Source organism: Typopeltis vanoorti, chromosome 24, assembly GCF_054136105.1.
Source record: "Typopeltis vanoorti isolate ZY-2024b chromosome 24, IOZ_Tvanoo_1.0, whole genome shotgun sequence".
NCBI lineage: Eukaryota > Metazoa > Arthropoda > Arachnida > Uropygi > Thelyphonidae > Typopeltis > Typopeltis vanoorti.
In genome coordinates, this window is record NC_143572.1 from 21,378,062 (window position 1) to 21,643,065 (window position 265,004).

General features: G+C 34.8%; 2 protein-coding genes across 4 annotated transcripts; one reads left to right on the plus strand and one right to left on the minus strand.

The window, feature by feature from the left end:
• Nucleotides 1–26,847: 26,847 nt before the first annotated feature.
• On the minus strand, nt 26,848–189,028 carry LOC150092989 (uncharacterized). Of its 3 annotated transcripts, none has more exons than XR_016550455.1 (7): nt 188,896–189,028; nt 113,509–114,677; nt 92,593–92,746; nt 86,482–90,747; nt 67,614–67,672; nt 32,030–32,139; nt 26,848–28,327 (listed from the first exon to the last, which is right to left on the minus strand). XR_016550455.1 is itself a non-coding variant. In XM_090414117.1 (6 exons), exons 2-6 carry the CDS (start codon nt 114,559–114,561, stop codon nt 28,322–28,324), a joined length of 5,538 nt encoding a protein of 1,845 aa, XP_090270243.1. In that variant the 5' UTR covers nt 114,562–114,677; nt 147,186–147,874; the 3' UTR covers nt 26,848–28,321. The 3 variants fall into 3 exon arrangements, 1 of the variants encoding a protein (XP_090270243.1); XR_016550454.1 differs by lacking the exon at nt 188,896–189,028 and adding an exon at nt 147,186–147,873; XM_090414117.1 differs by lacking the exons at nt 32,030–32,139; nt 188,896–189,028 and adding an exon at nt 147,186–147,874.
• LOC150092990 (protein ZBED8L-like) lies at nt 180,470–180,838 on the plus strand. The gene has a single exon (XM_090414123.1). The coding sequence runs from the start codon at nt 180,470–180,472 to the stop codon at nt 180,836–180,838; it is 369 nt and encodes a 122-aa protein (XP_090270249.1).
• Nucleotides 189,029–265,004: the final 75,976 nt, after the last annotated feature.

The window sequence follows — 265,004 nt, forward strand, 5'->3', positions numbered from 1 at the left end:
GTAGTAGTCATAGGATACCAGATCCAGACTATAAGAGGGATGGGGAAAATCAGTCCGACATTGTCATGGAGGATCATCTCAGCATCTAACTGTGCTTGTGTCAGCTGTATTGTCTCCATACGCATTTTTCAAAAGTGCATCTATTCAGCCCTCATTTTGAACTTCTATACTGCGCTCGTTTAAATCGATTGCAGCGACTCATTGTGGTGGAACTAGAGACTACTAATATCCACTTATTGAAGAATGAAGCTTTCTACTGCGCGTGATTAGAAAGAAGAAAAAATAGGAGTCATAACTTTCGTACCGATTTCTTGATATAAATAACACACACACAACATGAAACTTACGAGCCTAAATTCATAATCATAAGGATATACAAAGCTTACTAATAATCAACTGTTTAGACTTACATGGAGTGAGATACGCTAAGAGGGAAAAAAGATATCGTCTTGGGAACAAATAATAATAATAAAAGCATTTTGGTTGTACCAGGTGATATGAAATTTATTAAAAACAAGAATAAAGACCAAGAAAACATAACTGAAGTATACACAAAAGAAATACACTGACATCTGAATTGCCGGCTTGACGATGTTCCAGATTTTTATAAAAAGAATTTATCCACTGTACTCCATACAATGGAGTTGGCAGGGTTTTGTTCTTGAATTTTTCCTCTCGAAAAGTAGGCAAACTGGCCGGGAAACACACGCAATTAACAAAAGAAAACAATATAGATAGTTGAGATGGTACATTTACAGGGGAAGCATTCCACCAGTATAAAAAAAAATCAACAAAGGGATAGAAAGTAAAAAATGTTTGCTTAAGGCGAAAAAAATCTAGAGCCAGTTCTGCACTCTGCATAGGATTATGGGAACGCTGCACTATCAGAAATGCTCAACTTCAACGAAAGGGTAGAGACCCCTGCTACCTACCGATTTCCAGAACGGTGGTCAGGGCTAAAAGAGTGCAAAAAATCTGATTGGTATATCCAATATGTGGCAATTATGTCTATTTTCTTACTTAATAACTTTTATTATTATTTTATTATTTTTATTAAATACTTTTATTATTATTATTATTATATATTTATAATAAAATAATATTTTATTATTATTTATTATTTTATTATTATTATTAAAATTGATTTCGCATAACTATATGATAAAGTAACATACTTGATGGTAAAATTATTGAAATTAAATAAATAAGAATTTTTTTAATGTTATGCAGTCATATTCTATTAATGAATTATCTTTGTCGATTGTGACATCATGTGTAAAGTGTCAGTTGGCTGGGAAAGGAATAGAGAAAATTCTAGCCATTTGGTTTCGTATTCAACTGTGTATTGTCATGTGAACAAATATGGCGCGGTTACATAGGCAGGTACGAGAGGGCGCTTTCCCGGCTCATCAAAGTCAACGAGTAGTAAATTTATAAATAATGCAGTAAAAATAATAATTACAGCGAGTAATATTTTCATGATTTTTTTTCGTTGATTTACATATTAGTTTTTATTTTGAAGAAATTATCTCCAAATAAAAATTTACAAAACAACTCGGAAAGAGAAGCAGATAATTATTTGTCCTGTAAGGCAAAAATACATAATTACTGGGCGGATTTAAAATTAAGCGATGTAATATGTAGTGGAGCACCTAAATCAGCAAAATCCCTGGAAGAGCTGCTTAGTAGGCTTAATGAAGGAGTCTTTAGTAAGAATAAAAAAAGTTCTTATATGGGATCAAAACAAAAAAAAAAAAAAAAAAATATATATATATATATATATATATATATATATATATATATATATATCGCATGTGGGGGGACACTGTAATTACAACATTGTTAATAGGTAAGCTTATTAAAAAGTATTTATTCTGAATAAAATTTCCGAATAATTATATTTATTTATTTTATACTTTTAGACGACACCTATCCTGATTCAAAATATTATGACCAATCAGATTGGAGAAATAAGCTACAGAGGGCGATATTGCAATTATAGAAACAAGTCCTCGTGTTACCATTTTATTATAATGTAACTCATTATGTGGCTTCATTTGATCGTTTGAAATACTTAATTGAAAATTACAGTATACGCAAAAGGAATGCCATTATATTTGTAGTTTCCGGAATACAGTTCCATGACTTAAATGCATCGACGAAAGGTAATATGATTAAAAATAAATCAACAAAATAAACTAGTACTTCCCGATAAGCGCATCAACTGAGCACTTGGTTTTCACAGCCAACAACAAACAATTATTTTTGTTAATAAGCGGAAACCGTACATGCCGTTTCTGGATTATGTCCCGAAAATAATCATTACAATCTAATTGCGTCAAATAATCGCTGTTCATTAAATATTGCTACAAGGGAGCCTTGAAACAAATGCCGTAGTTAAAAGACCTGAAGTGATATATATATACACACACACAAGTAGACCGAATCCCGAAAGGCTGTTATACATTTGTTGGATAAAATAGAACTTTTTTTTTTTTTTTTTTTTTCATCAACAATACCTAAATAAAGCTATTAATAGGAATAAATTTAATCTGGGAGAACTTTATTGAGTGCATTTGAAGGTGATAAGTCTATTTATTTTAGTATATTTTTTTTATTGGATTATTCGATGGGTTACTCGCAGTATTTAAACACTTTTTTTTTTTTAATCTCTACTGGTCTAATAGAAGAACTACGCATGAAAGTAAATATACAAACCTGGTGAGTTCGTCGTAAAAATAAAAAAAATAATAAAATAAATAAAAAACTTCATATAATTCGCAGTTAAGTCAAAATTTGCAAGGAATATATAAGGAACGATTCAAAATATTACTTTTCAAACTGCAAGTGTATAAACTGAGAATCATAAAGTGAGTTGTAAAGATATATTACTTCGGACGCATTTTATACAACAAAATTAGTAAAACCATAAATTTAAAAAAAAATAAATCTTGGAGTGCTTTTTTCTCTCCTGAAAGAAATAAAGACGTGGTCTTCCCCTTTTGACAGCGTATTAGCCGAGTTGTGATGAGAATGCAGCAAACTGCTGCCATCCCATGTTTTGATTCATGACACTATAATTATATATAGGTATGTATATCTTGTTTTTTATGTGACTCCTATTCAATAAATAAATAAATAATAAAAACTACAGCCAATCATTCTTTATGCTAACAGCCCGAAAAGTAGAGCCTCCGTAACTCAGTCGTTATAGACAATGCCCTTTGGTCGGAAAGACCTGGGTTCGATGCCTGTCCAGAACCTTTATCTGGTCTCTTTCGACTAAAGGTGAGTTATTCGGTCTCATACGGTTGCAGACAGTTTTTTTCACCAGGAAACTCGGTTTTTCGTCCCTCAGAGGCAAATCAGCCCAGTGAAAATACACACGAATTTACAGTCATAAAATACATACTTAATCCTTCACTATGAAGTCTCAACCAGTCTTTAGGGACGATCAAGGAACGGGAGGAACCCCACATGAATAAATAAAACTCCTAAAAGTATACAACTGGGATTGGGATATTTGTTGAACTGACTAGAGACTTCGCGTTTAACCCATGAAGATTCAACACAATAACAAAGTGATGCTTCTGCAAACTTCTCCCCCGGCTGTGGAATGAGCTACGCTATCGATCTGTACAGAGATGGTTAAAGCAACTTAATTCCAGTAACCAACTTGGACATTAGTAGCATACTTACATTCGCAAACGTACATAGTCAAGAATCCCACAGACAAAACAGGTAATCACGAACACTGCGATAATGTGAACAGCCCTTTCGCTGTGTTGGGAGGTAAAAGTGTAGATAATGATCATGTGGGTGTAGTAATCATCGCAGCTCCTTGACGCATAACCATCAAACGAAATTCCAAATCAACGACAAAATTTGATTCGTTTCTTTATGGCATCATGCAAGTGTTTAGCAGTGTTATTTACCTTTCACGGCACACCATGCATTAACTTTGCATTCTTAATGTTGCCTTTTAGAGCTGTAATGAATCCCTTAAGCTGAAGTGGTATCGTTATACGTTTTCAAATCATCTGGAGAAATGTCGTATACGCTGATTAAGAACTTCAGATATTTCGAATAAGGTTTATTATTATTGTTATTATTACTTCTTGATGGAGAAAAATATTTTTCGTGTTCCTATTGGTCTTTTAAATATACACAAGCAGTGACGTCAATTTTAATCATCTTCGTCAGGTCTACCGAGAGTTTTCATTATTCAGGAAAGTCTATGGAGTACCAGAATTTTATATATATATATATATATATATATATAAATGGATGTCATAAAGTCGGAGTGAGGCTATCATTGTGATCGGACGTATTCCTTTAGACTCCGCCTAGTTGAATTTTATATAAGGTTTTTCGGGAAGCTCGCATTGCACTGGAACTAACACAGTTCGAGACCTACTATCTCCCCCTCCGTATGAAATATGCAGAGGTCTAATGGCCGGCAGGCTCCACCCACAATGAGGACCAGTATTGGATGAATGGTATTTTAGGGAGGTAGGTCTCTGCACTGTGTCCAAGTAAGTTCCCGAAACTCCTTTTCTCCTTGTTTAGGATAGTCACCTATAATAAACTAACTTTTTGCTGGTAGACGCTTGCTCTAAGCTATCTACGGGATTAGCTAGTGGACTCTCAAAGTCTACAGGATCACTTACAAACTACTCGGGAAACCCGAGCAACCGCTGTTTTCTCTTGGGCCAAGTTATGGAATCTCCATATGATGAGCTCGATTTCAAGCAGCTATTGGGAATCTTCAAACATGTAGGAGGCCTGCTGCAAAAGAAATAGCCAGGAAAGGTAGCAATCCACCAAATAGAAGAGGTTGAAACAGAGGACTGTCAATAATCCCCTGACCCTCTTCCCAGCACTTCTCAAGATAACACCAGAGAGAGATTATGTCGCCAGTTAACGACCAGCCCCTAGTGGACTCGGAAAACTCTACAGACTATCAGGTTGTCATCAGAAAGAAACGCACGAAGGAGTCGCCAGCTGCAGATCCTGAAATAATACCTCAAACCTTGGAAAGAACAACTCCAATGGACTTAACAGCACAACCTGATGAAAGAATAGAGACCGACTCCAGGGCACAATCCAAAGAGAGGATTCCACCAGTAATTTTAAGAACAAAAGAAAAATGGTCTTTAATTACAGAGACGATGAAGAACGCAAACATCAAATTTACATCAGCCAAGAGTACAGATGAAGGAATCCGGATTCAACCAGAAAGAACTTCAGACTACCGCCAGCTCACCAGACTTATGGATGAACTGAAAGTCCCATATCACACATTCCAGCTTAAGAGTGAAAAAAATCTAAAAGTGGTCATCAGTGGTCTGGCTGAAACCTTACCGGCTGAAGAAATAGCTACTGACCTCAGATCACAAGGCCTACAGCCAATTAAGATATCGCGCATGTACCGAGCAGACAAACGCCCCATGCCTCTGGTCTTGGTCGAGATCAGGAAAGACCATAGAAAAATTTACGACCTTAAAATAGTCTGCAACTTAATCATCAAGACCGAACCTCTCAAAAGAAAGGCTTCAGCTGGTCAATGCCATCGCTACCAAAAGTATGGGCATGCACAAAAGCTATGTAAAGCGGATTACAAGTGCGGTGACAACTATCCCTCGCACACTTGCGTCAAACCACGAACCACGCCCGCTAAGTGCGAACTGTGGCGGCCCACACCCAGCCAACTACAAGGGATGTTCATTCCACCCATCCAACCTGCAGAAGGCTAGAGAGGCACTACCCTGCCCAATCAGAAACGAACTACACCATAAATCAGAACGCGGGCTGTTACTCCCAAGAAATCATACGCATCTGCGGTCTCTACTAGTAACAAACCAGCATCTTGCAACCAAACCTCTGCTGCAATCAATCCTAGCTGCTACTCTAGGGAGATATTAACGGCTTTTAGCAAAACAAATCCCAATCAGGCCGACACCAATAAATTCCTCAAAAACACACAAGTCATGTTCTCCATGATTAATAGATAACATGGTTACCATAGCTAACTCAATACAGATTGCTTATTGGAGTGCTAGCAGGCTAAACAACAACCTCCTAGAACTAAAAGAATTTGCTGAAAGATATACATCCTTTTAGTCAACGAGACGCATCTTCGCCCTTGCGACAACCCCAAAATAAGGTACTACACACTACTTAGGACAGATAGACTCAATGCCAGAGGAGCGGAACGGCTATATTTGTTAAAAAAAAGCATAAGATACAATGAGATCAAGAAAACAAGAACTACAAACCTGGAAGAAACTGGAATTGAAATACATACCAACAACACAGGTAGTCTAAAACTATATTCAGGCTACAACCCTCCAGGCAAACCACTCCTAGCCTCCCTCTACCAGCTCCTTGACACAAACGAAGCAACAATAGTGGAGGGAGACCTAAACGCAAAACATCCCGCATGGAATAGTAGAAACACCAATAATAATGGGAAGAGCCTACACAAATCACAAATTCGCTATGACAAGAAACATCACCATAGCAGGTCCTGTTGAACCAACACACTACGGACCACCGGGCAAACCTGATGTGCGGGATATAACTATTTTCAGGAACACCCCCACACCAATTCCAGTTACAGGTTATTAATGATCTTAGCTCCGACCACAACCCAGTTCTGCTTAGCCTAGGCGGAGATGCAGAAACCATCTCCGGACAATCCTACACAAATCTTAAGAAGCTCAATGCAACTTTCTGCAACATCACAGCCCTATCCCAACCATTTCCTCACCCAAAGAAGTAGACACAGCAATCAATAAACTGGAAAACACAATCCAAACTGGCCTTGCAACAGCCTCCACTGTTACTGCTCCAGCTCAAACTAACCTGCTCCTAGAAGAGATTCTAAAGCTTATCCGCAACAAAAAACAGGATCAGACGTCGATACCATGCAACACTATCACCCCAGGATAAACAAGAGCTTAACAGGGCAACAAACCTAGTCTGATATGCAATCAAAGACTATAAGAATCAACTATGGGAGAGGAAACTAAGCTCCTTAAGCATTGTAGATAACTCATTGTGGAAAATGACTAAAGCCCTTCGCAGCGATCACCCCAACATACAACCAATCCATGGAGAAAGAGGCATAGTCTACCGCGACGATGAAAATGCAGAAGCCTTTGCAGACACCCTGGAGCTGTAATTTCAACCAAACTACACTCATGCGGACTTGCGCTTCATTGAAAAATTCCACAGGCAAGTACGCTATGCACTTCATCATGCCACCAGCTGTGACAACACAAGCTATACTACACCAAATGAAATATACCAAATCATCAAGAACCTCAACAACAGAAAAGCACCAGGTCCTGATCAGACTTCAAACAAAATTATAAAAGCAGTCCCTCACAAAACAATAATGCATCTAGTGGCTTTCATCAATGCGATACTAAGACTCACTAAAACTACTTTCCCACTCGCTGGAAGCAGGCAGATATAATCCTCATCCACAAACCGGGGAAAGCACCTCAGTTCCCCCAGAATTACCGACCTATCAGCCTCTTGTCAGGCCTTGGGAAAATAGCTGAAAAAGTAATACTAAAACGCCTACAAAACGAAACGGACAATCTAGACCTAATCCTAAAAGAACAATTTGGTTTTCGAACAGGTCACTGCACAACTCAACAAATCCACAGACTTATAGAATACATAACTATCGGATTTAATTGGAAACAACATACAGGTGCAATCTTCCTGGATGTGGCGAAAGCTTTCGATAAAGTGTGGCACAAAGGCCTCATCCACAAACTAATAACTGCAAACTCACTAAACCTCATCCAAATCATAGACTCTTACCTGAAAGACTGAAAATTTCAAGTGAAACTCCATGGGCTCAGACCCACTACAAGACGTATCACAGCAAGTGTCCCGCAAGGCTCCCTATTATCGCAGCTACTCTTCAACATTTTTATCTCAGACGTCCCAAGCACCGCATCAACCACCTTGGCTTTCTATGCAGATGACATGGCGATACTGACCAGATCGCTCAGACCATACCTTGCCACACAGCGACTACAAAACGCAGCAACGAATCTTGAAAAATGGTTTCGGAAATGGAGAATTGATGTCAATGCAGACAGAAGCACTGCCATACTATTTACAAGGAAGAAAGCAGACCATCATGGAGCACTCACGAGGTTCAATACTGATATCCCATGGCAAAAAGAGGTAAAATACCTGGGAATCAAACTAGATAACCATCTCAGCTTCAACTCCCACATCTCTCATACCTGCAACAAACCAACCTCAGCAATAGCTCAACACTGCCCTCTACTCAACCGTAGAAGCAAAGTCAATCCAGAAAACAAATTAATAATATACAAAGCAATCATCAGACCCATACTAACTTATGGTTCACCAGCGTGGAGCCACACCTCCCCTAGCAACATCAAAAGATTACAAATAATCCAAATCAAATGTCTCCGAATGATCTTCTATGCCCCGTGGTTTGTAAGAAACACTACCTTCCACCAAGATGGAAACCTGCCAGACATACCTACGTTTCTCCTCCAGATAGCAACCAAGTACTTTGCTCAGGCATCACTCCATCCCAACCTACTCATTCGTGAGTCATCAGATTACGATGAAAAAGACAGATGGAAACATAAAAACGCCCAAGGGAGGCCCTGATCACAGATTGAAATATTTCTGCACAGCCCTAATTAGGGCGAGCCAAGTGCTCAAAACTTTTTTTCTTTAAACAATTAAAAAAATACCGATTACGGGATAAAAATCCAAGGGATTGATGTACATCCAGCCATAATGTTAGAAATAAATGGAAACACACAATCTGCTTGATCATATTATGTAATATGAGACGTTATGTTAGCATAAAACAACAAATCTTATTCCAATATAACAAAAATAGAACAGGTGTTTGTGAAATATGAAATTGATAAGTTACCCAGCATAATCCATTTTACATTCTTTGTAGTTTTCGCATAACCATGGTAACTTCCGTGACTTTATCGGCAGAAGAACTGTAGATTGTAGAATCGAACGACGATTTTTTTTTTTTTTTTTTTTTTTTTTTTTTTCACCGTTGGTTACTGAATTGTTCGATCTTGGTATCGCAAGTAGGTTTTATTACAACTCCTAATGTTACAACTGAAAAAGATTGAGAAATTTCACTATTTTAGAGGTAGAAATGCGATAATGGTGACTGTCTTATTTATTCTCGTCACTGTACGTCTACAAATCGTCAATAAAGATAACTATCGGTGTTACTAAGGGTGGCATCCGGCTGCCGTGAAAATTTATAAACACACACACACACACACACGCGCGCGCGCGCGCGCGCGACTTTGGACTATTCAGCCTGTTTCCGGCCAATCAGATTGCATGGTTGATTGACAGGAAAAAGCCGGTCGGCTGAGGTATCTTGATATGGGAATTGTTTTACGGACATCACAGGGTCCTTTCATTTCCTGAGCACACCTAGAATACTAATTCTTATCCGGGGATTGTTTTGGGCCAAGCATTGCCTGCATGGGGATAATGTGGCCCGATGGATCGGGCCTCTTTCAGCAAGACAACATCCCGTGTCACAAGGCTTGCATTGTGCAAGCATGGTTCCAAGAGTCCGCACACATTTTTCCAAGTTCACAATTGACAATGTGCGGAAAAAATGTAAGTCCACGAGGTGACCTTGAGCCCAAAATACTGACTGGCAGGAGCAACATTCCTTCAAAACATTGGTTACTCCATATCTCTTGTAATAATATAGTTTAAAGATACAAGCAGTTATATGCCATTGGATTTTCACTGAAAAACTACATCTCAATAGGGCTTTGTTAATAACAACGAATCGACACCGTCGATTGACCCGAACCAATCAGAAAAATTTGAATGCCCTAACATGCCCTTCCAGTCTAATGAATATTTTCGGCACGAAAAATGTTGGAGAACTATTTTTACGTGAAGCCAATAATGAAATTTGGAGGTGGATTTGAAGTTTCTTCTCGTGGTTCTTGTGGAATAAAAGGCGTGAGATTTATTTTTTATTTATAGCTTTAAAACCCTCTTTTTCATCAGTAATAATCATCAGCACAGTTCTCATCCACAGGAAATGTAGTGTAATTAGTAATTTCAATTACATGAGGGCATCAGGTATAAATATGGAATTTCTCTGTGTAAATAAACATTTGTTTTTTGTTGCTGAAAATATAGTATAATCTTTGATAAATGGCTCAATCATTAGAATGATTTTTCTAAAAGGGCAACATATAAGCACATTAGAACATCAGTAGCTTAGCAATGATGATGACTTATGGTCAGAAAGAAAGCAGGTTTAAACCAATCTAGAACGCAATGAAACTTTATAAAGTCTTCTGAACTGAAGGTAAGCTGCTGATTTCATATGGAAGTATGAGACTGCCATATAAATGTGAATTTATATTTAGATGGCCAAGTTAAAAGAGCTTGTGTAACTTAATGGAAGTGGTGTTTGCGTTAGACCCGCTTGAAGAGTGTCATCAGTTCGATTCTAGTAGCAGACTATAGGAACTTTTTCTGTCTTTTTCGACTGGTTCCCGAGTTAGTCGATCTCTGGAAAGATCAAGCAGGTTTTTTTTTTCTCCTGGAAACTCGGGTTTTTGGTCCCGTAAATTCAAGAAAATTGACCACAGAACCCACATTATTTCAGACATTAAAAATATTGTTTTAGGGTTAGGGACCACGAGATGGCTGCACTTGTTAGCCGTCTTTTCACTGCACTGTGTGCCGCTTAAATTAGGGATACCGTCACTTCCTTTTCCCACCTTCCATAAAATGAAAAATTCCATCTCTACTGAAATCCTGTCATTTTCAGAAGTTTGTAAGTCTCAATCATATCGTCGTTTTTGTTCCTGTTTATTAGTGTCTACACTCTACAAATTCGGAGAATGTTAAAATCATTTTTAACACTCTCCTTTTCTCTCCACTGTATCATAATCATGGAAACCAGACCTGCACACCATAGCCCAAGTGAGGTCTTATCAAGCCCTTGTAAAGAGACAAAATGACATCCTTATCTCTACATGTGAAAGTTCGTTTCAGAATTGCAAGTATCTTTTGAGTTGTAGAATATTTGCTACATGGCCCCTCAACTTCAGCTTCCTATCTACTAACACTCCAAGATCCCTAGCCTCATCACTTTCTTGTAGCTTAATCTCACCAACATAATACGACATTGGATATCTAATCACGTCGAAGTGCATTACATTAAGCTGACACCCATTTTCCCATGCCCATAATTCCAGCCTATTCAAATCATTCTGCAAATATTGCATATCAACAGCATTCCTGATTACCCTACCTATCTTTGCATCATCAGAAAATTATTGTATGTCGCATATCAAATCGTTCATAATGTCATTAATGTATAGATTGAATAACAATGGACCAAGGATTGATCCATGTGGTACACCATTGGTTACCTTAAATCTTGCAGACTTACATCCCCCTTATATCACTTTTTGATATGTCAATCAGCCATCTTCTTATCAATACCAATAATTTATAATCCCATATTCTCCAATTTATTCAAGTCTTTCATGTTGTATTCTGTCAAAATCCTTAGCAATATATAGATTACCATACGGTCTTTCCACTCCTGTGGAAAGAATGTATGGTAATCTATCAACCAATTTCCAACATCTCACTAGGTCAGCATTAACTCCTCTGGACAAAGTTTTATCAGTAGGTTATTATGTGGGACGCTATCAAAGGCTTTGCTATAATCCAAATATAACACCACAGCCATTACCTTAATCTGTTTTCTCTTCGTGACTTCATTAAAAGTAAGCAGATGATTGGCTATAACCGAATTCCGTCTAACGAAACCATGCTGTATCTCATGGTTAATAGGCGATCCTTAAGACTAAGAAGACGACCCTTGCAAATTTCTAATCAGAACGTACCATTCCCGATACCGATGATTCGTTGAAGTTGATTTAAAGTTCACCTAGAATGGCAGTTGAGATATATCAACTGTCAAGTGGTTTAAATAACAATTTTTTCCCTAATAACTCTCGTTAAGTTACGATATTTACTTAATTACGTTAGAAGAGAAACTCTCAGCAGAAGTTTCTCTTGTGATTTACACGTATACACTTGAAAAATAATTATTTTATTTTACAATTATATCTGGATCATTCAAAATTGTTCCAGGGGAAAGAGTTATTTTTCTATGTCCTTACTACCTTTTACGTATATGTAAAAGCTTTAAAAAAACTCAACATTTTTACCTAGCTGTAATTCTAATTTTGCTTTGCAATATTTAATTAGGAACTTTGTTAATTGCTACAAATCGATATCCTATTCACAGCTTTGTCTTACAGCATATTTCTTCAAGCCTCCAGCTTATGGAATTTATTTATAGGATAAACATAAACATATAAACATAACATAAACTTATGCAAAAAATCCTCTATTATTATTATTCACTTTATATTAGCTCTTCCATTGAAATGTTTTCCAGTTCATACCCGTTTTTCTTTTGAAGTTCCATTGCAGATGCTTCCCAGTCATCATTTTTCTTTTAGTCTTAATTCTTCCAAAGTCGCTACCAGAAAAGGGTATTAAATATTTAATGTGGCTAGTCACTAATTCTAATGATATCATGAAATCCAAGATCCTATCTCTAGTAGGTTCTCATACCTGTTGTTTCAGATAAGTAACAAGAAATTTTGCTGAAAAATCACTTGTATTATCAGCTCTTTACTTCTCCAAGTCAATATCTACCATATTAAAATCCTCCATTAATAATACTTTACTTTTCCTATCTTTTTTTAAGTAGTGGGTCAATAATATTATCACTACTTCCTCCGCTACAGTGTTATACTCCCGTCCCTAACTGTATTAGACTTCATGCTTATTATGCAGTGGCGAATTCTCCATGCTTGCTGCACAAGCTCATTAATTGAGACAGAAGTACTATTTATTTGTTAATAAATGCATGCATTTATAAGCATTCCATTTAGGCTTTTATTTTTGTCGACAGAAGACGTCTTAAGCTTGCGCGGCAATAATTGAGCTTTGCGTTGTGTATCGAAGGCCGACGTTAGTCAAGCTCTACATTGGCTTGCTCGGTTGTGGGAGCATCCAGGTCCTCGCTTCAGCACTGATTTCATGAGCGCGCATAGCCATTTCCGCTCCCTTCACGTCATCTCACCCTGTTGCTTAACCACGGGCCATACGCAAAGTAGCTCTAGCCAGTGAGCTTCAGCTAGCCTTTACAAGTGTGCGTGTTGCTTGGGAAAATTAAGTTACAACCAACGTTTTTTGACGATGTTATTGACCAGTTCATAAAGAAGAACCGCAGGGTAGAATTTGTATTCAAGTAGCTAAATTGAAAAAGAGAGAATATCATTTGTTAAACAAATGTTGTATTTGTATGATTAAATGTACATAAATTTCTAAATATATAGTTTTAAATGGTCAGTAATTCAATATTCCGCTAATTAGATTTCAATCACACCTCATTCCCTGAATGATAACAAGAGCAAGCGTGAATTTCAAGACCAGCATTCGCCCCTGTTATTATGCACCGCTAACTTGAACTTCTGTTGCAAACAGGAATTCAATGTATTATCTAAATCTTCCCTTTTCATTATGCAGTCCTCGCACTTCTTTCCTTCATTATTTATTTCTGTTCTTTAGAACAGCCTTTTCCATATTTTTAACAATGAATACAATCCTAGTTTTTTCAAGAAATTTCTAATAATTTTTCTCCTTAACCACTTGCCCCCCCCACACACACAAGTGTTCGATTGGTCTTAAGACTTGTCAAGTGTGAAGTCAATAAACTTCCCTTCAATATCATGATGAGTCATCTTCAGACTTAGAAATCTCCACAATGTGCAGCTTAAATTCTAGTTAATAATGTAAACCAGGTGAATTTTTTTTTAGTTTCATGCCCATACCATTTGAAGTAAAAGTTTAATGTTGATATTTCGCTATAAATGCGAACCATCTCCTTCATATAATTATTTCGAATATCCTTCACATGTACATCCACTTAATTGCTATAAAATTTCCTTGGGTATCATTTCTAAATATATTAAAACTGTTATGAATTTTATGCCTTAGTCATCTCGGTGGTCATCACCACTACCAAACTATTTCCAATTATTAATAAACTGATCCGAAAACTCAATAAAGCCACGATTATTATTACTATTATTATGTGACACCTCCGCGGACTCATCGCGGGAGGGCACCCTACTCTACCTCGCCAAATACATCTCCTCCTCTGAACTACTACTTGTCCGCGCGGTTAGTCTAGTGGCTGTGCGCTTCGCAACCATATGACTGGGGAAGGAGTGTCCCAGGTTCGATTCCCGTCGAAGACGTGAGGAATTTGAGGATCTTCCTCAGCCATAGCCAAGTTAGCCGGGCTTGGGCGCGGGCAGTAGGGTTTTTCTGGCGTTTTTCATCCCGCAAGCAGGCAAACCGGCCCCATGAACACACACGAATCTACAGCCATAAATACTTAACCGCCCCAATAGGGACGGGGGAAAAAAGGGAGGAAACTCCATACGAATAAATAAATAAACTACTACTTAAACATGTGCAGGATCTAACCTGCTTAGACTGCAATTAGCTGCTACTGCACTGACCATAAATTATTCGCTAGAAAATTTGGCATTATATAAAAAATTAACGTTTTTTTAACTGTCAATTTTGTAGTTATGTGTCAAAAATCCTCTTGTAGTTTTTTTTTTAATTAAAAAAAAAGTTTATATCTGCTAACATATACCTGCTTGGAAAGAAGTCAATGGACGCCATAGTGTGAAGAACAAACAGCCATGGCACTCACCATAATAAGGTGTAGGACTTCCTTTTGCTACAATGACTGCAACAATCCTCTGGAGGCATACTTTCCACGCGTACGATAGTGATCAATGGGAATTTTGGACCATTCTTCCTGTAGGCATGTAATGAAGTCCTGGCCTGTTGTGGGACAGACGTCCCTTGACCTCACCTGATGCTCTGGTTCATTCCACAATGTTCAATAGAATTGAGATCAGGGCTCTGTGGATGCCAGTCAAGTGTAGTGAAGTTCATGTCCACAAACCACATAGTTAATGCACCGTCATAAGGCTGCTGCTGTATCTTGATAAAAGAGACAATGGTCAGTTCCACATAAAACCCACAAAGTAGGAAGCATTGCATTGTCCAGAATATTCAGATACTCCTGGAAATTCATTGTTCATGGTACCACAGAGGTCCGAGGCCAAACCAGGAAAAACAGGACCATACCATCACACCGCCATCTCGGAATTTCATAGTTAGGGTTACACACTCTGGTAAGAGGCTTTCACGAGCATCTGCCACACCCACACCTGCTCGAAGAAAGGTGTACCGTGATTCCTCGTTTTATAACACAGCCGTCCCACTATACACATTGTTTGCACCAGTTGGTTCAGGTAATGTGGGGCTTACATAGTATAACCATGGAAAGCTATGTTGTGTGCTTCCGTTGTGAATGTTTTTGTGCAGATTCGTGTTACAGCCGTTGCCCGGAATTTTGCATTCTGCTGACACAGCAGACGAATGAAGGTTTTTACATATTATCCTTCCTATCACCCTATGATCACATTTGGTGAGTGTGGTGGGGCATCCACTGATGGTGGCACTTGCACTTCCATCTCAGTATGGTATCACTGCCTGTTGACCTGGGATGACCCAAATTATCAACAATTTGCCAAAAAGATAGACCTGCAACATGGCATCCTATCATAACCTCTTCTAGCAGCCACCTGGACACAATTGTACTGATTTGGGAGAATCATATTCCACCAATTTATACCCGCTACAAACATGTGACTCTTTACATAGCATGATGCACCTTGCCCATTGGGGGGGGGGGGGGATATCTGATGACTTCTTCCCAAGTAGTATGCATCTCACAAGTTTAATAATTCCTCTTGCAGATAGTTATATTAAAATATTACTCTGGACCCCAGAAAACATAAGTTCTTGGGATCTAATCTACATAAAATATTGCCTGCTCTTTTACCACAGAACCACCATAGAATTTATGGCACTTAGGATCTGTTCTAACATTCAAGCAAGGGATCCTACTTATTAAAATCCTTCTCTCTCTCTCTCTCTCTAATAGGATTCATCCACTAAAAGCTAGTTATTTTTACTAGTATTATCGATGATTGATTTGTTTCTTTCAATATTGAAAAGGCTTATTCTTTACTACTGAATTTATCAATAACCTGGATAGTCATTGCTGCTTGTTTCCGAGTAATTAATTTCCACGTTCTAAAACCCTGAAAACTTTCAATGGCTCTACCTCCAAAGTTTGCACTTAATATACTATAATATTCCAGACTCACTAATTACTATCTGCGGTATTTACTTCGATTCCGCTATTTCTAAGCAGTGCTTTACAAATAAATCTAATATCACCTCCATCTTCTTCAAACTCCGTAAGGTCATACTGCCTCACATGAGAAAATGGTCGCATGCCCCCCCCCCCCATCCCATTTCCACAGAGTTAAATGCCACTATTTTCTCCCCTTAAGTATCTTATCCATGCCAAAGAAAATAAAAATTATTGATTAATCGTGATATAAGTTAGCCTACTTAAGTCCTGCCAGTGAGACTTACTCTAAACTCATCTCCCTATAAGCGTAATTTGATAAGTTAATATAACACAACGCAATTGAGTAACAATAAAAAAAAATAATAACTTGTTTTCACTACACACCTTATTTAGACCATATGGTGCGGTGTATGAGATCAAAAGGTTTTTCTTAGTAATTGCCCATTGGTGTGTGTGTGTGTGTGTGCAGTGATGCATAAATAAGTTGAAACCTCTAGACAACGAATGTCCAAACATATATGTACATTAAAGTTTTCTTAAAAATTAATTAAACTGCAACTATATCAATACAAATACGATATCTGATCAAAAATATCCAAATGCATGCTTATTCCAATCTTCAATCTTCTGGGAAGGCTTGCTTTAGATAATGTCGGTCAAATGTTGGGCCATTCAGCTTGATTTGCAAGGAGTGCTCCAATTCAGATTGGAGTTGAATTTCATTGTCCAGTGTGACCACCACCACCACCCTGCTTACTGGAGGCCTGAAGTGGCTTGAAAAGTTCCATGTTTGGCCTCTAAAGCAGGATTTCCACACCATGTAAAAATAAAAATATATAAAAAAATTCCTTGGCACACTCACATCACAAATGTACTACAGGTTTGCACATAACCTTTTGTGGGTGGGAACCACATAAAAAAAAAATCCATAAACAAATAAATTCATTTGTTTGATGAGATGGAGATCAGGGCATTGTGCATAGATCTCATTTCGTGAATGGCTGCATTGTCATGTCGGTACAGGAAAGGATCTAAACTGGTGCAATAAAGTCTAGAAGGCTATTATAAGCCACTGCATTAAGATTTCCTGCCTCTTGAATAAAGGGCCCAGCTCAAATCAAGATGCTTGTTCCACTGAACTTCACAAATAGCACAACACATTCAGGCAGGTAGCATTCTCCTAGCATCTGCCAAACTTACTCATCTGTCAAGTCTGCCAGATGAAACATTATTCATCAATGCATTTCCACTGCCCCAGAGGTCCAATGGTGGAAAGCTTTACACCACCCCACCAGATGCCTGGCATCACTCTTATTGATGCTATGCTGGTATGCGTGACTGAACAACCATGGAAACCCATGTTCTTCAGCTCTCAATGAATAGTTGTGGTGCATTTCAACCGAGGACAGGCAATTTTTTTATGCCATGCACTTCAAGTGGCACTGTTCTGTGATTTTATGTGGCCTACCAGGTTGTGATTAGTGTTATTGCTCCTGGGTGTTGACTTCACAATAACATCACTTACTTGATGGGGACAGCTGCAGAACATTGGGAATTTTCCAGATTTATCAGACAGTGTACTATGTGATGAAGTGATGTTAGATTTTTCAAGTAGTTTGAAGTCAGTTGATATATGCTGATAAGTTCCATTATCCTGGAAGTTCTGAACTGCTAGGTTCAGCCACCGCAATAGCAAATAATAATGCTAGATAAGAATTTCTATTATGAAACTTAAATGAATAAAATAAACGCTCATAGACTAGAATGCAGAATTTAGTTAGAAACGAGAGAAGAATGGCAATCTCTGAAAGATCCAAAGAGAAACTAACTAACAAAGAGAAAAGTGCAAAGCTAACAATAATGGTAAGTGCTGCTGGATTTCTGTTCAGAAATCCAGCAAGCACTTACCATTATTATGAGCTGAACCAGCCATCACTAACACTATGTTCCAACATAAAGATGTACACAAATCACATGGAGAGAAGACACAAGAAAAAAAGAAAGAGAAATCTCATTGATTATATTATCTTTGTTAGTGTTCACACTGATTCAGAATACAAGAGTACAGTGATTTGAAATTAGAAGCAATCACTTGATTTTAAGTAGGATAAAAAAAACAAACACATTCACAAGTAAATGTAAGAAATTTTAAAAAGAATTAAAGCTGAACAACTTTAACAGATGAACTGTAAAATCAACTGTGCAAATATTATTTAAAAAAATGAATGAGTTTGAAAAACAAATAGTTCAAAAACAAAAACCAAACCTAGGAGACTCATTAGCAAACTCAAAGAAAACAGTCAAGCGTATGATGAAGTTGCCTACAAGGATAGAAAAATCAGAGCTCCATGGTGCGCACAAGAAGTTAAAGGAGTAATCATAGAAAACAAGAAACCATATTGAAAGTTCCTAGCAAATAAGTCAGTAGATGCCCTAAGAGCAAAATGAATTATGTAAGAGAGCTAAGCAAAAGCAGCTTAAAAAAAAAAAAAAAAAAAGGCACTTTAAAAGGAGTTAAACAAAAGTCATGTGAAGACTTCAGTAACAATATAGAGAATAAATACCAGGAAAGCATTTAGCAAAATGTTCTGGAGGCTATTGAAATGCATATGCATCAGAATGAAGGAAAGAGTATTGTGAAAGAATCAGAGATGACAAAGATTATATGAAAACTGAAGATAATGAATGAATTTTAGATGCCTGGAGTAATTACTTTTAAAGACTGTTAAATGAAACAAATAGTGAAAAAGAACAGTGGATGAAAATATTCAAGAGAAGATAATCAGGAGTACTTATTGGTACGTGAGATAAGCTGAATCTGAGAATTGCAGAGGAATTTCTCTACTGAGTATCCAGGTAAGATTTACATAAGCATACTTGAGAAAAGGTAGGAACTTCAACTGCATTCTCAATGAAGAACATATAGACAAGTAAATGATTTCAGCTATTTAGGCACAATCTTTAGTGAAGATAACAAATTAAATATATGAAAAGAGACAAAAGAATAAGCAAAACTGACATGGTGGGCAGCCAGCCAGCTGAACACATTTATGTGGAATAAGAGTGAAATTAGCCCAAACACTAAACTAACAGTATATGAAGCTCTGTACAAACCAATTTTAACTTAGGGATTGTAGAGTTGAGTTAGAAAAAAAAACAGTTGACCAAAAACTAGAGATCACAGACATGAGAGTGCGAAGAAAAATTTAGAAAGTGAATAGATGCCATCAATGATAAAATCATATTAAAAATGAAGATATTAGAAAGGAACTTGAAATTATCAGCATTCAACAATGCATGATCAGAGCTAATCAAAGGTAGTATAGTCATTTAAACAGAATGGGGAAGGAAAGGAGTGCTAACAACTGATAGACTACCTTGGAGGAAATTAGTAATAATGTAAACTTGACGTGTAGTGCTGACATAGTATCCTGCACAATCCCATCTTGAGAGTACATACCAGGAAATCTATGATGATAAAAAGAATGAATATACACTGCAAAACATAGGTGGAACATATATTTTTATAAGAATATTATCCTACCCTCATTTTTATATTTAATAGTTTTCACTGTAATGATTTCTGAGCTATCCATGTTTCTGCTACATTAAGGAAAGTATGAATTCCATTTTGAACAGTCATTCAAAACTAAAACTGCTTTCTCTTTTTTTCGATTTATTTTTGAATATAACAACAGAATTTGTAATATGTTACAGTCAAATAAATTAAACATGACAAGAAATTATATTCTTAGTTTCACCCTTCATGACAGGGCAACTCATATATAGAGGCTAATGACTTCACATCAATTGCCTTTGTATCCCATAATGCAACACACATATATAATGCTATGGGGGGGGGGGGGGCAGATCCAGAAATGATACCAAGGTTGAAGTAATGCAAAAGTCATATTTCGATATACAAGTAACCAAAAGGTGTCACACCTTATTGTTAAAATACTCTGGATTAGAGAAAGATGTTGAAAGTTTTTCCACTTAGTTATATTATAAATTAAAGATGCCAAGAATATAATTTCTTGGTTTCATCCTTTATCCAAGTGACATATACTAAGGCAATTGATGTGAAGTCGTTAGCCTCTATATACGAGTTCCCTGTCACGAAGTTACTTCATGCACAAAGTTTGTTTGCTTATACTTGGATAAAGAATGAAACCAAGAATATAATTTCTTGGCATCTTTAATTTATAATATAACCAAGTGGTAAAAATTTTAACATGTTACAGTCAAGTTTGTAATATAGAATAGTTCTTTCCATTAAAATAAATTGTATTTGTTCTAATGGAAAGTTTGGAATGGAGTTAATGAGTTACAGCATGGTAAATCAGAACTGCTCCCCAATAATAATAATAATAATAATTGCTCCATGACTTTATATGGCACTCCTTAGGACATGGTGCTTGTGGGATAAGAGTACTGCTCACCTTACCCATGATTACCATGAGATTTATTATTATTATTATCTGAGACCTCAAGGGAGTGAAGGACTCATTGAGACAGGCTATAATTCACCCATACCAGCTTTACACCAAGATCCCTTAAACTCATTCACATTAGATGCACTCACTACTTTTAAAGGCAAACTATTCCACTGCTTTGTGAGAGAAAAACCTATCTCTTATCCCTTTCTCGATCATAAACTTAACTCCCCCCCCCCCTGTATTGTCTCTCCACCTTTCTTATAACAAAAAATTTCATCAATGATATCCTATAACACCTATTCAGAAGTTTATAGACTTCTATCATTTCAACCCTCTTTCTCCTGTTATTAACCAGAGTCTGCAATCCACATACTCACATCTGTCCTCATAATATAAATCCAATAATCTGGGTATAATCTTTGTAGCTCTTCTTTGCATCTTTTCCACAGCCTCCTCTTGGAACCTTGGAGACAAATATGCACACAATAATCCACGTGTGGTCTTACTAAGGCCTTTATAAAGAGACAAAATGATTTTCTTATCTTTACACATCAAAGTTCGCTTCAATATCACAATTATCCTCTGAGCTGTATTTGCAACTTTTACTATGTGACCTTTGAACTTCAAATTCCTATCCACCATTACACCAAGATAACATTACACCATAACCCCCCACTAATATAATATAATATGCCGCTGGAAATCTCATCATACCAAAGTGAATAACTTTGCACTTACCAACATTAAACTGACTGCCATTTCCATTTGCCCAAATTTCCAGCTTATTCAAATCATTTTGAAAGTGCTGATATTAGTAACATCCCTGATTGCCCTACCTATCTTCTCATTATTGGCAAACAACTGCACATCTCCTGTTAGACCCTTCCTAATATGATTAGTGTATAGATTGAACAATAATGGCCCAAGGACTGAAACCTGAGGTACACCACTGGTCACTTCAAATCTGGCAAATTCACAACCACCATGTACCACTTTTTGATATCTGTCTGTCAACCATCCACTGATCCAAGTCAAGAGTTTATTTTATATTCCAATTGTGATATTCTCCAGTTTATGCAACAGTCTTTCGTGTGGTATCCTATCAAATACACTTGCAAAATCTAACATTATCATAGTGTATCCATTCCCTTTATCCAATTCTGCCATAACATTGTTATACAATATGAGCAAATTTCTAAAACATAACCTTCCTTTAGTAAACCCATGCTGCTCTTTCCATTTCCGTATGTAAGTTCTTACCAACTTCTCTAAAATCTTCACTGCCACACCAGAGATGCTGATAGGTCAGTAGTTAGACACATCACTTTTTGCACCACCCTTGTACAATGGAATTATCCTACATTCCTTCCATTCCAATGGTATCATTCCTGAGCTGGGGCTTAAGTTATACAAACATGTAAAAGACCTAGCCAAGTCTGCTGAAATTCTTTTAGCAAATGTGCTGATATTCCATCTGTCCTACCGACAAATTCTTATCCAGGATCAAATGCAAGATCTCTTCACCCTCATTTTCATGCACCTCTTAACTCTTCATCCACTGTAGCAGTAGCGCTGTACACCATGTTACATACACCAGGTTGATATATTTTAGCAAAGTAAGCAGTCATTAATTGAACAATCTCATTAGCTTCTGCCACTACAGTACCATCTGCATTCAGTAAAGTTATTTTTCCACATTCATTCTTTCTTTTGCTTGCAAAATAATGATAAAATCCTTTTGGGCTGCCTTTAGCCTGTATAACCAATTTCTTGTCATACTCCAATTTAGTTTTCTGCACAATACTCGTCACTTTTCTGGACTGTGCTTTATATATTTCATAACTAAAGATGTCTAAAGATTTCATAACTAAAGATTTTGCAGGACGACTTAGATAGATTGGAGTTCTGGGCTAAGGAGAATGGAAGTCAATTTAATTTCACAAAATGTAATCTTTTCACTCCAAAATGCATTTTGGGGTGAAAAGATTAGCAGCAGTATACCACATTGGTGGAACTGTACTCCAGGAGATTGATGAGGCCATGGACTTGGGAGTGTTGGTGGATAGGGAGATGAAGTTTAGGGAGTACATTGCAAAAGTGGCTAAATCAGCTTATCAACTCACTTGGTTGTTGAAAAATACTTTGACGAGCAGAGACAAGCAAGTTATTGTACCTCTGTACCATGCCTTGATAAGACCTCATTTACTACTGTGCCCAGATTTGGTCACCTAGGTTTCTTCTTGATGGGGAGGAGGTGGAGAGGATCCAGAGGCGAGTGACCAAGATGATAGCAGGTGTATGAAATGAACCTTATGAGAACAGGTTGAAGATTTGTGAGTTGCAGAAATTAGTTGATAGGCGGAAAAGGAGAGTATGATTGAGACATTCAAATTGCTAAAGGGGTTCTATAGGATCAGAGGATATTTTTGAGATCAGGACTGGTGGTAGGAGAACTAGGGGACACCTATGGAAGTGGGAAAGAGTGTGGTTAGCAAGGGTGTTAGAACTGGGTTCTTTACTTTTAGAGTGGTAAATGAGTAGAATAGCTGCCAGAGTCTGTTGTGGGTGCTATGACAGTGAGTGAGTTCAAGGCAAGGTATGCTAGATACTGTGAGAATGTCGAATAGTTGTGTGGACATGATGTTTAGGGCCTCCCTCGATGAGTCTAAGGACTCCCTGGAGTTGCCCGTAATAATAATAATAATAATAATAATAATAAATAATAACTCCTCTTACTCTTATTCTCATATTCTTTCCATATCATCTTCTTCTTGTAGATCTCTTGCTAATAAGATTGCAAAGAATAAAAAACATTTATTCTTTGCACACTGGGGTATATTCAGATACTGTCTCATTTAAGCACTTTTTCAAAGATTCTCACGCATTGCTTACATTTTTCCCATTCAGTAACTGATACCATGAGACCAAAGATAGCAATCTTCTAAGTTGATCATAATTTCCAGCTTTGTACGAGGGATGTCCAGAAAGTAAGTTCCGTTTTGAAATATTTTCACTGCAGTGCTGCGATTGCAATGGTGTGCATGCATACTGAGTTTGTTGATTCCTTAGCAAGGCATTGGTGTCATTTTCAGACATTCTTGCAGTGCGTACACTTCTTAGTGTGTGTTTATAATGTCTAAGAAAATCGAATTGCCCTCCGCATGTGAAATTAGGTCAGTTATCTGCTTCTTGAATGCGAGGAATGTTAATGCAGCTGAAATTCATCAGCAAATTATTGAGGTTTATGGAGAACACACAATGAGCGATTGGTTAATGGTACGAAGATGGGTAAGACTTTTTAATGAAGGAAGGACAAGTGTGCACGATGATGAACAGAGTGGGCGACCATCTTTAGTGACTGATGATTTTGTGCGTTCAGTTAAAGAGAAGATTCGACAGAATAGGGGATTCACTATGTCACTCTCACTGCAATTTCCAGAAGTTTCAGGTTCATGTCTTCGTGCAATTGTGTCAGAGAAACCGAATTATCGGAAATTGTGTGCACGCTGGGTGCCAAAGTTGCTTAGAGAACAACACAAAGTGAATCGGCTGGGCAGTGCATTGGAGTTTTTGACATGCTACCATTAGGATGGCGATGCTTTCCTGAGCAGACTTGTCACCGGGGACTAGACTTGGATGTCGCACGCAACCCCTAAATCCAAACAACAGTCCATAGAGTGGAGGCACACCTCATCACCAGTCAAGACGAAATTGAAGACAATAGTTTCCACTCGGAAAATCATGTGCATTGTGTTTTGGGACAGACAAGGAATTTTGCTGGTGGACTTCTTGAGTCAAGGCTCCACAATCAATGCGAGCAAGTACTGCCAAACCCTTAAGAAACTGCGCCATGCGATCCAGAATAAACAACGTGGCATGCTTACCAGGGGCATTATTTTGATTCATAATAATGCCCACCCACACATGGCCAGGGTAACACAACAACTTCTCACCACCTTTGGCTGGGAACAATTCCATCATCCCCCATATAGTCCTGACCTCGCGCCAAGTGACTTTCACCTGTTTAAACATTTGAAATCTTTTCTGATGGTTGGCGGTTTCAAGACGATGACGAGGTCAAAGAAGCAGTCAATACGTGGTTTGCATCACAGGTGGCAACCTTCTACGACATGGGTATGCATCTGGTGAAGGGGTGGAAATATATGCTTTGGGTTTGGATCTTTTGAGTCTTGGGAGGGAAAAGAGAGTTCTATGGTATAAACTCTTGGTGCCCCATTATGATAAGTGCCTGAACAATGGCAGAAATTATGTAGAAAAGTAGTGAAAGATGTTTACTTAAATTTCCAATAAAGTTTTTTTTGTTTCTCTGACAGCCCATCAGAACTTACTTTCTGGACGTCCCGAGCAGTTCGGCATGTAACCTGTTCTAATGGGAACATCAATATAATTAGATACATCTCAAGAAAGCACAGCATGATCAGTCACCAATTGGTGGTAAAATAATCATATTCTTAACATCCCCTTCTAACACTATGAACAAATCTAGCACTCTCTGACTTCATGTTCCTTCTTTCACATGCTGCTTAAGAAAGTTGTCTTACAAAAATTCAATAAATTCTTTTTCATTCTTATTATGAGATTTCTCTTCTATCCAATCAATGTTTGGATAATTAAAAGTCACCCATAATGATCACTCATTTAGTACCCATAAGGCTAAATTAGTGATGCATTTCTTCGTCCTCTGCAACTGAGCCACCAGGTCTGTAGCAACACCCACCATATATTTCATTCTGTTAGCCTCCACTTCACACCAGATAGCCTCAAACTCACCACCGCATGCGACATTGTTAACACATTGTTTTCTTGCGTTTCTATCCTAACTGGACTTAAGTCATCTGATATCGTCAGTAGTGCTCCCCCCTCCTTTCCTATCTCTTCTGCCATTCCTAAAAATAGTATACCCATTACACTCGATCCCACTTACTATATCTGATTCTGATAGCAAGGTGTCACTAATGCCAAAAATCTTAGGCCACAACGTATTCAATAAAGCAACAAACTCAACCCCTGGTATTTGTATATAGACATAACAAATTACCATCTAGCCTATTCTTATAATTAGATATGCAACCTATTTGGCCTTGTCATAGAACTCTCTTTTCTCTCCCCAGACATACTCAAAAGGTCCAAACCCAAAGCATATATTTCCTCCCTTCACCAGATGCATAACTATGTTTACAGCCATTCATATCGTTATCATGTTTGCATACCATAGTTGAACTTTCACACATTTTTCCCATTCCTCCCTTGATGATCTAATTTCTCTGACTGTGCATTAGGTCTCATCAGAATAAGTAATTTTCTCAGGCTTCTGATGCCAAATGAATTCAAGTGCAGGCCATTCCTCTTATACAAGTCTACCATCAAACACACTCTGCATATTAAAAACTTACATCCATTTCTTTTACACAGCCTGCACATGGAATCATTTGTTATCATTGTCCTCCTTCTTAACTGTAAGTAGTGTGAGTTGACTGTGTGTTTATATATATATACATGGGGAGGGCTGAAAAGTTCTGATAAACATCTAGAACAAAAATATACCAATTTGTGCAACAAGAGAAAGACGTTTTTCTCAGAGGATTGCAAATGATGCAGCAGCATTGTAACAAGTGTATAACACTTCATGAGAAATATGTAAAATAATGTGTAAGTTACATAGTTCTACCTCAATTCCTTCATAGTGATTATCATAACTTTTCAGCACACTCTTTGTGTGTGTGTGTGTGTGTGTGTGTGTGTGTGTGTGTGTGTGTGTGTGTGTGTGTGTGTGTGTGTGTGTGTGTGTGTGTGTGTGTGTGTGTGCGCGCGCATGCATATATATATATATAAAATCATGGTTTGACAATGATAAAAATTATTGATAAAGGCTTGCTTGCAACCTTCAGGATTTTTATCACTGTTATAATACATATAAAGCATATCCATTTTTTTACTGTGTTTAAACATGAATTAATGAACATGATATACTAAAAAGTTTAAAAACTTCTAAAAAAATGTTTTTTTATAAATAATCAAAATATATTTAGAGCTCTTCAGATGGGGATTTATTGTTCATAAAAATACAGCACTGGAACATCAACTTTCGGAAACAAATTCTTCTTTTTTTTTTCTTTTTTTTTAAAGGGCTAAAATATTAAATGTTAACAGCAAACTTTGTTTCTTCACAATATACAACACTCTGTACATGTTTTTTCTTTTGGCCTAGGGGATCAACAACTGCTCTTCTCAAGGGATCACAACTAGAGCAGTGTCCCGCTAAAAAGTAATTAAAAAACTGCCTACTTGTGTTGCTTAAAAGAGAGGCAATGAAATTTGACCTTCTAGTCCAAGTGTAACACTTTAAACCACTTTGAACTACTCACAGGCTGAGCTTTAAACTTCATATATATATAAAGATGCTGAACTATTCAGCTCAGTGAGTGGCAGTGAAAGCCAATATTATGGGCAAAAAATTTCTACTGTTTATGGAAAACTTGTGCTTTTTTTTCTCCCAATTTGCCTGAGGAAAAAACAACAAAAACACTAGTTCTTTTATCAGGCAATACATTTACAAATGCACAGCTTCAGTTACTTTAAAGAGGAATGAAATCGTGCACATTAAAGAACTAGCACCTGTTATACTCACACATACATACATTCAGTGGGTTAGTTTCTGTACACTGCTGAGATCAGAAATTACAAAGTCTCTTTGTACATACACTTCTGCTCAACCAGATATTCTAGCAATAAAAAAAAGTGCAAAAAGCAGTCCACCTCCTCAAGCCACAGTCACTTCCAAATAAGGTCCTGTACATTAAAATGCTCTGCCTTCACTGTCTATGTGTACAACGATATACATACATACATATATATATATATATATATATATATATATATATATACACATATATACATACATATATATATACATATACATACATATATACATATACATACATATATACATATACATACATATATATATACATATACATATATATACACACACACACACACACACACACACACACATAGATCCATAGATATATAGATATATATATATATATATATATATATCCATTTTATTTTTGCAGTCCACACAAAGATGGCAACATGTTAATAAATCCAAATGCAGCATATAATAAAAATGTGCAATAATCTACAAATAACAGTTGGCCCTGCCACTAGAGATAATGTGATGTGTAGCTCACAGCACAGACTTCGAATTCTTGGAATAAGAACAGATCCATGCTTGTTCACAGTTATTTTCTGCAGAATTTCCATGAATAACACATTTCTGTCCTGATCACAACATGCCTGTACATCCAACAAAACTTTGAGGGAGAAAGAAAATAAAGACCACAAGATTTACACTGTACAGTTGCTCCCCAATCTTGAAAAAGGGATGGACTTTAAATGGAACCCGCTATCACTCATCCAGATTTGACTGGACTCTACTGTCTCACTTTAAATGGATGATGAATAGAGTTCAATCTTGCAGCTTGTTGACTGGCAATCATCGCTGTAAATAAATATATTACAATCAATATGCAATCCTGAAGAAACTCTCAAGAAACAAAAATTAGAATTATAAATAGAAGACATTCAAATATGAATTATTTCAAGATGTATTAAATTTATTATTCTAGACAGCCAGGTGAAGTATTCCAGCCTAAAAATAAACAACTAGTATATTTAATATAACAATTTTCAGAGAAAATGTAGTAGCCAACCAATAAAAACGTGTTCCAAAATGATAAATTTATTTAGAAATTAAATAAAAACATGAGAGAATTAAGTTGCACTCATGATAAATTTACAGGTATAAAGGTGCCTTTATAAAAAATGCCCAAGGATGCCTCTATGAAATTTTTTTCCTCCCTTAAAATCAACCAGTGATTTGAGAAAAAAAAAAAAAAAGCCTATATCAACTGAGGTCCAGTTTGGGACTGTTGAGAAGATATAACAATGATTGAACTAATAGCTGAAGTGCCTCACTGCATATAACATTGTTCCTTAAGGAATTTTTGGTGCTTGAACAATTTGCCATTATGCTACTGGGATGACCATGTTAACCACATTGATTTACGGTTTTTGTAAGAAAGACAGTGAACTTCTGCTTTTGGTGTCTGCAAATCTCTCTCTGTATGTGTGTGTGGGGGGGAGGGGGGGGGGGAGCATGATGAAGCAACATTTACTTGGATGGAATAAGCAATACCTGCAATGTATATTTATGGGCCAGTGAATATCCTCATGAAACAGTATGGTGAGGGAGAAACAGACACCTCTGCTCTAATTCCTGATGAAGCAACATTTACACATTTACTTGAGATGGAGTAAGTAAAGTGATAAATTGTTTTACTTAAAATCACTCAAGGAATCAACCCCTGATTCAAGTCTGACAGATGTTTCAAGTTATAAAAATAACCGGTAATGGTTCATGAAACTACATTAACCACACACTTGTGGGACCAAATCATATACAGAATTCATCCATAAATCATGTGACATTCTTGAGAGAAAGAGAGGATTTTAAAATAAAAAGAAAATATTTATATCTCATGTAACTTTTTAATACAGCTAATGACATTGCAAAATGTAAGCAGTAATTAGCACTATGAATGGACCTTCAATTTTTCTATTAAAAATAAAGAAATGTGTATTGATTTATTTTAACTCCTAATAGAATTTTTAAGATTCTACCTTCAAATCCTTATCTCCAATTCAGAGAAGACTGGGTATTAGCAAGCTGATATTCTTGGTCTTTTTTATTTGGTGCAAGGATATATGTCCTGGATGGTTGCACAGCACATGCCATAGCACCGACGATTCAGAAGTCATCCCCCCCCCCCCCATCAGTGATGGTTTGGTGTGTGTGTGTGGGGGGGGGGGAATTGCTGTATCAGGAGATATCCAAGTTGCATTTCTGCAAGAAAAGGATCAAAACCGCTGCCAAAGTGTGTCAAGACACCATGCTGCCCCTGAACAACATCTTGTTTCACAGTAGGCAATGGACATTCCAACAGGACTCAGCCCCTGCAAACAAGGTGAGGACCACACAACAGTGGTTGGAGGAAAATGTGCCTGACCACATACCACTATCTGATTGGCCATCTGAAAGTCCCAATCTGAATCAGTTGGATTTTAAACTTTGGTCAGAGCTTGAGAGAGCAGCCTGCAAGAAACAACACCCCAGCATTGCCAGCCACCTAAAAATGGATTTGGAGTGAGCAGTGGCAGCATTTCCATTGGATGTTGAATGAGCCACCATTGATATGTGGCTCATATCTAAAATGACAATAAAATATACATTATTGTCATTTTTATAGCATTAAAATCACAATAAAGTAACAGGAAGAACTAAGCCAGAATGTTAAACAAAAAGCTGGAGAACAAGTTTACAACTAAGATAAAATATAGAAAGTAAAGATATATAAAATAAACTGCCACGAGAGGAAAAAAAAAAAAAAAAAAAAAAAAAAAGCACATTTGGCACTGTATTCCTAACCTCCATACTGGTGCATCGGTGAAGTGTCTTTTTCATACACGAATTTTATTTATATCAGTTCAATACTATTTTAATATATATATATATATATATAAACATTGTAAACATTTTTTTAAAAAAAACATCTTTTTTCTTCAGTGGCTGATTTCAGATGCAATTTTCAAAGCAAAAAAGGCAAATCTAGACATTTTAAATCATTCTGATGCATAATAATGCCTCTGAATGATAATTTTTTTTTTTTCTCATATAAAACATTTTTGAATTTTATTCCAATTCAACATCTATTGATGTCGAAGCAGAATAAATCAATAGTGATATAACAGATTCAAAACACAAAAAATGGCAGGAGTACCTAAAACAAGTGTTTTAAAAGACAACTGTGATGATGTTAATGTAGAAAAAAAAACATATTATAATTGACAAGAAATTATATTCATGTTCATGAATATGGGTATAAACATATTTGTTTATACCCATATACTAAGTATAAACAAAGTTTGGGAGTGAAGTATTTTCACAACTAGTCTGATTGTATGCAAAAGCTGCTTACCTCACATCAACTGCCTAGGTATTCACTAATGCAAAACACATCTCCTTTCGGATGTGCATTATACATGAAAGAGTCACTACCCAGACTGGTTTCATTGTAAAAGTATCCAAAAACTAGATGATCCTTCAGATTACTCTAACTTCAATGAACGACTTAAAATGATCATTCTAGCTTTACTCTTGATCTGTATCACATCAGGATACTCAGTAGTGGTTCTACTAGACAACACCTGCTTCACCTAGTGACAGTTAAACACTACCAGTGCCAAACACCAGCCTTCACAAACAGCTAGCAAGACCTATTCATCTCCCAAGCAAGTGCCTACCAAAAGGCCCTGATCGAGTTCATGTCAGTAGGAGCCGTGACATAGGCATGATATCCAAAGGAATGTGGTGATCAATACCAATTCAGTAGGATCTACACCCATGAAGATAAAGTGCAGGAGTCAGATAATTTCCACATGTATATAAGAAGTAAATAAGAAGTACAATGTATCATTATACTATTAAAATATTATTATTAAATTATATTATTAAAATATTCTGCATCAGAGATAGTTGTAAAGTCTTTTCAAATATATTATACTTGAAAATAAACTATACTCTTGTTTTAATCCTTTATCCATGTGTAAACAAACAAAGGATTAACATAAGAGTATAATTTCTTGTCAAGTCCAATATACTTTGTAACCAAGCAAAAAAATTTCTACCACTATCTCTGATCCAGAGTACTTTAATAATACTGTATAGTAATACCCCATTTTACTATGTGTATGTGGAAAATATATGCACTGATTTAACCTTAGTATCTCTGGATCTAGCTTGAAATGATGAGACTTGAATAAAGATCAAACCAGTCTGAGTAGTGAACCTTCCCACAATGCTCTTGCATTAGGGGAATACCAAGATGATGTGAAGTCATCTTGGTATTCCCCTCTATATACAAGCAGTCTAGTTATGAAGATACTTCATGAGCAAACTTTGTTTTCTTAAACTTAGGTAAAGGATTAAAACAAGAATATAATTTCTTATCAAGTATAATATATTTTTTAACCAAGAAAATACTTTCTACAAAGTAAAATATGATTTATTTAGAAAACATATTTCTCTTGTGCAACAACAACAACAACAACAATAAAGTTTCTGTTCAGCTTTTGGGCATCTTACCTTATTAAAATACTGCAGAAATAGTCTACATGTGGATATGGCTTTGGAAATCATTGGGAAATAATTTTCATATTTTTGGAAAAATGGCTTTCTTTATTTTTGTAACAATCCTTATGAAAGTAAATTGAACATTTGTTAAAATAATGCAATAATCACAATATTTAGCTTTAATTAAGTGAATAATTAATTAAAATCAAGAACTCTACATATTTTCAAACATCATATGCTGAATGAGTTTAAATTGTTAATTATATTATGGAGGAGGGGAAAAACCTAGTGTTAAACTAATTAATTTCTATTCCCTTCTACAACATAGCCTTTTTTTCTGTGGTTAGCAAGAATTATTGTCTATATAGACCATTCTAGAGACAACCTCTAGATGCCAGTGCAGTACATAATCTTCAACTCTTTCTGGGAACCCTTAATGACATTCAAACAAAATAGTAAGAAGCTAGCAACTTAACACACTGAAGAGATGGAGTGATTGTTGTCTCACTTCAGTACATTAAGTTGTAGAGCAACAGAAAAATCCTGGTAGATGTTAAATTTTAACAGCGCTCAACTTCTTACTATTTTGTTTGAATATCATTAAGAGTTTCCAGAAAAAGTTGAAGATTATGTTAAGGATTATACTGAAGCTGTTAAGCCCACAGGCCAAGTTTCCAAGAGGTAAGTGGGGTGAATCCTTGCACTTCTATATAAGAGCACTTAACTAGTTTTGAATTGATAGTCCCTACAAATGACCCTGAAATCTACATTAAAAGCTAAGCTTTATACAACCTAAGGATTTGTTTTCATTTTAACTCTTGCATTTTTAAATGCTAACTTTTATGAATAGCCAAAGCTAAATAAATGTGATGGTAAAATAATGAATGAGTTAAAAAAAAAAATGTCAAAACAACAGAATGTCAATTTCGTGTAATGATGATAGAGAGAAGAAATATTAAGCTATAGAGTTTAATAATTAGCAGGTACAATAATTATGTGGAATAATTAGTGGTATAATAATTAGGTGGAGAATAATATGATAAATATATATCTTTTGACAGTATTTAATAAGCAGGGGGAGATTTTTCATATGATAAACAAAGGAACATGAAGGTGCTATATGAATTGCAAGTGCAATGTAATACAAGAATGATAAGTGCATTTGAGACTAACCAAAGTATAACCCATTCACTGCCAGATTTCCCCTGCCCCAGAATGAAGACTAATCCTTTATAGTGCATATTTCAAAAAATCCAGTGATATTATCCTCAAAGTAACAATATATATTTTTTATGATTGTTATATATATTAAATATCTTAAATTAAAAAATTAACATAAATTAAAAAATCCACAGTACATATGTCTCTCTTTGAACACAGATAATAGTTTACTTTATGCATCTTTATAATAGAAAAGTTCTACATACTGACTGTAGCGAGGAACTGTTATCAAAGGTTACAAAGGAAACACAGCAACACAACCAAAAGAGGTTTCAATCTTAAACCATCAGTACAGATGGATAAGAAATTATAGTGAGCTGCTCTGTGTTCTTTAAACAATTGCAGGTAGATAGATAATGGAGTATGGAGAAATCTCATGACGTCTACAGTTGACAAAGTGAGAGGTTGCAGGATGAAGTGCACACCTGCCATGGAGGAATGCTGTTATGTTTGATGCAGGTAATTTTGTCAATATTCATGCCAATAGCTTCCATAATCTCTTTAATATGCATACTAGAAGGATGTATGACAGTCTGACGTGCAATGTTGAGCCTCCCAACATACAAAAAAATACACTATTTCATGTAGGATGCTCTGAAGGAAACTTTATTTTTAGGTTTTAAGAGACAACTGTTTCCGTCTAAGTAATAGAGCCAGTTCATTTGCTTCAACAAAAAGAATGAGTTGGCAATGTGCAAAAGGCACCAGTAGCTATAGACATGAGACCCATTATCCAGCTTTGAATCCAGCTAAGTGCAAGATAAAGACAAAGCACTGAAGATTGATCTGCATCACATTCAGTAGAGGAGAAAGTGCAAAGAAGATTCAATACTCTCTCTCTCTTGCACTTTTCTCTTAGTTCAAAAATGATTACAAGGAATAGGTTTTCTTCAAAAATGAGTCTTTAGAACTTGGCTTCTGTTGCTACTGGAATAATAGTTTGTCCCATTCTTACCTCAGGATCTGGGTAAAGAATGCATTTTTGGGAGGCTTTATCAGGTTTATATTTATCAATTGTTTCTGGGAAGTGATGGCCATTGTCCATCACTTCCTCTGGAAAAACATTCAATACATCATCTGATGTGTCAGGATCATTTGGTAAGTTTAATTTACTTTCAGTGGATACTGAAATATTCGTTTTTTTCCCATTGGAGTGTCTGATTTATTTTTAAGTGATATCCTTGCCATAATTTTTTTGACAAGTGGGTTCTCATCAAATGGATCGTTTTTGGAGTTGTTCTAGAATGAGACCGTAAGTTGTACAACCAATGTGCTGCTAACAGTAACTCTCTATTCTCTGTGGAATAGAGATCCAACTGGGATCTCTATTCCACAAAGAAGCACTGACAAAACCTAAAGTTCAAGTATGGTGAAATTATCAAATGGTAGAATAGACATACAAGTTTGAATTGCTGTTGACATTTTCTTAACTGTCACCTTCTCAGCACATGAGGATGTCAGGACAAGTATACTGATGGCTAACTTTCGTTTTGCATCTAGATATATATTTTGTTCTGTTTTAATCTTTTGCACTTTTTTTTCATCTTTCCACTTCTGATATGCATGAGAGTAAGTTGGATGAACAATTCATGCTCAAGAGATTATTTTTGTTCAGCAGAATGAGAGCTCCACGTGGATGCCCACTAATTGGCAAGCAATAACAGCATTTCAGAGTGGAACATCAGGGCCACCCAGATGCTATATTGGTACCACAGCAAATCTTGAGCCCATCTCCGGACCATGGAATAGGAGACTTACTGAAACACCATTGACTCTTACAGGCAAAATGCATTAGCCAATTGATCCAGGACTTTCTGTCTTGCTAAAGCAGAGGTCAAAGTAGTGCAAGCCTACCGGGATACCCTCTTTCTGGATGTTCACGCATCACACTGCACAGCAAACATGGCACAGGATGTTGGTTCTCAGTGATGGTGGTCTGGAAGAAATGACAGCAAAAAAGGCTCAGGAAAAGTAGAGCAAAGAATACACGAAGAAAAGCAAAGAAAAATAGAAAGAATAAAAAGGGGCTGATATTATCACTGGGATGCCCCCTCCACCATGAACAGGTACCCCATAGTGATGGGTCTAGTAAGATGTAATTTTACAGATATAATACACTCAGCTGCTTTGGCCATCATTCAAAAACAATGTCAAGTTTTGTTCACTATATCATGATCATCCTTAATAGTAGTAATGTTAAGCACATGGAACCACCCCATAACAGGAAAGCAACTGAAGAAGCTTTTAATGAATTAATACACAATTAGCATATACATGAACAAAGAAATACGTGTGTAGAGGCTTAAATGCTGTGAGGACATCATGTTGGAGGCTTAATGGATTTTTTATAACACTCAAAAAGAATTAAAATAGAATTTAATACTTCCTATATTTCGTCCTAGTCACTAGGACATCTACGGGGATTACAAAAACAATTAATGTAACATGCACACAAATATCATACAATACTAAGCCCAACCACGTGGGTGACCCTAAAGTCCTATCTAGGTGGAGCGCCCTCTAAGGGCGGTAGTAGGTGGCCTGGAATGTAAGGTGGGACCTCTGGTGATGAGTGTTTCCCAAATCTTCGGATGCTTAATGCAACCATATTTATTAAGATTTGGTTGGTTTCTGAGAGCTGCTGCTGCTTCTAAGAAAAGTCTCTCTTTCTTGAATTTGCTGTGGTGGAGCATGGCATGATACCCTGTGGGTGGTGTTCAAAACATGGTCAGCGAAGCCTGAATGGCCATAGTTGTGTTTACAGATGTAAGACTTGTGTTCCTCCAGACGGATGGATGCTGATCTGCCTGTCTGTCCAAAGTACGCCAGCTTACAGGAACAGGGTACTTTGTAAACTCCAGGCAGAGAGAGAGGAGGGAGCTGATCTTTCGTAGAACAGATAAGGGTAGCAAGTATGCGGTGGGACTTATATGATGTGTGTAGGTTGTACTTTTTTTAGTATCTTGGCTATTTTTTTGGATGTGCCACAGATGTAGGGTATGGTGATGGCATTTTTAAAATGTTGTTGACGAGAAGGACGAGGAATGGGGGAGGAACTGATTATTTTTTTGATACTGTGTTCACTGTAGCCATTGGAGAGGAAAGTGCTGTGTATGCGGTTAAGCTCAGTAGTGAGGGCGGTTCCACTGGAACAAAGATTGTGGGCTCTCTTGGTAAGAGTTTCAATAATGCCATATTGTTGAGAGGGGTAGTGGTGGTGGTGGTGGGAGAGTTTGTGAATGTATCTGCCTGTGTGTGTGGGTTTTCTGTATACAGTGAAGGAAAGTGTATCATTAGGCAGGCGTGTGACTAAAGTGTCTAGGAAGGGTAAACAATTGTTCTTTTCCTTTTCCATAGTAAACTGGATTCTTGGATGTAGGCTATTGAGATGACTGAGGAAGGAGTCTAATGTGTCTGGGCCATGAGGCCAAATAGAGAACACATCATCTACATATCTTAGCCAGATAGAAGGTTTGAGTGGGGCTGAGTCTATGGCTCGTTTTTCGAAATCTTCCATATAGAAATTGGCAGGGGGGGTGAGAGGGGGGGGGGGAACCCATGGCGGTTCCCTCTATCTGCTTGTAGATTTTGTTCTTCCAAGAGAAATACCCAGAGTTAATCGCAAAGGAAAAGAGATCTAAGAGGTCAGAGGGAAAAACGTTTTCAAGAGAGATAAGGTGTCAGTTAAGGGAATATTGGTAAACAAAGAGGAGATATCAAAGCTTACCAATATGTCTGCATTATTCAAGGTTAAATTTTCTGTGAGGGCTTTAAAGTGGGTCGAGTTTTTTATATAGGAAGTGGACCTTTCGGTGAGGGGGTCAGAGAGTTGGCCAGCTGTTTAGACAGTCTGTAGCAAGGTGCATTGGTGGCATCGACTATAGGCCTGAGTGGGGAATTGGGTTTGTGGATTTTTGGTAAACCATATATTGGGGGGGGGGGGGGGAGTGGAAAGGTTTACGTTTTTTTGTGACGTCAGGGGGTCAGGAAGATACTTTTTTAAGTAGGATTTTTAATTTCTTAACTTGTGTTTTAGTGGGGTCGTGTTCTAGTGGGATATATGTAGCGCGATCGCGGAGGATAATGTTAATTTTACGATTGTATTCACATTAATTGTTTTTGTAATCTCCGTAGATGTCCTAGGATGAAATATAGGAAGTATTAAATTCTATTTTAATTCTTTTTGAGTGTTGTAAAAAAAATCCATTAAGCCTCCAACATGAATAAAGAAATAATAATTACGTTCAACTTTTAAAAACAGCAGAGACAATGCTAGAGCCTTGGTTTGTATATTAACTTGAAAAAAAGCTAGCAATCCAACTTGCTCAAATTAAAATACAAGCCAGTCAGTAATATTCTTTACTAACTATATGTAGTCACTGCAAAACACATGTATATAGTATTGAGTAGAAAGTCCTGAAAATTATGATGTTGCAGTAGCTGAAAGTAAGCACTCCTTGCAAGTCACCAAAAAGTATGTCCATAATTTGCTGGCCTGGTTGGCTGAGTGGTTAGCATATATGCTCTCCAGCCAAAAAGCTGTGGGTTTCAAATCCTGCTGTGGGCATGGATGTTTGCAATTGTCTGTGAAAGTACTAGTGGTGGTAGTGGGCGACAAATGCCATTGGTGTAGATGATGGTAGTTGAGGTTCGTTGTAGTTGGTGGAGGCAGAGAGTTGCAGAGTAGGTGCCGTCCCTGAATGAGTCTTTGGACTCCCTGTAGGTGTCATGTAATAATAATAATCATCATTTTTTGTAGGTTAATAATGTTTGCTACAAGACTTTATGCTGAACACTATATATACATATACATATGTATATATATATAAGTGAGTGAGCAGGAGATATTTGAGGAAATAAATTTTGATAACATATCATATCACCACGCATCTTAAGGGAATGTTCCAGGGAATTGACAGTAGCATTGGCATGCCTGTTTAATAAAAGTCTTACAAAAGCACAGGTTCCAAGTGAGTGGAAGGAGGTTAAAGGGGTTGTGGTGAAGGTACTGGAGAGATTGGTGAGAAGTAGGATAGAGAAATGGGTTGATAACAGTATTCTCTGTGGTCATCAGCATGGGTTTGTTGCATCATCATGATCAGTAACTTACTTATGTACTATACAAAGGTGACAAATATCTTGGACAGGAGAGATACATATAGAGGGGTGTATTTGAATTTTGCAAGCTTTTGATAGACTGCCACACAAGCAGCTAGTAAATAAATGCAGATGGGATTGGATAACAGACTTCTGAGTTGGATCAGTGACTGGCTGTCAGATAGGTATCAGAAAGTTGTATATGGGGGTGCAGTATCCCGAAAGAGGAAGGTCACTAGTGGTGTAACTGCAGGGGTTAGTTTTGGAACCACTGTTGTCCATTTGTATGTTAATGATATTGGGATGGATTTAACTAGTGATATGCAGATGATGCAAAACTAGGGAGAGCAATGCAGAGTCAAGCAGATGTTATGGCCTTACAAGAGGACTTGAATAGATTGCATGAATGGGCAGGTAAGTGGAACTATCAGTTCAATGTTCCAAAGTGTAAGGTTTTGAGATTTGGTAAGCAATGATGGAATGCAAAGTATACACTTGGTGGGGAAACTTTAAAGAAAGTAGAGGAGATGAGAGATCTTGATGAGTGATGGTGGACAAGCATCTGAAATTCAGTTGTGAAGCAATGTGATGTCTTCACAAGTTGTGAAGATGTCACATCAGATAATAACAATGATGCAGAGGTCTCTGACAACATGCAGAAATAGAGGTTATGATGCCAATGTATAAGGTTTTATTCAGGTCTCATGGATTATTGTGCATAGATTTGGTCGTCAGGTTTTCATTTTGACAAGGATATGTTGGGAAGGGTCCAGAGAAGATTCGCAAAGATGGTCAGTGGTCTTTGGAATATGGAGTACGAGGACAGATTGAGAGAATATAAATTGCAAAGCCTCGTGAATAGATACAAGGAAGAGGAGGAATATGATTGAGACTTATAAGCAGATTGACAGGTTGTTATCAGGTTGACATGGAAGAAATTTTTCATAGAATAAGAGAGGGGGGAGGATAGAACAAGAGGCCATTACTGGAAACTATAAGTAGGAATGTGAGCAGAGGAGTGAGAAGTCAGGTTCTTTATTGGAGAGTGGTTGGTGAGTGGAATGCATTACCTGAATGTGTTATGAATGTAGACCCATTGCATCAGTTTAAAGCACGATTGGATGAGCATTGTGTGCGATAGTGTGTACCTCCCACAATGAGTCTTTGACTCCATAGAGGTCAGATATTAATAATAATAACTGCCTTACCAACTCGCTCAAGTTAATATACAAACCAGGACTCTGTTAATATACTTATTTTCATATTGTTCTTGTCGTTTCTTATTATTCTTAGTTTTTTTTAAAATCACATATGTTAATTTCATCAGCTTTGGCTGTTTTGTTATCCTGTTAGGTGCTGTGCTTGTTCACTTTGCTCCATTACTCTTACCGATGACATAATAGTCGGAACTGCTATGCACAACATTAAATTCATGTTGTCAAACGATATAAGACCCATTAATTTAGCATGCAAACTGTTATGCATGTTAAATTAATGGGTCCTTTGCCGCTTACATATACTTAACTAATTCTAATAATATCTGTCCTACATAAAGGGTTATCCCAAATTGAGGTTTGATTCCATGTTTCTTGAGAAGACCATCCACTGTCACCTTCTTCATCACTAAAGAGGTTCATCAGATAATGATCACCCATATGGATTCTACAACTTGCAATCTATAGTTTCTTTGCTTACCAGAACATTCAAATACACAATATGGAAAGGTTCTAGAAGCAAAGGCAATATTAAACTGAATATGCTATAGAGGACATCTCAGTAAATTCCCCATCCTACTGTCATTCTTCTGTTTTTGTTTAACTGGGTGACCAGTTTCTTCTCATGCTATTCACTGTGTCACAGTGGATGACTTTATTAGTTTCTTACTAATGCGTAAGTATCCTCAGAGCCTGATTTTCCACTTCAAATTGAATGACTAGAACTGAGATTTAAGTAAAAAGGTTTTAATATAGAAACACTACTAGTTTTGGCCTGTAGCAGCCTTCTTCAGGTGACATTATAAAAGAAATAAAAAACACTAAACATTGAAGGTTAAAAGACTATGAACAACATAGACAGTCTCTATACATAATTAGCATGAAAACATCATGTATAGAGACTGTCTATGTTGTTCATAGTCTTTTAACCTTCAATGTTTAGTGTTTTTGATTTCTTTTATAATGTCACCTGAAGAAGGCTGTTACAGGCCGAAACTAGTAGTTTCGGCCTGTAACAGTATATATATATATATATATATATCAATGACTTCACTCTGACTTCAAATCCCATCTAAAGTTTTGGTGATAAGACTATTCTGAATTTTTAGCTGCAGGGATTTTGTACGTACTCTGGAGGGGGGGGGGTATCCTTGCCATTGATAATATCCAAATTCTCAGACTTTCTGGACAGCTAGGGCCGGTTTTATCATTAGGCGCACCTAAGCAATCACCTATGGGTGCCAAGACTTCGGGGCGCCAGATTTTGCTACATATAAAACTATATAAAACTAACAGGAACTCCTGCATTCCATAAAATTCATGTATGTAAGCATACCATTTCTTTGCTGGACGTATATACACGTCCAGCAAACCTGGACAATATTCTGTCCACCTGCTGAAAGAACATGGATAAGAAGTGTAGTTTGACAGTCATGTCCATTAGAAGGGGCAATAATCCTTCATGCTGAAAAGAACACTTAACTAGATTACTTGGCGTATGTAGTAGCTATGTTCAGTTGCCTACAGCAAGAAATGCAGTTGCTTGCCGTTTGCTCAATAACCAGAATCTAAGTTATATCAGACTAAATACCTATGAGTTATATTCATTTTGCTGCTTGTTTTTATCATATAATTATAGTTTTTAATGCCAGTGCAAAATAAGAAATCTTTTCATAGTTTCTTCACTTCATATTGTATCACTATGGAAGATCAATGTCACTATCAATTTTTTGGCTAATTATTTTAATCGCCAATACATTTTAAAATTCTCCCAGAACTTGATTGAAGATAATTATTTTTGTCAAACAATTATTTTATAAATTCATGAAAATCTGAATCTAAAAATGAATACAGCCTCCACCTGTTCCAAATTAAGTTCTTTTTTATTCATAATCTTAGTTCGAAGGTTAGTTCACAGATTGTGTGAAGGTTCGCACTTTTAAATTTTGCTTTATAGAGAATCATATCATGTAATGCATAATTTTTATAAACGTAATCTGTAGATTTTTGCATTTCAACTTTCTTGGTTTCCCCCAATCACTCCCTACAAATCGAAATAAACGGCAGTTATGAAGTCAACTGTTATGTACATATTTTCGGTATTATGCAGCAGTTTTGAAGTAGCGACATTTTCCCTACACTTTATCCTTCGAAACATGTGTAGGTGCATGCGTCAAAATTAAATTTTATTTCCAAAATTTTCATAACAGAATTAATTCGCCTTTAATGGCTAACTCTCCCCCCCCCCTCCCAAAATTATCACCACACAGACACACACAAAATTCTGTTAGTTAACATATGTGCACTTTCTTTTTTTTTGTTTGAATTCATTATTTTTCCAAAGTAATTGTATTCTTGCAGTTTTAAGCAAAAGAAAAAGGCGAAGAATCTCTGATAAAATACCATTGGATATAAATTTTTGATATTAAAAAGACTCACAATCAGAAACCCGGAGTAATGCAGTTTAACATCATTTGTTGTTCATTAAAAAAAAAGAAAAATCGTTCCTAAAATTGAAATGTGTGACCCATAATTTTATTCTGCAAGGAAAGAAAGCAAAATGTCATATTTATTTCAATAAATGTTATTTAAAAAATATAAATATTTGACATATTTCCAATGTAAATAAAAGTTTTGATTATTTATTTTTGCACATGTGAAATTTGTTTTTATTTGCGAAGAGAGACAATAAACTTTGCAGCAAAAAAAGGGTTAAATATCATAGGACAGTAAAAAAATTCCAAGTAATACAGTGCAGATAAAGACAATAATCCATTAATGGCAGCAGGGGGGGGGGGGAATATTTGCATTTTAACAGATAGAATGCTGAAGTTTCATCAGCATTCTACATTTTTATTAGATCAAAGGGATTTTGAGTATATTTGCAAACAGATATATTCAACATAACTTAGCCAGTTTTTTGTTGTAAAAAGTGCCACATTTGAAGAAATATTAGCTGCATAATAATAAAATACCAAAATTCATAATGCTTCAGAATAACTTGATAATTTTGATAATACCAAAACAAGATGAGACACATCTGTAGAAATCTATTATTATTATTATTATTAGAGTCCTTTTAATTATGAACTCTATAAAGATTCCAGAGATTAAATAGATGATCAGTTTAATCCATAACGTTCTTAAGACTATTTCACCCTGTGATTTCCCAGAATCCTGTTAGGAAAGAACAGATCGCTGAGTATTGAACTTGTGATTAACAGAAGTTTTTTTTTGTGTGTGTGCTGCTGCTATTTGTATTAATTAGTGGGTAAGAGCAGTTTCTATATCACATAAACAGAGCATTTGATTTTCAAGTTTATTATTATCAAAAAAAAACAATTAAAGTGTGTGTGTGTGTGTGTGTGTGTGTGTGTGTGTGTGTGTGTGTGTGCAGTAGACAATAATCCAGTTATGAATCCAATTACGAATATGCACAAAGGATAAAATCCAGCAATATTCAGAGTGAATAAAATATAAAAATTCCTATGTAAATTGATTTTTCAGTTCATTTTTTTGTACATCAAGATTCTATGTCGAGTAAAAAAGTGGATGTTAGCGTGCATAGCAAGTTATCGTTACTATTCATTGCTTCTACGTTTTAACTAAAGCTGGAATTATTATGCTTATTACTGCAACTTAAAAAAATCAAATCTGGAGTTGAATAAATTTTAATAATTGTGCGATAAAGTTGGAACTGATCTAACTGAATTAATCCTATATATATTAATGCTTTTTATGTGAATCCCAGGCCTCCCGTAAGTAAGGTGGTCTCAAACTAGACGACAAAATTTACCTTTCACCTAAAGTTGGGTGGATACGTTAACCATTCTGTCAACCAGGGAGGCATACTGTGCATGTTACTGCAAAGTTTTATATTTAAATGTTTATAGTTAAACATTTAAAAAATAGTTAAACGTTTTATATTTATATTTAGATCCATGTTGTAATTCCATAAATATAATGATTTTTGCTACAATTTTTATTACCGTAAATTCAAAATTTTTATTTTTAGTGAGAATATCCAAATGTTACAGTTGATGAAGTTCCTATTTTTACCTTGATTAGCAAGCTTAATTTGATTGCATTTAAATTCTTTTCTTTTCTTTTTTTTGTTTAAAAAAAAACTTTTATCCTTATACAATTATTTAAGAAGCAACTTGCACCAAAATAAAACAAGTGACCTGTCGTTATTATGCATTGAATCAGATATAATGGACTCGATTAATTATGATGACATTATAAATATATTTGCTTAAACCAAAGCCAGAAAAAAAAAAAATTAGTTGTTGATATTTTTAATTTAAATTTGAACTGATTTATATATATATATATTTTTTTTTTTTTGCAAATATATGTATACCAATGTTGTACTGTGTTATTAAAATTAGTTATCATGGAAATGTTGACTTATTTTCAATTAACTAAAAAAAGTTATTATTTTTGAGGTCTCATGATGATGTTGCGCCTCGGATCTCCAAAAGTATAAATGCAGCCCTGGACACTGCCTGTTTGCAATGCTAGCAGTGAACGCTCATTTTCTGTACTTAAACGCGTTAAAAATATTTACACAATTCGTTAAGTCAGATGCATTTGAGAAATTTGTCGATTATGTTCATAGAAAACGATATTGTTGAATTATTAGATTATAAATGTATGATAGATAAATAGATAAGTTATATAGTTATAACATAAGGTATATATAATTGATAAATACTTCATTAAGTAAATGCATAAAAATTTATTTCTGAATTACTGAATAGTTTAAAGTCCATATTTTTTTATAATTAAGTTGTATAATTAAATATTTCAGTTACTAGATTTTGAAAATGGATAAAAAGAAATCAAGTTTTCAATATCACAAACATAAAGCGGAAAAGGAAGAAAGTTTGAAAAAACAAGGTGCATTTTTAAAATATCTTTGCCGAGAAGGTCGTAATCGCATACAAGAAGAAAATCTTCAAGATTATTCGTTGGATAATTTGTCTATAGTTTCGATTAATGAATTGGACAGATACCAAACATTGGATTAAAACATCGAAGGAGAAATCTACAGATCATGTGAGTACTGTTGATTATGAAGCTGGTTGTTCTACAGATCCAATCATAAAAGGATTTGATTTTACAAATTTAAATTATAATGATCCAGCAACTTGGTGTCCTGTAAAATTTTCCAATATCAATCAATTACGTCAACTATTAGTTGAACATGGACCTGAACAAATTCATAATTTTGATTTTCCGAACGATAATAATAATAGAAGATTTTCAATGACTCATTAATAATGAGTCACTACACTCGAAGACTATTTAATGGCGAGACAATGCAGCGTTAGTGGTTATTGTATTCAAATTTCACGAATTCTGCATTTTGCTTCTGCTATTTGATCAAGACAGATTAAACCTTGCTGATTCTGGATTGAGGGACTGGAAAAATCTTCTTCTATTTTAGCTGTGCATGAAAAAAGTCAAAGACACGTTGAAAATTACCATAAGTGGAAAGAATTAGAAATTTGAATAAAAGAAAAGAAAACCATTGATGAAGAGAACATGCTAATTAGAAAAGAGGAGAAACATTGGGTGCAAGTATTAGAACAACTCTTTGCTTTAGTTCAGATGTTAGCTATTCAAAATGTATCATTTCGTGGAACAAATGAGACATTGTTTTCATGGAAACAGAAATATTTTTGACATTTGTCGAATTTCTAGCCAAGTTTGATCCAATAATGGATGAACATCTTCGAAGAATAAAAGATAAAGATACGTATGTGCATTATCTTGGAAAATATATTCAAAATGAAATAATAAACATCTTTGCCAATGCAATAAAAAAGAAAATTTCAGAATCTGTTGTTGCCGCAAAATATTTTTCCATAATTATTGACTGTACATCCGACATTGGTCACATGGAACAAATGAGCATAGTACTTCGATTCGTAGACACTAGTAATAGCACAGTTTCTATAAAAGAACACTTTTTGGGATTTATAGAAATAAAAAATACCACTGGAGAATTTTTATCAAATGAAATAGTAGGAACTCTAGCAAAATTTTCATTACCAATACTTGACCATTTATGAGGTCAAGGATACGATAACGCCAGTAACATGAAAGGTGATGTAAAAGGTGTTCAGTGACGAATTTCAAATATTAACCCGAGAGCAATGTATGTACCCTGTAGTTCACATTCATTAAATTGAGTAGTGAATTGCACTGCTAATACTTTAGATGCCACAACATTTTTTGATGCGGTACATCGTCTATATGTGTTTTTTTCCGGTTCGATTCGTCGATGGGACTATCTCAAAAGACACATAAGTAATTTTACACTCAAACCAGTCTGTGATACACGATGGGAGAGTCAAATTGACTCATTAAAGCCCCTAAGATATAATTTGTCCGATGTTTGCGAAGCACTGCAAGAAATATCTCAAGATGATAGTTTATGTGGATTAAGTGGAAATACCATGAAATTAGACGCAAGTAGTCTTCTTAAAACTTTAAGAAAGTTCAAATTTATCGCATCCTTAGTAATGTGGTATAATATACGTTTTGAAATAAACCTTACATATAAACAACTTCAGAATACAAGCCTTGATATAAATGGCACCATAAATTGTATTAATGATACAAAGAATTTCTTAATGAAAATCCGAAATGAGGATGAATTTGAAAAGATGTTAACAGATGTGGAAAAATCGCTGAGGTCTTAGTTGTAATGCCTAATTTTGAACAAGAAACAGTTAAACTTAGAAAAAAAGAAACAATTTGTGTACGAAGCAGAAGATGAATTCATAACAGATTTTAAACAGAAATTTAAGGTAGATTTTTATTTTTCAATTATTGATACCGCAATTGCATCTGTTGATAAAAAATTCAAGCACGTCTACAATTAACAAAAAGTTTGGTTTTCTTTTAAATATATATGAATTTCAAAAAATTACTTCAGCATAACTGCTTAAATTTGATATTGGAAAATTATTTAACGCATGATAATTCTAGAGATATTGACGGAACAGATTAATGTAGTGAATTACAAATAATAGCAATAATAGCAAGCCGAATTCCAGAAAATACTTCCTCATTAGATGTCCTGTCATAGATATGCAAAAATAATTTAGAAAATAGTATTCCAAATTCCAATCAATTGTTATAATCCGCTTGCAGGCAATTTTTATGACCGATCATAAACAGCGGTATTCTCTTTCCCCAAATGTTGAAAGGTTTCGATGTGTGAAAATTAACAATACACAAATGTTATTAGGCGTTCTGAGTCCGAGCTTTTCGACATATTCTCGAATATTATTCTCCTCAGAATATTTCCACTATAAAATATTTATTCATAAAAAATGCTTAGAAAACTAAAAGGACAAATTCCAGGAACTTCTCGCAGAACACGGTTTGGGAAACCCTGGTATACATAGTGTACATGGAAGTAGTGTAGCATGCTATTAAAAATAACTTTGTAAAATGTTTTAAATCAGTAACTAAATTATTTCCTTCTGGTGAGTGATTTTTTAAAATAGTTAGCCATAAAATGTATAGACAGAAAATTTTAAAAATCTGTAACATTTATTTTTAAGATGCATATCGGCGCACTAATCGAATTTGGGTATTTTAAAAAAATCACGCACTATTACTGCATAGAGACATTGTATAGGGATGCCTAAATTTTCTTTGCCTAGAGGCGTCAGATACTTTCGTACTGGCCCTGCTGGCAGCACATCATATTTAAAGCAGCCTTAAATTCCAAAACAGACTGTATTTCTTTCTGGTCTGGGTGTTACTTATTTCCTAAATAACTGCTCTGATGGTGCAAATGCAGATAACCACCACCCTACTTATTAGAGGCTTGAAGTGGCACTTAAAAGAAGATCATGATTCAGATTATTTAATCCTTAACTGAGCCATAATACTGACCTGCTGCTACTATAGCTTTTTAAATCTTTCATGGGTAGGATTTGATAATATCCTAACTCATCCCATTTAAAAAAAAAAATGGGAGAGAGAGAGAGAGGACTTCCACATAAGGTGCAACTTTATTAAAGATCCTTAATTCTACACATAAAGGACAATATGGTTATTTGGCAACCTGTCTCATTGATGCACATCACACGTTGCATGGGCACTATTTAACCGACCTAGTGTCTATAATCAATTTTTCCTTCACATCCACAGTAGGTAACAGTTCAGTTTGTTAGCAACCACACACATACACACTGCTTAATGAAACCATGCTGCTTATTCTTCTTTTCATCCCTTTCATTCTTTGGACTAGCCTCCAGTTTAAAAATCAATAAGTTCCTCCTCTCTTCTCATCCTTACCTCATTTGAAGTACTGACATATCAGAGACATTTCTTTGCTACATCTCATGGGGAATGATATAAAAATATTATATACCTTTTGATATATGAAAAAATAAGTAAATAAGAATACCTGGTCAGTCCCATTGAGACCATGACAGTGATATTATTATCATCATTTTCATAATCAAAAGACTTGGAGTCAAAAGACTGATATCTATGGCTCTATCATAGATATTATTTTTTTTTTATTCACATAATTAATACACAGTCAAAACAAGATATCATATAAATAAAAATTTGACTGGTGATTCAGAACAATTCAGATTCTACCCAAGAATCTAAGAATAGTCCGTCAGGTAGTGTCGTAAAATATGGACTGTTCCAAGTAATGCTGTTTTTTGTAGGTCATATGGATCACTTCACTGATTTTTAATTGCTGTAAATAGTTGGACAGCTTCTTTGAAGTTGCACAGATAACTACTGGGATAACTTTGGTGTGTTTAAGCCACAGTCGGCCAACTTCAGATTGCCAGATCTCGATATTTAGTCATTTTTTCCAGTTCTTTGTTGTTAATGTTGTTATCACTCGGTACTGCAATATCGATAATTCAAACCTGTCGATGTTCGATGATTGTGATGTCAGGTCTATTGTGTTCCAAATGTCGATCAGTTTGTATTCTAAAGTCCCAGAAAATTTTTGCTGTTTCGTTTTCCAATACAGTCTCTATTTTATGCTGCCACCAGTTATCAGAAGTAGGAAAGCCATATTTTTTGCATACATGCAATGAACTATTTTGGCCACTAGATCATGGCAGTATTTATAGTCAGTTTGAGCTATTTTGCTGCAGGCACTGATTAGATGTTCTACAGTCTCATCTCTCTGATCACATAATCTGCATTTGCTGTTATTATTATTGATGTTGAAATTTTTGCTCTGATTGCATTAGTTTGTAATACCTGTTCTTGAGCTACTGGAATAAATCCTTCTGTTTCTTTTTTAATGTATCCGTGTTGAAGCCATTGGCCATGCAATGGTTTATTTTTTTTTTTTCCAACGCACATATTGGATATTTTGTTGTTCTTTTTTGTAATCGGATTTGTTTCCTGTTGCTTTTAGAAGGCCTTCTTGTGTAATTGCTTGAAGCATTGGCTCAGAGCTATTGTCGATGTCATTTCTTAAACCAATTTCTTCTTTTTCCACAGTCTGTCTCACTTGCAGCTGACCCCATCCACCTATTCTCCTCAGTAGGTACAACTGGTCAACATCACCTCATGGATGTAATGCATGATGCATAGTCATTATTTTCTAGTTTTGCAGTCTAGTTTGTCCAGGTCTTCTTTTGTCCAATTTATTATGCCAATTTATAATAATAATAATAATTATTATTATCATTATTATTATTAGTGATATTATTATTATTTTCATAATCAAAAGACTTATTATGGCTCTATCTCATGAGATTATTGAAAATGTTGTTACTTCGCACAAAAAAAATCAAGCATTTATAGCAAATCAACGTTCATATTTGGATACTTGAATTACAAAGAGCGTGAGCCATCGATGCTGCACATTAGCCTTGTATGCATCACTTCAGGTCTGCACATCAAAACAGCTCTACACAATAGACAATTTAATATCTGGTGTTGTGTATGAATGAAATTTCTCATAAACATTAAAAAAAAAAAAAAAAAAAAAAAGGAAAGGTGGTAACCATGTGCTTTTATGTGCCACATAAATTACATCTATTTTTCCATTCCTTTAGTTTACATGGATTTTTTTTAAAAAAAATTTTTTTAACATCATAAATATTTATTCTGAAATAATGAGGAGTTTAGTTAATGATATTTTAGTATTTTTATCTTGGTATGTTTAGTGTTTGATACAAGGACTGATGTTTTTTATTTTAGGTTTACTCAAGAAAAAAAGCAACAAATAAAATAAAAAGAAATAAAATGGCATGTTAATGGGTAGATAAAGTTTTCTTTAACATCAATGAGCAAAAATTTAAAAATTATTGTAAAATAATGTAAGTCTCCATTAAAATTACTGCTTTATAGTTTTCTTTCTTTTTTTTTAATGTTTATTCTTTGTTTGTGGTTGTTGGAAGTTTTTTCACTTGGTGACCCCCTTCCCATAATAGCATAGCATTAGCATGCATAGCATTATAGCAAGGAGATATGCTTTGCATTATGGAATATTAAGGCAAGTGATGTGAAGTCTTAGCTTCTTTATACGAGTTGCCTTTGTCCTGAAAATAGTTCAGGCACAAACTTGTTTGCTTACACTTGGATAAAGGATTAAACCAAGTATATAATTTCTTGGTATCTTTAATTTATCTTTGTTTGTACTACTTTTAAGTAACTCAATTGATTAAACTTTATGAATACAGAACTTTCTTTACTATACATAAACTTTTTGAAAACTTTTAAGAGAAAACATATAGCCCCCCCCCAGCAAAAATATTTTATAATTTACCAGTACATAAACAGGAAAAGATTGAAGTCATTTTTAAGCCTAACAGTGACATCAGATATTCAGTTCAGTACCACTCTGAATCATGTACACTTGTTTAATATTAATCCTATAAAAATTACTTGAAAAAAAAAAAATGCTTCTATCTGTCTGAAATCAAATATTCATTGAAGATAGTTTTGATTCACATATCATTTATGATATGTGAATCAAAATTTATGATATGTGAATTTCAAATTCTGATTTGAAAAATTCAGTTTTGATAATTGAGTACAATCACATGCCACTTTACCAGAAGTGTTTATTTTTCACTTGGTTAGACTATAATAAGTTTAGTTTAATCCTTTATCCAAGTGTGAGCAAACAAAGTTTGCGCCTGAAAGTATTTTCAGGACTGGGGTAAGGTAGTACAATGCCGGGCAACTCGTTGATCTTTCTCCACCTTTGCAACGAGTTGCCTGGCATTGTACTACCCTACCCCAACGCCAGTCCTGAAAATACTTTCAGGCGCAAACTTTGTTTGCTCACACTTGGATAAAGGATTAAACTAAACTTATTATACTTTACCAGAAGTCGGTTAACATGCAAAGGTCAGTTAAAATTGAAGGGTTGTTATTTTGATGGTTGCATAATTGGTAGATTATACTTTGAATATAATTCAGAGGTACTTTTTTGAGAATTTTTCCTTTTTTTTTTTTTCAGATTTCCATAGTTATATCCAAATAATTATGATGATATAACAAGAAATTTGACCTTAGCCTAGATCTCAAATAATATATACTATACAAGAAGCTACTGCATTATTTTTGTTCAATTGAATAATGCAGTAGCTTTGAATTGTCTGATCAAAGCAATAAAATGTAATAGCATTTCATAACAATTCTCTTGGGTTATGACTATGATCAACAACAGCAGATGCCCTAGTGACTTTCTGTGCACAATGTCTGTGAATCTCTGTACATAGTTGCTGCTAACAAGATCTGTTACTAAGCTAGTGATCTCAAGCTGAAATCAGCCTTCACTTCAAGTTATCACATCCACAGTTTTTAACCATAAATACAAATTTTCTGTTTCTTTGAAAAATTATTTATCAAGTGTTAGCAATATTTATGTGTTTGTGTGTATTAGAGATGGGAAACTGAATCAAATTTAAATCAATAAAAAAATAATAAGAATAACTTGGATATTTTTTTTGAAAAACAGTTGAAATTTGTACCGAAATAAAAATAAAATAATACTTAATAACAATAATTAAATTAATCAATTCAACAAATAAATTAAATTATATAAAATAAATATAAATAAAATAAAAAATTTGAATCTATATTTAAATCGATAAAAAAATATCAATTTAAATGGAAATATAGAAATAAGCCTATACCACAAAATATCACAAAAAATGGTTTTTAAGAATAAGGAACTCTTATTTGATTTTTGCAGATCTCAAGAAAGCCTATGATACTGCCCCAAGGAAGACAATATAGCAGATATTGAAGAGAACAAGAATAAATAAAGGAGTTTGGATATATGTTAATCTCAGCTCTTTACTTTATGCAGATGATGTTATATTTCTAATAAATACAAGAAATTTGTGTATGGGAAAAGGTAACCTGCACCATGCTGAAGGTCTGGAATTACTGTTTAATTTAAATTAAACTTACCTAGAAATTATGTTCTTGTTTAATCCTTTATTCTAGTGTTAGCAAAGTTTTGCATGAAGTGTCTTCACGACTAGGCTACTTGTATATAGAGGCTGATGACTTCACCCTGATTGCCTTCCATAGTGTAAAGCACACTTCTTTTTGGATGTGCATAATGCTATGCATTTTGGGAAGGATTGCTACCCAGACCAGTTTCAATCTTTATTGAAGTGAATAGATCATCATAACTATCAGCTTCTGTATACAAGAAGTTTAGTTGTGAAGATACTTCATGTGTAAACTTTATTTGCTTATGCTTGGATATAAGATTATACAAGAATGTAATTTCTTGGCAAAATTTGTAACCAAGTGAAAAAAACTTTCTAGTACTATTTAACTCATTTGTTAATGATATTTATGGAGATAAACAGGGATGTTTAGTTGTTTGCTGACAATGAAAAATGAGAGAAATTTACAAGAAAAGTTACATATTAAATTTTTATTTAATTTGTAACAAGTGACTTCAAAGAGAAAATAAAAAGATCTACATCTGTCTAATAACGAGATTATGGTTTCTTTTGATGTAGTATACCTATTCACTAACATACCACTACAAGAGATTCTTCAGTTTTTACGATTTGATTTTTCAAGGATATTGTCAACATATTTAAATTTACCATCTATGCAGGCTAGTTTTACATGGCATAAGTTGTTCATTATGAAGTAAAGTGGCATTGCTGTTCCTTCAAATAGAAGGAACAGCAATGGGTAGTCATATCTCTCAATCAGCCTTAGATGATTATTTTATGGAGCATCTAGAAAAAGAATTTTTAGATGCTATATACCATCAGCCTCATATACAGCTGCATGTTGTTGATGATATATATTTGCAGCCTGGTTCCACAATGAGTCAGAATTGCTTCAGTTCCTAGAGAAAATAAACTCCTTATATTCCTGTATCAAATTCACTATTGAATGTGAATCCAACAAGAAAATGCCCTTTTTGGATACCTTAATAATTCATAATCCCAAGGGTCATGTTGAATTTTCAGTTTATCATATACCATATACTGAAAATATATCATATATTTTCAGTATATGAATGCATCTGGGTGTAAGCAAAGCTTTACTCCCAGATACATTCACTCATCCTTCCACCATCATTTATCACAAAATAAATGGGTATTATCAAGTCTTGTACATACAGCTCATACGATCTGCTCTTCTGATCGCCTTTTGTTAGATGAATTGAATAAAATTTAAAAGCAACCTGAGAGTAAAGGATACAACAAAATTACTATTCAAAGAATTATTGATAATTATCATCCTTCTGTCTTTTGAAAAGAAAACTTACAGAAGACTTTTGAGAATTCCCTATACCACTCAAGAAACCAATGAAAATGTCCAAAAACTGATTGATTCAATAGATTGGAGAAAAAGGGAAAATATTCTGAGTCATCAGAAGAAGACAGATGAAATGGTTCGGACATGTGGAGAGGGCTAATGGCATTCCAAAGCAAGCACTAGAAGGAATCGTTCCGGGGACCAAGGGTTAGGGGCCGACCTCAATTAAAATGGACTGATAACATCAAAAAAATGAACAAATTCCTCCCTTTCTCAACTGACACCAAGAACAAGAGACCGAGATGATTGGAGGAGGCTAACAAAGAATATCACCTACCAGCCATGAATGACCCAACGATCCATCTAGGAATACGGGAGAAAAGAAGATCATCCTTCTACCAGATTAGAATTCAATGTGAAAAGAATTACAAAAAACAGCAAGGATTCTTCGTAAATTCAATCTATACATTTCCTTCAAACCAGCTCAAAAACTATCTTCCTTCCTACCATCAGCAAAGGATACATTACCACCACCTCTTTCTTTACTGGGTGTCTATTAAGTATCCTGCACGTCATCTTTCTTATTTTAGACACACTGGCTATTCTGTATTGATCAAAAAAGGAGAACATCAAGACTATATCACATTTCTAGAATCTAACAAATCTGGCCTTGCTTCTCATGCTATTGACACTAGGCACAGAATTCTCTGGAAAAGACAAAACTTCTTCATTCCAGCTAGTTCAAGTTCAATCATCTTTTCCTTGAAATGTGAAACGCAATGAAATCATCCTAACCTGAACAAATCAGACTGTATGCCAATATCTAAGTTTTAGGAAGTGGTCACTATTAATTGTTTGTAAGTTTGTTTTTTTTTTAATTAATAATTATTTTAAATAATTTTTATCTGCGCAACTTACTACAATTGTTCCTTTGAACTCTAATCGTGTAATATCATATACTTCAGCTGTGACTGAGACACAAGCTTGAAAAGAGTTCCTCAAAAATCACAACATCCAATTGCTTCAGTGGCCAGGTAACTCTCGTGAGATTAATCCAATAGAAAATTTGTGGACCATAGTCAAAAAGAGACTTGGAAAATTAAATTGGGATACAAAAGGATAACTTAATACAATCCATTATGGTTTCGAGATGCAGAAATAAGAAAAATGTGTTCTACGTTGGTAGAATCCATGTCTAAGCGAATTAATGAACTTACTAGGAACAGAAGAGCCTTTTAATTATTAGCTAAAGTTGGAGTTAAATTTTGTACTTATTTTCTTGCAAAATTAAAATTTTTCTTTAAAATGTCAGTGTTTGAATTAATTTGTTCACTACTGTATGTTATCATCTAGAGCATTTAAGTATTGAATATGAATACGTCTGAATTAACAGAATGCAAAATAACAAAAGGACTTATTATAAAAAATAAAAAGAACAGCAAAGTAGCAAGATTTTCTATTAATTATCTATAATTAATGATCAAAATCTGAAGGTGTTGGTTTTCAATTCAAAAGAATGAAACTGTTTTTTTGCTCTCCAGCAAAGTAGCCGAATGCAGATTCGTTTGTTTAAGCATGATGACAACAACATATGGAACTTGAGTCTTAAGGAGTGAGAGTTTTATGTCTATCTTCTCATTTTCAGTTCCCCCAACACACACACACACACACACAACCCCTCTAGTAACACCATCATGCTGCAAACACCACAGTTTGCAAGGTATGGTGGAGCCAATGCATGTGCTAAAAGGATCTCTAAAAACTTTCAAATAGTCAATTTAAAGACTGTTGCATATGGTGGGCGAGGGACCCATGTTATCAGCAATGAATAATAAACTCACTGTAAAAATGTTATCTGAACATTTAAATAACTTTCCATTTCCCTCCATATGATGATGACACACTATAATATGGACTATCACATGTTTGGGTTTCCCTGATGTCTGCCTTTTTTAAATTTTTTTTTTTAATAATGTAATTTATAGGTCAGATGTTTCATAATCCACATCACAGTAGTGTATATGAGTAGATTTGTTAAACATGTTATTCAAATTTTATTCCTACTTACTTTTCAAAATGCAAAATAAAACAAAACCAAAAATCCAAAATCTGCACTTCACTTGACGTATTAATATCAGGTATTTAATATTCATGCATGCTTATATTTCTATTATAATCGTTTAATTATATTTATTGGTCCAGTGAATAAGATGGTGAGGAGTGTATTTTTACATGAGAGTGGTGTGCAGCTGAAATGCTGTGCTGAAGTGTGTTGCAAAGAGTATGAATCAGTTTAAAGTAAAATATGACAGATATCTCAATAGTTCAGTGAGACTACTAATGATGAATTTATTGACTTCATGGAAATCTGTTAATAAAACACTGCCTGATATATACTTTTATGGGATATGCAAGATATTATAAAAGTATTAAATATTAAGATTACATTATAACTTCCTGTCAACAATTTTCTTATGAATTAATGTTTTACTTCTCACGTCTCCAATACTCTGATCTTACATTTTGGTCTTCTAAGGCAATGTTAGCTACATTGATCCACCTACATCTTGATCTTCCTTTAGATCTTTTTCTCGAAAAGCTGGCATCAAAAATCTATTTTATTAACCTTGTATTTCCAAACCTTGGATTATCTCTACACACACATTCTTGAATGTTAATGATGTTAAGTTCCTTTCTAATATCTTAATTTTTTTAAATGATTCTGCTACTGATTCCATTTGTTTGCCACCCTAATTCTCTCAGAATTCAAACATCTGTGTATCCATCAACTGTTTTAGTGCTAACCCAACTTTTAGATACATAAGTTAAAATCTGCATTTCAATTACTGCAGATTACAGAGTTTCTACAGCACTATTTTCAAAAGGAAATTAACTATTTATTTTTATATTTATATCTGTCTTCAAAAAAAAATTCATCATCATTCTCTATACCATGTCCTCAAGGAGATGAAGTATATGTAGGATATTAAGGAGATCAAATGCAATAAAGTTGGTTAAACGTGACATTAAATTTTAATTTTTTAGGAAATGACAAAGTATACTAAAATATTAATTAAAAAACTTTAATCAATACCTTCCTATATTTCGGCAATGTTGCATTGCCATCTTCTGGGAACATAAAACCATAAAACACTAACAACAAGCAAATGAGGCTGAAGAAGGCAACTGGCTTTGGTCCTAGAGTCCTGAAAGTGCCCCCTAGCAGACTAAATTGGGTTGTCTTGGCTGTTGGGCTGATGTTCTAAGGATGCAAGCTTCTCAAATTTGGGGAGTTAGACCTACCTGGTGTATACCGGGTTCCTTGCAGTTGTAAACTGTCCTACTATGGCCAAACAGGCAGGACAGCTAATATCAGGATTTCTGAGCACAAAGACTACATCCAGTTTCACCAATACAGCCACTCAGGACTTGCAGACCATGCACTAGATTTCCACCACAGAATATGCTGGAAGAAAGCCACTTTACTATACCATAGCAAATATAAATATGAAAGATTGTTCTTGGAATCAGCTTCAGCTCTAAAAATCTTCCCAAATCTCAACAAATATTGGTGCATGAGACTGCCTCAAATTTGGGACACTTGCATCCTTATAACATCAGCCCAACAGCCAAGACAACCCAATTTAGCCTGCCAGGGGCACCTTTAGGACTCTAGGACCAAAAAAACCTGCACATATTATAGTTTTATGTTCCCAGAAGATGGCAATGTAACATTAGCGAAATATAGGAATGTATTATTTTAGTATATGTTGTCATTTCCTAAAAAATTTAAGTCAAATGCAATAAAGATTTCATTTTTTTTTTAAATCAGCGATTTTATTTCAAATTATCCCTAAATTAAATTTTTGTTAATCATAAAAATGAAATCGTCAAGTGTTGAATATGTTCAACCATCAGTGTTCTAACTTATTGACCTTTTGTCTGCTCTTTTGTTCGTCTTCAATTCCTCCCTGACAATCAGTTTAAAATGCCCACATTATTACAGATTAGCTCTGTTTGCTATTCATCTTCTGTTCCAATTATTTAAATCATTTGGTAGCTTTCAAGGTGATAGCTTCATTTTATTTTTCTTTATTATGATGATGTATTTATCAACATGTCAGGATGAAATAACTACAATCAAATTTTACTTATATGTCTTCATCTGTTGATCACAGAGTTCTATAATTATAATGGGTCACTTCCTCCTTTTCCATATAATATATTCCAATTTAGATGCTCTCAAAGTAAACAAGAAAAATTCTGAATTTTTCTCAAATCTTCTATTATAGTTATATAGGCAAGGATTTTGGGAGATTTCATTAAAGTTCCTTTTGGTGCATTTTTTCTGAAAAATACTTCTTGGCTGGTGACAAGAATTATTAATCAGCTAAATGAAGTAGTAAAAAGAATAATCATTTTTTTTTTTCTTTTAAATATTTTTTTTCCCTTTTGTATAGCATAATAAGCTGCAGAGAAGAAGGTAAAGATGATTGTAAGTGAATTGCACCACACTGAAATTAGAAAAATCTATCACATACTATTAAACACGATCAGGCTATAATGATAAACAGCAGCCCTATATTCAGATGTGATGATTTTTTCCTTCTAAATATATATGTTTTTCTATCCAAGAAAGAAAACATAAAATGAGTAAAGGAAATTAGCACTTTTTTTATACAAAAAAAGAGCACTAAAATCCTTACCATGATTTTAGCTGAATTCACAACAATGATGTAATCTGTGAATGAAATGCAATAAAACAAACCAATTGCACATATGGGGGGGGGGGGGGAATTTCCTGAAGAAAAACAGGGTAACAGATTACAGTTATTAATTTTAAAAAAAATATGCAAGTCACTTCTGTTTGTTGTTCGGTCACCCAACATATCACAATAAGTTTCGCTAGAAAAATCCTTTAAAAAAGAAAGTCCCTAACTTTTATGCAAAATTAAATGAGGCACCAAAATTCCAATGCAATCAAATGCATTTATATGTCAAAATGTATACATTTTCTATGAATCTCATCTGACATCACTGGTCTTGTCGCAATGTCTCCATGGAAACAGCTTCCCATATAATAGCTATGGATATTAATTAGTTTTCATGTTCCAATTCATATTGCAGTGCATGAATTGAATAATATAGTTAATCTAAAGTGACAGCAATGATGGAATCAGACTTCTGAGTCCTTTTCGAAACATAAATTGATTTCAATTGGAAAAAAATCTCAAAGTGAAAATCATGCACTGTGTGGAGGATTCTGCCATTCGTGAGAAAGGCACACAGAAAATTATATCCTGACGATTCATTCCTATAAAGAAATTCCATACTTGATTAAAACATAAGACCAGAATGTAACCAAATGTTGTTAAAAAAAAGAAAGTGGGGGGAATGGATATAATGTTCTTATTATCATATGCCTCGACTGAATGAATCAGATCACATGCAAAATGAAATTATTTTCCAATGTTCATCTTTGCTTTATCAAGAAACAGTCTACATGCAGAGGAAATGTGCACATGGATATTAAGAAGAATGAAAAAAAGAAGGATTATTACAATCCTAAATAACAGCCTCTCAAAGAGTAATGATAGTTATAATAGGTTTTTAAAAAAGTTGAGGCTTACCATAGTTAATTAAAAAGTGGAGAAAGTCTCCACTTTGAATTACAGCATCCCAAGTCCTGATGTGGCACCCTCTAATATTGTAAAAAAGAAGAAGTATTACAGTTGTGTATGAGTTGATCTTAAGATAGCAGTCTCTCAAATTTTTGGCAAATTAATTTAGCCATACTTGTTAAGGTTAGGAGAATGCTTCATGGCCACTGCTGACTAAAAATAATCTTTCCAGCCTGTAATGACTTCTATATAGCACATCAAGTTTTTTCCAACTAATCCTGCATGAGGGGTTGTCCAAAGCATGGTCTGCCGGTCCAAACTTGGCATAATAATGGTAAATAGTACTTGAGGATTTACCTCTGTTCTATGGGCTGCTAAGTCCTCATTTATATATATATATATATATATATATATATATATATATATATATTTTTTTTTGTTTTATGAAAAAATTGAATGACTAGAACCAAGATTTAATTAAAAAGGTTTTAATATAAACACACTACTAGTTTCGGCCTGTAACAGCCTTCTTCAGGTGACATTATAAAAGAAAAAACACTAAACATTGAGGCAATAAACTTTAAACATTGAGGGTTAAAAGACTATGAACAACATAGACAGTCTTTATACATAATTAGCATGAAAACGTTGTAGTTGTATTTGAAGCTGTTCTTTCATTTGTTGCATTGTTGGGAGAGCGCGTGCTTGCTGCATCACGTGAACGCCAGTACATGATTACAGCTGAATGACTATCTGGGAGGTTGTAGCTTAAGTTGTTATTTAGATGAACAGGATTGAAGATGATTTCTCTTGATTCCACAATTTTTCTCTCTATTTCGTCACTGCAACGGAAGATGTTTGTAGATTTTTCCCAGCAGACTTTGTGACTTTGGTTATCATCATTAGGATTAGCCGAGAAAAGGATATGACTTGATAATGCACTTGCTCGCTGTCTCTTGTAAGTAATGTCTCTCATGTGTTCTTCCATACGCATTTCGACAGATTTGTCTGTCTGCCCGAAATAAGGAATATCGCAGTCACATAATATTTTATATACGCCAGGGTATTTGAGTTGATGATGACAAGGTTTTGAGTGGCTAATTAAGGAACGGATCTTTGGAAGTGGAGTGAACACGGTTCTGATATTGTATTTTTTTAGAACTTTTGCTAATTTATGTGAAACAGTACTTATGTAAGGAATAGATATATTGCTTTTGAATCTATTTGTTTCTTCTGAGTGATGTCTAGGAGGATTAAGAAGGAATTTGTTAATGATTTTCTTGGAATATCCATTAACTTCGAAAGAAGTTTTCGGATGGTTTATTTCTGTAAGCAGTTCATTTGGATCATCAAGAAGAGAACGAGCTCTATGTCCCAAGGTGGAAATTATTCCAAGCTTATGAGGAGGGAAATGATGGGACTGACTGTGCAGATATCTGTTGGTATGTGTGGGTTTTCTATATATCGATATTTTTAGTTTACCAGAAGAGCAAGGATAATTCCTTGCCTTTTCTTGATGTCAAACTGACTCGCTCTTCTGGTAAACTAAAAATATCGATATATAGAAAACCCACACATACCAACAGATATCTGCACAGTCAATCCCATCATTTCCCTCCTCATAAGCTTGGAATAATTTCCACCTTGGGACATAGAGCCCGTTCTCTTCTTGATGATCCAAATGAACGGCTTACAGAAATAAACCATCCGAAAACTTCTTTCGAAGTTAATGGATATTCCAAGAAAATCATTAACAAATTCCTTCTTAATCCTCCTAGACATCACTCAGAAGAAACAAATAGATTCAAAAGCAATATATCTATTCCTTACATAAGTACTGTTTCACATAAATTAGCAAAAGTTCTAAAAATATACAATATCAGAACCGTGTTCACTCCACTTCCAAAGATCCGTTCCTTAATTAGCCACTCAAAACCTTGTCATCATCAACTCAAATACCCTGGCGTATATAAAATATTATGTGACTGTGATATTCCTTATTTCAGGCAGACAGACAAATCTGTCGAAATGCGTATGGAAGAACACATGAGAGACATTACTTACAAGAGACAGCGAGCAAGTGCATTATCAAGTCATATCCTTTTCTTGGCTAATCCTAATGATGATAACCAAAGTCACAAAGTCTGCTGGGAAAAATCTACAAACATCTTCCGTTGCAGTGATGAAATAGAGAGAAAAATTGTGGAATCGAGAGAAATCATCTTCAATCCTGTTCATCTAAATAACAACTTAAGCTACAACCTCCCAGATAGTCATTCAGCTGTAATCATGTACTGGCGTTCACGTGATGCAGCAAGCACGCACTCTCCCAACAATGCAACAAATGAAAGAACAGCTTCAAATACAACTACAACGTTTTCATGCTAATTATGTATAAAGACTGTCTATGTTGTTCATAGTCTTTTAACCCTCAATGTTTAGTGTTTTTTCTTTTATAATGTCACCTGAAGAAGGCTGTTACAGGCCGAAACTAGTAGTGTGTTTATATTAAAACCTTTTTAATTAAATCTCAGTTCTAGTCATTCAATTTTTTCATAAAACTATGTATGTTAACCAAGTCAATGATCATTCTGTCATATATATATATATATATATATTAGAATGCTGGTTTACTCGGTTTGTTATCATATTTTAAATAATATTTAATAACTGAATGTATATATATATCGCTCGCATATATATATATTTCCCCCCTCCCATATATCCTTGGTGTGTTCTGACATGCATACCTCTCTTGACCTGCCTGTTTGTCTCAGACAATAATACCATGTGAACAGGATGGATTTGGAAGGCAAGGAGACCAGATATTGTTTTTATCAGGGAGAAAGCAACTTGTTACCACAATATCTTTGAAATCTTGTCTGACAGAGCATACATAAGGGAGCAACACTGCTCCTCTATATTCTTGTTTTGTTTATCTGGGGGAGGAGCTCTTTTAGAATATTCTCTATCGTTCATTTTTTATTATAACTATTTTCAGAAGGATAAGATTGAGGTCTTTTGTGTTCTTGGGTGCATCTTCTGCACTGCTGGAAGTGTTTATAATATATACATTTTTTTTTCACGTGACAGATGGTGTTGGGATACTGCTTGGGGGTATCTTCTTGTATGCACTGGTTTTCTATAGACTGAAAATTTATTCTGTTCAAAGGCCTCCAAGAAGAATGCTCTCCCCTCTCCAAAAAAGCTTTTGTTTTCTAAATTCCACACTGAATTTTATGCAGGGATGTATGCTGTTAAGATGGTTTATAGCAAAGATGGCAAAGGTTTATAGTTGTTTCACAGAGCTGAGCAATATGATAAATACATCACATGGCATAGCCAAAATTTAGGTAGTAATTTGTAGTCACCCCTATCTGAAAAATAATTCCATAAACAGTATGGCTAAAAGTAAAGACAGTGATAAGTCCAATGCTAGTCCTTTCTCATAGAATTTATCATGGAATTGGAAGAATATGTTATTGCTATAGAGCTCAAATAACATCAGTGTTGATTAAAACAGCTCTTATAATAACATCATATAGTTACTATATGTGGTACAATGGTGAACAGGTTGATGATGTTCCACGGTTGCTGGTAGGTCGGAGGATTCTATTACAGTTGTCTGAATTACCTATAAGTAAGCTATCAACTTTCCAAGATATTTAGAAAGAATAGAGATGGGTAGTATCTTGCATCCACTATGGTAGATGCATTTATGCATGTGTTAGTAATGTAAATGGATAACTTGTGTGCATATCATAATCATGTTCAATAAAATAAAATTGGGTTTAATCAAGTAGCTATAGTTAAAAAGTTTCTAAAATTAACTTAGAGCCTCCATAGTACAGTCAGTATCGAATATCCTTTGACTGGAAGGACCAGAGTGCATGCCTGAGACATGCATTCTGATACTATTAGCTTCAGTATCCAAAAATAATTTACTCAGAACAAGTTGACCCACTGCAAGAGTCTGGCACAATAATGGTTACATTTTTTAAAACAATATTCAAAGCATGGTTTATTCTAATCTTAAACAGATCTCAGATGAGATATTGTTGATTTGACATATAAAAAAAATCAAAGCAAATACATTTTTATCTATGTGAAAGTCAATGAAGAATAAAATATATTAATATAACAAACCATAACAAGATTTTAAACTCTTGCAATTACAGCAGTCCCATGGAGCACTCAAAAATGGTACAACTAAGTAAAAGATATCAATGTTAAAGGATATACTGATTCAGTATTGCATTGTGTTATGCTTGAATTCACAATATTACATATATGGTCAATCTGATATAATGCATGTGTGGAATGTCACCCCCCACCCCAAAAAAAAAACTTTAAACTAAATATTTTATGTAATGCAGTAAGTATTGGCCAATCAATAGCAAATTAGTATTCAACTCATTTTACAAATCAGTTCTACACACAAAAACTGATAATGAGCTAACAAACTTCTATCAGTGCAAGCAAGTTTTATGCTGATTCCTTGAAAGGGCATGGCATGGACAGGCATAGCATGTTCCCTCATCCCACCTCACAAATAAGTAATAAAATATTTGGCTTGCCAGATCATGTCTGAAACCTTTATGCTATGAAACAAACTCTGAGCAACCAGGCACTTTAACAAGAGCTGCAATTATTTTAACTGATGAAGTTCTATGAAATTTCATGAGCAGAAAATTTATAATTTTTTTGAGAAGGGATTCAGTTCACTCAGCTGTTGTCAGTGCCAGGAAAGTTAGTCATTTTCACCATACATAGGGTCTGGTGAAAATGATATTCCTCTTTAAGAGTTTGAGATTGTAGTCTTGGAGGAATAGTTTATATGAGAGGCTCTTCCAGAAATGGAATAGATAGGATATTGACAGTAGTCCATGCTAATAATGTTAAATTTTATTGTTAGTGGCCAATGTTAATTTGAAAATTGAGAGATTTTATATACAATAATGTCTTATTAGGTTTTATATTTCAGATATGTACCGATTACACATCTGATCCATTTTCATAAGCAAAATATCACAATAACTGGAAATTACTATATTTCCAGTTATATGCACGATCAACAATTATAATGATTTTCTTTATAAAAAAAAAAAAAAAAAAAAAAACTGCTGAATCAAAATTTACAACTGCTCTATAAATTATGCTACTTCTCATTTTTGATAAATAAACTGTGCAACACAAGCAGTGGCATAAATGGATTTTTTCTGGTCCCCTTTTTTTTATAAAAGAAAAAAATCTGTCTCCATACAACACACACTTACAGGATTTTTGTAATATGAAAGTTACACAACTGCACAGAATAACTTCTGGATTTTTTTTTAAAATAAAAAAGCATCTTTGTTGCAGTGCTAGACCATCATAGCTGAAAATAACAAAATAACAGACCAACATATATGAATATGCATCCACCTTTCTGTATAATACCTTTTTCATAATGTGTAATCCTGAAATATTATGAAGAATAGTTAAAAATAAAATTTCACAGAAAATTTGTTTTACCTTTTTTTTTTATTTTGTTAAATCTCCAAGAAAAATCATTAATGACTGAATTCTACCAAAAGAAAGAAAGAAAGAAAGAAAAAAATGGGAAAGTGGATAGCAAAAATATCACATAGAGATACTTCTTTTAACAGAATATCTATAAGAAAATTTCACCAAATAAACAAAACACCTTCATTCCACTTATGCATATAACAAACCCTGCAGCACCGAATTATCTCAACCTTCAAGACTGTCTGCAGTCATGGCCTAAACTTTAATTTCCAATTTCCATATCATCATTCAATGAGGTGATGAAAACCTAATCACTTTAATGCTCCCAAAACACAATTTTATCTTTCTCACAAAAAAAAAAAAAAAAAACCTTACTTCTTCTTCCTCCCTTACATTTGATATCACTCAGATTAATACTTAAAATTAGAACAGTTTCCATGTGTTAAAGAAATACAATCTTTGCACTATTTTCAAACCCCACATAAAACTAGCTACCCTTATTTGCTCCATTAAAGATACTCCCCCCTTCTCAGTACCAAGTGTATATAGAGTTCCTTGTTCCCGCAAGTTGGTCCACTATGGACAGACAGGAAGATCAGCTACCATCCGAACGTAAGAACACAAAAAAATACACCTGCAGTCATGACTATGCTCAATATGGCCTTGCAGACCATGCTTTGAATACAGCTCATAGAATCAATTGGAAAAAGGCCATCATGCTCCATCAGAGTAATTTAGAAGAGAGCCTCTTTTTTGAATCTGCTAGTGCTCTTTTAAAAATCAGCCTAATTTAAATATATACGATTGCATAAAACTTCCCGAAATATGGAAAACACTAGTACTTCGAGATCCCACTTTACATCCTAGGCTGCAGACAGATGTTCATTGATGGTGTCCCACCTAGTTAATTTTGTGCTACCTTTGTGTGTGTGTGTGTGTTACAAGTCTCATTTTGTATACTCCCTGATGATGTCTCTGCAACTGAAATGAAATACTGGAAGCATGAAATACTACTTTTAATTGTTTCCTAGTGCTGTTTCACTCCATTAAATTTTTATTATTAGAACAGTTTGTACTGTTAACAAACTCCAAATCCACCTTAACTTGAAATGCTGATCTCACAAGTGGGGTTTCTCAGAGACTCTCTCCAGCCACTGTATGAAAGACAGTTTCAATATTGTCTCCTACAAATATTTCCCATAGGTTCTAGTTCAACAGAACTGGCAGTCATCATGTCCACAGTTGCTGTTAAACTAAAATCACATAAGTAGCAGCTACAGCTGAATGCTGATTCACCAAACCTGCTACTTGGATTCATCTTTCATTCTACCTACCTACCTCAGTTCTGTGGAATGACCTTCCCCATGAAGTATTCCCCAAAGATTACCCCACCAACTCTTCAAGAAGAAGCATATCAACGGATCTTTTTTTCTTGACCCCTACCTACACATGTACTGATTTGCTATAGGCTTTACAGCTTCTCCTAGTGGGAGCAAGATTTAAAATAAATAAATAACATCAGATATCTTGTTTATAGAAATAAACAGCAACAGATATTTCTATTATACTGAACAAAAAATTTATATTCTTGTTTTAATCTTTTACCCAAGCATAACAGAGTTTACACATCGAATATCTTCATGGTTAGTCTACCTGTATATATATATATATATATATATATATATATATATATATATATATATATATATATATATATATATATATATCTGATTTCACATCAGCTTCTTCAGTATCACATAACATAATGCAACGGGATTATGACATATATATTTTTATATAGAAATATTAAAATAGTGTGCCTACCATATTATTAAAATACTCTGGATGAGATAGTTGTAGAAAGTTTTTTCACTTGCTTACACAGCATATTATACTTTATAAAAAAATCATACTTGTTTTAATGCTTTACCCAAGTGTAACAAATAAAGGTTTTTGCACGTGAAGTATCTTCAATAGTTTTACTTGTATATAGAGACTGTGAGACTTCACATACATAAGTTTTAGAATATAGAAAAAAAGTTTTAGTTATAGAAAAAACATTCTATAACTATCTCCAATCCAGAGTATTTTAATAATATGGTAATATAGATTTTTTGTACACAGAGACTGTGAGACTTCACACCCAAAAGTTAGTTGTAGAAAAAACATTCTATATAACTATCTTTGATCTAGAGTATTTTAATAATATGGTGATATACCATTTTACTACTCGTATATGCAAAATAACATAACTCCAGCATGGATTTAATTTTAGTATCTTGTTGGGTATGGTTTCCACTGATAAGATCTCAATAAAAGTCAAAGTGAGGACCCTTTCCATAACATTTTTACATTAAGGCAATTGATGTGGTCAAGCCTCTAGAAGTAGACCTCATGAAGAATTAACCACGCTACCGGCCAAGACGTATATATACATCCAGTTTAACATGGATGCGAAGTGCATATTAAAATTGTATTACCATTGATATTACATTGAAATATATGATGGATATGAAGCGTATAAAGATGCGTATTTGATCCATAATGGCCGGTAAGGTGGTTAATGCAAGAATTTAATTTTTTGTCAAGTATAATATATTTGTAACCAAGAGACAAAACTTTCTACAGCAGAAGATATTCAAACCCACTTCTCTAGTACTGATCTGAAAAGTGTTAAGATTTATACTATATGCCAACTAAACAGTTTAGATAAAATTGGATAAAAATGAATATTCTCTTAAACAAAATGGAATACTTTCTTTATGATGGTTATATTTTTTGTTATCAAGAAAAAAAATGCATTTCAAACTTTGAATATATGCAAATAAACAACTGCTAAACACTTAAAATGTATATTTTTAAAGAGCAACTTTTCAAAGAACAATTTTTTTAGACAACTCATTAAACAAATTTCAGAGCTTCATATTAAGTGAAGCTAATAATATTAAGAAAAGACCATGGTCAAAGGATAAACCTAACGTTTTAATGTTAATTATATATACTATAAGACATTTAATATTTTAAAATAGGCATTAAATTTTCTAAATTCTTGGTTTAAAGATTAAGTGGTGCTTTTAGATTCTGCATTTCATGCAGGACACAAGTAAAACCCTTCTCCGCATACATATGTAGGAACAGATTTACACAAATGTCAATAGTGTCAATAATTACCATTAGCCTGTAGGGTACTCGTCTTTGATTCTGAGCTTGCTTCCAGTGCTGCTGGGCCACTATAAGCAATTAGACCAACCAGCCAATTATCACAAAACAGGTTATTGTCCATATTTTTTTTTTTTTTTTTCAACCAGAAAATCAATGAGCTATTTCAATAAAAGTAAAAGAATTTGAGTAGCCTCATTTATTTTTAATTATAAACAATCAAAGGATGCAAAAGTTCTATCAGCCAAGGCTTTGCCCATATCCATTCATTGCATATCTGTGCCTGATACATGTTATATGTAATGTGTTAATAAGTCCAAACATTAAAATATTCCTTCCAAAGAACAAAAGACTGGAATCAGACACCAAACACATATATACTTAGATATTTTAAAATTTCATTTGCTTGAAAAATTCTAAAAATAAGCCTGAAGCATATAATGCTAAATTTTATGCTGCTTGTTGCCTTCCCTAAGTTTAAAAGTCAATTTGGAGAGAGAGAGACACACACACACACACATTCCATTATCTACTCTTCAAGAAAGATTATATCAAGAAAAGTAATACTGCAATTACATATAAGAAAGAACTAATATTCAAATAGTAATGTTTGAATCCTGTAGCTTCAAAATGTATTAAATTGTCATTTTTTAATTATTAGAAGTCATATATGGTATGTCCAATTATTACAACTGTAATTATATTTAGCATTTTTTAAAGAAAACCTATTATAATGAACATTAATGTGAATGTGAATGTGAATCACTGAAATATCAATGTAAATATGGTATTCAAGGAATGGGTCTGATTAGAACCTTTTTTAAAAAAAATAACTCCTCTCTATTTCTTAATAAAAATGACACTCACAGGTCTACTTAATTAGGAATTCTGTAATTTGTAAGAAATAATATCACACTAAAATTCTCCTTTTTATTTTTAATGAAACACTTCAAAAATGTCATAAAATTCACACTAACTTACATATATCCTACACAGCTATTAGTAAAATACCAAATGAAAATGTGTATATTTCATTGAATGATAAATGTTAATGCAGATTTAAGAAAAGCATGCCTCAGTTTCATCAAGTTATAAATACTTTCTTTGCAAAGAAATGCCTCATTAATCATCATCTGAATCAGGGTGTCAGAACATCTCAACTGCATTATTATTAACTAATATAAATTTACTTTTGTGCCAAAATTATTCATATATTGGTATACACCAAAATGTTCCCCACACAGACACCAAAAAACTGGGATAATTATGTTAAAAACCAAACTTTACTATTAATCAAAATTCAAAATCAGTCTCCTAATGTTGAACCTGTTAACTGATTTTGGGAAGTATGGGTAGCTAGTGCCCATCAATTCCTCTAAAAAATGTTTAATACATCATCTGATGTGTGAGGGTTAGTTCTTGTGTTTAATTTATATTCAATGTATACAGGAGTATCCATTTTTTCTGTGCAGGTGTCTGTCTGGTATTTTTCTTCAGTGATACCATTGCTATAATTTTCTTGACAAGTGGATTCTCACTGAGTGGGTGATTAATGTGGCCCAAAGAAAAGCATTCATGATCATAAAGTTCAGGTATGCTGAAATTATCAGACAGTGGGAGAGGCAAATGGGATGAGATTGTGTTGCTTTTGATATTTTCTTAACTGCCACCTTCTCAACATAAAAAGCTTTCAGGACTGGCTAGCTTCATTTTGCATCCTGATTTGAGATATTTTGGTCAATTTTTATCTTTTTCATCCTTCCATCTTTGGAGGTTACAGCAATAGGCTGGATGGTCTCCCTCACAGTTGATACATATGCCTATAGAAAGGCTTAAGTGTTGTTGATCATTCATAATAGTGCTTCACAGTATAAACAACAACTAGAGAGAAAAAAAATGAATTAATTGAAGATGCCAAGTTTTCTACCCAGCATCTTCAGAGCACAAATTATAACTGTGACAAGCACACAGGCACTAAATCAAAGCATTAGAAGCAATTCAATTGTTTCAGTTTAAATTTGAATTGTTTCCAATGTTTTTAGTTTAGTGCCTGTGTGCTTGTCATAGTTATCATCTGTGCTCTGAAGATGCTGAGTAGAAACCAACAAAATATAAATAAGTTCAATGAACTAATTTATTTTTTCCTCTCTTGGTACTGTTTACTGTGAAGTGCTATTATGAACAGTTGACACATTTAGATTTCTTTAAAAAGCAAGACTTATTATGCTCGTTACTACCACCTTGGGTGCAGATGACGGAAGCCATGCCAAGCAGTTTGGGCATAACCATATTTATAATATTCAAAGCATCATAGTAGATTGGAAATGTAGAGCCTAACAAGACAGTTAAGATATTCTGTTTCTACTGATGCTTGAAGATTTGGGTGTGTCAAAAGTAAGGATGATATTACTGGTGGAACCTGTTGTCAATCCGCACTTATTAGGATGTGCCTCATACTTGTAACTCCTTAACTTTAAGCTCTCGACATATCTCCTCATCAGGAACACTGAGATCCCATCCTAATATATCATACCTTCCGGAATAGTGAAGTATTTTATGAGGTGTTACTGTAATTAGTATTCTTCCCAGTGATATTGCTTGCAGCAGCTCTTCCTATGTTGCTAACATGTTTCCAGAAGAATATCAACAGAATGTAGTTTCTCAATTGATTTTGAAGATCCTGCTAATTGTCCTAAACCCTTTAGAATAAAGAAGGGTGAAATTTTCCTTATTGGCTTTTCACCCACTGCAGGGATAATGACAAACAATGGTATATTTATATTTATATGCACCAGGTGTCTTTCATTTCTTATTTATGTTATCAGATGATAGATCTGATAACAGAAATAAGAAAATTTCAGGATGGGGGAAGATTCATACTCAAAGAAATTTTCCGTTACGTGCCAGAGACTCCCACCACTGAATCACATGTGGGTGTCCATTATCTGACAAACAATAATAGGGTTTCTTCAGATGCTATACTAGCATTGCAGCAAGCCATTGGTCCTATACCGTGGGGAAGAAGATGTGCTGCGACACTTGCAGGTAAGCCTGTAGGTTACTGATCATGGCCAGCCCATCTAGAACTGCCTATCCTGCCTGGGGGACAAATTAAAGCAAACGAGATGTCCATGGGTTGTGCTGCATGGCAAATACAGTGACAAGGTGTTGGATCCGGGTGATGGTGGTCTGGAAGACAGAAGAGTAAAAAACAAAATGGCTAAGGAGAAGAAGAATGAAGAATATAGAAAGAAAAGTACAGAAAAAGAGGAAGAATGAAAAGGCCAGTATGCCGCCAATGGGAAGTTCGCTTTCCTTCACCATGAGCAGGTGGCCTGGGGGGGGGATGCTTATGCGCACTTTGCAATGTTGTAAATACATTATTATTCCACCCAGATGGCTGAAGGGAAACAATATGCTTGTCTAGCACAGCATGGTGATAACTTAGCAATGTCCCATCCTATGTCCAGTACATACAAAGAATCAAAAGGGACAGGAAGAAAAATGCACTTGTGATAAAAATAATAAAGGGAGAATTTTGTTTTGAAACATTTTCATGATACAAAACTTTCAGTAATAGTTCTGTTCTCATTAGCATTTCTCCTACACCACATTATCATATTTTAAAAATTCCACCAGAAAAGCCAAGATTCATCTTTAGATGACAACTTATCCTTTAAAAGACCATGCTACGCATACTGAAAACACATAGCAAAAATATGTGGAATGTCAAGAAAGTATTAACAGTTGCTGTTTTTAAACAGATATTTGAAATAAAAGCAATGTAAATTGCTTTTATGTCAAATTTTATTATTTAAATTGCTTTTATTATTTCAATGCAAATAATAAATTCAGAATTTTGATAAAAAAAACTTTTTTTTCAGTATAACTTTTCATTGGTAATTCTGATAAGTATTATTTCCAATGAAATTCGCCAATCATATTAGTGTTTCAAGATTAAAAATCAAATTGCTTTAACAATGCATATTATTAAAACCCCTTTTATTAATGTTATATTAATTTATGATATTTGACTATGAAATTTATATAAACCTACTTTATCACAATGAAAAATCAAAATAACAGTAACTTAAAAATTAATCTTGTTCTGAGATGTTATATTTATCGAAACAAGTAACTTAAAATCTGATTTAGTAAATCCTGTTGAAAAGAAGTATAAGCATATAAACTAAGAGCAGCTAGACATAAAGGAAAAGCTAGTTCTTGCTGGAGAACAGCAGAGCAAGAAATGAATCCAAAATATACAGAAATATTTTGGAAAAATTTGGAGAAAAAAAGCAAAACCAATAAAAATGGTTAGACCTGCTGGTTTTCTGTTTAGAACACAGACAAAAAAACCATGTGTCACACATAAAGATGTGCATAAATTCACATGGAGAAAAAAAAAATGAAGTCTTAACACTGATTTAGGAGACAAGAGTATACAAGAGATCCGAAATAGGAAGTGGACCAAACAAGTTTTCTGCAAAATAAAAATAGTATCACACTGAGAAAAAATATGTATAAATTTCAAAATTGGTATAAAAGTCACCAATTTTGAAAACAATGTTCAGCAGCTTTCAGAAGTGAACCGTAATCATATACAAATATTACTGGAGGGAAAGTATAAGAGCTTAAAAACAAGAATTCTACTGGCAAAATCTGAATAAAATATTAACTGAGCCTGCAAAGGAAGCATATGATAAAGTTGGCTTCTAGGATAGAAAAAATCAAATTTTATGGAGTTCTGATTTTTAAGAAATTAAAGAAGCAGTCCTGAAAAAGAAATTGTGTTGAAAGTTAAGTCAACATGTGCCCTGACTTACTTCCTAAGAATATAGAGAAATATAGAAAAAAGTAAGAAAACTAAGCTATACATAAAAGTATCTAAACAAACTTCATCAGAAGACTATCATGAAGATGGTCAAATGTCCTGGGGGATATCGAAGGTGCAGAAATGGACAGAAGAATAATGTAAAAAGGAATAGTGATGATAATGAGAATGACAGAAACTGAAGAGAAAGATAATCTGGATTTCTAAAGAAATTACTTTTCTAAATGGTTAAATGAAATAAGCAGTAAAAAAATATTCAAGAGAAATACAATCAGAAACCTAAACTGTGAAGAATCAACTGGACTATTTGATATCCAACCAGGACTGCTCAAATATGGAAGTATAAAAGTTTTACAATTATTACATGCATAATTCAGGACTATTTGACATCCAACCAGGACTGCTCAAATATGGAAGTATAAAAGTGTTACAATTATTACATGCATAATTCAGAAGCCTGATCAGAATATTAAACACTTTTATGCATTTGTAACAAAGAACAAGTGAATAAACATTCAGAATATGATTCCCAAAATTAAAACATGACGTATCACAAAAGGGGAAGCTGACTGTGGTGTTTGGCATCGAAAGTCTTATAATTTATATTTAATTAAAATAGATTACTTGGTGAAATTTTTTCACATTACAACAGATCTAGATCTGTGGAACAAAAATCTTATTAATTTGTTATGATCAACTGTGTATTAATTTTCACCAACAACTTCAGGTATTTAAAGTAATAAATATTTAACTTTCTTAAAATGCGTTATAATTCTGTCATTTTCATTAAAATCAAGAATATATCATTATGATGATCATTATTGTTCTTGTTGTACAGGCACCTCCAATACAGTATGAAGACTTGTCGCTGGATACCCAAACTATGCACATAATCTATCATAGCCATCCTTGAACCCATTAACAGATAAAGCACTTGCAACTGACTATGACAACCCATTTCATTTATTCACCCCTCTCCAAGCTAGTCCTCACACCACTACTAACCACTCTTACTCAACTTCATAGGATGACCTCTTGCTCTCCCTAGAGCTTAGTGTTGATCCACTTTCCATGATCAATCCTATAAAACCCTTTGAGTAACTAATGTTTCTATCATATCCCCTCTTTTTTGCCTATAACCAACTTCTGCGACCCACAAGCATCAAGCATTTTACAGACCACTCATCATCTTTGTCACTTGCCTCTGAATTCTCTCCCCTACTTCCTCATCCCCCAAGAAACCCAGAAGACCAGATTACTTGAGCACAGTAATCCAGATGTGGATGTATCAAGGCTTTATACAGAGGAATAACAACTATTAATATAATTACGGCTATTATAGCCTGTTTTTGTTTAGGAGTGTTTTGTTTTTGTTTAGGAGCAGCTCATGATTACCTTTGCAGCTCAGTGATGCTACTCATCCATCTAACTCCCACATGATTAATCCTCTTGGCCTTGGGTATGCAATTTGATATTGCATATCCAAGGTATAACTATCGCCCATGCACTACTAACACCAGTGGTGGCTTGTCCATAAAGGCTGCAGGGCTGCATTGAATGCAACTAGTATACTGAACGCTGGAGCTACATTCAATGCAGCCCTTATGGACAAGCGCCACTGACTAACACACTTTCCTTGTAGGTTTTTATGCCATGGCACAGCTTCCACTTCCTCCTAAGTTTGGCTTAATTGCCTGCCTTGTAGTTCTACATATACCCCTTTCTTGATAGAATATTCCTCATGTTTTACAACCTCCCAAGTCAAGACCACATGTCACTCTCCCCAATAGTAGGCAGTATAGCCACCTTGGTGGTGAATAGCTCTTCTAGTCCTACAACCAGGTCCGATACCCTTGCACTCTGAGTCCCCTCCATCACATGCTGATTCAAGTAATTATCTCTCTCAGTTGGTGTATAAATTTCATTTCCTTTCTGCCATGCGATCTTTCTTCCAACCAATCTATATCTCCTTAGTTGAAGTCCCCTATAATAATTACTCAACCTGTACTCATTGTACTAATTTGCTAATACATGTCCTCCAGATCATCTCTATAATATAGCAGCAACCAACTGTATATTCTGTCTTATTGGACTTTATTTTACACCAGACTGCTTCAAATAAACAGCCATTCTCCTTCCTATCTCCAATTCATCTGTCATCATCAGCAGAATCCCTTCTCCTATCCTATCTTCTCTATCCTCACTGAAAATACTAAACTCTTCATATTCTATCCCTATAACATCATCTGCTGTTAGCCAAGGGTCACTAATGCCTATAACGTTTGGCAAGGTTGTGTCAAAAACTCTTCCCTGATACTTATATAACAGTAGTATACAGAAACATCTCCTTAGTCCCCCCCACCCCACTTACCTTCACTTCCTGAATTGACTATCCTATTCAATATTGTCACTTAAGACACTAAATTCTGCATTTCTTGGTCATTCTCACTCACTTGTCTCATGGTGCCTTTGTCCATACATACATACATACATACATACACTCACCTGCATTCCACCCACCTGACCAAAACCATTTAAGTGCAATCCGTCAGCATTATACAAATCCTTCATTCTATCAAACTCAGACCAGAGCTCCATAAACCCTATACCACTCTTTGTGCACAACCTATGTATTGATTTGTTTGACATCAATGCCCTCCGCCTCCTCACTTTGCCTCTATCATGGTGTGGCAGGAGACTTACAATCTTCACCTTCTTGCTCTTCTTTTTCACTTCATTCCAAAACTCCTTCACATCCTCCCCTCATACAACCTTTCTCACCTCTCAGTTCAGTAGTGTCAACCAAGACAATTAATTCTCTCACCTTTCTTTTCTGCATCCAGAGCATCACTAATATTATTAATTTTTGCATTAAGGAAACAAGATTTTTTTACATATTTAATTTTGTGTAATTAACAAACATTCAATTATGCACATTTAAAAATTATTTAACTTGTGTGATCATCCATCCTGATTTTAAGTTCATTTGCCATTTATGACCAAATTTTTGAGATTTAGCATCACTCACTCACTCACACTCACACACACACACACACACACACACACAATGTAAATGAAAACCATGTAAAAAAGAATACAATGCATATAAAAAAAAAATAGAAGAATGGTTCCAGATGTGAAAACCTGATACAAACAATAAGTTATTTTCATAGAAACTGTAGCATCCCCTTAGTCCACCCCCCCTCTCACATTACAATATATATATATGTATCTCTTAAAGAAAATAGTGTCACTAATAAAACAGAAATTCAAACAGGTCCAAATACACCGGCACATATGGTTATTAGTTAAATTTTATTTGCAGTTACTTTCTGACAGTAGTCACATTCTTTTGTGTGAGACTGGAATTAAATCACTACCATCACTTGAAACACTTTGGCAGTCCTGTTCATACTGCAATGGCCAAACGTTTCTTCAGTAAAAGGAACTAAATTAGCACTAATTTCCATTAATTCTAAAGGTTGGTTTTTTTTTTTTTTTGCCAGGAGCTCTGTAATTAATTGTTGAAATCATGTTTTGGCTAGATCTTTATATAATTCTTCATATCACACATACATGACTTCAGTTCACATTTAAACTGTTCAGCTCATCCAGTACCATATTTGGATCATGTGTAAGAAAATGACTGCAATTTTTACTAGTCATTTGAAGCCTTTCTTTAATTAATCCTGAGGTGAGTAGAATCTCTTGATCATCATTACTTTTTTCTTTTTCATCGAGATTATTATTTCGTCATCACTAACATCACTGCAGACAAAAAATCATCAAATCCTTCTCCACCAACTGCATGTGCTAATCTGATGATATTGGGATATTCAGTTGTATGCAAAGGTAACAGGGGTTTTTCTTTTTCACACATTCTGGCCAAGTAACTTTCCAGCATGCATTTAAAGTTGATGGTTTCAATTCTGATAATGCCAACTTAGCAAGTTTGATGCAATTCCAAAATAGAAAATTTCTTCCTCACATCAGTAACTGTCAGTAAATTATCCTTATCTAGTTTATCCAAAATGTATTGAAATGTTCTTCTTATGTAGTAAGTTTTGTAGTGATCACACACTGGTCAAGTGGTTGTATTAAGGATGTTGAATTAGGTGGCAGAAAACAAAATTCCACATCCGAGTATTCTAAAACAGGATGGCCAGGCGCATTGTCTATAATCAATAAAATTTTTAAAGTCCAGATTTTTTTCCACCAAATAGCGTTTAACTTCTGAAACAAAACATTGATGGAACCATTCATTAAAAATTTCTTTTATAACTCAATCTTTTTTATTTGCTTTCCGGCACATTAGTAACGTGTTAAAATCCACACCTGTAATTGCCTGTGGTCTTAGGGATCGATTAATCAGTAATGGTTTTAATACACGAGGGTGGTCTGATCTCAGTCTAACAATGAAAAAACAAATTTATAATTTCAAAATTATTTTTATTTTTCAACATAATCTCCCTTAAAACTCATACATTTATTCCAGCGATGCTCCAGCACTATTATCCTGTCCCTGTAGTGGTGCTCAGTAAGATCTGCAAAATACCTCTCTACAGCTGCAATCACCTCTTGATTCGAAGAAAAACACTGACCAGCGAGGAAGAGTTTTAGTTTTGGGAAGAGACAGAAGTCAGAGGGAGTCAAATCTGGGGAAGGGGGTGGGTGTTCCAACAATTCATAGTGCAGATCCCGTAATTTTCCCATTGCCAAAACACCTTTGTGGGCAGGTGCATTGTCCTGATGAAAGATGATTTTTTTCTTCTGCAAACCAGGTCTTTTTTCAAGAATTTTTCTGTCTAGACTTGTTAAAAGATCGGAATAATATTCGGCGGTTATTGTTTTACCCTTTTCAAGATAATTATTAAACAAAATACCTTTAGCATCCCAAAACACCAATGGCACTGATGGAACTGACTTTGTCTTCTTTGGTGCTGAACAACCAGCTTCTGTCTACTGTTTTGACTGCTGTTTGGATTGTGGTGTATTATGGTGAATCATAATACACCACAATCCAAACAGCAAAGTCTCATCCATAGTAATAAATCGATATGCAAAATCAGTTTTATTCTTGTTAAAATGCTCCAAGCACTGTTCAGAGATTTTCATGCAAGTGCGTTTTTGATCTGCTATGAGCAAGTGTGGCACCCATCTTGCACAAAACTTTTTCATTTGCAATTCTTCATGCAAAATATATCCTACATGTTGTTTTGAAATGGCTACAGTCTCAGCAATTTCATGCACTTTGACTTGCCAGTCATCCAATACCATATCGTGCACTTGATCAGTGATTTTTGGTGTTGTTACACTTTTGAGACGTCCTTCACGTGGATCATCTTCAAGGCTGGTACGGCCACGTTTAAACTTGGCAGCCAATTTCTTAATTGTTGAAAACAAAAGAGAAGAGTGCCCATAAACTTTTATGAACTTCGAATGAATTTCTTTTGCCGTCAAGCCTTCTTTTAAAAAGAATTTTATAACTGCACGATACTCAATTTTATTCATTTCAAGGAATACAGACAATACTTTTGCTTCAGACAGTTGTATAAAAAAAACTACTTGATAGAATGACTTGCAATTTCCATGGATGCTTATGACAGATGTACCAACTTAGGAAAAAAAATCTTGCCAATAGTGTTGCTATCTATGATCAAGGCCGAGAACTTTTCAGACCACCCTCATACGATCTCCTGAAGCATTGCTGCAAAATAAGTCACACGATCCTTAAGCTGCTTTAAAGCCACCAACACTTTTTTGTGATTTCACTGTATAAGTTCTACTTGGCATGTGTCTACATTCTGTAGCACAGAGTAATACTTGATATTTAAAACACATCGAGGGGGGATTCTGCAAAAGTTTAAGTATATATGTACCATACTAGGAAATGCCCTTTTTTAATAGAACTGAATATAAACAGAAATCTTAAAAATAAGCACCATTTTAACCGTGTTAAATCAAAATATGCAGTGTAAAAATAGAATTGCTTGTTTTTTAAACCAAGTAAAAAAAGAATTAGGCGTGTATATGTATATGTGTATGTGTGTGTATATATATATATATATATATATATATATATACATACATACATATACACACACAACATAACTATATGGAAGATTCAATTATAGAAATTTAAAAATTATTTTACTTCTCTTGTGCAAGCATCCATGCTAATTATACTCACTTCTCATTTAAGACCAGATTTTTGAGATTTTAGTGTTGTGATTTTTATTCTCCCTCCCTATTAATGTACAGTAATGTCTCACTGGTTTGGGTTTCATACTTGGTACACTTATTTGACTTGACATAACCTGTGCATCATGGAAACTTTCATAATAATTAGAATCCATCTTGAATTATATTCAACTTTATATAGCACAAAGAGGTCACAATTTTCTCTTCCAATACACAAATTAATATCATCATCATCAAAACACTGTAGTTATGATGAATTTCTGAAATATTAACAACTTATTCTTTGAAAACAGGTATTAATCTCAACAAAAATCAAGAATTTGTACCGACATCTACATAGATGTTGGTATTTGAACGCTTAAGGAGAGTGCTGAGGCCATGCTTCACCACCGTAAGTTGAAAAGACTGCCTATCCTTATCAAAAATATGGGAATTTGATTCGAATAACACATCATTAAAGTTTTTTTTTTTTTTTCAATTACTATTAAGACCGAGAATGATATTTTATAAAGACAAAGTCTTAAGAAACTAAATAGATTCATCTATCTGCTGATTGGCTGAGTATGATATAATAAGTTACACACACACACACACACACACACACACACACATGTAATTTATTGTACACTGTTATGATTAACCTTTTCTTCAGTGAAAGCATAACGCTTGTTTCAATTTAATATCATTTGCCTCATTCTATTTTGAATAAATCAATTGTTTATGTTCTACCTTGTAACAACTGTTTTTTAAGCCAATGACGATGGTCTGTTAATTTCAGACTGAAATATATAGCAGTATATTGAATAAATGATATTTTTACCTTGTGTTTTCGTGTATATATTGTAGAAAAATCAAGAATTTTTGTTATAAGCTTGATTTCATATTGACTCAAGATGAACAAAACCATGTGTTAAGTGCAAATTGGTTTAAGCTCTCCATCCAAAACATATATATATATACATACATACATACATATATATATATATATATATATATATATATATATATATATATATATATATATATATTTTTTAAAGAATTGAATGACTAAAACCGAGATTTAAGTAAAAAGGTTTTAATATTAAAAACACGCCTAGTTTCGCTTGTAACAGCCTTCATCAGGTGACATTATAAAAGAAAGAAAAAAGAAAAAACACTAAAACACTGAAGCTTAAATAAATATGAACAACATAGAGAGTCTCCATACATAACTGACATTAAAACATTGTGGTTGTATTTAAAGCTGTTCTTTCGTTTCTTGTATTGTTGGGAAAGTGCGTGCTAGTAGCATCTCGTGAACGCCAGTACATGATTACAGCTGAATGACTATCTGGGAGGTTGTACCTCAAGTTATTATTTAGATGAACAGGATTGAAGATGATTTCCCTAAATTCCACAATTTGTCTCTCTAGTTCATCATTGCAACGGAAGATGTTAGGAGATTTTTCCCAGCAGACTTTGTGACTTTGGCTTTCATCATTAGGATTAGCCGAGAAAAGGATATGACTTGATAATGCACTGGCTCGCTGTCTCTTGTAAGTAATGTCCCTCATGTGTTCTTCCATACGCAATTTGAGAGATTTGTCTGTCTGCCCAAAATAAGGAATATCACAATATTTTATATACACCAGGGTATTTAAGATGATGATAACAAGGTTTTGGGTGTCTTAATAAGAAACGGATTTTTGGGCAGAATATTTTAATACAACATCAGAACTTTGTTCACTCCACTTCCAAAAATCCGTTTCTTAATAAGACACCCAAAACCTTGTCATCATCATCATAAATACCTTGGTGTATATAAAATATTGTGTGATTGTGATATTCCTTATTTTGTTATTTATATTTAGTTCATGAGATGCTACTAGCATGCACTTTCCCAACAATACAACAAACGAAAGAACAGCTTTAAATACAACCACAACATTTTAATGTCAATTATGTATAGAGACTCTCTATGTTGTTCATAGTTTATTTAAGCTTCAGTGTTTTAGTGTTTTTTCTTTCTTTTAATAATGTCACCTGATGAAGGCTGTTACAAGCCGAAACTAGTCGTGTTTTAATATTAAAACCTTTTTACTTAAATCTCGATTTTAGTCATTCAATTCTTTTTAAAAAAATATGTATTATGTTAACCGAGTCAATGATCATTCTTTCATATATATATATATATATATTTTTTTTTTTTTTTTTTTTGTGTGTGGTTTTGAAATTCTACTTTCTGAAAATGATGCAGATTTTTTTTTTCCAAAGATAACAAGTCTTTCATCTAATAAACTCTCATCTAATAAATTTATCTACAATTTTTTTTTAGTAAACCCACAGATAAAAGGCTATATAATTTATGGTAACTATTAACAGGTATTAAAGGTAAAATGAAAGAAGAAATGCATTATCATTTAATTTAAATAACTTTTGGAAATACTGATAAAGGAAGGTTTATATGTAAAGAAATTAAGATAGAAGGAATGAATGAAAAGAATAAATCAGTTCCCTAAAGTTTATTTCAAGTTGAACTTTGAACAAAATTGAAACAAATTTCAATTTTGAATTCCCAACATATTAACTTTAAAAATTGGATGGCAATTAGCCATCACTCATACTATAAAAGGCTGAGAAAAATGGTGGCAATGTCAATTTGTTAGATGGTTGTAGTAGAAAGACAATAATATGAACATTTTCCAAAGATAACAAAGATACTCCTAAACAAAAATAGGCTAAATAGCCATAAAAATAATATTTACTTAGAGGAGTAACATGGGAATTTTCCCAGAAATAATACATGTAATACGAACAAAAAATAAACAGAATCATATGTTATCTCTCCAAAAGGAAATGCTAAGCAAATTTTCTCATGTGACAAATTATGAAACACAACTATAAAATAAAATATTTTTTTTTTTAATTGAAGAAACCAACCAAGTTTACTCATAACAATATTAATGCCTTGGTATTTTACCTTGTCAACTGCAAAATTACTGAATTTCATACACCTTGATTTGTAATAAGACAATTTTAGATTTCTATCAATGAATTACAGATACAAAACCTCTAATGTTACAAGAAATTTTTGGTAAACAATCATACCACCAGATAAAAGTATGGCTATGATTTCATTTTTATACCATATACATGAGCTGAACTGAACATATACATATATATAAACAATTAAATGACCTGTCTAAAATAACAGGTACAAAAATTTTAATATTGCTGCAGTTACAGACTGCAGTATTGAACAAAACTACTTCCAAAATTCTGTACTCTTCAAAAGCCCATCCTTCTTTATTAAGAAAAGATATTTCGAACTTCATTATATTTGTCCTAACAGATAATGCACTGCTCCATTTAATTTTCTGTATAAAAATTATTTTTAAGGAAGACTAAATTAAGATTGTTTGTATGCCTTAGAAAATGCAATAAAATTCCTAAGCAAATATTAGACAAGAGTGCTTCTCTAATAATAATTTTTAACACTTCTATTTTGATCAGGGTATCACTTACTCTATAATACAGATCTGACTACCTACTCAGGAAGATTTATGTAGCCCTATTTTCCCACCACCTACACATAAGGGTTTCATTAACAGAAACAGTTATATTGCATGAAGTTCTACCATTTAAAAATGCTGCATGCAAATAATAATTAACAATGCAAAAATAGATAAAGCTTACATTATTATTTCATACAGAAATTCTTTCACAAGTCACATAAAAGTATTCACCATCTCATGTGGCAATATTAAAATATTTGTTATATTGTTGATCACAAGACCCTCTTAATTACAGAAGTTAAAAAACAACTTGTACTAGGCCCCTCACAAAAAATGAGAGTGGAACCAGGCTGGTAGGACAGTTTCATTCTTTAATTTTTTATGAGGGGGCCGGTGTTAACACTGTCATGATAATGCAGAGATGCATAGTGTAATGGATTATGAACTATTTAAAAAAAAAAAAACTTCATTTGGGGGGGTTATACAAAATTTTAAAATTAATACAAAAGCACAATAAACTAAAAAGTATTACCCACACTAAACTTTCATTGCAGCACATACTTTTTTGTTACTGTATGTGTACACACACACACACACACACACACACACATAAACAAAAAACAAAAGTATTAATGCTATTTAGAAGAAATGCATTATAATGAACCTTTCACTATAACAAACTATTCTCTTTTTTACCTAAGAGTTAAATGGTGGGTCCTCGTGATGAGAGTAATGGAATTAAAGTAATATTGACTTCAATTTTAGCTAATTAATTTCTCTCTCATGTATCGCACTCAAAGTCTATTATTTCCACTAGTTAACAAACAGAATCTGAATAATCAGGTAAATATTCTGGTAAGGCAGTGTTTCAGAATGTCCAGTTTCTATCATTCTCACATCTTAGCTGGACTAAGAATAAAATACAAAAATAATCCTAATAATTTTCTAGTAATATCTTTAAATCTCATCATCAAACCGATTAATTTGCTTAGTAGCATGCGCCTCTCAGGTAGGCTCTTTTTTTCTTCTTTTTTTTACCATTCTTTACTGAATGTGTCGGTTTTATTAAAAAAAAAAAAAAAAAGCTAAATATGAAAAGCAGAAATTTAAATCTGTGAGAGAATGTGGAATTCCATTTAGCACAATAGTGAGAAAAATATTTTTACGGTATATAATTCTTTGGATTTTTAAACAACCAAATATGCAATTAAGATTTCAACAAGGTGAAGCTACTGCTTTATTATGGCTATCAGTTTAACGATATTCAATTCCCAAATCTGATTTAAAAACTCCTCTACACAAAGCTTAGAAAAATTGATTTTGTGTGGTGCTTCTAAATAAACAATTCATCACATCACCACTGAATGCAGCCTACATAGTCATCAAGTTGACTGGTCCAATTTTCTCCAAGCTGCACCACTGCCACTTATATGTTTTTTATTCATATGTTTTAAAAAATGTTGTAAAAAACATGTCACACCATATTTTTATTCTGTTTACTCGTAGTGCATGTGCAAAATGCTTAATAAATCCCAAATGTACAATATCTTGTTCTTAGCGAAGGTCAAGAGATGGTTCACCAAGGTGTCAGATATATGGAATGTAGGATGTGAGGACAGATTGAGAGAATGCAACTTGCAGAGCCTTGTGAATAGGAAGGGGGGGGAGATTACCAGATTAATGCAGTGAAAATTTTTCACTGACTAGAGGAGACAAGAAGCTGTCCCTCTTGAGGCTGTATAATGATGATGTGAACAAGGGAGTGAGGGGCAGGCTCATTGCATGGAGAGAGGCTGGTAGGTGAAATTTATTGCCTGAAAGTGTGGTGATTGTAGAAACTGTGAATGAATTTAAGGCATCGTTCAATGATTTTTTTTTCAAGAAAGTGTATATCTCCTGAGAAGAGTCTTTTCTCCATGGAGGTTTGATGTTAATAATAACAAGAAAAGAAACCAACCTCTTATCAAGACCAAAGTGCTACTTCACCCAGAACTGATTTTGTGAGTGCAAGTTATGAAAGATAACCCATTTTTTTCATCATAGTTAATTAAAAATTCACGAAATGTTCATTTCAAGGGTTGGAAAGCAATCTATAGACATCAGCAAGTTGTTGCTGAGCTGTCAATTTGGTATCAATTTGTGCAGGACCTTTCATGACCAGCAATGAGCCTGCCCCAACTTATCTTGATCTTACCAAATTGGTGAGGATAATATATAGTTTCTCCTGGTGCACTTAATATAATCTGCTCTGGAACTGACTTAAGTGGCTATCAGACTCACTTAAGTCATGGTAATGCATGACTTAAGTGAGTAATTGTAAACCAATTACTTTGACCTTTAATTCGGTAAACAGAAATTATATAATTATATTTTTTGTAATATATCAAATATGCAAAATGTATATAAAATATATTTTGTATCTCTGAAAAATATACGAAAATATACAATAATATAATATACCAAATATTATATATTTTTGTCACACATTAAGAAATGAAAACAATATAAAGACAATTCCAGAAACTTTTGGGTTACTATAATATTATTTGCTCTTTGTACCATTAAAATTTTGCATTACCCTCTCAATCCTATATATGTATATTTTTGTACACTGGAGATACAGAAAATTACAAACCTAAAGCAGAGCAAAATTTAAGCGTAGCAGCAAAGTCAGGTGCTTGTGAACAGCTAGAAGATTTGGCAAGCAATTGGGAGAGGAGGGAGGGGGAGAATAGGATTATCTCCCCAATAAATTAATAAAAATAAAAACATAAATTACACATCTGGTATAATGTTATTCAGTATACAAGCCCAAAGTTTTCTTTTCAAATGGGATATTACATAGTAAAGTTAAACTGCTCAATACATATAGTTATTATTATTATTCAGTCTTTTGGAAAGGGTTAGAATAGCTTAAAAATAAGTATTTATACCGACTTAATTTTATGTTGTGCAATTTTTTTTTTTAATCTACTTCCTCTTGCCTGACTATACACCTCCATGTAAATACAAGATATCTGAAAGTTTACTTCTACTGTAAATACTGTAAATGCATATACATTATGATAACAAAGTTGTTATTAAGGAAGATGCTATGAATTATGTTAGTAAGTCACATAATCTGCAGGTTGTGATGATTCATTCAGACAACCATAAGTATAGTATAGTACACAAGCACCTGCCTTTGATTATCAATACTTCTGAAGTAGAATAGAGGGTAATGCCATCTAAATTTGTGTTCATTAAATCATATAACAGCTACAGTGAGATGTTGTATAAAGCAAGTTAATGTTTTCATTAACCAAATTCACTCAACAGAGAAATGTTTGTCAACTGAGGAGTATTTGTATTTCTAATATATGGAAGGATTTCCCCTCAAACACAATATTTCCTTCAAATAAAATTTGACAGAAGTAATTTGTTGATATCACATTACTGATTTAGGGATTAATAAGGCTAACTATTTAGGGAACTAGAAGAATATCAGCTGAGAAAATTACCATAAACTAATACTACAGAGAAAAAAAAAATTATGATTATTATATTATCTTTTGTTGTTGTTGCTGCTGTCCTATGATAAACAGCAATAAAAAATATACAACATCTTGCAGTGGGGAAACCACAGCAGTGAAGAATTACCAGTTAATATCATTACATAACGAATATCAAGAAATTAGCCACCTGCCAAGGTTTTCACTGAATTCGTAAACACTTCAGTTGTATTTCCTATCCCTCTCCTTTTGGAAATGTGATGTGGCACGTGTGTGTGTGTATGAGATAGGGACTGGAGAGAGAAATTCATATTTGGAAAAATCTGACAAGTAAAGACAACTATTCAAGAAAACATTATCAGTGCTTATATAGCAGTGATTTAAGCAAAGATGTGTTTAACTTGTATTTAAAAGAATAATTAACTTTTTTTTTTTTAATTTTATGGTCTATTTGGGATGATTACAGTTTTTTCATTTTTAAATTAGAGAAGCAGACCTTAAACAATAAAAAAAAACTCTCTAAATGGAATTTCATATATTGTTTCTTCTAATTTCAAAATTATATAAACTCTGCTAAATGATACCAGGATTTTGAAAAGCACAGCAAAAAATATAGTCAAAGAAGTACAACTAAAAATGTTATCTGTTTCCATGATAATAATAATTTCAAAATCTGACTGAACCTGCTATTTTTAAATAAAATTCCAAACTAATAAAACAATCTATACAGCATTTAAAAAAACTAAACATATAATACATTTCTGTCTATCCCATTTAAGTATGCAACAAAATCAGCAAATATTATATTAATTAATTTAAGGCTGGTAATAATAATAATGAGACAGAAGAATAATCCTTACCTCCATATGGATCATACAATGGATATCCAACTCCCACATGGGTATGATGATGAGTGTGCAGATGCCGCTGTGGTGGTGGTGATCGTGTCCTGTCACTAGAACTAGTTGCTTCCTGTTTAGCAATAGTAACTGCAGGTTCAGCATTTGAAACTTTACTTTGAACGGTGCTGGATGTTGCAGAAGATATCGGTGTTGATACAGGTGTGGGAGACATCAATGCATGTTCTTGAAGTTCATGAATTTTATGGGTTGTATAGTGTTGAGATACCTGATGCAATAGGTCTAATGCTTTTGGTGTGCCAGGAGGATGTAGCTTGGTCCCCAAAGGATCTGCAGGTGGCTGAGAATGAGCTGGAAGATCACAAGGACCTGACGGTACATGATATCTCAATTGCGGATGTAAGTAGTGAGAACCACCATAATGAGGCGTTGACATGATCATGGGATTCAAACCACTTCGATACATTGGGTGAGTATGATCGAAAGGCATGTGTCCAAAGTGTGGAGGAGCTGGCTGTAAATATGAATGATGAAGATAAGCATAAGTACTTGTAGGAGGAGGGGGTGGTCCTGTTGTTTCCATTGTGGGTTTTTGTCCTTCAACTTCTGCTTTTAATTTGTCAATTTTTATTTTATCATCTCTGTTTCCAGATTCCACTTTTTCAGATTTACTACAAACTGATGTAGAACCTTCTTTTTTATTACTAGAATTATTTGCACCTGAAGAAGTATAGTCTTTGGAAATTGTAACAGATGGTTCTCTTACATTACATTTTGGACTAGATGCAGGTGCTGATACTGTTGTTTTCACAAAATCTGATTTTGGAGGAGATATGACTGAAGAAGTACGAGTATTTTCAACAATATGACTGGATTTTGATGCACTAGATAACGGTCCAGGCAGATCTTCTTTATGTTTGCTTGGAGTATGAGGAAGCTGCTGATGAGCAGCCTGAGGTTGTTCAGACTCCACTTTCTGGGGATGCTGTTCCATCAAACGATCCTGAAGAAGATAATACCGATGAACTTCTTCTCTATGATCATATAACATTGCAACTTCATATTGATTATGCTTTGCTTTACTAACTTCCATTTGGGACTTCAGTTCAATATTTTCTTTCAAAATCTGGTGATTTTCATTCTGCTTTTCCTTCAGTGTTAGAGATGAAGCAAGAGATCCTGAAGAATGAGCAGGGTTTTCTATTCTTCCCTGTGCTGGAAGTGATGGTGGATGAGGATCATGTTCCCTAACATCTCTTGTTTCATGTTCTTTATTTGATATTATTGCATTATTAGATGACTGCTGTTTATCACATGGTCCAGTAGGTGGTTGTGACACAACTTTATCAGATAATAGGATTTTTTCTTTCCCACTTCTTCCCCTGTCTTCTTTCATGGACTGATCATTCTGAGAATTTTTGGAATGAGACTGGTGGTGGTGGTGGTGGTGTTGGTGTGAGTGCTGCTGATGGTGTGGATGTTGATGATGTGGATGATGATGTTTTTGCTGATGTTGGTGGTGATGGTGGTGATGTTGTTGCTGTGGTGGTTGGTGTTGTTGTTGCTGTTGTTGTTGTTGCTGCTGCTGCTGCTGCTGTTGTTCTTTGTACAACCTCTCCTGGTCTTCCATATACTGTTCATACTGTTGTTTATAATGTGGATCTGAGGCCAACAAGTGCATATGGTATGCTGGATCCACTGAATAAGGATAACCTTGAACATAGCCATAAGGATATGGATAAGGTTGCTGCAATGGATATTCTTGCATATTTGTATTGGCAGCAGTTGCAGATGAAGAAATATTTGCATTTGTAACAGCTTCATCACGAGATTTCTTATCTGCACTTTCCTGTTCATTAGATGTTCTTTCTCTATTTATTTCACTATTCTGATCATTCCAAGATCTTGTATCTTTATTCCTTTCCATTTCGGATTTCTTACCCACATCCATTTTTTCAATGCCAGGTGTAGTTGGCGTAGATGGGGTAGACTGCGGAGGTACAGAAGGTAGCAGATAAGGAGGCTGACTATAGTATGGATACATCCCATATGCACTAATGTTTGCTGCTGATGGTTGTGAAGACTCTGGAGTAGATTTTCCGACTTTGTCATCCTTTTCTTTCCCTGAAGGTACTTCAGATTCCAATATTGGAGCAGTATCGTTTGCATCAGAAATATCTGAATATGCAGGACTCTGGACATTTTCATTTATATTGCTTTCATCTGCAATATTCATCTCCATTGGAACATCTACTGAACGTGATATATTGGTTACTGAAGGTACTGATGGTCGCTGACCATTAGAAATCTGAGTTATTCCTAAAGTTTCTCTTATTCCTGACATTGGCTCCAGATTTGGGAATGAACCTTCTACCCTTTCTGTTTCATCACATGGTGGACCTGACTTTGCTGGAGAAACTGAAGCTGAAAGCGTTTTTCTCTCCTTATCCTTGTCTTTGCTTTTTTTCTTGTGCTTACTTTTCTCCTTCTTTAAGCTTTCAAGAGCAGGATTGATGGTGGCTGGTTCACCCAAAATTGTTGGTTTGGGCTGAATAGGTTTAAGAGAAGATGTGGCTAATGGATGACTTCCACCAGTGATAGGTGGATGGGCACCTGGAATATTGGAAGATAATGTTATTAACTGACTTGAAGGAGCAGGTACAATTGGTCTAGTTGATGATGATGATGATGTTGTTGATGATGATGATGATGATGATGACGTGGCAGGTGATTTTGGTTTGTACTTATCTGACTTTTCCTGCTTACTTTTAATTTTATCACATATTGCACCGACTGATACAGATGACACAGATGGTGGAACTGGTGACGTAATTAATGCTGAGGTACCACTGGACAGTGCTGGTTTAACAGATGAAATATTATTTACATTAGTATTAACTATGGTTGGTGTAGCAACAGTTACTGATGTTGTGGTTAAAGTTGTATGAGATACAGTTGTTGCACTAGTGACTCCAACAGAAATACCCTGACTGAACACAACATGAGATGTTGGAATGCTAACAGTCACAGATGGAGACACCGACATTATTGTAGTCGATGTGTCTAATGAGCTGGGGGTATAGATCACAGAACTTGATGGTGAAGTTACTGCTGTTGTAGGGACAAGGCCACAAATCTGAGGACTAGGTTGAGGTGTACTAACTGCAGGTATATGAGGTGATAACAACTGTTGTTGGGATGGAAAGGTGGAAGCACAAGGTGTAGATGATGATGTTGAAGTTTTCACTGGATCTGCTAAGGATGAAGGTATTTCGTGTTGATCTTCTGAATTTAAACTGGTAGAATTTGTTTCTGGTTCTGGTGCTGTAAGCGGTACAGATAATGGTACCAAGTCTGTTGCTGGTGTTGAGGCTGTAACAACTGACCTTGAAAGCACACAGCTTTTCTGATTATTTTTGGAATCATTAATTGCAACTGAAGCCAGTGTTGAAAGATCAGATGTCAGTGCATATGAGTCATTATCAGGAAGACTTGATACATTATTATTTGAAAGGGCTTCAGTATGAGATGTCCTTCCACTAACTAGATGAGGAGAGGAAGCAGAGTTAGTAAATGACATGGCAGGACTAGGTGGTACACTTACACTATCTTGTATGCTCTCTTCGTTGTCTGAACTATTTCCTACATCCTTGATATCTTCAAGGGCAGAGTCTTCGACTTTACCATTTTCAACATTGCTATGTGCATGTGTCTGATGATAACGGAGGCCATTGATATGTTTGTATTTCTTACTACAGTTCGGTTCTGGGCATTCAATTAACACTGGTGAGGACGGCTGGGGAAACTCCACTGGAGTACTTAAAGTAGGCGTTGGAGTACTTCGTGACTGAGACCTACTTCTTTTAGAACTTTTGTTTTCTCCTACAGCTGGACTTATATCCAAATCTGTTGGTCTACCTTTTCTTTTTCCCGATGTCTGTATACCGCTATCACTTTTTGCAGGGCTACTTGGAACAGTAAATCCAGAACTCGAAGAGTTGTTATTACTGTTAACTGTAGTCCTACGTCCTTTTCCATTTCGTAATTTACTATGAACAGAAGTCCTAGAATCACTAAAGTTATTTGCATCACTAGAATTACTGGTTGATCCACGACCTCGTTTTCCACGTCCTTTGGAATTTTTAGAGTCCACATCACTTGTAGGTGACTCACAAAATCTTGGAGGTGCCCAATCATGTTTTGTACAATCCAATAAAGTCCCAACATAAGTTTTACCTCTCCACGTAACATTCACGACTAACACACCTAAAAAGAGCAGAAAAAATGAAGTAGCAACATAATGTTATAACATTGACTTGATTCTAACTGAACAACTATTAAAATTGATACGATTTACAAATAGTGCAAGAAATGCAAATATACACAAGAATTGCTTTGAGTGAAATTATGATTTAATTTATAATTATATCATTTTATATTTTTACAGACATCATTTTATTTCTCATCATTTATTCATATTGTGATTTCACTTATTTAAAAATAGAAATGCTCAATTTTATCCTTTTCTCCACTTCCTAAGAGACAGCAACATATTTATGTTGTGATTCTTTATTTGTCTACTCCATCTACTAAATGCAGAAACGGGATGGAGGAGAGATAAGTTTCTGGGAGAAAAAATCCATTTTGAGATCAAATAACATAGCTTTGGTTTAGGAGCAGGAAAAAAAGTTTATCAATTTTTCCAAAATAAAATTTGTTGCCTCCTTAGTTCATAAAAAAAGAAACCTGATTTTTCCAAATGTTTCAATATTTATAAAAAAACTAATGTCCTTCAGAGGAAAAGCAGAACGAAAAATTTTCCAGGTCAGTTGAAAAACAAGCACCTTAATAAATAACATGGAGTAGAACTATCTGCAAAAAACCATCTAGCCATATTTTAAATAACTAGAATATTATATATATATATATATATATATATATATATATATATATATATATATATATATATATATATATATATATATATATTGGATGAAGTCACAGATTTAATTGGATTCGATTAACATGATTATTGAATACAATCTCCCATAATTTGAATGGACAGTCATTTTTATTTAGACTGAATAAGTTCCTCATTCCAATTCTTTGAAAAGTACTTCATAAACAACTTGGAAGTAAAAGTTTGTTCTTATCTGATTCAACTATTTTGATGGCATGATTTATCAACTGAAATTTGGCTATTCTTAGGGACAAGATGTTCTTCAATTTGTAAAGTAATGCATCCTTCCAGTTATCAGATTTTTTCAAACTACAACATAACATGAAAATCAATTGTTTCAATGTTCTCAATCCCTATCTGAAACTGGAAAAGTCTGAAACTAAAGTGCTATGATGTGTTATTCACAGTTTTACCAATTTATTTATTAAATGGTAAAACTGTGAATTTTTAATTAATTAAAAAACGGTGTTAAACTTGACAAAAATTATAAAAGAGAGAAACATTTGTAGAATTTCAGGTGGAACTGTTAAAGAAATGTTTTTTCCAGTGGTGATGGATGGATGGATGTAAAAGTTGAACCAGAAGAAAGATAGAAGGCAAACTGATTCACTTGAATTATGGATATGGAGACTATTACAAATCTCATGGAGAGCAAGAATGACTCACAAGAAAGGGTTTACAGAACATAAAGATAGAATGCTCCTTGGATGTATTGGCTGCTAAATAGAAGGTAAATGTACTTTGAACATATAATGAGAACAGATGAATCACTGGAAAATACAATTATGTTAGGAAGGCACAGGGCAAGAGAAGAAGAGGAAGATAACAAAAGAGTTTGATAAACAACAGAAAGGAATTTACTCATATGCAATTACAACTGCTGAAAAAAGAAATAAAGAGACGGAGTGAGATGGAAAGCCTACAGTCACAAAGTCATCTTTCTCAAGAAGAGGGTGACAAGTGTTGGTACCAACCACAGGACTCTGTACTGAGAGTCACTACTATTAACTTATACAGTGCCTAGAGGTGGGAGGGGGTTGAAGATCGATAGTCAATAATAAGTCGTACAAGTTATCATGAATTTCCAGTTAACGGGATGTATTTTAAATTGCAAAATATTGTTACAATGGTATCAACATGATTTTACATACCTCCTTCAGTTTCCTGCCAAACAATACCCTCCAACATCACACTTGTTCCTGGTTCACAAGGTCCTAAACATTCTGGTTCAGTAATGGTCCCAACAGTGGTACTGGTGCTATTATCACGCATATCTGGAGGAGAGGGTGAGCATGCAGCATCTACCTGCAATACATAACAAATCATTTTTAAATAAGCTCAAAAATGAATTTTGTGAAAGATTCCTAAAAATCATGTTTCCTTGCTTAGATATTTGAAAGATTCCTAAAATCATATAGAACTATATGATTTTAGGAATCTTTCAAATTTCTAAGCAAGGAATTTTAGGTGGCAAAATACTAGTTAGCACCGTAAGAGACAAGTCGATATTAAAGCAGGACACTCATACCATATTCAAATGACAGTCATGCTCTTCGGTTCTTTGCCAAAATTGTTCAATGTAACTGTTGTTCACTCTCATATCCATCAATTTTGCACTTAAATGGATCTGCAGGTAATGATGGAATAGAACCATCGTTATCTACATAAAAAGTCAATCTCTTTGGGTCAATTTCTTTGGGAAAAGAAAAAAAAATTTTTTTTTTTTCTTTTCCCAAAAAGTGCTAAGAAGAATTTTTTCTAATCTACACTCCATTAAAAAATAAATAAATAAAATAAAATAAAAACATGGAAAAATCTGGAGAAAAACAAGTTGCACTTCACATCGCTAAGGCACTTTTTTTTTTATATGAATCCTACTCACAAAAGGTTGTAATCCTGTAAATCTTAAGATTATTACAGTGGGTGGAACACTTGTATAATTTAGAAACCCTGCTTCAGAGACTAAACAAGGAACTTTTTCAGACCATTTTACATTTCCAATAAGCAGATTGGGGAGGAGAGGGGGGGGGTTTCACATTAGGTGATGAAATTCATCTACTAACTAAAAGCATTCACAAACATGCATTATACAATGAGATTTGATAATAGCTTGTTGGCTGGAAGACAGGCATACTATCAGCTCAGCCAACCAAGTTGGTTTAATTGATCAAATTTGATGAAACAATCATGTTTGACATAAAATTTATTAAGTTCTCATCATATGGTCATCTGATTTTTTAAATGAGTTGCCAGCTTTCTCTTTAGCTACGCATTACATGTGGTGTCTTTATCTTCTGTCTTTGCAGTTTCATACTGGCGTATTAATTGCAAGATTCTGTTCTTTCAACTGTTATTATATTTCTTCTATAATCAATGGTCCAACTTCAACTCCAGCCTAGGAATACACAATCCACAGTTCAGTTTTGCTGATGATGATGATACATCACCCCCCCCCTTTCTCGTTTCCTAAACTCTCTGTCATTCAAAGAACTCCAGACTTTCTCTAAACAAACACCATGATAACAAACTCATTCATTATAACAAACTACTCTAAAGTTCTGAACAAAGTTTGGAATTCTCTGAATGACTCTGAATGACAGTGACCCAAGTCCTGAAGTCCATACATGTTTGCTATAGTCTCAACTATGCTACAGGAATTACTAAAACTACAAGAATATCTATTTCTACAAACTGTTAAATTTAATTTCCAAAACAGTCAAGTACTGATAAGTTTGTTAACTTCAATCCTAGCAAAATTCAGACTTATTTCATGTAAAACAAAACTCCCCCTCCCTCTCCACAGCTTTACTTTTGTTCACACCCAAATTTCCCCATGCATTAAAAAAAAAAAGCTCTCCTTTGCAAGACATTACTTTATCTCTGACTAGCTATTTAATTCAATACAAATCCATCCAAAATTTAATTCTGTTCTCACATTTGGGATGGTGCCCAAGAGTCCAAGAAAATCTTGAGACTAATTGGTATTACTATACCTGTCTTTTCTCTCACCAATTTGCTGCATTCTCTTTTACACAGATAATGTCAGTTCTCTTGATACTGCTTGCATTTTGTACAGTTATTTCTATGGTTGCTCTTCTTAGGAAGCAAAAAACCTTAAGGACTTCAATAAGGTGAGTGAGCCTCATGCAGAGGTAGGATTTATCATCAAGTAGGCAGACTGGCCAACATACGTGAAGTTTACAGATATAATGACTGGCCTCACAGTCTTAGCTGAAAGCTGTAATTGCAAATCGATAATCAGTGTTCCTCACAACTGGCACTGGTAATTTGTCACCTGTCCTCTAAATCTGTTAAAAACATCTTTACAATTCAACTCCAAACTCAGAGAACAGAATTTTTCGTACTTTACTGCTGTTCTGTGGAACAACTTTCTTTCTTATATATTTCCTAAAGTGTATACTTGGCAGGTCATCAAATCCAATACTCCTTCTTCTTTCTTCTCACCAAAGTAATATGAATTATCATAATCAGAATTCCTACAATGTACCCTCACAAGGTGTACAGGATATGATAGTACTACATGAAAAATTTACATCATTACTAACTTCCTATCTACAATTTGCCTCCAAATCAGTCTGTTACTTGTCAAGACTCCAAAATATCAGATCTTATATTTCTATCGTCTAAGGCACTTTTTACCGTATTAATCCACCTATATCTTGGTCTTCCTCTGGGTCATTTTCCTGCCAATCTGGCAGAAAACACTTCTTTTCCTAATCTTTCCTCGCCCATTCTGTTTAAGTGACCATAACACCTGAGATTAGCTCTGCTAACACATTCCTGGATGCTGACAATGTCAAGTTCTTTCCTAATATCCTCGTTTTTAATATGATATTGCCATTGATGCCATCTGCTCACGTCTCTAATCTTTCTCAGGACTCTCATATTTGCAGTCTCAAGTCTTTGGTCAAGTGTTTCAATTCTGACCCAGCTCTCAGATCCATAAGTTAAAACTGGTTTGAACACTGTCTTGTATACAGCTAATTTAGTGTTCCACCTAATTTCTCTCTTATTCCATATGAATTTATTCAATTGACTTTCTACCATACCAGCATTATTAATTCTGTTGTCTATTTCCTATTTAAATTACCATCTTCACTAAAAATTGTGCCTAAGTAGCTGAAATGTTGTACTTGTCCACAGGTTATCCGTTCAAAACGCAGTTGGCATTTTCAGTGATTCTGCTTATTTTCATTGTCTTTGTCTTGTTACTGCTGACTTTCATACCATATCTATTACAACAGTTATTCAATTTAGTACGGGAATCTTGCAGACTTGTAGCGGATTTATTTAGAAGTATAACATCGTCTGCATAAAGCAAAGAGCTGACATTAACTTCTCCTATTTTGATATCAGGTTTAATACCACTTTCCTTCATAATGTGATCCATATAGATAATGAATAACAGAGGGGATATGTCTCACACCAGATTTAACATTAAACCATCTTCCTGTACTTCCTTCAATTCTAACTGCTGACTTACAACTCAAATAAAGACTAAAGCATTGCTTGATATAATACCCCATCGACACCATACAACTGTAGCGTTTTGAATAGCTTCTCTCTTGGCACCTTTTCATATGCCTTTTCCAGATCCACAAAACTTAAATACAGATCTTTGCTATATTCCCATGATTTCTCCATTATTTGTCATAAAGTGACGATCTGATCCTGACAGCCTCTATTTGGCCTGAAAGCAGTTTTTTCTTCACCAATCTTTTCTTCCACAATTCTTCTCAATCATTTCTCAAGTATACTTACATAAATCTTACCAAGAACACTCAGTAGGGAAATACCTCTGTGATTCTCACATTTAGTTTTATTTCCCTTTTTATATATGGGTACTATGAGAGCTCTACTCCAATCATCTGGAATTCGTTCCTCTGTCCAGGCTTTCTGAACTATGCAGTGCAGCCACTGTAAGACTTTTATGCCACCATGCTTCAGCATTTCTGGTCGAATATCATTTACTCCTGCTGCCTTTCCACATTTCAAGCCTTTGATGGCTAATTCCTGACTGTATGCCTGTTGAGTGTTTTTTACCACTGTGCTACCACTGCTTGTTTCATTTAACAATTTTTCGAAGTAATTACTCCATACTTCAAGGATATCTTTTTCTCCAGTTTTCATGTCACCTTTATCATCTTATTTGCTTTTACAACACTCTTTCCTCCATTTCTGAGCTTCTTCAACAACCTCCAGAATATCTTGCCACCTTCTTGATATTTATTTTCTATGTTCTCACCAAAGTCTTCCCATGACGTTTGTTTTATAATAAATTTAGTTTAATCCTTTATCCAAGTGTGAGCAAACAAAGTTTGCGCCTGAAAATATCTTCAGGACTGGGGTAAGGTAGTACAACACCGGGAAACTCGTAGCAAAGGTCGAGCAAGCTACTATCACTGCTATCTCAGTATCTCCCATAATGCAAAACACATCTCCTTGCGGATATGTCATGCATTAAGGGAAGGGTCACTACCCAGACTAGTTTCGACGTTTACTGAGGTCTCTTCAGTGGGAGCCAGGCCCAGAAGTGGAGATACCAAGCAGAAGCAATAGTTTGCTAAGAGGTGCCCGGTGTTGTACTACCTTAACCCAGTCCTGAAGATATTTTCAGGTGCAAACTTTGTCTGCTTACACTTGGATAAAGGATTAAACTAAATTTATTATAGTCTAACCAAGTGAAAAATAAACTTTCAACATCTTTCTCTAAATCCAAAGTAATTTCATAAAAAGGTGGCACACTGTTTGGCAACTCCTACAGGTAAAGATGACCTCGCTATTGCTTCTGCTTGGTATCTCCACCTCTGGGCCTGGCTCCCACTGAAGAGACCTCAATAAAGGTCGAAACTAGTCTGGGTAGTGGCCCTTCCCTTAATGCATAACACTATGGCTACTCCTTCTTTTCCTTGATTGTCAATTGCCTGAATATAACATTTTGTATTTATTGCTGAGAAAGATCTCACCAGTTTTGGTCTTTTTTGTTTCAGTCACCCCTATTATGTCGATCTGGTACTTATCTAATTCCTCAATGTCTTTAGGTCATAATAAATTTCATCAACCAGTGCTTACTGGAAAGAAAGTGTATTTGGGGTGGGTCAAATTTTCCACATGGGTGGGTGAGCAGCTAGCATTTGCACTCTCCAATCAAAGAGGTAATGGATTTGAATCCTATGGGCATGGATGTTTGCAAATGTCTTTAGGTCATAGTAAATTTCATCAACCAGTGTGAGACCACCACCCTGCTTACTGGAAGCCCAGAGAGTGGCTTGAAAAAGTTCTATGTTTCACTTACAGAACAAGACTTCTGGATTATCTAATTCTCAGCCTGCCCACAATGCTGAAGTTTGATAAGCATACAACCTTCTGTGGGTGGAATTCATATATATATAATATTCAAAGCTTGATTTGCTTCTTCAGTCTTAAGAAAAAGACTGGTTATATTCCACTAATTCGAGCCCTACCCAAGGGCCTATAAGTTGTGGAAATACTTTTTGAAAATGAAAGCTGTGCCGAACAAAGTGGCTTTTTACAACTGCCCAATTTTTAATCCATCTAACTCAGGTGCTTCTAGATGTTTTTTCAATGTTTTAGGGATGGCACTTAAAGCATCTATTATTATGGGAACAACTTTTGTTTTTTGTTGCCAGATTCGTTCAATTTCGATTTGCAAAGCGCGATATTTTGTGATTTTTTTCATTTTCTTTGTTGTCAATCCGACTATCTCCTGGTACTGATATTTCGATAAACTTAACACCCTTGTTTTCACTTTTTTCACCACAGTAATATTGGGTGTATTGCATTCCAAGCTTTTGTCAGTCTGGATTTTGAAATCCCAGAGTATTTTAGCTTTTTCATTCTCAACCACTTTCTGGTGAACTTTATGCTTCCAGTAGTCTTTAGATACTTCAAACCTATACTTTTTACATAAATGCCAGTGGATTATCTTAGCTACGTTATCATGCCTTTTACGGTACTCAATTTGTGCAATTTTGCTGAATCCACTTATAATGTGGTCTACCGTTTCTTCCTTTTCTTTGTACAATCTACATTTACTATCTTTTTGTCTTCATAACGTTGGTTTTAATGGCCTGTTCTTGTGCTGCAAAAATTACCGATTCTGTTTCTTTCTTTAGTGCTCCATTTCTCTACCATTGCCAGGTCAAGTTGCTGTCAGCGATGTCCTCTATGCTGTGAAGGTATTTTCCATGCAATGCCTTATTTTTCCATCTTTCGGTTCTAACTTTTACTTGGTTGATTTTGTATTCCAATTTTGTCTCCATGGGTTTAAATAACCCTCTTTCCTTACCTCAATTAGAAATTTTTCCATTGTTTGCTGCAGATAATCATTTAAATTTCATTTTTCTTCTTCAATAACTTGCTTCACTTGTAATAATCCTCTACCTCCTTTTTTGCGGGATAGATATAGCCTATCAATGTCACAGCGAGGATTGAGGGCATGGTGCATTGTCATTAATTTTCGAGTTTTTCGATCTAAATCTTCCATCTCTAGCTGGGTCCATTTAACAATGCCTGCTGAATATCTCAGAACAGATATGGCCCAGGTATTAATTGCTTTTATCAAATTTCCAGCATTAAGCATTGACTTAAGGAGTTTTCTTAATCGTCTTATGTATTCTGCTCTAGTTCATTCTTTGATCTTATTGTGCAGAATTTGTGATGCTTCTAAAATTCCCAAATATTTGTAGCTGTCTTCGAATTTTATTGCTTTGATTATTTCACCATTGAGCAGCTCGATTCCGTTCATATCTTCAAACTTTCCTCTTGTTATTCTAGTAATTGCACATTTGTCTAAGCCAAAATCCATTGATATATCTTGACTGAACATGTGCACAGTGTTTAGCAACGATCCGAGTTCATTCTCTGATTTTGCATACAACTTCAGATCGTCCATGTATAAAAGGTGAGATATCTTTGCACTCTTTTGCGCAGTTTGATAACCATGAGCAGTTTTATTTAAAATTCTAGTTAAGGGGATCGATGACAATATCAACAATAGAGGAGATGAGTCTCCTTGAAAGATGCCCCTTTTTATGTTTACCTCTCCAATTTCTTCTCTATTTATAACCAACGTTGTTTTCCAGTTTTTCATGCTGGATTGCAAAAATTTTTGCACGTTTTTGCTAATATATATAAAAGACCAAGAGTACCCCCCCACACACATACACACACACACACTTCTTTAAGATCTATACACCAAAATGATAATTTAGTACTATCATTTAGATGAATTTTATTATTTACTGAACTTCCTTTACTAGTTGGTAACATAACAGCAGGTAAAAGTCAGATAAATTCAGAAATTAATATCCCTAGCCTTACGGAAATCCTACATATGCTATGTAAATATCAACCTCTACTTTGCTTGTACAACAACACACAAAAATATGCTCCCAACAACTACTTAGAAGAAACAAAAACTGACAATTTTTTAATGAAGGCAGAATTTTTGACCAAGTTTCTCTGTCATTTTCAATGCATACAACTGTAATAGTTATAATCAAGTAAACCAAAACAATAATAGAAAAACAAGAATGTGGGTGTTACAAATATGAGGAGGGCTTGATCTGTATGCCACTAAGTCCAAAATGAAAAATTCAGATATTACTATTATTATTTTTGTTGTTGTTATATTACAATTATACATGAAAGGTTGCAGAACCTACAGAAAATTAATGCTATGTGTGAGCAGCGGTTAAAAGAAAATAATTAGGAAAAAATAAAATCCTAAATAGCTAGAGGTGCAAATCACTTCATGAGGAAAGTTTTCCAAGTGTAGTAAAATATGTGCCCCCCCCCCAACACACACACACACACACACACACACATATATATATATAAATCAATCTTGACTAGTTACAATGATAAGGAGTATTTAGCAATACTACTTCCAAAACTAGAAAAATTTGAGGTAGTCTTTATTATTTTAGTCAAATGGATCAAAGCATCAGTTTTCTTCATAAAATCTTATTAATAAAATAAAACTTTACATAACATACTGTCTTGGTCCAATGGACTCTGTGTCTGAAAGATTACTATGATGGGCAAGACCCACTAACTCCAACTTCTGGAAGTTAATGTAATCCTAACATTCTTTAATTGCAGATTTTATCTCCATAAATTAAACTACTAGAACAAAGAAAAACAGGACAAAGAAAAAAAATGTCATTGGGGAGTGCAGGTGAGTCACTATCTGTAAATCAAACAAGACAGAGACTTGCAAGTTCCCATCTTGTTATCTGAGCGATGTGATAGGAAAATAAGACTAACAGAAAAAAGAAGATATGATGAGGATACAAATACGAGGGTGGTCTAAAAAGTTCTCAGCCTCGACCATAGATGGCAACACTATCGGCAAGTTTTTTTTCCTAAGTTGGTACAATCTGTCATAAGCATCCATGTGAAATTGTAAGTCATTCTATCAAGTAGTTTGTTTTTTACAGCTGTCTGAAGCAAAAGTGTTGTTGGTATTCCTTGAAATGCATAAAATTCAGTATCGTGCAGTTATAAAATTCTTTGTAAAAGAAGATTTAACGCCAAAAGAAATTCATTCGAAGTTCATAAAAGTTTATGGGCACTCTTCTCCTTCATTTTTGACAATTAAGAAATGGGTTACCAAGTTTAAACGTGGCTGTACCAGCCTTGAAGATGATCCATGTGAAGGACATCCAAACAGTGTAACAACACCAGAGATCAAGTGCACGATATGGTATTGGATGACCGGCGAGTCACAGTGCATGAAATTGCTAGAGGGGTATAGGCATTTCAAAAGAACATGTAGGATATATTTTGCATGAAGAATCGCAAATGAAAAAGCTTTGTGCAAGATGAGTGCCGCACTTGCTCACAGCAGATCAAAAATGCACTCGCATGAAAATCTCTGAACAGTGCTTGGAGTGTTTTAACAAGAATAAAACTGATTTTGTGCATTGATTTATTACTATGGATGAGACTTTGATTCACTATTACACATGAGAATCCAAACAGCAGTGAACAGAAGCCTGATGTTCAGCACCAAAGAAGACAAAGTCCATTCCATCAGCAAGAAAGGTCATGGCATCGGTGTTTTGGGATGCTAAAGGCATTTTGTTTATTAATTATCTTGAAAAGGGTAAAACAACAACCAGAGAATATTATTCCAATCTTTTAACCAGACTAGATGAAAAAATTCATGGGAAAATATCCGGTTTGCAGAAGAAAAAAAAACATCTTTCATCAGGACAATGCACCTGCCCACAAAGGTGTTTTGGCAATGGGATCTGCACTATGAATTGTTGGAACATTCACCCTATTCCCCAGATTTGGCTCCCTCTGACTTCTATCTCTTCCCAAAACTAAAACTCCTCCTCACTGACCAGCGTTTTTCTTTGAATCAAGAGGTGATTGCAGCTGTAGAGGGATATTTTGCAGACCTTACTGAGAACCACTACAGGGATGGGATAATGGTGCTGAAGTATCACTGGAATAAATATATTAGTCTTAAGGGAGATTATATTGAAAAATAAAAATAATTTTGAAATTATAAATTTGTTTTTTCACTGTTAGGTCGAGAACTTTTCAGACCACCCTCGTATAATTATTATAATCAGGTAGAACGGAATAACGGGTGAAAAATAAGGATGCACATAAAAGAAAAAATATCCTACTGGACATGAATATAAATGGAAATTAATCTTAGCTAGTTGCAATGATAAGCAAATGCCATCTGTTTACTCCAGGATTTTTCTCAGAACTTTTGCATCCATACTGCTCATTCCTTGTTCAACTATTTGTATGGCTGTATAGCCTACTTTGAATTATTTGAAAAAACCTGGGTTTTTTCAAATAATTCTTCCACATTGCTTTACCCCCACTTTTTTCAAACCCCTTCCTTTAAACAGCTTAAAAGCAGATGAATACATATTGCCAGGATAAGAAGACAGCCAACATCCAAAACTGTATGTCTGAATTTTCCTCCTATATTATTCTTCATATATCAGTTTTTATAACACATCAGTAATGCCCTAAGATTTTGAGTAAAAGAGCCAATGACATTGTGAAAAGGGAACACTCCTAAATGAAAACAGGCTATATAGCCATAAAAATAATACTAAAGGAGTAACATGGGAATTTTTCCCAGAAATAATATCTTTGTTCAACTATTTTATTTCTAAATCAAATTTTTAGATACAGAAAATTAATTTGAACACCATGTTGTATACTGTTAATTTAATACTATGGCTAATTTCTCTCTAATTCCATATAAATTTTTCCATCTTTCCCTTTTATCATTCTATTATCTGGCTTGATTTGCCATCTTCAATAAAATTGTACCTAAATAGCTATAACGTTCTACTTGTTTTGTTTTATTTTACTAAAGATTCACCAAGCAGAATCCAGTTAATATTTTTATATGCCTGTCTATTGTCATCTTTTTATTGCTGATTTTCGTACTAAATATGTTACAGCAGTTATTTACTTTAAATACCGAAAACTTAATAGTATATTATATAGAAGTACAATATCATCTGAATAAAATAAAATAAAAAACTAAGTTCAATATCTGATTTTGATATCAGATTTACTGCATGATTTTAAATAAAACCATCTTTCTGTATATTCTTCAATTCTGACATTTGACTCATTACTTAAGTTACATATTGCTCTGTATAAAGTCCCATTTATGTAATACAACTGCTTTTTAACAGCCATTCTCTTAGCACCTTATCATATATGCCTCTTCCAGCTATGAATTCTCAAATGTTTGTTTTAAAATAAAAATCTGAGTATGACAATCATTATTTGGCCTGAACTCAACTTGTTCTTTGCTCTTCAACATATTTATGCTTGCATAAATCTCACCTAGAATACTTGGTATGGAAAATCTGCTAAAATATATTCATTTTTTATACTCTTTTAAATAGAAGAGTAAAGCTCATGCAATACCATCTAAAATTAAGGGTAACTATCTAAAATTGTAAATATCTAAAAAACCATCTGGTCAAAGGTTTCTGAATTATGCAGTATAAATACAATAGTTTGTTCTGATTTTTATTAAGCATTTTTTTTAAATACAATCTTCTCTATGAAATTAAATGATAATTTTATTATATTGAAATGGAAGATATTATGGATCCATTTATATTTTATAGTTAAATGTAGAAATAAAGTGAAGTTCTGAAAATTTACCAGCGAGCTTATGAGAACAAGACCAGAATCAAATTTGCCTTAGCTGCACTATTCAAACAACACAAACTCTAACCCACAACCAGTATATTCCCCTTTTATTAATGATTTGAGTAAGTTTCATCAGTTTAAAACATTTAGCAGAAATAACTTGGAATTGGCCAAGTTCAAAAAAAAATTAAATACAAACAGAAGAAATGACAAAAGCTCATTCAACACTACAGCTAAGCTATGTCAGATTCACCATAAATGATCTCAGGGTAGGTGCTATTAAACTAAGAAGCCTATATTTGTCTAATGTAGATACTGTAATAGACAATATTAGAGATTCATCTATATTTTATAGCAAAATATGGAAAGATGCAAAAATAAGAAATGTAGAAAAATTTTCTTACTTTCAAAAAATTACCATAAAATCTATGAGAAGGTTATGTTATTACATAACATATATCACATATTATTGTAAATTTTCAAAAGTTTTAAATTTTTTTCTACATAGGCTATAAAATATGGATGGATCCATAATATTCTCCGTTATAACATCTCACTTATTTCAAATTGAAACATCTTGGTTCTATACATTAAAATTTGACAGTTATTATATTTATGGAAAGCAAATGTTATTTTCCCTTTTTATCAAATATTTCAATCCTAAGAGTTCATTTTGGCATTTAAAATAAACAAAAATAGGAGATATTACAGATACATGTTTATTTCATAGCCAAATTATATATATATATATATGAGGGTAGTCTGAAAAGTTCTCGGGCTAACAATGAAAAAACAAATTTACAATTTCAAAATTATTGTTATTTTTCAACATAATCTCCCTTAAGCCTAATACATTTATTCCAGCAATACTTCAGCACCATTATCCCATCAATGTAGTGGTTCTCAGTAAGGTCTGCAAAATACCCCTCCACAGCTGCAATCACCTCTTGATTCGAAGAAAAACACTGACCAGCAAGGAAGAGTTTTAGTTTTGGAAGAGATAGAAGTCAGAGGGAGTCAAATCTGGGGAATAGGGTGGATGTTCCAACAATTCATAGTGCAGATCCCTTAATTTTCCCACTGCCAAAACACTTTTGCGGGCAGGTGCATTGTCCTGATGAAAGATGATTTTTTTTCTTCTGCAAACCGGGTCTTTTTTCATGCATTTTTTTGTCTGGTCTGGTTAAAAGATCGGAATAATATTCGGTGGTTATTGTTTTATCCTTTTCAAGATAATTAATAAACAAAATGCCTTTAGCATCCCAAAACACTGATGCCATGACCTTTCTTGCTGATGGAATGGACTTTCTGGTGTTGTTACACTGTTTGGATGTCCTTCACATTGATCATCTTCAAGGCTGGTACGACACTTTTAAACTTGGCAGCCCATTTCTTAATTGTCAAAAACGAAGGAGAAGAGTGCCCATAAACTTTTATGAACTTCGAATAATTTCTTTTGGCGTTAAACCTTCTTTTACAAAGAATTTTATAACTGCACGATACTCAATTTTATGCATTTCAAGGGATACAGAGAACACTTTTGCTTCAGACAGCTGTATAAAACAAACTACTTGATAGAATGACTTGCAATTTCACATGGACTTATGACAGATGTACCAACTTAGAAAAAAAAATCTTGCTGATAGTGTTGCCATCTATGGTCAAGGCTGACAACTTTTCAGACCACCCTCATATATATATATATATATATATATATACATTTTTTTTATATATTTAACTTGATAAAATATACATTCGAAGATAGGTAACAAAAGGACTATTTACATATTATAAGTATATATATTACATTGAAAGGAAGATTTTCCTTTTGATTATACAATAGAAAGTGTAATAAATAAATCAACATTACAGTTCGGTTTCACTCTTAGTTTTCTTTCAGATGAAGTGTATTGTTGTCATCAATCCCGAACAGGTACCAGTTGGGTTCCACTTTTCCATGAATTTCGCTACAGTTCTTGTTTCTTTGTAGTAATCAAGTTCCAGTGAAACCCTGCTTTGTAGTAGGGTTTCACTGGAACTTGAGGCCATACATGGGAGTTTGTGCCGATTCTGGTCATTTCTTGTCTGTTTTAGGTAGAAGCTGTAGGTGACGGCCTTAGTGCATGCAGATGAAGAGGAAATTGCATATTCTATGTCTGTTTTCTTCAGTATGGACTAAATTCCAGTAGTCTTCTTGGCTGTGTGCATGGTTACAGGTGCTAGAGGCAGCATTCAGGACATAGGTTATCATCACTTTGTTCACAGGACAGGTTAGGTATATGTGTTTCAAGGTACCTAAAACTTCGCAGAATAGACATGTCCATTTCTCTGAGCTGAAATTTGTAGAGCTTAGAAGGAGTTGGCAGGATATTATTAGGCCATAGTCTCCAATGTATGCCAGAATCTAGTTTGGCACACTCTGATTTGTATGGAAGATCCCACTGAAAACTGAATGGCATGTGCAGCCTTGTTGATGAGAAGGTTAAGGATGAATATACGAAGGGCGAAGTTGGAGGCACTGACACGAGGAAGTGGTATATTTTCTTGTAGTTGGAGGAAAGAATCGGAAGTGAGGCTTCAGATTGTACAAGATGAAATATCGGCTCCAGGCAGTTGCTAGAAGGAATATGGATTCCCTGAGGCGTAGCAATATCTGGATATGCTTTTATAATAGCAGCTTGCATCTGTTGATGTTGCTTTTCAGTTTTTGGGTTCTTCGTTGGTAAGCTTATGAATGTTTTCCACTTTAGGGTCTGGGTCAGGAGGTCCCCTATGATTCTTATTCCTGCCCAGTTCTATGTAGGGAAAAGAAAGGGCTGGCCAGTTGTGAGACTTGTTATGTTTCTGTTTGAAAATAGTGGTTCCGTAAGTAGAGCTGACTCTGTTGATCCTGTCAGTGTGTGATGAAGTTCTGTGTTTTTCCACTGGTGTAGAGCATCTCTGTAAAAATGAGGTAGTTTAGGTGGAGATGGTGCAGAACTGGCCATTTGGAGGATTGTGGAAAGTGTAAGTCCTCTGGTGGATGATTTCGTGATGTGATCAAAGGTGGTTGCATAAGCATGATTGCACTGAAGTGTCTCGAGGAGGAAGATTATCCTGAAGGATCTAATCTTGTTTTCGAGGGAAATCAGGCCTTGACCTCCCTTACTAAGTGGCTTGCAGAGTTCAGGATATGTTGTCCAGTTAGTATTGTTCCCAAGGAAACATTTGATTGCCTTTTGAATGTGGTGGAGAAATTCTTCAGGAGCTGTGAGTACTTTGAGGCTATGCCATAACACACTTGCAGCCATCTGGTTAACTATTAGTACTCTTCCCTCTAAGTGAGAACATGGAACGAATGCTGTTCCATTTACCTAGCACCTGTTTAAAACGGTTGTGCAGCTTTGTTCAGTTCAGTGTGTTATATATTATGGTGTTGCCAAGGTGCACACCTAAGTATATTTGTCCTTCACTTGACCAGGTACATTCGATCAGGGAATCATTTCTAGCCTTCCATCTGCCTGACCACAAGCCAGTGGTTTTTGCAGAATTTAATTTGGCCCCTGAATGGCTTGTGCATATAGACTGTGTGCTTCCTTGATTACTGTCATTTCTTCTTCATTTCGGACTATTACAGTGATGTCATCGCATATGCTGATAGGGTTATTTTTTGATGTGGCTCTATTATGCTGGTTTGTTTGGAGATGATGATGTTGTGAACTCTTTTTAAGAAAGGTTCTATGGCCAGTGTGTATAACTGTCCAGAGAGAGAGGACATCCTTGCTTGATCCCTCGAGAGTATGACAAAGTGCGAGTGAGCCTGTTGTTGATTTTTAAACAGAAGTGTGCTTCTCTGTAGAGCAATTGCACTGTTTCAATGATGAGAGGAACATAGCCGAATGCCTTTAGAACTTCATAAAGGTACTCATGCTCTACCCTGTCGAAAGCTTTCTCCTGATCAAGGCTGACGAGTGCTAGGTTTTCATGTTGGCTGTTTCCGATGTGGATGAGATCTCTAATTAAATGGAGATTATTATGTATTGATCTTCCTGGAACAGGAAATTATTGGCCAACATTTGATGTTGGCCAATAATTTCAAGCAGTGTTGGCTTTATTTGGTTTGCTATAACTTTGGAAATGATTTTACAATCGGTATTAATTAGGGGGGATTGGATGCCAGTTTCGGATATCTGTGTGGTCCCCCCTTCTTTGGTATCAATCGTGCTACTGAGGTCGTGATGGATTGTGGGAGCCCATTGTGGTAGGCTTCTTGCAGTGTTTTAAGGAGAAGTGGTCCGAGTTGATTCCAGAAGGCTTGGAAAAACTCTGTTGTGAGACCATCAAGGCCAGGAGATTTGTTCTTTGGCAGGGATGTACATACAGTTTTCAGTTCATTTTGTTTTCTAAGTGGTTCCGATCTGTTGCAGAGATTTTTTTTTGTTTCTTTCAGTATTTCGTGAATGGCATGATGGGATGTTCCTGTAGAGCTGTAATCATTCTTGTAGTATTGTAGGATTTCAGAGGTGATTTTACTTGGATCTTCTGTGATGCTGCCATCTTGAAGTCTAATAGAAGAGATACAGTTTGCTGCCTGGTATTCTTTTTCCAAAGAGAAAAAATATTTTGTGGGGGCATCTGAAAGATTTATTTGTATGTGCCGCGATCTAAGTAGGGCACCTTTAGCAGATAATTCTGAGTAGCTTTGTATGGCTTGGAGGGCTGAATGATATTCAGGGCTTTCTTCTGGGAGATAATACTTGAGCTGTTCTTCAAGTTGTCTGATGCTAATGTTTCTCTGTTGATTCTTTTGGTGACTGTAGATTCACGTAAAGGACTTTATTTGTGATTTTAGGTGGGGCCACCATGTTTTCATTGGTTCTGTATTCCCCTTCAAGTGAGTGAGGTTAGTTATTAAAGCCTGAGTGTTTGTTATGTATTCTGGATCTACTGTTGAAGATCCAATAGACACTTCCTGATTTCGATGCTTCCAACGATAATGAAAGTTGCAGCTTGAAAGCAATGATCTGAGATGTAGGAAGGAATGTGTGAGATGTTTCTAACTAGAGGAACCGTGTGTTTGGAAATGTAGTACCTGTCCAGTCGTGCATGGTAGAGTGGCCTATTAGTTGCTGACCTCCATGTGTAGGACTTCTTATCTGGATGTTGATGCCGAAAGATGTCAATGAGTTCATTATTGTTTACCAGTGTTTGAAGTTGGTTTATTAATGAGCTGCGATGCTCAGTACATTGAAGTCTGTCTTTTTCTTCGTCAAGAGTGCAATTAAAGTCTCCAACTATTATGATATGTTCTTGGTCAATACTGGAAAGATGGTTTTGAATGAAATCCAAGATTTGTGATGCCATAGCATCCTGCTGCAGTATGTAGATGTTGAACACATGCAGGGTATTATGGTTGGGTGCTTTTATGTGAGCATACAAGGCGTATCCTGGTATATCACCAATCAATTTTAGTTTGTAGGGAGATTGATGACATACACCTAAGCTAACTCCTGCTCCATGATGTTGTTGGGTTGCAGAGTGATGTAGGTCATAAGGCCACTTCTGCCCATCTTCTAGATAAGATAGATGAAGAGTTGATATTTGTTTCTTGCAGAAGTAATAGGTCTATATGATGTTTTTGTACCTGGTCAAGGACTATTCTGTTGCATAAAGCAGAGGCACATCCCCTTGCATTGAGAGAAAAAAGGCTCAACAATATTATGTTTATGAAAGTTTAATTGTAGGTTGAATCTAATATTGGTCCTGGTATTGTGTTTGTAGCCCATTAATTCAGGTAGTAGATTTGCTTACTCCTAACTTCTGGTCTGCTCTTTTTACATTTCAATTTTGAGTGTAGATCCTGAAATTGAGATATTAGTTCTGGGATTCTTGTGGTGTATTTAAGAGCTATAGTTAATTTGTGAGTGGAGCCTGGTACTTTCTGTATGAAGGATGACAGCTGCTGCATAGTTAGGGGACCCTCAGTGTGGGGAAGTTCCCCCTCAGCTTCTTCGTCTTCTAAGTCGTCATGTGGGAGTGCAATTTCCTCATCGTCTGGGAACTCTGTGTCTACTTGGCTGGCAGCAGGTGATGAAAGGCCATTTTGAGTAGTTTCTTCTATCGGATGAGGTTCTGAATTAGTGGGAGGCTGGGTTGGTGATTATGTTTGTTGTGTCCGGGGATTGCTTTTAATTAGTTCATCTGAGCCATCTCAGTTGGGAGGATCCGTGTTCTCATGCTGTTTGTGCTGTGAGACTTTGTTATCAGAACTTTGGATCTCCAAAGATATCTTCTAGATGATTTCAGGCAGCCAACAATTATTATCAAGCTTGAAAGCCACAGAATTATGGATATTGCCAGAGCATTTGGAATCTCATATAGTTGTATCCAGGCTCTGGATAATGTTTGAAACTAATGGATAACTTGTTCATAGTTATATATATATATATATATATATATATATACAGGGTGTCCCAAAATTCACGCAAGAAGTAATTTTGATAGAAAACACAGGTTTTTAATTAAAAATTGTAATTTCTTATTGATTCATAAAGTATACAGTATAGAGTTACCCATGGAATAGCATATCGGGTAAATGGCCTCCACGGCTTTGCTGGCACATACACACTCTTTTGTTGAAATTTTCCATGACCATTTTGCATAAATGTGGTGGCTGAATTTCGTTGATACAGTGCTCAATTTCCTCCTACAAGGCATAGGTGGTCGTGGGCTTGTTGGCATAAACCTTAGACTTCAAAAAACCCCAAAGAAAAAAGTCCAACAGCATTAAGTCACATGATCTGGGCAGCCAATTCTGATCACCAAAACAGGAAATTACACGACCAGGAAATGACTCATGCAGTAATTGAATTGTTTCTTGGGCTGTATGGCATGTGGCACCGTCTTGTTGAAACCACGTCTTCCACATCCATATCTTGCAATTTAGGCACAAAAAACTGGATTATCATGTCGCGATAGTGAGCACAATTAATTGTTATTACCTTACCAGCCGCATTTTCGAAGAAGAATGGATCAATGATGCCTCCAGCCCAAAATCTGCACCAAACAGTGACATGTTGTGGATGCATTTGTTTCTCAACAATCACTCGTGGATTTTCTGAACCCCAAATGCGACAATTTTGTTGATTAACGAAGCCATTAAGATGAAAATGAGCCTCATCGCTGAAGATGATTTTGTTCGAAAAATAAGCATCCACTTGTTGTTGTTCCATAATCCATTCAACGAACTCTCTTCGCTGTGTGTGGTCAGTAGGCTTCGGTTCTTGAGTCAATTGAACTTTGTAAGCATAAAGATGCAAATCTTTCGTGAGAATACGCTGTAGAGAGCTTCTCGAAATGCCCAATTCAAGACCACGGTGCCGAATTGATGTTCCTGGACTCTCAGCAACACTCTCACGAACTGCTTCGATGTTTTCTGTTGAACGACTTGTTGAAGGACGGCCAGAGTGTATAAGATCACTAATTGATCCAGTTTCCTTGAATTTTTTAATTAATCTTTTCACAGTTGATGAAGTTAAATCACTATTCCAACCATATTTTGTACAAAAATTGCGAACTATAGCTGCCAAACCTTCATTATTTTTAAAATATTACTCAACAATGAAGATGCATTGTTCTTTTGTGTAGTGCTCCATTTTTAATAACCCTGAACTGTCAGCTGTCACGCTGTCTTTTTTTTCTCGTTGGCAACACTTTACCGCACAAATGGCACTAAATTTGAATCTTGTGTGAATTTTGGGACACCCTGTATATATATATAAAAAACTTTCCAAGTTTCTTAAGAAGTGCATGAAATATGAATTGATCTGTTTATTTTATAAAGAGATCAATTATAAACAGAGCCTAAATGTATTCATTTCAATGCTGAAATGAATACATTTAGGTTCTTGGATAATTACTCTTAAGAACCGACTGCTGTTCACTTATGAAAAATACAATTCTCTGAAAAAGAATGGCTTTGGTATTGAATGAGGATTCTTGTTATTTTAAGGTTTCTGTCTGATATCTGATGAAAACTAGCTGTTTAAAACAGCTATCAGGCCAAAGAAATCTTAATCAAAAGAACTAATAAAAGGCAAATATACAGATGCCTCAGCAGCACATCTTTTTAGTAGTGCCAGATAAGGCAACTCTGATGCAAAAGATTGCATTCTCATAAGCTCGCCAGTCAATTTTCAAAACTTTCAAAGTATCTATCTATATTTATTTATTTATTTATTTTTCATGTGGACACATGATTAGGTCAAGTATTATTACAGATTTTCTAATCTTTCTTCATCCTGCAATTTAACTGAAGTGCTGAATATTTGGCTGAAGCAAAATTAATTAAATTTTTAAACACTGCAAATTAAATTTTCTAAACAAATGTTTTGAATAAAAAACTATACACTCAAAAATTTTCACTATCTTATTTCTTTCCATCGAGTGTATTTATTTATTTACTTATTTTTATATTTTGAAAATATTCGTTTATAAAATTTAATTTGGTGCTTTGGCCAATCAAACCAAATATTTGGTGCCTGGTGCATCTAATATCAATGTTCATTTTTCAGGATATACAACAAGGGGTCTTAATCTAAATTTACATTCCTCACACCAAAACACCACCCCACTTCACTTAAATGAACTCAGATAAATAATATTTTCTTAGCAGCAGTTAAACCCAAAATTCATCAAATTTTCAGAGCACATATGATAATCAGTCATTCCATCTCCTAACTCTACACCATAGTCAAACCAGAGCATGTATATTAAGATAGTATGAGGCTTGTATGCAGCAACCCTTCCATAGAAACTAAAGTTGTAGTGCATTGTATGTAATGATCTGATATGAATCTCTACAGGTGGGATGACTTAACTTATTGTTGCAAGAATTTGGTTTTGCTCCTGCTACTATTACTACTACAACCCTTTTCACCATCTTATTTCTTTCCATCAATTTATGTAGAACTCAACCTGTTTCCTGGGATTCTTTACACCATTACATTTTCATCTCTTATAATGATATTTCATATCATTTGATCTCTCACACTAACTATGCTGACAAACTTTGATAACACCTAGCTAGAAGTCCACTAACTAAAACATGCCCATTTCTAGTTCTGTACATAATTCTAGTAATTTAGCATGTATCCCTTGCATTTATACTTTGCTAGAGACCATGGAGTTTCTCACTGTATACTGTATTTAAGACAAACAGGAATGGCTATAATTTCTGCAGACAGTGTGCAATATACTGTCATCCATTGTTATCTCTGCATATGCTTTGTACCATATTTAGCAATCATCTAGTTATTAAATACATTAGCTAAGATTCAGATTCATAATTTTGTGGTATTTCCACTTTCCACTTCTTTTTCAGTTTACAGTATCACTGTGCCACATGGTGGTATTACCAAAAGACAACCCAGAACTGTAACTAAAATTTTAACATTGATTAGCTACCATTTTGTCTATATAATGATAACTTTTTTTGTCACTCATTAGTATTACAATAATAATTCTCCACACAGTCAAGATGCATGGTAGCTGCATGTATATGACTATGAAAAACTATGGCAGCAACAAGTATGTTTTTAAATATCTCGAGTGTGATGCGGCATTTTTGTTAATGTAAGCAAGTCAAAGTATCATTTTTCTGAGATGTCCTGACATGAGCTGCAGTATGTATTAATAACTTACTGCAGTTCATGAGATTACAATATGACTAAATTTGATAAAAAATACAAATAAGTATATTATTCTAACAAAAAAGTTCCCAACTTTTGTGTTAGAATCAATCAGATCTATGTAATAAACAGTACAGAGTTATTTAATGAAAATTTAACATGGCACTGTTTTAAAAATTAATCATACAAAAACTAACTAACCTTTTCCATTTTATCTCCTCGTAATCGTTTTGGTGGAGGACTCCTAGGCTGATCTTCCTGTTTTACTAAAATGGCATTTCCTGACTGCGTAGAATATTTGGTTTCAAGTTTAAGTGTCAGATTTGGCATTGATGATGAACACGTGGAAGAAGAAGAAGAAGAAGAAGAAGAAGCTGCTACATTATTATGCAGCAGATCTTGCATTGAGTTAGTAACTGATGATGCACTATTTGGTATTACAATATTGGTTGGCACTCCTAGTGATGCAGAAGTCGATAACGAAGTTAAAGTTACACCACTGTTAGTGATCTTTAGAGAAGGAGACAGTGCATTTCCAATAACACCATTTACTTCCACAGATCTAATACCACCTTTGTCTCTGTTCTTTTCTTTCCTCTCCCTGTGTCCACTAGTACGTCCTTTACTTGAAGAATGTTTAGACTTTGTTTCACACAAGTTCTGAGCACAACTACTAGAAGAAACATTATCCAAAACAGGATGTGGAGAAGCAGCTTTAGTATCTGATTGAACTATTTCATGCTTAGCTTCTGAAAATTTACTTCCAACACTTTTTCGTTTAATTTTCATTTTCAATCCTTTATCAACTGTAGCCTGATGTTCTACAGTGGCTCCAGTGCTTCCCCCTGAAGAATCACCATTATTCCCATTCCCAGAACTACTGTTCATTCGTCCACATTTAGTATTGGACATGGTGCTACTACAAGACTGAGTTCCTAAAAATGAAAACGCTGCCCCGGTATTTGCTGATGCAGCTGGTACTCCTGTTATGCTACTAACACAAGGACTGCTTCCTAAACTTCCGTTCTGATGCTGACTATTTCTTTCGTTGGTCTTTTCTATATCTGCATCCAAATCAATGATGAGATCACCAATACCAAGTTCCCATTCATTGTAGTCATCATCAAAATTGGTTGCACCAGAGCTACTCACCGTGTCTGCCTTTAAGTCAGCTTTCCCACTGCCTGCAGACGTCACCCTCGAGTCGCTAACAGCCACCTTTCCACGGTGGCCATCCAGAGAGTTGTCTTTCATTTGCCCCCGTTGTCACAACACAACCAAGGAGGACACATTCCAACGAGACCTGATTTTACTTGTCCTAAAACTTATTGAATTTTATAAGCTGCTAATCACAGTCTCTAGAAGAAATTCTGAAATAAATAAAAAATTAACCAATGCTTAGACATTTATGAACACAGAAATTATATACAATACACACTAATAAATAATATGCATTCCAAATGAATATTTTCTCAAAAACTATAGCAAAAAAAGGACATTTGCATCAAATATGAATACTTTTTCCCATACAACAAAGTAAATCAGCCCTCACTATAGAAAACACACCACTCTAACAAATTACTAAAAAGTTCCAACCCAAGCCTCAAATTATCTACTACAGCAAACTATTCCTGTGATCTCTACAAGTTTGTTCTAGGGGGTGGGGGTGGGGGGAGCATCAGCCATAATAAGCATTAAAAAATTTACTGGTTAAAATTAGTGCTTACAATTGATTATAACTATTATTTTTCAGAAAATAACAGTGTATAATAAAATATTAATAAATATTTTCCTATATTTCAGCAATGTTATGCTGCCATCATCACAGATCACAAAACAATGATATGTGCATGCAGGCACTAAACAAAAGCAACCAAAGTCAGGCCTAGAGTCATCCTAGTGGACTGAATCGGGTAGTCTTGGCTGTTGAGCTGAAGCTCTTAGGATGAATACTTCCCAAATTTGTTGAGGTTTGGCAAGTTTTTCAGGTCGAGGAATAGCCTTTCATATTTGTATTTGCTGTGGCGTAATAGATTGGCCTTCCAGCATATCCTGTGGTGGGTGTCCAAAGCATGATCAGGACTCTGTATTGGTGGAACCAGATGTAGTCCTTGTGTTCAGAAATTCTGATATTGGCTGTCCTGCCTGTTTGGTCATAGTAGGACAGTTTGCAACTGCAAAGGACCTTGTAGGTCTAGGGAATGTGGCTGGTCTTTGGTGGAGTGGAAGAGAAGACAATTTCTTATGTGGTTGTAAGATTGTATTTTCCTTAGGATTTTTGTCAATTTTTCTGATGTGCCAAGATATATGGAATGGTGATAGATCTTGAGTAATCTCTGCTCTGAAGGGGGGAGGAGGATTGCAGTTTCAGGATTTTAGCATTTTTGGGGGTTGTAGCCACTGGCTAAGAAAGTGTTGAGGATATGGTCAAGTTCAGTAGTTAGGGCACTGTTATCAGAAATGATTGATTTTATCCTGTTATATAGGGTTTTTATAATCCCATATTGTTGGGAGGGGAGAGGGATGTGACTGCTGGTGAATGTATCTACTTGTATATGTAGACTTAACGTACACGAAGAATGCCAGGGATTCTAAGCAACTCAAAACGAAATGTAGTAGGGCAGGCTGTCCTACTATGACCAAACAGACAAAGGTAGCCAATATCAGAATTTCTGAACACAAGGGCAACATCTAGTTCCACCGATACAAACACTCATGACTTGCTGACCATGCTTTGGACCCCCACCACAGAATACGCTGGAAGAAAGCCACTCTATTACACCACAGCAAATACAAATATGAAAGGCTATTCCTCCAATCTGCCTCATCCCTGAAAAACTTTCCAAACCTCAACAAATTCAGGTGCATGAGACTGCTCCAAATCTGGGAAGCATTCATCCTAAGATTTTCAAATCCAACAGGCAAGACTACCCAATTCAGCCCACTAGGGAACACCATTTATGACTGCAGGCCTGACTTTGGTTGCCTTGCTTCAGCCCCATTTGCTCAGTGTTAGTGTCTGCATGCACATATTATTTTTTGTGATCCCTGATGATGGCAATGTAACAATGCTGAAATATGGGGGAGAGAATATTTTAGTATATGTTGTTATTGCCTGAAAATAATAGTCATGAGTAATCAATGCATAAGCCCATCTACCAGAATTACAATTGATTAAAAATAGCCTAGATTTTAATTTCTGTTATAAATTTTGGACCCATTATAAATTTCATAATGGACAGAGGATTCAAACATTTTAATCAAGGTCTTCTTAAAATAAACTAATGAAAAGTCTTGCTACTTTTGAGAAAGGGGAGAATTTCATCCTAGAATCATGACATTACTCCTGTAACATTGATGATAAGTTAATACTATCTGGTAGTGTATGAGGGGAGGAGTGATCCAGTAATTATGGAGCACTCTGTTAAGAAGTATACTTCTGTGGCAATAACATTATACCAAAGGGCAGCTGATTTATATTATCTTTAATTTGCTACCAAAGTAATTTAACCTAAGTAATTTCAAAATATATAGAGCAGAGTTACAATGAATATTTAAAAATAACAGGTGTAATTAACTCTATATTTAAACCAAACCTAGTTCAAAAACAAACCAGACTAAAAGTATACAATACATTAGCCCTACCAGTCTTATTGTATGGAGAAATCTGGACAAAAAACAAAATGACAAGCAAAGATTAATAACAGCAGAAATGAAGTTTATCAGAAAAACTGCAAAGTATACTCTATTTGATCACAAAAGAAACGAAGAAATTATGAAAGAATTAAACCAAGAATTAGTAATAGAAAAAAATTAAAAAATATAAACATAAATGGATGGAACACGTTCAAAGAATGAAAATAAATAGAAATATTACCAAAACAAGCCTTAAAGTACAAGCCATTAGGAAAAAGAAAACCAGGACGTCCTCTTAAACGAACAGGTCACACTAGGCCTAAATCCTTGATATGCATGATGATGATAATGAGTTACAATGAATCAACTTAAAACAGACCAATCAATTAATACAGAAAATGGGAGGAAAAAAAGCGCAATTACTGTGTATGCATGCACTGCAACATAAGCCACTCAAAATGAAACCAAGTTACTCAAGTAATAGCCATTAGAAAAGTCAGAATTCAAATTATGGCTCAAGCAACTAAGGCTATGAAGCCAGTGTGTGTGTTACGTCTGTTATTTGATTTCGTTCCTATGGCCAGTTTACCTCTTTGCAGGATGAAAAACCCAAGTTTCTGGAAGGAAAAATCCTGATACTAAATTTTTGCTTGTATTTATTTATTTTTTATTTATTTTATACATTTATATAAAAAAGTTGTTTATAAAAACAACAGTCTGCGTGGTTAGATTAGTGGCTGTGTGCTTCACAACTATATTCCTGGGGAAGGAGTGTCCTAGGTTGGATTCCTGTTGGTGACGTGAGGAGCTGAAGGATCTTCCTCAGCCATAGCCAAGTTAGCCCGTCTTGGGTGTGAACAGTAGGGTTTTTCCCCAGTTTATCCTGGGGTTTTTCATCCTGCAAAGCAGGCAAACCAGCCTTGAGAACTCAACACTACAGGACATAGGCTTTATCCTGTGAACGGTTTGAGGTCTGATGATTAATAAACCCTCGACACCTCAAGGTAAAAGAGGGTATAATGAAGATGAGATGAGATGAGATAAAAACAACAGATGTTTTATAAGCCAAAATATAAGCAATTATGTATCGAATGAAATATATATTTTAAATCAAAATATAAACATAACATACTATAAATTATAAAGAATTATATATAACAAAAAGTAGAGAATTGCAGTAATCTCTCAATCAGTGACCCATGGGGCATAGGCCCCCAAGTAGAAAAATACTAGAAAATTTTCCAAAACTCTTTTCCTAATTAAAATTATTTATTTTATTTATTTATTTTTTTTTATGTTGTGTTGTGTCTTCTATTTCTATACTACTTATAAATCAGCGGTCACATAAGATGGGAATACCCTATAGTTCTCGGGAATCATGGCAGATGTGAATGCAAGGCGAACGAGGTAGTGCTCGGGCGAACCAAGTGCTACTTCATTTGCCCTAGCTGGGCCAGAGGAGACCACAGGGTTTCATGTATTGGGGCGATCACTGTAAATGCTTAGCCATAGGTCATATGCAATGCTTGGTGTCTATTCTCAAATTGTCTACAGTGACACCCCCCCCCCTCCCAAGATTAAATCCTGAGAGCACCACTGCTCTCAATTATCCAATCACATTTAGAATTCAGGGTACAGCTGAGTATATTGAATATACCATTACATAATGCCATTCTAACAGTCAAATAACATGGTAATTCATTCTAGGATGGGTAACATTATGAAAAATTATGGAGACAACTACCCTGTTAGAGCAAAACTTTAGTTTAATATAAACCAAAATGAACACTCCACGTTTCGACCTTCATATCAAGGTCATCATCTGAAACATACACATATATACAGAGAAACAAGCTGCACTACAATCTACATGGTTTGCTAAAGTTATTGACCAACCTTTACAACAATTATTGGCCTGACCTCTGGTGGGAAAAAAAAAAAAAAAAAAACACTTATATGGTGTTGAGAGAGTGATCTGAGAAGCTCTCAACACCCTACACCAAATTGATTGGAAAAGTACCTGCTCTTTACATCATACAAAAACCTGGTATGAAAGAAAATTTAAAGAAGCCTGTGAAATTCTATTAACCACCCTAATCTCAACAATAATGATGGCATAAAAATTCCAAGAATTTGGATGGCACATATTCAGCCTACTTAGTATCTAGTATACTTTAGGACTTTAAGCAATTTTCAGTTTTTATTCTAAACTATTCCATACTAATTGGTTGAAATTTATATGTATAATCAGTTTTATTTATTTTTTTTATTAATATATATATATATATATATATATTAATATATATATATTATGTCATATATATATATATATATATATATATATATATAAAAGATAAGCCAAAATTTGAAACATTTTTATGTCATGTTTTTTGTCTCTTCATTGTTTTGAAACGTCCAACAAAGTTGGACGTTTCAAACACGTTTGAAACACATTGTTGTCTCATGTCTCGAGTCATCAGAATTAAAGGAGAGCTGGCTTACCAGCCGAATTCATGGGTTGGGCACTGTGGGCACCAGAGCCCTCCCTAGTATATATATATAAATAAACATGTTGCTCTCCAGCCCAATTTAATTGTGTAACCTAATAGATAATAATAATAGGACTCTAGCTTTAATGGTAAAGATGTTTTTTTTTTTTTTTTTTTTTTTTTTTTTTTTTTTTTTTTTACCAGAGGGCAGACCAATAATTGTTGTAATGGTTGGTCAATAACTTTAGCAAACCATGTAGATTGTAGTGCAGCTTGTTTCTCTGTATATATGTGTATGCTCGAGATGATGACCTTGATATGAAAGTCGAAACGGCAAGTATTCATTTTGGTTTATATTAAACTAAAGCTTTGCTCTAACATGGTAGTTGTCTCCATAATTTTCCATAATGTATTCTGATCACCGTGTAAGCATGAAAGACAAGGATTGGTTAATTAATTGAGGGTTTAACTATCTGATCACATAATTGAGAGATCAATGAATATAAAAAAGTTTGTTATTAATCATATATGTCACTTAGTATAGTACTTCGTTTGGTTAACAGATAAAATTTTTTTTAATTAAGTAAAAAATGCCTTATTTTAATATTATTAAAATAAAATATTAATATCAAGAATTGCAATTTACATAATAACAAATAATAAGAAGGAAAGACTGTTAAATGGCAATACCTGTTCAAACTTCAAAACATTTATAAGAATTAAAAACTTCTGAGCTACATGAGATTTAAAGTAATCCCAGTCACAATAAGTGGATTATAGGTCAGATAATCCACAGCTGAGTTCTTGGCTCTGGACATAAAATATGGTTAATTATCATTCATTTCAGGCTTTTAAGCTTTTAGAACAAAGAAATTTTGTCACCCCGAAAACTATGGGCACTAAAACAAAAGCTAGATTATATGCAAGTGGCGCACTCAGGATTTAATCTTGGAGGGGGCCGAGCACTCAGGATTTAACCTTTGGAGGCCGAGTTGAGTAGACGATTTGAGAATACACACTACACATCGCATACAACCTATAACTGAGCATCTGCAGTGATCGCTAATTCATAAGTAGCACACAACATAAATAAAAAAAAAAAATGAATTTAATTAGGAAAAGATTTTTGGAAATTTTTCTAGTGTTTTTTCCTTTTCTTTGGGGGTGCCCGGGCCCCTTGCCCCACCCCCCTCTGGGTGCGCCACTGTTATATGCCTTACCTAAATGGATAAAAAAAATGCTATGCTAAATACACCAAGATGTATGAAGAACTGCTCTAACAAATTAGCATGATGGCAATCTGTAATTCATCAAGGAATCCTACATTACTTGCACAAACATTTCCTTATTAATTAACACATTCATAATTATAAGACAGCTGCAGCCATCTTCAGCAGTGACAATTAGTGTCCAAGCTTTATTAATTACATAAATATTCCATAGTTAGCAAAATCCAAAAACTGGCTATTCTATCAAAATAGCTTGTTTCTGAATTTGGTTTGTAATTAAAGTATATACCATAAACCTTTCTTTTAGGGTTACACGGTGATCAGCATTCATTTTAAAAATTTTTATGGAATTTACAACCGTGTTAAAAAACTTTTTTATTATCCCGACATTTCGATCTTCACATCAAGATCATCATCTGGAGCGTACATAAGTATACAGAACAAGCTGAGTTACATCATTAACTGTAAGCTAGAGAAACAATGATTTGATCACGTTATTCTACTGGCGTGACCTCTGGTGAATAAAATAAATAAATAAATAAATAAAATAAAAATAGAATAAAATAAAAATTTTTTACATCAAGCTAAATTCTATTTTTACAATGACATTCTTTTAGGAATAAACATTCTTTTAGATGGTTTTCTTTCAGAAAACCATCTAAAAGTGTATTTAGCATAGCATTTTTTTTTATCCATTTAGGTAAGGCATATAATCTAGCTTTTGTTTTGGTGCCATAGTTTTCGGGGTGACAAAATTTCTTTGTTCTAAAAGCTTAAAAGTTTCTGAAAGAAAACCATCTAAAAGAATGTTTATTCCTGTCATTGTAAAAATAGAATTTAGCTTGATGTAAAAAATTTTTATTTTATTTTATTTTATTTTATTTATTTATTTTTTTTTTTTTTTATTCACCAGAGGTCACGCCAGTAGAATAACGTGATCGAATCATTGTTTCTCTAGCTTACAGTTAATGATGTAACTCAGCTTGTTCTGTATACTTATGTACGCTCCAGATGATGATCTTGATGTGAAGATCGAAACGTCGGGATAATAAAAAAGTTGTTTAACACGGTTGTAAATTCCATAAAAATTTTTAAAATGAATATATACTATAAACCTCAGCAATATAAACACTAACGATCCTCATTCATGGTAATTATAGTGGGGATGATAGGAGGGACAAGATGTTAAGTTGCAACATATAGGTTTAGATATTGTGCAACAGAGTTATGCATAAGCTAGGCAGTATGGGTGAAAGAAGGCTAGAACAAAGTTTCTATACATTGTTGCTGGAAAATGTAAGGAGATATTCAACTGTTTGAAGATAATGTGAATCTGAGAGGGTTATAGTGCTGAAGTTATGGACTGAAAACACAGACTAGCAGAGATAAGAAAATGGTAGTTCCATTGTATAATGTCCTAATCAAACTACATTTGGATTTCTGTGCTTAGATCTTGTCAGCTGGATTTCAAGGGAGAAACTTTAGGGTACAAGGTGGATAACAAAAATGATATCAAAACTGTGGAACATTGTTGTGAAGGTGTGTAATCTGCAGGATTTGGTGGTTAAAAGATGGAAAAGTGATAATATGAATGAGAATTTTGAGAAGCATTTCTAGTGTCAATGGGAAATTTTTTTTCTTCAAAAAACAGATCAAAGGGGGGGATGGGGAAGAGACGTGGGGTCATCCCTAGATGTCAACGTCATACAGAGAATAATAAACAGTGAGAAGCTGTTCTGGACTATTTTTTCTGTCAGAAATGCTTTATTTCCAATAAATCAGAGAAAATGACCAGACAGTACATACAATTAGACAGTGTTTCCCAACGTTTTTTGGATCATGCCCCACCTCAACGCTGATAGGTGAGTATATCAGTGATGAGGTGACGCATGCAACATATATGTTGCATGCGTCACCTCATTAGAAAATTAGACATTAGAAAATTTTCTAATTGCTCCCCATGGGACGTACACCCCAAGTTAAGAAACACTGCAATTAGAAGACAAAATACAAGTCATCATCTTAGCTGCAGGGTGTAATACTAGATAAAGTATTAGTCACAAAAACTGCAACCATTGTTTTATACAAACTTTGGTACAGTAATTCTAAAGAAATTATAGACAGACCTCGAGTGCCAGCTCTAAGGGTGCTGGTGCCCTGATGCAATTTTAACTTGAGCACTGCTTACTAATATTAAAATGTGTTTTTGTATTGTTATTTCTACTCACTTCAGCACCCCCTTGGAGAAGGTGCCTCAAAGCGATGTATTGCCTGCTTATCATGCTAAGCCACCACTGTAAACCTCTATGAAATCAGGCTACTGACTACTTCAAGGTCTGGTGGTGTATGATTTCATAACAGATCTTATCTCACTCAACCAGTAACAGAAATGTCACATTTGTACCTTGAATTCATTCACACTCTTCACATTCAAAACACCTCCTGACGATGCTTTCGTTCACCCAATACTCTCTGTGTAAAAACTCTCCTTCCACCGCTCGCCACTCTCTTATAATACTTATAGGGATGGCCTTGATTTTTCTCTGTCCCCCACTGCCTGCAGATTTCCATAGACTAATAACAGGTATTAATCTGATAAAATTCCCTCACCAACTTAAACATTCTATCACATCATTTTTCCTCATAACTGACATTCTACAAAGTTCCCATTCTGACTTCATTAGCTATCTCTGGATCCTCTCCAGAGCTCCCTCATCACTATGGTAACCAATCAACCAAATTTGTGCATAACACTACTCTTCCCAACTGAATATTCCATGTCTAAATAATAATGGAGCCTATGGCACTCTACTGATTACTTTCTTTTACTGGAACAATGCCCTTCCACTCCTCCTCCTCATTCAGAACTTGCTGTTCTCTATCAGGCAATTCCGTTATCCATCTTAACAATCTATTATTACACATTTTTGTATAGCATGCAGTATGAATAGACAGGCAAATAACCATTTATCCTTTAATACTTTTTTTTTAAATTCCCAAATTGGAATGAAATGAAAGGACAACAGTTTCTTTAGTTGTAGCTGTTTTTGAATATCAGTAGGCAACTGGTCTCTCTCTCTCACTAATCTTGAGGGTATTCGCACAATTACTAGATGGTATTAATGTCAACAGGAAAATTTTTCAACAAACAGATCAAAGAGGGATGGGGAAGAGCTAAGGACATGGGGTCATACCTAGAAGTCATAAAGAGAGTAATAAACAGTGAGAAGTAGCTCTTCTGGAATACTTTTTTCTGTGGAAAATGCTTTATTTCCAATAAATTAGAGAAAATGACCAGACAGTATATACAATTAGCAGACAAAATACAAGTCATCATCTTAACTGCAGGACCCCTTAGAGTGCCAGCTCTAAGGATCCTGGTGCCCTGATCCAATTTTAAGTTGAGTACCCCTTACTAATATTAAAATGTGTTTTTATATTATTTTTTCTACTCACTTCAGCATCCCTTGAAGAAGGTGCCCCAAAGCCTAACTAGGATTTGTGTGTTCTGTGGTCAATTTTGCTCCTTTCTGGGATAAAAATCAGAGCTTCTTCTTCGTGTGTGTGTGTGGGGGGTCTTGCCTGTACCAAAGATGACTAGTTCTGGAATCAGCTGAAAAATATTCCTGCCCTCCTAACTAAAACTGAATTTATAATCATCATCATAGCACTAAATAAGAATATAGATCCCACAATCTGTTCTGGCCTCATTTTTAATCTAACAGCCTCTTTTGAGGTTTTTATTTTTATTTTGGTTTATATATCTTTTATTAGGTTTTTAGTTTTATTTTGGTTTATATATTTTTTATTTTATTAGGTTTTTATTTTTATTTTGGTTTATATATTTTTTATTTTATTAGGTTTTTATTTTTATTTTGGTTTATATATTTTTTATTTTATTAGGTTTTTATTTTTATTTTGGTGGTGTAATACTAGTTTATATATATTTTATTGTTTAGGATATAAAGCATTGATCATTTGGTTTACATCTTTTTAATTACAAAATTGTCTTCCAATTTTGTTTATTTTTCTTTAGTTTTTCTTCTGCTGATTTTATTTTAAGTTCTTTTAAAATATCTTCATTCCTTTTTTGGTCTAATAGTGTGTATTTTGCTGGTTCTCATAAATCACATTTCACTTGTTTTTATTTTCTATTTATCTTGTTTATTTATTGCCCAAATTTTGCTGCCATATAGTAATGTACCTGCTAAAGTATTCTTTAAGCATGTTTCTTTTTGCACAAGATTCAGATTAAGAGTTCTATTTATCACACCTATAACTTGTAAAAATGTTGAAATTTTTAACGTGATGTCTTTTTTTCCTTCATATGATATTTTACATCCAAGATAATTAAATATTTATGTTCTATTATTTAATATTGTCATATCCCCACATGCCCCGAAGGCACAGAGGTCTGATATGTGTCAATTTTTCCAACTGCTAACCGCACTCAGAGTTGCTTAACTTTTTGCATGAGCCATTAGTAGCAAATACTCTACTAATCAACCAACCTTTGCTTGCATTATTTTATTATTAATAGCTATTTTACTTCTAACTGGATTCTGTCTGCAAATTTCCAATGTTTAGTTTTAGCTATACATATTTTCATTCAAAACTGTTCGAGTGGTTAGCCTTTTGAACTCGTGGCCTTTTGGCTGGGGAGTGAATACGAATCCCTCTGTGGGTATGGATGTTTGTGATTATGAAAATACTAGTGGTGGTGATCGGCAGTAGATGATGAAAGTAATTGTGGTTGGTGGAGACTGAGAGTTGTAGAGTAGATGCCCTCCGAGTCTTTAGACTCCTTGGAGGTGTTACATAATAATAATGTTTAAATTATACACTGCTTTTTGTAAATTGTCTTCCTTATCTGATATTATTAATGGATCATCGGCAAATAACAACATTTTATTATTCCAGGAAATTTCTATACTGGGTTATTTAAAGTTCCACTGCATTAATATAAATATTAAAAAAAGTAATGGAGACAGAGGACATCCCTTGTCTTACAACCTTGGTTTATAGATTGCTTTTCAGACATTTTTTCATTAATTTTTATTTCATTATCAGTATATATTCAATTTTGCCTGTAATAAAAGGTTAGGTATATTTATTCTTTATAATATATGAAACAATATGTCTTTTTATCATTTTTCTTCTGCAAATTGAATTTCATGAAAGTAATTATGTGAATATATAGCCGTTCTTCTTTGTATTTAATTTTTAAATAGTTACAAGCATCACCTATAAAAGGAAAATTTGAAATATTGCAAAAAAACTAATAAAAAAAAGTGCGAAATGAAACCACGACATTCTAGATACAAGAGTGAATGTATGCACATACAAACAGAATAAATACAGAAGGCGCATCCCAGAATGCCTCATTATGCACAAGCACAGGAGTCAGCAACCTTTTTATACTTACAACCAGCTTTATTATTTTTTTATGTGCCTTCCACCCATAAATGGTTGTAAACCTATAGCACGTTAGTACTGCGGGTGAACTGTACACTGAGAGCAGACTATATAATTGAAAAAAAACCTAATAAAGATTTAAAAAATCTTTTAAAAATCCCTTTAAAGAAAAAGATTTAAAGATCTAAATTTAGAAACCATGCATGGGATTTATTAGCTACTTCACGGTTCCGATAAATGAGTCAGTGATCTCCTACTGGACAATGAAATTGATCTCTTACTTCAAGACATTTACATTCACGTGCACAGACAGATTCAAACCCACAGCCTGTTTGACACAGATATGATATTCACTCAGTCGTGCAGATTGGATAACTGGGGAAATGTTAAAACATTAAGAGGTTAAAAAAATTGAGACAACAGATAAATTTGTAAAATTAATTTTTTTATGACAATCCCAATCTATGGCACGTTGTAAATCTATGTATCTCGAGTACCATGGGAGGGGATGAAAAGTAAAATAATCACCAGAAATTCTGTTCTCTTTAGAGATTTGAAAATCCAACTCCAGAACTTAAACCAAACAAGGCCTTTTTTTTTCAATATCACTTCAGAGACCAATAAACAATGTAGTGTTCTTACCTAACACCAGATAAGGAAATTCGTCTACTACTCAAACATTCAAAATCATTGATATCCATACTGTCCATTGGTTGGGAAGCAAAAGCACTATCACTGTATTAGGTGCTAGGAGATAACATAACAAAAGAAAAAAAGAAAAAGATAACAGGCATATTTATTAATTTATGACGTATGATTATATTCCTCCCAGGTCATGTAAGTTCTTCCTTAAATCTTTAAAAAAAAAAAAAAAAAAAAAAAAAAAAAACTGACCAATTAAGCTATCCTAAATCCTACAGATATATGTAGATGATAATCTGGTCCATGGAAAAAATAAAATAAACAATTTTTTAAAGATGAAAATAAATGATATTCTTATTTAATCCTTTGTTTAAGTAAATAAAGTTTGCACATGAAGTATCTTCACAACTAAGCTTGTATATAGAGGTTAATAACTTTGCATTACTTGCCTTACTATATCATAATGCAAAGCACACATTCTTGCAGGTGTATAATAGTATGCATGATGGGATGGACCACTACCCAGATTGGTTTTAACTGTTATTGAGGTCTCATCAGTGGGAGCCAGATCCAGAAGAGATACTTGAGACTAAAGTAATGCAGAAGTCATATATTTCCCATATATAAGTAGTGAAAAGCCGGCAATATTTTCTTGTATGTTGGAAATATATTAATATTGTTAGATTCCTGCTTGCTTGGCTAATTTGCTTATATATTTCATGGTCACTACCCTCCACATTACCAGGTCTATAGCAACATCCAGCTAAGCATTTCATTCTATTCACTTCTGTCTGATACCATACTACCTCAAAACCAAACCCCGTGCATCTTGTTCACCACACCTCTATTAATCAAATTCCCCACACAATACCACTCACATCTTTCATTACCTCTTTCATTCGGACATAATTCATTTCAGTCTTCACTCTTTCATACAAAATCTATCATTCTTTTCATTTCACTCTGCATCCACTTCATCAGACCTCATAAATCTAAAAGGGTTAGTCCGCTATGATTTAAAACTATAAGAAAGTGGTTTTAAATTATAGTGGAAATGTAAACATTAGTGGTGTTAGACTCGATGAACAAGATTTGGATAGTAGCGAACACTTTGAATATCTGGAAAATATACTTCCTGTGATAGGAGTTTAGACCAGGAGATAGACTAAGATTTCATTGGGCCAAACCTTTTCTAACAGGGTAAGTAGTCTATTTTGGCAGTGAAGTTCCAGTGAAGTGCAAGAAGCTACTGATTACCAAAAGTTACTTTTTTGCCCATTCTGACTTATGCAGCAGAGACATCAAGACTAAAAAAGAGACACGAATAGAATGTAGAATAGATAGGCATACAATCAAGTTTTGGGAAGGAACTGCTATTAATTATTTATAGTTTTTTTTTTTTTTTAATTACATAACTATACCTGTAACTTTAATAGTGTTTCCTCCTCCTACAGCTGCTAATAGTGTTCATACAGCTACGACTAAGACACGTGCTGTAAAACTTGTTCATGTGCACATAATTTAAACATTGCAGCCAATTATTCTACCTTCTCTGTGAATGATGCTTATGATGTATTGAACAAAATATATATATATATAGGAATATTTAATAAATTAAAATATTATTTTCCTTTGTTCACCATGCACGTCCCTATTAAATGCATAGTAATTGATTCTTACGGTGAAGATTACTGGAAGTTTGTCAGAAATTTTGGTAAGCCTGCAATTAAAGTAGCCTCTTTTACGTAACAAACTTGTGTTTCTAAAACAATATTGAATTCCTATTTAATTCCTAATTTTATTAAAATAAAGGAGGCTATTAATCTTATTCTGCTCATAAGATTTACCAAAGAGCTAGCAAGGCCCTACTGTTGGAAAGAATACATGATACTCTAATTTTCAAATAATGCTGAAATCTATGAACTTGAAACCTTCTAAAGAATAATCTTGGTCCTGAACATTTCAACTTGATTTGTAGAATTTCTCTTTCCTCAGTCAGATGTGCTCACTTAAATTGTAAACAGAAGTTGATTCATAAGTGTGAAACGTAGAACAAAGAAGCCGTCGGTTTGTTCAACAACCGAGGCTTCTACCAGTCCATCTGTTAGGTGGACAGAGGCCAGTCCATGACAAATGGGTTATAAAAATAAGTAACCGACCTTTTACCAACGATGTGTTAAGTGTATTGTCAAAAGGTCCAGATTTTGCATTAATGCTTCATCAACTGCTTTATTCAGACTTAATGGTAGGTGTAGAAAAAGGCTTTTTACTACATCACTATGGTTTGAGATTGCATAGATTTTGCATAAAGCTAAACCTCCTCCTCTGAATGTTTAAATTACTTGAATTACAAGCTCCATATTCCTTACACCAAAATACTAACATTGTTTTAACAAATGCTGACAAAGCAAACCATTTTGACAGATACCACTGACGATAATTACAAACTTTAATGTTTCATTATGAGATAGATCTATTTATAGCATAATCAGCAGAGATCCTACACAAAGCCAGCTAAACAAATTATTAGCTCAAACATACTCCTTAGATGCTAATACTATTAAAAAGTTGTGGATACATCAACACTGGTCTCCCATTTATGACCTTCCTAAAGTGCATAAATTTGGTTATCCATTATGTACGACAGTTGATTTCATTGGCTCTCCTACTTATTACTTGGCAAAAATCTCTCAAATCGTCTACAAAACTTCACTGGCAAAATCTCTTATATCAAAAATAGTTTTGACTTCAAAGAAAAAAGTTAAAGATCTTCGTGTTCAAGAGGCGGAAATAATGCTTTTTTTTTTATGTAGTTTTTACAAACATACCGCTTCAAGAAATTCTACAACTTTTACAAGGAGATTTCTGTGATAACATTGTTAAGTAATTTAGATTACTTCAATGCTGATTACTTTATTTGCAAAATAAACTGTTTCAACAAATCGAGGGTATTGCGATGGGCAGTCCTATGTTACAGATTATGTTACAGAGCACTTAGAGGACTGAATTTCTAAGATCATTTCTCCTTGACCTGATAACTGGATACATTTTGTTTATGATGTCTTTGCAATCTGGTCTCACTCTGAAACAGAAATATTTCAGTTTTTGGAAAAAAATTAACTCTTTATACAGTCACATTAACTTTACTACTGAGCATGAATCTAACAGCAGCTTTGTTAGATTCATGGATACTTAACACATGGATATATGAAGTATAAGTGCTGGGAAAAACTCATGATAAAAGTTTAATGGAATGAAATAGAAATGCTAGGAAAGGATTAAAAATAGTATTTAATACTTCCAATATTTCATCTCAGTTACAGAAACATCGTCAGAGCTACAAAATGAGATGTACCACAAACACAAAACTAACTGAAATGACACTTTATTGCTTTTAGAAAAGTTTTTCCTCTCGATATTACTAACCTCTTTGCTATCCATTCTGGTTATTTCTCTGGGAAGAATAAACATTATAAACAGATAGCGGTACCTTTATGGAATCTCTCCTCTCAACTACCCTTACCGATTTTTTATGGAAAATTTTGGAAAGCAAGTTCTTGCCTTCTCAGCCCCTCTCAAACCTTTTTATCTGGTTAAGATATAAATAATGTATTTTCTATTTGGTCTCATGACCCAGACATATTAGATCCTTTTCTCTAATAGCTTTAACTGATAAAAATTACCTTTGTTTCAATGAGACCTCTCTTACAGTAGAACTCAATACACACAAACAGTTTTCCATCTAATGGCTACAGTTCCCACAATATATCAAAAATTTAATCCTTCCTGAATCCATGACCTTCTCTTCAGAAAGAGTTTAGTTATGCTATCACCATCCCCTATGGGCAAGGCATATCAGAAAAAATATCCAGAATCTTAAAGAAATGCAATCTTTGCATTACTTTCAATCCCACTTAAAACTAGCTACCCTTATCTGCTCCACCAAAGACAAACTCCCTCTCCCTTCAATTCCAGAATTTCTTGTTCTTGCAAGTTGGTCTACTATGGACAGAAAGATCACCTACCATCCAAATGGAAGAGCATAAAAAATACATCTGCAGTCCATGCTTTGGATACAGCTCATAGAATCAATTTGGAAAAAGACCATCATGCTTCATCACAGTAAATTTAGAACAGAAAGACTCTTTTTTGGAATCTGCTACTGCTCTTAAAAATCAGCCTAATTTGAATATATACGGTTGCATAAAACTTACCAAAATATGGAAAACATATTTTCCATATTTTGATGGATGGAGGGAGAGCACATACTCCACAACTCTCCGTCTCCACCCACTACAACTACGTTCATCATCTACAGCAACGCCATCTACTGCCGATCACCACTTCCAGACGCTGACCGCCAGATGTCCAGAGGATGCCTCACCTAGTTAGTTTTGTGCTACCTTTGTGTGTGTGTGTGTGTGTGTGTGTGTGTGTGTGTGTGTGTGTGTGTGTGTGTGTGTGTGTGTGTGTGTGTGTGTGTGTGTGTGTGTTACAAAATCTCATTTTGTACTCCCTGATGATGTCTCTGTAACTGATATGAAATACTGGAAGCATTAAGTACTATTTTTAATCCTTTCCTAGTGCTGTTTTACTCCATCAAACTTTTATCATGAGACTTCATATATATATATATAAAGGAGGTACAAACTATATAGCAAGGTCCAGGTTTGCTTCCCTAGAAAAAGGAGTAAGTAAAACATTATATTTGCAATAGAAAACTACATAACAATTTGAACCACTTACATGTAGCTGCTATTTTTTCGAATCTAGATACAATAATTGCTTCTGATATATGTGTTATTATTATTAAATTAACTCTCCTGGAATCAAAGACTCACTGAAGGATCGACCTCTTATAAATGATCTATATCATTAACATATACATTTTATAAGTACACATTACATAATGCAAATATAAATATATTACAAAATCCACTGACTTACCACAGCATGATCAATGTGTTGCCTGCAACACATTGTTCATGCTGAAGTTTAAACTCCTCACACTCTTAGCACCTGCAACATAATTAAGGTAATATATTCCACTAAACCACCACTCTATATAAAAATAAAAAATAAAATGGAATACTCCTCCACCCTCTTATTCCATTCCTTTGTGCAATTTCTAAGGATAACTTCTATTCTTGCACCTTCCTTTTGTTCCAGAACCTCAAAAAATCTCTCTCATATTCATCGAGTAAATACCTCTCAAGAGCTTAGATGTCTCAATCATATCATCCCTTTGCCTTCTATCTACAGAACTCTGCATATTACATGACTTCAATATATATCCTCATAGCTAACATTCCATAGTCCTGAAGAGATTTTTGTCAACAGCCTCTGCACCCTCTCCAAAGACTGTTCATCCCCTCCAAACTCTAGTAACTAGATTTGAGCTGTAGTCCAGATAAGCCTGATCAGAACCTAATACAATAGTTATCCAATGAGTTATTTGCCTTATATTTTGTTCTTCTAATTATGCTCATTTGCAGATAACAGATGACACCTAAAAAGTTGTCATAAACACATGAATGTGTGTTTTTGGCTTAACATCCAGTCTTGGAAAGCAAGATGCAAATTTTAGTTTTGTTTTTTTATTGTAAATATCAGTAATTTATAGGTTTTGAATGGGAGTGAAAAAGAAAATCTAAAAAGCTACAAGTATTAAATAATGGAACAAACAAACCAAAATTTAAAAAGGTAAATAATTTACTGTTCAATTTTACAAGTTTACTCATTAATGATGAGGAATAACCTTAGTGTCTCAACATATACAGCTGGTAGCATAAAACCCATTATCAGCTACATATTTTATAATTTTATTATAAAACATCATCTTCATAATACACATGAAATTAAACACAATGAAATTTTTAAAAAAATAAAAAAAATCACAATCCCACCACCTTGTCTAGTACCGTATAAAATACTTCTAAAATGTAAATTTTATACCTAAATAATTTTTATGTATGTTAATTAATATTAATTTTATTATAAAATCTTGATAATAAATTATCTATAAAGGCAATTTGCAAGGAGAAATGGAAATAAATGAGGGGGAAAAAAAAAGTTTGGGACCCTCTTTTATAAATGTTGGTTTAACTCTCAATCAGCCTACAAAAGATTAAGTTAACCCATAATATTTATTGAAATATCACATTTCATGTGAATAGAAAAAATAAATAAATAAAAGGAGGTAGCAGGTTTTCCCTCCCAGAAACTGATATTGTTCATCCTGCAAAACAGGCAAACGGGCTAGGACACTGAATTAACTGATACAATACAGTCGTTAATGTATAATTCGGCCTTTAGAACCTATTAGAAAACTGAAGCTGTATGTGAGAGGGGGATTAACGTAGAATCAATCTGTTAATTCTTTTTGAAGTGACAGAGGCTATAGCATTTGGGTAATAATACATCAAGAACAAGATGTTCCTGGTATAGAATGAAAGATGAATGACAGTAGGCAGTTTGGTAGGTTAACAGTTGAACTGTAAATGGATATTGGACAGATGCAATTTGTGTTATTAGGTTTATGAGAAACAAGAAAAATTATGGATGCCAGTTCTGCTGAACAGCACCCATGGAAATATCTGCAGAAATGCATAACTTGTGGCACCTAACTAATGAACCTGGTTGTATGTTATATCAGTAAAGTTCATTTGGTCTGCAGCAACTAAATCCTCTACCTATGCTATGTAAGCAGACCTATTAGTACCTCTGGTATAGATCTCAAAGGAAACTATCTACGATTTGTAGATAGTTTCCTTAGGATTACAGCTAAAGAAATTATGAGGAAGGTATATTATGTCTGTTAACTGCATGTGTTTTTCAAGCTTACCTGTTTGAGGAATGAAAAATCAACTACATAAGAATGTACCAATATAGGCAGTGGTGATTTAGATGTAATGCACAAACACTACTCTCATCAGAAGAAAGACCAAGCTTCTTGATTTTATCATATAGTAAAATGCTATCTAAGCTTAATAGAAGTTTCAAGTGGTCCAAACACCATGGTTAAACTGCAGAATAAAAGTTACAATTACTCCCCGCCCCCAATTTCTTCTAGTGTGCACTATGAGTGATGTTTTCAGACATGGTATAGACTCCCCACATTTCTTCTTCTATGCCTTCAAAAAAGACCATTCATATACCAGCTGCTAGACAGTATGCTGAACCCAACTTGATAAGATTTTAGGTGGCTCCAAGGTTGGCTAGTGAATAAGCTCAATACTACTGTTCACCTGAATGGAGTCTTGAATCCTGATAATATGGAAGATGCACTAATAAGGTCAGGAACCATAGAAGAAATTAATGAAACTCTCTGGAAAGAATTCATGTTCCTCCCAATTGATTTACCTTAAGCAAAAATGAAAAAAAAAAAAAAAAGCAAACCTCCCAAAACCTACCAGGTTCACTTCATAAATATATGTAAGCTGTAAACAGCAATCCAATCTCTGATTACTGCTCATTTTACTTTAACTAATTTCTTTTGAATATTTAGGTATAGTGTTGTGAAGAATTTTGTTGAGAGTATTTATGCTATAGCTATTGTTTATAAAAGTAGTGCTGATAATTTGTAATTCATGGTTAAGAGCTTCTTTCTCATTAAAGGAAATATTTATTGCACTGTTTTTTGAGGATATTAATGATACTTTTTCTGCTGTGTGGTGGTAATTCCATGTATATGCACTGGCTGATGTGTAGACTTACAGTAGACAGTGAAGGATAAACTGCCAAGGGAAGAGCATGAGAAGTGTATACAAATATGGAACACTTGTTCTGGTTTACAATTCTAGTGGTAATGTGTTAAGTGTTTGTGTTGTTTGCTTTTAAGCATGAATTACAAAGCATCAGCAGTACTTTTATAAACAATGACTACAGCAAAAAAATTACTACAGTAAAACCTTAGCCATTCATATATTAAAAGGACATTAGAAAATAATAATAAAAATTAACAGAATACCGCATTAATGCTACCTTTTAAACTAGTAAACTAAAGAATTTATTCATTCCTCCAAGTATCCTCTATAGTTTGTACTTCAGTCCAAACCTCTTTGCCCAATCTTAGAGATGCATGGTTTTATTACATAATTACCCCCCCCCAAAAAAAAAAAAAAAATCGTCTATCTTTTCATGTTTCCTCCAATTCTTGCACTGATGAGCTTAGTAAACTATAATTCCACTAACAATATCCAATGGCCCTTTTATATAAGCCAAAAAAACAATCATAAGTTATCTGATGGTACTTTCATGTCAGGCTTTCCTGACATATCTCTGATTGTTCAGAAAGCTTGCACTACAGTTGTCTAGAGTTAATTCCTGTTTTTGTATCACCTTTTTTAACACTCTTTAAACCACAGGTTTTTATCTTGTACACTTCAAAATTAGCCCGTATCTAATCTACTCTGAGAAAGTATAATGAATCCTTCCCAACACAAGTTCGAATTTTTCTTTTTATGTGATTCTTATATATTGAATATATCAGAAATGATATATTGAATATTAACATATATACTGGTATATATTAATACTATTACTTAATAACCCTTAATTCTAACAAACTTAATACTCTTTCATTTCTTTAAAAAAAAAAAAAAAAACTTTCCTCTCACTTTTTGGATAATATTCAAATCTCTACACAAGACTTCTTTCTTTTCTCTGTTCTCTAATCTTTCCTCTCCTTTGGACTCACCCTACCATTACTTACCTCAAAAGAAATACCAATCATGCAAATCACAAATTCATCTAACCATCTGAATACTGTTTTTACATCTGGTGTTCCCCAAAGCCCTTAAAAATTTGTGAATCAGTACAAAAGACAGCAATCAAAATTATTAATGACCTGTCTCTTGCTGTTTCCAATTTTTTTTTTCCAATTCTGCTTGACTGCATTTTCAACAGATATGTGCATGGTTGCTGTTCATTTTTCTACCCACTGCAGGAGGTTTTTGGGTCTACTACTCCCATGGTGACCCAGTTCATATTGGGAGAGGACAATCACAAACATCCATGCCTACATGGGATTCAAACCTGCAGCTTTCATCACAATAACCATTAGTAATTTTTCCCACTGCCTTCTAAATATGTTAAGACTTATTAAAACAGCAGATAATCACTACCCCTTACCAGTTCAACTCCAAATTCACAAAATTCTTTCCCTTCTCTGTTCATCTCCCTTTACTCTTCTATTCCCTGTATGTGTGGTTGTGAAACCTCTGCTTTGAAGCAAGCTTTCTTCTTCTTCTTCCATATTTCCCCAAAAAAGTACAATCCGCAAGTTCGCAAAACTAATGCTAGCAAGTTTCATTTTTCTCATTACAGTATTTTGGATAACATAAAAGAAGCATTCAATTTAAGAAATTAAACAGTAGAGTACAGTAGAGTCAAAAAAGAAGGGAAAGAAAAATATATACACAAGAGCACTGTTAAGTAGCCTGAAGGAAGTTTACTTAACAGTGCTCTTGTATATATATTTTTCACTCATACACTCTAAGTTAAATCTTAATGAAAGACAGAATGGATAAAATGGGTCTCCAACAAGCTTAACAGCAGTCTCACAATGGGCAATGAAATTCATTATAGTACGCCACAGATACGAGACCCTTATAGGGTAATCAATCCGTATTGTGGGATGAGTTGTTTATTATTATGTGTCGGAAAATTAACTTCTCTTTTATGATCATTGTAGTTTTTAAAGTAGTTAACCATTTCGCTTGTATAACAGCCGGAAAATTTTACCTATAAAGCATGTGATTTCGCATGTTGTTGTCCAATTCGTTCATCGCCTTATTTCTTTCTCCCCTTCAACATGAACTGACTCTTCTTGGCAGTCTGCCAACGAGAGTTCTCGCTTATGTGATCGGACTTTATCCTACCTAACAATCAAACATCCATGCCCACAGCAGGATTCAAACCTGCAGACTTGCTTGAAAAGCAGGTAAGCTTTTCAAGCACTTGGCCACCCAGGCCAGCAATACAGCAAAATAAAAACTGTAATTAATAATGATAAAAATTCCATCTGGACAACTGGTGTTTCAAGACCAAAAGTGTACTACAAAACCTGAAAGCCAATGTAGTACTCCTTCATTTGCCATACTACATTCTTGGGTCTCTTAGTAGTCCATTCATCTATCTTGGAAATTACAGTCATGCAAATGGAATTTCTATCAATTATCATTACCATTCAACACTTTTTATGTATTTTAAGCTCAAAATATTATATATATATATATATATATATACACATATACATATATACATATACATATATATATACATATACATATATACATATACATATACATATATATATACATATACATATATATACAGGTAACCCTCGTATAATGTGGTGCCTATACAACGCGGTTTCGATATAATGCGGTCTACAAATTGTAGTATCCCTTGTTGAACACGGTACTTATACAATGCGGTTTCGATATAAGACGGTCTACAAACTGTAGTAACCCTTTATCTTTTCATATATTTTTCAACGCGCGACTTAAAAATGAAATTTTATCTTCATTAAATTTGTGTCTGCCCATATCGCACATGTAGTTATAAGTAGCGATTCATATTAGGGGAAATATCCTTTAGCACATGTGTACGTCAATTGTTTACCATATAAAGTGTTTATTGTTGAAAATTGTCTTCGTGTTTTGTCAGGAAAGTGTATTAAAAATCATAAGTGGGTTAATCTCAAGCTCAGCACTTTATTTTTTGGTGAGTTACATACAATATGTAATGCTTTTCTTTTCATGTAAAAAAATATTTTTATAGTAATGGCGATATGGCTGAAAACGAAATTAGTGAATTAATTGATGGGAAAATAGATTTAAATGAGGAGGAACTGGTACAATTAATAGATGACGTCGAACCAAATGGCGGAGTAAGTTAAAGTTCTGCCAAAGGTTCTTATTGCGATGAATCCATTAAAGAATTCAGTTTAAAGAAATCAGCAGAAGGATTGAACTTGGCAAGAAAGTTATTTTATGGATAATGATCTCTCGATGGAGTGCTCCGGAAAATTCACGAGACAATTGGATATTTGTTTAGCATCATATTATGAACTTAATAAAAAAAATTGCAGCATAGTGGTAAGCAAGGTCTTATTACTGACTTCTTGATAATTAAATCAACTTAAATATGCAATGAAATTTATACAAATGATGTCCAAGAGATTTCAAGTGATGACGATGTCCGGCCACTCGTAAATAAAGAACATCTACGAAATGTTAGTTTTTAAGAGTGTGATGATGATTAAAATATACACTTTATTTTATTTTGCCTCAAAAATTTATGCATTATATGCAATGAAGTTTATGTACAATTGATAATTTTTTATAATTTTATACTATGTATAAAATTATAAAAAAATCAGCTAATGCCTTTTATTCCCTTATAGGGAGTAAGCGAGGCCTTTATACCCTATCTAGCTTTTGGAGACTGAGTGGGCAGTTCAATCTCTGCCGGTAGCCAATCAGAGACGGCTGGCCCATGTCTATCACTAATTATAGCAGCCACCGATGAAGAGGCTGGCAAACAAGTGTTGCCATCTCTTGGTACCTAACCCTAACAAGATATGTTACTGTCTGAAATAATGTGGATACTACGGAGATCATATATGTGGGTACTACGGTCGATTTTTTTGAGTTTACGGGATAAAAAACCCGATTGTCCGTGTCAGAGATCGACTAACTCGGGAATCGGTTGAAGAAAGGCTTGAAAAAGTTCCTCCAGTCAGTGACTAGACTTGAACTTAAGTCTGACTTCAAGCAACCAAGCGCCACTTCCACTGAGCTACATAGGCCTATATTTGTTTCATAATTTGTTTTCTTAGCTTACATGAATTACCTGAATTAAATAAAAATATATTTTTGTTGGATATGTCATTGTTTATATAATCTTTAAAAAAAGAAACGATTTCGGAACCTAACCGTACTTTTTCTGTGATCTGAGTCTCACATAACACGATTTATATAACGCGACATTTCTATTGAACCTAACATCCGTGTTATAGGAGGGCTACCTGTATATACATTATATAGGTTTTATTACATTTTAATATCATTTACTGTGTTGTAAGTTCACTGTACATTTATATATTCAATTTAAGTTTTTATATTCAATTTCAAATTAGCCAATCTCATATGGAGGTAGCAGGGTTTTCCCCTCCCGGAAACTCAGGTTTTTCATCCCGCATACAGGCAAATCAGCCCTTCAGAACACACGCAATTTACAGACAAAAAATACTAGCCGTGGTGGTGGGTGGTAGATGCCGTTGATGTAGGTGATTGGTAGTTGAGGTTCTATGTAGTAGTGGAGACAGAGAGTTGTACAGCAGGTGTCCTCCTGCGATGAGTCTTCGGGCTCATTAGAGGTGTCACAAATAATAATAATAAATCAAGAAATTCAGAACTATTCTTCCTTCGATTCAATTCTCGACTTGTGCTTCTGCTTTTCTAATTATTCCTAAACTAAAAGAGATAAGGAACGAAAACCGGCAGAGACTACTTTTGAAATGGAGTTCCTTCTTTATCATCTTTATACATATAAATAATAACCTGATTTTTTTCATTTCTATCATCGATTAACATTCAACTTAATGTTAAATGAGTACCCTAAAGAAATCTTTCTTTAGGATCATTTCGAATAAACGATTACGAATATATCAGGGGTGGCTAAGCTTCCTAGGACCCAAGAGCCTTGCGTTTTTCAGATGTTTGCAAGCCACAAAATATTTTCTAAAAAAATTAACTAATAAAATAATTATATATATATACACACACACATGTATTGATGTCTGTGAAAAAAAAAAAAAAACTATATATATTATATGAATTTTCATCTTTTACGATAAGCACAATAAAACCAAGACTGCCTTAAGGGCAGCGACAACATTACAAGCTGCATGTGACTCACGAGCCATGACTTAGCCACTGAGGCTATATTATAGTTGTTAATCCAATGCACAGAACACAAAATAAGAGCAGCAAGAATGTCCCATTCACAAATTCAATACAGATAAATACATGTATTTCAGATACTTATCATTAGATAACTGCCAGATGTTTCAGATGCCAATAAAAAAACAAAAAATGTAGTACAAGACTCATCATGGAGGTCCATACTATGAATAATATGGATAACATATTATGAATAACCATTATTCATAATATGCCTATCATACCTCTCGTTCCTCCCTCAACATGACTCGCACAGGACAGAACTACTGATTATTTACACAATACCTATTATACTTCTCCTTAAACAGATTCACTGACAGAGCACTTACAACTCAGACAACCTATTACATCCATTCACCACCCTCATATTAAAAAATCCAAACCTCACATCCCTACTTACTACACTTTTACTCAATGTCTGATGGATGACTGTGCTTTCCCCCTCCTGCTATATACTGAAAACTTTCCCCTATATCCATTCAATAAAACAGTTTTAGCAGCTTATGTTACTGTCATATCTCCTCTCTTCCAATCTATCAAACCGATTTTTGTAACCCCCATTATCTTCAATCCATCATTATACAAAGCATTCTACTGAACCAAAACCATTTGTCAATTGCCTCAACATGCTTTAGAAACCCAGGGACCAAATCTATGCACAGTAGTCCATCTGCAGACATATTGCCTTATAAAGCAGGATAATGACTTTTGTCCCTATTAGTATGCATATTTTTAAGCATCCAAGTGATCCACCGTATTTACCAATTTTGCAATATGGTCTCTAAACGTCAGTTCCCTATCAACCATGACCTCCCCTTCTCCCAAATTTTTCCCGGCCTCATCAATTACCAGAAATCAAACCCTCTATATATATATATATATATAACATATATATATATATATAACATATATATAGAGAGAGAGAGACAGAAACTTTTTAAATCTAAGTGCATAACTTTACATTTTACCACACTGAATGAAAAACCATTATCCTTTGTCCACAATGTCAGCTTATTCAAGTCATCTTGAAGGATCACTATATTCAAGTCATCTTGAAGGATCACTATATCTCTTTTATTACTCATGCTATATCTCATAATTTCCTTTTGCCCTATGTACCATGTACACATTCATATTCATAACCTTTCTTACCTGGACTTTATACTGTTCACAAGCTTGCTCATCACCTTATATTCTGTCCATAAGCTCATGCTTAATGCTGCTACTTATTCATTTGACTCTTCTTTCCACGATTAAGCACAAATGCTTGTAGTGGCTCTGTTTTCAAATACCCTCCTGCCATCTTTTTCTTGGTCTTCCTCTATTTCTTTTTTCACTTTGGTATCCAGTTCTTTTTTCTTTTTTTTCATCTGTTATCCTACATTCTTTTTATATGACTGTTCCATTCTTCTTTCTGTTTTTGGATCCAGTCATTTATTGGCTGTATTTTACAATTTTTTTGGCATTTGTTAGCTCCAGATTTTGTTTAATATTATTACATTTTTGATTTTTCTTAATGCTTTCATCTCAGTATTTTCACTGATTTTGTCTAATTTTTGTAGTTGCTGTGTTTCTACTGCATGTCTCTAATTTGAGTCTACCATATTATATCATATTATGCATGTTATTCATATTTCTAACTCTCATCCATACTGCAAGTTTGCTTTTAATTAACTACATAATGAACAGAACTGGATGTTACAAAAAAACTAATCTCTACCCTTCCAAAAACAAAAATGCTTACATAAATGTTTTTAAAATTTATAAATAATTTTTGTTATATTAAACATCCATATAAAGTCAAACACAATAAGTTAAAATCACTAATTAAAATATTCTGCTTTCCCTGTCCTGTATTTTATTTTTTTCTTTTAAATGAAGAATGTTGACTTCTGCAAATGACCTGTTTAGCACATCTGAAATAAAGTGCTCTTCTCTCCATTGGCTAAAACCATTCCACGACAGCATTGCCCAACTCATATATATATATATATATCCAGCTTCTTGGTTTTGGTAAAACAAACTACTCCTGCAACAGCAGCATTACCAGGGAGTTTAGATTCTTGGCATCCCCCCCCCCCATCTCCTTACCAACATGAAACACTATTTTGATGAATTCCATTGCAGTACCTTAATCCGTATTTTAATAAGTCTGAGTTTTTATTGCACTATCAGTTCAAAAAAAATAAACATCCATAATTCCCTGAACATGATTATCATGCAACATGACGTGACATAACAAAATATAACATGATTAATATGCAAGCCAGATGATCAAAATTTGGCTGTATGCATTATATGCACTTACAAGGTCTAGACTACATTAGAAATTACTTTTTTTTTAATAAACTGTCTTGTACACTGAAAATTTTATACAACTTCTTACTCCTTGAACAGGTAAAATATAACATCAAAGTGTTAAAGTCAAGTCTGTTAAAAATATGAGTTTGGTAGACAACGTTTTGTGCATAATATTTAAAACAGCATGATACTGTTCAAATATATCAGATGGAATAGTGTTTATAGCACACTATTCATGAGTAATCTTTTTTTTCCATTTTTTTTAAAGCTAATGTTCCTTGAACTGAAAGAGCATGAATAAAACATAAATTAAAGATCCTAGTACATGCATGTATGTACACACCCACACACGCTTGTCAATGGTAGAACAATGTCAAAAATTAAAATATCAGAAAGAATTCATTGTAGCTAATATCCAAGAATGTGTATAAAGATCTTAATATGGGTAGTATATTCATCTAAATAGAATGAGCAATGAAGGAAGGTAAACAATTGAAGCAAAAATTATAAGGGAAAGGTATCTGGCTGGAAGAAGTTACTCCGTTTGATTTCTAATTGAATTAGTAATCAAACAGAGTAGCACTGTTAATAGTCTTGGCTGTGCTGATAAGCCTCCTCTCATCTACCATTAATAATAATATTAACATATGTATGATAATTTAATTTATTCACGGTTTATTTATAGCTTTGCTATAAGAAATGTTACAATGATAATATTACATTTTTATATGAACCATATCCACAAAAAAAAGGCTGTAAACCTATCATCCATTTAATAATGAAGATAGGATAAAGGAATGTAATCTGGAGATCATGTCCTACAGTCCAAACGTGGTACTTTATCCAACTGCTCCAGGCCCCTACAAGCAATCAGGAAAATTATCTCACACCAAATTAAAAAAAACTCTTCTACCACCATGACTACCTATTATTATAATCCATGCTATAGTTGGATTCAAATCCACAGCCTGTTGGTGGAGGAGAGCAGAGATATTATTAGTGGGTAGTATCTCTACTATCCAGTCCAAAAAACATAAAAGGAAATAGTCATAAGCAGAAACAATAACAAACAAACAAAAAAAATTAAAAAATACTTTTAGAACAATAGCAAATAACCATTCAATAAAACTTAACCTTGTAAAGCTCAAAATAAAATGGAAATGTTTAGTTATTTTGTTTTTGCTTTGTTTCTTTATTTGTAAAACTGAATGTCATTTGAACTGCATGGCCCTACAAATTGAAATAATGATATTTTCAGCTCAGTGAACTAAGTTAAAAAAGTGACTTTTTGATGAGTGAGCAAATCTTTATCCTCTCAAAATATGCACCTATCCACCTTGTTGATACCTCAGCCAGAAAGAAATATTATAATAAAACTTAGTTTTCATTTTAAAATGTACTTGGTGATTGTAAAATAAATAAATAAAATAAAATAAATTCATCCTTGTAAACAGTCACAAATTCCCCTAAATTTACTACAATTCATGCTAAATAAAATAAAAAAAAAATTAAAAATAAATAAAAAAAATCTTAATTTTAAAATTTTTTAATTTTTAAATCTTGGGCTTTAACAACAGTTTTAAATTTTGGCGCTGTCGAATAAAATTGCTTAATAATGGTTTTGCGATAAAAACAATTATAAAATTTGATATCTATAAATATATGAAAAGGAGAAGCACAATAGCACTACATCAAACAAATGTTCAAAACAGTTGCGAAGAATGATGAAAATCTATAAATTATTCAATTTCTCCGACAAAACTGCTTCAATTTTTTTTTAATAGCAATATCCCTCGCATAAGTTTGAAATCTAAGTATACAGTCAGAAGGTGAAAAAGTTAACAGACCAAAGGCATTATTTTCTCATATGAATACACACACAATTCTTTATTTCACATAGCTAGCACAATCAATATATAATTTTAAAAAAAAATCATCATAACCATCATAATCATCACAGAGCATCATTTCTACACGCCATATCATCGTTATTAAACCAAATATTTATTTAACAAATTACATTCACGGCCTTCAATAACAATCTCTATTCTACTCAGCGGTTGAGCAAGCCTTGTATTCCATCAGCAAACCTTTTTGTTGTTGACATGTTTGCTAAGTAATTAGTTCAGCAGAAATATGCAATGATAATTAAACTTTTCCCACGGAATAGTTTCTTCAACTCTGGTAAAAGAACGAAGTCTGAATGGTTCATATTAGTACGGTAGGCGAAAAGGGAGTGGAGAGTCATTTATCACCCATACTTCCCCACATGATCAGAACTTCATGTGAAATATGTGGCCTCACAAAAATGCTGGTCACTGCACGAAATACGATCTCAATCTTCCAACAGATTCTATTTCCATTTTGAAGTCTTATTTCGAAGAATAAAGACATTAGAAACAGATAGTTTTGCTGTTTGGAATTTCGGACAAGTAGCTATGAGGTCAGTATATTGTTTACTAATCCTGTGTGATCCATCCTCTGAACAGTTTGCCAGATGAAAACCCCGATCTTTTAAGAGAAAAAGTCCTGCTACCTCCGTATGACACCAGCTAATTCACGTTCAGATGGAAAGATCCCCCCCCACCTCCCCAAAAAAAAGTAATCACAATGGCGTTTTTATTCAGCCAAACTTACAAATAAAGATGAAACTATGACATCATCCCCTGGCCCGCCACGCAAGCGCAGTGTGCAGAACTTTTGAAATAACCCTTGCACAGTACAAGTTTCAACGTTATTTGCTCACCGTCTTGATCCGAGTTTCATGGACATTACTACTGTAGATAAATGAATAAATAATACCTGAAACGATAAAGTTTCGAGTATTTCCATAAAAGCAAAGTGTATACAATTTTTATAACTACTGCTTTTTAAAACAGAGTCAGTAAATTCAATCAAGTTTCTTTATGCAAATATGCTAACACCACTTAGATAAGCCTAATTCCTGGAGGATTAATTTTTGATTGGGTCCTTCGATGGTACTTCAAAAGTAATCCATGAAAATGAACGTTCTGGATGAGCAAATGACACAGTAAATCGGTAACGTGTCGTTTTTCCTATAACAGATAACTCCCGTTATTAAATCCGAACATCAACGAGTTTTATCTCTGAAGTGCGTTAGACAATAACTTTTCCAGAATTCTTGAAAAAAAAAAAAAACCTTCGCCAACATTCGACAATTAGAAAATCCCTATTAAAAAAAATTAAAACCCATTAGAAAATTTAGGAGAATCGGGAAAAAAAAAGCAGTACATTCAAAATTCTCACTGTTATGTCTTTCAAAATGTGTAACAAATTGACCACTATAGGATGTGCCATTCCTGAAGTGGTGTGCACTGCACTTGGGATTTAAATCATACAAATCGATTGCTGCCAATTATTTTTCAACTTGTGATCTGCAGACCCCTCAGCTGCGTTATATTCTATTTGCACTGCTTAATATTATAATTAACAGAACGATTATCATTATTATTGCTGAACATTCGGATGCCGGGAAAGAAGAGCTCAGCGCTAAAAAAAAAGGTCGATACCTTTTTTAGGATAACTACAAACCATATTCGACACAACAGATACGATGGCTAGGGAACCACGTTTAGTGAAGTAAACAAATATATTAATGAAATATTATTATTAGTGGAAGTATTACTATCATTAACCAAATACTAGCACTGTGTATTTTATCATTATCAACATCTCCATGGTGTTGTCAAAACTTATTGCGGTAGGCCTAAAAATAGCCTTGAATACAGAGGCGTAGCTAGGGGGCGGCACTTTTTGAACTTTTGCAGTTAATTCTAAAATACAGTCTAGAGAACTCATTTCCAAATATTGTAATAATACTGCAAATTTTCCTCACGATTGCTGTAAGTGTTGCTAGTTGTGAGAGGAGTTTTTCTAAATAAAACGGATTAAGAATTACTTGCATTACTATAAAATAGACTTCGCCAATGTCATCGACGATTTTGCTAACAGAAAAGCAAGAAATATAACATTTTAGAATGTTGAAATTAAAGTTTTACTTCAAAAATAAACATACTGTTTTAATTTATTTCCCTACACGTCGTTTTGACTTGTTATAGTATTTTTGGTATGTATTGAGAGGGGGGGGGGCAAACTCAGGGACCGCCGAGGGCGACAAAAGCTATAACTACACCACTGCTTAATATATTAATATCAGCTCCAAGTACCTTTTATAATAATCATAATTATTATAATCCCCGGTCCCATGAAACGCGTAAAAATTGAGATTAAGCCTAAAAAGTATCGTTTGCGTTTTATTCATTCACAGTCGTTATGTGTTTAAAGATTTTTTTTTTTCGGAAATGTTACTTTATATGCAGGATAAAATATAATCGCATTATTATTAGTAATTAGAAGCAGGAACTTAAAAAACAAATTTCATGTTTCAAAGAGAAACGTTAATTTTAAAAAAAATCATGAATAATTTCTATTGCTAAATTAACGAATCATATTTTTCAGCTAAAAGTATATATGTTAATAACAACAACAACAAAAAAAAAGCATGAAAGAAGAAAAAGTGAAACTTCTGCTAGACAACTTGCTTCATTAACAGGCAAATTACAAAGCAGGAATAGATCTCTATCAATAAAATTATTAACTGGTCTTTCTATATGAGTATTAGTATTCGTAGTAGTATTCTATTATTGTTATTATTATTTTAATGCGATTTTAAATCATTTCAGATTATTTCGATTCAATATACTCAAGAAAAGGTCTCAAAAATAATCCAGCTACCCTAAAAAGGTGGCTACCAAAGCTACTGTGAAATTTTAAATTAAGCGATGCCACACCAAATCAAAATTAACTGACTGGGTGTTCCCCTTACATTACGAATGTGATTTAACTATATATATAATGTAACCCAAAATATTGTTTTCCTTCCTGTAATAAATCTATTCGAAATTTTTGTAAACGAAAACAAGAAAAGCTAAAAACTTAATTCTGAAACAATTTATATAAATTGTTTGTATAAATTATATTTAACGATATTTAAAAATAATTTATATAAATAAATTATATATAAAGATATTTAATTTTAATCATTGCACTTTCAGAAAACATAAAAATAATAATAATAACGTCTTAAAAATTAAGTGCACATTATTGTTTTAGAAACACCATGCCAGTTTTAATAAATATCTCAATTCAATTCCAATTTCACAGCGAATACTAACCTTACTTCATAATACGGTTGTCTATCCTTCAGTCAGCTTCTTAATGAAATAGTTTCAACACATGATGATCCGGCGTCTATCATTCACTTATGCTGACGTAGGAAGCAATGAGTAACAGAAGGCACCGAACCATAACCCGTTTGATGAGAATAAACCTGAGATACCCTAAAAAAAAAGCTTCTAAAAGTAAAATACAAACTTTAAAAACACATAGTATTCCTTTTTACTTCGTATGACCAAGAGCACAATAGATATCTTCCTCTGCAAGGCATCCACGTAAATAAAGGTTTACGGCCATGGTTAATCCCGTGAGTTAGGCTTAGGAATAGGGTGCTAGGTAAACTTCCAGGTAACAACGACATATCATAAAGCTCCTATCACAAAGATATTTCTCGTAAGCATAGGACGTCTCTTGCATGTATGAACAAACTTAAAATGTTAGAAAATACCCAAAATGCACTCTATGGCACATCGCAAACGGCAGTCGGAGAACTTATACATCCATGCAAAGACAGACTAGCTCCGAGTATGTCCCAACGTACAAAGTACAGAACGGTTGGTTGCACACCCTTCCCTATTCCACCTAGTGGCGTGGCCACGCTTCTTTACTGCAACTCTGGCCTGTTACCACCCGAGTTCCTTTGTGTGGGAACTGGTCTCCCGCGAGCTAGTCGACTCACGTGACTACCAGTACGAGGAGAGCGAGGCCTGCCCGATAAATTCAGCAAGGCGGCGTGACTGATTGCCAGTTGCTCAGAAATACATGGCAAAGCTGAAGACTACAATGGCGGACTTGTAACGTCGACCAACCTAACAACTTCGGTATGCGTATAGTCACGTGATAGTTGTTTAGAATCCTGAACAGCAAAACGTGTAGTTGAGAGATAATTACTCTGCCAAAAGAAAACTAAAGCAAAAGGAGCGTTTCCGTTTTGCGCACAAAGACGGAAACGTTTTGCTATGCTGCCACTTTTCATGTATGGCACAAAAAACATTCTATATGACAATACACGCGCATATATATATATATATACATGTATATATATATATATATATACATGTATATACAGTATATATGTATACTGTATATATATATATATATAAAGAACAAAAAAAGTATGTATATATATATATTATATTATATTATTATACACATTGTACAATTATTATTATATATGTATACAATGTTCTGTCTATAATAGTACGGGTACAGAATTCTCTAATATCTACAATACATTTTAGCAGTTACAGAAGGGCGAGATTAAATACAATGATAGTTCTGCAATAGATAAATATTACGAGGTTCAATCTCAACTATATTTTAATAAACTACTATTATATTAGTATATTATTATTAAAATAATAATAATAAACGAAAGGTCGTGAGAGTTTCTACCACAGACATTAGTGAGTCATTGCTCAACCTTTCAAAGTACGACTACTTTATTATTAATATATTACATTTACTGATAGTAAATGCGTATTAATAACTGTGAAAAGATTCCACTGGTAAAGCATATAGCATGGTATAGAGGGAAATTCACATTAATTCTGTCTATACATAAACAGAGGGGGGAAAATAGTTTCTTATTTCATACACTACATGAATTAAATTAAACTGCGTTGCCAAACTCTTATCAACAGAGAAGAAACAGTGTGTGTGTGTGTGTGTGTGTGTGTGTGTGTGTTACTAGCAACTACGCTTCAGAGATACAAATTAATTAAACACATTCTTCAATAGTGTTACGTATTTTCAAATATATAAAAAGAAATTGGCTTTGATTTCAGAGGTGAAATCAAAGCCAATTTCACCTTTGAAATCATCCTAAATATTCTAATGTAAAAATATACAGTCAAATTCACATAACTGGAATAAGAGTTAATAGTGAGTATATACTGGACTGTGAGTTGATAGTAATAATGATAAAGTTCAGAAGTAGCTAAACAGCTCACAGATTACCTGGTTATGAAGAAAAAACTAAAGCAGAGATAAGAAAGATTATTATACATCTTTATAAAGATCTAATATAGCCCCATCTGGACTACTGTGCAGATTTGGGAATGCGAAGTGAGACGAGTAACCAAGATGGCGGCAAGGCTATGGAATAATTCTTATGAGGATAGATTGAAGATTTGTGACAGAAGGAAAATGAGGATATTACAGACAGACATACACTTAAAATGAACTTCTATAGGCGTGATATAGATCCTCCATAGCTCAGTTCGTTTCAGAAAGACACGAGTTTGAATCCCATCTATGACACGAAGAATCTTCATCAGAGCTATTCAAAGGTGAATTAGCCAGTCTCATATAGAGGTGTATGGTGTTTTTCTTGAGGGTTCTTCGTCCCTCAAAACAGGCAAACCGGTCCTTGTGAATACAGATATCTACAAACATCGGACAAGGGAGGCAACAGAAAACCATACTGTTCTATAATAATTCCCTAGTAGAGTAGCATTGCTACCCCAACTAACTACTAGGTTGAGGGAAAAACACAACACAGGAGTGATATAGAGGAAATTTTTCAGTAGTAAGTTGGGGTAGCAATGTTACAGTAAAACTAAGGGTTATCCCTGGAAGTTAAGTAAGAGTATAACTGGTAAGGGCATGAGGAGTAGATTTTTTGCTTGGAGAGCAGTGAGATTGGAATGAGTTGCTTGTCAGTTATTCTGTCGGGGAACGGGTTCAAAGCAAAATATGGTCCAGGTTCTACAGACTCCGTGCAAGTGACCATATAATAATAATAATAATAATTTTTAGAGATATAATTATTTTGATATTTTAAAACATTCTGTTTGTTTATGAAAGAATTCATGGAGTTAAAAAGGAATGTGGATAGTAAACTTCCTGTATAATAATTTGCATTTTAAGATTCTCGAATTCCACAGAATTGGAATACACGCGTCTCTTAGTTACCATATAGTTGTTAGAGATTTTTCATTCTCCGAGGGTGTACAGGTACTCTCGCAACTTTAACTTCAGAATAAAAAAAATATTAAATGCTTTATTTAAACTTATCATTATTACATATTTGTAAATGATAAAATGAACTGAAAATTATCCCATGAGCATTAAAACTTATTTTTCACATACAAACTGTATTTTGTTGATTTTCGAAGGAAAAAATCTATTTAATGAAAAAACAAAAAAACTAAATACAGCTCCTGCTATTCCCCGAGCAACAAGTTCTATGGATTTCACCAACATTCGTGGCCTAAACAGCAATATAAATGATGTACACTACCATCTATAGTCATCCAAACCCAGACTTACTATTTCAACAAAACCTCAACTGGCAATCTCCACAACTACTATCCATCTCAACTAGCCAACGTACACATTACAACATTCCTTCTGCCACAAGTGCTGCACTTATACATTCAGAACAGCTAACATCCCAGGTCAGAGATTGGCAAACCTCTATTTTGGCTCAAAATTTCTTTACACTGACCTCTTCAACTATCTACTTCTAAAGCTCAATTTTCTGCAGTCGAAGTACCCTTGGGGAGAGGGCTTAAATATCGACAACTAACTGGCTTCCCTTCTCCAGTTCTACTGATTAAATATCCATATGTTATAATTTATGTTATAATAAATATCCATATGTTATAATGATAAATATCCCGGCAGGGATGCCGGAATATTTGCCATTATAACAGTCAGTCTTCCTTCTAGAATACCAAATAACCCTCATCAATGTGTCCCCGACCTCTTGTTAACTGTTCTCCTTCCAAATACACTGTGAATGTCAAATTCTCTTGGTAATCAGACTACACTCTTACACGAGTCTCCTTGGCACACAGCACAACTTTCAGCCAATAATTCTTTCTCGTGTCCTTTGGCTCTACAAGAGTGTCAAATGGGATGACCTCCGTGACTTATACTCCTCCTTTCCATGCCTTGACTGTTGCTTCTGTTCACCTGATCCACACACCAGCTCAGACAAAATAACAGAAATCATTCTCACAAAAATGAAGGAAGACCATCCCTCATTCCACTGAAATTTCCGGTGTACCACTATCCAAGCCATGGTTCTCTAACAAGTGGGCCAATGCGGTACAAGAAAAAAATTCAGCATGTCACGAATGACTCAAGATCAAAACCCCAGCTGTCATAACTAATGTCCCTATCACGAACTTTCCATTCAATCACATTCTAAAGATGCTCAAATAGTACTGGTGCAGTGAGTAGGAGGATCAATCCATTAAGGTAAAGTCATGATCTCGTGGCATTTTTGGACAATACATGGTGCGTTATTCTGGTGGAAGTGCTTATTGCACACAAGGTAAATGGTTAATATAAAGAAGTGTACTTGGTTAACAACAATATATTATTCAGCCCTTGCTTTATTGCTCTCAAGAAACTTAAGAAGTGGTGATAGGAAAGCACTCTCCGGACTATGGTTCACATCCTATGAAAAAAAAAAAAAAAAAAAAAAGAACCTGGATTCCTCGCTCCAAAAGACCTATCTCCGATCCTTTGTGTCCAGCTGATGTTCCTCTGACCTTAGTGTAGATGCCTGGTTTGGTTGGTTGGACAGGAATTCTATCTCCGGTGGTTCATCTGTTATTTATCTTTCGGGAGAGTGCCCAACGAAAGTTACGTTCAGATTCAAATAATCTAAGCATAACCTGATATATAATAAATTATTTGTATTAACACGAACGTTATGCTAATAATGATTTCTCTCTCTCTCTCTCTCTCTCTCCCCTTGATTGCAACATGAAAGCAGTCCCGAGTCCCGAGCTCATGACCCGATGAAATTCACGGCCCGCTCCCACCTCTGTGGAGAAGTTCCTGTATTTCCTCACGCACAAGTAAACGGATCTCAGAACACGAATGGGCAGGCTTCCTCCAATAAGCGTCAGTGGGCAAACCAGGCAGGCAAACAGGCTTAGGGGTGCTGAACTGAAGGGCAGCAGTATTAGAAAAGGGCAAGCGGTATAATGTTGATCATGTTGATAAGAGCGAAAGAGGGCAGGGAAGTCGGTGGCATGCTTGATGGTCTTCTCATTTTTCCGCTTGGACATTATTTTTTTTTTTTTTCAAATGTTCGTTTTATTTCTTAATTTGTATCTTATGATTAAATATGGCAACTGATCATACAATAATCCCTTTTTTTTTCATAAAAATGAAAATATCTGATTTTAAAAATTTTAACTTCTTTTGAATATTTATATTGATTCCCAATGTTTATTTAAAAAAAAACAACTTAAACGTTAAAAGTTAAAAAAATATAAAATCGCTGCACTTTATCAAATGGGTACAATTACCTTTTAAAAATAAATAAATAAAATAAAGTCAAAGGGCAGGGAGAGGGAATTAACACTCTCATCGGATTTCTCGTCTCCTAAATGCACGCAACAACACAATAATGTTGCTGATCGTACATAACATGCTAGTGATACCAGGTATTATCTTTATAATATATTATTATTTTTCTGTTTTTATTGCCAAGTCTCGACGTGACAATAAAAAAATCATTAAGGAGAAATTTCGACCTGCTTTAACACTGATTCTAAGCTGAATATTATCTGCGTTGTTTCTAATTAATAATAAAAAATTAGCATTCTGAAAATACCAAAAAACGCCCAAAAGGCGTCGCTCTCGTTTTCTCTCTAAATTCCGCCTTCACAGATATCTCCACGGGTTGCGTCATTTAACCAATTTCAACCAAATTTGGCACAGAAAACTTTTTTTTTTTTTTTTTTTGACGTTGTTGAAGATCTAAGAAATACATCCTGATTAGTAATTATTCATTCCACATAAAGAACACAGCTGATTTTATTTCTAGTTCCACGGGGGGGGGGGGGTAAGCTTCAATATCACCTCACTATTTACTGCTATTCCTTTACAAACCATGATATTTTAAAATAAAAGTTATCCAATGATGGGATTCAGCTTTTTGGACTTCGTCATGAAGTCACCATTTCCGAATTTGCTAAATTGTATATAATGCATTTAGAAGAAGTTATTCTCTAGTTCCCCCCCTTTGACCTCGGTATTAGCTGTGCTTTGTGAATGATGTGATTATGAATAATACATATTAATGTATAAAAAGTTCACTATTGAAAAATAATCTAATAATTTATAAACCAGCTTTGGCAACAGGACAATATGACTATTATGTTTTCAGTTTTTCACAACTTACACTTTATAGGAAGATGCACTCAAGATTTCTATCACCCAGTTAATCAGGACATTGTTATTATAAATTATATTCGCCTGGTTCATCAAGCGAATATAATTATCTTTAGAAGCTGATCGTTAAATATAAGAATATGTGTACAAAATAGTCACATGCCTAGAGCACAAATATGCTATATGTAGTGGGTAAGCAGATGACGTACTGCAGACAGTTGTAAAAGATATATAGTGCAGTGCAGATGGTAGATCGTATACTGTTGTGGCCTTGGGCCCAATCTAGGTGCCATGTAATAATAATAATAATTTTATCGAAAGCACAATTTGTTGTTCTGTATTCTGTACACATCTTGAGACTATTTAAATAAATAATAAATGGCGATGATAAAAATCAAAACTTGTCTAATATAAAAAAAAGGGGGGGGAAGCATGATTTTAGTTATAAACTAAAAGAAACCAATTATTTAATCGACCTGAGAATCTCAGATTAAAATCTCGTTACAAGAAAATGCAGCTGAAAACATTTTGATCACATTATAATGAGAGTAAGTAAAAAAAAAAGTTTACTGTGTTTTGCAAATTATTTTATTAGATTTTTCCTGCGTAAGGCGCTAATTCTATAATTTATCTTTCAGATAATTATGTATGACAGTTATTAATTCTTAGGAAAGATAGACAGGGTAGGTAACAGAAACGCGTTTAAAATTTACGTGATATTTCGTTATTCTTTATTTATCTATTTTACAAATATGGACGTTAAATACTTGTTCTAAACTTAGTTTTTAAGGATAAAACAAACAAAAAAAAAACGAACTGAATACGTGAATAGTTAGGCATGTGGTAACTTTGTATATTATGGGTTGAAATATCTCGCACATTTACAGTATACATGTATGATTCCGCCTCGCTGTTCTTGTCCTGGTATCTAAGTTGTAACAAAGCAGCGTATTATGCTTGCGTGAATTACTTTTGTGCGAAGTGCATACTTGCACTATTGTTCTCTAAATTCTATACCTTATTGTTCCATTACCTTTAAAGCATGTCTCTGGGTGTATGCGTTGGGCGACAAAACAGTTTGAATGAGCACTCACGCGAAAACAATCACGATGGCGAAAAGGAGGAAAAAAGTATTCAACTGGATTAGTTCGAGATATGGGAGCAATGTAATCACGAGTTTACGATCAAATAAATGACTACTAGACTGAAAAATAAAGATCTTAGTAATAAAGAAGACGTTTCGATGTCTTCGGAAAAGTTGTAGGACATAAGTAAAGAGGAAGGAAGAAAGAAAGAAAGATAAGAATTCTTCATACGTATCTAAATTCATACCAAGAAATATTTATTAGATAAAAAAAAAAAAAATCACTTAGTTTATGTCCGTATAGCAGAAATCTCTTTAAGTTGTTCTTAATGAACATAAATAAATAAATAAATTTGTTTATTTATTTTTCGTTAAAAGCTTCGAAATAATCAGAAGTGATAAACATCAATAAATAAAATTTCAGGAGACCACTTCTAAACTGCTTTAACCGGACGGACTGCGGTTTTGTAGGGGAGGCATGAAACTGGCAAATATTAGGAGAATGAAAATTCTGTAAGCAATTGAGAAATATTTATTTATTATATTATACATTTATTTAAGATTGTTTATAATTAATGGTTTACTTCCATTTTTCACCAATAACATTTTTTAAATATTTTATTTGTGTTTGCTACGGGATCCTGTTCTAGAGATCCCCAGACATGGAACTTTTACAAGCCGCGTCACTGCTTTAACTTGATCGATGGATGGTAGCAGTATCACAGAAGATTTTTTTTTAGCAACATACTCCCGTGTAGGAGGCTTACTCAAGTTTTGTCCAAATAACCCTGTTATTGTGTATAAAATGCACAAAATAATAATAAAGTCATAATTTAATAAATATAAATTTATTAAATAATAATAATAATTAAGTAAGAATAATAAATTTAATTATTTAATAAATTAATAAAACATAAATTTATTAAATAATAATAATAATTAAGTAAGAATAATAAATTTAATTATTTAATAAATTAATAAAACATAAATTTATTAAATAATAATAATAAAGTAATATGTAATAATAATCAGGTAATATGTAACTTTTTTAATATTTCTCAAAAAGTAACAGTGATGATTAAAATTCTTATATTTTATGTGTTTATGGAGTGCGACTAATTTCATAATGATTAAAAGGATTAAACTATTTTAATGTGGTCAACAGCCAAAACTTTAGAATAACCAGTATAAGCTTTTCCCGCCTATTGGACTATCTTTATTTTCCACAGCGATTGTTATTATTTTTTATTTTGTTTTCATTACGAAACAAACTTTACTGGCTAGAATTTCGTATTTCCTTATAACATTTATTAAATATTTAATTACTATATTCATTGGACCAAGATTTCAGAAAGAACATTTGGAGGAAGCTGAGGTTCTTTACTGCTACTTCCAACCCCCTAATTTTTCCATTAAAAATGATGTTGATATTCGGCACTTATTTTTAATACTTATATATTAAATATTAAACACGCAGACGACGCGAAATCATTTATATATATATTAAACACGCAGACGACCCGAAATCATTTATATAGTTTACATAATCATGCGTGCCAACCAAAGACCAATCAGGTTTTCCAGGTAATCGCAGGTCTATTAATATCGGACAGTAATATTTATAAAATAAATAAAAAAAGACAACAGCCACTCCAAAGCAGCTGTGAATGGTTAAATGCGGTTTCTTTGATAGGCATTTTCGCGACAGTGATCAACTGGTTGTGCCAGGTAGTATTTATTAATAAAACTATGCTAATTCATTCGAGTCAGAATATATTTATTATTGTTCAATAAATGTTTTTAAAAAAAATCGTATTTAATCTTTTGACAAGATAATACTATGTTCCAGCATAATAAGAGTTATCGCTGTTAGTAAAACATTCTTATGTTTTTTGTGTTACCGAAATGTATAGAATTCTCACCTAGTTAAGTCGGCGTTAAACTTTGGAATATTCAAGTGGTTAAGTGTCCTTAACTTCGGAGACTTCTGTGACGAAATATTAACATTAACATTTCTGGCTAGATGGGTGAAGCAAAATTGTTTTTCATATTCCCCTTTGTCTTGTAATGAAAGAACTTTGAATGGAGTGTTTGTGAGCTATATGCTCGCCCTTTGAGAACAGTGAAGTTAGCTGTGTTCAGCTGAACTTAAGATAGACTTTGGTCTTTTATATTTGTAACTTTCTGCTTCATTATATTCCGAGGCTTCCTTGATTTACGGGTTTGGATGGTTACTTGTCTTGGTAAAGAACTTCTTAGCTAGATTTATGAGAAAGGAAGAGATATAAGAGATATTAACTTCTATGGATCTGGGTGTTTCTTATAAACCAAGGGGCATCCAGAATCATCCTAAGGCACTTATTCTGTAATCTCTGAAGTTTTAGAATGTTTGAATTTGCGGTGTGGCTCCATGCTGGGGAAGCGTAAGTGATAACCGGTCGAATTACCATCTTGTAAATTGTTAATTTTGTTTGCGTGTCCGGTTTACTTTGTCTGTTGATCATAGGGTAGAGCTGTGCTAAGACGTTGGATGTCTTTGAGGTAATGTAACTAATATGTTTGCTGAATAGGAGTTTACTATCAAGAATCACTCCAAGATATTTAACTTTAGTCTGCCATGGAATCTTTACTCGCAATAAATAAATATCCTCCATGGTATGGATTTTCTTTCTAGTAAACAATATAGCTGAGCTTTTCTGGGGGTTAATTTGGATCCTTCAGTCTGCCATCCACTTTTCTAAAGTGTATATGCTAGTTTGTAGTCTTTTAGTTGCCAGTTTTGGGCTCAGTGATCTTGCCATCAGTGCAGTATCATCTGCATATAATGAAGTGAATGTTGTTCTTGGGTCCAGAGGGATGTCTGCTATATAGATTGAAAACAGGAGAGGTGTCAGAAGAGATCCCTGAGATACGCCTGCCGAGATCCTGCGTCTGGTCGAAACCGTTTCGCCTACCCTGACCTGCATATATCTGTCTTTCAGGTAAGAATGTATTATTTTTATTAACCTGACTGGAAAGTTAAATTTTATCAGTTTGTAGAGAAGACCTTGATGCCATACTTTGTCAAAAACGCCTTCTCTGCGTCGATGAAGATGGTAGCTGTATTGAGTTTCCAGTTGAAACCTTTAGTAATGATTTCTACCAGCCGGTGCACTTGTTGAGCTGTACTATGGGCCCTACGGAAGCCGAACTGTTCATTAGGCAAAATTCCTAACTTATCTGTTTCTGCTTGGAATCTTGAGAGGATCACTTTCTCTGTCACTTTTCCGAGGCTGGACAATAGGCTTATGGGTCTGTAGCTTTCGGGAAGGTGAGCGAGACTTGTTCTGTGACGAGAACAAGTCCGGTGTGTGTATATCAGTGGCGCACCCAGGAAGGGACGCCCCCCCCCCCCCAAAAAAAAAAGAAAAGGTTAAAAAAACACTAGAAAATTTTCCAAAATACTTTTCCTAATTAAAATTCATTTTTTATTTATGTTGTGTCATCTCTTCTATTTCTATACTACTTATAAATTAGGGGTTACATAAGGTGAGAGAACCCTATAGCAGTGTTTCTCAACCTATGGTCCGCGACGATGGGACAGGTGGTCCACAGGCTTAAATTAACCAAACAAATCTATATATTTTAATTATCCAAACAAATAAATTAAAACTGAATAAGAAAATAAACATTATTAAAATAAAATGAATACTTAAAAAAAAAATAGCGGCAGAATAACGAGTAATAAAAGAGGGGTGAAGTGAAAAACAATATGGTTTTATTGCTTCCACCTTCCCTTGCTGTTTTGTCAGATTTGAAGGGAACATGTGTTGTCCACATTTCAACCAACTGTTTGTTGTTTATTGATTTTTATTGTTGAAGGTTTTCCTCCTTCAACCAAGGCTCAATATATCTTCAGAAGTGCTAAGTGATACTTAGACAAAATGTGTTGTGAGTTAACTCTAGTATTTATATATTTTTCGGAATTTGCGAAACATTTTAATTTTTTTTCTCGAAAAGTAAAATCAGGGATGAGAGTTATAGGTGAGTAAGTACGGTTTCAATTATGGATAAGTACATTGGTACCTCCTTTAAACGGAAAAATATCTCGGATGACAGTGATAATACAAAACGAGTTTGTAATGACAGTTTGTGTGTAGTTTCTGAAGAAAAAAGAGGTCTTTAACGAATCCACAGAAACACAGAATTCCCGTCAGTTGCGATGCGATAATATTAATACGCTAAACGAAAGGAAAGATTTGCTGACTTGGTGGACACGCGACCAGTGGATCACATTCAAAGGTAAATACAATTGGTTATTTTGTAAGAACATTTGTCTGTTTTGAGACTTTTCTCCCTTTACGGTAATTATGCCTATATTATTGTGTTATTATTCAACAATTGTTTACAGTTTTGAATGTGTACATAAAGTCAATATCAACAGTAAATCGACCGTGAGATGCGGTGATTAATACCCTTGGAGGATAATGGATGGCAATGCTGTAGCCAGTGAAGTTCTAACTGAGGCTCGGCTATTGCTGTTACCCTCCTGCCATGATCAGAGCTTTAATAACTCAATAATACCTTATCCCTACACTGTCCTCTCCAGATAACGGGGAAGATGAAAAGCATTCTTGCTTCGCCCTTTTAAGCCAGTCCTTATAAGGATAAGCCTGATTACGAACGCGTGATGAAAGGGACGGAGAGGTTTGGAGCTTCCCCGGATAGCATTCAAAAGGTAAATACAATTGGTTATTTTGTATAGGGCCCCGAAACTTATTAGTTTAGAACTTAACCACTGGGAAAGGGTTTGTGTCCACCTCAAAACTCTGAAACAGAATTTGGAAACATTTTCCGAATAACTTTTTATAAGAAATTTCTGTGGGTTTGCGATCCATTTCAGGCTTGCAGCCACGAGAACGACCTTTCGTTATCGAAAAAAGAGCAGCTAATTGAGCTTTCAAGTGACAGTGGGCTTAAAATGCAATTCCGTGATCGTGGTTTGCTCGATTCTGGATCTCGCCTTCAGTGAGAAGTGAATTTCTCGAATTATTTGAAGAAGTCGAAAATCATCATGCAGTTTTCTACAACATATCTTTGCGAGAAACGATTTTCATCGCTCCTTCAAATAAAAACAAAATACAGAATTCGTCTTAGTGTGTGTGTGTGTGTGTGTGTGTGTGTGTGTGTGTGTGTGTGTGTGTGTGTGTGTGTGTGTGTGTGTGTGTGTGTCGATTTTCGACTGAAGTTGACCAATATTGAGCCAAATATCCAGCAACTCTGCAGAGGCCGAGAAGCTGAACCATCTCATTAAAAGTAAATAGTGACATAATTATATCATATTATTTATTTATTTACTAAGAATTAAAATTTAATTTTTTATCTATATATCCGGCCTGGTTGGTAGACTTTCCAGCCAAAAGGCTGGGAGTTCGAATCCCGCAGTGGGCATGGATGTTTGTGATTGTCTGTGAAAATACTAGTGGTAGTGGTCGGAGGTAGATAGCGTTGGTGTGGATGATGATGATTGTAGTTGTGGTTGGTGAAGGAGAGCTGTAGAGTAGGTGCCCTTCCTCGATGTGTCTTTGGACTACCTGGAGGTGTTATGTAATAATAATATCGACAAGCTTTATATGTTCATTGTGCATCACATAGTTTGAATTTGGCACTTGGAAATACTATATCTGTGACAAATAAGAAATTCATTGGCATAATTGAAACGGTACACAATTTCTTCAATATCCCTAAAAGACAGGACGTTCTTGTTGTTTATAATATTATAATATTAATATCTTTTAAGATTTATAATATCTTTATTTAGCCTTATACAAATTCAGCAATTTTGAACGCCGAATTCATGTTGTGGTATAAGAAATTGCAAATTTCTTATACTACAAAATTTGCAACGCTTCCGGTAACAACATGCGTCAGTGAAAAGTCATTTTCTAACTTACGCCTTTTAAAAACCTATTTAAGATATACCATGACACAATCACGATTGAACGGACTGGCTTTGCTATATATATATATACACATAGAGAGAGATTAATGTAACCACGACTGAAATAATTCAAGAGCTTTGTAAAAATAAAAGAAACTGGATTTTATTCTTTAAATAAACTTTTATAATCACCTAATGAATTTTATTGAATGAATGAAATTTAACGAATTTTAGTTGAACGATAAAAATATTTTTAATGCAAATTCATTGCATTAAAAATATTTTTATGCGTTCAACTCCCCCCCCTCCCAAGATTAAATCCTGGGTGAGCCACTGGTTTTCATATATATATATATATATATATATATATGATTAGTACTATTAACTCGGGGTTGGGATATGTTCATATATATATATATATATATACTCTATAATATAAAATGATGATAAGCCTTTTTTTGTAATGTTTTTGTATCACTTTTTTTGTCAAGTTATTTGAAACTCAGGGGCTACCCTGAGTCTCGAGTCATCAGAATTCAAGGAGAACCGGCCTACTAGTCTGGAACTCGGGGGGGGGGGCATGTTCGCCAGGGGGAGGAACCCCCTTTCGAGTTTTCAAAATTCGAGTCATCAGAATTCAAGGAGAATCGGCCTACCAGTCCAGAATTCAGGGGGGGGGGACGCCGTAGGCGCCAGAGAGAGGAACCCCTTTCGAGTCTTCAAAATTCGAGTCATCAGAATTCAAGGAAAACCGGCCTACCAGTCCGGAACCAGGGGGGAAGCCGTAGGCGTCAGGGGGGGGAGAGGAGCCCCTAGTATATATAGATACCGTATATGTATTTACCAATTTTTTTTAGTTTTAATCCCTACTAGTTTAGTGTGCATTATAGTATACTTCAGAGGTAAAAAAACTAAACGAAACTTGGAACTTCTTTGGGTGATGGACCGAGTCCTTGACTCTTCATCTGATTGTAGCTTGAGTACGAGGGGATTATTGTGGGTAATTTACCAGCTCATTGTGAGCATTATAAGGTGTATTAGCTTTCTCTAGCGATGGCGGATTTCGATTTTTTATATTTGAAACGATCTGAGGGTTTGTAGTCCGCTGCCTGTCGAATTAGTTGATTTGGGTGATTATCTGTGAGTGTGAAGAATTTTTCTGCAATGCCTGTCATGGAGGTTTTGATATCTGGAAGGCTGGCTTCTTGATGTAATTGCAGGTTTCTGATGATCCAAGGGCCATTAAATGCCATTTTCAGGCATTTGTTTTGGATCGTTTGTAATCTGAGGATGTTCTGTTTAGATGTGTGTCCCCAAATTGGTGAGGCGTAAGTTATCTGAGGTCTTACTATCACTGATTTGTAGAGGAGAATTTTGTTGTTTATGTTTAGGAAGCTGTTCCTATTCAAAAGTGAATATAGCTGTGCAATAGTCTGACTTGCTTTGGTGGAGACACTATTTATGTGGGTCTTGAAATTTAGGCGCTTATCCAGATGAACTCCTAGATACTTGGTAGAGTTGTGCCAAGGGATGACTTTTCCAAATATTTGCATGCTTTGTGTTCGGTTCTGCTTTACGTCTGGTGAAAAGTGTTGCAGATTTTTTTGCTGGGTTGATTGCAATACGCCATTTTTTGTACCAATTCTCTAATTCGTGAACTGCTCTCTGTATCCAGACTGTCATCTGTGACAATTTGGGGGGAGGGGGGAACGTGTCAAAGAGTTTTACTTTTCCCGGCCACTTACTACTAAGCATCTCACCCAAGCGGATAAATTCCTGATAAACGTCCTCAATTTTTGTCTCGTCTATCAGTTTTTCCATGTCTATGTCTATCAATTATCAAAAATTAAAGTTTAAAAGTCTTAGGACACATATCAAATCGATAATCTACCAGCAAAAAGAGATCCCGTAGTCACAAAACGAAGAAAGCTTACCTTTAAATATCTCGATTTCCTCCTTTACCCCTTACTTGACTTCGCCATACTTCACCACAATTCAAAAAAAAAAAAAACTAATCAATAGAATTAAAAAAAAAAAAAAACTAAACGATATTACATTCACTAGGCTTTATACGACTCGGCTAACGGTATCAGTGACAGAATAATTGAAATAAATTTACAATGCAGCGCGTGTATGACATAGCGTTGTATTAGGACTAGCAATGTGATTGGTGGAATGCCCGAGTTCTGCACGAGTCAGGTTTTCGACGAAGACAACTAATCCTGCTGTTGCTTTATGCCTTGTTTCTCGGTTACATTAATTAGTTAGTCTGTTTTGTTTTTAATAAATTCCGATGATTATTTGAATACTCGTTTATTACTGCTGGTCTTTAGTGCGATGCCATATAACAGTTTGGTAAGTAGATAATAATAATAATGTAAAAGAAAAGAAAAATAAAATGACATAGGCAAAGTGGATATTAGATCCAACATTATTTCAAAGCCGAATGTTTGTAAAAACTATGGAAGTTTCGTAAGTTGACCTGAGAACTTACGAGAATACAGTCCTCAGCATCCCCGAGTTGCCTTAGCTTGCACTACTTAAAAGACATGAGCGCTGCCCAAGCGTCCATATATTCGCCTTTTAGTAGTGCATCTGATAAAGGTTTTATATTTGTTATAAATATTTATAATATTTTAAAAATAAAATACCGTGAAGCAGAGATCCAAAAAAACTCCGAAATGTAAAATTTATTTTTCTTTAAGTGTTATCCCCTAGAAGGAGGTTGGCAACCATGTCACGGAACTTTTTTTCTTTCTTTTGCTGCTCTGGAACATTGTTGTTGTCCGCGAGGTTAGCCTAGTGGTTATGCGCTTCGCAACCATATGCCTCAGAAAGGAATGTCCTGGGTTCGATTCCCATTGCCGACGTGAGAAGCTTAAGGATCTTTCTCAGGCATAGCCAAGTTAGCCGATCTTGGGCGTGGACAGCAGGGTTTTTCTCTCCAGATTATCTGGGAGAGAAAACTTTTCTCTCTCCCAGATTATCTGGGAGAGAAAACTCCCAGATAATCTGGGGAGACCGGGGAAAACCGGCCCCGTGAACACACGGATTGCAGTCAGGAATACTTAAGACCAGCCATAGGCCTGATTTGTCAGCTATGCAGGTCCCGAGCCCGGATAAAGTTTGGGGGGATTGAGATGGTGCCGTGCTTCCCCGTAAAAGGGGCCTCACGGCCATTATATCATCATACAAATAAATAATTACTGTTGTTGTTTTTAATACTCTCGTGAGGTTTTAAACATTATTTGAATATCATATCATTTTAAACTATATTCAAAAATGCAGAAATGTACTGAAAATGTCATTTCACTACCAAACCAGATGGAGGGAAGGAATTCGAATTTCTTTTACAGTTATCAGAACGACCGACGTCTGGTGAACAAACAAAAATATACCAATAGTAATAGAAAATAAATAAAAACTGATTACATGAATACAAAAACATAATAACATTTAGATGCTTTTCATATTGAAGTATACATGTCGGAAAACCTAAAAACAAAGTGCACTTTATGTAATCTGTGTCTTTTTTTTTTTTTCTGAAAACATTGGATATGTTATTGCCAATCTACTAAATACAAAACATCAGCTTTTCTTTCCAACAAAAATAAATGTAAAAATAAGCAACATTGATCGTCTGGCAAACAAAGCTTTACATGATAATGATTGTAATAATGGCCTCGTACTTTGTGCGGCAGACTTGAATACTAATTTAATGTTCTCTCTCTAGCGAGCACGCATGTGTGTGTGTGTGTGTGTGTGTGTGTGTGTTCAATGAATAGGAATTTCAGTTTTCCTATTCACTGAACACACACAATATATACCTTTAACAGCGGAGGCGTAAATGTACACTTATTTTACAAGAAAATGTTTTTTCACCAAATATGCATTAAAAACATTAAAGAGAAAGATCAATATTATTCCTGCAATATACTGTAGATTCACGCCTCTTAGATTACAATAACTATTTGAGTATATATATCAACGAGATATACGCCTATAAAACGATCTCTGGAATTTTTTGTTTTCTACCTCGCTATCCTTTTTCTCGGATAATGATATATAGTCACGTAAAGGAAAATTTCGTCACAGGTGCCATTGCTGGTAGAGTGACAATAACATGGTCGATGTTCTATCTCCAGTTAAGCGTGGAAGTCGCCATCTCATGGGTACGGTAGCACAGTGTTTTCAGAAGTGTGCATTCTTGTCCATTAGTATGAACAAGCTTTTTTGCTTGGGAGGGGGGGGAAGGGAGTATAGGAGAACTGCTCACGAGATCAACTGCCTGTAGTTCTGTGACGATAATAGTTAATGGAGCTTTTTATAAAGCTAACTGCAGACAATCTATGTATGGTGTTTCAAGACTAATTCGTGTGGAAAAGAAAGAGCGAAAAAACTGTGAATTACATATCCTGACGCGACCATTTTGTCTCTCAATAGCGAAAGAGACGACGCAAATCTATTTATATGAGAGAAAGAATATTTATATATGCATACGTGTTATAATTTGTCCCTATTGTAGTTATATAATAGGGACAAATATATACTATAATATAACATATAATAAATATAAATATAATAATAAATATATAATATAACAGGCTTAAATTTTCAAATCTATCAAAAGCGTGGACTTCACTGGCATTAGCCTGTTATGGCGCTGAGAGTTAGGGATATGGCATGACGAATCACCCTTTACTATGTGTTGCGATCGAATAAACAAGCGTACGGTGTAAGGGATGCCTGGGGAACGCCCTTGTGCCCAAGTTTATCATACTAACTATGAAGTTTGGTGGTGGATGTGTAATGGGCTGGAGCCCTGGCTCCTAGTAGGGACTGAAGCATTTAAATATAACCGCTGGAAGGGTGAGCTGATTAATAAGCAACCCTTCTAAATAATGCAACGTTTCCCACCTTGTGGCGGTTTGAGGGAATTCAATATTCATTTTCGGCCTGTGCAAGTCAGAATTATTAATAACACAAGCCTGTAAATCGAAACTTGTTCGATGCGGGTTTCATTCGAATAACTTAGTATTCTATAATATATATTAATACAGTACTATATAATTACTATTATATAATTCTATAATAAAAAGCATTCATTTTTGGTTTCCAAAATAATTTTTCACAAATGTTTTGCCACTTCTTTACACTGAGAAATGTCTTACTGCATCCCAGAGCCATTTTTGGCACTCTGGACATTATTTTGTTTTTCCTAATTTTGCCCAATACAAACGAAATTTAATAGATCCGAAATAGCATATTTCTTAAAATTTGATTTAAATTCTAGAGAGAAAGTTGCTATTGTTATTATTATTACGGTTTTGAATCAGTTCCAATAAAAGCGCGAAGAAAATAATTATATGGTATTATTATTATTCATAAAATGGAATAACTAATTAAAGAATCTTTTAGTAGGTACTGTTCGACCACAGTGCCAGATCCCTTGCTGGCAGATTGCCAAGAAGAGTCAATTCATGTTGAAGGGGAAAAAGGAATAAGGTCATGTACGAATTCGTCACCAACACGCGAAATCACGTGCTTTATATGTAAAATTTATTCGACATTTTTTTTAGTGAATCTCTGTTGTGAACAAAAAAATGAAGTACTGTACAACTGTTTTAATTATATATCTGTAAATATATGATAATAATAAAAAAATTTACAAAGCATAATTATTATTATTATTATTATTATTCCTGACCTCCAAGGAGTCCGAAGACTCATCGCGGGAGGACATCTTCAACTGTCTCAACCATTACACCGAACCTCTACTACGAATCATCTCCATCAACGCCATCTACCGCCCACCTCCACCACCACAACAACTAGTATTTTTTTGTCTGTAAATTGCGTGTGTTCTGAAGGAACAATTTGTCTGTATGCGGGATGAAAAACCTGAGTTTCCGGGACAAAAAACCCTGCTACCTCCGTATGAGATCGGCTAACTCACCTTCGATTGAAATTGTCCAGATAAAGATTCCTCCCGTCGCGACGAGAATCGAACTTAGGCCTGTTCCAATCGAAGGGCGCAATGTACCGTCGTTCTTCCAATTGCGCTACGGAGGCGCTAAATAAAACAAATAAACAAAAAATACCCCTGGAGTTAAAAGCTCAATGTGAGAGGCTTACTTTAGGCTTAGAAGACTTATAATTCACATCCAATAAAATTTAACTTAATTCAAAATTGAAGTTAATTGTTCAGAATTAAATTTTCAATATTTCCATTTTGTAGTGTGGTGGTGTTTTAATTATAACAAATATTATCGCACTGTAATTAGACAAAGAATTTTGCTTTGCCTACCAGATGAGTCTTTGACTCCGTGAGGTCTTGGGGTGGTAATAATAATAATAATAATATTATTATTATATTACGTCTAAAACTTAAGAGTTTGAAACCAAAATTGAAACGACTCCATAATAGAGATAAGGTTTATCTGGCCAGGATGGAGTTATTGCAATATATAATTAACTTTAAAATATAATTTCGACGTGATTTGTCACTTTGTGCGGTTAAAAATGGTCTGATCGGGGAAAAAAAAAAAAAAAACATTGGAATGGAATAGGTGGACAAATTTTTGTGCGGATTCCAAATACCATTTAAGTATAATCTATTCAGTCGAATTCTTGGAATAACTTGCACACGTTCGGACAGACAAAGCAAATTCAACCAGGTGCTTACTCATTTTGCGATACTCACCTAAAATGGGCTTCATAATAGAATTCTTGTTAACATCATTGTATTATCACAAGAACTAAGCGTAGAGCCGTTTTTGGTTTAATGAAGATCTACTTTTCAAAATTTATATAGAAACACTTGGATTATATCCCCTTCTCTTTTTCTGTTAAATATAAATAATTTGCACAAATGCCATCGCAAAAAAGTATTAAGATATGCAATAAAGATTAATGAGTAAAAATTAATATATTACGCATTTCTAGTTATATAATCATTGAAAGACTAATATACATATGTAGATGGCAAATGATTTGTTGCCTTCTGTGTGACCACGATTCTGCTAATTGGAGGCCTGAAGTGACATAAAAAAACATGTTTGTGTCTAGAAGTAGATTACGAATTACTTGATTTTCAGCCCACCTATCATCTTTACAGTCTTTTGTGGATGGGATCGCATTAAAATTTACAAATATATAAAGAAGGTTATATATATATATATATAACAATGATCCTGCTGCATGAAAGCCTTCCAAAGGAATATTTGCAACACGCAGTTTGTGGTATTTAATTTATGCATGCACAGTTTTTCGCAAGTTTTGGATTTCCGTTTCTATATTCTTTGACAAACGGAAATTTTGATTTAAATATATTTAATGGCACTCGTTAAAATAAAATATCACACACACATATGCTGCAAGCTTTAGCTGTGGCCTTGTATAGTACTGCTACACGCTGTGATTTATTTTTTTTTATTATTCGCAAATTATTAAGTTTTATTTGGAAATTACTTCGCTTCCTCATCCCCGATACATATTCGCTCCTTCCAATTTCTAAAACACAGTTGTAGATTTTATTTTTATTTATTTATTTATTTTTTGTCTTTGGGATATAATTTTGTAACCTTTCGATTCATTTATCATCATTTGTCCACTAAGAGTGGTCCGAATGAAACCAAAGTTGAGCAGCTGTAATATTATGAATTTCATAAAGCGATTGAGATCCATCCATCCAGCCACAAAATTCAACAAGTTATTACTTTGTATCGTTTTGAGGCATTTTTATCACTAAAATGTTTCTATTTCTAGCCAAATTTTACTCATTTTGCTAAGCAAGAAATAACAAACAAAAACATTTTGAATTAATAGTTTGTGAACGCAAAATTATAGACTATTGAGTTTTATTAATGAACTGCTTGTCACATTTAGAAATGTTCTTTAAAGTTACAATGTTTTTTTAAAGAACGAAACAAATATCGTCATTACATGAAAATACCATATTGTAAGAATAAATATTTCACTTACGTAGCGAAATATTTATTCTTAATAAAATGTTTATCGCGTCTTGTGTTAATACTAATTAGATTACATTAATAGCGAGTAACTAAATCAAACATAATGTAACTATTAACTGCGACAACTGACATCTGTTTAAGCTCTTAGATCCATTTGGTCAAACCCTACAAGTGTTCCGCCTATTCGATTTGTTACATGTATATTGAAGCACTTCATGTCATTATATTGAAAAGCTTCAGCTGTCGTTTGCTTTCTGGTTTAAAAATAACACCAACCACTTCAAGTAACGAAATGCGAAACTAAATTGGGAATATCAAACTAAACAAGTTCTACTCTTAAAACATATTTTAATGGCACTTTTTCCCCCCTTCCACTTTAACAGATGATTAGATTTTTTAAAAAACAATCAATTAAAAAAAAAACGTAAATAAATGAGGAAATAAATACTGTACAAAAATAGGGTTTGTCTACACTCACACATATGCATGGAGAAAAAAAAAGCGGTGCTTAATATAGCACCGTTAGTAATATCAAAACAAATCATATTCGTTCAGCCTTTGTTAGCATCGCCAACGGACCGAAGTAGAAATATATTACGGCTACCTTCCAACTCATTTTCATGAATTATTCACAACGATATCTGCGTAATATGACTTATGGTAAACAGCTAACTCTATTTCAGTTAACACTTTGGGGACTGCACTAAATTGCTGTCCTCCATTAACGATATTAAACACAAGAAATATTACATCCAATAGTGCTTAATAGGTAGTACCATTTATTATCATCTACTGTGGCGTGTTCGTTTGTCCTCAGTTACAAACGTATTAGGCTTAACATTTTGAATTATTTCTGCTATTTAGATTTTTCATAAAGGACTTTTCCATATATTTTTTTAAATTATTGTTTACGTTGGAAACATGCCAAACTAAGCATCGATATACTGCATTAATAATGTATCTTAAAATTATCTCTTTGCATGTGAGAAGTCACTAAGGGCACCAAGTTTAGTGCTATTTACTATTAATCCTCTAATTTCATTGAAAGCATCCTATGTTTCTAATCCGATTTCAATGAGTAATACCTTATTCCAAAAACTCTTGAACTGTGGATGCGTACTTAAAGAAGCTTATTGGGAAAATCCTCTAATTAAAGTCTACAGAGCATCCTGTTAAGCATGAATCTGTTCATTTTGAACAAGCAATGGTTGAAACGTCTGTAGCGTGTTTATGTTTACAACGTTGCACCTGATGATTTAGTTAGAGAAAGCTTCCTTCTAAGAAGGAACATTGATTCGATAAGATAAATATTTTCTCGAAAACACTTAAAGGATTTTGAAAGAAGTGAACAGAGTGGCTAAGTCGATTTTTGGAACTCAGAAACAAGACTTCTTTGGGTCTTATTTGTGAAGAATTTTTGTTAGATTCCTAAGTCGCAGTGATAGGATTTTGAAAGGGGAGGAAAAGGCTTAGAGTATTTTTCTATCATTTTCAGGTTTAGTCATTAGGTTGCGAAACTGCAAATTTCAGAATAAATAAGATTTATACAGTTTATTTATGTTGTTCGGGGTTATCCAGAAGCTTGCCTGAGGCTCTAAGATCGCCAAACGACTGATAAAACTAGTATTATTTTAATTATCTAATTTATTATATTTCATGGTGGATATGCAAGACTTTCTGTATTGCAAATCTTGAGTATGAAAGTTCACAACTTTCATACTCAAGATTTGCGTATGAAAGTTGTGAACACTAGCGGAAGGGAACGAATAGCCGAGTGGTTAGCATATTCTCTCTCTCTCTCTCTCTCTCTCTCCAATGGCCGGTTTGTCTGCTTTGCGGAATGAAAAACCCGAATTTCCTGGAAAAAACCCTTCCATTTCCGTATGAGACCGGTTAACTCACCTTTAGTTGAAAAGTCCTTCAAAGGTTCTTCGCGTCCTAGACGGGATTCGAATAGAATACAGGTCTTTCCAACAAAAGAGAATCGTCGAAATGTACTAAACTAATTATAGTAAGATTATAAACTAATTGTACTAAATGTACGATTAGTTTATAATGTTTCATGAGTGGAATTCACATTAGTCATCTCTTGCGCGATTTATAAATAATAATAATAAATAGCCCGTGAGGTTAGCTTAGTGACTGTGCGCTTCGCAACCATATGCCTGGGGAAGGAGTGTCCTAGGTTCGATTCCCGTTGGAGACGTGAGGAGCTGAAGGATCTTCCTCAGCCAAGTTATCCGGTCTTAGGCGTGGACAGTGGGGGTTTTTCCTCCAGTTTATCCTGGGGTTTTTCATCCCGCAAAACAGGTAAACCGGCCTTGAGAACTCAACACTACAGGACATAGGATACACCGGGGCGTAGGGCCTTATCCTGTGAACGGTTTGAGGTCCGATGATTAATAAACCCTCGACACCGCAAGGCAAAAAAGGGTAAAAGGAAGATGAGATGAATAAAAAGTAAGGCGGATTAACATCTTCTGATTAACGATACCCCGAACATCGTTCATGGTAGCGTTAAGAGAAGTGCCTTGTCGAATAAGGCACAGCAAGGTTTCCTTCCTTGGATACGATTTCTAATTAATCTTTCGAAAGATTTGCATTACTTTCTACACTTGTATGACTATTAAATAAGCACCCACTTGATACGATAAATAACTTTTGCAGATTATTCCAATCAGAAGGTCAGATTCTCACTGACTCATTGAAAATGATCAAAAGAGCATTGATGAACCCCACATAACATTAGTACAAATGAAGATTTTCTTATTAACATTTTTTCCCCCCCAGAACTTAGTTATTTATTCACTTCAGATATGAAAGTTTACTTCTCTGCATAAACAGGTATATCGAGTATGTGTTCAGAATAGGCTTCAAACATTACCCATTTTTATGAGTGTCTTTTCCATTAAATATTGACTGGAAGACGCTGTTTATCTAGTATCGTATCCTCAACGCTAACTTCAAGGATAAGATATCTTTCAGCTTAATTTCTTTAGTTAATAATTTAAACCAGAGGTTGGCAACTTTTTTTGTACTTGCGGGTCATATTTACATCCAGATTCATAACGAGAAAGAAGCACTATTAGGTGTTTAAGAGGTAAGAGAATAAGCTTAAACTCAAATTTGTTGAAACAAATATAGAACACAGATTGCTTAATGTTACATGTTAAAATTATTGTCCCTGATTAGAGGCTAACTTTAGGTTAGCCAATGGCAACCGTTGCCCGTTAACAGCTGTATTGGTACAAAAATGATACGATTCAAAATATATTTTCATGCCGTATATTTTGAAGGGGTATTATTATTATTATTATTGTTTTTGCTTGACATTAAAATGTTATGTTTATGATCTTGTTTTATCGTACTGTTGGTTAAGTTAAAGAAAAAAAAAAAGCATAAGCATTACGTGACCCTAAATTCTATTATGCTTTTTTCCGAAGCTATTTTTACTTCTCTCAGAAAATCAATTTTCAGCTGTTATTTCAGTACATGGATAAACCGGCGCCGTGTTTCTAAAGTAAGTTTGTCACGTAGGCTTCATGCATGAATAGGTTTGGACATCACTGACGTATAGATGCATATATTCAGGGAGTTAGGTATAAATCGTATAATTGCCTATGGGAACTGTTATTAAATATGGATTACACTACTACAGTCTGCTGACATTAAGTAGAATTCTAACTGAAAGAAAAGAAAATAACTTTTTAATTAAACCATGGAGATACCGGTTAACAATAATAATAATAATACTTAATTTATAAACATAGAAGCCGACAACAGATTATAACCTAATAGCAAGCCATGCGTTTAAAAATAATAATAAAATAAAACAAAAATAAAACTGTATTAAACTATCCGATATTTATATATATATATATATATATATATATATATATATATATATATATATATATATAAGCAATTTTCTAAGATCACAAATATTGCATAGAATTAAATTATATGTTGGTATGGCCTGAATTTGAAATTAGGTTGAAGATGCATTTTACCTAATATAAAACTGAATACAGAATGGCCTCTAGCCAGTAGTCGCAAATTCTGTGGAAAAAAAAAAAAAAAAATCAGTCTGTGTTAGCCTATCTATCTATCTCCGTGAGTTCCGAGTAGTTATCAAGCAAAATGACAATCTTCAGATAGCAGGTTAGATTAACAAAGAGTACACGAAGTGCAATAAACTCGTCTGATTAACGAACAAGGAAATTTTGCACGTTTATGTCCTACCACAGTTTACTCCGAGCACAAGAAACATCTGACCCCTGTAGTGTTGTGAGCAGAATGCCTTAAGAGCTACTAGCAAACTGCGAGTCAGCCTCGAAGGTATCCGTGACAGTCATCTTAGGTCCGTGCAAGCGTAGACTGGATCAAGCTGTGTCCTGTCTCCTCAAGCCAAATTCCAAAGTTTTGTTGCAGATCCAATGACAACCTTGTTAATCGGCCATGTAACTGCTAGCTATATGTTACTACCGATAGTGAATGGTAATTGTCAAAAATAACAATAATCGGAACTAAGGCATAAATTCTTAAAAGGGAAAGAAATATTACAGCAATAAAAAGTTGATCTCAGGATACAATCTCTAAGAATTAAACAAATTCCTCGAATAGCAATTGTACCGAAACAGCACGGGCAGTTTAATAAAACATATGTTTTCGCTTGAGGGAATGAAAAGAAAACAATAAAAAGTTTATATCTAACCGAGAATTTATTTTCTATGAGATTACTTTTGGCAGTAAAATTTCCATAAAAATAAAACCAGCAGTACAAAGTTATTCAAGCAAGAATTAGTCCGTTTTTATTAACATTTCCTCATATTTTATGTATTGGCTACCAGGTAGCGGGAAAGTTTTTTTTTTTTCCCATTTCGTTTAAATTGCTGTATTGAAATATATATTTTAGATTACGTAATGATTGATATTCGAATAATTGATATCTTGTCATAATGATTAATCCAATAGTTTCATTATAAATTATTTTGCTTCAATTACTCCCGAACGTAGTAAAATAGACGGAAGAAATTAAACTAAACAAATACGAAACTACACTGTGTATATTAGAAATTCTCCATAGCAATCGTAATTGTTACCAGACTTTCAGACTAGGCCTAATACAGTACTTACGTATTACTAAGTTACACAAGAAGCTGTTAAGAAGCATAAAATATATAATTTACTTGTGTGTGTGCTTGCCTACTTTATAGCTAATTGAAAAAACTCTCTACTACTAATTCTGATCTTAGTGTTAATAATAAGGTGATACCCTTTTATTTATACATGAAAATGTATAACTGTAAAGATATACAGCTCTACCAATCGGCCAGCGAAGTTGGTCCAGTGGTAGAGCCTCTGCTTTTAATCGCTCGCAGAAACTTAATCAAGTTTGAGCGCGGTTAGTAGTTGGAGTGGGATCAATCGTTCGATAGTGTTGGCACACTCTCCCTCGATGAGTCTTTGGACTCCCTGGAGGTGTCACATCATAATAATATACTAAAGCATCCTGGTTATTTAATTTTTTATAAAAAACAATATATATATTAAATGCCAAAGCTTAAGATTTCATTCTTCAAGTGCATAATATTAATAATAACTATGAACACAGTTTATGTGGACAGCTGCACACTTAAAAGACTTTCAAAATAGCGTATAGCCAAGTATTGATCTCTCAGGCAAGTCAACCGTTTGCCATGTCATCGATGTTTTTATTGTAATGTTTTCCAGTATCCAGAGGCAGCTGCCAACGTAGTAGAAAAGATACAAATGTCAGTTGCTCTCTCTCTCTCTCTCCCTCCAGTACAAGTTCCATAAAAATGAAACAAGAAAGCTCTGCAACAGATTTTCTTGTGTATGTGTGTGTGTGTGATCCCGGATGGAACTTTTTACGTCTTGTTACATGCATTTCTGTCTTACCCAGACGATCCTATTCGAGGATATCCTTTTGCTTTGTCGTTTTTTTTTTCTATTTTTCCCCTCACGTTTTAAGGGTCGGTTCACTTAAATCTCTTAGGATTCCAACTACAACATAGCCATTTTCCTGTATGAAGCGGCTGGTCTGCTCTGATATCAACTGTAGTTTATTTGGGCAATGCGTGTGTTGTACCAGTGACTGTCTGTTTGCAAAGAAGGGAAGGAAGGGGGGAGGAAAAACGGACAAGGAAAAATAGAATCAGCCGAGTAGGTTGGAAATTGACAGATGAACCAAAAAAGGAGATAGCAAACCATAAATTTTAATGGTTCATTTACAAAACTATCTGGAAAGCTCTAGTCATATTATTATTATTTTCCCTTTTTTCTTGTTTTTTTTTTTCCCCTTTAAAGTTGACTTTGCGCTATTTTAGATTACTATGAAACCTTAAATTTCTTTCGCTATGGTCTCAACCATGTCTTGTTATATAAACATATTTTATATTATCATCCTCTCCTTAAAAGTTCGGAATACCAATGACAACGCTATCCTAAATGTTTGCCTTTTCTGCTGTCATAGGGACTGTGTGTGTGTGTGTCTACGTTTGCTAGGAACGCTGTATACTGCATCGGTGGCGCAGAGGCCGCGGGATAGGTTAGCTGTACAAACAGGACGAGAAAGTTATCACTGTCTGTGTGGCGGGGTCCAAGATAATGGCACATTTGGGAGTACGGTTAGCTCCGGAAAAAGAGGGAACGGCTGCACTTAGAAAAGCAGGGAAAATCACGGTAGAGATTGGGGAGGGGAATGGAGCGTACGAAGGCATATTTTTAGCTAGAGTTTGCGTGTACAAACAATGAATAATAAACATCTAAGAAACCCTCACATGAACAAATAAAAGTATCACAGATAACATACAAAATTTGTTGTCCTGAGGTTTAAACGCTCAATTTGAAAGCCTGGGGGTATGTGTGTTTTCTCCCCCCCCGCTTTTTCAGTAGCGTATCAGAATAGTTTGTTGTTGATCTAATGAAAAAGTCTTTGAAGGAAAAAAAAAAAAAAAAAAGCGAGAAGAGACAGTAGACAAAACTGTTGACTCGTGTTTCGTCTGCATCAGCATAACAAACTATGTTATCTAAAGATGCCTCATCAGATAAAATTCAAAAGACGTCTCTCATGTACTAAACAGACAATTAACTTTAACCGACTCTCAGCTAGAAAACTATCTCATTTTCAAATAAACACAGTGGAGTTCTTTGTATTTTGATTACTCCTAAAATATTTTGTTGGAATTATCCAACGGCTTTGTTTTTTCCTTTTATCTAATGAGATTGTTGACCCTTGACGATTTCCGGTTTACTATTGTATTTAAAGGTTTTAGAAACTGCACCTTTGCAAAGTGAGTTTATTTTTCTTTCTGATTTTATCATTCATACGTGACCTATCAAACAGAACAGACGTTTAGCGTAAAGTGCATATTATTTTTTAAAACGAATTATATAAATTTCATGTCTTTTGCTATTTGCTGATATTAACCAGATACTAGAATGAGTTTTATTGAGCCATGGAGGAGTTTGTTTAGAATTATTTAAATACGTCTTGCTAAGTCAATACGGCACAGATCCATTATGAGTTGAAATCAAGATACTAGTAAAGCAAGCGAATGCTTGTCGCAACGTTTATAAGGGCGGTATTCAATCAATCTAAAAAAAAAAAAAAATCAAAAAGGTGCAAAGGTGCGTGCTAAATCAGCGAAGAATTTCTCTGTCAGTTTGTTCAGGATTGACTACCACTTCCGATACAAGAGGTAAAAATAATCCAGCAATTTTTTAAATATTAATTTTGCTTGATCTAAATCAGTTAAACTTATAAGATTGCGACTGGTGAAAATTCCACACTTAGACCATTTGAAAAACAATCAACCAACATCATTCGAGAATAAGTACTTAAATACATTTACATCGTTATTTATAATTAAAAGTGATACAAATGAAGCAATATTTTATTATCTTTATAAAATATGCTAACTCCTTTGCTCGTCATTTATTTGTTAGCAAAAGCAATAATTATTATTGTTTAAAAAAAATTCCCATATGATTTTGCTTGAAAGAGAGAAAAAAAAGTTCATGAATCATAAACTTCGGAAACAAACTCGACTAGCGTGTTTACAACAGTTAGCAATTTTTGATGCACCTGCCAATTTTTCAAACACAAATAGCGTGCCAGATACATGGTTCCGTAAGTCTGAACGCAAAGTTTTTTGTTCAAAATTTCTAAGTAGCCTTTATTTATTCAGAAAATACTGTATATCCTTTAAGAATCTAGAGGTACACCAGTATTGTACCTTCGCTGATCCAAAAAATTGCAATATTATTCACTGTAAATTTATATATTTTTTTTAAGTATTCCCAAACATAACTTAGATATAATAGAATTTAAAAAAAAATACAATAAAACAGACACCTATTACGAAACGAGCGCTTGACACATGGTAATAAGAGCTGCCATCCAATTGGTTAATTTCACCTTAGAATCGGCGTGATTTATTGTACGCATGTACTTAGAGTGGCAATAAAAGATAATAATAACAATATTTTCCAAAAGAGATACAGTAGGTGGAAACAAGTATGCTTTCAAATTCGTATTTAAAATTACGCAATCAGATTACTTCAAAATGCTGCAACTAGATGTTCAAAGTTCATAAAGGAACTTTGTACATGATTACAAGTGAAAGAAAGGCAGTAAAGATCAACACTTCATTCATTATATATGACGAAATGGAGCAGTGGTTAAGTGTGGAATGAAATATTTATTTAGGATAACACCTCAACGTAGGTTATAACAGTCGAGTCAACTGTTCATTCAAATTGACGCCATCGCAGTCAATATATTATTATTATTACATGATATCATGAAGTCCCAGGACTAATCATGGAAGATCACTGTACGTTATCGTCCGTCTGAACCAACATTACACTATAACATCGCATTGCATCACACTCATTGGTTGATATGATCAGTGTCGGCGCTAGGGTCTGCCGGCCGCGTGCAATTTCTATCTAAGCGCCCCTGTAATTATCCGGGCGTATGTGGTTCTTTTACGATAATAAAAATTTAAATGTAACGAACAAGGGGGGGGGGGTGTTGACTAGGCAGGATAATCGTTAAAAACCCGAATATTCAAAAAAATTCTCAACAGTTAAAGCAATCTTCACTTTAATCGTTGAATATAATGATACAGGGATTATAGCCTTCTCACCGACCCGAATCGCTAACAAAATTAAAATGAATTAAAGTTAAAATTTATTTGAACTAAAGTTTAAAAAATTTTTGCATTTTACAAGTTACTAAATTCTTAATAACTTGTAAAAAGTTTTTAATAATTTTTATAAGTGGAACTATCTTTTAGGAAAATAACAGAAACCCAAGATAGATGAGAAAATAAGAAAATAATTCAGATATAATTAGAACATTTAATATAAGTATTCGAAAAATAAAATCTTCACAGAATAACAGAAAATAAATTAAATTACATAAATATACTTGAAATTTTTTTAAATTAAAATTTTAGGTTTTTTGATTTCATATTCACAAAATTAGAAATAATGGTCTTAACGTCTAATTCCGCACATATATCATTTTCAATAACTATTAATGCCAAATTAACAAGCCTTTTTTTGTGACATACTTGTTCTTAAAGTAAGTTTTAATCAATTTCAACTTGGAAAAGGAACGTTCTCCGCTCGCTACACTAACAGGTAAGGTTAATAATATTCTTAAGCAATTGAAAAGTTAGGGAAAGATAAATTATTGGACACAATAAAATTAAGAATATCGAAAGAGTTTTGAATATTTAAATTATCCTTCCGAAAAATATCCTGGAAAGCACATAACTCATCATATAGTTCTATTGCATTTACGTCTTTATTGTCGCCGTCCTTCAAGAGAATCTCTAAATCGTCAGCATTTTTTCGTAAATCTTCGTTGTTAATTTGTAGTAATTATACAAGAAATTGAAATCCAAACTGCTCTTTCAGTATTGTGTTGTTTTTGTTCACCACATCTTGGCGAACAAAAACAACAGGATGATTTTTTCCGCAATTTTTGCCAAGCATGAAAGGAGACTGATAGGTCTCCGGATTCCTTCATCTGTACTCTTGGCTGATGTAAATTTGATGTTTATATTCTTCATCGTCTCTACAATTAAAGACCATTTTTCTTTTGTTCTTAAAATTACTGGTGAAATCCTCTCTTTGGGTTGTGCCCTGGAGTCAGTCTCTATTCTTTCATCAGGTGGTGCTGTTAAGTCCATTGGAGCTTCCAAGGGTTGAGGTATTATTTCAGGTTCTGCAGCTCGTGACTCCTTCTTGCGCTTCTTTCTGCTGACAACCTGATAGTCTGTAGAGTCATCTGAGTCCACTAGAGGCTGGTCGATAACTGGCGACATAGTCTCCCTGGTGTTATCTTGAGAAGTGCTGGGGAGAGGGTCAGGGGATTGGTAGTCCTCTGATTCAACCTCTGTTATTTGGTGTATTGCTACCTTTTCTGGCCATTTTCTTTGCAACAGGCCACCTACATGCTTGAAGACTGCCAATAGCTGTTTGAAGTCTAGCTCATCATATGAAGTGTCCATGATTTGGCTTAATTTGTGATTAGAAGAGAGCACGGAGGTTGCTCAAGTGTCCGGAGCAACTTGCAAGTAATCCTGTGGACTTGAGGGTCCACTAGCAAATCCCGTACACTCTCAGGTGTCTACCAGCAATAAAATACAACTAGCTGTCCTAGAATAGGGAAAAGGAGTGTCAGGAAATCACTTGGGCACAGATTGAAATCCTACCTCCCTAAAAAAACCACAAATCCACCAGTGGTCCTCATTGCGGGTGGGACTTGCCGGCCATTAGACCTCTTGTGTTTCATGCAGAGAGGGAGACAGTAGGAAACAAACTGTGTCTGCGCGAGTGCAATGCGCGTTTCGTGAAAAACCTTGTAAACAAACTAATCAGGCTCAGTCTAAAATAATACTTCCGTTCACATCAAAAGCTAACCCCAACTCATCGCATTTCAACTCAATTGTCAGCTATGCTTTTATCTTTCGGTCGCGCGATCTTTTGTTAATACCGCACCAATCATATGCACGTTTTAATAACCTGCCTTTGCTGTTTCGCGTTAGGCTTAAATACCGTAAAGGGAGAAAAGTCACAAAAGAGAAAAATGTTCCTGGTCCGGGGATTCTCTTATTCAGGTAATATTCACTAATTTCATGTTATCAGTCTGTGGTGTGCCAGTATCGGTAAGTGGTGATATTATTTGATCTATTCTACGTTAAAAATTTAACCCTGAGATGGATAAGGGGCGGATAAAAAAAAAAAAAAAATCAAGCGAACAATCAGAAACAGACTCAAAAAAAAAAAAAAAAAAAAAAAAAAAAAAAAAAAAAAAACAGTATTTCATATTTTACCAGAACAGTCCGCGTCATCTTCAGCACCAAACGGTAAGAGAGACAAAAAAATGTCACACGAAAAAATTTTGAAAATACGATCCTTCTTATTTGAAATATGGGTTTGTACCATCATATAATAATTCAAACAAACGTATGTGTATAATCTGCTGTAAACTGGGTCGCATGCAAATGATTGCATGCTACCCGGAAAACATTGTCGCAATTTAGATACTGTTCATGGGGAATATATAAGAGTAAGACAATTGAGTTTTTTCAAAGAAAGGCTGAAGAATTAAAACGACAAACTAAATGTTTTTCAAAGCATGCTAAACTGAATGACAAATTAGTAAAAGTATCTTTCGAAATTGCTTTGAATTGTAAAAACAAAGAAGAAACCTCATGCAATTGGTGAAGACCTGGTCTTACCAGCAGCAATAAAAATTTGCGAAACTATCTATGGTTCCGAAATATCAGAACCTTTAATTCCTGTGTCTAATATAACACAATTAAAAGAAGAATAGATTATATTGCCGATAATATCATGTCTACATTAATTTCACGAATCGAACAAAGTAATGCATTTGCCATTCAGCTTGATGAATCTACGGATAATACCAAGGACGCTAATTTAATGGCTTTTGTTAGATACTTCTATAATTTTCAAATTCATGAAGATCTACTGTTTTGCAGAAATCTTTCCGGTACAATCAAAGGAAAAGATATATTTGAAAAAGTGAATAATTTTTTTAAAGAATATGAACTTGATTGGCAAAAGTGCATCCGGATTTGCACGGATGGTGCCGCAGTAATGACGAGGAGAATTTCAGGTTTTGTAGCAGAAGTAAAAAAAGTTTATCCGAATGCAAGACGTGTTCATTGGCTTATCCATAGAGAAAACTTAGTATTTCGACAAATGGAAGAATCGCTGAGTAAAGTGTTATCAGAAGTTTCTACTGTAGTTAACTATATAAAAAGTAATGCTACTAATTCAAGACTGTTTCGTATTTTATGCCAAGAGATGGATTCCAATTACGACACTCTTTTATATCACACAGAAGTAAGGTGGTTGTCCCGCGGAGAAGTTCTGAAACGAGTTTTAATATTGAAAGATGAACTACCAATTTTTCTTCTTGATAAGAATCCCGTGTTAGCATCTCATTTTTGTGATCAAAATTAGTTGTGTTTCATTTCTTATCTGTCGGATTTTTTTCCAAAAAGTTAATGAATTGAATCTTTCTCTGCAAGGAAAAAGCACCAATATATTAACCCTAAACATTAAATTGCAAGCATTTCAAAGTAAACTTTCTACGTAGTTAAAAAGTTTTAAGGATAATAAAACGGAAATGTTTAATTCTCTTCATAAATATGTTAAAGAAAATAATATTTTACTATCAACAGAAAATAAAAAGGATAATAATTAACCACCTCACAAATTCTATGTTTTTTTTCGAAAAATATTTTCCTAGTATTGAATATAAATACAATAAATATTATAATAATTATGTCTCTATTATATTTTTTTTCGAGGGGGCGCTGACATCCAGAAGGGAAGCACTGTACTAGCTGATAGAGCATTTGCGTTTGTGTATAATAATGCTACAAATAAAAATTCTAGAAATCACCATAATTTCTGTCGTTTTTATAGCAAATAAAGAACTTGCGCTAAACGAGATCCAGAAATCAGATCATTTATACGTACATTACGATCAAGACTGCCTGAATAATATATAACAGCACTCACCCGCGTCATATGTGATTGACGTGTAGCCCACACGACTATCGAATCATAATCCAATTTAAATGACGGGATACAAGGCTATACGATTTATGTGAAAAGCAAAAGTAACTGTTCCTTGGCAATAGCGCAATCTTTAAGTTCTTCGGCGGCACTCGGAATAGATTTAAGGGGGGGAGAAAATGATAGCGAGATAAATCGAATTTTTTTAAGTTGTTTTTCAAAACTTGAAAACGGATATAATCAAAAAAGTAGATATAGTGTGTTTAATATACAGTATTTTCCTGCAAACTAATTACGATCACAAAAAGCTTGTTTAATATTATAGGCTTTTTTTTTTTTTTTCATTCATTCACTTTAAATGCGTTGCACTTCGAAAGCGTAAATAACTCTATAAGATATATCCGAATAGGGCTCCGAGGTCACGTAGAGGGTTGATAATGGCTTCGTGTTATCAGTCGCGGCTTGCTACTCAGAAGCCGAGATTCCGGGAGATTGAATCGCCTCCGGTGCTGAATTTAAATGCCTCGCCTGTTCAAGATAGCATGAGGGCTGCCAAACTAGCGAATCTAAACAGTTTTTCTTTATAATAATAAAAGGTCACGTACTGGCGATGAAAGATGCGAGACACCGAGACACTTGCTGTATACACCAGGGCGATTTTAAAACTCTGTCCCATCTCAATGTTCTTCGTCGGTGATTTTTTTATTTATTTTTTTATTTTTATTTTGTACGAAGAAATGCTATTTATTCTGTTGCTATTTCTTCGTAGCATAAATTTTCATTTACGCTCTGAAGAAATTTTACTCGGTTCATCACAAGCAGGAAAATCATTATGATTTATACATTATTGTTTGAAATAATAATAATAAGTCACGATTGTTTAAAAAAAAAAATGACATACATGGGCGTCCCCAGAAAATTTGCCTGGGGGGGGGGGAAGATTGAAGACAAATAATTATATATCAATAAATTTGTATTTAATTATTTTGGTTTTTTTTTTATTTTACAAGTAGATCCCAGGGAGGAGCAAGTGCTCCGTTTCCTCCCACCCCTCTTTGCGGACGCCCGTGATGACATGCTATTTTTAAAATGGGATTCGGGAAAAGTCGATAATTTAAGTAGTTCCAAACAAGAAAACTTTCAAAAAGTTATTATTATAATAAACATTTTTATATTTACAAATATATTTTATACAAATGAAGTTTTTTCTTTTAAATTTTTTGTCATTTTATTAAAATAGTAAGAGTTCCCAAAACAATGTTAGAACTTGAATTTTTAAAAAGGCAAATAGAAGGGCAACAACAATTTTTGATCAAATCCAGAATATAAATAAAGTAAACATGCTTGAGAGATATTGCAAGTAGCGAAAGGCAGAATTCTCTTGAAAACAAAAGTGGAACAAAAAAGAGGAAATAAGTCCATTTTTTATCGATAATTATTTTATTTGAATCATATGAGTATATTTAAGAAGGCACTAAAAAGCAAATGCTTAAATTATTAGTCCAAGTTTAATACATTTTATCTGACAATATAAGTGACGAAATTAGTGTTTTATTAATATTTTTTTTCTTTTTTGAGTGTTTTCTTTTCCTATTTCTCTAGCTAATTTACTCAGTTTCGATTAATATAGCCCAAGAACATGTGACCTGAAGACGATGGGTTATACATTACTGGGTGTTTTATATCCAACAGTGTAACTCTTTGCATGCAAGTAATATCCTCTTGTGTCTAAGGTAGTATTGGTTCGATTACTTAGCTTATTCCGAGTTCAACACCCCCTTTCAACCTGTATGTATGTTGTTGCGAAGCTATCTGGTTGCACATCGTAGATGCGTAGCACCTGTCGGCGTGCAGTGCTAGTTTTCCGTGACCATGTAGTGGCAGTAGCGTAACGACCAACAGAAATCTTCCTCTCCCCCCCCCCTTCTTCCACGAATACGAAAGAATACCCGAAAGCAATAAATTAAACTGCTAATTCAACTTCAGTTGAAGAAAAAAGTATATATGAAAGATTCTTTACATCATGACGAGAATCTCCTGTCTCTTTAGTCAATTGTGAGGATATATATCCGGTTATTAAAAATACGGGACTCGTTTCGTTTATTATCGTGGCATTATTGTGTAATTACTGAATATGTGTGTGCTACTTTTCTTTATCATTCTTCAGAGCACCGCGTAACGTTACAACCCAATACGTCACTTCCTGTGACGTCACGCGTTGTCTTAAAAACCCGTCTGTTATAAGGATAAAGAGTGCCACGTTTGGAATCTTTAAAATCTAACCATTAACTCAACTGCAGTTTGGACATTTAGACATGCAGCTTCACATAAAAATCGGTTGTTTTCTTTTATTTTTTTTTTGTATTCGGAAAATGATTAATCTTCTGAGTCTGTAGGCAATTCATCATGCAAGTTAACATTGATCGTATTTCACTTTTGCACATTTTCCACGTACGAAACCTGCTTTTCAGGTTTCTACATGGAATCCTCCCCCCCCCCCCAAAAAAAAAGATTTTCGTAACACACGCATGCCAAAGTGAAAGTTGTTTATGTTGTTAAAGGAAATTACTTCAAATCGAGAAATTACTCATCCAATGGTGCAATTATCTGAAAGAAGACGTTTCGCTGACTAGTTAGACCAACTCAATAAATTCTTTTATTTTTTTTGTGTGTGTGTGTGTCTATGAGTTTAAAGTCTACTAGAATAAGCACGCTGAATAGAAATAAATCAAGTGGAAATCACAAAAACGTGTAGTACGTGTGCCAATTTCAACACATTGGGAAATCATTAAGAAACAAATTTAGATCGTTAATAAATAAACAATTCAATTATGACAAATTTTTTGCTGGTAAAAAAAAAAAAAAAAAAAAAAAAAAAAACATGTTACGAAGTGGTTATATTAGTTGGGAACAACATTGCTGACACTATTCTTGTCGTTCCCTCCTCTTTAACTACAGGGCACTGAAGTTCTGTTGTTAAGAGGAGGGAAGGCACCCTAGAGATATGTGGAATGAAAGAAAACGACGATGAGTTGGTTCCAAATGATGTTCATCAGCAGCTGTTCGCCTCTATGAAACCACCTGTACAAAAGGCATAAAAATAAATAAATAAATAAAAAAAAAACAGAATGGCTATGAAAAAGTGATCAAAGTGAGTCTTTTAGGAGAGGGGATGTTTATTAACCAAACTAGTATTTTTCTGAATAATATAAACCATTTAAGGAGGTTCCCCCCCCCCCTTCCCAGTTGAAACTTGGAATATCCCGATGTTTGGATTGCAGAAATCATAGTAGATGAATTTTAGATTGTAAGAATTTCGTAGCTTGGTATGATATCTGTTTTAATATTAGAGGTCTGCAGAAATCGGGAAATAATAATATCAGCTATCATTTTTTTTTTAAACCATCGGATAAATCAAAAATACATCAAACATTTTTAATAATACAATTGGCTTTTATCTTCATTTTTCTAAAATTTTTAAAACGATTTTTAAAATGCATTGTGGTGCTAATGTTGCTGATATTAAAAATTATTTTTTTACTACGATAATTCAAATCTTTGGTAAGGTGACATATCTCTAAAACTAGATCCCGGTTACTTAGTGTCATATTTGATTATGTGACACTAAATTAATGAAAACACTAATTTAAAAAAAAAAGACTAATCAAAAATTATGTTGGATTCAGCACATTTAAACTAAAAGTAAATCATTCTGAAAAAAAAAAAAAAGAATGATTTATTTGTGATTTTCTTATTTATAATTTATTTTTTCCCTTGGCTTTCTTTATTTCTATGAATTTTAGCATGAGCATCTGCTTCGATGAATATCCTAAGTTTTAGACGTTTTTTTTTTTTTACTCATTTTTGATTTCATTAGCCAAATTATGCGCCTCTTCTAAAGCCGTGTTTTTTTAATTCATAAAAAATCGAAAGTAAACGCCTTCCTCTCTCCTAGCAACAACACACGACTTCCATGATTTAATTAATTTGTCCTCATATATATTTTTTTCCCTCGTTAATCTGTTTAAACTCTGGTTAGGTAATCCTATTAAGATAAACGGCGTGATTTCCCTTGAAAACATACGTCGATAATGTAGAGGTGACCTCGATGATTATTACTGTCAAGGTGCCTTTTTCCTTTTGATGACAAAAAAAAAAAATAATAATAATAATAAATAAATAAAAGATATACACGGAAATATATTTAACTTAAACACAGAAAACGACTCGCTGTAACTTTAAGAACCTCGAAATCCAGTTGAAACCAAATTTAATTAACCTGATGAGCCCCGACACACTGAAACAACATAATTCAGATAATGTTTTGTAGCCCACAGAGCATATTGTATAATTATATCCACCTTTCGTTGATATGTTGCGTTAAAATAAATTACTTATTTTGTGTTGTTTATTTTATTTATTTATACAGGGGGAAATAAAAATAATATTCTTATTATAAGAAATATATTTATTATAATTTAACAAGTATAATAAATAATTATAATTGCGAAATATAAGTTAATATATGACAGCAGCGGCAGTATCATTGTGACGTATTTTAAACCTAAATTCTTTAATTCTTTTATCTGTTCACAGAAGATATTAATAGCAAAATGTACTATAAATTTTTTCTAATGCTATTTCTTTGCGTAATCTAAAACACCAGCGAAACAAAATTCTTCACGTGCAGTTTATTAAATTATTTAAGGTTGAGCACATCAAAATACGTAACGTGAGATGTCAAGATTTAATTTCCATCGCCAACACCAAAACTTGGCTATTTCTGAGCGTGGTAGTAGAAAATAGCCTTGAAAGTGAATGTTTCTGATTTACTGAAGAACACCGGTAACAAAGCAATAATCACTTGTAATGAGAACACCACGCATTACAACATAACTGTAGTGTTCTTCAAAAGATACGCAGACAGTGCCAAGTACAATTACATAAACTTGTCATCATGCAAGATAAAAACAGCTGAAGTAGGACAAGCGATTATGGAACAATTCTAACATTTATTTATTTTGACGAACACGATATGCATGTATCGTCTGCGGCACGTTAAAAAAAAAACCGGTTATACAGTGACGCCAGAATATTATAAAATTATATTGTCTATTCAACTTGTAAGTCTGCTTGTTAAGTGCGATAAATTAAAGAGAAAAAAAAGAACTTATTCAGACTTTGAGAGTCATTTTGATTAAGGCAATTTAATAGGTAGATGCGAATAGTAGTGACCTCAGAGACTTTTAATGAGGGAGAAAAAAAAAAAAAAAAAAAAAAGGACTTCGAACTAACAATATTTTTTTTTTACCTTTTCAATATTGTAATGTTATTATTATTTATTTATTTTATATTTTTATTTTTGAAATACAAAGGGAGCACCAAAAAGCCTACGTTCAGTTTTGGTATAGGTTTCATTAAGCGGTATGAAACTACCGTTCTGAGTACTTGGGGAAAAAAAAAAAAAAAAAAAAAAAACATGTTTGGTCTCTAGAGTTGGATTTTCTTTGTGATCCTTGTTCCACCTACGGTATAGATTACTAATCTTTCCTCAATAGAATATTCAAAAGCAGAAATAAAATAAATAAATAATAAACTGAAATAAATAATAAGCAAAGAAAAAGTTCAAGGGTTAAGGCAGTGACTCTTAAGCTGATTAAGGTCCCCCCCCCCCCCCCCCCCCGAGAGAATGTTAACACAAACTAGAATAGAAGTGACTAAGGGTGGGTGGAGAAGTATTTTCTCATGAGACACCTGTACAGCAACATCTTTCAGCCCATTTCTCTACATTTGGAATCTCTTCCTTTCTCACGGTGCTTACTATTATAATTTAGGCACAATCGGATTAAAATGGGGGTGTTAAGAAAAGGGATCGGTTCCATAAGAACGTCATTCCATTCAGCTAAGCTAATTGGAATTTACAGTTCTTTAAGAGGATTTCATCGTCATGCTACTAAAATGGTAGGGAAGGTTGCGGTTAGCGGGGGGGGGGAATACTTTTATATTAATTACCTTTAAGATAGCATTGTTCTACTAATATGGTTCGTTATTCTTTATCTTCTTCATTTAAAAAAAAAAATAAGCGATATCTCATTCAAAAAATTTAAAAATCATCTCATATGTCAGAAGTTGCAGTTTAGAAGCGCCTACTTGGCTGACGTTATTGTTTTAACTGTCGAAATTTCAGCAATATGGCATCAGAAGAAAAAGTAATAAAAATAACGCCGTCCAGGTTAGTCTTGTAAATTGCAACTGACCTCCTGGCTGTAATCACAAACAACAACAGTTAATATCTTGGTTGCTTTGTAAATTGTTTACTTTTTGACATACGAACGACGTGTTTATAAATATTGATAAATACTACCTTTCCTATGGATTACTACCTTGTGAGGGGAAAGACTTGCGTCCTCCGATGGTCCCGAGAGTGATTCTATCGGGCTTTTGTATCCTAGTTAGCCCACCCTCTGCGGCAAGGTCAAAGGGGAGGTTCCAGACTTAAGCGCACTCCAAGAAGACCTTAGCGGCTGACCGGGAAGATGAAAATATTTCATATTTCAATGGTTGGAATGTTGGAAAAAGGCAGCAGCAGAACGGGAATTCTCAATCGTCACTATCTCCAGGCTGTCGAACATTGTGTATCTATTGCCGTGCACCAACATTCCTACATTAAAAAAAGTCACGCACAGGCGTCTTCTAAATAGTGGTTACGATCATTAATCAGCCATCTCCAGAACTCACTTAATAGATCAATTTTGGATGACAATCATACTCGTTTTCGCAAGTGACTGCCGATGATAATACATTATACCCTTTTACTTAGCTTCTTATAAGACGAATTTTAATTATGTAGTGTTTTCTAACTACTAGAATTGAATTAAACGTAAAGAACATTTTTCTACCATCTAATTTGAGCATTGAAGGCTCACTTATCACTAACAATTATGATTGCAGTCAAGTAGAATTAAATGAAATTTTCTAGTGTATTTTATTTATTTTTTTGAAGTTATTTATGTAGTATTTGTTTATATATGAAGTGTCAAATTGTATGTTTAGCAACATAACGGTTATGAAATTTTATATCATTGTTGTTTTTAATCCAGAGGTCGTGATTTCATAATAGTAGCACCACCTAGTGGCGCTACCATTCAGAAATCGCAAAACGGTGACCTGCAAGAAGAAAGAATGCTGCATCATTTAGATATTTACATAACGTTAATCATTATTTACTATATACATATGCAATTAAAAAAAAATTGGAGTAAAAATTAAAAGCCCTTTGTTAAAAAAATATGGAAACACACAGTAAAAAGATAACCGCACCTTACATTTTTTTTACTGCTTTCGAAGAATTGCTAATTATTGATAATGCTTTGGAATACCCCCCCCCCCGTCTCATCTCATTGACGTACACCTCAACATCATGGTTGTTTTTACCACCTGACATTACATTAATTCCGTCCATGAACTAGACTACGTTGCTACTAATACCTACTTACCCCAGGCGAACATTTATCCACCTGCTTGGTGTTACAGACGTACTTGACAAGCTATCACTTCGCAAATTCTGGTTATCTACATCTTCTAGACAATTACGAACATCAAGCAGTGAGTTCGTGTTCTGAATTTTTTAAAAATAGTACCGACCAGGGAACTTGGGACTTTTTTTTCGTTTCATTAGACAACAAAATTATTCCCATCTAATTCATCGTCATTATTATGAAGTAAAAACAATTTTTCTTCTTCAGAATAATATTTAAAAAATGTCATTTATTTCTATGCTTTAAAAATATATATTCGTATATTCTTTTCCGTTGCATTTTGTTCCGGGTTTTCTGAGAACTTGTTGTTTTCTAGCATGACAATAAATTTCTGCATGATTTGTTCAAAGTGACGTAACATATTTCCTGCATGGTTCGTCTGCAGTTTGTTGTTCGCATGTATGGATTCTGAATGGAGATTTATTGGTGGTTATTGTCTGTGACGTTGCGTCAAACAAGATTTTCTTTATTTTATTCCACGAGGAGAAACAGTAATAACTTTATTTTATTTATTTTTCCCTGTTTCCAAAATACTTAGAAATTTTATTAAATTACTTATATAGTAAATATGTAGCGTCAGCACTAATTGATCGTATTCGTCACCAGGTAGAGGTTACATCTTCAAAAATAAAAACAAATAAAATAATAATAATAAAAACTGTATAATATGATTTTTTCTCAGTTTATTTTATTTCGTTTTTATTAAAATAAAACATTTATGTATTTCATTTCGCTCTTATTTCTACTGCAGAACAAAAAAGAATAAAAAAAAAGTTAATAAATCAATAAACGAAAAAAAATAAAAACAAGAATTATGTATGCAAATTTTGTTCTATTCCAGATCTTTGCTATAAGGACTCGTCTAAAATTATAACGGTATTTTTTTTAGATATTGTACACCTTTCCATCGCTCATATTGCGTGACACAGTGTCATATAAATATATTAGGGGCTCTGCCCTTTTGCGCATTTCGCTTACTAATATCTCCATACTTGTAGGATAGGAAATTCCATGTTACTGCCATACATTCTGCCACAAGAATATAGAACAATGCTCATCGATCTGTACTTTCAAATACATTTTCAAGTACTGTATTTGAAGAACCACCACCATGTACTTATGAGTATAAATAGTTGCAGACACATTTTCGACGTCTGTTTATTTATTTATTTATTTTTGACATCTCTCTCTCTCTCTCTCTGTGTGTGTGTGTGTGTGTGTGTGTGTGTGTGTGTGTGTGTGTGTGTGTGTGTGTGTGTGTGTGTGTGTGTACAGTTGTTAAATAAGCATTCAGACTTCACAACTACAACAAGAAAAAAAGACAAAAATAATTCTTAGACGCTATCAGAGAATTCCCCTTTTCAAAGAAAAATTTTATTAAGGAGTTTGCACATGAAGCCATGTGTGAAGGAAAAACAATCCTTATTTTAGAAAATTGTGCGTTGCCACTAATAGTTTTCCTGGTAAGCCGTTACGGCTGAATAAATCGAGGAATTTCAACCGAGACTTACCAGTACACAGATGAAGGATTCAACTACTCAACCGTTGGCATTCCTGTTCATTATACATATTTATTTATCTAAATTACTTCAGCAAATGCGAGTTAAAAAGGGACCGCTGGGACTGATGAGCTTTGTAAACTGACATGACATGCACGAAATGTGACCGAAAAGTCGAATCGTGGTAATATGGGACATATTTTTAAATTTTATTTATTGCTATTTTGTTCAAAGATTTTTCTTTCTCTTTTATTCGCAAATGTGCAAACGATTTTTTATTTATTTATTTTATTTTTTATTTATCTATTTATTTATTTATTTTATGAAGAAGGTATTCGAAATTGTGAATTAGACGCTATCTCAAACCCATCTTCGAGCACCATTTAAGGCGGGGGGAGGATCCGACGTCTCACTCTTCAGAAAAAGTGAGATATGCAACTTGTCAAAGACCGCAAAAATGCATTGTCTTGTTTCTTTGCCGGCATGGGCATCCGCATTGGGGGGGGGGGGGGGCACACGGGACACTTCCTCCTGTGATCTACTTGTGAAAAAAAATAATAATTATGTAAATAAAAAAATATTGATGTAATTATTTGTCTCCAAGCTTTCCCCCTCTCTCTGGAAAATTTTCTGCGGACGCCCATGTTTGACCGTATATTCCTAAATTAAAAAAAAAAAAAACGTAGGGACGCCTATTCATTATTTTTTTCTTTCCAATTTAATTTAATCTTAACATTGCAGTAGTTTAATAACCATGTTGTTGGGGGGGGGGGGGGGAAGCATTTTTCATATCTTAACCTCATAGTCTTAATTGCATCGTTCGTGACTCCAAATAATAATAACATTTGTAGTATCGCAAATAGAAGAGCATTAACATTTCCCACCGTTTAAATTGGCCGTTCATATCAAAATTATGTAACTCAGGAATTAATTCCTTTTTCAAGTTATTTTTCATATTATTTGAATTTATAATTATAACTGGTAAATCATTCGTGTACTGTATTTAAAATGATGTTTTTGAAGTCGATATTTTTTTTTTACAAGTATTAAAAAATTTCTAAATCAACACTGTAAATCGCGTTATTTTTGTAAACAAATTATTTTTTTTACACACATGCGCGTCGCATAAATAGCGAAATACCAAACGAAGTTCAGAATTAGTTGTCATGGTAACAAAATATGAAATCTATACGATTTGGTTTCCAGATTTATATGACGAACTATCAGTCAACAGTCAGATATCTCATATAAAATTGTCCTCAGCCGGAGAATTTGTTTTGGATTAGCTGAAATTTTTTCTGTCACGAAATTTTTAAACTATGATAAAAAGCAGAATTAAACATGACTACTTTGCGAATAAAAAAAAATATATTTCTGGGAGCAAATTTTCTAATACCTTAGTCTTAGACTGTTGAACTCGGCCTTATCTGAAGCAGACGAAGATCGATTTTTCTTTGTCTTCCTTTCAGACTCACAAAGGCCTCGCTTTCAGCTAATCTATAAGCTCAACCGTCGGTAGCTAGAAAGTTTTGGAATGCTACCTTTAAGCAAATTATTCTTTTCTTTCTTAAAGAAACTAGCTTTTAAAAATATCTTCATATTATCCCCCTTTTGTGTGCTTGGGGAGTGGGGGGAAGGGAAGTAAGTTTAAGGATTGCCAAAGAAAACACAAACGAGAGTCCTTTCACTTATTCCGCATTGCGTTTGGTAAAAAGGAATAAAGGCTAAGTTGCTCCTTTATCTTTTCTTATTAGCATCTTGAAAAGCGTACTTACAAAGAAGCTTTTTCGCCCACGTCAGACGAATACAAAAGCCAAAACTGCTCATGCGTAAAGCGTTTCACAACGAATGATGAGTTGCCACTTAAAGAATGCAGAGATTTACATACTTGGTTAAGAAAGAGGATTTGTGTAGTGGCGCTGTGTTTCATCTCAAGTGGAAGAGTAAGTATATACCATGAAAAGTTTTCTTTCTACCCCCCCCCCCCAACCTCTCGAACTTATGAAGACACAACTTGGACAAATATATTCTACTTTGAAGAGCCAACTACGCTAGTTATAAACAACTCCGGTAAATTTCAAAGCTTAATATTTTTTAATTAGTAAAAAAAATCATAAAAATGTACGAAAGTGTAGAATTTGAATTTTGCACGTTCATATATTTAGCAGGATACTAAGATAATTAACACATGTAATGCATTTTTGTATTGAAAACTGAATCCTTTAACGAAATGGTTGTATTTAAAATATTTTTAAATACATATAAAGTCAATGGGAAAATATTCCTATTTTCCCATTGACTTTATATGTAATTCGGCACCTGTTTGTAAGAAATGAAAGCCAAAAATGCACCAAATATTAAAGATAAAAGGTATTTTGTGAGGATGGGGATAAAATTCTTTTAAAAATTTTGTGTTATTTGTATAAATTCTTATGCTTATTTATTGATTCAAAATCTTCATCTTCCTTTACGTATTAGGCCTAATAGCCCGTTATTACGATTCGAGCTACGGAGGCTCGATTCCGAAATCTAAAACCAAAAAATGCTACCAAAAGGTAACATTATTAAAAAAAGAAAAAAGCCTCCAGCGCGCTACTATTGTTAAAATGTTAACTGTAAGTTAGGCGTAGCTAGCTGACTTATGCGAATGAAATTCATACTTACACTTGAGGCACACACTCGAACGATTTTCGACCACGTTTATAAGTAATAAATATTTATACCACAACATGGCGACTGCAATTTTTTCTAGGATCCTAAACAGGAAACCTAACTCACCAAGTTTTATTCGACACCCATCGTGTAAGAATAGTCTACTTTGCTACTTTTGGTAAAATAATTTATTTCCTTAATGTTCGATATCTTTAAGATGTTAATATTTTTTTCTCCTATACCTTAAAACTACTTTATGTTCTTCATTAACTTTACAATCAAATTCTTCTTTAGCTAGCCTTCTGTGCTATGATTTTAATAAAGTGATTACTCTATTAAACTCAGCGAGTATTTGATAAACAAATACCTGCAAATATTTTATTAAATATTCATACGTGAAACTTCACTGTTTGGAAGCATTGAATAGTGTTATCAAAAACGCTACTAGTTCCCGTTATGTGTGTATACTTCTAACAATGGATCCTGTTGCTTATTGGACTTTTCAACTGCAGGTGAGTTAGCCGGTCTCACATGACAGAGTTTTTCCTCTCGCAAAACAGACAAAGTGGCTTAAGAGAACACACCCAGTTAACAGACATAATATAATCCCCCCCGTAGCCTGAGGCATTAGCTGTAAATCCAAAACAAGCAACCAACTAACCCTGTTGCTTAGCAAAGACAATGGATTACCGGTTTTTTTCGAGCCTTTTCGGTCAATTTGCCGGAAAGAAAAGGTGTTGAAATATGTATCAATATAACAACCAAACCGATACACTTGATTGAAATTTTTAAGCATTGCCGTCAATGTTATTGTTAAGGTGTGTGTGTGTGGGGGGGGGGTATTTGGTACTTCTAGTATACCTAAAAATTTTTTCATAAAATAAATTTTAAACAAACACTTTTGCTTTAACTCCCCTTTAAATGTGAGGGTTTAGTTCCACAGGGTGAAGCAGTTATATTATTAAACCTTTCTCTAAAAAAAAAAAAAAAAAAAAAAAAACCACTTTGCATGACTTTTTTAATTTAAAAAAAAAAAACAGATCGGGCCTATTTTAAAAGTAAAGCGTAAATTGCTGGGCCGTTTATAAGTTGTGTAACTTTGAATCTCGTATGTTGAAATAATCGTATGAGCTTTAACAGCAATGACAACATAATCAGGAAAAAGAAAAACCAACAAAAGATCTCGTTACATCATAAAGAACTTATTTATGATAGGTTTCTAGTATTACTGTTGGAGCAGCCAAGGCTATGAAGCGAGTGTAGTATGTCTAAATCGCATAACTGAATAACAAAATAGCCAAGTATTTGCTCCAAAAATAAAATAAAATAAAACAAAAATAATGATAATAAAATAATATAAAATAAACGTGCCAAGTTACATACGTATGATAAAAGCGAGCCTGTTGATAAAACTTTAATATAAAAAAGAATCAAATTAAAAAATAATCAAGAATGTGCCAATTTACAAAAAAAAAAAAAAAAAAAAAAAAAGCTTAATCGCCGAACCTGATTTTCATTTGCAGTCAACCCACTTCCCAGAATTAAGCTTTGTCTCAAAAAAAATAAAAATAAATAAATAATAATAATAATAAAAATAAATAAATAAAATAAATAATAAAAATAAATAAATAAAATAAATAATAATAATAAATAAAATTTAAAAAATAACAGAATTATGCTATTTTTATTATAGTAATTTTCTATCGTCCCTACCTCTCCTAAAAAATATTCCAGAATTCTCCAGTCACAAAATTTAAAAAAAAAGTCTGTATAAAAATTAATTCTATAGTTTATATCGAATTCATTTAATCTTAAACGAAAATATCTCAGTTCATTAAGATCAGTCATAAAAGTGATAATAATAATAATAATTTTATTATTAAATCAACCTCAAATTTTATAGTATTTAAATCTCCAAATATTCAAATACTAAACTGGAAATCATTTGAAATTTATAAATTAATTCTAATTTATAAATTTGTCACCTTTTATAACTGAATATAACATAAACATCTTTATCTTGTTATTTTTATTAACTCTGGAAGGAAACATTTTACTTGGCCTCCACTGAACAACACAAAACATGGGCCTCTTTCCTACATAAACAACATACTTGTATTATCTTGATAACCATGAAAATATTCTTGGCAGGCTACCCATTTCCTCGAAGCTATATTAGCTGACGACAAGCTCTCGGTTTCCCTCCAAGTCCCAACGATTGCCCTGATTACGAAGAGTGGGTTTAGTTAACCACCAAATATAAAAACCTTTTTTATTTAAAAAAAAATAGGTGTATTTGTTTAATTCTGCATAAATTAAAGAAACTTTTCTAAAATAGCTGTATTTATTTAATTACATTCAAACGTGTTTGCTGAAATAGCAGCTCGCGACGTCGCTGAAAATAAACAGTAAAATGCTACAGGATTTAAAATCAATCGTTTGGATCATTGCTGTTATGCCTAAAAACTGCAGTGAACCATGAATGTTAATAATCAGACGCTTAAACCACTATAAATAACATTTTTTTAACTAACACGCAACATAATCAAGTTTTATCTTTTTATTATTTTAAACTAAAAGGAAGGAAACTTTGAACTTTGTACTGCAGCACAAGACAAGATTAGACGAACCTTATACGGCATATCGTAAACAGCAAATTACGTATAATAACCTACATATTGGCGTGCACTATCCTGCCCAAATATTTCGCTTAAGGAAAAAATAACGAATTAAAAATTCAGTAGTTCTTATCATGTTGGAATACTGTAGTTACAAAGGTTTTGAATACAGTAATTATTTTTTTAATGCATTCCTAATGTACCAAGTTCATAATTTCTCTCTTACATTGGGTTCAAGCTGTATCTAGGGAGAAATGTCGGCTCGTTCGACTTCACTAATGCTGAGAAACGCTTTAATTGCAGCCTTCTACATGAGTGCTGTAAGGGAAACACGCAATCTCTGAAGTAATTACTCGGGCGATGTCTTTAAGAGAAGAAATTGTGAACGTACAAATAAAGTGTCGAATGACATGCAAAAAAAGAATTTGTCAACTTCTTTTACTACTTAATTCACTGTTTTATTGAAAGTTTTTTTTAACTTAAATGAAACTCTCAGGTAGCAATTTAGGTTTTAACACTAAATTTATTTATTTATTAATTATTATTATTATTATAGGTTATATAAATACTTATTTATAAATAAGCATAATGAACCCTGGGAAAATAATTATATCGATTGCCACGTTTTTACTAATTTAATAAATGTATTTCATGGTTTTATTTGTGTTATAATGTTATATTTCTCACTCATTTCCACAGAATTCAAACAAAATCTCACAGATTAAAATATGTACTTACATAGTTTAATATTTGTAATGAATTATTAATTTCGTGTACATAATTTTACTTTTAATTGCAAACAGTAACAGAATAACTGAAAAACAACAACAAAAAAGTCATTAAAGAAAATGGCGTCAGACAGGCATAAAATGCAAGTGATTTATTACAGCGCCATCTTCTCAGTTCTAGTAGAAATAGCAGCCTATGACTAGTTTCTTTCACGATTTTTACAAACAACATGAACTTCCCTTTTTCTATTTATTTTTCGTTTTTAAAACTCTAGCTGACAGTAATCGCTTAATAAAATTCAATCACTTTCAGATGACAAACAAAAAAAAAATAAAATAAAATAAACTCAAAGAAATGACAAAAAAAAAATCGTAATGACCAAAGTATTCACGAAGTCACTTTAATCTCTCGCTAGACATACTGAAGACAGATTTTTATTTTTATTTTGTGTGATAATGCCGTACTACTGTCTTGATATGTAGTACCCCACCAACTCCCCCTTCCTCATTCCTTGGCGTATTTGTGCGTGCGTGTGGACTCTTGAAAAGCATTCAAATTAAATTTCTTTCTTTCTTTCTTTTTTTTTAAAGAGGCGTTTTTTTTTTTTTTTTTTTAAAGACTCACCCCCTACGTGGAAGGGGAAAAGAGACAGGAACGTGACAGATGGTATCTAGAGGGAGGGGGAGAACAAACTTGTCAGGGTAGGGCAGTTTACGGGTGGGCGGAGAATAGAGGTGATGATACGATCTGCTTGAGTGATTACCGCTGTTGGAACTATGAGCGAGGCGAGACAACCAACCCAGGATTGGCACGGCGCCAGTTATCCCACATGCAGTAAATCTCCTGTTCGCTAGGGAAAGAGAGAGAGTATAATAGCAATTCCCCTAGCCGTATACAGCTGATCGGATCGCGCATGGGGAGATACTACCTGGTGGTTGCCTGTACAGAACAGTGAATAGTATGGCAGAAGCAACATTGCAATGAGGCATTTTTCTCTTGCATGCAACCATCTAAATAACGACCGGTTTCCTTCTTTTACACGTGCAGTAGATCTACTCTAGAGTTTGCAGACAAGTACCTCATGAACGTATGTACCATATGTTGGTTCGCGTATAGCAGCCTGGTAAACTAGGAAAGCTACGTTATATTGTTCCAACATCGTCAACCATCTGTTTGTTGCTATTTATAAGTGTACCTAACTTATGCCAATATAAAAGTTTACAAAAGACTTTAAAATATTATGTTCGGCGAAGGCGAAAGAATCATTGGTTAATAAGTTCATGGAATATAAATACGAATTTAAAAGAAAAAAAAATCGGTTTAAATATGAATACTGAAAAACCACATAAAAATAGAGAATCTAATAAAGATTCTATCGAGTTTATAGACATTATAAACTCGATAGTAATTGTAAAATTTAAAATTAAATATAAAGTTCTATTCCAGTAATATTGTTTGTGAGCTTTGTATCATGTAAATAAACTTAAATATCATTTGGATAATTTGATGCTTCACTTTAAAATTGAATAAAATCGTATTTTGTATTATCCATAGACTAACTGAATATATTACCACAGGCTACAATTGGCATCAACTTATCGGAGCTGTCTTTCTGGATATGGCCAAGGCCTTCGATAAGGAGTGGCATTATGGTCTGCTCAACAAGCTCATCGCCTTTAACATCCTGCTACAGATGGTACAGTTGATCCAATCATACTTCAGCAACAGATTATGCAGGTCAAGATAAAGTACACTATATCTACCAAGCGCCCCATTCTGGCAATGGACCCAAGGATCATTACTGGCCAATTCTGTTCTCGATATTTATGGCAGATATTCCACACAATCGAATGTCATCTATCTTGGCCCTCTACGCTGATGACACAGCGATACTAACCAGATATCTTCGCCCACACCTAGTCACCAAAAAACTCCAAGAAAACCTACAAATAGAAAAATGGTTCTCCAATTGGAGATTACAAGTAAACCCCTTGAAGAGCATAGCCGTGCTCTTCTCCAGAAGAACAGTATCTCCTACAGGGGACATCTTCCTGTTTAACACCAAAATTCCTTGGAAAACAGAAGCCAGATACCTTGGTGTACTGCTGTACAAAAGACTAATCTTCAACCACCACATCAAGGACTAGTGTGCAAAGGCATCAAAAGCCATCACTCCAGCTCTATTCCCTAATAAACAGAAACAGTAAATTACACACAGAATCAAACTGCTCCTCTACAAACTGATGATTCGTCCTATAATCACATATGCTTCGCCATCATGGAAGACGTTGCTGTCTGTAAGGGCGAAACAAAATGCTTTTATAATCCCTGCTATCTGATAAGGTTGCTGTGTAGGGAAAAGTTTATGAGCTAAGTGCTCTGCCCAGGTAGGTGCGTGTTATAGATCATCGTTAGGAATTAGGATGGCCTTAGGTCTCCTATATTTGGAGAAATCTGTTTCGTCATAATTTGCTGCTTGTTGTACAAGTTCATTTGGAAGACAATGCTGAGAAGAACTTCCTGAAGATTGCAGGAAAGAGTAGATGTAGGGGATATTTGTATCCCGGTGAAGTTGGACATTTCTGATATACCATAGTGCGTTTAAGATCATGCGGAGACATTTCTTTTGCACTCTCTATAGGTTGAGGATATTTGTACTGGAGATGTGACTCCAGGCTGGGGACGCATAAGTAATAATAGGTCGAATCATCAACTGATAAAGGAGCAGTTTAATTTTGGTATCCAGCTTGCTATTCCTATTGATAAGAGGATAAAGCTGTGCAATAATTTTTTATGCCTTTGTACATGAGGTTTTTGTGTGTGGACTGAAGGTTAGTTTTCGGTCTAGCAGTACACCGAGATATTTGGCTTCTGCTTTCCAGGGAATCTTGGTATTAAATAGGAAGATGTCATCTCTGGGAGATATTGAATTTTTAGTGAAGTGCATGGCGATACTCTTCTGAGGGTTTACTTACAATCTCCATTCCGAAAACCAGTATCCTCAAACTGCAGCGAGTGCAAAACAAGTGCCTTCGTATGATTCTGAACGCCCCATGATTTGTCAGAGTTGTTCGATTTAATCGGAACACAGACATCCCCTATATATACTCTTTCCTCCAGTCTCTTGCAGCAAAGTATTTCCTAAAAATGTCTACACTGTATCCATTCAGACAGCGGGGAATATGAAAAGCATCTTGCTTCACCCTTGGAGTCAGTAAAGTTGATGTTTTTATTATATTGTAAGTTTCTGTTTAATCAACTAAACAAGAATTTTCACTTATTTACACATATTTTAGCAGCATGTACATGCTTGTTTTTACTCTTTTTTTTAATAAAATATTATTTTAAACTGCAGCTCTTAGAACAATTTCGGTAGATCATTATTAGTACTCAAGTGTTTCGTTTTGAATATTTATACCGATCAAAAGCATCCAATTCATGAAGATTATGTCCACCTAGCATTGAATGCATGCTCGACTAACTACCCGTAACACTCTACTGAAAAGTGAGTTTGCACTCGAGTCCATTTGTCCCCTAAGGAACTAGCCTGCTGATCACAGATCAGCAGGAATTTTGTAGACCATATCTTCGTTTCTCTAATGAGAGAACCTAATCCGATAGCTGACTTGGGGAAGTTGTTCATCAAATAGCAAACATGAACAGCCTCGCATTAGCACCAACAGAAATCATTAACTACATGGTTGGTTGAATAGTTATTGTACCGGAAAGATGGTGGTCCTAAACTAATCCTCTGGTATGCTGTGTAATTGGTTATCTGAGCTCCTCTCAGATTCTTTATTATTATATTTTTTTTTCTCTCATTAGGTCAGTTTCCCATATCTTATTCCCTAGATTCAGGTAAGACCTGAATTTAGAGAATAAATAACTTATATTCGGGCCAATGTCTTTGTACAACTTGAATGTACAAGATCTGATTCAGTTGAAGAAACACTTAAATATTCCTCGCGTACAATAAGAATCGAACGCACGTCTTTTCCCCATAAAGAACGCATATCCAGTCATCCAACTAACTACGCTATCAACAATGTTCTTACTGTGTGGTTAGAAATAAATAGTTTTGAAAGTTAACTCTAAAATCACTAAAGAAAGATTATCTCTTTCAATTTTTCGTTGCTAGCTCTTGTTTTATCTATAGAAGTTCTACACGACAGCTAAGAAATACAAATGTAAACAAACTACAAATCTAAATCTATCAGCAGTTGAAAACTCAGTAAAAAAAAAAAAAAAAAGTGGTCTAAGTGGATATATTTCTCTAAATATCAAGACTAAGAAAATGTACAAAGGTTGAGGAGAACCAACATAGGGAAAGGGAATCAGATATAATGAATTTGAATTTTATCTGGTACTAAAATACTCGATCCACCCCACTCTCTGGCAATCCTACAAATGATATTGTTGAGTTTTTAACTACTAAATTTATACTAATAAATCTTTTTTTTTTTTTTTAAATGAAGTCTACTTTTTTGTATGCCTTTTTCTCTCATAGTGGGCCGTGAGGGCAAGCAGTGAGGAAAAAAAAAAAAAAAACTCCCCTTCCTGCTTTGAAAGTCGCTTCAATATGTCTTGTCTAAAGATTTTTTTCCCCCCTCCTCTGCAATTTAAGTATACATTAACGTCGGTGGGGAATACTTTCCGATAGCAGCGGGAATCTTTGAAACGGTCGGGAGAGAAACAGAAGAGGGCTAAATCTGAAATCCCCCCGGTTACCCCCTCCTCTCTTCCCCTTCATGGTTGTTTCGTCCTGCGAATCGGCAGGCTAAGGTCTCCGGGCCAAACCACTGCAGGGATTTTTTATCTATGACACATTCCCTTCTCGTATTACTTTTTTTTTTTTTTTCTAGGTTTTACAGACACGAAACGAGAGATCACTTACCCAGCTTAATTGGCTAAAACTTGCAGACGAAAGAAAAATATGTCACATATTTAGATGCCACTAAATTAAGTACGTTTGTCTTTTGGTAATCTCATTTTCTAGGCTTTTTATAAAAGGTCAGGAATATCACTGAATAATTAAAATCCGCAGTATATTTTTTTCCCTTAAAAACAGGGAAACTTTTATCATTATATTTTGCGTAAGTTCCATAGAAATGAAAACTATTTACAGTACTCCTAATCAGACTTCTAGAAGTCTGATTTGCGTTAAAAAATATAAATAAATAAAATTACAAATAACGCACTTTTCGTTCGTATGATTCTAATGTATGTATAGTACTGCATTTTGCATTTAATTATGTCTATATATAGTAATCCAAAAATGCATAGTTATTTAGATAAATAAATACTATATATATATATTGATAAATTGGTAAAAAAATATTGACCTGGATATTCGGAGTTACAGCAATTCGTATATGGTCTGCAGTGATTCTAATTAATACAGTCTCTGCAGTATTTGGCCAGTTGTTAACTATACCGTGATTAAGTGTATCGTTGATTAATATGTGTAAAACAATGTTACATATATTGATACATTCTCATATGCATAGACTCACTAATGATCTCTTTAATGGACTGTTTTATTTATATTCATTCAATAACTATTAATCACAGTTATGTATTTTAATGGAAGGGTTTAAATAACCGTAAAGGTGTGTGTTTAATTTTATCTGCCTTAATATTTATGCAGATAAAATTAAATTATACAATTTATTATTATTATCTAGTAGTATCATATACCATATTCTACAACAACCTTAGGTAATCACAATGCGTATCTAGTAATTTGGTGAGCAGCAGAGACACAACCTCGAAAGCCGAACAAACGAAACACTAATAGCGCACTATTCGCTCGCTCACGTTCCTCGTGAGCTCCCGGAGCATGCGCGTTTGAACAAAACAGTGTAAGAAGGCTTCTTTGATACTAATATTTGAAAAACACGTGGGCATATAGTGATGTAAAAACACCAAATAAAATTACCAACATCGAGATTATCGACTACTGATAGAATATCTAATACGCATTCGATTCAAATTGTTATTTTATATTTTCGCTCGTGAAAATCAAAACCCACAGGCGGCCCGCGGGAAGTGCTTTGGACAACCCTGTTCTACAATCTCTCCCCCTCTGTGTGTAGAGGGGAATTGTAGAATCGCTGAAAAGGTACTTCTATATTCTTATGGTAGAAAATTGAAGATTATAGGTCAACTGTAATTTTGTTTTCTTAGTAACTAGACTGAGCAATAATTTAGTAAACGATACGAACAAAATGACTGACGAAATCTACTAACAAAACACAAAATTATTATTTTTTCTTCCTTTGTTCGCCTTGTGTAAAGAAACGTAAGCAGTAAGATTTTGTGGTTATTAAAATCTTCAAATGTTTCGGTGTTTTTCCTGCTATGTGGGACGTTATAAAGACAAACAAAATGTCTTCGTTGGTGACCATTAAACTTATATCACATGGTTTAACATGACTCATAGACGCAATTAAACATTAACGGAAATAATTGTTCGTGTACAAGGCAGATGTTATGTAAATCAAGAAATAAACGCTCTCATTGAACACACACACACACACACTACAATGTGAATAAGTACCACTTAACTCACTCCGTAACAAATAAAAGAAAAACGAACTATTCATTTAACTGCCAGACTTAAATTTAATGTAATCGCTTTTGTCAGCTAGCCCTAACACCTAACTACAACATGGGCGTTGGTCTATTCAAAAACTGGCTACTTTCCAAACACTTCTATAGTTTTAGAGTTATTAAAAAGCTTTACAAAGTGATTCCGTTTGTTTTATTACTCTGATAGCCTTGCGAACAGCCATTACAAACTTCACAAGGCTCATAGAATAAGGAAGTGACGAAATCTTCAAAAAAAAAAAGTTTTTATGCAGTTGTATTTCCTTCACGTTTAGTGGTGTGTTATCAACCAATTCATTCAGTTGCTCATGTGTATTTGTGATTTAAAATTACTGCAAAAATCGAACACAACTACTTAAAAAGATGTAGATATTTTACAAACGTTTATACCTTTTCTTGTTATTTATCGTAAATCTAGAGAAATATTATAAAGGTTCGCCTTTGGCTTTTAAACTTACGATTTAAAAATTCACTTAAGCTGTTAAAATTATCCATGTCAGCGAAGAAATCCTTTCAAATGGTTCCAAATCCCTTTCTTCACTGGCACTATTATTCAATTCACTTGTCAACTGATATAAAATTTTCGTATTTAAGTTTTAGATATAACTAGTTTATTTATTTTGAGGCGGTACTTTCACGTGCATCAACTCATATTTTACTTATTTAACATCACAGTAAAAGTAATCAACTAGCACTGTATTTATAGTAAAGACAGACTTATACCACTGCAACGATATCACATCAATCTTATCAACGGTAGCGGTACGGCTCCAACCGCTGGTTTTATTATCTAATCAAATAAGTAAAAATTCATCGGATATACGTATAATGGAAGATTTTCGTGTGATCAATTACTCTTTCACATTCATACTTAATAAAGTACTCACTATTGCAGTCTGAAGAGAATATAATTCAATCTCTAAAGGATATTGAGTTGGTTCACTTTATTTCAATATTCAGTTAACTGTTTAGCATTTTTTCTTTAATGGTGTTAAACCATTAAATATTTCATTTAGCCATTTAAATTGAGAAGAGGGCGCTAGTGTTTGACTACAGCATTGAACTAAAGAATTTACAGACATTCTGTCGTAAAAGGTACTCAGAAAAATTATATATATATATACTGTTATTAATGTTCATTATTCACTCGGTAGAGCTGTATATAAAAAAGGAAATTAAATGACTTTATACCGAGTATAAAGTCATTTAATTTCCTTATATATATATATATATATATATATATTGCGCCCTTCGATTGGAATAGGCCTAAGTTCGATTCTCGTCGCGACGGGAGGAATCTTTATCTGGTCGATTTCAATCGATGGTGAGTTAGCCGATCTCATACGGAGGTAGCAGGGTTTTTTCTCCCGGAAACTCGGGTTTTTCATCCCGCATACATACAAATCGGCCCTTCAGAACACACGCAATTTACAGACAAAAATTACTAGTTGTGGTAGTGTTGGAGGTGGGCGGTAGATGGCGTTGATTCGTAGTAGAGGTAAGATGTAGAGACAGTTGAAGATGTCCTCCCGCGATGAGTCTTCGGACTCCTTGGAGGTATCAGGTATAATAATAATAATAATAATATATATATACAGGGTGTTCGGGATAAATTTGACATATTTATAATTAATTATATTTTTCCGTAAGTTACATGTATTAACACACACTTCTCTTCATTTAAAAGTTTGGACCCTTCTTCATTCATATACAAGATGTCAGAAAGGATGGATAGCTGGAACCCACCTGAATCATGGAAGAGAATAACTTGTATCATGATGATTCGTGCCCGCCATCAAAATAAGGATATTACGACTGCTGCCCAATGCTCCCTGAATACAGTAAAAACAATCAAGCATGAACTAGAGACTTGCAATGGTGACTACGAGGATGTAGCAAGAAGAAAGATCCCTAGCAGACGATCTGATTGCGTTCGTACAGCAGAATTCCTCGCAAATCTGCAGGAACAGGTGTTGAAGAACCCTGGCATTGGAATTCGGGCTTTGTTCGTGGAGTTGCTAACTGTAGTCAAGCCCTGGATAACAAGGGTAGCCAATGGTAGGCCGTATGTATGGCAGCAGGATTCGGCCCCTTGCCACACCTCTGGGAAAAGTCAAAAATGGTTGTCTGAAAATTTCTACGACTTCACCAGTCCAAATGTTTGGCCTCCAAACTCCCCAGACCTTAACCCCATGGATTATTTTGTATGGGGCGCAGTTGAAAAAGACACCAATCGCACTTCCAGTAATACAAAAGCCCAGTTAATGGATAAAATTAAAACAGTTTTTGCGGCCCTTCCCAGAGAGACTGTAGCATCAGCTTGTTCGAGGTTCCGAAGCAGAATTGAAGCTGTGATCGATGCTAATGGTGGTTATTTTGAGTAAATCTTGTTGATAGTATTGTAATTAACTCTGCCTGTAATGTTTTTTTGTCAATTCATTAAATTTAATAGATACAAAGAAGATTTTCTTTTTCCTTACGAAACTGTCAAATTTATCCCGAACACCCTGTATGTATATATATATATATATATATATATATATATATATATAATAAAAATCAGTAATGAGGAAATTAAATAAGTAGATCATGACATATACTTAGGACAACAGATATCAATGGAACAAAATATCATGGACGAAATTAAAAGGCTCACGATGCTTGGGTGGAAAGCTTTGAAAATTACATTCAATATTCAAAAGCCAACTACCATGTCTGAAGAGAAAGGTTTTAACCAATGTATTCTTCCTTTATTGACATATGGCTGTGAAACATGAACACTAAATGCAAAGGAAATTCAAAAATTAAGACCACAATTTAGTATGGAAAGAAGTATACTTGGTATCACAAGACTGGATCACAAAAGGAATACATGGATAAGAAATCAAGCCAAAGTGTCCGACATCATAGGAAGAGTAAAACAGCTGAAGTGGGAATGGGCTGGGCATATTGCTCGAAGACACGATCAACGATGGACAAAAGAAGTACTGGATTGGATTCCACGAGAGGGAAAAACGACCACTACGCCGACCTATATCACGGTGGATTGATGATATCATTAGATTTGCAGGAGTGACATGGAAAAGGAGAGCCATGGACAGACAGTTTTGGAGTAATCTTGGAAAGACCTTCATCTAGCAGTGGATCGACAATGGCTGATAATGATGATATATATATATATATATATATATATATATATATATATATATCATCATCATCATCTAATCCGCTTGATAACGGGTTGAGTCCACTAAGAAGAAAGGTTCTCCACTTATTGCGATCTTTAGCCATCTCGGTCATGACTCTATAGCTGGGCAGAATGGGAATGTTCTTTCAGCAACTTTATCCAAGTACTTCTTGGTCTGCCTCTAGGTCTTTTACTTCCTATATATCCATTCAGAGCTAAATATGGCAGTCTATGAGAGGCCATTCTCTGGATGTAACCAAACCATTTCAGTTGATGCTTAATGATTGTATCTATCTATTCTGACTTGATCATTAGTCTTGTGTTGCATCCAGTGGGTGTTATTAATTTTTCTGAGGCATTTCATTTCAAATGCTTGAAGTTTCTTGATTGGTTGTTGAGTTAATCTCCAGGCTTCTGAAGCATAAGTAGCCGAGGGAATGATACTTGTTTTATATAATTTTAATTTTAAACTTGTTGAGATTTTTTTATTTTTCCATATTTTATTTAGTTTATTCATGCTGGTCTATCTTAGGTTTAGCCTGTGTTTTACTGTTTCCATATTGTTGAGGTTACTAGAAATGAGACTACCAAGATAAACATATTTATTAACTTGTTACAACGAGAGAGAGAGACTATTATCAAAGTTTACCAAAAGATTATCTTTCTCAATGCAAAAATAGCGATTTTATAGTTACACAATAAATACAATTTAATTATATAGCATGGGTAACCAATTGTGACACATTTCTCTACGTTTTCAAACTCTTTTAAGGGAACACTGACCCCCTCACGTCATTATTATGGTTTCAATTTTAAGCTGTAAATGAAATCTTGCAGCAATCTATACCACGATGATTTTCCCAAAATTTTCACATTAAAATTCATTGGTAGATGGTCTAGAATATTTTGTAAAAGATCCTGGTGATAATTACATAATAGTAATAATAATTGAGAAAATATAAATGCCCAGACTTTTACTTTTCAATTTCAAACTAAACTCCGAGTGGTTTAAAAGACATTCCAAGGATTTCACCGAAGTGTTTGGAGGACACAATTAAACCAATAATAATATTTAAATTTTCAGATTTATTTAAAAAAAAAAAAAAAAACGTATATTTTAAGTGATCGAGCTAAACCACATAAAACTATTAAATGAATTGTGGAAAAGTACCCTTTTCTAGTATCCTTGTTGTAGTAAATAAAATCCTACACATGGGAAAAATCTGTGGTTAATTAACTTTTATTATTATTAGTGTTACTTCGACAAACTGAAATTACTAATTTAACCACACCAACACTCTCTCTAAACATAAACCTGCTAATTAGTTGGTATTTCTCAATTAGAAGTTTTTATATCAAAAATGTTTTTATAAAAGTGAAATATACTTCGAATTTTGTTTTGTTGTTATAATGTATACCAACTGGCCACTGAATCAAACTTTTATTTAATACCGTGTTGTCCTTTAGCCCGAATTACATCACGTGTGCTGTTTGGAATGGATTCCACAAGCTGTTGGATTTCATCTACGTCTACAAGATACCAGTAGTTCACTAGACAGGCCTTAAACTAGCGCAGATTTGATGGAAGAGGACTTCCGTTTTTCTAACATGTCCCATGCATTCTCAATGGGGTTCATATTCGGACTTTGTGATGGCCATGGAAAATGATAGAAGTTGTTGTCATGCTCGCTGAACAATTCTTACGCAATAGATAGTAGTATGTTGCTCATGTAGCAACCTTCACCTGCTGGATAAAAAATCAACATTGCAGGATGGACTCGACTGGCAACAATGTTCAGATATTCATTGGAGGATACCCGATCTTCCAGCAATATCGGGCAACCCGTTCCGTATCACACCATGACACCATCTCGAGAACCTTGAGTTGTGTTTACAAGGCAAACTAGGTTCATTGCTTCATGGGGCTCCCGCCAAACTCTCTGCCTGTCGTCGGTACAGAACAAGGTGTACTGTGAATCGTCGTACCTCATGGCTTTTTTCAGTCATCCAGTGTCCAGTCACGGTGTTCCTGACACCATTGTAGACGTCGAAATTTCCGGTTCTTCACAGAAATTAGTGGTTGCCGTATATGCATGCGACTGCCAATACTCTACCCATTCGATTAGATATGGGACCAGAACAGCCTTCATTAAATGTTTCAGTCAATTGATGCACACACAGAAAGTTCTGTTTGCCCACACAAGCCTTCTCAGACAACATCGATCTCGTTCCTAATAGTCTGTCATGGTCTTTTCTTAGAACCACATGAATGCCTCTTAGACAAGCAATGAGGGTTATCTCCCCACTGATTAAACACCCGTGATATCTCACCTTTTGAGAAACTAATGAACTCTGCTGTTTTCAAAATCGTTTTCTGAATTCAGTTAGATGGGCACCTACAATAAGCCATTTATCGAACTCCAAAAGATCCTTTGTTTTCCCTATTGTGATCAACGCTATTGACGATTGCATTTAACATTAACATTTCTGGCTAGATGGGTGAAGCAAAATTGCTTTTCATATTCCCCTTTGTCGTGTAATGAAAGAACTTTGAATGGAGGGTTTGTGAGCTATATGCTTGCCCTTTGAGGACAGTGAAGTTAGCTGTGTTCAGCTGAACTTAAGATAGACTTTGGTCTTTTATATTTGTAACTTTCTGCTTCATTATATTCCGAGGCTTCCTTGATTAACAGATTTTGATGGTTACTTGTCTTGGTAAAGAACTTCTCAGCTAGATTTAGGAAGAGATATAAGGGATATTGACTTCTCTATGGATCCAGGTGTTTCTTATAAACCAAGGGACATCCAGAATCATCCTTAGGCACTTATTCTGTAATCTCTGAAGTTTTAGAATGTTTGAATTCGCGGTGTGGCTCCACGCTGGGGATGCGTAAGTGATGACCAGTCGAATTACCAACTTGTAAATTGTTAATTTAGTTTGCGTGTCCAGTTTACGTTGTCTGTTGATCATAGGGTAGAGCTGTGCTAAGACGTTGGATGTCTTTGAGGTAATGTAACTAATATGTTTGCTGAATAGGAGTTTACTATCAAGAATCACTCCAAGATATTTAACTTGAGTCTGCCATGGAATCTTTACTCCCAATAAATAAATATCATCCATGGTATGGAATTTCTTTCTAGTAAACAATATAGCTGAGCTTTTCTGGGGGTTAACTTGGATCCTCTAGTCTGCCATCCACTTTTCTAAATTGTGTATGCTAGTTTGTAGTCTTTTAGTTGCCAGTTTTGGGCTCAGTGATCTTGCCATCAGTGCAGTATCATCTGCATATAATGCAGTGAATGTTGTTCTTGGGTTCAGAGGGATGTCTGCTACATAGATTGAAAACAGGAGAGGTGCCAGAAGAGATCCCTGAGGTACGCCTGCCGAGATCCTGCGTCTGGTCGAAACCGTTTCGCCTACCCTGACCTGCATATATCTGTATTCAGGTAAGAATGTATTATTTTTATTAACCTGACTGGAAATTAAATTTTATCAGTTTGTAAAGAAGACCTTGATGCCATACTTTGTCAAACGCCTTCTCTGCGTCAATGAAGATGGCAGCTGTATTGAATTTCCAGTTGAAACCTTTAGTAATGATTTCTACGAGCCGGTAGCTTGTAGGGGCTTGTCTATGATTCAAATAACTCTTAATATATATGGCTGTGCCTCCACCTCTTGTGCCAATTCTGTCGTTTCTGTACATGGTGTATCCACGGATTTTTGGGTTATTAGCTGGTCTTAGGTGTGTTTCACAAATCAAGATGATATCAGCACTGATACGAGTTGCAAATTCTTGAAGTTCCAAAACCTTGTTCATCAATCCATTTGCATTCCATGCGATTATCTTAAGAGCTTTTGGTTTGAATTTATTACTAATGACAGATGACTGTTATAATGTTTTGAGTGCCTTGCAGGAATCTCTTTCTGGAAGATGGTGATGGGCATGTCGTGCTGAATTCCTGCAGCATGGTGGCAAGTGAGGCTGTTAAAACGGATGTTATGTTGGAGCTTTCTAGCTCGAGAGATGTAGGAGGCTTAGTTCTTGCAGCCTAAGCATATGTTTTGGTTATGGTTTTTCTTTCCTGTGAGGTTGAAGGCGAGGTGTTTCGGACTGGAGGACGATCTGTTTGGTTGCTTAAAATGTTGTTACGTGGAGGAGCAAGATTGACTTTTGTTGATCCTCGATTTTTTGGATTGGAAAGGCATCCCTTGTAGTTGGCAGGGTGAGGTCCTCTGCAGTTTGCACAGCATGCTGGAGTTGTGCGTGGCTTGGTGCGTGTGATGGTTTGGTGTCCCTCGCCGCACTTCAAGCACCCGAAGGCTGCTTTACATAATTTTTGGGCATGTCCCAACCTTTGGTATCTATGACACTGACCTGCAGACGCTCATTTCCTAAGAGGCTCAGTTGAAATCTTGAGTCCGCATACTACTGTCAGTTCATAGATCTGCTTTTGTGTGTTGCTTATTTCCACCAACACCAAAGGCATTGGTCTTTTATCAGATCTGAGCATTCTGCTCACTTTTACTGGGGACAGGCACTGTCTGGAGAGATCAGTGCTCACATCTTCAGGAGTGATACATTCAGCTGTCCCACATAGAACTACCTTCAGGTTCTTTTCGCTGGGTAAAGTGAAGGTGTGATATGGGACGTTAGCATTGTCCATAAATCTGGTCATCTGTCTGAAATCCATGACAGTAGTGGGTTGTATTTTAACTCTCTCATCTGAGTTTTTGGCCCATGAGAATGAGATGTTTTGCTCTCTGAGGGCTGACAAGACAGGATCAATTTTTTTCCCTTATCCCTTAATATGACTAATGGTATCTTTTCTTTAGGACCATTGAGTGCTTCTATTGGCCATAGTGCTTCTTTCCCTGTTGTTTTGGGTTCTTCCACATTGGTGGAGATTTTCCTCTTCTTTTTGACCATTTGGAACTCTGTATCTGTTTCTAGGGTATGATAATTGCTGTCTTGGGATGTAGCATCTTCCATATTTGGGAAGTGTGCAAAATCTGATTGCGTCAGAGTTATGCTCTTCACTTATGTCATCCATATTGTCGTCTGTGACTGCTGTGGGGGGCAATGTGTCAAAGAGCTTGACTTTTCCTGGCCAATTATCACTCAGCAGCTTTCCTAGTCTGAGGAATTCCATGTATACTTACTCGAATTTGGCCTCATTCAGAAGTTTTGCCATGACAATAATTTAGAAATGTGTTAAGACACAGATGGAGAAAGAGTACAGATTGCTCAGGTGTCCCGAGCAGGTTAAAGATAATCCAGTGGACTTTTGAGGGTCCACTAGCAAATCCGGTAGACACTCTTAGGTGTCTACCAGCAATAAAATACAACTAACTATCCTATGATAGGGAAAAGGAGTGTCACGAAAATCACTTGGCCACAGATTGAAATCCTACCTCCCTAAATAAAACCATAAATCCACCACTGGTCCTCATTGCGAGTGAGGCCTGCCGGCCATTAGACCTCTTTCATGTTGCATGCAGAGGGGAAGACAGTAGGAAACAAACTGTCTGCGCCAGTGCAATGCGCGTTTCGTGAAAAACCTTGTAAACAAACTAATTAGGCTCAGTCTAAAATAATACGTCCGTTCTCATCAAAATCAGTCTCAAAACTCAATTTAAGTTAAGGGATATTACATCCCATATGGTTTCATAGCCGAATAAGAAACTCAAAGAGTTTCTTATTCGGCTATGAAACCATATGGGATGTAATATCCCTTAACTTAAATAAGTTTATATGTCGCCGAACTGAAGCCTTTGGCTCTTCACATAATTAATAATCAAAACTCAATCTTTGTTCACATTGCTGACCAGCAGAATTCTTAAATAGTTGACTAGAACACCTGCTGATCACGTGACCAAGTATTTTGCATATACACTACGTAAGTGACATTTATATTCATCTACATAAAGGTCTCTAATTCAGCAGCATGTATATGAAGTGCATTCACTTAATTTATACATACTAACACATGACCTTTGATATAAGGCGAAGGCAGTGAACATGTGACATGTACAACACTAAGTGGAAATCGGAGAAATTGTCTCAAGATGTCTTCAGTTTCAAAGTTTATGAGTAATGAATTCTGTATAGTACTGCGGTACATAATAACAGTGCATTTCTCTCAGCAACCCAGAAAACCAATGTAACTGTCGAATTAAGAAGATACAGTAGTAGAAACAGTATACTTAAAGATTCCTACTTTTTGTACTTTGTATACAAATTTTTTAATTTTGCCTCTATTGAATTATTCTTCCCTCCCCCCCCTCCTTTAGATATGCATAAGAACAATTCAGTTCTTAATTAATAACAAAATATCGCGACACTTCATCAAAATTACTAACAAAAATTATTAACAAAAACGATAATTTTGTTAATTTAAAGAAACTCATTAATATAATTTATATATAGAGAGAGGAACTAATTTTTTAGTACTAATTATGTTTTGGAAATCGGAAGTCAGCCGGTCTATCCACTCACCATCGCTGAGTTTGAGTGCATCCTCACGGTGTACTAGATGAGAAGCGACGATCCTCATCCTAAGTGCTATTTAGCGTGTAGAGGTAAGTAACCACGAAGCTAAGCACACGTCTCCGTATAATTTATAATACAGTGTTTCCCAACGTGGGGGCGTACGCCCCACAGGGGGTAATTTGAATATTTTGGAGGGAAATTAGAAAATGATGTTGCATTCGTCACCTCCTCACCGATATACTAAAAAAACTCACCATTGTCGGCGATAAATTGTCGATGTGGCAACCCTGATTTTCCGAGAAAAAAAACTGACATCACTAGTACAGCGGTCAACATAAATACAGTAACAAGAAGAACTCTCAGAAAAGCAAAATGATGAGGCCATTAGAACTTTATTCAACATAAAAGGGACAATGGCATGGCTTTCTGACGAGACAGAAACGAAATACCGAAATTCAACTAGTTTTGGAAAAAAAAAAAAATACTGTTGCCCTTTCCGTCGTCATATTTAGTTTAATGTGGGTTTAGTGCCGTAAATAACTTCCTACTGAAAAAAAAGAAATCATTTGGATATCACAAACCGTGGGAATTTGAGATTGAAAATGACTAAATTAGTACCTCAAATGAAAACTCATTTCAGCAGACATCAAGCTCAAAGATCGCATTAACTTGGATTTTGTTTTCCCGAGTTCAGTTCGATTTATGTTTTATAATATACAAAGTGTAATATAAAATTTATATTCATTGAAGAAAGTCAAATTAAAAACAGTTTCACCTTTTTTATTTAAAGTACATATTTATATTATACTTTTTCAGAACCTGGCTGACTATTATGCTGGGGGGGGGCATCAAAATCTTTAAGGAGGTGACGGGGCATGATCCAAAAAACGTTGGGAAACCCTGTTGTAATACAACGAAGAATAAAGAAAAAACAGAATGCTTTTGATGGTAACAAATTTTTCCTTCAGGAATGAGTAATTTTGAAGCTAAATATATATTTTCCCTTTCCTGATATACCAGTAGTAAGCAGTCAAAATCTTTCATAGTATTTTGCTATGCATGAGAAAAGTTTCAGCCAGTCTACTTTCATATATAAATGGAATACTTTTCAGTTATCTTACACTTATATTATCTATAATATTATCATTATCTAAATCAATATGGAAATCTCTTTCGCAGTGCATAAATGATCGCAATAAAGATAATATAATATTACATAGCTTAATATTTTCATTTTGTGCACTAATATTATATCTATTAATTGGGTGTGTTATTCTGGTGGGTTTGTCTGTTTTGCTAGATGAAAAACTCAAGTTTCCGGAAGCAGAATGATTCCACATCCATACGAGACTAACTCACCTTCAATCGAAAAACCTTTATAAAAGATTCTTCACGTCCTAGATGGAATTATTCCAACCCAAGAGCATTGTCGATGCCAATAGTGGAGGCATCGACAATGCTCTTGGGTTGGATTCTTGTCACTTGCATTCTAGAATACTTAAACCTGTCTTTTTACATTTATCTACTTGGCGCTGAAGATTTATTTTACTTTGCAAAGCACCGAACCGATGACAACATGTTTGCAAAGAAGTTTGTGACATGAGAAATTCAGTTATTGCCATGCACCAATAATTATTGAAATCAAGTGAATATTCTCTGAAATCAATATATTCCAGTAATAGCTGTTATTGGTAATAATTGTGTTTATTGTAATTAATATATAAAGTTGTTGATAATAGGATTAAGAAGAATAAAATGAAAAACGTCGTAGATTGCAGTTATTTATGGAAAAAAAGTAACTAAGGCCACGAATCACGTGTCTAGGTAAACTTTTCAATAAGGGAAAGAAAAAATCTGCTGCCTTTATATGAAATCGTCTTTCGTTTTGTTTTTAATAACCGTATTATTATTATTATTATTATTATTAGGAACAAAGAGACAATAACGACTTTATATACACTGCAATGTCAGAACACTAAATATTGACAACAAAACATTTATGTCACTATGCAACTTTGCTAAAACATTATTTCGATGCCAACTACAGGACAATCAGAAATACATACCGTATAACAAGACCTCAGACAACTAATTATATCACGTATAAATGCAATAATCACTACGGAAAGACCACACGAAACTTCTACATCCCAGACATGATAAGCAAATTACCTTTTTGAATACAGAAACCTTACAAACTACAATAGCCTGAAAAGAGCTCTAAGGACATACTATGAACAAGAAACACGCGCCCAAAAACCATACAAACTTGATGAAATACAATATATTCGTTCAGGCTTCCAGTTCAGCGACGCATCAAGACATTCCAATTTATCGTATGTGTTTGTGTGTGTGTGTGGCGTGCGCGAATTTCTCAATCAACGGTTGCAGTTACGAAATCAAACCTAATAAACATAGGTTTGATTTCGTAACTTCTCAATACAGCAAATAAGCCAATAACTGGTGTCATCCTCAGATAAGCTTCGAGGACGAAAGCTGAGAAATTACATCTGATCCAAGATTAAGAAGAAAAAAAAAAAAAAAATTATCATCATCGGATTCCAAATGATTATTTTGGATCAAACTTATGTGAGAAATTAGGTATGACGAAAGTAGTTGTAAATGTCTTATGAATTTAAAAAAAAAAAAATCTCTCTTTGAGGATTTCACTGAAAATCTTCCCTACTTTAGTTTAAGTATTATTATTAACACAATTATTATTATTAATTATTATACTATAATCCCATGATGGAGTCAGAGACTCATCATGGGATTATAGACGTTTGACTTTAAACATTACTCTTAAAAGAAAATTTAAGTACTCTTTAAATAATATGATAAATAATGATACTACGGTTATAAAACCGGTCAAAATGAATGACTTCAGAATTGTTTATACGGCCAACCTGCAAACAAAAAATCTAAATTTAAAAATACTATACAACTAAGAGAAAAAACGAGCCTTGAAATGTATGTGTAGCGGGCTTCATTTATTAATAAAGTAAATTAATTAAAATAAATAATTTTAATTAGTAATTATATATGTAACATAAATATTAAGTTATTATTAAATATATTTTTTCCCTTTAACCCTCAGTGGGCGAAGTAAGGGGGGTAGCGAAAAATGACATTGTAGATGTTATAAACAAAAATCTTTCTTTCCTCTGAATATTTTAACATTTACGTGATTCTTTCTTCTACTCAACTTGAGGCCAGAATGTTTTTTTTTTCTGGTCTTATTTAATTAATTTATAATAAATAAATTAATAAATGTGAAGACAGTATTTAATGCAATATATTTCAAGAATTAGGATTCTGTTTAATATACTCTAGCATTACTTATCATTATATAAATATATTTAAGAGAATTGATAATCTGGAGGCAAGAACGTAGCTCCCCCTCTCGTCTTTTACTTCCGATTACAATAACCTTTTCCTCTCTTGTCTTGAAATATCTTTAGAACAAGTTGTAAACTATGTAATCTGCTTATTAACGAATTCTACGATGATATAAAAATAAGTTTATTTTTTTTTAAATTTATGTATGTGCCTGTGAAAATTCAAGACTAGTTGTAGCAGGAAACGCTAGACATGACAGGATATTGTTTAAAATGACAGAGATGTGCGCATAGTTTAGCACACGGCTTTACTTTCTCTGTTTTGAAACCTGATACATAAAAAGAGAAGGGAAGTTAAAAATAGAAAAAAAGGAGCGTCTAAGGGGGATAAAAATTAATTGCTTTTGTTGAATGAAATAGTCGGTGCATGCATTATAAGGAGATTTTCCTGGTGCTGGCAGTTATGCATGTACTCTCCTCCTCCCATTTTCGTTCGCCTATTAGCATTCAGATCACTCGTCTGTTACAAGGGCGTGGTGACGTCACCTGTCTTGCGTCTGCTGTTAGCCAGGATATTGACACATAATTACAACCACATCTGTGTCTAGTTAACCGTGTCACAATGCTTTCTAGACAAACAGGATCACCCAAATCGAAGTCATTTTAAACAGAGTAATGGTGGCGCCACTGTCTATAGCAATATCGATTAAAAAAAAGTAATAAAAAAATATAATGATACACTTTCAACCAGAGATTTTAAAAAATAATAATAACGCTTTTTTTTTTTTGTCGTTGTGAACAGACAACCAACTATATATGCACTGACTGATCAGTTTATTGGCAAATATTCATATTTTGCTAAATAGATAGATTTATTTGATCCCATGTTTTAATATATGGCATATGGGTTGCTGGATGACGAATAGTGTGAAATGTCTGGTGACACTCCTGATTGAGTAAACCATATTGCCCTTATAACATCACCAATTGCTCTTATAAAAACATTGCTGTTATCTTCTTATACTAAAATTTGTAAACAATTGGTTTTAAGCATGTAAATAAATATTGCTTTATTTACATGTGTCTGTGTGTGTGTGTGTGTGTGTGTGTGTATGTGTTCACGGGGCCGGTTTGCCTATTCTGGGAGAAACGAAAAACCCGAGTTTTTGGGTGAAAAAATCTCGACCACCGTATGTGACCGACTAACTCACTTTAGTCGAAAAAGACCAGATAAAAGTCCTCACGTCATGGATGGGAATCGAACCCAGATCCGATCAAAGGGCTTCGTCTATACCGACTGAGCTACGGAGGCGTTTCCTGTTGAATATGGGAATCAATAAAAAAATCATTAAAAACTCTAGGCATAAGACTGACTAGATATCCAATAAGGCGAATGAAAAAATAGTTGTTAACTCAGCACCAACATAGTAGTTTCCAACACTAGATTTATTTTATTTATTTTTTACGAGAAAGAAAAAATTAATGATGGCTAAATTTTTTTTTAAATTTTAAATAAATTCTCTCTTTTTTGTTAACTTCCATAAAAAGACTTGAAAATTTTGGATTGGGACAGTACGTACATCTTTTACTGAAGACTAGACATAATTTTATGACAAGATTAAGCAACGTCGAAGTAGTATCATGCCGGGAAATTATCATCAACATGTTTTTTTATTCCTCCAAATAAATCAAAAATCAGGGTTTTAAAATCGGCCAGCGCCACAGTGGGTGTTGAACTCACCGAATAAACTTACACCAACACAGGTGGTTGAGCGAAGGCTTTATCCACTTAGCCATCGAAGGTGATAGGTTGTGACTGCGATGCCTCTCAAAAACTTTTACTTTTTAGCTCAAAACACTTCCATCTACTTCGCACAACTGTTAACACTAGTTAAATTGCAAATCCGCCTATGCATACTAAATCAGCGCAACCTTTTCGCATTCGGGATGATACTCCAGAAATTCTTTTTTAAAAATCTTGATGCTGTCAGTCCAGCTGACGAAAAAATAAGTTTATTTTTTACGAGATCATCCCGAACTCTCTCTCTAACCAAATTCTTACAATCTCTTTCTGTTTTATGCCTTTTCCATATGTGCTGTTCTACCAAACTGGATTCCATCCTGATCAACATCTATTCCAAGCTAATTTCGAAAAATCCACTTTTCCTTCCTTTGTCCTCTGGAATCATGTGCTCCCTAAGGCAGCGGTTTACAACCTTAATTTTACGGCACACTAAAACTAATTACTAAAATTCTACAGCACACCATTCAAGTATTAAGATATCGAATTGTTTCAAATAAAGACGCAACCCTCTTTATGAACTAACCTTCTGGAGGAACCCATAAATACGTACAGCGATGTATATCTATAATAAATCTATATTATACCAATATAATCATAAATTTTATTTACTATTAACAGTTCTGTTCGATGCAATATAAACATTATGATTCCTCATTTACTTTGTAAGTAAAATTCCCCCCCAAAAAAATCTTTTACATCAATTTTTATTTCTTTGTATTCAAAATCTTGCGGCACACACTTAGAAAATCGCTGCCATAGGGTGATTGATTCCCCTAATATACCAGTTTCGTCTAATACAATAACTAAAGTCTGTATCTTTTTTTTTTTTTTGGTTGGGTTGGCATTTATGCCTTTTCCATATGTGCTGTTCTACCATATGTACTGTTGAACACATTCAGAACAAAAACATTCAGACATTTAAGGCGATTATAAGAGTTTCGATAATGTCTTGCCAGGGTATAATCGTTAGCTTAAGTGTAGGGTTGAACCGAATGAAAATAGTCTTAACGAATCTTTTGTAAAATGTGCGTTCTGCTTGGTCAAAGATCTTGTATAGCATCCAAGACAGCATATAATATATCTCGCTTTACACGGCAAAATGTCTAGATATAGTCCTGCTCAAGCGTATAGCTTCCAAAGGTTATGAAAAGGTTAAAGTCCACCATAATGCGTCGATAGTCCTGCCACAGCAAACAGATAATGCATCGTTGCTTTAATATTACACTGTGGAGAAATCCTAAAGGCATTCATTTTTAATGGAAATTTTTATTATACCTTCAGCCCGAGTATAGCTTATTTTTTATTGATGAAAATCATGATGAAAGAGAGATAATCATAATAAAATATGTTGATTAAATGTAAACCATTTGACCTATATATACTTGTATTCCACACATGGCTATTTCGTGAATGTGTTTGTTTAGGGCTTTAGTGTGCTCTATAATTTATTATGGACATGTGCCAGCAGAGAGAGAGAGAGAGACTGCTTTATCCTGTTTGTTCAATGTTGTAATGTTAATGTTTATTTTTAAACAAGTAGAGTTTATGTTTGAAATATATAGGTATCGTATGGAAAAGACGTAAGAACGGTTCCTAGTCATAATATTTAGAATAAATCTAAATTAGACAGGACATGTTGAGTGCTGATGATGCTCCCGTCATCGCCCTACTTTTTCCTAGAAACATAGACTAAACGTAAATCATGTTAGGCTGTTGCAGAATAAAATGTTTTCATGTTTTGAATAAAGAGAAATTTTTACATTCATTTACGCTTTATTTATATGATTATATGTTTTTTTTTTTAATGTGCTCGTGACTTTGAATAATGCAGGTGGCGTTTTGTTTTTTCTATTCTTGCTTGATTATTGCAGGTGGCGTTTTTCTAAAGTAGGATCTTACTAATGGCGTGCGTTGTATCAGACGGTGAAATGAATAAATGAAAGAACTAATCTTTCCAGTGTACACTTTCAGCATAGATATCAATATCGTTTGCGGTATGTATCTACTAGATCTTAACGACATTATTTTTCTAATTTCGTTTGGTCAGCGTACAGTTCGGTACGAAAACAACTGCCTTGTTTTAACAAACCGGTTGTATTTTTTTTTAATCCTAGCGCATCTCGGTTGCATTGTTTTTCTTTCCAAGTCATCTCGCAATAATAATAATCTTAACTTGCGATAAGAAGCGCCAGTTTAATCTCACAATATCACGTTATCTTCTCTAGCTACACAGGAAATTAGTGTTAACCTTCTGATTACGCCGCAAACAATACAAGTTTAGTTTTGATTAACGTAAATACTCTGAATGTGGAACAATGGGTTCGAGAGTATATACTTCACGTGAGACCTTTATCGAGGCCTGCGGTTTCTAGAAGAGATAAGCTACAATGAAACCACAGGGGATTGCGTACTTTTTTCTTTTTTCTTTGGTTGATTTGAGTCCATTCCTGTGAGGACTGTTGGTAATCCTCCGGTGAAAGAACTACAATTAAAATTGATGATGCTTTATTTCCTTCCCATATTGCGAAAGAGTAGTGCATGTAGTAAGCTGAGCGAAGTAACAATAACTCTTGCCAAACAATTCCAAAAATTAAAGAATAATTCTAGTCTTCATGTTTAAGTATGTGTAACAAAATTGTAAATGCCAAAAAAAATCCTTCAGGTTTACTTATCACTGTTATTATGATATGCAAGTAAAATATTATTGTTTGTTTGTTTTATATTTTTATAGTTCATCAAAAACAAGCAGTAAATTCAAATAACACGGAAAAATCATGTTTTCTTCACTTCAAAAGAATTAGACACGTTCACAAGAAAACTTATGTTAATAAAATAAACAAGTTATGTTGATGGATAGAAATATGTCTATTTTATCGAGGCAAACGATGCTTATCTATGTTAAAATAATAATTATTTCTTTCTAGTTACATCTAATTTTGTGGATGGGAATAGAGATTGCCCTCAGCCGGTTGTAAAAAAAAAAAAATTAACCTTATCTTTTCTAGCAATGTTTCCTGTAATTGTTTGAATACTTTTTTTCTACCATCATTAAAAACAGTAAGATAATTTTTATAAATTTCATTTTTATTTATATTTTTATATAAAAATTAATATTATATAGTGTATAATTTTTGCTTTGTCGTGAGCATTTCTACATACTAACATCACTTCTTGCAATGTTTCTTCCACACATTTTACATATTATTATTATTATTATTACCATCATCATAATTATATTCACAGTGATTGATTTCTCTTCTAAAATTATACAGATAATTTTTAAAAATGAAAATTAAAAAGACTACGCATATTCCCTGATATTTGATTTTTATTTTATTTTATTTTTTATTTTTATATTATTTTACTGACAGTGGCGAGTAGGAGGACAATCCTCCCTACTTATAAGAACCAACGCATTTTTTAAAAATTTTCAGTGTATACTGTATATATTAAATTATAACATAAGTTTTGAAAACATTAAAATGAATGCTTAAATAGTCGTAAGAAATTATATTAATATCCCCCTTAAAAAAGGGGAGGGGGGGCTAGACCACACCTGGTTACTGATAATATAGGAAACAATACTGTGTTAAAACTTCGAATATCTTGTGCAAACTAGAATGTCATGGCATGATCTCCCAAAATCATTATACTAAGCAAACAAAATTCACATTCTCTAGGCACGAAACCTAACAGACCTATATTTATGTAAAAGATATATTCTAAGCATCATACGTTTCTATGGCTACCGATCTGTTACAGTGAAATGAAGCGACATCGCTCGACTAATTAATTAATTATGTTTACTTTTCGCTAACAAACTTTAATTCTTCAATCTTAACATTATATAGCTGCTGAAACTGTTTTGCTCGAGTATCGTCTTGTTTAATTTATTTCACTTAATTTCTGTATATCTCCAAATAAACTATCAAATGCTGTATTCGGTACGAAGTGAAATCAATGTAATAAATTATACCGGCTCTGACTGACCAAGAATGATTTGCGTTGATCATTCTTTCACAAAATGGTATTACATTTGTGCATCGTACCATCAGAATACAGCATTTAATGTGCCACATACGAGTAAATCCATTTAAACCATTTATTTTAATCTTTTGAATTTGCCATTAAGTTTGGCCTTTTATTTCACTAATTAAGTTTTCTGCGTCATTGTTAAAAAGAAATAAGTAAATACAATAGCTTATTATAAAATCGTTCTTGAAGTACAAAATATAACAGAAGAGAGTCTTCCTAACATAGACTAAGAAGCTGGATAAAATAATAGATACTTGGCAGTGTTAAATCAGTTCAGAGCTATTTTATACAATACACTATTTCAATTATACCTTTCATTCAACATCCAAACTAATTGCATAAACATAATGTTCGCTAATTATCCACTGCCCATGTTGTTAAAGAAGGCAATTTCCATTGATAGAACATCTCGATCTCTTGGGAACATCAGTTCTTACATCGCTGAATTTAATAATCTAAACGAGGAATGTGCCGATTCAATTCATGCTGGTAGGAAGGATAAATTTGCATTTATTTGCGAAGCAAATTCCCAGAATCCTCTTATAATGGAAAATTTAAATAATATTCGATTCAAGGAGTGTTTCACATTCATTATCTAGATCCGAGATTGTAAGCAAGTGTCTGCAGAGGATATGTTCTAATAATTTATGGTCGGAAAAGATACTTCCTTTGTGTGTGTGTTGAAAGGGCACTTTTTGGATTCAGAGTTGAATATAAAGTCATTTCTTTGATAATTAAACTTTCATTTTTCTTTAAATATGCTTTCAAAATTTATTTAACTCTAGAGGTTCTTGTATTAATTCCAGATATGGCTTCATCATCTTTTTTTTTTTTTTTGGTAGGTCTTTATTTTATTTTATTTTTTTGGTCTTTATTGGGGGAAGAGATCCGGTTTGCAACTACAGAGCAAAAGTTGTTCCATCGTTTGTTTTTCTACAGACGAACTCGTAAACATCTCTCTCTCTCTCAGAAAGGTGTGGCTAAGCAGGTTGTTTGCCAACTGGAATATCACCAGTGTACTCCACCCGAATGTAAAAATTTTTCTGTCAACATTTCAATAGAAAAGAGGGGCGTAATGAAGAGGATTTGAGAGCGATTTAACGGCAAAACTCATATATTTGGGAGAATATGTTTGTTAACGTCACAGATTTTGTATAGATTAAAAGAGAGAGAGAGCACAGTTTCAAACGTTTTATAATCCGGATAGAATTTATTGTACTCACTGTTTACACACATTCTAATTTTGTTAAAAATAAATCGAATGCATGGTATATTAGGGGGAGAAAAAGAAAGAAAACAGCCTAGCTGTTTAATTGGTTAAAAAAAAAAAGAAGTATTTCTCCGAGGCTCACCGTAGCTTGAATGTGACCTCAACAGCAATAGTTTTCTTAGTTAAAAAAAAAGGAAAATAATAAAGAAAAACTTATGATTACATGATACATCTACTATATATAAAGAAAGAACTTGGAACGAATAGATTTTTTTTTTCTTTTTCATTTCAGCTGTCTTCCGGTTGCACTATTTTGGCGCGTTATGATAAATATGCCAATCTCTGAGAAGAGCGCAAGTTCTTTTCAAAGTCAGTTAATACAATGTTGGCAGTTTTAGTGAAGAACTTCGTTCAAAGCGCCGCTAATGAGATATCATCTCATGTGCAAAGTTTTTCACGAAAAGCGTCAGTTTATCATGACGTGCTAATGTAATTAGGTAGTACTTAGAAGCAGCGTCCGTGAAACAAAACAAATAATAATAAAAAAAAAACTTAAATTGCGGAACTGGAGGTGTGTGTGTGTGTGAGAGAGAGAGAGAGGCAAAGAAGTGGGGGAAGTTAAGGAGCGCCAACACTTTCTAAGTCGTGACCGTAATCAGGAGTCAATATTTTAACACGAAAATGCTTCACCAAAAAAGAAAAAAAAACAAAAAAAAAAAAAAACGAATGGTTGCAAAAGCAATCGTGTATAGCAGATGTGAACGCCATTATTATGTTTACTTAGGAAGCGATGGACATTGGCAAACGGTGGCCACCCCACTTATACACGGCTAGCGTGCAGATGACAGTGGAAAAGGGAAACTCTCTTCTCCGGGTGACGTGAGACAGACGGCGGTTAATGGTATACAGCCATTACCCAGATGACAAGTCAGATATCACGCGTCGCTGTACCGAGACGCTTGGGGGGATAGAGAAGGGGGGGAAGAGGAACAACAGAGAAAAGGGGAAGAGATGTATGGGCGTGGCACACTGTTCAATCTCCTGTCGCCAGTAACATAGCTGCTGGTAGGCTGAAAGGCATGTAATTCCACTAAAGCACTCCCAGTCCACCCCCCCCCAACCTTGTCACCCCAGGCAAATAGAACCGCTTTGCCACGGTTTTGTATTAGTTTTCAATTATTAGGCTTATCAGTCTCATTATTGGGAAATTCTACTGCTTTCTCTCTGGGACTAGATTAACCACAAGTGCATCATTGGTAAACCTATCCCTCCTTTAATGATCGTGTCCTAATAAATCGATACAACTTGAAGCTTTTCAGATCTTCTTGTTCTTGGACTGCTGTTGTCATTTAAACTGTTGAAAAATGCGTTTGTAAACTGCCTGGAAGTATTCGCATTCCAGAAGCGATTAATTTGAGCTCGTTGTCATGCTTACTCAAATATTTGTAATCGTCATAGATATCCAGCATTGATCACTTCGAAATGGTTGATGCTAACACTAGATAAGTGTCGTTTGTGCCATTTGAAGATTGTTTTTATTTTATTTTATTTTGGTATTGTTTAATGTTAATAACAGTTTCTATATACCTAACCATCATACTTGAAAAGATGAAAGTTACAAAAAAAAAAAATGGTTGGAATAAATCAATCGATCTTTCAGCTAGATAGTGGTGAAATGAAGTGATAGAAAATCTTAAAACTTGCATGCAAGACTGAAGAAAAAAAAATTACGAAGCATTAGTAGCCGAAGGTCCTGAAGAAAGGAAAATGTGATTATTATTATTATTATGCAAAAAACCAACTCCTGGAATCGACTCACCGATGCAAGCAATAGTAAGATGCAATCTAACAGAAAGAGAGAGACAGTATCTATCATACTTCATCTTAAATTGTTCAATGTTTGTGCACTCACCGCCTCATTTGACAAAGCATTCCACTCATCCATTCCCCCCCCCCCCAAGTAAAAAAGTTATATCCTCACTTAATCATGCGCCACGAATTGGCTGCAAAAGCAATCGTGTATACATGTGAATGCCATTATTATGTTTACCTAGCTTCCTAAGCAGCCTTGTCCTTACCCTCTTCTCTCATCCAGTCCTTGAAAAATATCCTGGGTATCTATGTCGTTAGCGTCTCTTTAGTTGTGGATTAAGCCGGCTAGGGGCCCCTGGCGGTGAAATTTACGAGGCACCTAAAAAAGTGTTCATATATACTACAAAAGAGAATTAGGGCTTCACTATCACAAAAATTAAACACACACATAATATGTGATTTAATATTTTTGTTTCAAAACATTGCCATAAATTTTTCTTTATAATATAATCAGGCATAAAATATATAAAAATTACAACAAAATAAAGTATTTTAAGAAGAAGAAAAAAAGAAAAAAAATATTTAAGTTGGAGTAAAAAGTTAAATATTTTTCTCGATTTTTCAATCATTTCATCAATTATTTTCGAAGTATCGATGTTATTTAATACTTCTTGTTCCATACTATATGCAATAGCGCCATATTGTTTAACCTTTCTTCTGACATCGTACTTCTTAGGTAGGTTTTTGTCCTTTTTAAGACAGATAAAGATCTTTTTCCCGATGAATGGGAAATAGGAATAGTAAAAAAAAATATAAATAATTTCTACATTTGGAAAAGTTTACGTTTGGGTCCCCTCGAGCTCGGAGCCCTTGAGACAGCCAGTTAAAACGTTTTTCTATGCGAGTAAGAAAATTGGACTTCTAGTGTGGGTTCGAATTCCATCTTGGGCATGGATGTTTTGCGAATATATTTAAGTAGTAGACGAATTTCATTGGCGAGTATGATATCACCATCCTGCTTATTGAGATTCATATTTAAAAAAAACCCGTAAATGTGCAGTTAAAAGCATTAGTTTTAGCAAAAGAAAAAGAAATTAAGTAATTTCAATTTTACATAATTTTTAATTCAAAGAAGGAAGTGGCTTAGCTGCAATTATTGAAGAACACGTTCGGATTTCAATGTACTGTTTATATGCACACTATCCCTAATGTATACTCTTGTACGTCACAGGCACGTGATATTGGAGGAAATGTGGTAATCTATGAAACAAACTCCAGTTTAGAGAAAAACGACATAAATCTACTCGAGAAACTTATCGTAATGAATGAATTAGTTATGTGATCAGAGCGACTTGTGTTTTACACCAAATGAAAATAATAATTCTTTATTAGTTTCTGATTTATAAGTGACGGGTTTCAGAAATGTCAAAATCACAAGAACTTAGAGCTGAACAGAAGATATCTTCTTCCAGAGAGAGAGAGAGAATCTAATCAGGAATTCGTTTATTCACTAAGCCAAACCAGGTGGTTTGTAATGCTAATATTGAACTGTTTTCAAGCAGGTTTTTCGACATGTTCAGCATACCAACTCCACCATCAACGAGATTGAAATCTTTTCGCATTACTCATCTTTAAAAAAAAAAATAATAATAAATAAATAAAAAATTAACAACACCGTAATTTGATGTTTGAAGAATGACTTATCTTGTTGATTGGCGTTGTTTTCACATTTTATGAATTTCTTTTTTTCTTAGCAAGCGAAAAACACTTCGAATCAGTCACCCCCCCCCCCCCCCACCCCCCCCCCCCCCCACCCCCCCCCCCCCCCACCCCCCCCCCCCCCCACCCCCCCCCCCCCCCACCCCCCCCCCCCCCCACCCCCCCCCCCCCCCACCCCCCCCCCCCCCCACCCCCCCCCCCCCCCACCCCCCCCCCCCCCCACCCCCCCCCCCCCCCACCCCCCCCCCCCCCCACCCCCCCCCCCCCCCACCCCCCCCCCCCCCCACCCCCCCCCCCCCCCACCCCCCCCCCCCCCCACCCCCCCCCCCCCCCACCCCCCCCCCCCCCCACCCCCCCCCCCCCCCACCCCCCCCCCCCCCCACCCCCCCCCCCCCCCACCCCCCCCCCCCCCCACCCCCCCCCCCCCCCACCCCCCCCCCCCCCCACCCCCCCCCCCCCCCACCCCCCCCCCCCCCCACCCCCCCCCCCCCCCACCCCCCCCCCCCCCCACCCCCCCCCCCCCCCACCCCCCCCCCCCCCCACCCCCCCCCCCCCCCACAGTTCAAATCAAAAGTGGACTTTGAATAAATTATCTTTAATTTTATTAAATTATATTTTCAGGAACATTTTTTTTTTTACATAAAATACACTTAATGTGTAAAAGCTTAATTTCAATGTCATAATTATTGTCTGTAATTATTATTCGTTATTATCTTGTAAATAACTATTTGTTGTACAGAAACTTTATTTTGAATTGCACCATCGTATCTTATTTACATTATTATTACTTGCATTTACAGTTTTAAAAAAAATTTAACGGAAGGCGAGTTGGTTAATTTGATTTTCGCATTGGTACCACTTTGTTAAACTAGCGAACGCTAATGAATTTTGAACTAATTTTGCGGCATTTGGATTACAAATCACGCGCCGAACAATCGTATTTATCATTTACGTTTGGAATGGCAAAAAGAACATTGTTTAAACGATCACCTTTTTTGGAACTATATATATGTACTGTATATAATTCAGTTTTATATTTTTGAAATTTCGGAATTATTTATCATTGAAATCCTACACTTCGATTTCTGAAGGGTTAAGGTCAAAAATTGTCTCAAAAATTATGTAAATAACAATATGTAAATAGCAACAATACTTTGATATTTTGACAGATATGTAAATAACATTAAAATAATATATAAAAATTCGTTATTTTTATAATTTAATATTTACTTTAAAAATAAATTTTAATAAAAATATTTTTACCACTTTTTTTTTTATAAATACTTTACTTTCATAAGAAAATATTTTTCAAAGAAAATTTAGCCCGTATTTATTTCGGAGAGATTATTATTAGCACATGTTCAACATGCTTTTTCAACGAGGATTGAAGCAGTATTCTATTTCAGTAATGAGCTACTACACAGAATGGGAGTTAGTCAAAAAATTAGAAGAAAAAAAAATAATAAAAGCGGATATTATTTCGTAAAATTTTAATGATGTATGTGATCCCCTCCTGTGTTCCTTGTGTGTGTCATCTGGTTAGTTGTGACAAAATAAAAAAAAAAAAAGCAGAATTTCTGCATTTGCTGGTTGTACTCCCACCAAATTGCCAACACAACCTTGTGTTGAAACACTATATGTCTTAGATCAACCGCTATTTTTCTTTTATTTAATGTTGGCACCAGTTTAAGATAGAAATTACGTTTGCCTTTCTTTATGTTATACAAGACGTGCGATGTATTCATAGGGCTTTCTCTTCTAAGAATACATCGCACGTTAAAAATTCGAAGTTACAAGCTATCGAATTAAATATAGATCTGTTTGAATTAAGCAGTTTTTTTTTTTTCTTTGGTGTGCTCTGACGTTTTTCCTGTAATAATAATAAAAAAAAAAATTGAGGAAACCATTCAGAACTTGTTTTAATTGCTCCAAAATATCAGCTAAAGAATACGTTATTTATGAAAAAAGATTTTTCATTGTTATAGTCCATTGAGTAATAATAATAAAATACTAATATTGTTGTGAAAACGAGCCATAAATTATAAGATAAATATAATTTTTTTTTATGTTTTTTAGTTGTTTTTTGCATTTTTGTTACTGCGTGTTTGTATCCTACTTCTGTATGGTCGCCAAAATAATAGCAACAAAAAAATTGGAATACTCAAATCTGTATTTTTTTTTGTTGTTTTGTTTGTTTTTATCTTTTCCGCTCCATAGTTTATAACACGTATGGAGTCGGTAAGTATTTCTTCATTCATCTATAAAAGACGAGGTAAAAGCTCTTCCAGACTGTATCTATCCTTTTTTTTTTTTATTTTCTTTCCCTCCCCCCATCTCTCGTATATAAATACACAATGGTTTCTAAAAAGCCCTTATAAATTTTTCACCGACTTTCTCTTCCAAAACAACCAGTCTGTCTTGCTACAGCGCAGGGCCTTAGAAATGAACTTACACACGAAGACTCCCTTCAAAGCTCGCTACTGCCCATAGAAGCGATCGATCATAGCTGGCAACGGTGACAAGCGAGCTCACAGAACAACCAAGAGAGGATATGGGGTGGGAGTTTAGGGGGGGGGGTAGGGGTAGAAAGGGGGGGGAAGGAAATAACCATGGCCACTACCGGGATGCTGGCAGAGAGCCAAAATTGGCTTTTGCGAACTAAGTCACACAGAGAGGAGGGAGAGAACGCGCGCGTGTTCCTTCAAGATGTGCTTCCCATTTTGATGACGTCACGGGCAGTGTCAAATGTGATTTATGTAACGACAGCAATTTGAGGTGGAAGCGCGGGAACGAAGAAACCTCACCGCCGTGGGGATGGTGGGGAGGAAGGCTGGCAGAGCGACAACTACTGTATTAATAGTCAGATTGCCTTTGGCCAACAGATACCGTGGTACCCCCCCCCCCCCCAGAGCAACGTGGCTTCACTGCCGTTTGACTGCGTTAAGCTTTCCAGATCAAGAAAACCACTATGAAATTAGGATCCTCCCTTTACTCGTCAGCACAAATCTCTGAGACGATATCGTGCGCTGTAAATCTTTAAATTGTGACACATAAAGAAGTCTCGCGTCAGGTGATTGAGCACAAAATTTTCTATCCTAAGGCAAAATAAGCTACATACCTACTTTAATAATACTCAAGGTCACCTTCGGTTTGTGGAAGAATTATCCTCTAATCCCCCCCCCCCTCTCCATAGAATGGTTTTTCAAAGATGTTCCTAAAATGAGCAATTTATCAGAGCAGTAATAGATATTTCAGTTATGCAGGTTAATATCCAGAACGTTCGTGATTGGTGTTATTGCGTAACCCTGTTGCTTACCATTCCAAGGATTGATTCCATTATTTATTGAAAATGAACTGGATGGTTGATTTCTAGATCTGATATTCGCCTTCGATATCCGATTACGATAACCCTAAGTCGAATAGTAGAGTTTTAAGTCAGATTAGATCTTTTTTTTTTTCCTCGAGAATTAACGCCGTTCAAAATTTCGACATGCCTAGCATATCAGAATGTATTTCTTTATTTTCGCATTAATAAACGGTGAATCCTGCGAAATGAAAAGCCATTTCCTGTTCCAAAATCAGTGTATAGTTTTAAAAAATAATTTTATGGTTAATTAGCAACATTCCGGAAACTGTTGATGCAAGACCAAGTGACCAACTCCCCCCCCCCCCACACACCTTTTTTTTTTTTTAATCGAATATCACTACAAAAATTAATTACTATAATAAACAACGATTTTGCATGTGTTGTGTTTTTAAATATTAGGTTATGATGTTTGCTCATGGGCATCCGCAGAAAATTTTCCAGGGGGGGGGGATTTTCTGCGGATTTGGAGACAAATAATTACATCAATAAAGTTTATTTAATTTTTTTTTTTCACAAGTAGATCCAAGGGGGGCAAGTGTCCGTTTTCCCCTCCTCTGCGGACGCCCATGCTCATGGGATAATCCTTAAACGTGTTTTTCTTTTTTTTTTAATTTCACCAGGGCTGAATTTATAGGGATATTAAATCATTCTAATTTAGCGTATCCGAAATAATGTTGTCACGCGATAGATATTTTACGTAAATAGTTGACGTTTTTACTTTTATAAAGATAATTTCAATTTTTGTAGCTTTAATAATTACAAATCATATCCACTTTACTATATATTGAAATCGTATAAATCCATAATTGTTTTTGAATACTTTGTATTCTAAAATACAATCTAAAATGCATCTAAAAATGAAAAAAATCTCAAAAAAATGCTCAATATTGTGATTTCGCCCCTTTATTTAATATAATTGACTTCAACATCCCATTGATAACATTATAAATTTTTAATCCGTATTATAATTTAAATCCGTATGAATTATTTTTGTGCTAATTCTTTGCCGGAAAAGAACGATGCCCCTATCTGGATATACAACCACTCTTACGTGATATATTTGAATACCATTTGTATGTTTAATTAACAGATTGCTGCATTTTAAACATCGTGTTTTGTTGCAAACCCGTTTTTATCTGCTTCAAAAGATCAATACATGGAACCAGTATTTTTCGCCAGTACTTAGAAGCGGAACATAAATTCCCACCGCAGCATGATCTTATACAGATGGTCTGAAAGAGAGAGACGGGGGGAAGACAGGGGGGGGGTAAAGAGAAAAAAAGAACCAATCGTAGGCGAAGTTATGAAAAGCCTGTGTCAAAATTACACACAGCCAAGTGACAGCACATCAACCTCTCCTTGTCTCTTCTGGCTTGTTGGCACCGTGCCAGAACTGACGGTGACAAACACAGAGCTAGGATGGACGCTACATACAGCAGGAGTGTGGGGTTACTGGTTACGCCTTCGGATAGCGGACTTGCAGTTGCCTACATGAGTTCATGACAGATGTTGGGACATATACACTTACCCCACTCCCTTCGCGACAAGCCCAAAGTAATTTTAGAAGAACGAGAGGGAAGTAAATAGGAGTATTTGTTTAAAAAATAAACTGTCAGTGTACACGATATTTAAGTAAGCAGAAGGAACCGGGGAGGGGGGGGGGGGGGAGAGCGGCTTATTTTAATGGCAAAAGGAGTTTGTGTAATGTCGACAATAAATGCTTGCTTCACATAAACAAAGACTTACTGCTGGCAGCAGCAGATGTGACAACGTTGTATTTATAAAGATTTGAAGTCACTCAATTGTGAACAATGGTTAACAGTTGAGATTTGACTAGCAACGAAAACAAACGACTTTTAAAAAAAATTGATTGTGTCCGGAAAAAAAATGCGAACAGACGAAAACGAATTGTCGTCTGGTACTTAAGCTTTATGCTGAAAACAACGTATGGCTTTAATAGGGAATAAAAGAAGAGAAAAGATTTAAAACTAAAATAGAAACAAAAGCCATACGAAAAAAAAAAAAACGTCGTTTGTTAGTAATACTAAATAAGTTACTTATTAAGTATACTAAGTAAACAGAAACATAAATTAAAGGATAAATAAATAAATCAAACAGGAAACAGAATCTGTAAACATATAACTATATACAGAGGCGTTAGTTGCAAGCGATAGTCCGTTTTTTAACTGTTTTTTGTTAAAAATTGCTTTCTCATGCGAGATTTTTTACTTCTATCTTTACACAAATTTTATTCCTATGTATATTTCCAATCAAAATTCATTTTAGACAATATTTACTGCCCCTACCATCATTTTAGTAGTTAAGTCTATTATTTGTCAAAATATGTTTTTTAACACTTTTTTTTTCACAATAGTTTTCCATCGATAATTTTCTCTTTCGATAAAGTCGTTTAAAAACAGGAAGTATGGACGTGCGTCATTACCATAAATATGGTTTGACATTTCATTAATTACAACTTTTTTCAGTTTCGTAAAAAAAATGATATTGCTTTTTCTGTCCCATATATTTGGTTCTCTCATTTCCCCATCCAGATAGGGAAACTCAATTAAATTAATCTCTTCCCCGACATACTATGCCAATCATATTAAATATTTTACTGGTTATTTTTCAAACTAAACTCCGACCAAAGGACATAATGAATCCTACCCACTTCAACTCTAGTGGATCGTAACTGGTGAACTAGCCTCAATAAAGGCTCAAAACCCACACTGGAGCTGGTTGAAGGATTAGTTAAACCTGGAATCGTAATCCAGAGAATGAACACAACCTGTACCACTTTAAAACCTGTAAGAGACAAAGATGGCGAGGATATGACAAAAGAAATCATCCGTCCCTTAAGCTGGTAAGCGTTTTTTTTTTTTTTTTTAATAGCTAAGTAAATAGAACATTTTATAGCTGAATTTTAAACTATTATTCTGAAGCAATATAATATTTTTATAATTGTCCATGTAGAATTTAATATAAAAATGAGAAAATATGGACAAAAATGAATCATAATACATTTGCATCTTAAACATTTAAGATGCAAATGTATGACCAGAAAAGAAAAAAAAAAGTAAGACGAAGAGAAATAATAAGGTTATATAAAAAGGCCATTTGAGCATAGACCAACGGGACAGTCCCTTCCTGCCTGGACTAGATCAGGATGTTGCTTTTTTTTTTTTTTTTTTCCTTCCTAAACCCCAACATCCTGTAATCCACATACGCACACGCTATCGGCAGTATATAGAATTTCGAGTTCTGTAACCATTTCAGGAACCTCAACTGGGACCAGAGTCATCAAGGGTAGTTTGGATTCGGTACACTGCACGCAGGGTGTGTGATGAGGTATGGGATGTCACGAGGGGGGGAGAGGGGGGGAGGAATAAAGTCTGGCTCGAGAACATAATGGTTCGGCTCCCTCATCTAGTGAATCTCCCGCAACTGGCGACAGCACCGCTACGGGGATAAGCGTGTCCCTAATTGCGCGAGTTGTTATCTTCCTGCCAATCAATAACTGACAGCGCTGCGGGGTGAGAACACCACACGGACAAAGGCAAAGACCAGCAAGGGGGGGGGGGGATAATGGGCACATTTTGTGCGGACACCTTCACTTTCCCCCCCTTTGAAAAAAAAAAGACTCTTGTATTTGAACAAATGCGGGCTGTTTGAGGATGGCGGTTAAATACTGTAATTACTAAGTGGGGTAAGGGTCGTTGCAAATTATCGCCCTTCTCATTCGGTAAAGCTTCGAAAAGTTTTTTTTTCTTTTTTTTTAAATACATCCTCATGGGTAATCACAACGAACTTAATAAGCGTACGGAATATCTGATTAAACATTGTAACCCGGTAAAGGTGGAACTTTATCGACTTCATTATACTTCAGTTAACTGTTAAGCCTATTTTCTTAAATGGCTGTCTTATTTCTGTATTGCGTGACTCCATAAACAATAATAAGCCCTTAAAGGTCAACGGATCCCTTGATGTTTCACTGCATAAGACACTATTTGAATGCTACTGGATATTCATTCTTGCAAACTCACACTTTTCCTCCTTTCATACATCAACAATGAAATAATATCTGGTAATTGTTTCGTCATTGATGACGTCACGGCAGAAGTCGGATTATGCTTGAATATCTCATAAAGTATTATTATTATTTCGATAAATCGACAGTTTTTAACCCGTAATATTTACCACATCGGAAATCTTCCACGTTATTTCCATATCCTGTTAAAGATGGGAGACTCGTATCTGTTTCACGTGCTTTCCAGTTTTTTTTTTTTCTTTTTCTTTCCCCCTTGGGTATCACTCTAGCCAGGAAAAGTCAATCGATAAGTCATGCATGAGCTTTCTCCGTGAGTTCATATTTACACTAGCGTCCATAAAGCGACGCAGAATTTAGTTTTCCGGTATTTCTTTAACCAGGATAAAATAAAATAAAAATGAGGTATGAAAACAGGAAACGCAGCCGGGCGTTTGGATAACACTACTTTGGATGTCACGAGGTGTTGACAACACATTCGATCAAATACAGGAAGCGGTGAGCGAACTTGGCAGTCCTCTTCACAGGTCGCTTTTTTTTTTTTTAATGCTTATTGTTAAAAGGACTCTTTTTTGGCGGTTTGCCTCAGATGATATTTGTATTAAAGTTCGAATTTTTGTCCACATTTGGAGAAATGCCAACATTATATAGACTTTTACTTTCCTTTAGGCTTAATGGAAAGTTTATTGCCATTAAATTTCTTTCCTCAATGTATTTTTAAGATTTTTTTAGGGTTAACGGAACTGTAAATTTTTATTATTCTCACGTGAATACTAAATTCTTTACAATTTACTGTTTAAAAACGTTTTTAAAAACTAAATATTATTCATAACTAAGCACAAGCTCAAAGAACGAATGTCAGTAAGCAGACGATACTGCATTACTGTTGTCATGGTGATGTGTCTATGCTCTTATATTTCTGTTTTTCTCTATTATACGCTGAGGAAGAAACAAAGCGTTTTAATTAGAAACAAAGCAGAAATAATTAATTAAAATAAGTATTTTAAATATAAATACAAAGCTATTACGTTACTATCCTAGTTAGTTTTTAAAAATTAATTATAATAAACCTTTAAAAGTAATTGTTGGCTAATTAGTTCCTTGACAGTGCAGCATGATAAATTATAGTTTTTTTTTTCTTTCTCTGTTTTCTTTTTCCCAATTCAAACACAATTTTTGTGATGAAAGTAGAATTCAAACGCAGAACATAATAGCGCACTTTTGCTAAATATGAAACCTATTGTTGTCATGGAAACGTAATATGACGTCAGTCTGATCTCAAACATTTTTTTTTTATTATGTAAAAACACCAGATCTTTGGCGTGTCAAAATACAGTCTGTTTTATTTTATTATTATTTTTTAATCAAAAAGGAACTGAAATTTCATTAGGAGACTGAAATCGAGATCTGCGTATTTATAGCATTAGTTGGAATCGAACCTGCAACGTTTGAAAATAGGCGTGAACAGTTATTTTACCATTGAGTTACATACGCCAAACACTAATTACGTTTTTGATGAATTTAACTTACTGTTGCCATGGGAACATGAAAGCATTACGTCATATCCACCCTAAACTAGTTTCATTTGTTTGTTAGCTGCAACACACTAAAATTAAAACACCTGATAAAAATTACTGATATAAAAAAAAAGACGAAATAGTTCTTGTGTGTGGAGGGAATTCTGTTATAATAAATGTAGTATAAATACGTTTATCGTATAATAGTATTACAAAAATGTTCGTTTTAGACCATTTTTGTTTGCATTGAACTTTTTTTCTCTCTCAACAGTTTGCAAGTCTTACAAAAAATAAACAAGTCTTGTTTATTTTTGTCTTTTAGAGCCGAGTTTGAGTTCTGTTTTCTTTTGTGTAAATTTACTTCATTTGCAAAGTGTTCGTAATGCAATACAGACTTCTCTACTGCAGTTGAAGTGTCATGTAAACAAAAGATAAATTCTAGTGAATGTCCTCTTTTACAAGGAATGATTTAAAAATAGAACCAAAATGGCGATAAGTGAAACCAGAACTTCTTTGAAGTATCTCAGTTTCTCTTTGAATCAAATCCAAATCCCATCTTCTGGAGATTGAAACGTATTTAGAATTCTCATTCTTATTTTGAATGATTGTCAGCTGTAAACTGCCAAAAAAATTGATTTATAACTTTCTGGTCATCGTAAAGATCCCTGCTACAAAGTGTTAAATAAGTATTATATTATAGCGAAGATTTTTGTCTTAAATTTTGGATGCGTTAGTATTGCTTTGTTTATTTTGGTGATTTGCAAATATTTTGCTTTCGTTACTGTTTGTAATGCCAACTTTTTTCTTCATTACAAGAAAAGCAATGAAGACAAATGGCCTCAATTATGTTTCAAGTAGTGTAAATCTGCTTTGATCTCTTTGACATAAAAGCTTTTATGCATTTTAATATTTATTTTGTGTGCCATTAAAATATTCATAATGAACATCAATTGTCATTAAACACACACACACACATACAAATCCGTCCGTCTTTTTACATCAGTAATTTTACACAATCATTGCAAGTTCGTGACACGCTCTAGGACCCAAACCCATCTCTCATGTTCCCCCCCCCTCACCCAGACCTTGTTTCCAAAGTAACTGTCCAAAGCAACGAGGACACAAGCTGTGTTGCAGGAGGGATAGCGAACCAGCAGCAAAGCGAAACTGTCCTAGCTGCCAGTCCGCGATGCTTGCCTAACCAAGTGACACATGTATTACCGAGCAAATTATGAGTGCAGTCCCACATCCGGCGTTCACGGTGAGGTCACAGACAGCTAGGGCAGGGGAAAAATGGGCGAGAGACAAAGCAATAAAACCGACGACTCATAGTCTACCACGAATGTAAAGTGTCTGAGTGCTTAGTTAACTCCAAATTGTTTTTACATGAACATTAAGAGACGCCACGGCTGAATAAATAATTAAAATAAAAACAACTTTAGAGTATCGTTTTAATCTATTCATAACCAGAACGATCTTGTCAAGTTATGTTTAAAATCCGATATCCTTTTCACAGTTAATTATCTGTTGGACATCCTGTTCAGGTCTCAAGTACGATATCCTATACGGCAAATCCCAACTGTTTCATCGCATATGACGAAGGGAGAGAGAGAGAGAGAAGCAAACAAATTCCTATTAGCTCGTAAATGACCCTCCATTGCTTGCCTACCGAGTAACATATGGTTGGCATTATGACACATTTGTCACCTTAGCCTAATTACGTGGCTATTTTAAGCTCCGATCGTACCCCAGAACTCATCCGCTAGAGTTCAGATTTCCTCTGTAAACCTGCTTGGTGTTTCTGTTACCAAATATTCTGTCGGTTGAAAGCGTCGAGCAAATAAACTAACAAAAGTATCCTTCCGCATACGCTGTTGTTACGTGAAGACAAACATCATCTTTCTCTTTTAAAAAAAAATAATTTAAGAATACTTCTTGCATAAGGAAGATTTTTTTTTGAGTTAATATTTGCGAAATGGGGAGGAAGGAGGGGGGGTTGGAAAAAGGCAAACGACACTTGTGGTCCAACGTTCCTCAGGCCAGAATTGGCGTTAAATTTGTAGATTCGTGACGTCATTTGAAACAACCTTTTATTTCAATATTTTCTGTTTGTATCAGAAATCGCATTGAGTTCAGACATCATCAGTGTCATTACAATAAACTGCAACCCCCCCCCCCTTCTTTGAAAACCAAGACGCGGTATCTCCATTGCAACATAAACAGTCATGCCCTACGCAATATCCAAAAATATGCACAGAATTCTTATCAGATGCTCGTTTCAATAAAAATAAAATGTAATAGCTTAATAAATTTTATTGACTTCATTATAGTGGAAATGAGGTGAAAAGTTTTAAAACTATAACTCATTTAAAAATAGGAAAGAAATTAAGACTCGCTTTAAAAATACGAATTTTTCATTCCATGTGAATTCTAGATCATTTAAACCTCGTATTCTTCGGATAAAATGAAATATTTTCCAACTAATAATTGCGTTATTCAAAGATGATACATAAGTGCAGTTTTTCAACGCAATTATGTTTATTCTTTTTGGTTCTTAGGTCACGGTTATTGATATTCTATTATTACTGCATATTATGTGCGATCTACAACAGATGGATGGCAAACTAGGTGGGAAAATCACGTGATGTTAGCAGCTTCTACTTCAACCCGCATAGAATCCATTTATGGTCGATAACGTGACGTCCCCAAGCACACTTCTGTCGTAAGGCGAAACATTAAGGGGATTATGTGAACATCCGTTATTAGCATTCCGGCCGTTTGCGTCTGTCTTACTTAATCCCCTGAGCCACCAGACCTAGAAATTCCCTGCAGGCATTCATCATCTCTTTCTCTCTCTCTGCCCCATTCCTCTTCCTCCCTCCGTGTTGGGGGGAGGGAATAAAGAATCCTCTTGGCTTGCGATCGCTTCAAAGTAAGCCAATTTTTCCTGTGTGTTTCTTCCGCTGTCGACACCGATGTACATAAGCCAATAGCGGCTGTGAAACAGGCCCGACTCAGTATTAGAGAACTTCAAGCAAAAGGATCTCGATAAAGAAATTTAAAACCGATCGAGTGTGCATTTATGAGATTAGTTAGCAGGGATGACGCTCCAAGTGTTTCCTCTCTCTCTCTCTCTCTCTCTCCTTCCCTCCCACCTTTCTCTCCCTCTCCCCCCCCTTATGATTTGCTTCAGTAAGCTACTATTCATACAAGGATGTTAAAGACACAGACAGACACGCCCACTTGTGACCAATGTGTTTAATTACACCTTCGTGGACTTCCTCGATAAACATTTGGGATTACGTTTAATCTACCATTTAAGAGACAAACTTTTGAAAATGGATTTTTAAGTCTAGACTTTAGAGGATGAAAATGAAACTATGCAGCACCCACTTATGAAAAACCCATTGTAATAAACACTTCATTTTTTTTTTTAAATTGTTATTTAAATGTGTGCAGTTAGATTTCATTTATTTAAAGATAAACTACATACGAAAAGTCCCTAGACAGCTGCACATCTTATCAGACTACTCCGGAAATACGGACGAACAAACATCTATTTAGTCAGCCAAAAAACAAAGAAGAAAATTATATATAAAGAACTCCATTGGTTAGTAAATGCACCGTAGCTTGTCGCTAATAACATAAGACACACACACACACACACACACACAAAGAATATAATCTAAATTTATCTTCAACTTTTTTGTTTTAAATTTCGCATTTCTTACTTGGAACCAGTACCCAAATCTTTTACAAGAATGCATTAAAAATATCCCGAAAAGACCCAAAAAGCGGGGTAAAAAAAAAAAAAAAAAAAAATGAATTCTGAATTGAAACGACATTCTGAAGTTTTTAATAATAATTTCAGTCACCTTTTTGATTCAAATTTAAACGCCAAAATGCAATTATGAGGAACATGTCTGCAAATAGAAATGCGATATTATTTTATCATAAAAAAAATAATAAAAAAATAGATAAAAGACGTAAACTCGTTTTCTAAATCAAACATTAAACTGTAAACCGAAACGGGAAAACTGCAAAAATAATATTTGGTCCAAATAATAAAACCGGAACAATCTTAGTGCCTTTTTTTTATTATTTTTTTTAATATCAATTTCACCCACGAAAGGTAACAGACTAGTCGTATATTAGCTCCTTTGTATTAAAGATTACCTGATTAAAAAAAAAAAAAAAAAGTTTTCCTAACTTACTTCAGGTCTCCTATAAGGAAGTAGTCTCCCACCAAATGATAAAATTCATCTATTTAAGATTTTTACAAATTGGGCTCTGTATTAAGGAAGAAATATTAATGCTGATACTGTAAAAAGAAGAAAGAAAGAAAGAAAGAAGATGGGAATTACTGGATTTCGTAACTGATCTCACAGTCCACGTTGAATTCTGTGATTCTGCATCTCAACAACTATATACGTCACAAAAATGTTTAATCTTTTCGTGGTTTCAGAGAATAAGAAAACGTATTTACATCGCTATCGTGTACTTCTGTTACTGCAGTATGTTTGTAAATTTCTTAGCCTCAATGGTATGTTCGAGGGTTAAAGGAAAGAGGGTAATATGGGCCTTATCCTATAAATTTTAAAGGAGAGGGGGATTTCAAAATTTGGAGGAGTGAAAAAAATAAAACAGAAACGAATCTCAGAAAAATTATCATGGGGGGAATATTCTTTCGGTACCACTGTAGTCTCGGGACGACTACTCTGGCTCCATAATGCTAGACCGCCAGAAGAAAGATACTTGTAGGTTCGATTCTAGTCGCTGACAACAGAAACTTTTTTTTTTTTTTTGCCGGTTCCCGAGTTAGTTTATCTTTGACACAGGTATGTAAATGTTCTGTTTCCCTCCTGAAAAATCGAGTAATTCAAAAAAAAAAGACCGAAATTTGCCCCGTTTCAGATAATAACGTCAGTTACGTTTAGAAATACAAGGTGATGCGTCAATATTATTTCCATTCAAAGTAAGTCCAGTATTTATTATATTCCTAGAAGCCATCTGTCCACTACTTAGCACCAAATATTTGATTATTTTAATTCTCAGAAAACACTTCGGACTGTTTCAAGATTTTATGTTCAATGCTAAAAACATAACGGCAAATAGGAACCCATTAAAAATCGAGGATTTATTGTTTTCATCTTAAAACGGTCCCGAACAAGTTGTAGGCTTTTTTTTTTTTCTTTTTCGTAGTTTCTATTTTTGAAAAAAAAAAAAAAAAAAAAAAAAAAAGTACACTCGCTAGTTTCGAATCCAGCAATAGTACCAGAGCGCCTTTGGCTTATTTAATAATAGAACTATGATTATCGATTTTTCTTTTTCTGTCGAGGTGCTCATATTCAGTTTGGGTCATCTGTCATGAAAGTTGCGCAAACCTGATCTAAGCTAGCACGATATCCACGAGTAGAATCAGAACAATGCGAAGGGCTTGAATAACGATAGAGACAGCTTGACAAGAGTAATTTATCAAACTTTGGATGGGAAATATAAAGAGTGAGCACCTTTATCTTGATTATTTTTGAGGGTGTTACGCTGTTCGAGATAGACATTTCGGATTTCAAAACTAGCTGTTCAAAATACGAATTTGTCACACGATTGCAGTTTGGGATATCACTAACTTCCTCCCCCCCCCTCCTTTCCTCTTCCTCGCAATCTCTCTCCTCCCACCACTCTGTTTCTTTCTGAACTAGAGACATTCAAAAAGAAATATGCCGCATGTAGGCAAGTAGAGAGATTTTTCTACAATTAAACATTAAAAACAAATTGCACAGTCAAACATGCGTCTTCGCTACTTCTTCCCACCCATGAGTCATAACTGATGTCTTTGAAACAGTTTCTATTGGCCACGCAACAAACGAATCAACTGTATTTAAAATACACAGTCTATATTTTCATTTCCATACAGTTTCCGAACATATTTACTCCAATTGACTGTATTCCATAAGCTGGACGTATATATAATCAACTCTTAATCACAAGAGGTTGAAAAACCAATAATACATTACTGCCATGTATGGATAAGTGGTTAAAGAAATAACTGAAGGTGTTACAAGGACTTTTTCAATGTAATATAAGAGAAATCAGTCTGAGGAACATTGTTCGATCAGCAAATATTGTGTTTTTATAGGCCTAAAGGAAATCTGGAAAATGATGGAAATCAATCCAGTCACCTGTGAAAATAGCCTACAGAAAAGGCATGAGGTAGAAATCGAACACTGATGGGAAAATGATTGATGTCACTGAATCGGTGACCGTGGAATCGTCTGTTAAGCAAAAGTGTCAACGTATGGATAGCATCAACTATTTTTAGAGAATATTTTGACCTTTCGTTCAAATGTGACAATAGTATTCTAAGATTGAGTGGATTTTGGATTTACATATATACGAGAGTGGTCTGAAAGGTTCTTGGCCTCAACCATAGATGGCAACACTATCAGCAAGATTTTTTTTTTCTAATTTGGTACATTTGTCGTAAGCATCCATGTGAAATTTCAAGTCATTCTATCAAGTCGTTTTTTTATGCAGCTCTCTGAAGCAAAAGTGTTGTCTGTATGCCTTGAAATGGATAAAATTGAGTATCGTACGGTTATAAAATTCTTTGTAAAAGAAGGTTTAACCTTCTTTTACAAAGAAATTCATTCGAAAATTCATTCACCAAAAGAAATTCATTCGAAGTTCATAAAAGTTTATGAGCACTCTTCTCCTTCGTTTTCGACAATTAAGAAATGGGCTGCAGAATTTAAACGTGGCTGTACCAGCCTTGAAGATGATCCACGAGAAGGACATGCAAAAAGTGTAACAACACTAGAAATCATTGATCAGGTGCACGATATGGTATTGGATGACTGGCGAGTCAAAGTGCGTGAAATTGCTGAGACTATAGGCATTTCAAAAGAACGTGTAGGATATATTTTGCATGAAGAATTGCATATGAAAAAGCTTTGCGCAAGATGGGTGCTGCGCTTGCTTACAGTAGATCAAAAACGTACTCGCATGATAATGATAAAATTAAGGGATCTGCACTATGAATTGTTGAAGCATCCACCCTATCCCCCAGATTTGGCTCCCTCTGACTTCCATCTTTTTCCGAAACTAAAAAATTCTTCCTCGCTGGTCAGCGTTTTTCTTCGATTCAAGAGGTGATTGCAGCAGTAGGGGAGGGGGGGGGGTATTTTGCAGATCTTACTGAGAATCACTGCAGGGACGGGATAATTGCGCTGCAGTATCGCTGGAATAAACGTATTGGTCTTAAGGGAGATTATGTTGAAAGATAAAAATAAGTTTGAAATTTTTTTTTCATTGTTAGACCAAGAAGTTTTGAGACCACCCTCTTATATAGCGTTTGCAGTTACAGAAAAGCAGTAATGCCTGAATGAAAGAAAGACGAAGTTTTGAGGAGATACTTAGATGTGGCTTTATCTCAGAAAATGTGGGTCATCTCCCAAGAGGAGAAATTTGATCTTGTTTGGAGGTCCAAGTATTATGATAGTAGGAGAAGAGAGGTCTTTCTAAAATGCGAGAAATAAGTGGACTGTATTTTGATAGCACTGTAGCAGATAATTTGCATTCACCACACCAGAGAATGGCTATGGTTTGGCTTTGCGGTTATTGAGATAGATATATTTATTTTATTTAACTTAATAAAATATACATTAGAAGATAGGTAACAAAAGGAGTATTTACATATTATAAGTATATATACATATTACAGAGAAAGAAAGATTTTCCTTTTGGATATACAATAGAAAATGCAATAAATGAATCAATATTACGGTTCAGTTTCACTCTTAGTTATATTCCAGATGAAGTATTGAGTAACTATTGAAGTCACTATTGAGAGAGAGAGCATGAGCGAAATGTACAATTACCCATCATTGCTGGCGAAATCTGAAGAGGATCCATCTAGGGGGATGCCTTCAAGACCGTAAGACATTTTAGGATCCAAGCTGCTCAGCTTATTGCTCCTCTAGTTTTTAATCATAAAGGCGTGGGAAGAACAGTCCTGAACAGCTTGGATCCTAAAAGGTCTTTTGGTCTTGAAGGCATCCCCTAGATGAATCCTCTTCAGATTTCGCCAGCAATGATGGGAGAAAAATGCCCAAAGGTCAGCCTCATCTGCGGATAACATAGTACCATCTGAATGTGGGAGAAGTAGAAACATGGAAAGGTAAGTTGCCTTGGTGACGGACTACAAGGCTCGACAGTCAATAGGAAGTTGTTTTCTGTATTTGCCCTTTAAAATCTTTTAATAGATGTTTTGGACTTCGGTCTACCTTTTTTTTTTTTTTTTGAACTTCTGTATTGCTCTATTTATTTATGGCGCCTTTCATGATTAGTATTGGCAAAGAATTAATTAAAGAATGAGGACATGCAATGTATGTGTGTGGGAGTAAATGATCCTTAAACATGCCTCGCACACCCTGAGCACCTAATATCCTACCCATTGCACGGTCTCGGCAGCAAAATTATTTGCTAGTTGATGAGGAAGCCTCCTGATGCGTTACCATGAAGTACGACCCCGTGTACTGTAGCGATTGCGAAACCATTTTAGTGATACACCCTCAAATGGAGAATTTCTAGGTCCCTACGGTGCGTTTGGCCTGCCCTTGAAGGATGTCATCCGTACTGCATGCATGAACAGAAGTGGGGGAGGAAAACAGCAAAAATCGTAGGTTTTTCTGAAGACCAAATATGTTAGTAGTCACTTAAAACATTCACGAATCAAGATGGTAGCATTCTACCGGGCGGTGAAACTTATCTATTGCATAGAAGTTAAGTTTACTTTTAATCTAGTTTATTATTTTTTAATGTAAATTCTCTCCACAGAAGACTATAAACTAATACCACATTAGTATCCTGAGCGAGCTCAAGTTCGATAATCTGAATCCTTATTCTAGGACCAAACATAGACGTCTTCAAGCGAGTTAATGAAATGCATCTATTGTCTGTCTGCAGAAATCGTTTAATGGTTGTCTTCAGAATTGCATGGATGATTTTTTTTTTAATATTCTATTCATGGTATTATTTTTTAAACTATATCCATTCTACAGCAGTTATTACTAACAGTACTATACAAACAACTATAGCACAAAATAAACACGTCTATCTTTGGTGGTAGTGATGGGGGGGGGGGGGGGCTGTATAAGAATTTTTTTTTTTGTGGTTCCCACTCATGAAAGGTTATAAGTAAACATTTGTACTGTGGGCGGGGGATTTTTTCTTTCATTTTTATTAATTATATATATATATAGTTGTAATTTTTTATTTCTTTTTATATAGGCTGAAAACCCTGCTCTAGAGACCATTTCAGGCCTCCAATAAGCAGGACGGACTACCGCAAAGAAAACTATTGATCGATCTCTCGTACAAGTAACATCTGACAAAAGTATTCAAAAAAAAAAAAAAAAAATTCAGAAATCGGCAAGATCGACATTGGATGCCGCTTCAAAATACATGTGGAATAACAACTTTGCTTCGGATATTCTCAACAGAAGAATACTGTACGGTGTACACCTATTTAGCTGAAAGATCGACATCCAACTTAATCAATGAGAAACATTTTCGACACTCCGGTTTAGTGACTACCGGTGTGCAAATATCACCCCCACACACACACTCTTTAGAAAGAAAAAAAAAAAAAAACTGGCCTTAATGAAATCGTAATCAAATATTATCCATCCATGAAGATATTCTGAATTCTCCAATGCAAAAGTACGCAAAACAGACAAATCGGCCATAAGAACACACGCAATCAGCAGACATAATAACACTGGCGTCATAGCCTGAGTTGCTTCGGTTGTAAATTCAAAACAAACAAATTCATTGCATAGGCTTATGAGGAACATTTATCTGGTCTCTTTCGACTAAAGGTGAGTTAGCCGGTCTCATACAGAGGTAGGGTTTTTTCTCCACTGGGAAACTCGGGTTTTTCTCGGAGGTTTGCAGTCCACTTGAAGGAGGAGGAATTTGATGCTCATGTATCATGGACAAAGCTTTGGTTGAATGCCCTCTAGAAAGTAACTCTGAATATCTACTCATTTTTATCACTGGCATTAGATTAAAGAGGATTCAAAATTCAATCCAAACTATGAACTATAGTAAGTCGTTTCTACTGTGGTTCTCGTTTTTCAGTCTATTGTATGAAGCATCTCCTGTGACAGTTGATGAATTAAAAAAATTAATTGGGTGGTTCATCGTTGCTTTTCCCCAAATCCCCAGTGTTATCCGGACTCGGGACCGACATACGGCTGGGACGTATTCATGACTGTAATCCATGTGTGTTCACGGGGCCGATTTGCCTGTTCTGGGGGACGAAAAACCTGAGTTTTCGGCTGAAAAAAAACCCCTAACCCCATATGAGACCAACTAACTCACCTTTAGTCGAAAGAGACCAGATAAAGGTTCCTCACGTTACTGAAGGGAATCGAACCCAGGTCTTCGTCTATACAACCGAGCTACGGAGTCTGTTATTTATAGCATTGCTTTGTATATTATAAAATAAATACTCAATTTAATATCATTTATTTTATCGAATTAAATCACCGCATTTTTAAACTTCCTGTGCACAGTTTAACATTTGTTTATAACGTAGAAGAACCACATTCTTAAACTTCCTATGTTTAACAACAACATTTGTTTATAGCGTAGAAGAAAAAGTAATGTCGGAAGCGTATCTAAATATTAACAAAAATCAACAATTAAGGGCATAAATTATTTTATTAGATTGTGGCTAATTTATTTTTCTTATGTGATTAATAGAATAATTAAATAGACTTGTTTTAAATTTAATTAAACTTTATAAATTAACGGTAATAAATCTATTTAAAACACGGTTGAAATAGTCGTACAAAATGCACCCTTGGATTAAGAATCTAAGAGAGGAACTGTTTAGGAGAAATTTATCATAGCTGATAGTTAATTGCTAAACTCAATTAGTGTAATTAAAACCTTCTCGGAGATCTCAAACGTGCCATTGGAAGTTCATTAAAACAGGCCGAAGAAATAGTGAGCTAACAACCAGTTGTCCAAGTTCCCTTTTGGGGATATGCGTGACCATGGTCTATTTATTATGGCAGTAACATGTCTGGTATCGCTTCATATAATTTAAATGAGCGTCAACACAATAGCAAGACTGCTCTCTCTCTCGTTTCTGTTTAATATTAGTCGTGTTTCGTTTCGCTCGCGGTTGAACCTCACTAATGTAATAAGATCTCTTACATTTGCATAGTTTAAGCATTCGCGGATGCATTTTGGATAGCTTATCGTGGTTGCCTTAAATTGCGAAAGAAATGAAATATACTAAGAAAAGCAAACCATATATATCGAAGTAATTCTTTCCCTCCAAACCCCCCCCCCCCTCTTCTTGTTCTCCTCCCGTTTTGCTTCTATCCCTCGCTAAACTCAGAATACAGAAACGGTTTATAAGCACATTGTTAATGCAAAAGTTGTAATTTCCATAAGTACTCATTAAAAGAATTGGGATATCAAACGTTTATGAGGATGTAGAGTTTGTGCGTTACATTTGAAGAATTGGACTGTAATAACTACGTACGGTTTTCCTGGAAGCATTCCCCCCCCCCCATGTGTGGGTTAAAAGCAGTAATCTTCCCATCTATGGAATCGTTTATTTATGGCAGCTGTGCCGAATCTTTTCCATTCGCGACATCTGTGAATTTTTTGATATAAAAAAAAGAGGAAAATCTAATGGAACAGTTAACTGTAGATTCATGTAGATCAGTTGAAATAGAAAGGCCTTTTGGAGCTCACTGGAATTGAGACAGGCATAAATTTAGCATTAGTCAGTTTTGTGATTCAATGCAATTGTACAATATTACGGTCGTTGGATAAAAACATATACTGAAGAGGTTGGTTATTTATGTTGATGCTATACGAACTAAATATAGGCAAATAAAGAAGTCAGCAGACAAAGTTTGCTTTATCATTAGTGTTTGGTTTAGCCACATATTGTTGTATGGTTGCTCTACTGAAACATGATTCAAACAATGGAAGTTGGTTTGATGCCTGAGTATACGCATGCTCAGAAATGGAGCTTGTGCACGGCATATGTGTAATTCATTTGTACACAAAGAAAAGCGATTTTTTTTTTAAAACCCTGGTAGTACCATGAAAAACAAGTAGTATTAATGGTATTACTATTATGCAAATGGGATTAAGATAAATAAAATAAAAATATATTGTAACAAGGTTTCTTTAAATGATAAACGATTTTGTATTTATCACTTTAAAGGCAATAGCGTTTTTGTTTTTAATTTATTTTTTTTTTTTTAACTAACCAATGATATTATGCAAAAATTGTTAACAGATATAAAACTTTAAAAACATTTAGTGTTATTATGAGTCATAAGGCACATATAAAAGCACATATGTATTACCCTACCAACCACTAGAACAAAATGCCTGGATTCTCAATTCGTCCACACTATTAATCTGCTGTGGATTTACAAGTGCAATTCTTCCAAATATTGTCCTGTCTTACGTTGAACAACATTAATTAGAGTTTTTTTTTGTTCCTAAAATAGCAGTAATTAAAGTCATTGATTATCATTGACATTCAGAATTATTTTCCTTTAAGAACTCATAAAGAAAAACGTCCAAGCAACCTTTAAGTTTAGATAACCAGTCAAAAGTGGCTCTGCTGTGCCGGAAGTTGCAGTTTATTTCCGCTGGAAATCCGTGGATGATGGAAAAACCAAGACGACCGACCTAACACTTATACAAGCAGAACTAACAACCTGTGTTGGGGTGCCTGGCTTAAAGCCATTCCACACAGCATGCTTTATCCTGTTCTGTGAAGAGCGACCAGACATGTTTCCGGTGTGATCTACTTTTGCTCCTTTTTTTTTTTTTAATTTCAATTTTTTATATGTTCATGTATTAATTAAGTGATGTATGAACATTACTGTAATCAGAAACGACACGTTATTGCTTATTGGAGGAAGCTGATGTAAGAAGTGCCCCTATCTTACACAGTGCCATTAAAAAAAAATGTATTTTTAATGGCATATTTTAGAAGAAATATTTTATTCAACTACATTTAGCTTAATTCAGTATATCCTATTGTTTTTTCACGTAAAGTAAAAATGAATCAAAAAAACATATGTAAGCTAGTTGTCTGAAACTTGAATAATAAATATGTCATTTGTTTTGAGAATATTTGTGTTGGCAGATAAATGACTAGGAAACAAATATTTATTCCTTCTTGGTTAATAGAAGAGTAATTCTTTCTCGTTCCAGCCAAATCCAAATATAAACGGGGAAAAAAAAATAAAAGTCATGGAACAACGTAAAAGAAGGACGCTTATGTACCAAGGGAGGAGCAAAAAACAGAAAAAAAAAATCATATAGAAAGACCAAAGCGAATCCAATAGTTAATATGGGTGTCGAGGTATAGGCTGCACGCAAAAGATTCATTAAAGTGGAGGAGACTTCTTCCAGTGTGAAAATATTGTTATTGATATGTGGTAGAGAAATAAATCAAGCATTAGCAATGGAGGGGAGCGTGTTGGTTTCTTTCAAAAGGGTACCATTAGGCGCAAATGAGCGAACTAGCTTCGGCAGTGAAGATCGGATAACATAAAAGCGTGAGCTAAAAAAAGGGGGGGGGTTGCAAAGAAAAAAAAAGGAGGGGGGGAATGAAGAGGAAAAAAAAAGAGACCTGAAAGAAACGACAGGCGGCATCTCAGAAGACATGACAATGAGATAAAAAAAAAAGATAGAGAGAGCTGGCTGTTTTCTAAGGTTGAAGCACCAGATCCACAATGTAATCGATATTAAGGTTCCCTTGACAACAGCTATTGCGCACTACACAGAAAGCTGAGCACCGTTGTTTCACTGGTTTTTATTCTTCCTGCTGGTTGGCTGGTTATTGTAATTCCCTTCTCGCTTCCGACCAAACTAACTATGCAAGACAGTTTGTGAGCTAACATCCTCTTCGGATGAGGTTGTGTTGCCTTTCAGAATATTGGCAAGATCTCCAAGAGGGATAAAGCGGAATATTTTTACAATAAACAAAAGAAGAAAAGTTTAAATTTCACTGTGGCTATTAGAAAACACCGACATTAATAGAAATAAATACGTGGTAGCAAAATTAAAGATATGACATTTTTGTTGCGTGTGTAACTTGCAGTTAGGTCACTGACTTAGCCATGTTAAATACTACTGCATGAGTTTTAGTTAGGTTACTGACTCAGCGATGATTTCCTACATAAAGTGACAGAATAAACAAGAGTATAGCGTCTAAATATGCTTTTCTAGAAAATATCGTGCACATTACTCTTGCCTATCTCATCCAAATATCATCATACAGGCTTTGGCCATAATTGGAATAGCATGAAGGAGAATCTATGGTCGTACATAAAGGAACTCGGTGATTAGCCAGTTAACTTCCTGAACCAAAAACAGGCACATTTATGCAGTCGGTCACCTGACAATGCTGTAGAGATAGTAGGATTATTAGACAGAAGGCACAAAACAAGTTTCTGGAGAAGACGAACATGATGAGGCAACGCCCCTACGATCTAACTTTTTTGTGTAATTACAGTAATCTCGGAATGTTAACATGAGAGTATTTCCATTATAAACTACTGTGGAAACGAAGCGAGATAAACAACAAAAGTGGGCAGATTAGTTACATACAATATTCATTCTAGATATTTGAAAAGCGGGAAAACAAGGCAGAATTGAAGGGTGGGGTCAAAAGACGTTTTAAATTGTTAAACCAATTTCGAAGAATGGTACCGTACTTGAAAGGTCACTACATCTGTCCTTGGATTTTGAACTTTGGCAGTAAACGCATCTTGAACAGACTATGTACTCAATTTTTAACCCCCCCCCTGTCTCTTTCCTGTCCCTCAATATTTATTAATTTGTTAGCGGACTTTCCTCCTTGCCTATCATCGAAGACAATGCCTTCCTTAAACCCTTAATTAGCGAGCTAGAGAGGTAAGGTGTGTTTTGTTACACGCCCTACAACGCCCTTCTTCTCTCCCCCCCCCCCCACTACCTTGACGGACAACATCTAACATTGATGAAGAATAGTATTTATTTCGCTCTGCCGTGACCTACTGCACTTATGGTCCACCAGTCATTCACTTGCCGCTCCCTCTTTTATGTTGTTCCTACCTCCCTATCCCCATACTTTTTTTTTTTTTTGCTTCAGTGCTTTGGCAGCTTAAATGACAAGAAACCTACAGTATACAGGAGTACCGTTTGCTGCAGTAAATGCCAAATAATCTCGTTGTCAGATGGCACTTGGCCATCTGCAATTTTTAGGTGAACTGCGTTTAGAACATTTACCCGAAGTACAAATCGTTTTTTTTTTTTCTTCTTTCTCTCCTATATTAGAAGAGAAATTCACTTTTTATGCTCTTGTATTAGAAGCTACGATTTCCATTTCCTCTCCCCCCCCTTGTGTATGGGAGGGGTTAATACATCTAAGTTGCCAAATGGATAATTCCGTTTCAGTTTTACGATTTTCAGGAAGTGAGTTGAACTAAAAAGAATATCGTAACTGTGCAATGAACTTCAATCTACGATCGTACTACTTAGGAGATCCCCCCCACAACTGCTGTTTCCTACATAAAGTCTTTCCGCACTCCCCCCCCCCGCCAGCATCTCCTCCACACTTTCAGTACAGGCGGTTTTAGCCTTTTGTATCTCCAAGTTTGCTTACTCCATAAACTCCTTCACACATTCCGGTGCCTTTTTAACCAATCAGCGTGCGGGAAAACCAATTTCCCAAGTTGAGCTGGGAGGCAAGCCGTGTAATGTCTGCTATCGATCGGGGAGAACTGGAGTCGACTGATGAGTAGATCGATGAACTCATTAAGGCTTAGCTGACTTTCATGACCTTCCCGTAATACTTCACCGGCAAGTAAATTAAATATAACTTACTGTTGTTTCCTTCCCCCCTCCCCGAACTTGCCCACCTCCAAATTATGGGCTAATGACGTTTTCCAAGCTTGGTTTAATCAAAGAAACAGGCTGTAATTGCACTAATATAAAAGGAATATATGTCGAAAAAAAATTAACGATCACATTAAGTCCTTAAGGGTGGTAACCCTCTCCAAATTTAACAGGCTACAGAAGTGCGAGCCATTACAAGTTTCCATTTTACAAGCTCGCATACGAAAACGTTGTATTAAAGAAGGGGGTTTGTGTTTAGTTTGTTTCTTAACTAGAACACATCGGACGTGGAAAGAAGTTGGGAATTTTGTAATGCTGTATATGAAGAACGATCTTTTTTTTTTTTTTTTTAATAATGTCAACAGTCCCCCACCCCCCCCCCCCCCCACCCCCCCCCCCCCCCACCCCCCCCCCCCCCCACCCCCCCCCCCCCCCACCCCCCCCCCCCCCCACCCCCCCCCCCCCCCACCCCCCCCCCCCCCCACCCCCCCCCCCCCCCACCCCCCCCCCCCCCCACCCCCCCCCCCCCCCACCCCCCCCCCCCCCCACCCCCCCCCCCCCCCACCCCCCCCCCCCCCCACCCCCCCCCCCCCCCACCCCCCCCCCCCCCCACCCCCCCCCCCCCCCACCCCCCCCCCCCCCCACCCCCCCCCCCCCCCACCCCCCCCCCCCCCCACCCCCCCCCCCCCCCACCCCCCCCCCCCCCCACCCCCCCCCCCCCCCACCCCCCCCCCCCCCCACCCCCCCCCCCCCCCACCCCCCCCCCCCCCCACCCCCCCCCCCCCCCACCCCCCCCCCCCCCCACCCCCCCCCCCCCCCACCCCCCCCCCCCCCCACCCCCCCCCCCCCCCACCCCCCCCCCCCCCATATATCAGCAAGTTGATCGCTTAATTCGCTTCGACATGTTTATGAGCTCTGCATGTAGTCACTCGAACGTGGAATAGCTTTTGTTGTCAGAAAAAGACATTTCCCCCCAATACATTGCGCACGCAGTATCATTTGACCGTTTCTATTTACAGCAATATCTGGAGTCAGTGAATGTGCTGGGTTTAGTACTTTTGTTAAAAGGGACTGTTTTATTTTAGGCTATGATGCTGGCGAAATACACATTTAATTTTTCTTCTTTGGCCTATTCTCTAGCAAACATAGCTAGTGGGTAAGCAGCACACACGGCCTGTTTATTTGTTTTGTATGTCACTGACCCCAAGAAGCTTTGTTTATCCGGAGAGAATTTCGCCTAGTGCTTGTACGGATGCCAAGATGAGTTGACTATAGGAAAATCCTTATTATTTTGTTTTAAGAGCTACTTATTTAGTTTTTATAAAGTATATTTGCATACAGTAACACTTTTATTTTTATAGACACTTAACTGCTGTAATATTTCTTTCGTTTAACGTGTCATTTTCTTTATTTTAATAATGAACTACTACAGCTATTAATTGTCAAACCCTTAATATGTTTTTGGCAAATGTGGTTGCCTCAGCTCAATCGCGTTTTCCCTTAGAGAATGGGTTGGTTTGCGCAGCTTGTGAATGATAATGACGTGTATTTTCCGTTTACCACTGAATGATGACTAATACTGCCGTGAGCTCGGCACGTGGCGTAGTTATCGTATAGAATTCAGTAAAGCAAAGATTTCCCAGTGAGGTCATGCGGCAAGCTGTATACTGTAACCACCTTTTAAACTCTTGTTTCTTCAAGCACATGGGAGTTAGTTAATATTTTTCCACTTGGAAGTAGATTTATTTCAAACATTTATTGCTAGGCTGATATAGAGGGCCCTTTGAACTCTTCTTGCGTTATTTATAAGTATAGGGGGATGCACACTTCCTGCTCTTCCCCCCCCCCTACAGAACCTATCTATACGTACGTACTAAATATTTGAGAAAGCACATACAACTGGTAACAATTTGTAAAAAAAAAAAAAAAAAGCCTTCCTTCCTCCTCAAGTGAACTTTCTTAAAGAGACATTCATATTTTTTCTCTACCCTCCCCCATCCAATACCTCATCTTGCTTGACACGTCTTCTTCGGTGTATATTGCGAACCGTCATATCTGTCTACAGCTCGTTCAAAGCTATATTTATCTCTAAGACTGTCTTATCCCCCCCATCCCCAACAGGAAGAGAAGAGAGACCCTCCTCCCTACGTTTTAATAGGTTATAGATGCGACGTCCTGTTCGCCTGGGATCAAATTCTGTTTGGCATCTCATTTGTCAAATGGGTCTCGCATGAGCGCGCCTGATCCTAGCCAGTGCTCTGTAAAAGACATCGGGCTTTAAAGCTCTTTGGGGTTCATTCTGTAGCTGAGTCAAATGGCCTTTGTGGGAGAGCTGTTTTCTCTTCAGTCATTGGCTGAGAGGACTCTCCTCACTTCCTGTGTCAGAGCGGCAGGGACACCCAGAAGTGCCTCTCACAACGACACGGTTTCTGGAGACCAAATGTCTGTTTTTCCTTTGCTGTAACTTAATATGGCTTTCTCACAAAGCCTGTACGTAGCTTCGTGTTGTAAAGTGGACTTATTCGCTTAAGGTGATACCCTTCAAGTGCTATTTTAGAATAAAATGAAGACGTTAATCACCCAAGCACTCACCGATGTCTTTCCCATGTTAATTTTAGTATTTTTTTTTGCATGTTCTATCGTGTAAAAAAGCTATTATTAATATCCCATGATTGCCTTATATGTTACTGTATAAGATTACGGCACTTCTGTCCATTGGTAGCTATGTAATGTTCAAGGACTACTTTTATTTCTATATATTTTTTTAAATAAGTGCCAAGACTGTCTTCGAACAAAGAATACATTATTCTATACCTCTCACGTACTACTGCAGTACTTGCAACTAATGATATGGATTCACACTTCTACTTCAGCTTGCACAACAGTGTCAACAGAAGTAAGGATTGCTGGGTGCATTTTAAAATTTAATACATAAAATAAAATTAAAAAAATGTTGCTATGTCATTGAGAGGTCTCCTCACTATTTCATACGTGTCGTAGCGCTAATTTACGTATAAAATCCTTGTCCCGTTTTTCAGTAAATCACTAAGAGGCATCCTACTGATAACTGCGGTTTCTAAACCCATTTACTCAACTAGGATGACTGGATATTTCGCCATGAATATTTCGCCATACAGCACAACTACTCTACTAATATATATTGATATTTGTTGGCTGAACGTTAGCAAAGCGCCAAAATTACTTTATGTACAATAATTATAGTATATTACAGTAGTACTTCATGGAAATTTCTTAGATCATAAGTTTTAATACTAATAAAAGAAAATTAACTAAAGAACGTAAATAGTTTCTTCCACTCATCAGTTTTATTTATTTAAGTATAAAATGCGCTAACTCCACCTGGCGGCCTTATGTTTTTGACATAAACGTCACTCAGGTAAGACTTGTTCTTTCTGTCACCATGCCAATACGGCTTGCAATCCCTTAAGACTACTGAATCAAAGAAGTCACGTGTTCTTGGTAAGCCCCTGCTGTTGCCAGCCAGCGCTGCAGTTTTCTTATCGTTGTTGATAACAGCGAAGTGTCTCTATGGCAACGTCCATTCGCAGTAAAATATCGATTTTTGTATTTGCCTAGCTCCAGTAATGTGTCTTAAGAGCCTGAAGCGAGAAATGCATTGTCCTGGCCCATTACACAGAGTGTATTAAAAAAAAAAAGGAGAGGGGGGGGGGGCATGAACACGTTTTTACCAAGTTATTCTGGTGGAGGAATGGCACATAAAATAGGGCTGTTGTACATCGACATACTCATCGTAAGATATTAAAAAAAAATGGTAGCTATGCTTTATGGTAGAGATAAGCAATGGATATTGTGATAAAGCCCTAATTATTTAATGAATCAGGCAGTAGTCGGCTCTGGTGGTGGTGTGTGGGTGTGGGGGGGGGGAGACCAACTCAAGTACATAAAAAAACGGACTCGCTAGTCTCGTAAAGATTTTGTATAAGCTATTATAGGCTTTCGCTAATTCCTTCACTAAGATTATCTTCGCATTATTGTACGACTTTGTTATGTAAGACTAACCAATAGGTTTAACTTACACTTTATTAACATACAATAAGATTTCTTGCGAAAAAAAAAGCAATGTAGAAGGAAACAAAAACGCTTAAAGCTATTACGACAGCAGTACTCATTTCGAAGAACAAAAAAACCCAAAGAATTTGATTTATTGACTAGTTCAAGTAAACTTCACAAAACTGTGCACTTTAGCTCGCGGTCAGTCGCTTTTTAATGGCTTCGTAAAAGTAATTCAAAGTTTTAATTTATTACTTTCCTTTCTTTGCTGACCTGTAAAAAAAAAAAAAAAAACACTGTTGTTGCAGTTAACCGCTAAACACAACAGCCAAATGTAGTTCGTCTGCAAGTGTACAAAAAGAGTCGCAAATGTGTGACGTAAGTTATATTGGAAAACTAGGTAATTCCACGGTGTTTTGATGATTCCAAATCTGTTGGAACATCTTTGGTCTTTTCAATAAATCGTAAGTTAGCGCAGTAACGCCCTTTTAGTTTACTTCTGACTTCTAGATAACTGGTTTGTTTTATTTACATTTTTATGATAATTTTTTCAAAATTATTCCTTAACTTTTGTTTTTCTTACTCTAACAAATAGCTGCAGTATTGCTTCGATAAATATTTTGTAAGCAAACAAAGTAGTTGTAAAACAGGACTAGTGAAACTACTATCTTATTTTCTTGTTCATAAACATCGTACGGAAATGTATTTGTAACGTAATTTATTCTACCACGTCTCTTCGATATAAATCTGTTGCCTAACGGATACCACTTTGACACGCAATGTGTTTAAGACTATAAACATTTCGAAATGCATACGACAAAAATCGACACGCGTCTCTCGCGGCATTGAAATTATTTCCATATTAGCTCATTTAGCGCATGAGTAGAAAAGAAAAAAAGTGGAATAATTTCACGTAGCAAAGCGGAAATATAAAATGACGAATTTGGAACTAGAATATTAGATCGAATATCATTAAACCTAATGAAATTCGTTAGACTTAGTAATATGTAACTTGACGCGAGTAATCATGAAGTAACGGTAAATTTTGTTTGAAATCATTTTCAGATTTTGATTTCAATTTAATTATAATGATTTTAGATGCCGTCTTCAACACTTATTTTGGAAGGAAAATAAGCGACTGTCACATAAATGTACGCCGTGTAAAAGCGCATGCGTAGTAGCTTACACGATTATACAAAATGGCCGTTATTGTATTGGTGATACAAAGAGGTAGGAAATGTATATGTACAATGAAATATATACGGTATCCCTTTAGATATTTCACAATCTCGGAAATCGGGTTGTATTAAGAGAGAAAAAAGGAGAGATAGAAGAAGTAAAAAAAGTTCAATGACATAAACAGACGATCCGGGTGAACAGTGAATACTGTAACTAGGGGAAGAAAATTTGTATGACTTCAGGGGATAGCGTTTCATGAATAGAATGCAGAAGAGGTCGCCGGAAAATCTTTTGAATTGTATATAGAACATTGCAAAATATGTTTTGAATTTCTAACACATCCTGTGCGCTGTATACAGAAAAGTAGGTACACAAATCAGTTTAAATATAAAATTGAATATCATTTGGATTCTTCACTTTTAATCTTGAAATTCTTGTAGATTCAGAATCCAGATCAAAGGCAAGATTCTGCGATTATCAACTACATAAATTCGGAGGATTATATGAAGTATATCAAAGAAATTAAATACTAATATTATGTATTACTATCAAAATATTTTGGAACTATTTTGTATCCACGATATCTTTTAATATTTGACGATCTTTGATTCATATAGAAATATGATCTTCACATTGCTACTGAATCATCTTTATTTTGATTTTATTGTGATATTTGAATGATTTCGGTGTATTATCCAATCTCCTGAAAACAGTATTTGAATTATACGAATACAACTTTTTTTTTATTCGTATTTATTTTAAGTCGACTTTTTCAGCCATTTTAAATGCTTCTTATTTTTCTTGTATGTATTTTGATTATATTAAAACTGTATCAAATGCATTACCCACAGTACACCAAGATCATTGTTAAATTTCGCACCTGCGCAATAGTCTATCAGGTGCCCTGCAATTAATATTACAAACCACGCATGTCCATAGCAGGACTAGTGTCGTGCACATTACCTAGCGCGCATAACAATTCATTCGGTATACAAATAGGGAGAAAAAAAACGAGTGGGTTAGCATTCCTTATAAAGTATTCAGAAGACTTTGAAGTCCCGAGTTTAATTCACACCACCGCATTAAATGCAGCGAAGAATTCTTAATCACTTTTGTGGAATTTTATATCAGTATTTTGAATACCACTTTTTAAGGCTTATATTTTCCTGAAATTAATTTTTGAAAGAAATTTTCTAAGCCAGAAAAATTTCGAATTGAAATTTTTGTTGTCAGTTATTTGACTACAGATATGATTTAATTGAACAAAACAGTCACTTCTGAAGATGATGTCAGTGAATGAGTTGTGGGAATATTGGTTAGTGTGTCTCCCGCGATGAGTCGTTTGTCTCCATGGAGATACCCATAATACCAATAGTCAGTTATTATTTTAAATGCTTGAAATCAGAACATCGTCTGCTCTCTCAGCATGCGTTCAGAGAGCAGACGATGAATCAACATGTTAGAACTACAGCTTTTTTTTTGCTTTAACTGTCGGGCGCCTCGCAAATATGTTTCATAAATTAAAACAAAACTCATAAAATTATGAGTTTTTATCAAAATCATTTCCCAGCTTTGCGAACGATATTATATTTATTAATATATTTATTATTATTATTATTATACATCGTATCGTAATTTATTATTATTAATGCAATAAAAAAATTAAATAGTTTCTTTGCCAAACTTTATAATTAACAGCAGAGTAGCGTTATTTATATATTCACAATGAAAGATTATTATTATTTTTTTTTAATTTTAATGCAGCTACTAAAAGGGTTCTCAGTTACATTTTCGTAGAGTCCTGTTGTATTCCATTCCCCTCTCTTTTTTTATCTCCCTCTCTGCTCGTTAAATTTTGACTTTTTTCCGTATGCGCTAATTACCAAGATAAGGTATATTGTACTGCAGAAAAATTATATTTAATAAGAGAAAAGATAATAAAAAAGCTACATTTAAAATGTTTATTTAATATGGAAAGCTTCCTTGAATGAATCTAAAAAAGATTAACATTAATCTGTTGCGGAGGACGCACATGGCTATAATAATTACAAAGCATGGACTGGGTCCTTTAGAGGAAATTTCGCTTATAACATTGTCAGAGAAAATATCAAAATGATAGCGACCCTGAACTCGTGTGTTGTAGACATGTGGCATACATCCTCTTACAATCCAGGAAAGCATATTATGGATTTAGCTTGTTTTTATTGTAAATAGGACCTTGGGGGGGGGGGGGACAAAGGCTAATTGGTCAGCATTACGAAGATTTTAAGGAATTTTTTTTTTGACAGTGGTATACTTTTAAAAACAAACACCGAATTCCTATCATTAAGTTTTTCTAAGAAGGAAAAAAAAAAAAAAAAAAACGCTGGATAAAAGTACTTAGCAAATTCCATTCTGTTTTTCGTATGCTGTTGTTGGGGCTAATGTCACGGCCATGTCTTTCGAAGTAGCTTCGATGGAGGGTGGAAAGTAAACAGCAGGAGATCTCCTCTCCCCGAAATACACGACAAGCCGTACTCCGCCGAGAGGGATCTTGCTGCAGGACTTTTCTCTGCAATGATGGATGGGGGGATTATAATCTTTAACACTCCTTATCACGTCTAGGCCGACTCCCCACTGCCACCTCAGCCACTTGTGTTAAAGTGGCAGGTAAAGTCGCCCAACTGAATGGTGCAGATAAGAAAGAGCAATTCGCGGAACCATAACGGGCACTGATGAATGGCTAGTTACGTTCACTTTTTTGGGGGTGGGGGGGTCTCGACCACTCCGGCATTCATCCTTCCTACATTCGCAGTCCGACAAAGAGTGCAGCACAGGAGGATTTTGTGCCTACGGCTAAGGTAGGCTGAAGTGGGACTCTTGGTTCTTACGCCCTCCCCCTTCTTATTGGTACAGGAAGAAGGCTATGGGGGTCATGTTGACTAGGTGGGTAAGGCTGGGGGGGGTTCACTGGGATGTCGGGTTATCAGAGAAAAGTGGATTAGTTGCGACTCAGGCAAAGACATCTACTGTTAAAGAGTCAGTTAGTCTTTTGTTAGAGGGCACTTTTCTCGCCCTTGTTGGTGTGTTCCCCCCATTTGCGAACATGATTCTAAGAACTTATTTGTTTGTTTTTGTTCAGCAGTTTCTTTCTTTAAGTGTAGAATTGCGGATCTTGTAGAAGAAAGAAAGGGAACGCCCCCCCCCCCTTTTTTTTTTTGAAGCTTATGGACTTTGAAGGACGTTGAAAGTTTCTATTCTCTTGGGAACCACTCGAATGGTCTGTTTGAGTATCACATAAACCACCACAGATAATTAATTTCTGTTTCTAATACAATAATATTATCACCTTAGTCTAGGTTTGGCGGCTCGCAACAAATTGTAGGTGAAAAAAAAAAAAAAAACAGCCTAGGGCTCAAATCTCATTTAATTCAAATCATAGATATTTCGTAAAAATTCTCTTGAAAAGAAAAAAAAAATTACTTGCGAATGATCAACAGATCTATCAATCTGATTAACACAAAATGCTCAATGCCTTAAAATTTGTGCAGTTAAAAGTATTCTACCAAAATATTTCTTTCGTAAGCTGACTTGGAAATTTGTGCAATGCAGGGGGAAAGCTTAGAATAAATCTGACGTTCATCCAAGCTTTTCAAGATCTTCGTTCCACCTTCTCTCCTCTGATGAGCACTCGTGCTGCAAGTAGTCACTGCCGATTTGCAGTCGTCTAGTTTCGAAACCACCACACTAACTACGTGTTCTCTTTCATCCGTAGCGTGGAACAGACTACCAGCATTAGTGTTTCCTCCCAAGTGTAAAAATCTGAAATAATAATAATTAACGGAGATAAATACATTTCTCCTGCCTTTATACCTATTACTTTTTTATATTACAGTACACGGATATTGTACTATTGAAATATACTTTGAAATATATATAAACATCCGATTTTTTTTTTCTCTATGGAAATACTGTTTCATAAACTATATTTCTGTTATAATCCACCCTGTCACAACATTCCAGAGTCATTCCCTTAGCTCATAGCGGGCGTATTAGATAGATATATAACATGCGGGATGATTTAAAGATTGTGTAATCTGAAAATCATAATATATGCATATTATTATTATTATTATTATTATTATTATTATTATTATTATAACGGTGTCTCGATGGAGTCAAAAGACGCATCGCGGGAGACCCCACATTGACACACTAACCATTATTTACACAATACCTATCATACTTCTCCTTAAATTCATTCACAGATGAAGCATTCACAAGCACCTCTGGCAATGCATTCCACTCCTTCACAACCCTCCAAGTAAAAAATCTAGTCCTAACACTCTTGTTAACCACACTCTTAAATAATCTCCAGAATGGCCCCCTCGTTCTCTCCCTTCCTACACTGGTCTTAAAAATGTCATCAGCATCAATCCTGTAAAATCCCTTTAATAATTTCTATGCTTTTATCATATCTCCTCTCCTACGTCTATCAGCTAGTTTTTGGAGCCCACAGATCTTCAATCTATCCCGGTAGGGAACATCCCACAGACCTGCAACAATCTTTGACTCGCCTTTGAATCCTCTCCACCATTTCTTCATCACCAAGAAATCCAGGTGACCAGATCTGTGCACAATAGTCCAAATGCGGTCTTATTAACGCCTTATAAAGTGGAACAATAACTTCCTTATCCCTGCTTGTTAATGTGTTCTTCAACAACCATTTATTTTGATGTGATGTTTTAGCTATCTTTGCAATATGCCCTTTAAACTTAAGTTCTCTGTCCACAATGACTCCCAAGTCCCTTGCCTCGTCAATTTCTTGCAGTTCAGTTCCGCTAATATAGGTAAACAGCATGCGATGTCATCCTTCCGAAGTGCATCACCTTACACTTAGTCACATTAAACTGACAGCCATTTACTTTAGTCCATACCGCCAGCCTATTCAAGTATCTACATCATCTGAATTGACTATCGCTCTTCCTCATTTTGCATCATCAGCAAACGAGTGGACATTTCCCTCCAAAGTATTCCCGATATCATTGATGTACAAATTAAACAATAGAGGACCGAGCACTGAGCCTTGAGGTACACCACTAGTCACTTACCTTCTCCTGGACTCAGCTTCTCCGTAAACCACTCTTTGATATCTATCGACCAGCCATCCTCTAATCCATATAACCAGCTTCGGATCCATACCCATTTGCTCTAATTTATGCAACAGAGTTCCGTGTGGAATCTTGTCGAATGCCTTTGCAAAGTCAAGCAGTATCACTGAGTAAGGATTTCCTTTATCCAACTCCACTGTCACTTTATTATAGAACGTAAGCAAATTACTTAAGCAAGACCTACCCTTCACAAAACCATGTTGCCCCTTATGAAGTATCATATTGCTGTCCACCCAGTCCTGAATTCTAATTTTTACTAATTTCTCCAAAACCTTAACCACCACTCCAGATATATTGATTGGTCTATAATTTTCAACCTCAGTCTTGGAGCCTCCCTTATGCAGTGGAATTATTTTTTCCTCCTCTTTCCACTCTATTGGTACTTTACCAGAACTGAGGCTTAAATTAAACAGGCTGGTTAGAGGAGGTGCTAATTCTCTTGCACATTCTCGTAACACATGGGCCGATATGCCATCTAACCCAATTGCAGTGTTAGCATTAAGGTTCTGTAATATATTAAACTTAGCTGACTTACTATTCTGTATACTTCAATTAAAACATTTTAATATTAGTCTCATTCGCTTCTGATATGTTCGCTCATCATATGAAAAGACACGTGATGGGTGAATGATCAGCAAATAGATTATCGTTCTTCTGTACCGAGTCAAGAACTTTTAGAAGCTATTAGAGGTGTGAGTATATAAACAACGTTATCAGACTGCTAATGTAGACAGTTTGAAGTTCAGAACAATCGAATCGATGTCATTGGGAATCCGGAAATGTTTTGGTATTCAGACTGGACTGAGTTTTTTATCTCCTGGAACACCATTGCATTTGAAATAGTAGTAGGTTCTTACAGGACGACATAAAATAAGCTAGAAGGACCACTTATGAATGTAGTAATGCACACCACCATCGAGCTGCCAAAGAGGTAGCGCAGAGTTTGCCAAAATTTAGAGCCAATAGTTTTGGCAAGCTACCAGAAATTGAGAGTAACATTTGGACATGATGCAAGTGACAGCTGTTGGTTCTTTTGTAATCGGTTGTGGATGTGTCGATAAATTACTTGTAACCGTTTTAATATAAACGGGAAAGGAAGATTTAGATGAAAACCGGCAGATATATGCTTGAGACCTCTCTTGAACATTTCTTGGAGAGGGAGGGGGATGACCTTAAAATAAGTGACGAAAATTTGAAACAGAATAGGATCTTCATATTCCCATAACGATAAGAATTATTTGAGTGATGCAGTCAATACAAATGTTCGGATCATAATAACAATAGCACAAAGACCTATTTGGTATTCTTACTAACACAATGGAGTATTGTAAGTTCAAAGATTAGCTGTGTGTGAACGTTCTTTCTTTGGAGAAGAAATCAACCCCCCAGATTGCGATCTCAATTGCCTAGAGTAGAAAAAACAACATCCGCAGTACACTTAGAAGGGTCAGAAAAGATCAAGAGTGTTCAGGGAGTGGTTAGGGTTATCTAGTAGGCACGTGAACAATTTGTGTGAGATCGTTGGCGATAGCAAATGACTCGGTACTACTACTACCTGTTGGTTCGGTGCAATTGAAAAAAGGGAAGCCAGTTGGAGTTGCAAACATTAAAAACTTCCAACGAAGATGATGTTACTTAAATGAAAGAAAATCAAGAATTAAATAAAAAAATATGACAACTATTTTTAGCCAGGCGTGTTTTTTTTTTTTTTTTTTTTTATATCAAGGCTCTTGAGCCTTGGGAAAAAAAAAGAAACAGTGAAGAGACCAGATGAGAGAAAATTCAGTAAAAAGTCAAAAGGATTATCAATAGCTTTTTATTTATTTTTGCATTCTGTCATATATTTTATAAGTACTGTATTATCATTTCAATCTTTCGCTGGGAAGCATAACTCCACCTCGGGTGATAATAGTAAGAACTCGACAAAATACCTCTGTTTTTTTCGGCTGCGCATTAATAAACGTAACTTTAGGAAAGACGTGTTAGAGGCTAGTCTTATTATCTTGCAAAAGGAACCTCCGCGTATCTACCCTTAACCTTTTTAGTAATCACCAGAGAGGATCAGATCTCGCTCTTTGAATTGCCGTTTACCTCCAACCCTCTCCTGGCATAAACACATCACATCAATAGCTTTCTTATTCGATAAAAAAATATAAAAAAGTAGGCATTCTTTTTCACTAATCTACATATTAAATTTGTACAAATCCACCCTTAAAATACTGTGTTCATACGTGTGAATGATGGACTCAAACCCTCTAAAAATTCTTGATGCTATTCAAAGGAGAGCTATTAGGCTGTCCCCAGACTCATCGACTTCATAATAAAGAAGTTGTGCCTCTTTATTTTCCTTTTGGTTAAGCCTAATTTTCCGAATCTAAATGACTCGAAAGAGACGCTTAAATCTGTTTATACAGTCTGAATGTGTTTATGCTTACATTATCCTTCCTGAAACTTTGTTTTGTCCAAGATCAATATTCAGTCTAGACGTGCTCAACCATCCTTATCACCCGCTTCTTTTATTTCTACACACCTCTGCTTTGGAACAGTCTTTCTCCGTATCATTTTACCCAACACATACATCCTCCTTCAAGCAGCTCATTAATAGATTCCTTTCTTCTTTCTGATCACCTGCCAACACTATCGTATTATAAGTCCCGAGACCGCACGCGTGTGTTAGGTTGAGTATTAAAAAAAAAAAAAAATATCTTTTTTAAGATTTTTTTTTTTTTTTTTTTTGCTTGCACTATTTATAAATCGGCACTTTAGGATTTCAAAATATTCACGTGCACACACAACACGCCCAACGATAGATAACTATCACAAATTTCAAAACTGCATCGTCATAAGGTTCTGCTAATATAGCTGAGATCAAATTTAAAGGTTTTAAGGATTACAATTGAACTTCACTACAAAATTTCTTTCTTCTAATAATTCCGCTGTGCACTGTGGACCTCCCATTCTAAAGAGGAAAAACCAACTTTGAAAACATACCTAAAATACAATTGTTCATTTGAAGTTTGTACCTGGAAGGAGTACAGCTTTCTTTGGAGGCGATACGGCTAAAAGCTACCTGGAAAATGAAAGGTGGATCAATGTAAAAACAACATTAAGGCCATACTAAAGATTTCCAAGTAATTTGCC

Bases quoted from the DNA above. Each gene is read 5' to 3' on its own strand.
- LOC150092989 (XM_090414117.1), bottom strand. From the start codon at position 114,561: ATGAAAGACAACTCTCTGGATGGCCACCGTGGAAAGGTGGCTGTTAGC. The intron at 90,748-92,592 runs GTATGTAAAATC...TGCTCTTTTTAG, and splicing joins TTGGCAGGAAACTGAAGGAG to GTGTGTTAGTCGTGAATGTT. The intron at 67,673-86,481 runs GTAAGGATTATT...AATTGCTTATAG, and splicing joins ATTGTATGATCCATATGGAG to TGGCCCAGCAGCACTGGAAG.
- LOC150092990 (XM_090414123.1), top strand. From the start codon at position 180,470: ATGACGAGGAGAATTTCAGGTTTTGTAGCAGAAGTAAAAAAAGTTTAT.